A 280,446-nucleotide genomic window follows, 5' to 3' on the forward strand; every position below is an offset into this window, starting at 1 on the left:
AGCTGAAGGACGGGTGGGACAAGACCACATGTGTTGTGACACAGCAGATGGTATCTACTGTGGAGAGAGATGGTTTTTAGCTTATTTATGGTAATAAATCTGTCACACTCCCCTTTATCCTCCCTGAGCATGGCTTATGTCCCCCGGCCAAGTGCCCAGATGACTCCCAGTGCCTGAGAGATGTCAAAAGGAGACAGACTCAGGCTTAATGCTGGGTGCTGCTGCTGCAATCAAGACATTTCCAAGGGTGCTCAGAGGCTCCAGGACAAACTCACAGCCCCGCTTTGCCTTTGAGCACATGCTTGTGCCATGTGGGTTTGTCCTGCAGACAACAGCAGGGAGGCAGAGGCAGAGTACCCTGCTGCCCTCCATTCCTCTGCTACCTGAAATACTGTGAGCGGTGACATTTGGGTTTGCAGGGGGCATTTCCATGTGCAGCATCAGCTCACACCGGGTGGGCTGCAGGAAGCGCCTGGGAGCGTCAGAGGAGCTGCTCTGCTCCCATCCAGGGTTCCCCTGGTTGAGTCAGCTCGGGGTGGCTCCAGCCCCTTGGCCAGTCACTGCTGATTAACGCTGATGTAAACGAGGGCCGGGCGGGCCCTGCTGGAACCGGGGCAGAGGAGCCAAAGCCTCCGTAAGCGGGAGCTCCCGGCCAAGCAGCCACAGCCGAGCTGTGCTCTCACCTCGGCCGAGGTGCCACAACACGTTCCAGCCTCCCAGTCGGGAAGCAGCTCCCAGTTACTGCCTGGGGGAAGATGGTGAGATAATCCTGTGCTGTGGGAAAGCAAGCCAGGGCACCGGGCTGGGCCTGCTGCTACAGGACCCCAGGAAATGAGAGTGCAGGGGAAAAATCTGCTCAGGGACCTTTCCTTTTTGGAAAGCCCATGAGATGCCATGGAGGGTCAGGGAAGCAGCAGTGAGGCAATGGCTCCCTTCTGTTCAGCAGCCACGAGGATGGTGTGGATGGAAGATGGAGCCAAAGGTGAGAGTGAAGAAATCCAGCCCTTCCCTGGGGGATTGTGTTTGAGATCCTGCATGAGGCACCAGCTTGCTGTGATGTTTGCACGTGATCACTTCCGAAGTGTGTGAAGGATGGGCATGCAGCTGGTCCCAGCCACTCAGAATCCTCTGTGTGCCCATGGGGCACTGAGAAGGAGACAAGGATTTGCTGTAACTCTCATTTGTCCGGGTCAGTGATGGGGTAGAGCAAAAGAGGGCACAAACACAGGCCCTGTCCCATGGAGCAGACAAGATTCCCAAATCCCTGGCTGCTACCAGGAGAGCAGGGCTGAGCAGTGCTCTGCTGACCTGCAGGAGACCGTGGTCCCTTGTGCAGCAGGGCCCAGCTGGAGGCAGGAGGGGAGGGTGACAGAGGCATCCAGCCATGAAGCCACATCCTTCTCACCACACCTGATATCCCTGCAAGCCCCAGGCCCCAGGGCTAGCAGTGGCACCACCAAACACAGAATCCTCTCCCCTTCTTCTCCCATCTGTGGAAGGACCAGGGAATGCTGAAGCTACTGCTGCTGGTGGCACCACCTGGTGCAGGGGACAGCCTGGCCAAACTCCCAGCTTGGCTTCATCCCCACTGGAGTGAAGAGGAGCAGAGACACAGCGTGACTCAGCAACATGGAGAGGAGCTGCTGCTCCCACCTGGCTGGGACAGGGAGGGGGACAGGGGGGCTGGAGGCCCTAGGTCCCCCCACCCCATCCCTGCTCTCCTCCACGCAGCAAGGGCAGCTTGAATGGATGGCATGGGTCAGCCCTGAGCAGCTGGGGCGGTGCCACCACCCTGCCTTCAGAGCACCCACCCTCCCAGGGCCAACCACCTTGCTTTATCAGCAGCCAGGAGAGCAGGGGGAAGAAGGGCAGCACACATCCTCCCCCTGACAGGGTGACCCTGTGTGGCCATGCTACCCATGGGGCCACCTCCAGCAGAAATGGTCTCCCTGCTCTGTCTTTGGGTCCCGTGGGAGCAGCTGCTGTGTGACTGGTGGTTCTGTTCAAACGAAGGATGGCTGCTCGCTGCCTCTTGGCCAGCATGGGGCCTCTCAGCCATGGCAGAGCAGAGCTGAGTGCTCACTCTCCTCCTTGAGGCGGCCAGAGCTGCCAGGGTGGGGCAGCTGATGAGCTGGCATCAGTGCCAGCAGATCATGGGCAGAGGCTGCTGGCTCTGCATGGTTCCTGCAAATGAGACGCTGCCTTTGCTTGTGGCATCCTGGCCCTGGAGAGGATGTGACTGTCCTTGTCAGGCAGGTCTGTGCTTGCTGCCCTTGGTCCCTACAAGAGCCTGGTGCTTTCTCAGGGCAGCTCCCTCGACCCAGCTGAGGGCTGGAGCTGGAGGGCTCTGGGCTTGCCATGGCCTCGTGGAGGCTCAGCAGTGCTGACTGTGCGAATGGCTGAAGGGCCATGTGGTGTTTGGGAGCCACAGATGATGCTGCACCCTGAGCAGATGTGGCCTCATGGCCTTTAGAAGTGACTGATACCAGGCAGGATGAAGAATAAGGACCGTGGGGCTGGCGTCTTCCCCACCCTAAGTGAAGGGGCAGCATGGATGCCTGCTCAGATGTTCCTGCCAAAATGAAGACTAAACAGAGCCTTTCCCCATCAGAACCCTGCCTGTTCAGGTCCCTATGGATCCTTCCTCCATCTACTGAGGGCATTCTCCAGGCAGACAGCTCAAATGGGATTGACTGGGGGTGCCATCCATGAGGACAGTTGACTGATCTTCAGATTTTCTTCTATTTGAAATTCTTTGGCAAACACAGCCTGAGTTTGCAGGTAACACCAGAGTGACCAAACTACATATTCTCAGTCAGCCAGAGCCTGGGTCTGACTCTGCTATAAAGCCTTGTGAGAGGTCTGTGGTCACAGAAAGAGGAGGTAATAAAAGTGCCAGCTCTTGACTCTGGTTTCATGCTTTAATGACACCCTCTGATCCACAGGCTCCAACTTATCCTGGAGGAGGTCAGGCACTGCTGCTCAGCACCAAGGGCTGGTCACTCCTTGGGTGCTGTGCTGTGGGGGAGCAGGGGATCAGCAGGTTTGGCTCTGCCCAACTTCCAGCGCCAGGGGAACAGGAAGAGCTCAGGGAAGGGGATCCCAAAGAGCTCAGGGAAGGGGATCCCAAAGAGCTCAGGGAACAGGATCCCAAAGAGCACGGGATCCCAAAGAGCTCAAGGAAGGGGATCCCAAAGAGCTTGGGGAATGGGATCCTGGAGCTTTCTCTTCTCTGCAGTGCAGGTGAGGCCATAAGTACTGAAGGAGGTTTCCCCATGGGGCTTTTGGAGGTACAGGTGCTTGTAAAGCTGAATTTCCTCGGGGAACAACACCAGACTCAGATCTTTACAATATCAGATCAGCTAACCTGTGCTTTTTTCTCTGATCTGGACACAAATTTGGATGAAGTTGGAGCGCTGGCCTTAAGCTAGAGCGACCCACCCCAGGAGGCTCCGCTGGCCCCGGCTGGGAGCAGGTGGCTGCCAAACCCCTCGGGATCCCGGTGGCTGCAAACCCGGCAGGTTGGGGACACTCTGGGCCGGGGGCAGCACCTCCCTCGGCCTCGCCATGCCCCAGCTCAGCCCGCGGTGGGCTGCCCGCCTCACGGGCTGTGCCCGGCCGAGAGGAGCCCAAGGCTGCCCGGAGGCTCCCGTTCCCCCGGGGATCTCTCTCAGAGCGGGAGCGGGGCTGGGACACCCGAGCCCTCAGCGGGGCTCCCCCTCCCGCCCCGCCGCGCCGAGTGCTCAACGAGCGCTTCGCGCTTCGCCCTTCTGGTCCCCGCCGCGGCCCGTAGGCGCCGCTGCCCCGGAAGCGGACGGAGCACTGGGACATTCAAACGGAGCGGAGCGGCCTCGGCGCCGGTGAGCGGGGCGGGGGGCGGCAGCGGGGCCGGCACAGGGACCGGCACCGGGCAGGGGAGGAGGGACAGCGGGGCCCGGCCCGGGCCGGCCCTGCCCGGCGGCGCTCAGTCCCGGTCAGCCCGGTGGCAGCGCCGCCGCAGCCGGGCCCCGCGGTTCGCTGTCCCGTTCGGCCGCTCGGGGCCCGGGCCGCGCTCCCGAGGGACCGGGGACGCGTGGCAGGAGAGGCAGCGGGAGAGAGTGCCGAGGGTTCTGTGCTGCTGGAACTGGAGCGTTGGCCGGGGAGTTGGACACCCCGGGGTGGTGTAGTGGAGGCCAGCGGTGATCCCCAGAACCAGCCGGGTGACAATAACAGGGGCGGCTTTCATCCCGGGCCCGGCTCAGAGGGTGTCCTCCCTCTGCGCGTCCATCGTGGCATTTCACTCGCCCTCATCACCGTGCCCAGGCAGGGCGGATATGCCTGTACCCACCTCTGCCTTCCCTCTGTTCTATTGGGAACATTTCAATTCTTGGTTGCCCGCAGAGGACTGATAATGAAACTGTAATGTACAAGGGCTTGTATATTTCACTGCTGCAGTTGCTGACTGCTCACGTGGTTAAAACTGTAGAAAATACAGTGAAGGCAAGCTGTGAATGTTTGTTCTTTACTGGTAAATGACAAATTCCTGTCTCCTGGAACCAAATCATTGTTTGGAGAGTAGTCTCACTGGCTTTTATAAATGTTATCTGCTTCTGTTGCATTGGCAACAGGAGAAGGTGACGTCCAAAGAAAGCTGGCGTAGGCCTACCCATGTGTGTTTGGTAATAGCTCGGTAGCAGGTCAGTCTATTAGAAGAGTTCAGCAATTGGCCAGCACCAATGGAAAATCTTAGGAACCAGAATCGCAAACCACATAAAGAATTTTTCCTATTTGTTCAGGGATTTTTTAATTTTTGCTTTGCATTGTGAAGCCTGCTCACATCCGTGCCCAATTACCGAAGTAAATCCCGGTGCAATGTGCATCGTTTCTCCCAAAGGGCCAGAGCAGGCACCCCGAGGAGGAGCTGGCTCTGCTGGGCAATGCCCCATTCCCAGGCAGGGTGGGCATGGAGGAGACTGCCTGGGTGCTCATCCTCTGTGCAACAACAGCGAAAGGGAGAAGAGGGCTGAGTAAGAGCAAAGAACAATTCCAAGCATGGTAGGAGTAGAGAAATGAATATAAATTTCACTTTTGCTGATCTCTGTATTCTCTCCTGCCAAACATCCCTGTGCTTAGAGAAGGGAAGGGATAGGTATAATAGGCAGTATCCTTTATTTAGACTTAGAGTCCAGTGCCCCACAGTTCTGGGATAGCAGAGGTGACAGTGAGCCCTGAAATTCTTCATGTACCAGCTGCGGTGAAATTCAGCTGTTCAGCTTCAAACTTGTCCTGAAGTGAAAAAGAGGCAGTTTTATGAAAACTTGCCGAAGCCAGCAGTTGCACTGGTCTCCATTATCAAGAAATTCTTACATTCTTCTTTGATTTAACATACAGCAAAAATCATTGCTATGTCCTGTCTATACCTGTAATTTACCTCAAAGTAGCTGAGCATAATTTAGTAGATTGTTTTGCTCCAAAAGCTTAAAAGCTAAATCACCTGAAAAAGGATTGAAAGATGCTTGATCTGCTTAAGTTTCACACTCGTGCAGCAAAGGTGGAGATGTGACACCATCTACAGAAACTGGTGCTGGATGGAGCTGCAGGCAGTGTGTCTCAGTCAGTAAGAATTAGGAGCTCTTGCAAGATAATTATTGTTTTACTTCTGTTTTACTGGAGGGAGTTCATGGCTAAAAAGACAAGCTGAAATGGGTAGTCCTGGTGTTTGAAGGAATTGTCCTGTACAATGGAGAAGTGTCAGTCACTGTGGGAGGGAGGTGACAGGCAGTGTTTGCTTTTGACAGCAACAGTGAAGAGCTTCAGTAAGGATGCAGTTATTTTTGAGGACCCCAGGCTGGACATGACAAGATTTTGCTTCTGATAACCACTAAACTGATGCTTCTGGTCAGTCTGTCGGTGGCGGCTTTTTCAAAGCAAAAGGAACAGCAGATTAAAGGAATCCTGTGTATTTGGGGTGGGACAAAATCCCTGTTTTATGTGGTGTGTGAGCAGGTACAGCTTATGGGCTGTGGTCACTCATAGGTTATGGACAGGGATTTGATGCAGGGCAGATGTTGAGTACATTGTGAAACCCCTTTCCCACACTGAAGTGATTTACAAACCCAGAATTCCTTTTCAGCAAAAATGTTATGCTTTTGTATCATTTGGTGTAATCAATTATTCGACACTTTGTTTCAGGAAAATAAACTTCTTTTCCTCTGTATCTGTTTTTAACTCTCAGAAGTTTGGGCCTTTCACTGCACTATGGATCAGCTGGGGCATGTGAGAAGTGCAGCTCCTGCCCAGGGTGCCAAGGAGGGACTGAGCAAGGCAGCTGCCTCCCAGAAGAGCGCCTACGCCAGGCTGGTGCAAAAGCACCACAGCGGCCGCTTCCAGTCCTACCTGAACCACATTGCACAGAAGATGCAGCTGGAGGAAGGCTTCTCCAATGACCCCAGCTTGGATCTAGACCTGCCTCTGAGGAGAGGCCTGGTGAAGGATAATCCAGTCAGGAATGGGATAAACATGCACAGCTATTCACCAGTCAGAACATCTCACCTGGAACAGCCCCTGCCTGGGTTTGAGAATGATAAACCCCAAAGTGCTCTGAACAGATGTTCTCTTAAAAAAAATGCCATTGTTAGTCCAGGGGGAGACTTGGAGGTGGAGGAAGACTATTATGTGTATCAGCGTGGAGCTGCATCTGGCCTGTTAAATGTGAGTGACAGCCTTGGTGGGAGAGCATCAAACAGCCTGAGACACCGAGGGGCTCTGCAGAAATCTTCTGGTTCTGATGAGAGGGAGGAGGAGGACATGTGGAGGAAGAAACACAAGAAACGAGGCAGATATCCTGCCAACACTGATACAGCAGCTGGACACTTGTTGACTGAACAGTTTGGTGAGGATGTGCTGGCAGTGAATGCCAGAAAAAACAGTCACTTGTCTCCAGGTCGAGCCCAAGGTGAGTTCACTCTGATGAATTGTTTGGTCCATTTGCTACAATTACTGTGGAATTGAATGCAGTGTGTTAGTCATGAATGAGTTAACAGGAGCCAATCCTGCTCTGTCCAAGTTAGTCAGCCCTTGGTTACCTGTGGGTGGCTTTGTCCTGGTTTACAAGTAAGCCATGTGGCATGTGCAAATGCCTTCATGTGGAGCCAGCTCAGTGCTGGCAGGACCTAATTCCCTGGCCTAAACTCTGTGACTGTGGCTGTGCTGCTTCCAGGATCAGCTCAGGTCTAGAAGAGCCCAATTTCTGTGGTGTAGAGTCCAAATTAATAAGACCACTGGATCTGAGCTGACTCAGGGCACAGTCATGCTTTTCTTTGCATTGGTTCTTTGAATCTGGAGTGCTGGTTTGCTTTTGGTCCAGGTAAATCCAATACTCAGGGGCTAAGATGTCTGTATAATAGCCAATTCCTGATAGAAAGTGTTGACTCCAGGAAATTTTGCTGTTAGTAACAAAGAGACCACATTTTGCAGTACTGAAGTGAATGTGCCTCTTAAATGTGATGTTCAAGGCAAAAAGCCTACTTAGGGACATAAGTAAAATTTTTATTAAAAGAACCTCAGAACACAGCATGAACAAGGAACCAAAACCAGTCACTTTAAGTTTCATTTCTCAGTGTAATGGTTTAAAACTTTCTCTGAATGTTATTTATGCTGAAATACTTTGATAGCCTGATCTTATGCACTACTACTGAAGGAACTCATAAATGTCACCATGTTAAATTCTCTGTAACAAGTACAAGAGAGATGGATTTCTCAGCTGGGTAAGATCAGCCTGAGGCCTATCACAACTCTTAAATTGAAAATTAAATAACTGTTTGGCTAAATCAGTCTTAAAAACTAAGCCCTAAGACTCAAGAGGGGGAGGTAATGTGGTTTTTCTGGGTTATTTTTGAGATCGTGGCAATACATAATGTGCTAAAGTTGGTAAACTTCCATGAGTGCTTGCAAGACTGATCACAGATAGAGATTTAATGCAGATTATGGTAAAATTTGTTGATGAGCTTGATTTTTGGGAGGGATTTTTTTACATGGTTCATTGTAACACTATTTGTTGTGCTAGCCTGTCATAATAGACTTCACTTCCTTCAGCTTTTAAAGCGTAGGAAGAGCAGATGACAGATGAAGAGTCTCAAAGGCATACAGTTTATATCCAGGAAAATTACAGGTGCCTACATGGATAAAGTAAAAATAGCCTGGCTTTCAAAAGCAAACACCCCCAGTGACCTCCTGCTCTGGTTGGAAGTGGGGTTGCACAACCCCTTTAAAAACTGGTTGTTTGTTTAGTGTAAACACCTAAAGCAGAAAATGTTGACCCTTGTGTTTGACTTCCCAGGTGGAAAACTCACACTATGGGAAAGATTATTGGAAAGTTATTTGCTCAGCAGTGACACCTTTCCTCTTCTTCCCCCTACATGCCTCCCCAGCCACCCTCCTGTGTAGCTGCAGCTGCTTACGCTCCAAAAAGCTTGCAGGGATGTGAAAACAGTTTCTTGGGGAGGAAAGAAATAGGAAAAAATAAATATGTCACTTGTATCAGAGAAATGTCTTTTCTGCTGTTCAGTCTGAGTGTATTTTAGGACTCTTGTTTAAGTGAAATGAAGATTTTGCAGTAGGCAAGTGCTTAGGTATAAGAACTCACACATCACAGTATCAGATTAATATTTGCTCACTTCAAAGCTTGTATTTCTCTCTTGATGCTGATATAAGTCATATTATTTTGCATAGGCAGGTGTCTGGTTTGATCAGTTTAAATCAAGGCTTGTGAAGCTGTGATGGCAAGAATTGCTTCTGCCATGAGAGCGAGGCATCATCTTTTCAGGAGTGACATTTCCTCGCAAATTAGCTCTCTTCAGACTCTTGTAGGCTTTCCAAAAGGCTCTTTGAGCTAATCTCAAAGGCAAGCATCTTTCTTTATACCATTTCATTTCATTGTCCTCTTCTTAACAGCTCTTCAGCTCAGGCTTAGCCATGGTGGGTTTGCAATGACCCTAAAACTGACAGAGCTAATAAGTGAAGGCAGATATAGAGATCAGTGAAAACCCTTTGAGTGCCCTGGGGCAGGCTATAGGCAGCAAGGGACTGGTCCCTGTGAATGTCCTTTCACTGGCAGAGTGATTGCTGTGGCCTTAGAGGAAAGCAGAGTGGTTTATGGATCCCCAAGCAGGTATCTCTGAGCCCTGGCGCTCAGTTCTGCTGATGTGTTCCTGTCTGGAGTTCCATATAGAAACTGCTTTTCCTAACTCTTGGAGGCTTTGCAGTTGAGAGAGCTGAGTGTGAAGAGAACTTTGTTGTTTCTTGTGTGAAACATGACATAGTCAGGAGACTGCAGGTTGGATTCCCTCTGTGGCATCAGCACTCTTGGATTTGGGAAAGCAAAGCTGCAGGTAGAGGAATCCCACAGTTGCTCCCTTCTGTGCAGTTTTAACCTCTGCAAGGAGAATCACTGTAAAACCTTCTGCTCTCAGGTTTCTTCCCAAACAAAACCCAGTAAACCAGAAAATAATCCTAAAATATCACTTTAAATTGTGATGCTTAGCGTTTTTAATCTAATACAATTTTCCTCTTGGTATTTTCCCTTAAATCTCCAATGCTCTAGATTCTTTGGGTGCTAAAATTTGGTTTAAACTTTCTTAACAGAAAATGATCAAGTCCCTTGGGTTGTTTTCTGACTTTGATCAAAGGCTCTTAAGGTTTTTCCATTTCAATCCATAGTTAGTAATCAAAATCTTCTTTTAGGCTGACTGAAATTGTTGTCGTAAAAGGGCTTAAAACCTCCTTTGTCTTGAGGACAGAAGTGCTGACTCCTTCTGCAGCATCTGTCTGTCACATGCTGGGAGTTGAGATTTGCATGGCTGCTATGTGGAACTTCAATATTTGTGATGCTTTGCTTTGTCAATAAGTAGTTTAGAACAAGTGCTGTGTTTTATTTGGAACAGCAAGATTTCAGTTGCATTTTGAGGACATGCACTTGCTAGTCTGTTTTTTGAGGGAGAATTGCTGTTTGATGGCACATTCCCAGGTCTGCTGGAAATCCTAGAAATCAGACATCTTCAGGAAAGGACTGTCCTCCAAATGTGGAATACCATCTCCCAGCCATGCTAGATTTCAGAGGATCTTGGGAGCTGGAGTACCTGGGAATGAGGTGCCTTTGTTGATGTTGAAACTTGGGTGGAGCAGGATGCTGGTCAAGGCTGATTGCTCTGAAATAGGTTCAGATTTTGCTGGGCTGGATATATGGTGTCAGTCTGTATCTGCAGACATCTTCCTTGAGGAGAACACTGTCAGCTTCCCTAGGTATCCTCCTGAAGCTCCTCTGACTAAAAACTTCATAGGTTTATGATGTGATGGAGGTATCTTGCCCATCTGTTAGGGTCAACATGCCCCCTTAGCAGAAGCAGACAATTCCTGGGTAACAACATGAAACAGTGGAAGATTTCCACAGCCCTTTCTGATTTATCATCTATCTGACACTTGGCATTTATTTGCCCAGCCTGTGGTACTTAACCAACTTGGGCAGCTTCCATGGAGGAGTGGTGCTGGCAAGCAGGCTGGTGTTTAGCATCAGAGCTTTAAAAACAATTGTTGCTGTTGGATGGTGGTGTTGTGCTTGTGGCTGCAATCCTGACATTTAAAAGGTTCAGGATAGGTAAAGGAAATATCCTGGACTGGCTTTCCCGTGTGTTTGATGGGCACAGCTGCTCAAGAATATCAGCCTTAATAAGATGGCAAAATCTCAGGTATTTTGTCTTCCCATGGTATGCTGCAGTATAATTGTGTGTTTGCCTTTGTTTCTCTGGTGGAACTTTGGAGGAAGAACCACAGCTTCTGCTTTTTCCTTTCTTGTAATGCTAATTCAGGATAATGATACTTTTTAGTGGTCCAGTTCTTGTGTGGTGAATTTCAGTTCTCAAGAATGCTGTTATCTCCCTATCTGGCACCAGTAAACATGAGCCAGCAATCTACTAAAGGCCATGGAATCAGCTCAATAAATGGAGAATGTCGGTTGCTGTGGAAATCTTTAAAATGTAGCTAATCTTGCCAGGTTCAATGTAACGTTCCTTAGGTGACGTTAATCATAGTAACAAGATATGGGAGAGAAGGGAAAACTGGATTTACTGTATGGCCCCATCTGAGAAATGAAAAATATGAAAAATACATGAAAAGTAGAATGCTTCTTTCTCTAATGGTTTAGCAACGTCATCGCAAACATAAATTTCTCTTGCTTTTCATAGAAAAAAATGTTGCATTCCTGAATCTTGTGCAACTAATGTTTTTGGCAAACATCAGCTATAGTATGTGAGTTAATATCTGATGTATCCTCTCTTGGGGAGATGAGATCTTGCCCTTGCAGGGACAGTGTTTTTTATATGTGATCTAATAACTGTCTTCCATGCCCTTTACCAGAGCCCTGAGCACACCATGCTGCAGCAGGAGTCCTTGCATTTGGCAGCAAAGCTCTCACCTCTGTGAGAGCTCTCTGTGAATGAAGGAGCTTCCTTCGCCTACTAGTGCTTAGGTGAAAATGTTCCTCAGTGGAAATACTTCTTGCTGTTAACCTGCTATTTTGTTTAAATTATTTTTTCTACTCACTAACCCCCATTATGTAGTGCAGGTAACTATGCCTGTCAGTGTGGTGTTGGTCCTAGGGAAATAATAGGCTCATAGAAGAATTGAATTGATTTTTTATTAATTTTAAATCTTTTCTTTTGTGTGACTTGTCATAATTTTATTTAACAAAGGTCTTGTTGAGCTCTTCAGTGTCAGTTTCTTATGAGATTAGGGTTTCGATGCCAAAGGTGTGAATATGGATGTTAGTGTGTGAACTTAATTAAATCACCGCACATGTGCAATGGTTTAAAACCTGTTTAGTCTAACTAATTAAATGCAACAGTAAATTTAGAATTGTTACCAACAGGTGTGTCTGGTTCTTGCAGTGTCATGTCCTGACCCTGTGCTGTTTAATATGTATGTCAGTCATCAGGAAGAAAATATATAAGTAGGATTGAAAAGGGGTTTTTTCAATGACTTGCAGAGTTTTGAATAATGGGGGTAGTTACTGGCAGCCATCTGGATCACTTGGTGGACTGGGAGCAGGCAAAACAAAATCCATTTATTGGATTGCCAGCACAGAGCCATGATAGCAGTGTGAGGAACCTGGTGTGGGAAGCAACAGCTTGGAAAAAAGTTCTGAGCTCTTGATGGATTAATCAGCTGAACATCCTCCTCCTGTGAAATGTGGCCAAAAGGGTAATGTATGAGCATGGGAATTGGAAGATGGAGTATGGACTCTGCGTGACTTTGGCACGGCAGCAGCAGCTTCTGGAGTGTTGTATCCTGTGGTGATGCCCTCAGTTTGAGGCGGATGGTGATGAATTGATGAATACTCAGAGGACAGCCATAGGGAAGATGAAAACGCTGGGATCGTGAGTGAGTGATTGGAGGAGCCCTGCTTTAGTTATCACAGAGATGCTTGGGGGAGGGGAGTTTTCAGTAAATTGCCTACATGGGGAACAGATGTTCAATAATAGGCTACTCAGTTGAGCAGATTATGATATAATGCATTTGAGGCTAAACAAATCCAGGCTTGAAATATAGCACAATTTAGCAGTGAGGGTGAATGACCATTGGAACAGTTTTACCAAGGCTTGTGGTATGTGGACTGTCACCAGCATGTTTAGAAGCCCTGATAACAATTTCCACCCCTGAAAAATGCTGTCATTCAAACAGGAATTAATTTGTAAAAGCCCTCTGTCCTCTGCTATCCATGAGGTCAGTCAGGCCATGCACCCCAGTCAGGTCTGGCCTGTTATTCAGGTAATGTCCAAGTGTCTCCTTCACCCTGGATATCCAGATAGGCTGGCCAGGTTCTTTGCAGCTGAACCCAGGCTCTTGGGGTTCCGCTCTAGCCTGTGGCTGCTGTGAACTTTCTCTGCTGCCTTCCTCTCCAACTCTGCTCCTACCTCTCCTGTCCCAAATGCTGTTGCCCATCTTTTGCCCTCCCAGCCCAATCCCTTGCTCACTGGCACCATGAAATGCTGTGAGCTGCATGTCCCGAACTCCCTCTTGTGGGGAAAGCCAAGCTACAGAGAATTGAGACTTGGCTGGGGCAGGGTGGAAAACAAAATGTTTTGATCTATTGCATAAAATAATGTCTTCTGTGACAAAAAAAAAAGAATAAAAATTCCAGGGTGCTGAAGGAAAATGTCAACACTAGCAGCTGCAGCCCACAGATGTATGTATGGGGCATGTCCTGCCTTGGAGAATATTCCAGGCTCTCTGCAAATAAAAGCCAGCGGCCAAAATGTGGTTTTGTTCAGTTTGTATGTTTTTAGGCATTTTCCCCCACACTGCTAGGGACTGTGATTTATGTTCTTACTGCACTGAATGGATAGTATGGGGAATGGTTCATCAGCAGAAGAACACATTCAGCAGCACCATGGGTTACCTCAGGATATGTAGGAATCTGAAGGCAGTTCTTTGATTTCTTCAGCTGTTAATGTCTTCTAGTATGTTAGCACCTCCTGTCAGGTATTTTGCTTTTCAAAGCCTCTTAGCTGCTTCTGATCTTTGAGCAACTTGCTTCTCTCAAACTACTGAAGCCCAGAAAAATCAAAGCCAGAACTTCCACAATATTATGTTTTTAAGTGTTTTCCTTGAAGTCTTGAAGAAGCCTTTTCACAGCACAGTTGCTGGATAAAACAAAGAGCAAAAGACATTGTGGAATATGTTTAGGGAAGATGGAAGGATGAGGGGGGGGTGGAAGCAGCCCTGACCCACATCCCAAGGCAGGAGTGGAAGCCTGGAGGAGTGCAGTCATCAGGCGGAGTAGGTAGTGAGGAGGTCAGGAGCAGGGTGGAGCAGGTTCACAGAGAGTCCTGAAAACCAGAAGAGATGTACCCCCTCCCTGACAACACCACTGTGCTGCTGCACGCAGCTGGAGCACAGGAACTATTTTGATAAACTTTTAGTCTATTGCTACTAAATGGGTTTCGTCACCAGCCCTTCGTTCAGAGCCTGGAATGGTATCCTTGGCTCCTGCACTCCTGTAGTACTCCTACAACACAAACCCTGCTGAGGAATTGAATAAAACTGCAATTACTGTCAGAGTTACTGAAGTCAAAAGCCTGCAAGCATGAGGATGCTTGGAAGTGTTTTGGAAGTGGAAGCATGGTGTCGTGAGCACATGATCTTGGCCATCAGGAGCAGTTTCCACAGCATTGTTTTCAGCAGCAGAAAGAATCCATTGTGCATTTTTCTTCATTTCAGTTTTTCAAAGCCTAGGCCCTTTCTGCAAGCCAAAGTCAGCAAGAATATTTTCCCTAGTTCCATATTGAAATCTGGGGACATGCAGCACAAGAGTTTTTAATAAGTATGTGCAGCTTAAAGCAAAAGAGCAGTGGCAGCATGTGCCTTCCACCATATGTGTGTCCTTCCTACCTTCCTACTCGTTTTCATGAGTCTGGAAATGAGCATCTGTCTCTACTCCTGACTTTCCTTAATATTCATGGACGTGCCACTTTTTTGCTACCTACATTCCTAAGTCAGAGTGTTTCTTCTTCAGTATTTCATTTTAAGAATGTTGGATATCTGAATCTTTAATGATCGGCTGCAGTGGCACAGTCACTTCCAAAGGCAGCTCATGGGCCTAGGAACTCCCTGACAAACCATGACAGCCGGTGTTTCCCCACCTGAGTCACTGGCTGGGGGATAGGCTGCCTGTCTGTGGCCAACTTGTTCCCCCTGTGGTAAGAATTCCCTTTGTTCTTTTTTTTTTGTTGGACGTTCAACTCTTCTGTGCAGATTCTGGCAGGCTTTCTGCCAGAGCTGTTTGTAGAATCACCTCCTCCCAAGAGGCAGGGTGAGAGAGTTCTTTGGGTTGGCTCCTGGATGGCTGCAGCCATGGCTCACAGTGTGCTGGTGCACAAACACAACCATGCCCATAGACATCCTGCTGGCTGGCTCAGGCAGAGCTGTGTTATGTTGTGGAGAGTTGCTGGTAACCAGTTGGGCTTTTCCAGTCCTTTGAATTACTGCTGAACTCATTTTAGAACTGTGTGGACAGGCCTTCACTTAACAGGATGTCTTCTCATTTTATTTTGATTTGTCTTCATGGTGGAAAGTTACATTTAGATTTATGCCATGGCTGGACCCTGGTGGCCTATCATAATGGGTCAATTAGTGAGGCTGGGGGGCCTGGGAGCTACTTCTGACAGCTGGATTTCAAGACAGCATCCACTCAGTTCAGGACATTTGCATAGAATTTGCATTTTGGCTGAGCCTGTGCATGTAAATGTAGGTTTGCATTGTCTCTCTTCTTTGAATGACTGTTTAATTAACTTTAAACTTAATTATGCAATCTGCCATCTGCCTAAATCCCTACAGTGCTGTTATATTACCATTCTTTTCCAGTTCCACCAAGATATTTCCATTCCTGGAAGTTTTCCCTCCTTTTCAATTATTAAGATAATTTCAAATTGTTCACTTCCTTGGCTACTTTTGAGGAGGACTAAGAGCAACATTGTAGGAACTCTTAGCTTTAATCATGATCAAGCTGCAGCTGATTATGGTCTGGCTTGGACCAAGCAGAGTAATGTGCTGCAGAACCTCCAGTTTAAGATTCTTTGAATTTACATTTCATGAGAGAAGAAGGATCTTCTTTTAGTTGCTTTTGATAAGGAGAATGCACTCTCAGATTTTCTCTTGGACTCCAGATTGAGCATCTGAAATATTGCCTACCATGTTTATCTCCTGCAGGTCTCTGTTGCAATGAGACATCACTGAACTGATATCACCAACTCTTGCCTTTCCACTCCTACATCCCTAATGAATTCTTTCCCATGACATCCTCATTTGTCTTACTGCTTTGTCTTTAATCTTGAGCCATCTACTTTATTTAAGCTCTTGGCTTCAAGATACTGTAAAATACATGGAGGTGGTTCTGTTCCAAGGCTGTCTAAGAAATCTGAACTCTTTTACTTCATGTTTAGAGAAATGTGGAAGCTCGACTGTTCCTAACATAGGTTGAAGCAGAGCTGTATTTTCAGTGAGTGTGGTGGATGGGGTTTGGTCCTGTATGTGTATTATTGGGGCTCTAGCACAGAGATTGATGCCAGCAGTGTCTTTTAAATTGCTGGTACAGAACTCCTTCCCTGAGCAACTACACCAACAGCTGTCTTTGTGTTTTTCCTTTTAAAACTAAATAGAACAAAAAAGGATTTGGCTGTTACCATTTAATCTCTTAAATCCGCAAAATATTTTGCAAAACATAAATAGCTTGTTACTTCTGGCCTGCCTGTGACCAGTGTTTTTGTTGACATAACTCACATTTGAGATCACTTCAATGGTGTTTGTTGGTCTTGCCTGTTGTTTTTGCTTGTGTGTGGTAATTTGATCCCGGATATTGTAGTAGTCATTTAAGTGCTTGGAGATTTTTGACTTCATCACTTCTATAATATGGCATCTACTGGATGTCACTGGTGCATTAGAAATTCAAAACAATCTAACAAACACATTTTGGCTTTTAAATTTTGAGAGGGAATTATTCTAGAGGCTTCTTTGAGCTGCAGAAAATATCAAATAGCTTTGAAATTGCCTGCTTAAGTACATGAAAGGGGCAGACACAGGGATCCTAGCAAAACCACCCTGATGTTAATGCAGTTTGTACTGGCAAAGCACCTTCTGCTGGCAGAGTTTATTTGCCTTTGGAGAATGAAAGGGGCAGTTGCCTGGTGCAGCAGTGCCAACAGTAAGCCTGTGCCTGTCCAGAGTTCCCAGCCAGGAGCTGTGTCCCCCCAGCTCAACAAAGCTGTGCAGAGACAGATTCACAAAAGTACCTGAGATGAGTTGTTCAGAGGCCACGTAGGTTGTGGATTTTTTAATGTCCCAGATGTCTTTCCAAAACAAGGCAGAGTTTGTGTTGGCTGAACTTTGGTATTGAGACTATTAATATACCCTGTTACACATCAGCATCCATAGTGCCTCATAAAGTTGCAGATAGAACTTCCTGGCAGCTCTTGGAGAGTATTCATTTGCTAAAAGACCAAATTTGATGGTTTCTAAAATTTGCTTTGTCAGCTCTGCCAGGAGTCAAGGGCCAACTTGAATCGACAGATCTGTGAGGTGATGCCTTGGGCTGTCTTTTGGTTGGACACTTAATTCATTAATTCTCTAGTAAGGATGGGCAGGAACATGCTTTATTTAACTTTCTTGCTGTGTTTAACCTAATCTGACTTAAATGGGAGTGTGGGACTAACCACAGGCTGGTATCAGGGTAGTTCTTGTTGTCTTTGGTTGGTTAATTTCTGCTTTTGGGCTAGGGCAGTGTTGGGTAATCCTTCTTTTGGTAGCTGCCATGTCTTCAAGATCATGGGTGTGTCCTTATCAAGTCTTACTAAGTGCACAGCTGGGTTGTCTTGAAGAATTACTAGGAAGTTTTGAAGGAAATTGGTTTAAGTCATTGAAATGAGTCAGCAATGAAATGGAACATTGTAGAAATATGGACAAATATTTAGGAACTTTGTGTTAAGAGTGTCTCATTAACTGATAACAAATTGTACTATTGCACGTTACCAGTTCTGGGGGTATGCTTCTGTTTCTTCTCATGCTTATGCTAACTGGAAAACAGGGTTTTCCAAAGATTCCTTGCCATATCTAGACCATGATCTAATGCTGGGAAGCAACGGAAAATCCTTTTAGCAATAGCAGAGTTAGCGTACGTGTTGGTGTCCAGTCATGGCCTGATAAAAGTAAATAGCAGATGCAAGTATTTTGTATTGGAAAAGTTTGTAACAATATTGTTCTGTCCAATGCTTTCAACATAAATTCCTTTTTTTTTAATATAAAAGGAACCATTACATGCTGAGATAGTGTCTGGGAGGGTCAGACACTGCAGAGGTGTTACCAGCACTGCTGTGATGCTTTCACAGTCCTGCCCTCCCCAGGGAGCTACCTAACTATTGTAGGTATCTACATAAATAATATAGATGGAAAGGTGGAAGTTTGGAGGTGAAAATGTCTGGTGAAAGTGTAGATGCCCTTTGGTAGAAATGGGAGAAACTATACCAAGATCTCCTTATCTTGAAATTCACTTGGATCTCTCAAGTAAAACTGGTTTTTGCTGGGTTCTGGATGGGAGTTGTCATGGATGTGCTGATGAAGATTCAGCAATACTTTCCTGCTCTGCTAGCAGTAATCAAAGAGATTGTCAGGTGTGAGAGGGCAGTTAGAATGTTTTATTTTTGGGAAATAAAATTGAGGGTCTTGATTCTTTCTTATGTAAAGCAATATGCAAATTTTAATATGAAATTAAAGACTTTCTGGCCTTGCTTACTTCATGTTTAGTTGAGCATTTTAGTTGATTTAGTTGACCATCTAGTTGATCAACTGACTAATAGATGTAAATTTAATTAAATGCAGTACATTTCAAAAGCTAAACTCTAGAGTGATTTTGTATAAATTATGTCCAAATAAGCTGATTTAAAACATCTCGCCTCCTCTCTTACTGTAAGCCAGATCTATTATTCTGGGAAGCTGCCTGCATGCATTTTTTCACCCCAAATAAGAAAAGATTAATAGGTACTTAGGTTTAAAGACCAAAATGTGTCATTGTGTGATGTCATTGTGTGATGGAGATGAAGTGAAGGATTTCAGATGAAGCTCCAGTGCTGTCCTTCCAGCAGAGCTCAACCAGCCCCTGCATCCTTTCAGCTTCTTTTCCTGGTGTCCATGATGAGAATAAATGTGAATGACTGATTGTGAACTGTCCTGAAAGCCCGTGAATGCACTCACTGCTGTGGAGGTGGGAGTTGTGTGTTTCTGCTTCCCACAGGTGCTTCCCTTTGGCTAGTTTGAAGGGTTTCCCTGCTCCCTGGGTGGCACTGCTGGTCCTATTTAGGTGTCCCCCTGTCACCCTTGGAGGGAGCCTCCATGCCTGGTGCAGATGTTGTGATTTTTTTCAACCCAAATCTCCCTCCAGAGGACTTCAAGTCAACCACCTTTCCTCAAAGTATTAGTCCTTTGTCATACCCCATGAAAATGGCAGAATATCTCGAAATCCTAGGCAAGTGTTGGCTGCATCCACAGGGAGCATCTCTACATCATCTCTGCAGCCAGATAAACACCCAAACATGTTGCATTTGCTGCATGTTGTGAATATTTACATGTTGTGCACTAGAATTGCTCTGTGTTCAGGCCTGAGTGGTTCTGCACAGCAGATGTGTTTGGTGCTCTGTGGTTGCTTCAAGTCTCCTGTTAGGATAGATCAGCCAACCTCAGCTCTGCACTTTGGTCTTCCTTCCACTGAAATGATTTAAAATTTTTTCTTGTAGTCATTGCTTAATAATTTATTTAGTATTTGGTTATTTTAATGCCTAGAATGCATTACTACTTTGTGTGATGTCCTGCCATGAGAGATTTTGTTCTGTCGTACAAATCACTCAACTGTGACATCAAGGAAAAAGTAAGACTGACACATGTGGTACTGGAATAGGGTTTAACCATGTTTGTGAGAGATTTTTCAGAAAGAATAGTCACAATATATCCTATGCTGTAGAGTAGTCAAGTTACAGTTTGCTTTGTGGGATGATGTCTGTTTATGCATCAGAATATTGATGCTAGGCAGTGGGGGCAGTGGGAAAGCCCATCTTAAGAGGTATTTTTAACTTCCAGTTTTAGGGGACAGGTGCATGGCAGAAACAAATACTGACTCTAGTTGAAACAGATGGTGACCTGTAGTTAGGTCTTTCTTTTAAAAGAAGAAATACAAGAGATTACAGTCATGCAGAATTTTATGTGTTCCAGTTGAATGCTAATTGTGACAGTTGCCTGTGGCTTTGTAACAGGGGTGGCTTTGTTTAGCCATAAATGTCATGGCCAAGGGGGTCAAATACTATCCACAGTGGCTGTGTGTAAACTGCCATGCAGGCCAGCCATGTTCAAGCAGAGTCTGTAGTTTTGAGTGAATTTTGTGTTTGAGTTTTGTTTTTGAGTTTGAGCAAATGAAAAATCCCACCACAGAGCAAGCCCAAGGTTAAAGTGCTGAAAATGTGCAGATGCCTTTCTGCATGTCTACTTTTTATCACACAAAGATGCTTCTCCACCCTTTGCTGTTGCTGTACATTATTTTTGACTGTATGGGCCCCAAATTTTTTGAACCATTGGACCAGCCAAGTGCTGGACAACTTTTCTCTGCAGTGCCTAATTCTGGCTCTTAGCTTGCTGCCCAATTCATGAGATATTTTTTTGCTTTCCCCCTCTGCATTTCAGTTTTATGCTCTCTTATATTTTTTTCAGCTTCTTCTTAATTATATGTTAAGATTTAGCTTTAGCCTCCTTTTTATCCCGGGCTCTTTAATTCATAGTAGTATTTTCTGTGACTTGCTGTCATAGAAACGAGGGCTTTAGGGGACCTTACGAGCTGGTGTAATCCATTTCACTACCTCAAGGAAAAAACTACTCTTCTTAGACCAACTCTGGCAGACGTCTGTCTCACCTATTTTTAAGAACCTCCAACGAAGCAGATTGCATGACCTCTCTGTGAGCAGCCTAAAATCCTGCCTGTTGCAGTTTAAGTCAGATTCCTTCAAAATGTCTCTGAAAACATATCCAGGAGCAAATTGTGTTGCCAATTCTCTAGTCTGTACTTTTACTCTTGGTGTCTGTTTTTAAACTTAACTTGACCCTTAGGACATTTGTAAATCAGTTCATTAGGCAGTTGCAAATCAGTTAATTTTAGTTCCATCTCATTATGTGAGCCATACAGGTTGCGTTGCCTCAGTCACCTCATCTGAAAACTGAATTTGCTGCTGTGCTAAATTTGCCATGTTACAGCTGCAGCCTCCTCAAAGAGACTTTGCCCTGGAAGCACCCTCAGAGTGTGAAAAGCTTGATTGTGTAGAAAAAGGCCCAACTATGTTGTGTTATTGTGACTGAAAACAGAAGCCTCCCCTTTGTTTCAGCTTCCCCTTTGCAGACACTGCTGTGGTATGTAATCTCTTCCTAGACTGGTCTAAGCTGGCACCTTCAGTTGTCCCTCTGCCTGTCTTGGTGTCTTCCCTCCTGAAATAGGAGGATCCCTCCCTCCTGCTGATTTGCCTCTTGTTATATATATGAAAATTATTTTTTCTCTGTGATTGGGCAAAGTAGCAGTTTTCTCTTGTTGCACCATATTTTTTAAAGATCTCTGCTTAAGTACAGCCTTTAAAACATTTTTTTCTCGCTGCTGTGAATCAATCTGCTATTTCATTTGAGAAGGATACCATAGGTAAAAAATTTGCCTTGTAACTTGGATAGCACTGTAGCAAATAAGTTGGCGTTGCACATTTTCTGACTTGCAGGTACAAGCTTGGACCCAGGGAGCGTAGCCAGGAGGGGCTGGAAGGCAAAGCTGTGATGACATGTTCAGTATCCAGGTGGAGGGCCAAGAGGGCAGCTGCGCGGCGCTGGGTTGCATTCCAATGTGCTGATCCGTGGAACAGCGTTGGCATACGCTTTGGAAGCTGCTGCTTGCTCTCCTGGCTGTAGGGAAGGGGCTGAGGTGATGGCAGGGAAGTAAGGGGTGAGTCTCTGCAGAACATTTTCATATGATTGTGGACTATTCTGAGCAGGCTGGACATTTGGATCGTTGGCACTTCTTTCTGGTGTCCTTGTGTACCGCGCTGCCTCTGGTAGCTCCAAAGTTAATAACTCTACTGTGGGTTGTTAATTTTTTTCTGCCTCCTTGATTCCTGACCTGCTTAATTAAGTTATAGGGAGGTTGTATTTTCTCACTACTTGGGGGCTTAATGGGGTGGAGACTTTGGAAACAGTTTAACAATTTCACATTTTATATGCTCTAATGAATTTCCCAGGATTTTGGAAGGGTTGTATCCAACTTTAGCATCGTAATTTCCAGCGTTTTATTTATGCTAAAATAAGTTAGTGCTGTGTTATGAGGCCCAAAGAGCCAACAGATTACAAATGAACTAATGAAGACATTGTTTCTCTTGGATAAAGGCTGTGACTCATGGTTGTAACTTGTACTGAAGAACTAGAGACCGTGAGCTTCACCAGGACCACAAGCTGGCACTGGGGTTCCTCTTCCCTTCCTTGTTATTTCAAACCTGTATTTGATTTCAGGTGCAGAAAAAAGAGGGTTTGCAAGGACCAGAAACAACTCTGAATCTGCAAGAACTCCCCAGAACTTCAATAGGAAGAGGCAACTCTCTGAATCGCAGACAGAAACAATGAACAATTCAGACAGCAGAATAAATCCCAGACAACTGGGAACTCCCAGAGGTATTAAAGCAGTGTGTGTACACGCTTCAGGAATAAGCTGCCTTGAAGCCTGTGCTTTAAAAGATGGGCTGGGATGAATGCTATTGACTTTAAAATGAGCTGTAAAAGATTGTTGATTATTTGTAAAATATGATTATTCCAGGCTTTTCGATGTTTTGAAGTCGGGTGCCAGTATTTCTAGGCAAACTGTTCTCAGAAGTTCAACTTCGAACATAAAACTTCTATACAGATTCTGTTAAGATACACAGACATGTTTGGTGGGCAAGGTAACACTTACGAATTTTTGTTTGCAGGAGGATCCTTTGCTACTGTCCCAGCATCAGGTGACAGAAAGAATCTGAATAAACCCACTCGAGGGAGGAAGAAGAGTATATTTGAAGCCTACGCATCAAAGGAAGATGTTTCAGCAGGACTGAAAAGGGGAGAGCTAATTCAGGTGCCTGAAATGTACACTGTCCATGCTCTTGTGATAAGTGTGAAAACCACAGGCAGTTGTTGGAAATCAGCAGCAGTTGATGACAGGGAATTGATGTAGCACTTGTAGATGCCAGAGAAGATATTTTCCCTTTCTCAGGGTGTTCTACAAGTGGGATGAAATCTCCTACATTCCTCTGAAGTAGTTCTTTGTTTGATTGCATGTTCTGTAAAATTCCTGATCCACTCTAGTGATAAATTACAGATTTCTTGTTGAAGAGTCTCCTGGCCACGATGGTCATTAATGGGGAGACACTTCTTTTTACAAATGATGCTCAAAACAACAGCAGTTGCTGGCAGCAGCCTCTGTCTGTGTCAGTGTAAGCAAAAACAAATGCTCTTAGCAAGATACCTCTTGCTGAAATTTCTCACAAAAGTGTTTGTGCTTCTTTTTGGAGCAGCAAAACTGCAGCCATCAGTAGGCAGCAATTCTTTTCTAAAGAATGTGGGGGTGGACCTGCTGTCCTATCTGCTGGATAGAGAAGATTTACGTAGAGGTTGGCGGGGGCTGAGATGGAGAAGAAAACGTCCTTGCACCATGTTCATAGTAGTCCTCAACACGGTGTAATGTTCTTCAGGACACACCTGGCATCCCAGTGAGATCAGACTGGCTGGAGAAAAGAGGCAGGTGGAAGTCAATGAAGGCATGACATCCACACTGAGGCTTTGTTTACCCAAACACACACAGGTCCATTGCCATTTAAGTAGTGTTGTAGTACTGGTGAAGTTGTGATACTTAACTTTCGTCAATAGACTGGAGTCTCAAATGACATCACCTCAATTTTTGTCTGACTTTTTGTTATAATTTTATAATAATTCTCATATATCATTAACATGGCGTAATCTCTGGAGATGTGATGAGGATTTTACATAAAAGTCTGCCTGATTCCATCCTGAAGACCAATCTCATGCACTCTTAGCTTTGAGGAAATCATATCCCTGCTGATGATCAGCATGGTCCGCTGGGCTACTTGGACCTTAGGCCAGTGCATTTTTAAAGACCATCACAGATGTCTGCAATGGGAAGCAAATGGTGAGGGAGGAAGTGGGAGCCTTAGGCTGTGACTTCTCTCATGGCTGCACTAGCATATGGCATCAACTAAAGCTTCTGCCTTATCTTCAGGGGTGTTTTTGGCACCATTTTTGGTAACACAGCCTGATAGTGTTACGTGCGATGTGTGTAGACTGCCTATGAGGTCAAGTGCAGCTGCAGATGAGACACATCAGGCTGTGATTACTACCTGAGAATCCCACTGAAATGCTGAGTCCCCACGGACCTGTGATTGCATGATCCCTGGCAAAAGAATCCCTAATTCTTGTAAATGTGTGTGTCTACTCCAGGTCATGTGCTGCATAACTGGAAGAGTCATATGTGCTTTCTTAGGCTCTGTCTGTTTTCCTTTCATCCAGTTCCACATCTCAGGGAAACAATGGAGCCTGTAGAAGTGAGATTTAATAATTCAGAGCTGAGTGTTAGATCATGGGCCTTCCAGCTCAGTATTTCTCATCTTCAGTTCATTCATCCTTATGATTTCATCAAGACCATTCATCACTGCAGCCTCAACCAGGATAGGTCAGATCCTGAGAGCAACTTTAGTGAATGGATGAATATTCAGTGGTTTTTCCTACAATGGCAAGAGACAGAATGAACATGTGTCTGTTGTGTTAATCCCCAAAAGGAGGGTATTATGTTCTAGCATGGTGACCTGCAAAAAGGCTCCACAGGAGCCTGTGGAATGGGAGGACAAACCTATTGGTCTGAATCTGATGGTCCTGAGGAAACTGGAGTACTCCCAGGCAGCATGACTCTCTGAACATGGGCTGTCTCCTGGAGCATCCTGGAAATATTTGGATGAGAATTTGAGAGCTCTGTTAGGGAGAAAAGAGCCTACCATAACACTGAGATTCTTGGACCTTGGCAATGCAGCTGTGCAATGAAGTGTTCCTGAAAGTCCAACCCACAGAAACTCCTGACAGACCTGAAGATTGCTCAGATGACACAAGTGCCGTGATTAGGCAGCCCTAGATCAGGAAGAGTGAAAGGTTATCTTTATGGGTGCTGACGTCTGTCAGTAATATTGATCTTAATGGCTTCTGGTGCTGTATGTGACATAAGTCATGTTTTGATATGTAGCAGAAGTGTGACCTGCAGATTCCTGGATTCATTTTGTCATGTGACGTGTCCGGAAGTGTCCTTCTGCAAGAAAAGGGATCTGAGCTCAGGTGCTTATGAGTACACAGAATTCCCTCTTCCCTGCCCTTCAGACTGCAGGGAGCAAAGCCCAGGGGTATCGGGTTGGTTGGAATCACAGCGGATAGCCTGAAGGCAAACAAGATTGAACAACTCCTGCGTCCTCCTGTGAGCGCACGCTGATGGTTATACACAACAGATGAAATCAGGCTGTGTATGAAAGAGCATGGACCCAAAGGACTCCAATCATCCTCTGAAGCATCAGCCAGAAACTCATGTCTGCTCCACGCCTCCAGCGTCTCCCAGACCCTCCCTGCAGGGCTGCTGGGGTCAGGTGGAGCAAACTGAGATGCAGAGCCTGCTTTGCTGTTAAAAGGGTGTTTTTCCTTGGAAAGCTGTTATTTTGTGGATGTGAAAGCTGGGGTTTCTCTGGTTTTCATGGATTGTTGTTTCGAAGGAAGCCTTGGTGGCAATCAGATACTTGTGAACCCTGACCTCTTTTTGCTGTTTTGTACATACAAATGAACCCGGGCATATGTGTTACAATAATTGTTATAAACTGCTTGGTTTGGGATGTTTGAAGTTTTGTCTGAGTACTGCCTGCCCTGCATTTAGCAAAGCAGCTTGAGAAATTGTGACCCTTTTGTGTCTCACTGGGAAAGTTCAGTAAGGTTAGAAACTTTATTGGCAAGAGCTTGTGAAGCTGCCTTGAATCATCAGAAAATGTTTTAGAAACCTTCCTGCAGACCTTGTTCTTCCCTTTCATAACAAAAGCCCTAATGACAGAAAAACACTGATAAATATAGCAGCTATTATTTGCAAGCTATTGTAAAATAATACAACATTAGTGTGACATCATGAGACTCTGCAGCCAGATCCTCACCCCCTAATACACATATGAGAACAGTTGTTCATTGCAGATGGGGAGAGTGACTGGTTCCAGATATGATATCACAGCGTGAAATGTACAACATTGTAAATAGGATTTTCATGGGCACAGATAATAGGGCCCATCTGCTTTCTAAGATAAATTTGGTGAGTTTCTTGCTTAAAGGAAGAGCTCAAGTTTTTTAGTATTACTTGACGTAAGAATTCTAATGCTGATCATAATTAGGTAGTGCATATAAAATGCAGATAAACAGTCTGCACAATAAATGTGGTAACAGCAGGCTCCTCTGTGTGTTTGCTGGAGCTGGGCATCCATGGTCACATTGCTGCTCTGGTACCTTCTGGGCCATGGACACAAACCCTGATTTTTCATGTGCATGATTGGCATTTACACCCGAGTGATTGACAGCTGTCCCACACTGTTCAGGGGGACTGTGCAGAGGAAAACAGGATATCCCTTCATCTGCTTAGTGCTGGTAGGTAGAGCCACATATGGGAATTGAGTCATTGTCAAACAGAGCAGCAATCCCTTTCCACTTTTTCCTTTCTCTGTAGCAGTTTCTGATGACTGATTCTGGGAAATAAAGTGTGGGACAACCATTGAGAGTTTTCCATCAGTGGGTACCAGTGCTAATAGAAACTGATGACAGCAAGTCAGCTCTCACTTTGCTTAAGGATAAAATACCCCAGGGTTTCTCTCAGTGGGTCATCTTTGTTTCCATGCTGTTGTCCTGGGTTATGCTTGCCATGGGGACAAGCGTCCTTGTTAGTTCAGTTATGTGAGACATAAAATTAGTGCAGCAAAGGACTCAAATAGTATCTAAAGAGTATGGAATACATGCTGCTGGTAATCTGGTATTCTGTATTTGCTGGTGAACTTTAGCAAATAAGTGCAATGGAAAATCTTTGTAAATCTGTGAATTCTTCAAGGCAGCAAAACTTTCACATGTAATCAGCTCCATTTCCTTATTGTCTGAGTGTTTCCCAGAATACATAAAAAATTATTTGCTGCAGTAAAGTTTTAAAGAAGCAATTCCTGTGAGATGCTCCTATGATTGCTTAACACAGAAGTGCAAACAGATGGAATCTGTTCATATAATAAATTGGCTAACATTACTTCAAATACACAAGTGGAGAAATTTCTAAAGTTTCTTCCCAGAGCAGAAGCCTGTTGGAAGGCAGATACCTAAGTTGTATTCCCATAAGGTTCAAATGCTGTCAGTTTGAACTGGAGTCACCTGAATTCCAATTTCCAGGATACTTTTGGGATGCAAATGTGTAGCCTATAAGGCTTTGGTTGGCTCTGCCTTTCTCTTGGATGGACATGAGTGCAAGCAGCAAAACTGGTTGGTTTACTTTGGAAGGTTGATACGAATTTGTTGCAGGTGACTTGGCCTTTAAGTTGGCAGATAACAATGCAGAAATAGATAGACCATGGAATTTTCAAATGTATTTAAGATAGTTTGCCTTTAAGTATGTTTAAACAGAATTTAATCCTGTAGACTTTAAATGTTTATTTTTGGAAAATCCTTTAAATTCTTTTCTGGAAATGTACTTTATTATCACAGTTACTGCTGCTGTCTGTTTGCAGGAACAGCCTAAGCAGCCAGAGCCCCATAAGAATGATACCTGCTGCCATGCAAGCTCAGCTTTTCTTTTCCTCTTTCCTTGCATCCTCCAAAATAAGCAAACCCAACATTCTCCTTTTCCAAAACAGAGCAAGCCAAATTGTTTCTATTATCCAGTTGTTAACGAAGCTGGTGGATGCTCAGCAGAAAATGTGTGAAAGGAACAGGAGAGCTTGGATCCTCAGTTCACCCAGTAGCAGCAACAACTAATGATTCAACATCTCTTTGATGACAGACTGCAGTAGATCAGCTTAAGCCTATCATGAAACTGCCTTTTGGCTTGAAATTGCTTGGATGCTAAGTTGTCAAGACTTGAAATGTATAATGGAAATTTAGATGTATCTCTCATGTTTCACTGTAGATATATTACCCACAGCTCTCTAATTTAACTGGTGTTAAATAAAATTAATAAGATTCAGGCATAATCTTTCTCCTCCTTTCCTTTTTTTTTTAAGGGACCCTTGAGAATAAATCCTAAGAAGTACCATGAAGCCTTCATTCCATCTCCAGTAAGTGTAATTTTATAATGCTTTAAAGTTCATAAGTAAAGGTGCATTAAGATAGGAGTTATGCTGTGCACAGAAGGTCACTCAGAGGTGAATGAATTGGAATAAATGAACACAATCCGGATTTTCTCTTGTACCAAATATTCCCAACCAAATCCCACTTTCTCATACCTCAAGGAAACGCTTTGCTTGTGCTGAAGTTGGGGATACTGCAGGGTCCCACAGAGGCCAGCTGAAGTCAGGTTTGAGGACCACCAGATAGCGTAATCAGAAACCCTTGGTTTATGGCTGCAGAGGTTTTATAGATTTTCCACTGATTTAAGTTAATCTTCCCTAAACAAATATGCTCTCCATTTTCGATCTGCTGCATGAGCTAATTTGAAAAGTCATTCCAGAAATAATATGCGTGATTCCTTTTCATGTGCCCGCTTTGGCACGGGCTGGATCTTGGTTGGCTTGGGATGTGCTTCTGCCACATGGGATTGCCTTGCACCTCTTCTCTCTTCTTTCCTTATTTTGACAGAAAAGGACTCTTGCAATTTCAGGGCCTTCCAGTTGGGAAGGTGACCTCACAGCTGGCACAGCCAAAGCTTTTTATCTGGAACTGACTTGGTCAAAGTGTTGCTTTAATGAGAGAGTTTTATATTGAAATGTTTTGTTGGTGTGGGGATGAGAAGGCAGAGCCTGCCCTGAGACAGTGAAACACTGATTATGTTGTTCTCCCTGCTGCTGACCGTGCTATTGTTTTGGGGCTTGGGAAAGCCTTGAAATTCATGGTGTTGTTTATTTTATGTTGTTGATTTTGGGCAATGTTTTGGAGCTTTGTTAGAGAAGGTTGGTGTTACAGGGATGGGAAAAGGTTGGGGTTGCAGAGAATACACTAGCATTAACTAGAGGAAGAAGTACAGAGCAGCTCTCTAGTACATCAGGAAGGAAAAGTGTAAGTGAAAGGAACTTTGATCCTTCCTCTGCCAGGTGTCCTTGTAGGTGTGGTAAGTGTAAGCTTTTAAATATATTCTCTGCATTTACAAAATGCAAGGTTAAAAGAGAAGTTCAGCTACTCTCATGAGTTATTTGGATGTGAGGCTTTACCCCTAATCGCCCCTCTGGTGTCCAGCTGTTGCCTTGTGCCTGTTCTGTGTGCAGGAATGCATACATTAAGGAGGGCTAACAGAGGTGGTTATCTCAACTATCTTTCTACTTTTCTGCCCTTTGTGGAGATGAATACCAGAATCAGCAGAATCAACACCTGGATGAAGATGACTCTGGTTTATGTAGGCACAGTCCTTTAAGACAGATGCTTTGGGAAGCTTATCCTTTGTATAACATGATTTACCATAATGGAGGGGTTGCAGCCTTGCCTTGGTGTTCTGCAGCACTTCCCATCATTGCCAGATGCTGCAAGAGCTGCAGCTGTGAAAAATCACCCTTTCTTTTCTGCTGTTGATGAGGGCATTATACCCCTTTCACTTCAGCTATGGCTTGGCCATGGCTTCATGGAGTTCAATGCAACAGCTGTTCACCTTCTGACACCAGAAGTCCCTGCATGTTTCTTGCTGCACTTGTGCTCTGTCTGCTCATCTCGTTGTTGCATGGAGAGTTGAAGGGAAGGCCCAGGGCTTGTTTCCTGAAGCTACCCAGAGAACACACCCCAAGAATTGAAATCTCTGCCTTGCATCTCGTGTGTTCCCTGTGCAGGGTGGTGTGGTTTGAGGTGTCAGTGTGAATGATGGTGCTGCTGAGCATGAGTGACAGTGACTGGAGCTGTGCTGTGCTTGTGGGAGACACTTCAGAGCAGATGGAAGTACTGCAGATCTCTTGTCAGAGGAGGATAGGGAGCACTGCTGGAGATACTTGCAGAGAAAAAGCCCCGTGCTCCCTGGAGGGGGCTGGGGAAATCTTGAGGCCATTGTGGCCAGTAGAGTAGATGCACCCCAGGGACAGCTGAGACTTTGCAAGTGATTGTGTTCTGTTGTCATTCAGTGCCATTTTAATTGCATTAGTAATCTGAAGTGTCAGCTGTGCCGAGGAAAAAGTGCACAGATTTTCTTGGAAGTGCGTAAGTTCACCCAACAGTTGAGAGCCTGGAACTCAAGATATAGAGATGTTTCTTTTTAGAGGGAAAGCCAAAACTGATGGCAATTTTCTGATTACAGCTTTGTTGCAGATGTTGAAATTAACTGCTGTAAAATTGGTGTACATACACATATTTAGATTTGTATATATGTATATATACATGTATTGTTTGGAAAGAGAGTGTGTGGGTGCAGTTAAAGACAAGACTCTTGCAGAGTGTGGAGATGAAGCCTTAACCAGATGGTGTGATACATCAGGCACCTCTACAGGGAGTGGAAGAAAATGTCTTGTATTTTCATGGACATAGTAGAAGAGGAAAAAAAGTGTAGAGCAAATTATTTTGAGTGCTAGCCTGTGTCCTGCAGCACAGAGCAGCTACAGGTACAGACCAAAAAAAAACCCTAACCCAGACCAGGAATTTGCCTTAGAAAGTGACTGAACATTTCATTTTTATGTATATGATGGATTTGGGTAAAGAGTTGGAGCTGAAGGGAAAGGGTGGGGAGAAATAAGGAATAAGACCATGTGTAAAAAATCTGGCTTTTTGAAGAGAACGGTTTCCAATTTGAATTATGTTGGTCCAAGAGGCTTTGCAATTTTTCTGCATCTTGTCATGGGAGGCAGCTTTCACACAGCTGTTGAGCTGCTGCTGCTGCTTTTCTTTCTAAGAGTAATTTGGTCTCTTGGAGGGCGGCCTTAGTTTCACATCATGGCAGGGTTCTTCCTTTTATTGTTTTGGTATCTAAGCAGAGTAAGATACTTATGTGATATTTGGGCTTCATGTTTTCAGGTTATAAAAGAAGTTTTTCTTGGACACTGAGCATGCTGGTAGTTCTGATTGGATTTATTCATGCATATGAAACTCAGGAGTGTCTGAGAAACAGCTGAAGTTGCGATTAAGACTTTAAATCTTGTGAGGCTGGTTTTTTCTTTGAAAGACAATGAAGTACTAATCTGAAGAAACTCAACCTCCTTTTTTGTACCTCAAAACCATGCAAAGATAACTCTCTTCAGAAAAACTATTTAAGCTGGTCATATTGATACTGAATGCTCACTTTGTTTGACACGTTCATTGCACTGTAAACGGACACATGGAATTTTTTGTATACTGAATTATGGGAAAGCAGAAATGAGAGCAGCAAGAGCGTGGTCAATAATTATCAAAAGAAAAAAAACCCGACAAAACTGGCAATCCTTTAAAAACTAAAATCTTTGTGTTGGCATCTTCAGGAAACTTTGTTCACCCCATGAAGAAAATCTCCCAAACTAAATCTAGAGTAACCGAATGCCAAACATGTCTGGAGTGGATAATCATGGTGTGTGCAATTAGTAGAGGCTCTTGTGCAAGGATGCTAACCCAAAATATTCAGAGAAGGTGTCCTGACATGTCTGTTACAGTAAAAGATCTCCTGGTTTGCAGTTGGCATCTGTGGTTGTCATTATTTGGGATACCTTCTAACATAAATTGTGCCAAATGCAGAATATATGGTGTTAACTCATTTGAAAAAGAAGAGATTGCATCCCTAACCACAATCCAGACCACCTTCACAGAGTGCCCTGCTGATCCAGGAGCTGCATGTCCCTGCTTTCCCAGCTCACCAGGAGAGCAGCAGGAGCTCTGCATGGAGCACTTTGCAGAGACTGCCTTGTAAACAGCTCTGAACACTTGTCTGTTCTGAACACTGGCTTTGAATGTTTGAGGTGGGAAATTAACGTGTCAAGAGCTGTGACAGCATAAAACTCTCCACCTGTTCCCAAGAGTAACTGTAGAGGAACTGAGACAGCACATCTTGAAGGCTTGGCTCTGTCTTGTGTAAATAGTGTGGAACTACTGTACTGGCACATCCATACAAAGGTGCTCATTTGCTGAAAGATCCTCTATGTTAAAGGCCGTATGGTGAATCTGTTTTGTTCCTGTGCACAACTGCAGGATGTTTGCCTCACCAGGGTGTGTGTCTTTCTTGATGGCAGTGTTTTAAACCTCATAACAACCATGATTTAATATGTTTTGGTCTGGCACTTACTTTTCTTCCCCTTTGACTAGGATGGGAGCCGCGATATCTTTATTGACGGAGTGGTTGCTCGCAACAGAGCCCTGAACGGTGACATCGTGGTGGTGAAGCTGCTTCCCAGAGATCAGTGGAAGGTCAGTTCAGTATATTTTTGCAGTATATTTTTGAGAGAAAGAGTTTATTGCAATTTTCATGACTAAACTTGTAGGGCCTGAGACAGAGAACAGAGAATTTCCTACAAATCACATTAGCTAAATTGAGTTTATGCTGCTGTTGATTAAAAGAGTTTATCCATTACAATGTTTGGAAGAAGTGATACCTGAGGCGTTGACACCTCATTCTTTGCATGGAATGGCCTTCATTATCACTGTATGGGAAAGTCTGAGACTGATTCCAAGCACATTTGTCAGAGGTGACTTTTGGTATCTATTTGGCTGTCTTCATGCTGTGGTGTTTTGGATAGCACTGTGTAGGTGTTTGCAATTGCTTATGTATTTGACAAGTGTTGTTCACAAAGCTTTAGTTATAATTAATCCTCTCTAATTTTTGGGTCCTCAGTCCATGAAAAGTTTATCTTGTCACAGCTCCAGGTTTTGTGGTAATACCCTTCTTAATATGAATGAAGCATGTGTGAAATGACTGGAGCAATACAAATACAAATGTGGGACAATTGCTTTCATTTTCATGTCTGAGGATTTCAGTAAGATCACTGTCTGGAATTTTTTTTTCTCCCAATGGTAAAATTCATTCCCTAATCAAACGTTGTCCTTTCAAATATCTGGATAATTTTATCTTGTTTGCAGGTTTATCTTTAAACACTACTATGCAAGGGCAGTTTTTGTTCCTTTTCTCTAGTTGCTGGGAGATGAAGCTACAGTTAGCAATTTTAACATGGGTTTTTACATGTAAGCATGACAGAATCACCACAAATTGTTTTCCAAACATAGTTTTTGCACTCTTCTTAAGAGTTTAAAGACTGTCATAGATCTTTTGGACAAAAGTAATTGTAAGGATGTTTCCAACAGAATGGGGGGTGGTCTGAACTACTTTGGCCTGGTGCTTTTACTCAGTGTAGCTACCTTCTCTGCCTGTCTTTGTTTGAAGCTATGTGATTTTAGACTTGCAAATGCAAGATTTCTTGCCAAGTCTGGTCATTTGCTGAACCTTCTACCTGTACTGTTAAATCTAATAACAATTGAAATGACGGTTTGAGACATATTAGAATTTGTCTCTTCCTTTTAAGTATGCATAAAATGAGTGAATGACCTGAGTATTTATTGACACACATAACTACAAAACTAAACCTAATACAAAAGGCAATCATAAGTGGGTTCTAAGGTATTACAGGTATATCCATATACAAATAAAAGAAAGAGGTCTGCTGCCATCTCAGTAATCTCTGAGAACATTTTGAGGATCAAAGCAAAATTTCTTCGATAGCTATTCAAGGCCTCAGGTCAGAGTTCACTAAAACTGTGTTGATAACTATGTGTTTTAGTCACCAATTCCATATAGGCAAGTTATCTTTTTTATTAAACCATTTTATATAGATGGAAAAACAGAATAGTTTGGATGCTTGAATCCTTTGCCAGGACCTGCCAGCACAGGGCTTCTTCGTAGGCTTGATAGAGATTGCCTGAGCTGGAAGCTTTGTCTGCAGTTTTCTATTTATATCTGTTTCTAAACAAAGATAATGCCTCTCCCTCTCTCTTCTATTCTCATACCTTCATATGTTCAACAGCAATGATCTTTTATGAATATAAGAGGAAGCATTCAGAATGTTATCCCTGTTCTGGCAAAATGTATGAATAAATAGAACTGTTAGAGAAGTGGTATTTGACTGCAAGGGAGCTATTCAAGACTTGAGTGTTTTGTAATATGATTATGATTCTTCTGTGGTGAATTTACCCTTGCCAAATGAAGTAGCTGGAACATGCCAGTCATGTTTTTCAGCCACACAGGTGCTGTCCTGTGTAGTCTCATTTTTTGTTTCTTGCTATCAACAACTCAATCAGCGATGACATTCCTTTTCCCCTGCTCCCCAAATCTCTTGCTATGTACTCATGTTTGTATTAGTTCTTTGGGAAAGGTGCCACTAAATTGCACTGAAAGATACTGCCTTCTTCCAAATAATTCATACTGATTAATGATAAACTGTCACAACCTATTTTAGTTTTTTCCATTTGTTTAGTCTCATGCTGCTGCAAAGCTGCCACTTTGGTGTATTGAGGGTTTTCTCCTTCCCGTTGGGCCTTTGGAACAAGCTGAAGAGCTTCAGTTGTTTCTCTGAAAAATGTAAATCAGATATATGGTATAACTGATGGTCTCAGAGGAGGCTTTACAGGCTCTGTACATATTGGTTTGTTAGGATTGAGATGTGTGTGCTGATTATTTTTATGGTTCTCTATTCCCAACACATTACCCAGTGTTCCACTGAGAACTGAGCTGTTTTTTTTGCTGCCGTACCAGTTTCTTGCACAAGATAAGGCTGTTGTTTCAGCAGTGTGTTCAGTCTATGCCTTCTGGTTTTCCAGCACCCTGGATGTCCTCTGGATGCTCTGAGGGAAGATCTTCCCATTGCTAGTGCAGGTGGTTTCATGCACCTTCTCCTGCAGTTACAGTGTATTGCTGTGTTCCAGTAAAGGCAGGACTTAGCTGGCACCTCAGTTCAATTTTTATGTGTAAATGGGAGAAAAAGGGAAAACCTGTGACTGGTAACAAGCTCTGGATTTTGGGCAGAAAACCTGTGTGTTTGCTTGAATTGCTGAGAAAATTAGGAGCTGCCCTGTCCCTGGTGAGTTGTTCATTGCAGGTGAAATGCCTGTGAGGGAAGAGACACCAGCTGGAGAGCGTTTTCTTCAGGGACATACTGTGTCCCACTGAGCTGTAATGGTGATACCCTACACACAGGTATAAATGCCACAGTGAAATGTAAGGAGATGGTGAAATGCTCTGCATGTGTGGTTATACTTTATGTAACATCTTCTTGAGAGAGACAGCAATATTTTGCTGTCCAGCCTTCTACTTCTTGGCTCAGTGGTGGGAAATTTATCAGGCTTGAATTTCTCAACATTGTGTCCTTCCCAGCATGTGCATCAATTGCTTGGATGAGCTACTGTGGTCCTCCCTGTGCTTTTTCTGTCTGCTCTTAAAGCTCTGTTTGTTCACACATCCGCTGGGAGAGCTGCGCACTGTTCAGCAATGATCAGTTTGTCAGTTCATAATTCACTGCGTACTATTAGTTCTGATCAAGAGCCAACAATTTCAGCGTGGCACCACAGACTTGAAGGAGAGACTTTTTGTCCCTGAAACTTGTTATCTTGCTCTCCTGAAGGAGGTGGCCATCAGCTTCCTGCCAGGCTTGAGCGGTCTGCGTTGCGGTGACCGCATTTGGAGGCCGCCTTTCAGAAGTTCCTCTCCTGTCCTCTTGTGTTACGTCTTGGGAATATTGAGGTGCTATGGTAACTTTCAAATATTTAGCTTTTGCAAAGTAAGGTATTTGACTTAGGCTGTTTTTCTAGGTACTTAACCTACTCTTAGCGAATGAAGTCAGACTATCGTTGCAGTTTGCAAGACTGTCTCCTGACTTCAAGCTGTAGGGTTTCCCTGAGTCTGTGCCTTTATCTCCTGGAAGAACATCACAATAAAAGGTAGCCAGTGAGAGGATTTACCTCAATCCTTGTTAATTACTCTGATAAAGAAGAAAAATGGTGCTTTATTTCTTGACTGATTTTTACTGCTTTAACTTCCATCCCTGGGTTCTTAGTATATTTTATGGAGTTGTGCATACATCAATTTCAGAAGCTTCAATTATACAGTGTATAATTACTGAAGTCAAAGAAAATGTTGATACTATGATTACAGCAATATTTTGTAGGCTCATTAAGGAGGGAAGCAGTGTGTCAGTATAGAGGATAAACCTAACCTGTTTTTCCTTACAGCCTCTTTTTGCTCTTTTGCCGCCTGCTTAATTGCCAGACAGAATTTGTTTAATTTCAGGTATCTGTTTTGGTTTTTCTTGCAAGATGTAATTTCTTTTGTGGAAGGAAATAGCATAATAAGTCATTTGATATCACTTGGGGCTTGGATTCCTGGCCCAATCCCTGGTGCTTTTAGAGTAGTAGTTTATAACGTGGAATGTTTTTCATGACAACCGTCTCATGTATTGCACGCTACAGCTGAAATTTTAGTCTTAGTCTGAAAATAGTACCCAGACAAGGACTTGGTGATGCCCAAAACTTACAAAAAAGTATTTTGGGGTCTAACTCCCTGTTGGTTGCTACAATATGCCAGTGAGGTCTCCAGCTTTGCATAAATTTACTATATATGCAGATACAATAATTCCTGATTAACCTGCAGTTTCTCAGAAATTAGTGCAAATCAGTGCCCCTGTTGTTGTTGTTTTATGAATAATTTCCTTATCAGCTTGCAGTACTTCTTTGCACAATTTCCTATTCCTTTGATTTTGATGGAAGGTCTCTAAGGCCAAGGATATAGATCTGTTCATTATGTACAGTGTGTGTTGCTGGATAATAGGATAATGGGTCCAACATTTTAGTCACAAAGTGTCCAACAGTGATAGAAATAGTAATGCTTCATAGCTCATGAAAGCACGTGTTCTGTTCAACACTGAGCTGTCAGATGCAATGCAGTGCGGCAGGAGATCTTCAAGCTGCCTCTTCTGAGCCATACATCACAGATAAATATTTAAACACTTTCTGTACAGAAGACATAAAGTACAATTCACTTTTCCCAGCTGTGACTGCTATTGGCATAATTGCAAACAAATGTGAAGAAGGAACAATTTGATTTAAGCAGTCATCACAAATATCAACACGTATAGTTTGAACAGAGCTACGTATCCTGGCAAGTCACTGCCTCCCACTGTTGGTGAAAACCTATGAAGCATTAGTTGTCCAGAGGAGATGCTAGCTTTGGATTTGCCCTGCTGAATAATAATTCATTTCAATCAAATTCTTCTGAGACTCAGTTTCTTCTCAAAATCTTGCAGCTAATGTAAGGATAACAGTAACTCAGGAGGAGATAAGGTTCTTAGAGGGTTATCACAGCAAGGCTATTTGAGTCTAGCAATCAAGAATGTTGTTTGGAAACATTACATTCATAATAATAAAAAAAAGTTCTGGAGAAGTCATTATTGAAATAGTAAGTGTTCTGGCACACTAAAAACATTCAAGTGTAATTCATGATATTCAGGAGTAAAGTGGGAAGTCTAAGAAGCCAGCTAGGAAGATGTCCAGAAAAGCAGAGCTCTAGCAAATCTGAAAGGTTGATGGATGCTGTAAGGGAGGAAGGGCAGTTGTTTTGGTTTTTTAATTTGTTTTGCTGTAGGCTTTACAGTGAGGGCTGTAAGTTGATGGTCACACACAAGTGTGTGCATATCCTTCCTCATCTTGGCAAATCCCCAAACCACAAATTGGTGGAATCTGGAAAAGCTTCATTACATGCTAACTTTCTAATTGTGCCATTCTTTGGACGGCCACATGTTGTTCCACACTGCTGGGCCTTCTCTGTGAGCTGGCATGGCTCTTCCCAGGCTTTGCTGAGCTGCAAACTCACTGGTTTGGAGTAGCAATGCAGTAGATTGGTGGCAGAAAAGCTGAGAGAATACGAGGCACTGCTCACTGAGACATATGTGGCATTGCTTTTGCTTTCTCACAGATGTCGTTATGACATTTTGTTAATCAAATATCACTTGAAGTGAATCAACTGACATCTTAACACAGCCAGTTTTAATAGCAAGCACTGGCATGCTCTTTATGGTGCATAATGATATAATTACTGCAATGATCTGGATTCTGTGAGATTGCCATGACCCAGTGCTGCATTCAGCCCTTGTTCCCCCTGCATGTGCAAAACAAGGAGGCAGAAACACCAGCCTTTTGGATGTTGCAAGCAACCTTGCCTTCCTGAGAAGGGCCTTTCCTGCCTCTGTCTCTCTGATGATAAAGCCAAACCCAGGATTCTGAATAATAAAATCACAAGAAAGGTACAGTGCAGAGTTTTTGAAGAGTCTAATATTCTTTTTATTCTTCCTCATTCTGTTCTGAGTAAGAGTGATATTAAAAGGCAAATTGTTTGGTTAGGTAGGAAGACAAACTTATTTTTACTGACTGTCTGCATCCTGTCCTTCCAGTGCAGACAGATTCACATTGCAGCTGTGGTTTGGCTGCACAGGCACAGAATAAGATAAAACCGTTTCTCTTAGGTGAACAATTAAACATTAAATAATCATTCATGACATGTGGTCAGTTGTTACATCCCCAATGTAATAATAGCAGATGGGAGCGAGTTTAGGCTGTGTGAGATACTGCTAAATTTCAGTGTGTGTTGCTCAAAGAGCTTCATCTTGCACTGAGGGAAATGCTCTTGGAGCATCTGATCTTACTTTAGAACAGGAGTCAAGCCAGCATTTAATACCTGGTGTCTGCTCCTGCTCACTACTTTTTTCTTGGTCACATAAATATAATCTAGTACAGCAAATTGTTTCCTTTAACAACTAACTTTTCTTCAAGTGATTGTTTTAAACTTTGTTCTTCCAAGTCTTCTGTAAATATGCACACATCACAGTAGATTATTCTTAATCCAATCTCTTATATAACCACTATCATTTTGGACTTTTCTAAGTTCTTGGTTCCTGTGGAATTAGTATTTCTTAGAACTGTTTGTTTTTTGCCAGTTTGGAGACTTATTTGGTGATATCACATGAGTATTTGGAGCCTGCACCTTATAAGAGTCAGGATACCTGTTGTTGTGATGGGATTGGTTTTTAGAAAGTCATGCGCATTAAACTCACTTTTTATAAATGCTTTCTTGAGATACTATCCAGATTTTCTGTAGTCTGGGTTTCTTTCTGATCTGCATAATTAGGAATAAATTTTAATCAACTGTACTGATACTAAAAGTTTCATCTGGCCTAAACTTGGTACAGTGAATGTCATACTCTGTTTTTTTTAAGGAGACTATATTCCTAATTTAGCTTGATAGCTGGTGAAATGAAGAACTGCTGTGACACTAAAAGCCTGATGACCTTTAAGTCCTGAGGTGATGTGGTTTTGGACTGTATTCCTAACTTCTGAAGAATAGGAAAACTTCTACATATCTATTTGCATGTTTGCTCTTGTTATTGGCTGTCAGAGAAACAGCAGTTGGCTGCAGTATTTACATGTGGTCAAAACTACTGAGCTTGGCTCATTAACTCTTTTCCCTTGTTTCCTTAACTCATGTTTATTTTTCTTAAGGCCATAAATCAGAGGGACAAGGAATCTAAAATAGGGGTGATTTATGTAAATGAAGAATTGCAGCTGCTAGAGGAGTGACAGGGATTTTTCTACAACAGGTTCTTTGGGGAAGGATGTGGAACCTCATTTATAACCACGTGTTTCTCAGAGATAAGAAGGATATTTGTCATCAGGGATGGGATGCATTAGATTTGTTGTTGGTAATTTGTAACCATCTAAGATAAAGGTATCTGCAGTCAAATAGGTAGGTTTTTGAGTCAGCATGCTGCTCCTTCAGAGAGCTGGAACAGTTTTGCCTTCTCCCAGACACTGTTCCTGTGTCTTCCTCCAGATGAGGCGAAGTGCAGCCAGGTTGAGGAGATCTCCTGGCCTCCCAATTTCTCCTGGCCTGGCTTTGTGATGTTACTTGCTTTGAGGGGGATCCCTTCTCCTCAGATTTCTGAAGCTTATGTCCCAACTGCTGTGCACATCACAAGAACTGGGAATAAGTCTAGTCTTGGTACGCTATCATGCAGTGCAAGGTGGTCAGTGATTTATGTGCATTAATAGCAGTTTTCTTAACACTGCTAACACAGGAAGTCTTTCTTGCTTGCTATTTGGGATTATCCTTCAATATACAAATCAATGTCCTGGAACCAGCTGTGCCAGTCTCTGTTTCTGTAGTATATTGAAGAATTGCAACTGATACTTTGAATCAAGTTTCATATTTAAAAAGTACCACTCAGAACACTGAAAGAGAAATTAAAATTCCTCCTGATTATCTTTTCCCACAAATTCCTCACAGCTTCAGTAGCTGTGGACATGACGACATTCCCCAGCATGTGCTTGCTGGTAAGACATCTGGTGTGGGTTTTTGAAGGTCCCTGGATCTACCTGCACTTTCCAGTTTTTGCCCCAGCCTTAACTACCTGGAGGCTCTTTAAAAATGTTGGGAATGATCTAAGAAAATACTGCAAGGCAGAGCTGATCTACCAACTTTGCTGAAAAAAGCAATTTCCTTACTTTCTCACTATTTTTATTTCTTTCTCATTGTTGGTTTATTTTTCTGTGTTCTGTCATATCAGGCAATATCTGCTTCATGAAAGTGGGTCTGTCTGTGTTGCTTATGAGCCTTTTAGGTTTCCAGTATGCTATTGATTCATCCATCTTCAGCTGTGTCACCTCCTGGGGTTGAAGCGTTTCTTTGTTTTTAGCTTTGTCTAAAATTGTTTTGAAACAGAGAGCAGTGCCAAAACACATACTTTTAATTGAGCAGCTTTGGAAGTGTGAAAATGAAGTCTTGGCATGATCTAATTAGTGCTTGTGTATTTTGGTCGCAAAAAGTGACTGGTGAAGAATTCCCCAGACACGTTCTCTGTTCTGTGTGAAAATAATCCTGCATAAAGTTGTATATCCTGCTTAGTTCTTGTTGGTGCTTGGAAGTCCTGACTGTTATGCTTTCACTAATTAGCTGCCAGGACGTCCTTTTCTTCCCAGTCTCCTTGCTTTTGGCTTGTTTGTTGGAATGAACATTGGCTACTTTTGCTGGCAAGCTCTATAGAAACTGGCATCTCTCTTGTGATCTCTTTCAGTCCCTCCTGGTGTAATGTTTGCCAGGTTGGTGCTGTCTGGGGAAAGTCCAAAGGACTTGTGTAGTGGAAGGAATATTTCAGCAGTTTTTCTTTCTTCCTGACCTAATGACTGTTCAGGGCGTGGGGAGTTCTGGTAAAAGTCTCAAGGACGGTAGCTAGGTTGCTCACCTCTGTGCCCTCCTTGAATTTTTTTGCAGTAAAGTAAATTTCTGCAAGGTTTTATCACTCCTTTTGATGTCAGACAGGCTAGGTTGTTTTTTTTTCCTTCTGTGAAGATCAGGTTTGCAGCTGTAGCCTCTTGCAGTAATTACAACTGCTGTGATGGTCTGGCTTAGGTTTGGACTTGTAGCTCTTCTCCCTTTGATGAGAGCCTGAGAGCTTATCCCTTGACAAGATCCTCTCTAAAGAGTCTATGAACAACAGACCTGGGCATAGCCCAGCTGTGTCTGACAATCCTGTGGGACCCATGTCCTGCACAGCTCAACTGCCTTGGGAACAGCTCTCTGCCCATTTGAAGAGTCTCTTTCTTGCCCTGACCTTTAGGCTCGTGCTCTGGGCAGAGCAGTCTGGCAGCTGCAAAGCTTTGCAATGCCTTTCCCTTCAGCCTTTGTCTTGCAGCTGGCCCTTAAATGTACAACTGGCTTGCTGGTGTTAGACAGGCAGCTTCCTTGCACTATCTCCATATTAGAGCAGCATCCAGGGGGAATGTCCCAGCGCTCCTTTCTGGTGACTGTGCCTGGCTGTGTCACCTGGCTGGGAGCAGAGCTGCTGCCTCCTGGACTGCAGAGCTGTGCAGCATCACCACTGAAGGAGAATGAATGACTTGTCTGGCTCTAGTTTATTTATCCAGTTGAGCAGGGAGCTGGTGCCATGAGAGATTGCTGTGTTGGCAAGACATCTGGTGCCTGAGCTGCTCTTCAGGTCTGTGTTGTACCATGTAGACATACCCAAGGTTAATGGATGGCCATTAATTTAATCTGGTTTAATTTCATAGCTGTGCTTCATGCATAGTCTGAGCAGTATTTTGACAGGATGGCATTACTTTATCTACTCTTTCTTGTGTCCCCCCCTATTCCTGAAACTTTCTCTAAAAATGCTTTATTCCTTTTCTTCTCTGCACAATTGTAAAGCTGTGGATGTAATATGTTTATCAGCTGAGATTCGTGTCTTGGAAACTTAATTTACCTTTCTATCTAATGGTTTATCACTAATGCATGGTAACGTTTCCTGGCAGGATATGCATTGTTAAAATTCCTTTGTAGGAACTCAAAAAATAGCATAGGAGCGGGTGGCTCCTGTAAGGTTCAAAATTTTTGAAGCAGAAAAGGAAAATGCTCTTCATAGTACCTGACATCAGTCCCACTATCCTACTTTCCCATGGGGTGACTCCTATCAGTGCTGAGATATAACAGAGTCCAAAGACTAGGTGTGGTGGCAGCTGTGGCTGTCAAGTAAAGGAAAAGCTGGGAGGGGAAGGCTGGCCTTGTCAGGGCAGTGTCTCCAGCTACACAGGAATTTCCTATGAGCTGATTGAGACCTTGGACAAACTTTTTGCTAACAAAAAACCACTACCACATGTCAGAATTGATTTGTTTATTTTTCCCACCTTGTCTTTTTGCCACTGAAGGAGTCAGCATTATCCAGTGGTCAGTTATTCAGCTGTCTGCCCTCTGGACCTGCAAAGCCACTCAAGCACTTTAACAACACAGTGTTTTTGGGGATGAGTGGTACATCATTGCAGCAGCCAACTTCAGGGACATGGGAATGGTCCTGGGGCCCGAGGCTTGTCTTTGAGCAATTAGTTGCTATGATCACAAATAAATGATAGACTGTGCTTCACAGCTCCAGTTCCCAAGCACTGATTTCTGTTAAGTGCTTTGTGAAAGAAAGGAAAAAATAATCAAAAAATAATCTGCAGTTAAATTCATCTCCTCTAACAATGTCTAATGCTTTCTGAGGACCGGTGCTTGAGGGAAGGGTGTTGTACAAAATGACAGACAGCAAAATAGACATAACTCTTTGTGCAGGGCTTTGAGGTATTAGGAAATACAGTTCCCAACACTGGCACATCAGCCTCTGATTAAACACTGTGGTTTTACCGGCTCAGGATTGATTACTTTAGAAAGCACTAAGTATTTGTCAAATACTCTTCCTTCGGATACTTGACATCTGGATCCTTTTGTCTTCGTGACTTGCCTCAACACCTCTGCTTCTCAGCAGGCTGGGTGTGCTCCCTCCTACCCCTCCTCCTGGCCCCAGTGCCATGCCCTGCACTGTGCCTCAGTCTTAAATTTTTGCATAGAAGTAGCTGGTTGCACAGGTTGGTCCATGTTCCTTGGGTGAGGTGAGGAACCAGGATGAGAGAAAATACTTGCCTCTAATGAGCAGCTCTGTGCCCTTCAGTCTATTAAAGAAAAAACCTTTTCCCCTTTGCAAATGTGAGAAGGGTGTAACATGGTTCCTATGTCCTGGCTAGCAAGACACCCCAGGAAATGCTCTATGGTCAACTCTGTTGACCATTTCTAGTGTAAAATGTTTTTCCAGCTGGATGTACTGTACATTATAGTGTTGCATTACTAAAAAACAAATGATGAAAAATATCAACATAATATTTAAAATTTGCCATTTTCTTTATTATTTGCTGCTACCTCTTAAATTTTTTCAAGTCTTTTTTTTCAGGGTTAGTCAGAACAGCATTGGAGTAAGTATTGTCCTGCCTGTGTTGCATTCCCTGAGCTCTGAAATGAAAAGTAATGTGTTAGCAAAATCACTGCTCTTCCTTAAGATATGCCAGGGGAAGTTGCTTTATTTCTTTACCTGGAATACATAACCTTTTCTTCACAATAAAAATACACCCTCCCAAGCATTAATTGTTTTTCATCCATGGCTGTGAAAAAAGTTCTATCCCCAAATTGTCAGATTTTTCCAGCACAGTTGCTCTGATATTCTCGCTGTGCAGAAATAAATACAAAATAAATGAGTGAGCTGTTCATGTGTCATTGATAATTGAAAACAAATATAGACAGAGATTATTTTTTAAATTTTTGCTGAAGAATGTTTAAATCATGCCATACTGCATTACACATTACAGGATATTTATGCTTGTGTTAACACTATAGTTAAAGCTGAGGTTAGTCAACCTTGCTGTGTTACAAGATTAGAGAGGTGAGTGCAGGTCTACAGTAAAGCTTGTTTGGGGCAGAAAACTGAGCTCAGAGGTTTGTTTTGAAGTCAGTGTTTTATGGACAAAGTTTGGTAAGTCTACTCTGTGATTTTTCTCAAATTGAAGTAAAATGCTGTATGTTGAAATGTTTCATTTCATCATGTTGTACCTGTGGAAGGAGTTACCTGAAGAATTTTCTCTTATTTATGAGACTTCAGCTGGTGACTGCAGGGTGGAATTTTAACAGGTGCATTTGCACTTGGCTATGGGGGGAAGAAAAGAGAAGGAAATACTTGTAGTCTTTAGGAGGTATTTAAACTTTTGGGGGTTGCTTTGGAATAGTTAATGTTCATTAGAGGTGGATACCTTTAGGATGTAGTAAATCATACAAATGCACGTGACAGTGTTGATATGAGAGATGAGCGTGTTAGGCCAGTGATGGGGAAACTTCATCCCGAGCAGTTTGTTGGCATGTCAGATGGGAATGGGCCACTCCCTGTGGAGGTCAAGAGTACACTGGTGTTTGTGTGGCAATTTTTGACTGCTCCAAGAAAACAATAGTGGTTTAAATTCCTAAACAATGCATAATTACATGAACTGAAGCTTGCAAGTTTTTGAGCTCATTTGCTGTACTAACTTGCACTACTAAAAATTCAGTGTTTTCCCATTAAACAAAGACAGACTACTTTTTGTTCTGAGAGGATTGTAGCATGTTTGTTTCACAGTACCTCAGTTGCAATATCCATATATTTTATATGACTTGCTGCAAATATACAGGTGAGAAAGTTTCTATATTGAGACTGTTTTATGTAATAATTCACCTTAACCCCTAAAGCATCATAGCAGCTTTCTGTTTTTCTTTAGGTCAGGTCTCAGTGCTTCTAGGGCTCATGGATCCTGGCTCATTGTTGAATACTCTTGGTAGTTTTGAAGCTGTTAAATGTCTGAGTTGCATCTTGCAATTACAGATCTGTAGCTTTCTTCAGTGTCATTTGCAGTGTAATTTGGGGGGAGCAGCTCATGAAGCCATGATGAGAGAAGAAAACAAGAGGCACACAGTTGAATAATCTGAGAAGTGAAACTGGTTGTCAACCAGTTTCTGAAGTATTGGCTTTATTTTTAACAAGCCTAGACTGAAGGTTTGATAAATTTGGGCTGTATGGATTGTGTTAGGCAAATCAAGTAATATTCTGTTAAGAAATTATGAAACCCATTCAAACCCAGAGCTTGGGTAGAAGATTTTAATTGTACTCCAAGGACTCTGCAAGGTGCAGTGAAATAACTTGTGGGAGGTTTTAAAGGCAACTTTACAGTGTGGTCAAATTAGAAGGAAAATTATTAGTTAAGAACTGAGAACTTGCTTAGTTTTATTTTGGTGGAGTGCTGTTAACATTTTACAAGGAAGCAGGTTTGATCATGCACTTGGTGTGAAGTTTGTGTTGCCAGTAGCCTTTGTTCTGCAGAAGCCTCTCTGGGAGGGTTTGAATGTTTGAATCCTTAGGGGAAGGATGCCTTTGGTGGAGGTGCCTGGCCGTGTCTGCTGATGGCTGGCAGTACAGGTGATTGTTTTGGGGTGGGATCCTGTCCCTCCCTGGAGCTGGAAGAGTTGGTGTGAACTGGTGGGTTCTCGATAACCTTTTGTGTGTTTAACGAGACAAATCCTTCCGCTCAATTGTTTCGCTGTGACCAAACGCTTATCACCGGATGATTTTGTGTACCTTGTGTCCCTTTGAATTTGTTTTGGATCAGGGACTGTAAAAGCTGGTGTCTGGAAGGGGGTGTTGCAGGGATGGAGCAAGTATTCCCCAGCTTGTTAGAGTTGCTCAAGCACAAAAAATGCAGTTGCTACCAATGGCTTAAATGCAACTTCCTTGTGTCATTTGATTTCACCCTGTGCTGTGGAATTGCAGTAGGGGTAATGAGGTACTTTATTCCACAGTCTGTGGGTGAGGATGGGTAGACTGAGGTGGGAGTGCATGTTTCAACCTTCACATTGCCAATCTCCACCCCTCTGTGACTTCCTTCACTTACTTTGTCTCTGCACATCTCCATCCGTCAGTGCCAGGGCCCAGCATGGCCAAACTGTGGGAGGTGGAAGTGGTAACTTGGGTCCCGAATGGAGCAGTGGGATTTCAATTTGGATCTTCAGCAGCTTGAGGACAAACTGTTGCGTGTGTTTTCTTTTCCTGATGGTGTTATGGCACAGTTGTAGCAGGGTACATGGTAAACCAGCAAATTAGCTTCAAGGGTCAAGAGGTATTTCAAAACTAGGGAATTTAAGGAGGTTTTGAGCAACAAGGAAGTGGTAGACCTAATGTTTTACTTGAGAGGGCATTAACTTGCTTTTTACATGTCCTTAGCTCTTAAGACAATATGGGTGCTTTGGGTACTGATAGTCTTAGACATGGTACCTGTCATCGATGGGTGGAATGGGAGCAGGCAAGTGTGAAGTTTGCCATGTTAAAGCCAACAAATAAACTGCTTTTGCTGGTGAGAAAGCAAATGAAAGGGGTTTCCTAAAGCTATGGACTGCCTGGGTAGGCTCTGAGATTTTGGCCATCTTCCTTTCCTGTTTTATCAGCTAAGATGAATGGTGAGTCAGTGAAGCTGTATGGTGTGTTTCATTATTGGAGACCTGTCAGAAGAGTTGATTAATAATCCAAAGCATTTGTATTCAATGTGATAAAACTAATCATAATGAAGTACTTCAGTGCCTAACATGAAACTGTGAAGAAAATCCTATTATCTTAAAAGTATGTGTGTATGAAAGGGCTAAATTCTTCTTTCTTAACAAGATAAACATAAACTCATTGGTGAGTTGCAGAGCAGCAGTACTGTTTCCAGAGGCTGCTTTCCAAACTTCCCTGAGATGAAGTGAAACTGAGATTTAGTGCTGTCACTTGTGGAGTTTCAAATATACTTTTGAAGACCTTTTAAGTTACATGGGAGAAGTTGTTATGGAATCAGCTTATTTAATTTATATTTAAATAGTTGTAATGAACATAAATTTCCTTTCCTAATTTCTTGGAAGAGGCTACCTTTTTTGCTGGGTGCTTTTTTTCCTTTTGTCAAATTGCTTAAACAATTTATCATTAACACGTTTACTGTATTGCAGTTTAACTTCTAAGTATTATTCAAATAACTACTTCTAGGTAAGGAAAATTATTAAATGTTTTTCCATACTTACTTTTACCCAGAGGGAAAGACTGAAGAAGTGAAGATTGCTTTGAGTTCATTTGATCTGTATGAAGCAGCTTTAAATTTCCTGGGCTTGTTTAATGAATGTACTGAAAGCCCAGTGTAGCTGCCTGTCTCAGATCCAATAATTGTACACAATGTATTGCTGGGGAGGGATAGTCTTTTCCCTTCTGGTTAAAAGGATTAGCAATCTGTCATTGTTGGTAATGAATGTTTGCAGGTAAGCACAGTCCAGATTTAGCATTTGAGCTGGCTTCCTTGTGAAGGTTTGATTTCCTTGTTCTGTAATTTCCAGTGCTCAAGTGAGAGTTCTTCTTGGATGACTAACGCATTTCGGTGCTGGTTAAGGCACTTTTGAAAACCCAGTGTTTTTCATATATTAAATATTTTATTAATGACATAAGCAGGTGTCAAGGCTAGTTCACAGTCACATGTTTTTGAGCTGTGCTTCTGAATTTTGTGATTCTCAGATTTATTTTGTAAGAGTGTTGAATGGCCTTAACACTTGTTACTGTTCTGCTTCCCCACGTGGCCCATTAGCATCTTGGCTTTGTACCTTTTTACTGTAACCAAGTGCATAATTTTTCTTGTATTTCTGCATGTTGTGTTTCAGTCTTTGCTGCATGTTTAAGAGACTTGGAAGTGTGTTCAGAATATTGAGAGGAATGTATTGCTAAAGGTGCACTCTGATGCCTTCTGTTTGAAGTATAACTAACTCTTCTGGGCATGTAGGAAGAAGCTCATCACTGCTTTTTCATAGCCTTTGTGATGCAGTTTGGTGCAGTGCACAGCCATCCATTTCCTACTGGCACACAGAAGGTCTCCTGAGGCAGAGGGGAGAACTCAGGATAAGTTGTAGGGTAGAGTCTGTCAGTGGGAATATCTGGCTGTTGTGTGACTGAGCTGCACATGTGTAGTGGTGGGCTTCATCAGGCTAAACCAAGAGGCATAATTGACAACACTGAATATAAATCCTGTATTACTAATATCTGGGAATGGCCAAGCTGTTAGGACTTGGAAGCATGATTCAAAGATTTGCCAAGTTAGCCTTTGATGATCACTAGGAGAAGAGTTTGCCCAGGAGAAGTGAGTTATAAAGTAATTCAAAACTTTCTAAAAAAAAAAAAAAGCCTCTTGCACAATCAGAGTTTAATGACCAAGGTGATGGCTTTATGCTGCCATTGTCACTGGTTAAATTCCCAGTATTTTTTATTTGCACCTGTTTTTACTGATCTCATAATTGGCCATTGTTACAGAATGCATGTGGAATTTGATTGAGAGACCAACTTTTCCTTTTGGATGGAATGCAAACTACCTATTGCAATAAAGTTTCTGTACTTGTGATTATGGGCACTGTCAGTGTTTCCATTATAAATTTCTGGATTTTTTTTAAAAGAGCTTAAAACTAAGCTGTAAAAATTTGTTCTTGGCAGAGAACTTGTGTACAACATCTCAGCTCAAGTAAGACATTTTAATGAATTTTGAGAGAGGAAAGGAAAACCTGAACTGCTTTGTAAGTTGAGGTTACACAGGTGAAGTATACCCTGAAATCTCTTGTTAATGAAACTCAGCTTGTAAGGAAGTAGCACAACAGAAACCCCCAGTGTTAGTCCCATGTCCTGCATTACATTTTAATTTGAGTTATAACAATTGAGTGTAACTTTTGATTCATTCTGTGGAAAAGCTTTTGACAGAACAGCATTCATTGCCGGGCAGGAAAAACAGACCAGAAGGTACCTGGCATCAAGAAGCAGGGAACTCTGTAGTGGCCAGCCCTTCCCACCACTGGAAAAGGCTTTTTTATGGTGATGGCAAATCTATTTCTGAGGGAAAGCAGTAAAAATATGCCATTCCTATTGAGTCCATTTTTCAGTGCTGCAGAAGATGCTCTGAGACCATGTTCAGTCAATGTATATTTTCACTGGATTAAATAAACCTGACTATTGACGTCGTGAAAATAAGCTGAGAAGCCTGGTGGTGGATGCTGATGCATTTTACTCTTCTAATAAACACTGCTTCAAAATTTAATGAAGTGTGCCATGTTGCTAAAGGTAAATGCAAACAAACTGAGCTGTAGACTCTTTGCTTGAGGTGCTGCTGGTTAATGAGATTCGTCACCGAGTAATGTGAGCAGATCCTGGTGACGCAAATGCCAGCAGTCATTCCCTGCCCTATTTCAGGAGGACACCTGGTGATACTGATTGTTTTCACTGGAAAAAGAAGAAACACTGCAGCAAGATAGGTTCTCAGCAAAATGTTGAGCATCACTCATCTTTACTGTGCCTTGAGATCCTAGTTAGCTTTGACTTCCACTAAGATGGGCTCCCTTCAGATGCAATCTTTGTGTCACCTTGTGCTCCTCTGTTCTCCTCTGTTAATGTGCTTTGTCTTTAAGAGAAGCTTCCTAAAAGTTCTGTTGATCATCTATAATGTATTGTTTGGTTTGGTGCAGCACTCAGCATGGTGTGTGCCTGGTTCTGACTGAGGTAGCTGAGCACAACTGAAAAACAAATAACCTGGGAAGGGTGCATTTTATCAGAGGTAGGGGTGTGTGGAACCTGTGCCTTCCAGCAGGAATAGGCAGACATACCAATTCCCTGGATGGTGCTCTTGTGCCTTTCCTTCTAGAATGTCTTCTGTTGTGGCAGGTTTTGCGCTCACTTTTAAAAAGAGATGAGTTTTTTTGGTACCATTGCTATTGTGTGTTATTGATAAAGCTGCATAATAAGAAGAAATCACACAGAAAGGTTCTGGAGAACAGCTAGGTGAACGAGTTTTGCTGCTGGAGGCAAGTTCAGTGAATAAATTTTAATGAAAACTGCAAGGGATTTTGTTATTGTAACAGACAATTGTCTAAACATTTTGGAAACAGATAATTTGGTTCTAAACTAATTAAAATTTTGGTTTTAAATGTTTTGTCCAAGGTATGAACTAATTTTGGAAAGACGTCGATAACCAAACTGTCAAAAATTCTTATTAGTAAGTGCCTGAAGATTATGAAAAGATAGCTATGCTATGGTTATAAGTGTGGAGTCATTCATGATTTTGCTTCTGTTTTGCTATTCTAATGATATTTCTAGGTGTGATACAACTGAATGATGTCTCAGGTCATCTTTAAATAGGAATTCAATAATTGCTCTGTTTAGTGATGAGCCTGTTAGCTTTGTGTGTGGAAATAAGAATATTTTTTTTATTCCAACATAAAATATAATTGGTGTTTTGTTTTTAGAGTTGTGTGACATGTCTTTCTATTCTGTTTTGATTTCAAGCAGCAGCTGTAAATAAACTAATGCAGGTCTTTAATTATGTGAGTCCTGCTGTGAAATCTGGGGTTCTGAAACCCTGATCATGATGTGTGATTAAGCCTTGGTCTCTGGGTGAGAAGAAGAGGGAAAGCCTTCTTTGGTTTGTAGAAACCTCACTGATGTGCTATTGTCTCTGATAAGGCCTCATGAGTGAAGTAATGCTTTGAAGTACTTGAAAACATTAATCTTCACATGTGCATGTAAACCAAATATCATCCCCATTTTCTGAGTGGGGAAATGCACCCTCATTTTTCCTGGGACACCTGCCTCCTCCAACAGCCTAATGTGGTTTTTTTTTGGCCTGTTCTTCTTTAATACCTATGGAGCAGAGTGACCTAAAATACTTAATATATGAAAATTGTTTAGATATTTGTGTTTGTTGCCATATCACATGTGCGTGCTTTGCTATTTTTAGCTTTCTTTTCACACTTGGACTTTGCCTTGCCAGCTGTGTGAAATTCAGGTGTAACATCTTCAGGACAGAGTGTGCAGGTCTGCCTAGCACAGTGTCAAGTGCTGCAAACTGGGCAGCTTGGATTAAGTGAGTTTCCAAATTCATGGGCAACTGAGAGCAGGATTATTTTCCTTGAACAGAATTACTTTCCTTATGTGCTTTGTAAGAAACTTGTTGAAAGTCTAAGATGGATATGGAAGCCTGGGATTTCTTGCCAGTAATAGTGATTTAATATGAAATCAGTCCCACCTGCACTTTCAAACTGGCATTCAAAGACTCCTTGCCCAAATAAATGGACTTGTAGCAGTTTTAGCTCACAGGTGAACCTTCCCAGTTTGATAACCCAGCCTGTATTTCCTGTATTTGCAGGAATCTTGGAGCAAAATTGTGCTGCTGTCATCTCCCTCTTCTCTTCCACAGTCCCTTTGTGCTCTGTGTTGCAGTGAGATTCTGTCCAGGGACAGAATTTGCTGATACCAAGTCAAGTGAAACAGTACATTAGCCTCACAGCTTGTCTTCTCTTCAGAAACAACTTTAAAGGGACACAGAAAGGTCTCACCATTTGAGGAAGCTGTTCTCTTTTAATCCTCATTGAATCATCTGTTTTTCTTTTCCTCCACTTACCATGCTTGCAGGGATTATCTCCTCCAGTTCCTTTCATCTGTGGGTGGTCCTCTTCAGCCTGGCTGCCCCTGTTCTGCCACAGCTTCCCCTGAGCACAAATCTTTTCCAGCCTGTCCTGGGGTGATGGGGAAGGTGCTGGATTCATCAAGGTCTTGGCATGCATGACTGGAAGTGGCAGCAGAACAGCATGGCAGGACACAGGTAGAGTTATGGCTCAGCCCATTTCTAGAGGATGGAGCTGGTCATGGTTAGAGCCACTCTGTGAGATGGTACCTGCTGGCTCCTGCATGGAAAATACGGTGTTAAAGTGCATTTACAGTCTTCTGTTGCTAAAAGTTTCCTGGAACGTGTCTCCATCACCTGTTACCAGATCTCCTTACCTTCACACCAAACTGTGACTATTTGCAAAGGAAGCACTGGGTGGTTTTGTGTGGGTGACTTTAACAGTATCGTGCTGGCAGTGGGGAAGGCTGTTGTTCTTGGCTGGAGCCATATTGTAATGCATTTGAAATCTGATTTAGAAATTATTGTAGATGCCAGTTTCCCTGGTGTGACAAGGTAGAGACCACAGGAGTAGGAACTAATTTTGGCAAGCCCTTTTGATGAAGTTGAGATGGACATAGTGGGATGCACTCAGCCCAGAGCAGCTGCGTTTTGCCTTCCATATCTTCAGAGGAGCAGTGGAACACAAAACAAGTGCGAGAATGTTCCTGTAGAAGATGAAAAGAAATAAAGACAGGACAGTCCAGCAGTTGATGGAATGCAGCCTGAAGATGGATGACTGGAAAGGCTAAGAAATGAACTATTTGAAGCATTTCTAGAGTGGGCGTCTCAGTGACACTTCAGTGATGACGTGTTTAGGTTCCTGGTGCTCTTATCCCACTGTGTGAATAAATAAGCAGACCTGGGCTGATGGAGCACACCAGTCAAAGGAAGTTCCCATTGGGGCATACATAGTCCTAAAACTTCCATAAATTGTTCTATAATATGACAGTTTCCAATTATGGGTTTTCATAATAAGAGGCTCACTGGCAACCAGTAATGCAAGTTAACTGTGGAAATTTCTATTGCTTTTCTTGGCCCTTGTGGACTTCCTGAACAGTATGTGCTTTGTCCCAGGTGTCCCATTCTGGGCTTTGAAAGTGTGTCCCAACATGCCTGGGGCTGAGACCCCTGGGAGCTGGCACTTAAGAGCCCAATCAAAAGGAACAAAAACTGCAAGTGAGGGGCTGAAGGTGTCAGCCCCAACATGTAGATGCTTGGTTGATTTGTTTCCTGTCTTGCTGAATTAAAGTGTTGATCAGTAAGAGATTTTTTTAGGCACATGGGAAATAATTTTTGTACAGTTCTGAAGAAAACTTCAAGCCTTGGGAAGTATGGGTATGCAAATATCTTGGATAGCCCTTCCAGTACTTTTTGATTAGTTTGCATTCTCAGCCCGCTTTCTTCTTACGGGCACGTGCGGGTACAGGCTTGTTTGGTTTGTGAAATCTTGAATAAATCTTCAAAGAGTATCATTGTTTCCAGGAAATATGTTTTTCATACATGCTTGTATTGTTTTTTAAAAAAAGGCAGTAATGGATAATACTTTGGTTTGTGCAAGCCAACGGTGTGGATTTGCTTGGCATTGCAGCTTTCAAATTATACACGCTCAGCACAAGTAGATTCTTTTCTGATTACATGCAAGCTCTGTGTAATTATTGCATCTTTTAAAATATGTATTGATTCATGGTATTGTCTTGAAGCTGCAAATGATCCAAAAGCCTGTCTGCTTCTTTACATCAGATGAAAACTGGGTATCTTTTTGCAGTAATTTGCTGAAAATGCAGGGATTTCAGAGAATCATACTTTTGAAAATGTAACCTTATGTTACTCTCTTCTTCTAACTCACCCCTCTTGAGTGATTTATTCTAGGGTCTGTGCATCATAGGTTTTGTCCTGGCACCCATTCTTGTAGTGTGGCAGTGCCTGTGCACATTACCAGAAAAAAGATGGCTGGGAGACAGTTTTTGAAAAAAAAAAAAAGAAGTTAAACCAAAAAGAAAAGAACACACACACAAGAAAAGAAAAGCAGTTCCAGTTAGTAGAGAGGGTTTTGCTTGCCGGTGTGGATGGGGCATAATTTGATTTAAATGACTTTTGAAAAGCAGTTCTCAAAACTGTTCCATGCATTTTCTTCCTGGCTACTGTTGAAAATATGGAGCTGAATATTTTCTGTGATGTTTCAAACCAATATGTTCTGGCAGCCTCAGAGCTGGGCCCTGTGCATTGCACTCTTGTTTCCAGTTCGCTGTGGCCTGGAGTGCAACACTCAGCTCATGAGATGCACCAAAGTGGGAGGTCTTGTGAGGAGCAGGCAATACAAAGACCCAAGGTACAAGGAACATTTCACTGGGGTCCAGCAGGGAGGCTGCCAGTTTTAAGGGCCTCTTTTATGAAAAAAAATTGCGGGTAGGAGATGAAGAAGCTGTTTGTGCTTCTTTGAATTTTGTGAGTGTGAAGGGGGAGGTTGATTCCTGGGTGTTGTTAAAGGCTGGGTGCTGAAGTGAACCTTTTGTGCTTCTCTGGGGTCAAACTTTTCTCACTTGAGAGATGGGCTATGGCTAAGGATTTGTCAGTGAGACATCTTGCTGTACAGAATAGCATGTGGGCTGGGAAGCTGGGAGATGAGGTGTTTGCTGGATCACTTCTGCTCCAGGGACTTCTGTGCCTTGGGAAATGTGTGTAGGAAGGTCAGTGCAATATAAGGAGGTATTCTGAAAATAGAGGCTGTTTTTTTAGCATCAAATCAAATCCCGGGGGTGGCAGCAGGAGTGGAAAGTGTGGAACAAGTTAGTTGATCTCTCTATAGAAATACACAGCTCTTTGGTAGCAACTCCCAACAGGGCTGGCTTGCCTACCAAGGAGGTGGCAGAGTGTTCCCTGCAAGGGAATCAAGAACATTGTCCTTCCCCATATCTCTGACACTGCTACCCTCAGCAGTGGTTGATCCATGAAATGTGGGGTACCTGTGCTGAGCAGGGACAGCTACTTCGGACAGCTTTTTCCTGCTTCACAGCAGTTGTTAGAGTACAAAAGGCAGGAGTGTACTGATGGAGCTGTTTATCCTGTTAGGAGAACCAGATAAAATGGACCTGAGGAAATACGGTCCTGAGCCCAGGGCAAGAGACAGACTTGGGAGAAATGGGTCCAGGGAGACCACAGGGAAGTGGCAGGAAGGGGGTGAAGGCAGGAGTAGACTTGAGGAGAGACAGGAGCAGAGGCAACTGTCTCCTGGTCAGGGATAATGAGGTGTAGATAAACATGTTTGGAGGCAGAGTGTAGGTGTGGGATGAGGGCCAGGGAATGGGAATGGGGAGCTTTCAGAGGCAAATGACAGGTCAGAGACCAGATAGGGAGTGGAAATACATGGTGAGGAGACAGTTCTTGTTTTGGCTTTAGGATTCAGAAAGGTCAGTCTTGAGAATTTTCCTTGTTGATGCTTTTCCATTTGTTTTTCTGGTTATTTGTGCAAGACGGTTGGGGAAGGATTTCAGATGGACTTGGAGGGAACACGCTGTAACCTGGGTTGCTTTGGTACAGCCTGAAGCACAGAGAGATGAGTGAACAGCTCAGGAATGAGGTTTATTGGTAGAAGCAGAAAGAAGTAGTGAGTTGAGGTGGCTGTTTTGAGATATGAGTGTTTTTTCTACAGTTAATTCTCTTTCTCATGCAGTTGCCTGACAAGGCTGGATGTAGGACTGTCTGCTTAGGTTGGACTAAACATGGATGTTCAGTTTGATTATTTGAATTAACTCTGCAGAAAAAACTCACTTTGCGGGTTAGTGTGAGCAGAGGAGTTGCAGGATTCTGGGAAGTGCAGGCAGGATGTCTTTGGGGGTCTCAACAGGTTTGATGGCCATACTGAAGATCTGTCTCAATATTTTGTTTTCAAGCCTTAGATTTAATTTGTTTCCTTCCCACTTCTCATCTGCTGCAGTGGGTACAAGTCAGCAGATTCTGAAAAGTCAGTTTCCAAGAAGCCTTTGTGTACTCAGATCATTTACCCTTTGAATCCTCAAGCAGGATGGTATTGTAGTGACTGCTGTGACAAAACTGTGTGTGACATCTGGGAACAACAGAGTCCATCGGGGAGGAACAAGTAGTCTTTTCCTATTCAAGAGGAAGAGTTTTTAATATGGATGTTTGTATGATTATTGCATCTAATGTGATGTCTGAAATGTAAAATATAATGTGCTGTTAATATAAAATAGCTATCCTGGGGGCTGTTAGCAAGTGTTTCCAGTGATTTAGAATTAAATGATTGTAATGAAAGAAATCCAATCTCAAACCTCAACAAACGTCCTCAGTAAAACATTATTGTTATTTTAAAAGTAATGCCATAATTGCTCCTACTGAGAGTAGTCACTTTTACTGAGTTGTTGCCTTCCCAGTACTGTTTGGTGTATGTGGGATTATGAAAAGAAGGGTGCTTGGGACAGGTGTTTCTTTTCTTGTAAGTGCCATCCTTTCTTTGTCGAAGAAGGAGCTAGAGTGAGGCAGCCTTTGTTTGGTTACTCTTTCCAGAAAATCAAAGCTCTTCCTCACAATATTTATGGTAGCTTGGCTCTGGTATCTGTGTAGGAGCTGTGACAGCATCCTTGTGTTAGCCAGGCTCTATTCCCACTCCTTGTGAGGGAGCAATAGGGAAACAGCTTTTAAGTGGAGCCTGTTTCAAATGGCAAAAGCTGGGAGAGGAATAGATGCAGGTGTTCACAGCCCTGGTATGAAATGTGGTGTTTGTATCAGTGTTGTGGTAGCAACGGTCCTTTTAACGAGGGGATGGTAAATTGGTCCAAAGCCCCTGTTTTCAGCTGTCCTCCTTTTGAAATAACCACTTTTAACCTGGTTCTGAGACTTGTTGCTTAACTAAGGCTCAACTGCAGAGAGGACCAGCAGCTCTGAGCTAAACTTTGTCTCCCTACCCAGTACTGAGCATAATGACTTCGTTTGGCTAAAGCAGAACTTGTGTTTGATCAAAGTATTTTTCAGAAGAAAGGCATCTTACCTTGGTTTGCAAACCTCAGAAGGTAGACTTGGGCTAACACCTTATTTCCCTTCTAACTGTTCCCCTATTCAGTCCTCCTTGTTTAATGTGAGTTCTTTGTGTGCTGTGAACCTTCTTCAGCTACCACTTGCTGATGAATTGACTGCATCTTTCTGTACAAGCATGAGGAGCCTCTTTGTCTGTCTGCCCTAGTGAAGAGAGTTGCCATTAATAGCTTGTCACTTCTAAAATCTTTTGGGCAAGTTACACATTCTGGGTTTGAGTACTCATTAGAAGACACTTTACAGGGTTTTGACTGACTTATGTAGAAATACAATCTCCATTCTGCCTCAGTATCCTTCTGGAAATACTCTTTTTTAATACCAGCTTTTTGAGTGAGATGAAGAATTTGATTTTTATTGAATCTGTGTCCACACTGGCTGTAGTGAAGACAATTCTGCTTCCTTACCTGCCAGGTGCTTTCAGCGAAGGAGGTCTCTTTGCACAAGGTTCCAGTGAAAACAGTGACCCTACATGGAAAGTTTTTAGCAGTTTTTTGCCATGCAAGGTGCATTCATCCAGCTGTGTCTAGTCCAGCAGTCATGTAATTTCTTCAGATCTATGAGGATTCATGGATTGCTTGTAAGGATCAGAGGTGAATAAGAATGAAAAGCAGACTTATTAGTGTCAGGCTTAAACACTTCGGGGGCTTGGTACATTTATTGGAAGGAGCCTGGGGTTAATAGCTCAAAGATTATTGAAAATCACTGGTCATGTTCAGCTGTTTCAGTTCACAGGCACTGAGGAGGCAGCAGCAAAAACTCTGTACCTCATCTGAGAGTAACCATGCCTGGGCTTTGTGTAGAGGTTTAGGTGGGAAGTCTGTGAAAAGCTGGGATCTAACAGGACAGATATGAGATTGGTTCTGGCAGAAGAGGCCATTTCCTCTGTAGCACAGGAGGTAACTCCTATGCTTTCAGATGCACAGATTCCCAGTTCAGTTTTCTGTTGGAACAAATTCCTCCTGAGTAAGGACAATTGGTCATTCAATTGCTACTTCAAGACTGGGCTGGGTGCTCTGCTGTCCAGATTGTACAGGTCCATGCCAGGATGGTTTTGCCCACTAGCTGGTTTTTATTATACTTATGGTTGAAATGGGATTTTCATTCAAATATCTTGTGTTCTGTCAGCTACAATCTAAACCAGTCACCAGTGGGGCATCAAGTTTCTACTCAATGCTTGTTCAGTGATGTCTGTTTTAAGCTGGAAGAAAACATACTTGGACACTGTCTTCAGGATCAGGCATTCAAACAAACAATTGGCTTTCATCAAAATGTTTATTAAAACTTGTTTTAAATTATTGTTAAAGAGCATGTAAAAATAACAACTAAGGTTGACATTTTGCTTCTCAGATGAGGAAGTTAAGGTCCTTTAAGGGTCTTTAATAATGTTTGTGTGTCATACATATCATGCATATGTAACAAGAGGGAATCCCATTTTTCTAGGTCCATGCAGGGTCAGCTGCATTGCCAGGGAATGGGACTCTGTACTGCACGTATGACTACATGATAGACTGAGCCAATTGTGTATTTGCTTTACTCTGTGTCTGTGATCAGAACTGACCCGTTCTAGCTGTGTGCATTTTGCCATGGATAAGCTGCAATAATTTTAAAGGAAGCAGGAGAATGCAATATCATCAGATTCTTGAGTCTGAGATGCCACTTGTAAGAAATGCTTTATATGTCATGGTTGGATTTTCTGCTGCTCATAGACAGAAGGATCCTGCTCTTTGGAATTTGAGTGATGAGCTCATGCTGGCCAGCAGCTCTGATCATCTTAAAGGAGTAATTGTATCTACTGATATCCTGATTTTGTAGAGTCTTATGCAGCTTTCCAGTTTTCTGATGTACAGCTTCCCTAAATTTTTGGTGTGATATGAGAAATTTGGGTGAAGTTCCCTGCTCTGTTATGTATGAGGTCAGTCTTAATGATCTATCTTGGCCATAAAAAGAAAACAAATCCTATCACCCAGGCTTGCCAGCATCTGGACATTTTGCTGATCTACTGTGCATGGAGGTTATGGTTTTGTGGGCTCTGGAAAACTTTACTGAAAAATGCTTTTGAAAACCCATGAGGAAATGTGTGACTGGGGATTTAGGTAGTCACAGCTGGGGTATCATCATTACTGGTGGCAGCAGTGTGTGTCCTCTAGCTTGGGGGAAGCACAGTGATTTTAGCACAGAGCATTTAAAATGAAATCTGTATCTGCTGCCTTCTTTAATAACCACATAAACTCTTCAAGCATAACCCCTCCAGTGCACATTCTAGAGAAGTGTTTCCTTTCCTAAGATCTATTTGATGTTATTTGCTGCTTTACATATAGAAAACATACTAATTTAGGACCCAAAGCAGATCTCACACTCTCCAAAGAAAGACTGGGGAGAGAAAAAAATGCAGGCAAAACTTGAAGGGGTTGAAGGAAATGAACTCCTGCTGCAGTTGCACACTTGCACACATCTGGTGCAATTGAAATTTAAGAGCTGAAGAGATCCACATCTGACCATGGTAGGGTCCAAACATTACTGTTGACACTGGTTTTCTTTTTGGATAGGTACACTGGCAGAGTCATAGCGTGTGGAGCCTTGTCAGCTCTCTAATCTAATAGACTGTTCTTGCCCAGACCATTGTGTGTCAGTATTTTATGTACCAAATGTAGCCAGGTTTAATAATCAGCCATTTTCCCACCTTCTGCCAAACTTTTTCCCTTTTTTTGTCACAATTTAATGTTTGAGTCAAAATCTGCTATGGTAACAAATTATATACATGTTAAAAACTGAAAATAAAGATGGAAGAAGAGTCACAAAAGGTAACAAGAGTTCAAAGCAATGTCATTTGATTTTTTTATTTTTAAAGACTTGAATTCAGCCACATTATTAAATTGATTTTATTTCTGTTATGTATTGTGAAAAGCTTACAAAGAAATGGATACTGCTTGAAAGCATGACTGTAGCTCTTTGTATGTAAAGCTGTAAAAGTATTCCCTGTACAGGTCTGATTTTGATTTATTTGCTTTTTAGTTACTAAAGAATAATCTGTGGAGTTTTTTTGACTTCTGTTTTTTTACTTGGAACAGTTGCCTTCAGGTAGCACCTGTTGAGGTTATTTTTGCTTATTTCTAGCAACTATATAGATCATATAAAGTATGTTACCAAAAAGTTGTTTCTCTTGTTTTATTGCATTTAAAAGGCCCTTCACTTGCCTTGCTGGTGGCAAGAGTTGTTGCTGTCATGTACTGGGTTATGATGCTGAGGACTGGGGACCTTGGAGGGGCTCTGTGGAATTACCTGCCTGGCAAACACCAGCACCAGCTGGAGGGGAGCTCAGTCACCGGGAGGGCATTGGAATGGAGTCACCCAGTATCTTTGTGATTTTAATATTTAGTAGGTTATTTCTTATTCTGTACTGATTTTCATCTCACTCTGAAGTAACATGGCTTGAGTGAAACATAAACATTTTGGAATCTGAAACCTGAATCTAGGTTCTCCAGCTGTGTAGGTGTCTGCAGCTCACTGTTGGTTGCAGGAAGGATGCTGGTAAAGCCTTGTGTGTCCAAGGTATCAACCAGTTTGGTCATTATGTTCTGAGCTGGAACAGTTTCTGCCCCTGTCACATGCAATGAGGGATGCCATCAAGGCGTGGTGTCTGCTTCACTGATAGTTGGCTCTTCTTCAGTAATTTGATTTGGAAATTTGTATAAGTAATGGCCATAACTGAGTGCCTTTAACAATAAAAACACAGCCTAAAATAAATGTAAAGCTTGGTGCGTTACCAAGCTGCCACAGTCCAGTTCTTCCACAGGTCACAGGGCACCATGTTCTCTAATCTCTGCTTTTTCAGTCTGGTCCTAATTGTGTGGAGGAGCTTTGACATGATCCCAGCATTCACTGGAACTGCTTAAGTTTTGGGACATCCCAGGATGATTAGTGTATCTTGGTGAACAATGGTCTAAGCAACCTATTAAATTGTAGTGTATCCTCCTCCCTGCCTGTGTTTACTCCTAACTTCTGCTGAGCTGATTAGAGGCTTGGCAGGAACTGTATGGTTATGCTCTAGATACACTTTGGATACATTATTGTCACAGTTGAGGTATTGCAAAAGCTCTGCCGTTCCAGTCTTTATCCTACTGAGGTACCTCTTTTGATTGTGCAATATCTGTGGCTAATTACACCGCAATTGCAGTGCGCCACCAGCCACCCACAATTCATTGTCAGCTCCTTGGGGATGCAAATGAAAAAGGAAAGATAATGTTTTCTTTCTTCAGTCCAGTGATTTAGCTTGCCTCTGTTTTTTTAATCCCCTGTTCCTTCAGGTAATAAAGCCAGATGGTAGTGACAAAGAAACAGAAGTCACACATGAATCAGACGTCCCTGAGGACATGCTGGGGACTTGTGTTCCACAAGAGACAGCGAAAGGCGATGCTCAAAGTCCGGATGTCATTATAGAAGCTCAATTTGATGATAATGATGCAGAGCATGGACAAGACCACTTGCAGGATATGTTGACTGATGACATTAAGAAACTTTCCCTGGATAATGGTGAAAAGGGTGAGTAGATCAGGTTGCGGATTTTAGGCCTTTATTTGAGCAGACTGTTGAAGTATTACTTGGTTGCCTCGCTTTGCTGCAAGATATAAAATACAGGCATAAAAGCTTTAATGCCTTATCACTTCTATCCCTTTCTGCTATACTGTCTTCATGGTTTTGAATGGATATTAATGGCTGGGGTTTATGTAGCTTTGATTGATGCAAAGTAAATCTGCGAAACAGAAGTCACACCTTTAGATTTGCAATTCTCGGGGCTGTCTGGGGACTGCTGGTTGCTGTTCAATTCAAGATGCTGCTGTAGTGGTTTCCTTCCTTGCAGCTTGGCCAGCCAATCTCTGTGTCTCGGTTTGGGGATAAGAATATATTTCCTTGGGGGCAGTTAAGTTTGTTGCTGTTTTCAAACAGTTGAGTTATGAGCAACTTAAAGATTTGGTCTGTTTATAAAGAAAATTGCACTAAAACCTAAAGCCAATTATGCGATCTGTTTTGAAGGCAAACTTATTTTATTCTGAATCTGAATTCCATCCAAGCCATCAAGTGTTGCTTAGGGCAAAATAAAATAGGCTCCCCTGTCCCAAAACTAACGCTTATGCAGCGCTTTGCATGTCCTTTCTAGTATTAAATCCCTTCCTGAAGAGCTGTGTGTTGAAAGGATTCTGACAATTGGCACATTTAATGTGCCATGAATGGTTTGCTGGGGCAGATATTCTGGTGTGTTCCTGTTGCTTGCCCCAGTTGTCCAGAAGAGGTGGCAGTAACTTAGGACCAAGTAATTGTTGGACTCTGACAAATCTTGGTGGTGGTTATAAAGCTGTCCTATTTAATACCTTGTGTTTTCCTGAGATATTTGAAGATGCACAGACCCCTGCCTGTACTATTGGTAGACTTCCATTTTTCACACCCATCTGTTAATAAAACAGGAAATAATATTTGAAGGAGGTGTTGTAGTTTTTATGACAAAGCATTGGTTTCACCTCATGAATGGACCTGCCACCTTACCAGTTTGTGATGCTATTTCCTTCTGGGTATCTCCACTGTGGAGTTCCTGCCAAGGCACGTGAACCGACTCATATCTTATTCCATTCCTTTCCAGGATACAAGTTGATTTGGGAGTTACTCATCTTGTCTGTGGATGTTGTACACAGGTGGTTTTTAACACCAGCTGTTTTGCAGTCTATTGCAGCTGCACACCACTGGGCAGCTTTGACTCAACAATTCTCCTGAGTCACATGTTGTGTCTGTTGCATCTTTGTTGCTTCTGATAGCAGTGCCAAATTAAACATTGTAGAAGTACATTCTAGTTTGATACCAGCATCTAAAATAAATACAGGCTTGAGCCAGTATTTTACTTTAGTTGTGTGACTGTTCTTTAGTTTAAAGAGTTGATGAGAGTTATTTTTTTTTGGTGCATCATAGTTCCTCGAGATGCTCTAGAGTGACCTGTGTTGGAAGTTATCAAGTCATCTCTCAAAATCTGTGCCATCTGAGAGGGTTTTGCCATTTGATTTTCTCTTTGGAGAATATTTGTGGGACAAATGTGAGATCAGCTTAGTGTCTGCACAGTTGAAATCCAACTTTTCCACTGCAATTGCCTTAGCCAACTGTTTTCTTTTGTTTTCAAGGTCTTTCCGTGTTGATCCTTAACAAGCTTTGTGGCTGGTGTGGATGTGCCAGTTAAATTTCTGCTGAGTTTGTGTTTTGCTATCACCTCTTTTAATATTTGCCTCAGCTTCTTTGGCCATATAACCCATATGGAGTTTTCCCTACTTTCTTCTTTCTCTGCTTTTTAATACCATCCCTTTTTTATACGTATAAAGTTTATGATGCTGATTTTTCTGAAGGTGTTTTTGAGTAGTTGATGATTGCTTTGGCTTGTATCCTGTCCTTCATACAATTTCTCATATCATCACTTATCCAGATTTTCAGTCTTGCCTGGAAAACAGCTATAGTTATTCTAGCATCACTGATAACTGTTGTGAAAAAAAGAAAAAATCCTGGCAAATTCAGCCTTCACAGGTGTGGCTCAAAATGCTTTTTTAAAAGCACTAAACACACTTTTTTAAGGTAGAACTGAACCTCAGAGGGTAAAATCAGTTGGACTTCCTAAGGCCATGCACAGGAAGGTGGTGCTGGCATTGGAGGTGGAGGGCTCTGCAGGGCTGGGCTGTGGTGGGTGCAGGTGCCCTTCCCTGGGGATGTGGGCCTCTCCTGGGAGAGCTGCTTGGCTGCTGTTGCTGCTGAACTTCCTACATGTGAGACTTTTCTTTCATGTTACATCCCTTCTGCTGGAAACATCTACTGCAGTAAAGCAGGATGGAAGTTGGGATTCATGGGGGGATTTCTTCCTACCCACCAAACCCAGTGCTTTGCTTGCTTTCCCTGAGAGCATTGCTTTGCAGGGCTTATCACACAGTCCCATTGTATGGCCTTATGCACTGAAGGGAACAGGAGGAATTTTCTTTCATTTAAGACTTGTGGCCAGCACAAGTCTTAAATGAGCACTTGTGATGGGCTTTCTTCCTTTTTTGGAAGGGTTTTTTGAAGGTTTCAAACTGGCCAAAGATTCTATCGAAGATAATATATTAATGAAACAAAATCAAGAAACAGTCTATTATGTTCTCATGTGCACTTATTGTATGTATTTGCTTACATACATGTGTGTGTATGTGTATATTTATAAAAAGATCCATATATATATATATATATATATATATATATATATATATATATATATATATATATATATATATATAAATAAGACCTACCAAAATTCAAACTAAATAAAAAACCCACAAGATTTCTGGAGGTGAAAAATATCCATAACTACTGTAATGGAATCAAAAGGACATTTTACTTATTCTGGGCAAAAAACCCAGAGCCAGGTTGACACTGTGCTCAAATCTTTGTTCACGAACACAAGCCCTACAGTTCTCTGCTCTCAATTGCAAGATGCCTTTTGTCCTTCCTGATGCAGGAGTAGGATTGCACAATATCTCTACTGGCTCATCTGTTCTGATGCCCATGGTCAGAATGAACCATGAAGAATAAAAGTAGATGCGTCATTCAAATAAGAGCAGTCTGGGAGCGCAAACTGTTTTGATGTCTTTTCTTCCTTGGCCTGGGTCCCGTCCCTTCTCATGGCTCTGTTCCTCTCCAGAGCACAGTCACCCTCTCCATCTCTAGTTACACGCTGGGGCAAAGAATTTTGGGGTTGGCCCTCACTGTCAGAAGCTCTGAAGCATGAAACATTGTGTACACTGATTATGGCCTAGATTTGAGGGACTGAATTTCCCTGAAGTCATTGTACCTTGGATTTCCTGTGCCTCTGTGGGGCTTAGGGCAAACTGGTAGAAATTGTTATTATGCACAAGTCTGCAGCCTTAGACTCACGTGTTGGATCTGTTTTCTGTGCTGCTGTTATGAGAGCTGTGCTTCCTGCCTTTCTACTCCTGAGTCCCCAGAAGGGATGGGATAAGCAAGAGGGAAGTCCATGCAAGTGAAGAGACCATTGCATTCAGCCTAATTCTCAGCCCATGTACTTTCTTGTGCTCATAAAAGTGAGTCAGTCTTGCTTCGCTCAAGGATATTTAAATAGAAATTCATATTTGGTTTCACTCTGCCAAAGATGTCCTAGTCAAATGAGTTTGCTCTGCTTATCTGGACTTTTCTTGCAAAGAGTTGGGGTTAAAGATCATCTTTGAAAAGTCTTCAGTTGAGGAAGTGACAGCCATTCTCCTCTCCAGCACCTGCTTCTACACAAAGACCAATACTGTCCTGTTCCACAGTTAAATTGTTTGAATGTTAAGCTTTGGCATTTGGTCTTGCAAAGTTGAAAATATCTTTTTCTCTTAGATTTTCAGATGTATTTCCAAAGTGTAAATATCTATATGCTGAACAAACTTTCTGCTTTTTTTTCCTTTAAAAGACAGTAAGAATGAGCACCCTGAATAAAGTTTCTCAGCTTCCTTAGTAGAGTCCTTCAAACCCTCTTTGGGATTTCTGTTCCCTACTGAAATGTGGCAAGAGAACAAGGCAATAGCATCATGGCAGTAGTCTGAATCACCAGTGTGTACACAGAAAAAATTAATTCCCTGTAGTGCTTGGTACTGACATGCAAGTCCTCTGTGTTGTACCGTGAGACCTCAGCTTACCCTGTGTTACTACTGTCCACAGAACTCATTCACCAGTCAAAATGACCTTTGCCAGGTCTGTAATTCTTAATCCTCATTCACATTGACCACTGCAAAGGAGGTCATGTAACTTTTATCATTTACTGCTGGCCTAGAATACATTACTTCTGTGACTTTTCACTGCAGTAGGAGGATTTTCTTTATATTCCATTTCAATATGTAATAAAAAATGGAAACTCTGTATCTCTCAACCTGGGAAAAGTGCAAAATGTTCTGTACAGAATAGTTTATGATACTGTATCCCTACACAGACTGTGAGTCACTTGAGTTTCCTACAAATGTGAGCTGTCTCTTGTTAAATATTGGAATCAGATTTCTCTGATAAAGAAACATCAGCAATTGAACAGTAGCAGCTACTTGCACTCATGAGAATGGCAGCTGTTCTAATAAAAGTGCCTCAGCCCTTCTTTAGCAAAATGATATCAAATAAAAGTTTGTAAAGAAGTGTCTCTATGCCAGAAGCTATCCTTGTCAAACTCGTTTGCTCAGCTTTTTTCAGCTCTTCTCACGGGAGATCTTACTCCACCAGATATACAAAATATCCTGCTTCCCACGGGGGTGGAAGTCATCAAGCTGGTGGACTGGCTGCCCTGGCAGCAATCAGAGAGTTTTGTTTGTTCAGGATTTCCACTTACACCTACCCTACTGCAAATCAGAGCTTGGATATGTGAATGTCTGAAGCTTGCCCATTGCCTTGACGTAATGAAATTTGAGCAGAAATAGCTCATTTACAGGCAGAGTGGGCTCACACGAACTGAGTAACCAATGGATAATGGGTAGGGTCAACAGAATTTGGAAGCTGCTGCAGAATTTGCTCATGTGTCCCTGTCTGTTCAGCATTCACCAGGTGGAGAGGTCAATCTTTATCAAGTCAAATGTGACTGTCAGTCTCTAGTAGTCCTGATAAGATCAGAAATGATAACCTAAAATTGCTTGGTGTCCATACTGCTGCTGACTGGAGCTGTATTTTGAGTATTTCAGGATTGCTTGACTTAACTGAAATGGGGGTGTTTGGTAAGTTCACTGTAAGGTTGTGTAATAATGGCATCAAGCCTTTCTTTTCTCCAGGTGATGTTCTAGGGTCAGTGCTTAGAAGGGTTTTTGGATCTTTCTAGCAAAATAGAAAAATGTATTTATAATGCAGAGTTTAGTCTCTGTTTTGCAGTTCTGCACTTCTCATGCACTTCCATGTCCCCTCTAGTGCTTTTGTGTCCTCTCTCTCCTTTTAAGCTTTACAAGGTGCCTACTTGCCTTTTGTGCTTTCCTCTGGCACCTGGGGTCCTGCAGTTACCAATGTCTTGTATTGGCCCAGGCAGAATTCAGAGAGTTACTGCTGTTCCTCTCCTTGGCCAGGTCTGGTAGATGAAATTATGGTGACAAAAATCTGGATTACGAGCTGAAGCTCTGCTCTGCTCAGGCTCAGCCTTTCCGTTTAGCAGCCATGAAGTCTGGCATATTTGGAGTCCACCAACCTCACTGGCTGCTGGAAGGAGCAAGTGGTGTTCTCCCTCTTCTCCAGAGGCTCCTGTTCACTCTGAGTGCTTTTAAGGAGCTTCACTGTTCTTTCCTAGCCTGCAGCCTTCTGGAGATGGATCATCTCCACTGCATAGCTCTTAAAATTTCTAGGCCACAGCAGAGTGAAAGCTCACCAGGAAATCTTCTCAGTTACATGGCTTTTAATAGAAATCCTTGAGGTGGAACTGTCAAAAATCAGATCAGTTTCACTCTGCTGAAGCCTGGAAAGCCAGCAGAGAAGCTGGAGCAGTTTCAGCTGTTCGAGACAGCTCTGTATTAGCTTATCCTAAGTTCATGTTTATGGCTCTCTGGATGTAGCTCTTCTGGTTGTTGCTATAACATTTCTTAAATGACAGCATACATTTCTAGCAGAATAAACAGTATAGCAACTGAAGAGAAGTGTTCTACTGGTATTGAACAAATTGGGCTTTATGGTTGCATTGATTAAATGCTATGGGCTGAAAAAGCTCCAGTTATTTTTTTGTTGTAAAGCTGAAGCCTGCAATGGAAGTTAATGTTGGGAAAGTTCCTTACACTGTTCTTCCCTAGTAAGTTATCTTGACCCCCAAGTCACTTCTTAAGTACTGGAAAAAATAAATTACTTAGGCAATTAGGTAACAGGAATTAGATTAAGTTCAGCATATTACCATATGTTCCTGAGTTCACCTATGTTTCTCCTTTGAGTTACATGTTTAGGTCAAGTGAATGAGAGGGCATGGTACTGAGACTGAATGGTGGGTGTGGAGATAAACAGAGTATGGTCATTGTTACAGCAAGATTTCCAGGATGAAGCAGATTAGGATTCATTCAGCCAACATATTTTCCATTGAATAGTAATATTGGACACACAGACTTCGGGAACAAATGCACCTGCAGGAAGGAAGAACATTAAGTAAATAGGCAAAATACTCAATGGAATTCTTTTTGTAACATTTTAGTTTTGCTTGTTATTAATATTTCTGTAGGCTGCAGCACCACCTGATTTTTTGTAGGTTTAATTCTGTTGCAATAAGGCTTCCAACCCCTCTGCTGACTGAGTGCTTCTCAAGGACATGGGACAGCCAGGAGGTCAGTGTAGCCATGCTGTGGTTGTAGCAGTGTTTCTGTGTTCTATCTGCTGGGCTAGAAGGCAGCTTCCCAAAATTATGTTGGTCTTTGCTGTGCATCAGACTTGGAGGGTTCTAAGAAAAAGTGACACTCTTGTCTCATTTTTCTGCCATCTCCTCCATCCCTCCTTGTGGAGGTGGCTAAATATAAGTAAATAATTACATGCTTGGCTGCCTTGCATGTCTGAGGGAGCCAGCTGTACTCACATCTTCACATTGCCTTTGCTCTGCTATTGCAGATGCTTGTCTGTGCTCCACACATCTGTTATTAAGCCTTTTCTCTCCCTCTCTGAGGGTCTCTTCCTGCCTGTGCATCTCCAAAAATCTTGATGCTAATCATCTGAGTCTCCCAGTCCTCCCTTCAGTGTGCCCTTGGGCAGGCAGGTGTGCGTGCTCAGGTGTTAAGACATGAACAGCTGTGGCAGGGTGAGTTTGCTTAAATGAGTATTCAAAAATAAACATCTCTGAGGAGGTTAGTCCTGTTCATTAGACACACAGCTCTGCAGTGAGACAGCTCAGGAGTGCTGCATGGTTTGGAGCTGCTTTGCTTCTTACTGCAGAGCCTTCTTCCACTGCACATGGGAGCTGTTAGGCTGATTTTGGACAGGCAGCATGTGTTAAATTCCAAGGCTGTTGGCTTAAGTCTTGTTGCAGTGAAATATCTGTCTTTCCTCCATCACAGGTGGAAGGCTCTGGGTGGGGAGGTATAAATGCAAAGTACTGCTTTTTCTGTGACACTTTGCTAGGTGATCCTACTTATAGGGTGTTTAAAATAGATACCAGTTTTGGATAGTACCTGGTACCAAGTGAAACTGCACTTTCCTTCTTCCCTACCTTTTGGTAGCTTTGTGTTCTGAAGAAAAAAACTGTTCTGTGCCAAGAAACCATCAATTGCAGAATATGAAGAGTCCTTGTACTTTCTTCTAAGCAACAACATTTCCTTCTTGTTATCCCTAAAAATTAAGATTGTAGCAGAATAGTGTAGCCCAGACCAAATCTCTGGGTATGCATGTATCACTTTTGGATTGAAGGGAGTATCATTTCCTAGCGTCTGTTGTGTCCTAATATAGACAGAATTGCAAAAACACATCCTTTGTGCGTGTGACACACAGTGTCAGGAGATATTTACAATAAATCAGTCTGTTTTACACCACTCAGGTATTTGGTACTAAAACATAATATCCTGAAAACTGCTTCTTGAAACTGACCTCAGAGGACCTGAGTGCTGTTGCTTCATTAGTAAGTAGTTGGCTTTGCCACTGAAAGGTTTACAGCTCTGCTGGTGTCTGAGCACTGAGCTGAAGAACAGTATTTTCTGATGGGATTCTTAAATACTCCCATGTAGAGTAACCCTGCTTCTCAAGTACATTTTTTTTTCTAGCTGAAGTAGCAAACATTGAACATTGAAGTATTTTCTTAAAAAACTTGGCTTTTTCCATTCAGGGAGGGAGATTTCTTTTTCAGTAAGTTGTGTTTGAGATCTGAAACTATGATATATTTTCATTTGCAAGTGGATACTGCATCTTTAATTGTATTCTTTTTGGACAGAATTGCAAATTTCCACAGTGACCAATGCAAACCTAGTGAAAATAATTTTGGATCTGTCATAAGAAATTAGAATTCTAGTCTGATGATTTTTGGTCCACTTTGGCCACCTTATAATGTGATGGTAATTGATTTGTAAAAGGAAATTCGGGGGGCTTTAAAAAAAAGTAATGTTTGACCTAGGAATGCCTGTCAGGCAAATCTAAGTGTGTATTGAAGCTGCCTAAATGGATCTCTTACAGAGGGAGGCAAATTCCAAGTGTGCTGGATCTGTTCATTGGTAATAACATAACTAATTTGAGTTGCTTTTTGTGTCTAGTGCCTAATTTTTTTTTAAGTAAGGCTATTACAGTTTTGGTTTGTCAGATAATCGCTGAAAGGAAAACACTGAGATTATAATGCAGTTTCACTGGATCCTGGTTGCTGAAGTGTGTTTTCACTGTAAGATAAGCTTATGAAGTACTGCCCAAGCTAACATAGTAAATCTTTCTCAGAAAACATGTCTTTGCCTAGGGTGGAAATATTGAATGGTCATTGGATAACCACTGCAGTAAAGGGGTCAGAATAATTCATTTTTAGTTTGGCATAATGCAAGGAGTTTCTTCCCACCTTCCCAGCACAAAATCCTGCTCCTCTCACAAATTGTCCCTCCTTTAGGATTGCCTCCATGGCTCTGCCCTGTTGTGGGAGATGTTTGTATCTCCCAGCTGAGTTTTTCTAGACCATCAGTCTCTATTGGGGCCCTGTTACAGCCCCTCTGTGCTCAGCCCCACTGAAGGGGAGGAGGATGTGTAATGAGGGAGAGGGACTGTCAGAGATGACTTCAGGAAACTCAGGTTTCATACTCTGGTGGTAGATTATTGCTGCTGTGACTGAGATTCCTGTGCAGCACTTTGACAATTGAGCCAGGTGGACATTGGACCTGGGTAGTTGTCCCTTCTGAGCTGAAGCTTTTGTCACGGGGATTCCTCATGGCTGATGCTTTGCTGCTGTAGACCCCTGAGCAGTAGATGTAGCCCTGATATCAACAGAATTTTGACTTCAGAAGGAGCAGCTACAAGCTCTAGGGAAGTCTACATCTCTTAGCTCCAGGATTAGAGAGTTCCTCGTGTCTCTTCTTCCCCGTCCTTTGTTTCAGGAGCATTTGCCCTTAGTAAATGTGTGTGATGGTATTTAAGATCATGAAGTTGGTTAAAAAAGAGGGGTAAGAAGAAGTAGATGACTGGGATTAGCTTCCTTTTTTCTTTCTGTTGATGGAGTAGTTGTAGATCCCAGACTCTGCCTGCTGGAGTCTCTCATAATCCCAGGATTTTTTGGGAGGGATGCTGAAATTGGCGAGACCGCTGCAGAAGACGCTCTCCAGCCAGCCAGAGGGCCCTGGTTGATGCTGGCCATGAAGGAAAAGGCAAGTTCTATCATCTGCCATGGTGGGAATTTGGGTGCTTTCTGATACCTGTCCTGGGTTCTCATGGGGCTTGTCTTCAGCAGGAAGGGGGGCAGTGCCCCAGCCCAGGCCCAGGAAAGCCTGGCCACCCATTTGCTGTTTTCCTGTGACAGCTGCATCCTGGTGCTCCTGTGCTTTTGCATGTGTGTATGTGTGACTTCCCCAGGACATCCCTGCTGGCTTCTTTTCACCAGAGAAAACTGCTTCAGTGAAAATGTCTAAGTGACTTTCTAGGGAGATGGTCATTGGAAGGATAAGTGGAAAAAAGGCAGTGCTAACAAGGACATGTTCCTCACGTGACTCTGGGTGCTTTTTTCATTCTTGCCTGCTGAACCTTGAGTCACTGCTGCTGTTCTGCTACGCTGGGAGAGCAGTGAATGCAGCTCTTGCTTTTTCCAAAACACGTTTAGTTCTGGTTTCTCTTCCCACCAGTATGTGCTGTTCCTTGGAGAGGGTTCACTCCAGTTAAGCCCTGGGTTTGTGGCAGGTGTGCCTAGAGGCATGGCCTTTGGAAGGCTCCCAACTTCCCTGTGTCCTCTGCCCTGTCCAGTTTTCCTCTGTTCCAGATCATTTTGTTCTTTGCCCAGGCTGTCTTTATGATTGACACACCATAAACTGATTGCTTGAAAATTTATAAGAAAACAAAATGGCTCCTGGCTTTCATTCTTTGCTAAATGATTGCCTGGTATGACCTTTAGCTGGCAGAAACCTTAGAGGAGGCAAGCAAATCAGGTAACCTTGGTATTCCCCACTTTTTAACTGCTTACAATTTTACAAGCAATTTTTTTCCCTACCTTGTTTGTCACCATGAAACTCTGGGTGGTTTTATCCTGTAGTAATGCTGGTTTTGGCAAGTCTGAGTTCATTTTAGTAGAAGTAAATCAGAAATGGTTTTGCTGCTTCTATTATTGGGGCTCTTGTAAGAAAAGTAGATTTTTATTTAAACCCCTGAATACCTGTTCATTCTCCTCTCAGCATTGCTAGCAAGTCAATGAAGATAAAATAAAAGTAAAGACACTTAGAAAAAGATCTCTGGGGAGAGGAAGAGCATATCAGAAGGCAAAGCTGAGGATAATTAGCAGCATATGAGAACGAGAGTGTGTCATTAGAGCAAAGTGTCATTGTCAAGCGACTGCTGGGGTAGCATTGCCTGGAGGCAGTGCAGTGTCCCTGTGTGGGGACACAGCCATCTGTGAAAGTGCCCTGGTGGTGGTGGGACACAGCCAAAGCCTTGGGGAAGCTGCTGTCCCACTGCCCCCCTTCCCGAGCGCCGGTCCCGCCACCGGCACTGCTCCATCCCTCATGTCACCAGCAGCCAGCCTGGGGCTCTGTGGGACAGACAGTCCCATCTGGGACCAGGGTCTGTGTGTCACCACAGAGCTTCTGCAGCCTTTCTCACATGGGTGAGTGCTGCTGGCCTCCTGCAGCACAGGCTTCAGCAAAGCGTTGCTTTATCTCGCATCTTCTAAGGGAAGCAGTGACAGCTACGTCCCTTGGAACTTGCAGTCGGTGCCACGGTCTCTCTTTAGGAAAGCAAGATTTCTTTTGAACACCCTAGGCCTGATTTTAGCACATGTGCTCAAGATGGATGTGATTACCATACAAATGGAAAAAGTCAGCCATCTCTCTTGAGCAGACAAGAGCACATGGATGCTTCCATCCCAAAAATTCTGGCAGAGCAGTAACCAGAGGCTGTCAGCAGGGATGCAGCTCAAGGACAGCTGAGTCCCAGCCTTCTCCATGGCAAAGATCACTTTGGATGTTTGTATACATTAAATGCCAGCCATCTGTAGCAGATGCTCCCAAACTCACATACCTGAATATTTGAAAATTTCTAACTAGAAATTGACTAGAAATTGACACTTGATTTTATCAATATTATCAGCATCTGGTCCAAAGATCTCAGGGGAAGAAAGCTCTTGTTCATATGTAGTGATTACTTCTATAAGGCTTTTCATAAGCCTGGTCCACAGCTGAAGAGGGTCAGCTTAGTAGATATGATTTCAGTTTCAAAGATAACATATTTTATAACCCTGCATAATGTTTTTAAAGGAAATTAAATGAATGTATGTAGGAAAGGACTGCTTATGTAATGTTAATGACTCCAACTAAGAAATGCCACAAAATTCTTAGCCCATAGTATTTAATAAACAGAACTTGTTTCTACCACTTTGTCTGTTATGACTGATATAGTCCTCCTTACAAAGTTGAGATTTATTTTGATTTTTGTTGTTTTTCAGCACGTCTGCATGGTAAGTGAACATGTATCTGCTGTCTGTTGTAGTCCAGAGAAATAATTATTTCATGCTTGGCAATTCTAACACCTGAGAGATCTTTTTCCTTTCAAATAAGTCTACTACATGCATATTGTATTGTACTTTAGAGCAAGGCCTGAGACAAATTTGTCATGGAAATGTGCTACAGTAACTTCCTGTGTGTTTTGATGCAGGGAAGGCTGCTGGGGTCACTGGTGTGCACAGAACAAAGCAAGATGATGGACCCAAGGTCAATGATCCCAGGCTCCTCCCAGATGAGTTTCTTCAAAGGACAGCCAAGGTAAATCCATGGAGAGTGACAAGTAAGCACGTGTGTGCTCCCAAAGGCTGAAGGAGACCAGGCCTGGCCTCCCTGTAGCCTCTATCTGTTGATCTTTGAGTCTCATTCTCCATTTCAGAGAGAGTAATTGTCTGATCTGATAAAAATCAAGTGACTTGTTATTTTTACCAATTTTCCTAGGTTAAATTCCCTTTGTTTGTCATGCAAAATTATTTAGCAAGATTCAGGAAAAAGATTGGATACTAATATGAGCGTCAGGATATCCAAAGTTGTCAGAATTAATTCTTACAGACTTTGGAAAGGCTGCTAGTACTGTTGATTCGAGAGTTGAGTCAATCTCTGAATGTTAAGAGACCAGAAAAGGGCTGCTGGGTCAGACTGGGTCAGGTCTCTTCCATGTCTTGTGCTTTCCCTTGCAGCCTCTGATTCTGGTCCTGTTGTTGGCTGGGCTGCTCTGGTCTCATCCAGTGTGGCAATTCCAGCACTCAGAATTGTGCAGAGGTGCAGCTCCTGAAACCTTCTGGAAGGGCTCCTTTTTGTAAGCTTAGGAAATCGGCTATAATGTTTCTGTTATCCAGTGATTTATTATGGTCTACAAAAATATAGCCTGGATGAACACCTCTCTGGAACAATTATTTAGTGATATTGTAATTTATTATTCTTTTCAAAGCCATCTTGTATAAAGGTAAAATAACCCCTAACTTCAGAAAGCACAGAGAGAAGGAGAGAACTGCCAAATTCCCAACAGCACATCCTTTCCTGTGGTTAGCATTGGATCTGCCAGCGGCACCGTTTTTGGACTGGCCTGGTCTGTGCTGACTGTTGAAATCACAGGCCGAGAATACAAATGTAAGATTTTACAGGAGTTGCTTGTATTTTGTGGCTAATTCCCTGCATTTGGAAGCATCTGCTTCTTGTCTGGTTTTGTTCTGTAATCAAGAAAATTGCTGTAGAGAGCTAACACTTGGAAAGCACTTAGCTCTTCTATAGCCATGAGCAAGATGGCAAGGAAAATACATTGTAAAGAAGGTACTCAGTTAAAAAATGCACACACATATACACATACAGGGAAAACAAGATATAGACCTTGTGACTTTTCCAGTTACTCTGCTGAGCCTTTGGGTATTCTCATTCTGCTAAATAAAGTAAGTTTCTCTGAAGGTATTAATTGTAGAAACTTGCCTCTCCCAGGTGGTGTATATTTTGGAAAAGAAGCATTCTCGAGCAGCTACGGGTTTCATCAAACTTCTGGCTGACAGGAACAGTGAACTCTTCAAGAGGTGTGCCATGTTCTCACCTGTGGACCACAGGGTGCCCAGGGTCTATGTGCCCTTGGCTGATTGCCCTCCAGACTTTGTGAGCAAGCCTGAGGCCTATTCACAGACGCTCTTCATCTGTCGCATCGTGGACTGGAAAGAAGACAGCAACTTTGCATCAGGGTATGTGGCTGCCATCAGAACTAGAGATGACTGGCATTTCTAGTTGGAAGTTTTGTTTTCATTTAATTCGTTACAAAATGGAGAGCAGAAATCTGTTAACAAGCTGCTTGTCTTGTGTCCCTCTGGTGGATAAATTCTGTTGGGATGAGGGGCAGCTCATCATTAGTTAATCTCATAAATGTTAAGTTCTTCAAGTGCTTTCTTTAGTGCTGGTGCATCACAGCATTGATGAGTGCATGGTCCAGGGGGAGCACACATGCTCAGCCTGACCAGCACAAGCACCATGGGGTGCTGGCAGCCTTCCTGTCTTTCCTCCCTGTTTGGAAGAGTAGTACACAGTGTGCAGACATTTCCCTTCTGCCAGGGGAAGATCAGTGGCTGTGAAGCTCATCTTTAGTTTTTACACCTTTGCTGGTAAGAATTAGAAGGAAGTCACAGATTTTTGTGGTTTTAAAGTTGCACTGGTTCAAGGAGGAATAGTAGAAATCAAGAGAAGATTCATTCCCTCCTGAAGCATGTGAGAAGGGTGTTGTACTCTGTGTGTTTCATCAGGCAGTGTAAAGTCATCACTGTCCAGAGTTCAAATTGCTGGCAGTGCTGTGAAGAAGGAAATTTTAAGCCAGTGCTACACAAATGGCCTATGCTGGGCTGGATCCAGAATGCAAGTTTATTTTGCCTCTCCATGAAGAAGACTGGTTTTCAGCATTTTCACTTTTTTCTTTGGTACTGCTGTAGGGTGACAAACTCCCACCTGGAGTGGCCAGGCTGTTTCTATTGAATGGGTCTCAATAAGAAATGGAGGATCTTGGTCAATCTATTTGGTTATCTTGGGAATACTTAGTAGTCCTGGTTTAGTTGGTAATCCAGAGTGGATAACTCTGTGGCCATACTGTGGTCAGATTTTACAGGTGCATCTGGATGTAATCTGGAGCATGTGCAGTAGTGGGAGTTGTTCATAAAGTCCAGTTTTCTCTTCCCCTTGCAAAGCAGTTCTGATGGGGTAGCACAGCTGATGTACAGTATGAGCACTGCAGGTTTGGGAGTCCTCAGCTCAAATTGCTGGTAAAGCTTAATACTTAGAGAAAACCTGTTTTAAGAATAAGTGTGATGGCAGAGATCTATCAGCCCTAGAACTAAAAGTAAACTCAAGTCCTCATTTCACAGAGTTTATCAGTTGCAGCTGATTTGTGGGCCCAGTAATAGCAAGTTTCATGTGTGCTCCTTGAGAGCCACGTGAACCATGAGGTCACTCAGTGTTTCCTAGATAAACTGCAGTGCATGAACTGCAGTGGCCTCCCTTTGAGCCCCACTTAACTTGGGTCTGGCTGTGCTGTGAACTTCACTGAGAATAAGTTTCTTACTGGCAGAGATTTGCTTTGTCTTCTTTGACTCCAACTGAGAAAAGACTGGAGGGTGATTGTAGTGCTTGGCTTTTTGTCATGAACAACCCCCCTTTCAGCAGAAACAGGGGAAATTAGGAGGATGGGCTAATATATTTTTTATTGGCTAATGTGTGTGTCTTTAGTCTGTACTTCTGACAATATTGGATATTCTCATCTGTCTGGTTTGATCGTTTCCAAGATGTAAAGGGTGTTGTCAGGAAAGAAAATGTCCATGATTGTGTTCATACATAGTCGTTTCCTCTGGGAGCTGGTTGCACTTCAGTAAGTGCCTTGTGGACATGAGAGCATAAAACCTTGGTGACCCCTTTTGTTTTTAGCCATAAGTAATTCTTGTATAAACACTGAAAGACAAGGAAACCTCTTGAATGTCCCAAAGGATTCTGTTTGCTTTTGGGCTCATTTTTAAGCTCGTTTATAAGCCATGTTACCTTGTTTATAATGAGTTGTATTACTGATCGTGGCCCCCCTGAAGAGGAGAAGACCAGGTGATCTGCAGATTTGTTTTTATGAACTTTTTTGTGCACCCTTACTTCTGCCCACAAAGTTCCTGATATGCCCTTGGCACCACCACCATGGTTTTGAAGGTGTCTGGACAGAGAGAGCCTGTTGGTCATCGCCCCGCACTGTCTGCTGGAAGTGTGTCAAGGGAAACTCCCTCCAGAGCTGGCAGTCATGTCTCCTGGATGCTTTGGGTGTTTCTAGGTACTCTCCATCCTGCAGATGAACTCTCCAGACTGGTCATGCACCTTCCTCAGCTTTCCTTTTCCCTTGGGAAATTCAGTGCCAAGTTTCCAAGCACAGTTAATGACCCAGATTGGTCCTCACAGTGACCATGTGTGGGTGGAGAAATGAGATGCCTCTGCCAAGACTTTGATGGTGGCACTGGCTACCTAGAGTGTTCACCTGCACAGGGGCAACCTGAGAGTCCCTGGAGGTCCCTTGGGGAGGGGGGTGCGTTTCTGTGTCATGATTGCCACCTGGTGGTCACCAGCGTGACACTGTCCCCTCCAAAGGCCACCCTGTCACCCCGACTGTGCTGGGAGGACTGAGGAGGAACTCATGGCTCCAGGTCATGCTGGCCATGCCCTGAGTTGAGCTGCTGTGCTCCCTCCTGCATGTGAAGTGACTTTACCTTGGCAGTGAAATGCTGTATAACTGTACCTGCTTCAGGTAACAGATAAAGCAAATTAGCTCCAAGACATTCTCCTTTTCCAGAAAAATATTGCAAGTACTGCCATGTACCATTATTTTCTGGTGACTATTTTCAGTGTTGGAGTTCAGGGTTATTTGGAGTATTAGTCCAGATGTCTCTGCACTTTTGCAGATGGTTAAGGTGGAATTTTTTTGTCCCCACATGTGATGATGGATGAGACTATATTAAAAAACAACTAATAGAAAAGCATGGAATCACCAACTGCCTCTGTGTCACATTGGGCTTGTGACCATTCTAGCTTGGGATCTTAGATATTGGTCTGTCAAGGTGACATCATTTGTTCCAGCTTTTACAATAAAATGAAATGTTGCAGGGTGTTATTTCACTTGCTGCTGTTTCCAAAGCCACTTGAGTGGCTGGAATTCTTTTCATCTCTGGCATTTTATTCTGTTTTTTTTTTTTTTTTTAATACAAAAGTATATTTCGTGTGAGGGGTAATAACCAGATACCTTGGGTCGTTCAGTGTAAGGCTCAAGGGAAGGTCCAATCCTCTCAACAGAGCAGTGTAGCTCTGTTGAAAAAACACCTTCTAGCAGATGGGAGTGTCCCTCAGTAAAGCTTTGTTCCCTTGGCACAGCTAACCGCCTTGTGGGACACCCTCATCCATGTTGGGAGCACCACGCTGCTCCTGTGCTCCGATGGGACATGGCCTGGCAGCTGCAGGAAGGCAACTCCATGATGTGAAGCAGGGCTGGACTGAGCTCTTGAGCACTGGGGTTCCATGGCACAGCTCTCTGTCCCTCTGATGCTCAGCCCTGCAGCCCTCTCACCATCTCCACTGGCACCTGTGGCCTTTCTCAAGCCTGTGCAGCTCTGTCTGAGCTCTGGGCAGTGGGAGCATCCTGGTGGGCTTCTTCCTTAAGGACTGGTGGCTTATGTGGGGGGTGTTCTCCTGCTGCTGAAAGAAGCCCTCCATGTAGGATGACTGGACAATCTGTTCCAGGAGAAGCTGAGCGAGGGTGTTAAGTTCCCAATGGAAGTTATTCACTCCAATGTGGGAGCCTGCCTGGCTTTTCAAAGGAAACAAGCCTTATGTAATCCTGCTTTGTCTTTTTGGAGAGTTCTCATCGTGTAACCTTTGAATGCACAGGCCAGTTTCAACTCAGTGGAGTTGAAGTGGAAGGGAGAGAGCTCAAATGTTCCTAGAGATGGATGGGTGAATGATGAGTGTCACCATGAGAGGGAAGATGGCAGCTTGAGGGTGGCTGTGCCCCAGGTGCACATCCTGGCAGGTTAAATTCTGGTGAGTGGGCACCTTGGAGCACTTCTGCAATCTTGCAGCTATGGCTGATTTGGAGAAATAGCCTTCTGCCCCAACCATGGCATGTTCCAGTTAGTGCACGCTACACCATGTCTGACATCAATCCAAGGGTATTCAAGGAATTCAAGGTAATGCTCCCCCATCAGCGTCACAGAAAAGAAATGTTTACGTCTGTAACCGTTGTAACTCTTTTTTGCCTTTTGACATTTAAAAAAAAAAAAGAGATGCACGCAAGCCCAGGGTGTCACAGACACTGTGACTCCCTGGGAGTGAACGTCTGAGCGCTGCTGGGCCCAGTGCCCCTGGTTGTTTATAAGCCTCTTGAACTATTCTTGCTGCCCTTGGTGGCCGTGGAGCCCCAGGAATGATTTTGCAGCCTGGCTGTTACTCTGGGGCCGTCGGTGATCCTATATGCATTACCTTTGATCACATGCTGTCCTGTCAGATTTTGCTCTGATGCAAGTCATCATGCCTTCGTGACTGTAACATGGCCCCAATTAAAGTCAGTTATACACTTTTTATTTCAAGGTACTTGGGAAATGTTCCCTGGAACACTGTAAATCAAATGTTAATTACTATTAAAAAAATATTAGTCCTATATCAAACCTCTGGGTAAACCCCTTATGGTTCGTAATCTAATTTCAGTAAACGGATCAAGAGGAGCATGGGTTTGAAGAGTGAGCTGGAAAGCACTCTGGCATTCAGAGGTCCTTTCCATGGCTTGTCCTGTAGATGTCCAGCTGCCCTCCTGGTGCACTTCCCAGATCTGCCCTGCCGAAAGAAGGGACACCTAAGACTCAAGCTCTTGACATTTCTGCTGGGTAGGGCAATGTGTCCTCTCTTTTCCTGTTTTGTTTTTTCCATCCTTGGCAGCGCTGCTGGGTCTGTAGACCCACAGGCTCATCCTTGCTCAGTCCCAGCTCTGCACCAGACGTGTGAAATGAAGTGGTGATTTCTCTGTTTTATTGTTACTGCTGAGAGAGAGGGAGATAAAACTGATGCCTCATTTATTTACATTAAAATAAGGATTAGACTGGGACCCAGCTGCAGGAACCGAGAATTCAGCCACGATGCCAAATGCACACGTATTTCTGCCATACAGTTTGTACATAAAATTGAAACAATAAAGGGAAATATCTTTTATCCTTGTTTTCATTTTTATTTTAAAGCTAGACAATGTGAACTCTACAATTTACCACACCATGAAGCGAGCAATCCTTTCCAGCATATTACACAATGTGACAGGTTTATTACACAGCCCTTCCCGTTGTGAAGAAAGAGCTTTGCTCCCATAAAGAAGATGGGCTCGCTTGTGCTGAGAGTTTGGGGTTTGTTCTGTGGGTTTATGGCACATTTGAAGCCTTGAGACCAGCTTGCTTGTCCAAATAACAAGTGCACTGTTTTGGCCCTAATTTAGGAAAGTCATTAGTGTCTGTTCTCACTCATTGGAATTAAAGCAGAAGGATCAATATAATGATTGTGTATTTTATGCAGTGGAAAAACACTTATTAGAGTGGCTGTTTTTGTGCTGTGTTATTACCCCTCTCTTTTGTGTCATATTTTGATGGATTTGCCTTAATTTCAGTTGTAATCTTCTTGGGTCAGGAACATTATCTCTATTGACTGTAATGTGCATTGGCCTAATGGCAGTATATTAAAAAAATAAAAAGTAATTTAACTCTGTGTACTATAGAGCAATCTAAAGGTGAGAAAGGGGACAGGGGGAGCCACTGTGTGACATGGGTTCTCATGGGATATTTGTAATCAGCTGGAGAGGGAACAAATGTCTCGCTCCTTTGGAGTTCTGCTTTGCACAGCGTCCAGAGCTGAGCCTTGTTTGACACCAGAGCTGTTGGACAGATCCATGCTGGGGTTTGCACTGGGGCAGATGGAAACTTTCTCCAAGCACAATAGAGCAGCAATTTCATCTACGTGTGCAGAGTACTTCATCAAGCACTGTTAGCATGGGGGGGACAATTTCCCCTGTCTGGGACTTGTTTCTAGATCCTTGGCCTCTCTCCAGTTAGCTCTGGGTTCAGAGGCTTCTGCTTAGCCATAAGAGGAGGAACAAATGACTGGGAATGCTGAGGTTCTGTAAGGAGCCTGGGAGATGGTTGGAAAGATGATCTGTGGGTGTGTTGTGTGACTCCTGTCAGGGAGGCAGTGTGGGTTCTTCACACCTCTGTCTTCACAGGGCCTCGGTTTGCCCAGGCAGAGCTGTGTATCCTTTGGGATGGAGAGCAGTGTACTGAGCTCCCTGTGGAGCTCTCTGGTATCTGGTGTGAATCTATTCTTCATTTTGGTAGTAGAAATGAGTCATCTTTTTCAGTGGTGAGGAGGGAGGGTCTCAAGACAGCCATGTGTAATGCAAGAGCTGCCTGTGTGGCTGTGCTTTTCTTATCTCTGTTGGATGCATTTTTATCTAAATTGGAAACTTTTTACCTTCACAAAAACCTAATAGTTTAAAATATCTATTTCAAATGAGATACACAAAAACAGCCCAGGGTAGTGCTTGGTGAGTGTTTTGCATCTTCAGCAGACACAAGTCATGGTATGGTTTGAATTCCTGCTAAGTTCTCTGCCAAAACTCAGGGAGAAGTGAAAGAAGTGTATTAGAGAGCTCAGCAGCTTCTCTGCAGGGACAATAACAACGTGACAGTAGTAATTATACACTTTAAAAAAGCATCCCTTTCTTTCTGCAGGCAGTTGTGCAAAAGTCTTGGACAGGCCGGAGAGATCGAGCCAGAATCAGAAGGGATCCTGACAGAGTACGGTGTGGATTTCTCTGACTTTTCCCCTGAAGTCCTGGAATGTCTTCCCCAGAACCTGCCCTGGGTTATCTCACCAGGAGAGCTGGCCAAAAGAAGAGATTTAAGGTAACAGCAAAAAGCATGGTCTAACACTCCTTGGGTTGATGCAGGGTTGTGCTATTTTGTTTTGCTTTCATCACATTTTGTAAAGGCACTGACTTTATAACATGTATCATGTTATACCTTAGCTGTGCTAGAAAGCATAGAAAGAAACTACTTTTGAAAGTACTGACAAACTCAGAAGATCAGTTACTTGGAGAAGTATTCTCTGAGACAGAGAGGCTTTTTCTCAAAAGAACTATTGAAAAATTGAAAATTTGGTGTTCGGCACCTAATCTGAAAGTTTTATGATTTTGTCTGGAATGTATTATGCATTTTAGTGGTAGTTTTATAGCAGAGATTTTCTGAATGCCTGGCAGATGATTGATCTGGGATGTTGTTGCTCTGAGACTTGAGACAGATAAAGACTGTCCACCTACCTCACATCAACCATCCCTGCAATTCAGTGGTGATCCCAACCAGCTTTCAGGAACTTCACAGCCTGTTGAGTGGCAGACATTGACATTACTGGACTACCCAAAACTAGTAGATTTGCTACACTTCTAAGTGTCAGATTTTAGAGACATCCTTACCAGAAAAGATTTAAGGACCAAAGAAAAATTATTTGTTTAGAACCTCACTTTGCAATAAAGGATGATGCAGGCAAACAATAAATACATTATTAAGAAGACACCGTGTGTTCTGCTTCCAGCCTTGCTCATGCTGGAGCATCCTGACTCAGTTGGCAGATTCATTGCTGGCTTGTGTAATGCTGAGGTGAAGCAGCCCTAGGAGGCTGATGCCTCTGGTCACTGCACTGGTACAAACACCTTTATATACGCAGCAAGCTCCTCTTCCTCTTCATTTATCTGTGTTACTGGTATGGACATTAGCAATTTGAGCAGATAAACTGATAAACTGCAGCCATTTTTATTTCAAGGCTGAAAATGTATTTGTATCTGTACGTGTACTCCAGGTGTTACTTTGGACCTAATTCTGCTCTGGAGCCTACAGCCTCCTTACTGTTTCAGCTTTCTGGATTTCCACTGCCATACAGTGGAATAATTCAGCAGAGAATCACACTCCTGATTGACTAATGCTACCACTCAGACTGCAGGCTTCAGGTAGCATTAAAAAAAAAAGTAGACACTGAACGCTGGTGTTCAGATGTCACTTGAAAGTGCTTATTTTTATATTCTTGACTACAGTTCAGTAGCCTTCTCTGTTTCTTCTGACCGAGTTCTTTTAAGCAAATAAAGAGCTTGACTTGTCTCCAGTCAGACAGTCAGTTTTGGAAACAAATTCCAAGTGCATTTCTTGCTTTTATTGCTGAATTATTACACTGGGACTTATCAAGGTGATAACAGTTCTGCGGTTAAGCCATTTAAATCCCTCTCTGCCCCTTCCTGACCACAGTGCACACTACAAAGTAGATTTCCTTTTGATCCTCTCAAATATAAACATATAACAGTCAAAATTTTTAAGACAATTATTTGAGCTTAATTTGCTAATCCTTTTAATGTCAACTGCCACACTGCTGACTAACCAGTCTGTGGTCTAAACACATATGGAGATAACATGAGACTTCTAGTTATGGAAAATAAAATACAAGTGAGTCTTCCTTGTAATTTCCTCACAGAAAAGGGTTTGTCTACCCAGAAAGAAGATGAATTTTATTGGTAAATGCAGTGTGAATTGTCGGGAGGTGGTGTCAGGTAGTTGGAGACCTGGCTGGCATCTCTGATGAGTGAGACCAGGAGACCTTGAGACTGTTTTTGACAAGTCCCAAGGTAGCTTGGCCTTAACTTGTTATTAGATATCAGCTTTCATATTGTCAGCAGTAAGTGTGCTGTGGTCTGCACTGTCCTACAAAGGGCCAGCACAGCATCCAGAAGAACACACCTGAACTTGGGTGTCTGTTCTGGGTGCACATCTGAGTTATGCCTTGTTTCCCAGGGGATCTCACACACCTGCCTCTCTGAGTGCCCATCTTTTCTGTACTTTGTGCATGGTGATCTGTCAGGGTTCCCAGATTACTGTACAGTAGTCTGAGAGTATAATATAAATTAATTTCAGTGAAACTAAAACTCATCTTTTCTCCTAAAACAGCTATGTTAACACTTGTAAATACCTCATCTAATTCAGTTTACACATTGCTTGCTTGACTAGAGTAAACATGTTAGAGTTTAGCTTAAAGTACTTCCACCTCTAGTAAATCCTCTGCAGTTCTGTAATATAGGGCTGTAAATTTTCTAGTGTCATGTATAAAAGTTGCATTTGGAACTGAGACCCAAAAAATGTCTTGTGTTTTTGTGTTTCCTCTTCCTGAGATAACTTTTCCTTGTTTCCTTTTATCTTGGGAAATGACCCTTTCCTCCTCAAAAGGCAGTTTGTGTGTTCTGCTGAGCAGTGTCCGAGGTGCGGTCTGGGAGTCAGAGTTCGGAGCGTGCAGAGAGTGCCCTGCACCAGAGGTGTTTGTCAGTGTGGTTGTAGATGGAACTGAGACAATGTGTTTCACCAAGCCACTGAGGCTGGGCAAGAGGGAAAGGCATTTTAACCATGCCATCTTGTAAATATGTTCCTTGATCTTCCTGCAAGTCTTCCAGTTTTACAGGAAGCCTGTTCTTGCCATGCATATTCTATTTGGACAGCAAGTGTGATCTCACCTACACAGCCTGTGTAGAATTGCTTCCAAGAGATCTTTTTTTTCCTTCACTTCTCTAGTAATAGCTCACAAAGAAAGGTTTACATAATATTTCAATATTACTTAAGGCAGAAAATATCCAAACCTTGTGGATGGCTTTGACATGATTTAACCGGCTTAGCACTCTGCTCTGCCACTTTTACAGTTTTACCATGGACATCTGTTTCTCACCTGCATGGGTTTATTTGTAAAATTAGACAAGTATTTCACAGGCATTCCCAGCTTACTTGTTTCTAAAGAGCACCCAAAACTTGTAATGAAGAGCACTGGGCAAGTATTAGGTGTTGGCATTGCATCCTGCAGTTGAATTTTAGAGAGAGCAGGAAGGTTCATGAAGTATCAGAATGTGTGGTTGAAGAAACTTCCCTTCCAGAGACTTAAAATATGATAATACAGATAGGACTGGAGTGCTCATTTTATTATTCAGGTTGACTGGAGTTGGTATTTGTTTCATTAGAAGTTTGAGAAGTGTTTGGTTTCTGCTTTTTGGGAAACTTTGGAGGATTAATGTCATAGAGACAAATGTTGATGGGTGCAAAGTTTCAACCACTTTCCGGTCTTTTCCAGTGTTACAACATGTAATTTTCATTTCCGTGTTTGCTTTGGGACAAAAATGTAGCCCCTGAAGAAAAGAGAGGTGAGGGCAAAGAAGGAAATACAAATTTCAGAGGTGGGTGCAGGAGCTGGAGGCAGAGGGAGGAGGAGGCCATTTGAAGAGGTCCTGCCAGGAATCTAAGAAACCCAAAAGCTATTTCTAAGACTCATTCCAAATGTTTCTAATTTCATTCATATCTTTTTGTTTCCTTTACTGCTTAACTGGGACAAGAAAGTAAAGCCAGGAAAGTCCAATCATAGTGGGAAACAAAAACCTAAATATTGGAGAGAGAAAAAAGGCCTTTCTTTGCAAAGCAATTCTGCCTTTTGCTTGTCTCCCATTGTTGGTGTTACTGTGGAAAATGTATAACATCACTTTTTTGGAAAGTGTTAGAACCTGTTCAAGTAGAGATGGTTTATATAGTCTAACATGGAAGAACTAGAGGATATCTATTTCTTTACCATTTGCCTAATAATAAGTGAGCCTGTTGACCTCCGCTGGACTATTACAAATGTGAAACTTGGCACTCAAAATTGCTTGCTCTAAATTTTCCAGTTGCTTTCTCTTTTTCCATTTGATGTCATCCTGCCAACTAGTGATTTTATTATTATAAACAGGACATTGTATTCACTTTTAAGAAGAAATATGAAGCTGAAGGTAAAATTACAAACTGCAGTTTCTCAGCTGGCAAAATACAAAACAATGAGCTAAAAATACTGAGCAGAGAAAGGGTGTTGTGGCAGGGAACTCTGAAATATCTACAAGATGGATGTGTTCTGAGGAGCAGAAACTGACTTCAGCTGAGCAGGGCTAAACTCTGAAGAATCATCAGATTGTTCAGATTGGAAGGCAGATCTAGAGATCATCTACTCCAATCCCATTGTTCAAAGCTGGGTTAGCTGGAGCAGGCTGCTCAGGGCTGTGCCCATTTGGGGTTTGGATAGCTCCAAAGATGAAGATTCCATAACCCCTCTGAGGAACATGTTCTGGGGTTCAGAAAAACATGTGGTTTTGCCTTCAAGTAGATTCTCCTGTGTTTTGTGCCCATTGTCTCTTGTCCTGTTGGATACCACTGGAAATTGTCTTGCTGTTTTTACTCCCTATATCAGGTGTATTTTCACATTGAAGAGATCTCCCTGCCTGAGCCTTCTCTTCTCAAAGCTGAACAGTCCCAGCTCTCTCAGCCTCTCCTTGTAGGTTGGATGCTCTTATTCCTTAATCATCATCAAGGCACTTCAGCAAACTTGCAGCCCTTTGTTGACATCTCCCTGGTACTGGGGAGCCCAGAACTGGACACAGCACTCCAGTTGTGATCTCACCAGTGCCAGGCAGAGGGGAAGGGTTGAAGGAATGCATCCTTTGGCCTTCTGGCAACACTCCTCCTGGTGCAGCCCAGGAGGCTCTTGGCTGCCTTTGCTGCAGTGACATTTTGTTGGTTCATGTTTAACTTGTCCATCAGGACATCCTTTTCTGCCAAGCTGCTTTCCAGCTGGTTCTTCCCCAATCTGTGCTGGTGCATGGGGCTGTTCCTCCCTGTGTGCAGGACTCTGTTTTTCCCTTTGAGCTTCATGAGATTCCCATCAGACCCTTTCTCTGCCAAGGTCCCTCTGAAGGGCTGTTCTTCCCACAATGCTGAAAGGGCAGCAGAGGGGGCCAGCCAGGATGCCCTGCATTGGCAGGAGACAATTAGAGCTCACTTGCTTCCCTGGCAGGGCAGAGTTGCTGAACTTTGCTCTTGCAGGCAAATGAAGCTTTCAGTTAAAATTTGCATCTTGCTATTTCAGCACAGGACCTCAACTGCAACTGATCCAAGTTGTTGAAGGCCAAATTTGTAATTTTGGCTGCCCCTTCAGAAACGTGGCATCCTTCCTTTGGGAAGAAGAGCAGAGGTGCTCTGCTGTGTCCCTCTGCCCACTGGGGAGGGAGGCTCTGTTGGTACCTGCACTGCAGCTCTATTTTGCTTTTATTTCTTTCTCAAGGAGTGTTACAGCTGGTAACAGGGATTAGCACTGTGTATAGTAAGGGTTTGACAGCATGGTCTTTGCTGTAGATGCCCAAGGAGATTATTGGCTGATAAAATTTGAGGTGATGGTAAAAATGGCAGCCTTGAGCTGTGCAAGGGGTGTTGGAGGAAAGCAGTCAGCCTCTGAAACAGATGTCTTTCCAAGGCAGGTGGACAACTTTAGTTAGGAATGAGTGCAGGGCAGATAAAACATCGTTAAACAACTTGTTTCCTGGAGATTTTCCACTACAAAAAGCTAGTGTTAAGTAGAGCAAGTCTTACTCAGCTATAATAGGATATGTAAGTATGCTCTGGTTTCTGATGGAAACTGAGAAATGACTTGTTTAGCAAATGTATAAGCAACATTGCTTCAGAACTGACTGTTATCTTGGAGTGGAGACACAAAAAGGGCCAGATTGTGATCTCTGCTCTCACTGAGCTGTTCTGTGACTGATTAAATGTTCTCCATAGAGAGATACATTGGATTAGATACATAGGTGATTTACAAAGGATTATTCAGTGGTGTCTAAGCATATCAGATCCAGTTCCTCTGTAATAGGATTGATTCCAGAACGTGGTGATGGTGACTGTACCTGCTCTGGCTACTTCTGCTTTCCAGGCAGTCTGGGGGACTGTACCATTCTTGGATTGACGAGGAGAGCTCATGTTAGCTCATTTCTCTGCCATTAGCTGAGTAAGTAAAGCTCTGGAGTAAATATGCTCAAGGTGCTGTTGCCAGTGATGTGATTCAGCTCCTTGCTTGTGGTTGGCTTCTTTTGGTCCTCCTCTCTGTTTTCATATTTTCTACTACAGTATAGATACAGCAAATATGGTGACCCTGTTTTGAACAAAATGATGCATATTCTGTGCTCTCAGATGCTGTTACCAGTGCCTGGTGTAGAGAGACACAGGGCAACTTCACCTTTTTCTTTATAGGAAGGTGCATGTGATCACTGGAAGTGCAGCTTCAAACAGAATTGGTGGTGTGTGGTTGGATGGAATTTTTGCTTTCTGATCTTGTAGGCCATCACACCTAATCTTGCTTTGTTAGAAATCTGCTTAGCTGGGGAAAACAGTAAAAGAAAACTTTTGCACCTTGATTGTTATACAGACAGTCTTGTTCTTGCCTGGATATTTATTATATGGAGAGAAGTGGAGGGAATAACAGAAGGGGATGAGGATAAAATCTTAAATAAGTCTGACAGTGTCTCTGTTTCTTACTGGACTCCACTGGATCGCAAGGTGGGGTTTTGATGAGCAGAGGAAAGTGCCATAGCCTCTCATGTTTATATGTGTTAAGTGGGGCAGTTCAGGTGTGACAAGTACTGCCCTTTTACTTGATATCACAGTGCTTTGCTGGTGCCCTGCTCTCACTGTAGGTCAGATAGCACAGGGTGGACAAGAGATGAAGTGTCCAGGTCCTGGTGTCAGCCCAGGTTTCTGTCTCTGGTGCTGTAGCTGAAGAAACCCAGCACCACTCCATCTGGTGAGGTGGTGTATCCCTGGTGTGGTATTTCAGAGCTGATCACAAGGACAGGCTGGTCATTACAAAGAACAGTATTTTCCTTGGGTTCCATTCTGATGGTGTGATCTGAAACTTGCTTTAACCTGTCCATCTGTCTCACTTTTTGGGTGATTGGATCTTTGTTACCAGGTTATTCTCAGATCACTCCATAAAAAACCAACCAACCCATAAATCGTAACATAGATGGCCCAAATGCAAGTGTATGAGGCAGAGCTGTCCTGGAGATATCACAGCATGGATTAGAAGTGGAACAGTCTGGAAAAGACTAGCAAAAATATTCTGGGAGATAAGAGATTGATTTACAAGGAAGGATTAACTGTTCAATGTGTATCTGCCAACACTGAAACTAGAAGTTTGTGAAAGATATAGTAGTTGATAGTTAAAAATATGTGGACCAAAATGAAAATTGAGAATCATTTACGATGGTGGGAGGGTAGAAAGGGGTGTTATAAGGACAAGTAAGGTAAAACAAAGAGGAAGCCTTTCCTGTGCAACCCAAAATAGACTGTAGTGTAGATTGCTAAAGGGCTGGAAACTCCATCACTAAAGATGCTTGATACAATAGAGGAGAAAGTCCTTGCAAATGTATTGTCATGAGCAGCCTGGCTCTGACTTATGGGGGCTGGATGACCTAGTGTCTCTTGCACTGTGCATCTATGATTCAAATAGTTTATATAATGCAGTGCATTTTCAATTACACTTGGCTTTCTTGCGTGGGATAGTGGTGGTGCAGAGAACTCATTATATTTGTGGCACAATTACAGCATGACTTGTAGGAAATACTGCTGGTGCTTGGCCTCCCAGAGACTCTGATCTCCTTTATAAATATATTTTGGCTTTTCAAGCTATATAGGTATAAGATTGCAGTGCTTTTTTTTCTGTCTTCCCTCTTACTTGGAGGCCATAAATATGGAGGAAAGAATGGAAGGATAAATAGAAGGAATAATTGGTTCTGGTACAGCAATCCAGTGAGCAGTCCTGGTGAAAATGTAAAAGTTTATTGTTGTAGATGTGTAATACACCAGGAGTCATTGTCAGCTGCTCTCTTGGACCGAGGTCTGTTTTCTGAACCAGGACAGGACATTAGCTAAAACATAAACACAGAGAAATTAAAGAGAGTAGTGCTGGTTTGAAGTTGGGCTTTCAATGCATTTTGTGCTCTGCTGGACTTCTTGGGGGTTTATAATGCTCAGTGTTTGGAGAAATTAGTTTTTGCTTCCAATTATTTTATAATTATAATTCATTTTTAAATTTATGCACCATGCCAAAAGAGTTTTGCGATGTGTCAAGTATCTTTGTCAGTCTGTTACAAGGCATTCAGAGTGCCATCAGAGATTTGTCAGGGTACTTCTCTTGCAGGCATATTTTTAAAATATATTCCTTTTAAGAGGCTGTCTTGGAAGCAGCCGCTCTTGGGTTTTAACTAAAATCTGCCAGCATCAAGTGTGACAAATGTGGTAGACACTACAAGTAATAAATGCTTTTAGGAGTGAGATGTTGAAGTCTCAAATGCTCAGGCACTGATTGGTCTCTGAAATTTCTCTTGGAGAAAGGGTACTTTGTCCTAATTTGAGTGATGAATATTGGCAGATTGATCCTTTGCTTATTGGCACTTTGTAACAAACCTGCACCGACACTGTGGTCTAGTTGGGTTTACTTGTGATTGAAGAACGAGATTGATTTCTGTGGTTGCCATAACAATGGGATTGTTGTGTGAAAAAATGTTAGTAGCATTCACTGGAGTGAGTTGACAGCTCTAGGATGCCTGTTCTCAAATTAAAACAACTGTTTCCAGCTCTGAGAAATGGTGTCTGCTTAGCTTTGCAAGATGGTGCTCAGCAGGGTCTCAGAAATTACCTGAAGAGCTTTAAGATTCTAAAAGTGCCTTTGCTATGCTTAATTTTAAACTGCCAGCTTTGAGCTGGAGTCAATATGGGTAAACCAGGAGGCTGAGCTTTCACTCCCACCAGGCTATTGTATGTATTCACAAAGTGGAGAGAACAGGACAATCTAAGGAGTCCCTAGAAGAATGTAAATGCACTGCAAGTGTCTAGACATGCAGTCAGTCGTACTGTGAGTGTCTTAGCACTGACCTACTCGAGTTTAAAGAAGGCTTGCACTGCTGAAACTTTAATAAACAGTGGTCATTCCTGTCTCACCTCCAGCTGAAGCAGCCTGGACTTTGGAAATGAGCTGATACTTCTGCAAAAGATTCAGCTTGGTGCTTCAGGAGCTTTTGGATGACTGGAGGGACTGTGGGCCATGACAGCTGAGCCTGGGGTGGGGCAGGGTGTCAATGAGCTGGTTGAGTCTTGAATGCTGGAATTCACAGACAGCTGGTTTCAGCCACCTTCAGGCTTCTGGTGTGTTCTTTGTTCTCTTTTGTAGTTGTTTTCGATGTGTTGGTCTTTGTAAATGTCCAGTGAACATCACTGGAGACTGCTTTGGTGTGAAAGTTGCCCATGGGAGGGGAGTCAGAATAGTGGGGGATAAATAAGGCGTTTAAGTTCAGGTGCCTTAATTCTGTCAGCTTCCTAACACAGGCAAGTGGAGAGGGAGGTGCTGATCTCTTCGCCCTGGTGACAGGACTGTGGAAATGGTTCAAAGCTGCACCAGGGGAAGTTTAGACTGGATATTAGGAAGCCTTTCTGTACCAAGAAGGTGGTTAAACACTGTAACAGGTCTCCTAGAGAGGTGGTCAATGACCCAACCCTGTCAGTGTTTAAGAGGCACCTGGACAAAGCCCTTAACTAAAACATGCTTTAATTTGTTCAGTCCTAAATTGGTCAGGCAGTTGGATGAGATGATTGTTGTTGGTCCCTTCCAACTGAAACAGTTCTATTCTGTTGCACTTAGTTCACTTCCCTTCCATTCCCTTCTATTCCAGCGCCTGGGTTTCCTGTTGGAAGACTTCCAGTGATTCCCTGCTCAGCACCTTCCTTAGGTGCTTTGATTTTCTTGCAAAGAATCTCTCTTTTTCTCTCGTGAGATTTGGCAGTCTAAACTCTGCCCACAGCCTCATTCCTGAGCAGTCCAAGTTCAGACAAATGCCAAAGCTGGGGCTTCAGCCCGAGTGACCTGAGATGGTGGTGGCTGCTGCCAGGACCAGGAGGAGTGGTGATCTGTGTCACACCAGGAGCATGGACATGGCTTGGCTGCCAGCTGACTTGTGCTTGTGTTGCCCGGGGTGAAATTCCTCCATCCTGGTTCCTGAATAGCTGGGTCATACTTTGCTTCTTAAGGCCTCTGCCTGCTGTGAGAGGTTACACCAGCTAGTAAGGACAATGTCTTGCTTCATGAAGGGTTTTCTGATGCTCTAGTGGGTACATGCAGTTCTCTAGACTGGTATTTCATGTTGTTGGCATTTATTTGTGGTGAAAATCTGGGTTCCATGTCTCCACTGGGGAGTTGACTCATCTATGTGCTGCTGCTTGGGGAGATCATTGAGTTATACAGGAAGATCTGTAGGGTGCTGCTTTGTCTACTGTGTACAAAACTGGCACTTTCTCCAAGCAGCAAGAAAATGGCACTGTTAACACCCAAGCTTTGCCCAGCTGGGTGGTCATGCCAGAAATCGTGCCTCTAATACTGCCTGAGCCCATGGCTTACCATTGCAATGCTTCATCCTGATGCAGGTAGCCTCTGTCTTGAGCAAAGAGTGAGCCCTGACCACTGGAATTTGTAATCTCCTGATGTCGTAGGTGTTCATATTTTATGGTTAAACTAAGTGGTATGTTTAATTCTGAACAGTTTCACTGGCAAAAATGAATATATTGTACCAGTCTTTGAGGCACCAACTGTGCAGTGTTTTCTCTGCTGATTCTTGTAAATACCTTAGCATAGATGTATACATAGATGTATGTATTTGCACAAAGTAAAACAAACTGCTGTTGCAATCCTGTGATCTGTGAACATTTTAATTACCATGACGGTAATTCCAGCTCACCAACAGACTACTTATCTTACCTCTACTGCTGCACCAGCCATTTATTTTAGGTCCTGTTAAAGGTAAAAAGACTAACTGCTCTGCAGACATGCTTGTCTGCTTTAATTAGTCTTCCTGAAGCTGCGCAAAGAGCACTGCACTTAATTAGCTTTCCTCAAATTAGGATTGATATACCAGCCTGTATAGGTTGACACTGTCATTACTGTGTAATAAACTAAGTGCTCTATTCTATAATTCTTTTTCCCCAGGTGGTTGATTTGCAAGAAGCCACACAGAGCCAGCTTCAGCAGGGCCCTTGTCACTGCTGTGGGGCTGGAGGTGGCTTGGCCAGTGCTGCTGGGGGCTGGCAGGGTCTGGGCAGTCTGGGTGGCTCCTGCTTTCCTGACTCTTGCTTGCAGGTCCACCATGGTCATTTGTGAGTAGTTCCCCTGATCCTCCCAAAGTCTTGCAGGCATTGCCTTGCTCTGGTGCTTGAAACCTCTGAAACAAGGAGAAGGGAGGAAGGGTTTTGTTCTTCCATTGGCAGAAACTCCATGCCAGAGCAAGTTCACCTCTGCAAACCTGCATTAGACATCTGTTTTACTTGAACATGGTCCTGTAAAAAGTGGAAGTTTCCACACTGAAATGTTTTTGGGTTTTTGGTAGGTTTTTTTTGACCAGTGCTGAGGGGTTCTTAAAGGCACATATGTATCTCCAGTCTTTTCCAGCATGAGGACCAGAAAATCTCTTAATTCTGTGTGTCTCTATCTCTTAAACCATTTTCTTTTAACCAAATTGTGTGTTGGAACAAGTGGACTTAGATCGTCTCATCGCTTTTACAAATATGTTTTGACAATTTGAAATAAATAAACCTGATTTTTATTAGGTGTGATGACAATGAGAGATGCTTCCTTTAAGGCCCTGAAAGAAGGGAGAGAGGGGGATGACCAAACTTCTTAACCCACAAGGTCACCTTGGTGGCCCTCCAGAAGATGGAGACACTGCCAGTTTGTATATACCTGTAGTTAATCAGTGCAAATGTGTGTGCATGTAGCTGTGGATTTAAGTAACATCTTCCTCAGCAGGTGCATGAAACATTCTGTCCCTTGTGGTTTAATGAATCAACTCGCTGCAGGCTGGTCTTGTTACTGGTTACAGTCAGAAATGTGGTCTGATCTCTCTGAGATCCCTCCTGCCACAGCCTTTGGGGTATTGCACAGCCTGACAGCATGGTCAGGGCAGGAATTTGGTCAGCCCCTTCCCCTTCACAGGGCATACTTGCCACATAGCTGAGAGCAGTGTTGTTTCTTCACCCAGGTAGTTTTTTCAGCTGTGCAGGGGTGGCTGCTGCGGGTGAAGGGAGGTGACAATTTGCAGAACAGCAGGCAGGCTGTGCTGCCCACACCCAGCCTTTCCTACCCTTGCTTCCACTGCATTGCCTGATTCTCCAGGATGAGAGACAGCTCTCTGTGGCATCCTGGAGATAAAAGTGATTCTAGTGGGCCTGGAGGAAAAGCAGGAGGAGATAGCTGCGAATATGAGACCATACCCTGAAGGAACATGTGTGCAGGGTGCAACCCTCAGGCTCAGAGCTGCAGTCCCATCATTCCATGGATCCCACATGCCAGCCCTTGTTCCTATGGACATCTGAAACTTCCTCAGTAATAAAAACTGAAAACCAGAATACTTAATAATGTTGTCACACTTAATAATGTTGTTACTGGTGAGCTGAATTTACTCAGAAAATTTCATCCAGGTATAGTCCCGTGTTCCAGGATTATCTGACTGCTGTGGACTTGGAGCTCTGCTTTGAGGTTGGCTTCTCTTGTCCCATTGACTACCTGGCCATTGGCTCTGCAACATTTCTGCAATATCCTTATGCCAAGGAGTATCATGACTTGTTTTACTTGCTCAGTGACTTTCTTACCTCACCTTGCAGTCTGTGCCCAGAATAAAGGGCCTGTGACAAGCTACAAGTCCAAGTCCTTTGAATAGTTCTAAAGGAGAAACAGATCTGAGCCTGGTGGCTAAACTTATCCGAGCTGGTGAGAAATGCTAGATCAGAATTTGGACCTCACTTCAGCTTTGCATCTGTGCCTTCATGGATCTCAGACAGCTGTGAGCTGTGCCTGTGCTGGCCATGCCTGTCTCTCTGTGCTGAGAGACAGCTCAGAGCCAGCCCCATGTCCCCAAGGGCTGAGCACAGAGGGAGGCTGGGGCTGCCCCACCAGACTTACAGGTTTGGACTCTCTGAACTGGGACCACCATTGGCCTCTGCAGTGGACTTGACTGGCCAAATACATCTCAGCAAAACGGCCCATTAGTTGTTACCATTGTATAAATGTGGCAAAATATTTGGCACCCTGTTTTTCTGCTCACTTCTATTTAGGGCAGGCTGCAAATATGCACTTTGTTGAAACCAACGTGCTGATTTTTTAACTGCCTGGAGCTACAATTCACAATGGGTGGCAGATGCTTGTGGTAGCAGGCCCTGAACATCTGGGATAAGCTCTGTATTCCCCTGACACAGGAACCTACATTCTCTTTGAACCAGGTTAAACTTTTTTCTTGCTCACTTGCTAGATAAAGCAAGCCATTTGTGTCCATTCAGTTGACTCTTTTAAATAACTTAAAGATTTATTGGATGTGGCTGGGGAGGGCACTTTATACCCTGTGCATTAATGGGACCTGGTATAAATACATGCAGGCTGGCACATGTGTGTGTCCCCATTCTGTTTGTAGTATAGGAGTCTCTATCTGCATATGCACAGCTCCCTAAAGAGAGCTGCATGGTGCCTTGGAGTGGTGGTATCCTGAAATTCCATCCTTAGGTGGAATTTTAAGGAATAGATATTTATGGAATTAAGGTTGTTTGTAAACCTTTAAAAATTGGTTGATTTTTAGTGCTGGCACCAGCAGATCAGTCCTGGTGTAGTTGAAAGATTTTATATCTTTCAGTGTCACAGTCTCTTAATTTGTTTAGATGCATGCAAAGGATCAGAAACTAATGTGCATCTGGGGATTAAGGCAGCTTTGCTATCCAATCTGAAAGCCAGCATATTCCAAAAGAATTTCAAAGTCTCAGAAGGCAGTGAAGTGCTTTACTGATTTTTATGTCTTTGAATATCTCTATTTAGTGTGCCTGGTGGAATTACATAGATAGATGCTGCCAGCTGTCTGATACCAGCAAATACCACCCAGAGCATTTCAGTATGGAAGTGGTAGATCTGCAAAGTTGGGGACACTGCTCTCAGTGAGATAGCACCCATACAAAAACACTTTCTAATTTCATGTACACTTGCTCCTTTAAGAATTCACTGTAATTTTCTCCTCCTGTCTCTCCTACCCCAGGAGTAATACCAGTGGTTATGCTGTAAGAAAAATAGTGTGTGTTTACATTATACATCTCTAGAAGGGAGTTGCCATCATGATATGAGTCTTTCTGTAGCAAAGAGAAAAGAAGGAAAGCAGTGGTCTGATCTCTTCCATGGCAGCCTCAGCCTATGCCATTGTGCTTGGGGATCTTTTAACTAGGGAGGGGCTGAACTTACTCTAAAAGTTAAGATCAAAGCAAAATAAGCCAGCAAACCCATTACTGTACTGACCTCATTGCTCTTCAGCTCTGGTCTCACATTGCTCACAGTGCTTGGGAAAACTCTGTTGTAGTCCAGAGGTCTGGGAAAGAAGTTGCTGTAGGACAGCCTGGGATGAAGGGAGGCCCTGAAGGAGGAGTTCAGCAAGTTTTATTTGTTGAATGCTTCAGGTTTTGTGTCTCACTGGTGCCAGGCTCTGCTCCATTAAACATGATGGTCCCTGAATCAGATGCTTTATTTGTCCCATCTGTGTGGCCACAGACCATATCTGTGGTCCTGCTTGGTGTGTTCCCAGTGTTAGGCCACCCACTGCTACAGGACATACCTGTGAGCCTTCCAGGGCAGGGCTGCAAATTCCAGGTACCACCTGGTGCAGCACATGCAAAAGGATGTTCAGCTTTTCCTGAGCACCAAGTTGATTTGTAAGATTTAATGAGCTGATTTGGAGCTTGCCCTTCCTATAACTTTCACATTTTTTCCTACTGAACCTGCTTTTCCCTTTGGTCTGTAATTGGCAGTGAAGGTTTTATAAAGTCCTGCATTTCCTGGGTGTCTTTACTGGGACCAAAACTCTCACTCAGTTTTGTCACATGCAGCTCAGTTTGTACATGTTTCAGTGCCTGCTCTGTGCTAGCTGTGCTCATGGAGTGTCAGATGCTGTGACATCCACTCTTTGGCATGGGCATGAGGGTTATTTGTGTTCCATTTAACTTAGCAATTAGGAACAATCTATTTTTACTCTAGCTGCAAGGCATCTAGACTTTTTCTTGCTTGTTTCTTTGGAGTGAACTTGATGGGCTAAATTGTTTAGTTTTTGTGAGGGAATATCTGTAATGAAATGAAAGCTACTAAGACCAAGCAGTTACACCACAAAGAAAAATGAAAAAATACCCAAGGAGATTCACTTGTCTAAACTGTTTTTTAAAAAATAAATTAGATTTAGAATTCAGATTAGATTGGAAGATGTTTCAGCAGAGTCTTCTGAAAACATGGTTGTTGTTGTCTGGATGTCTGTGATGGGCTCTGTGTTTTGATACCTTCTTCATGACTGGGAGATAAATTTTTCTTTTATTTTTTTTCTTTGGATAGGAAAGAATGCATTTTCACCATCGACCCATCAACTGCCAGAGATCTTGATGATGCTTTGTCCTGTAAACAACTCCCTGACGGTATGAGATATAATTTACAAAATACTTCTAGTGTATGTATTCAACTGTTGACACACTTGTATCTATAATTTGTCCTGAAGTATTCTTTGCCAAATATAAGTAGAGTAATAAACTAGTTCTTCTCCTGTTGTTTTAATTGCTTGTTTTTAGAAATCTTGGAGCAGACATCTTCAAACTGCACTCAGACTTGGTGTTAGAAAATGCAGAGCCACAGTGTTTTGCATAATCAGAGCTGTAATTTGATTTGAGCAGATCTCAGCTGTCTCCTGTCATTATGGGAGTTACAAGTGAATAGCTAATACACCACTTCTGCAGGCTAAAGTCGAGTGGAACTTTGACCTTGTGTACACAGTCCGTGGGTAAAGGAATCCAGTCTTTTGAAGGTCACTGCCTGAATTGTTTTTGGTGTTTATGGGATGCTGGGAATTGTCAGATGAACACAGTGTGCCTTATAAGTTGTGTTTTTCTTCTCATTGCCTTTTGAGCTTTCTCTTCTGCCTTATTTGTACTTTTACTATGCTGTAAGCCAACAGAACAGAAAGTAAAGCTCCAGGAGCCAAATCTTGATGATTATGACCAAAGGAACTTTTCTCCTGTAAGCTTACTTTGCCATCCAAGCTCGGCTCATTTAGTTTGATAAGATCCAGTAACAGGCTTGGTTAGAAATATTGCATGATTATATTAACCTATCCCCCCCTAATAATGAAGATAAAGGTTGGTGGGGTTTTTTGGTGTGTGTTTAGTTTTTCTTGCTCTTGCTTATCATCACAATATGATGACATGCAAAACATAATTTCCATTTTTTAAAGTTGATTTCATACTGTGCAATGTGGCCAGTGAATTGTAATGTCATTTAGACCCAAATACAGAGTACTATAACAGTGCTATAAAATGGATAAAAAAAGCAAAGGTGAAAGAAAATTTGAAGCCAATAAAATCAATTGTACTCTACAACAGCAATTTTGAGGCAAGATTAAGGAAAAAATGCCATTCTGTTTCACAGAAAATTGAAAGACTTCTTGAGAGATCCTAAGCTGAGCTCTGTTCTCCCTCTTTCCACTTTGTCATCTGAATCACGGGAGGTTTATGTCAGCATTGTGATCCCACAGTTCCTCAGATCTAAGGTGTTGAAACCCCGGCTTCTGACCATTTACTGTTCACATACATGTGGGCTTTAGATGCTGCAGGAGCCACTCAGTGAGCTGCTTTGTGGTGCATACATCTGCATTGTTCTCTTACCCATAAGCCATTTGGAGAAAGTGTTCAAACAAAGTATCAGTGTGAACAAGAATTCTTCAGAATTCTTTCTGCCAGAAAGCCTGCAAAGCCATGGCAGCCCTGCCACTCGTGCTTGGGGCTTGTGGGTATAGGTAGTGATGAGGGATGTGGCCACAGTCCTTAATTTGCATCCTGATGGGGAATTTAGAAATGTTCATTCCATCAGCCTGTTCCTGGCTGGGACTGGGCTCTGTCTAGCTGGGGATGTGGCCACATGCTTCTCTTCAGTTTCTGGCACAGGGGACTTCAGCCAGAGACCTGCAGCTGGCAGAAGACACCCAGGTCTATCTCCTATCACAAGTTCCTGGGACATTTTCTTGAATGCAAATTGATTCTCTCTGGACTTGTTACTTTTTTGTCCTGGTGTGAATTTAATTTCTTGCTCAGTGATTTTCAGTCTGTGGTCCACTGGCCCCTGTGGCACTATGTAGGGTACTATTACAAGCCCATGAAATGTGGCTGGAGAAAGCAGGGGTAATAAGTCCATCAGCATAAGTGAAATTTTCTAAGGTATCTGTACTTTGACTTAAATTTTTTTCAGGAATTTTCAGACTTATACAGGTCCAAAACCAGTGCTGGGAGTCCTTTGGGGTCACTTCTTTGTGTTCACTTGCTTGCAAAACTGTGGCTGTTTGCAGCTCTTTGGTGTTTAGGAGAGCCCCTATGGGAACCTCAATCTTGTGCTTGTAGAGCCTTTTGACATGTTTTGGAGGTACCCTGTGAACTTTTGGCTCTTAAAGTTGCTATGATGGCTGCAATTATTATGACAAAAAGCTGTTTTAGAAGTTAAGAGCGTGTCCAGGTCTGGCAAGGCTGAATCTCTCATGAGGGCAAAGTTGTGTTAAGAGTTAACGCAGCTTTTATTCCAAATGTAAACGTGGTTACAAGAAATTATTATTTTTTCCATCCCTTTTGCCCATATGTAAAACACTTTAAAAAACCTCACCAAAAATCCCAACATGAGCAAACCACATATCTTGGCATCCTCATGATGTCAGGAGATCTCCAAAAAATCAACAGAGAATGCAGAACCTAATTCAGAATTCTCTATTGGTGTATAGCACACTGAATTTCTACAAAAAAACACATTAAATGCCCACACTTCCTTTATCAGACAGTTAAATCAGGGCATTTCAGAAGATTTTGGAGAATTAAATTGTCTTTGAGCATTCATTGCTAATTTATTCAAGACTGTGACAGTTTCTTTGCTTTGAAGGATCTTAGGCAACAAGCAGAGAGATAAGCTACTGTCTTTGCAACTTTGTGGAGTTTCCAGCCTCCTCCTATCAGATCTGGTCAATGGATGGAGGTTTCACCCGTGCTACATCCTCAGTAAAAGGTGGAAAGGCATTTTTTTGCTGAAGTAGTTCACAAATCTATCATGAAGCACTACCCAGTAGCAGGGTATCACTAGCAGAGGAAGCATGGGATGGCTGTGGGAAGAGCTTTATTTTTAATGGAGCTTGCAGTAGGATATTGCAGCAGTTGGAAACTTTTCCAGGGATATATGTTTTAAGTGGGCCAGTCTGGTTTTGAGAGGATTTTATATTGGAGTCTGTTTCTGATTAACAGCCGTGCTCCTCGTTATTGTTTAATGATAGCAGTAGGGAGGTGAGCTTGCTGTTCACATTTGTGAGTGTATATTTTAAAAGAGATCAGCTCCAATAAAGAAGGAAAATAGGGTTATTTATGTAACAGCTGCAGAAATATGAACAAACTGTACTCCATTTAGATGATTCAGCATAACTTTGGAGTAAAAGATGGCTCTGGCCTGCACCTAGTTTCTACAGCCTTTGTAGAGCTTTGAGGTTTTAAACAAGTTCATTTCAGTCAATGCTCTTTTGTGATCCTTTCTGCACGTCTTCTAGCAAATTGCTGCAGCCAGGAAGGCACAGCAGAACCATTCTCTGGTCATATGGATGTTGCAGAAAACAGCTGTACTATTTTCAAGCCTGAATGTTTTCACCCAGGGTGCAGAGGTTTAGATTTATTCTCATCTCAGCATGGCAGGTGACCTGTGAGTCCCAGTGATGCCAGGCATGTTTCTCACACTTTCCAAAGCTCTTCTGGGCATTCTCTGCTAGCAGTGCTTGTATTTCTGGTAATGTACACGACTGATGCAGTCATGATTGAAGGCTGCTTACTGGTAGAAGTAGAAATGGAATTTGGCACATTTCAAGGCAGATAATTCCTTCTAGTGAAAGGTCAGGCCATGATGGGAAAAGATGCAGCAGAAATTATGGGGAAGTATTTCTGGGGGGTTGTCTTTTGATGCTGATATCAAAGCAGTGCTTTGGGCTGTACTGACAGAGCTCTGTACATCTTTTATTTGTATATTAATAACTAACATGGTTCTCATTTGTGTTTTTCTTTCATTCCTGTATTCTTACAGTCTTTTACAAAGTAATTTAAGTTCAAGTAATTTACATCTTTTTTAGGAGGAACTGTTGTACTGCAGAACAGAAATACACTCTGCAGACTCTTTGCCCTGGTTTCCACGTCCTTAGTGACACTGGCTGTTTGCATTTTGGAGTGAGGCCATAAATAGATACAATCATTGACTCTTCCCAGTGTTTGCCTGATGACCTAAACAAATGAGGCTTCTGCAGTGTGCAGACCCCTGGTTTTTTCTGTTTCTCTTAAATCCATTCAATCTGTTGGCGAATTTTAATCAGATGTACCTAAGGGAAATGGGACAGCTACCACATTATGTTTCTGTAGGTGTCATAATGGGGTATAAGCAAAGAAGAGAACTTTTCTTTGTGACCCAAATCTGGGAAGAGTGCAGCATGACCTTTCTGCTTAGCACAAAGGTCCTTCTGAGCTGTAGTTTTTGGGAACAGATCTGCAGAGACTGAGACTTAGATCTCTGTTCAAGGAGCCTATTTCACATGTTTTGGTAAAGCCAACTAATGTTTTGCCAAATATTGATAAAATTCTCCCTTGTCCACTGCAGGCCTCCAGGCTCTGGGGCTGCTTTTCTTAGACCTGGACAGCTTAGTAGACATCTCCTGGTGTGTGAGCTCCAGAATCTTGCAGTTGAAAAACACCTCTAGAGCCCTGGCAGCCCCAAGATGTTCTCTACCATCTCAGAAGACCATCTGCTCTTCCTCTCCTTTGACCTTCATTCTTTCTTGGTATAGTTTGCAAACACTTAGGATTTTTTAATTTTGCAAATTTCTGTGCACTTACATTTGATTTTTAAGATGTAAATATTCCCTCTTCTATTCAGCTTTGTCTCCCTGGCCACTTAAGGACTGCAGGGTGGTATTTGCTCTAGCAAAATGTGGTACAGGACCCTTCAGCAAATCCCTTTGGTCCCTGTAGGACAGAGTTTCAGGAGAGTTTGTAAATGGAGTAAATATTTTTGTAAGTTTGTAAATCTTTGCTTAAGATAAACACCGAAGAACAAACTATTGTTGGATCAAAAATTACTTTTGAAATGAGTATGGATTTATTTACCAAAAATAATTGATGAAATTACTATGCTTCCTTCTTTGTAAGCTATTTAAGCTGAACAGACACCAGACCTGCAGAGAAAATGACAGAAACACATTGACATGTGATTCAAATGTCAAATGATCATACACTGCAATTTGCTTAAGTTTACTGCAGGAGTCAAATATGGGTAAAATAAGATCTACCAGGAGTGAGATTGTGTGTAACATTTGGTCAAATTTTACTTTAGTATCAGACATAATTAGCTCATCTCTCCTGTTACCTGCTGGTTAATCTGGGGATGTTTTGTTGTGTCACCAGGAGAGTGAAAAAGACATATTGCAGTGATTAGAAAGAGGTACATATTCCTTCTTCCTATTGAGGGCTTGTGGTTGCAGATTCATTGGAATATGCAAAATGCTCTCAGCTCTCTCTGTGCCAAATGCAGATCCCTGCTGTGCCCCACTGCAGGCTCCTGTGTAATGCTGGGAGCTGCAGTGTGTGCAGTATATTTTGTCTCCTCTTTTGAGGGAACGTGGGGTTGTGTGAGGAAATACACATCACTTCCAATTTCCAAGTGCAGAGTTGGATGGAATCAGGGCTGAATTGAGTCAGCTTTTCTCCACCAAACATCTCTCTTGAAATTGGTGGGACAACTTAATGACGTGGGGCTCCCCTCAGTTCCCCTGGGAATAGGGCAGGTTGCTCCAAACTGCTGGTGGCTGAAAGGGAAATAGAGTGAGCCAAATGCCCAGACAACTGCATTAAACTGGGTGTTAGGGTACTGGGGTGATTAAGCAAGTTTGGATTTAGTTAGAGCTTTGATTGCTAGAACATAATTTGTTAAAACTTTTTTTTTGCATATATTTGAAAGCTGCTTGTGAGAATGTTGATTAAAAGCTTGGTTAAGCAAAATTGGGGCAGTGTTTGTGATTAGTAATCCATATATAAATATTTTATAAATATTTCATCCTTATCCCAAAAGTTGTTTGTGGTTTTTGTTTTTTCTATAGTATGCAAAGAAAGCCGTGTAGCAAAGAGATACGGGATAAAAACAAAATAAGAGATATATTGTGTGAGAAGGACTAAGGTAACACGGACTGTGGCTGCAGAAATGCAAACAGATGTGCAAATACCAGTAGAATTACTCATAAAAGTGAGTTTACTTTTCTGCAGGGAGGAGAGATGCTCTGGGCAAAGTCGCCTTCCGGATCATTTCAGTTCATGAATTCAGGACCTGGGACAATTCCCCAAAGATTTAGAGGCACGGGATTTTGTGTCCTGGTGGATCTCACTGATATTTGTGGATACAAACTTAAAAAAAGAGAGTGTCTGATTGTATATTGAAGAGAAAAAAAAAAAAAAGATAATGCCTTTAAGTAGACAGATAATGGAAAGAAGATCCAGAAATTCTTGTGCAAACAGATCTAAAAGCATTTTGCCTACGATTTCCATTCATGAAAAAGAACTCCAAGGACTTGGAGAGTCTTTGGAGAAGAACCACAAATAATAGGGGATGACCAGACAGACCTTGAGAGAACAGGACTTTTCAGTGAATGTATCAAATGAAAATCAGAAGCTATGTGAGGCAGATAAACTTTAGAAGGGTACAAATAGCTGGCAGTACATTCCCACATGGTTATCTTCAGTCACATGTTCTGTTACATGTAGGCAGCAAAGGAGTTACTGCTGTATATTATCTTCATTATCAACTTACTGAAAGGGCAGAATCCCTCAGAATCACTGGCTTATTGTTTTAACTTGTTATGTATTGCAATACAGGGTTTCAGAGCCCAGAGGAACAGGAAAAACATCTTACAATGTTATTCATTGCAGTATTTCTTGATAGTCAGCTATTATGCTGCATACACAGAAAGAGTAAAACCAAGTGCAGATGGAAATGTTTTGGAAATATTTCCAAAAATAAACAAAACAATTGGATGGCTAAAATTGAAATCTCAGTGGCTTCCTTCTATTTCCAAAGAAGTTGAAGAAATGACAAGGCTGTTCTGGGGAAGTACATTGTATGTGTTTGGCCTAGCGCCGCATCCCAAGGTCTCTTTGAATGCCTGGAATGCTCACTCAGCCTTGGATTACTGAGTACAGTAGAGATATCACAAAAGGGACTGACCTAGCAGTAGAGAGAGGCTGGTCCCTCCCCACTCTAAACCTTCATTTCAGGAACAGGATGATATCCTACACCCAAAAATACATCTCAGAGCTGCTGGGTGTCACTTCCCATCTCTTTAAATTCAAAGACTGCTGATTTCCTGGTAGAGCCTCTTGAATCAGTCTTGGAATACAAACAATTGATGATGTGAATACCAGAAATTGTCGTTTTACCTTCATCATGTTGGCTGCAAACCTCACTGCTGAGAGGCTGCTGAGAGAGCTCAGGACAGTCTGCCTTGGTGACTCTTCCCCAGCAGCAGAGATTGCTTTCTGAGCCAGGAATCTGAGTCACAGCAGCACAGCCATTGCCTCTGTGTGCTGGTGTCTTGACATCTTGTCTTGATGAAGGGTGGAAGATCCATCCTCCAAGTGTTGAATTTGAGTCTGCATGACAAAGATTCATGCTGGGCCTAAGTTTTAAGTAGTCATCCAGAGGTTCTCCCAGATGTGACCATATAATTAGTGATGGCATTCAGTGGATAAATCTGATGTGTATGGGGTTTGTAGCTTCTCTTAAGTTGCTCATTCCTTGAGTCTTGCAAAGAAATCAATATAGTTTACAATAGCTCTGAGTGGAACTTTTGGCTTTGGCACCTCACAAGGTCTGTTTATCACTCATGCAGGCACAGAGGAAACCAGCTCTGCTGTGAACCTCTGCAGTGTAAGCAGGTGCCATCACAGGAATAGGGACAAAACCTGCATGGCCAGAGGGTGGGACACAGGCATTGCTGGAACCACTGTGTCTGGTCTCAGTCTTCCAGTGGACACATTTGGTATATCAAAGGAATGTCACATTCCCTTTGTTTTCCATCATTATACTGTCTGTCCCCAGTTGTTCTGTGCTCTTTCCTGATTTTTACTGTTGCAATATTTGTGCCCCACTTGTATCTGTATTTTTCTGCTTGTATCTTGCTCAGCAGTGTGAAAAAAATCCTTATTCAGTGTGCTTATTCTGTTTGGTGTCATTGCCTGTGTCCTTCAGTCTGCAATTAAATGTCTTATATTGTACATGCTGTGTGAATCCTGTCCTGAGAATTTAGTGTTTTTCCCTCAGGAGAATTCCCTCCTTGTGTAAGTATCCAACTTAATGGTGCAGTAGTAATGCTCACACAGAAGGGCTCTTTCATTCTTCTCCAGAGTTATTGCATCAGGTTTTAAGGTAGTTTTCAGGACAGGTGTAGGTAGTAGGTGCCTTCTGGGTGGCAGCATCTTCTGTCACAAGGTGAGGAAGAGCTGATGTGGGTTTGCTCATCAAGCAGCTCATTGTGTTACTCTGCCTGGTGGTGTGATATCATCTGTGAGGGCTGGAGCTGGTTGGTGCCAGCATCGTTGTCTCCAGCTCATGGGAGTTTGGAAGTTGGGGAACACCACCAGCACAAAGATCTGCCCTGTGCTCCTGTGGGAGGATTGATCTTCCTGCTCTCCTGAGAGAGCCTCATGCTGACCAAGAGCCATCTCTGAGCATCCCCTTCAGATGTGGTGGGTCACCTTCCCTGCCGGGGTTTGTGCTGGTCTGTGTGTAAAACTGAGGGATCTGTAGTGCACAGTGCATGAAGTGCCACCCTGTGAAGGTGTCCTGGCTTTGTTTTGAGGTATAAAATGTGGCTTTAAAATTATATAAAGTGGTTTTAGGACATTGCTGAATTTATTAGCTGCTGCAGACAAAAATTTTATGCAATTCACATGAAAGACCTGCTTTCAGAATTTAATTTAGTAATAGATACAGTCTCATAATTCTGAAACTATTTTAAAGATTGCTGATGGCTCATGGAGAGCTCTAGAAAATATTTCTGCTTTTCATCTTCACTTGTCCTTTGCTGCACTTAATGAACAGATGAGTTTTGTTTTGCTCACCTGGAGCCAGTCACAAATTGGTTTGTACAATTGTAGTTGTCTCTGTAATGTTCAGTTGATGCAAGGGACAAAATGGCCAAAGGTCAGAGTAAAACAGTACTTTAAGAATCATGTTATTCTGTATTTTAGACTCAGTGATGTCCAACATTGACCTTTTAACTTAAAGAAGAAAATAAGAAAGTAACAAATACCCTGTTATGGTTTATTTTTATGAAAAACTCTGAATATTTTTTGTTTCTCCTAGAACTGCTAAAAGCATCACTTCGCAATGTCACCATTCCTGTCAGTAGTTTCTCAGATGCTTGTGGGAGTTGAGGAAGTGCCAAGACTTTCAGTATGGGGGGAGTTAACATGTAAAGATGTTTTTGGGTTTTTTCCTCCCTTCTCTTGTGATGTCATGCTGTTTCTCAGTTTGGAGTAACTGGGGCCATTCTCAGTTCTGCTCATGTTGGGGATTTGGTCCATCTCCCAACTCCTGAGTTTCAGCAGTTAAATGAGAAAAGTCACAGCTTTTATCTTTACATCAGCCTGGCTCCTCAAGGAGAGGATGAAGATTGAAGGTTTTAATTGTGATTTATGGAGCAAAGCCAAAGCCCAGACCCAGCCAGCGCTCTGCAGCCTGATGCTGACACAGTGCATGTGCCCCCTCCCACAGTGTGCCATGTGAATGTCAAGGGTCTGACCTTGGCCACCTCTCCAGGTGCTACAGACCCCAGAAAAGTGACCAAGCATAGTTCAAGGAAGAGTTGAAATTTCTTGAAACCTTGGCCAGGCTGCTCCTGATGGTTTAAGTCTCTCTGCCATTGGTAGGTGAAGTTGATTGTTTCTGAGGGACATTTTTCACACAAACCAGTAGCAGAGGGGTTTGATAGCATGCAGCATGTTTTTGATTGTTACCCTTTAAAGGTGTTTGTTGTTTGTTTGGGCAGACAGTTTTCCAGTTTTGAAGTTGTTGCAACATTTACTAAGTGGATGGAAATGTTTGGATGGAAAAGTTGCTGCTCTGTGCCCTGGGGACCTGCCTGCTCTCAAGATACAGGATCTGATCCTTTTCCCAGAATCTTCTTGTGAGGTTATGTCAAGAAAGAGACCTTTAGAGAAGGAAAAAGCTATTGCTTGCCCAAAAAGAGTGCAATTAGTTGCATTTCAGTTGGCTAAAGGGCCATCATATGATAATTTAAAAAATTTGGTTTCTTGGTAAACAAGTTAATGGGTTTATGCTCAGTTGCACTGTGTCTTCAAAAAGCAAAATGGCCCTAGGGCATACAAGTAAAATTTAAGCCCTTTCCTTGTTATTTTAAAATAAGTAAAACATACTGTCTGGTTTTTGAACAACATCTGGGCTTCCTTTGGTGGAAAAGTAACCTCAGCTGAGAATTAAAGCCACCCACCTTTGTCTTCAGACTCCAGAGCAGACAAAAAACTTGCTCTTTACATGGTTCCACTTTTATGTTTTATTAAACTCTTCTCCTCCACTTCTCCATCAGCACTTTCTTTGCTTTCCCACTTGCTCTTCTCTCCTCATCAGTCATTCTTTTTTCTCTCTTTTCTTCTCTCTCTATCCCAAGATAGTCACTTCTATAACCCTTGAGCTGCATGTGTTCATACACATACCAAAGAGAAGCAGAAATATTTGGGTCATGTCATTCTTTTAAAGGCGTGTGTTAAAGGTCTGTGATGGCCTGGTTCCAGTAGCTTCCCCAAGTCTTGGTGCAAATTTCTGCTTCAGTGCAACTTACACCAGGTTTATGTCCACCCTTTTATGGTCTGCAGCCCCTCTGGCTGTCCCCTCTGTAACTGTGACCCTCTGTGGCAGACACTGTCCTTCCCCTTGATAAAGACTCCTGATCTTCTGTAGCACAGCCAATAGCACCAAAATGTGCATGTAGGTTAAAGGCCTCATTTCTCTCTCTTTATGCAAGTTTTTCATACTTTTGCAAGGTGCTAAATATTGCTTAGCAGATAATAGCAGCAGCCTGAAACCCCCAGGGCTGTGGAATGGGAAAGAGCTGTAATTATTTGTTGTTCTTCTATTATTTCTAGAGTCCCATATTGTTGTTATTAGATTTCTAAAGTCCATACCTCTTGGGTGTATTCTCATGGCTGCAGATCTTCACAGCATGGACTCCTTCTTCTGCATGCTGTTCTCTCTCAGGTCAGAGCTCCTCCAAGGCTCACCCTGACTGGCTTTCCCACCCCCTTTTATCCCGGTCATCTTCATCAGTTACAGCTGCAGCCCAATTAAGGACATCGCAGCTGCAGCCCATCGATGGCAACCAGGACCTCTGGGGCAAAGCCTCTATACAGATACTTAAATACAATACATATCCTCTACTATAATTATTTGCTGCAAGCGTTTGGTCTAACCAGGGAACAGCTTGGGACTGCCTTGAACTTCTGGCAGCAGGTGGTTAGTTGGCTGTTTTTTGGATAGAGCAAACACTTTGCAATTTGCATTGAACTCTTCTGTACCTCACTGAAGGGTGAAGACAGTGTGGGAAACAGTATGTACCAAAAACCCTGGCATTTGATTTTAAGTTGACTTAACACGTTTGCTCATGTTTGACTTCCCTTGTGAGAATGATGATGCTGGAAGGTGAAATGGAAATAAATGGGGGAGTGTCTGCATAGTAGAGAAGTACTTTCTGATGTTTTATCCTTCAAGAGCTGTGTTTTTCAGTTATATGGCCCTAAAATTCACATATGCTAGGGTTTGAAGTGAAATTGCTTCATCTCTGGATTTGTGCTATGACTGAGTAGGGTTGCTGAAGGCAGAGAAGAGGGATTTGCTTCCAGTGTGTTCCCTCACATACTGTTCAAATGCATTCAACTCAACTTTCTAATTCCAGGGGCAAGTGCTTGATGTGACCTGCTAGGTTGACAGATCTTATGAAGCCTTTACAGGCTGAAAATGCCTTTTCCTTCTCTTCCAGCTCCTTCTTACTAATCCCTTTTTGTTTATAATTTTTTCAATAAAGAAGGAAATAAGTTCTCTGAGCTGTTTTGTCATAGAGAATGAAATCATCAGCAGAAAAAAAAGAAACAGTCTGTTCTTTGTTCTCCTGCAAGGTGCCACTGCTCTCCTTTGATATTAGCATCATACTGATGCACAGGAGGTTTTGGGGTGGGTTCAAACAAGCCAGATCCTCAGCTCAGGGGGCTGAACCTTCTCTAAAACCACTGTGTGCCCATTGTGCTGGGGGAGACCTGCCTTTCATGGCTCTGTCACTTGGTGAGCTCCAAGAGAGTTGGTGAGGTCCATTCTGTTCTGCCATTCTCTCAGCCACGTGATGGTAAATGAAAGGGAAATTGTCCTCTCTGCTTGTGGCATCACAGCTGTGTTGTTTGCAGTAAGGTGACAAGTCCTGTCCTGCTGGCACAGAGCATTGGCCCAAGGGGGGTTTGGGTGGCTGAGTGCCCATCCCTTTCCCTTTCTGCTTGCAGATCTCAGGAGAGCTCCTCATTGCAAAGGGGCCTCTTCACTGGGTGTTGCAGTGCTGGGGTGTGATTCAGACAATGCTCCTGTCTCCATCTCTGTGGCTGCAGAGAGGAGCTTACAGGGCTCAGCTGGTTAATAAAACATGCCTTGCTTGATTCTAAACTGCATTCCCTGTTGCTAAACATCTCCCAAGAGCAGCTTTGCAGTGGTAGAATTTGAATGGCATGACAGTTTTGCATCCACTTTCAGATGAAATGATTTTAAATGAAAGAGTCCCAGAGATCCTGAGTTAAAGAAGCCATCCAAGTGCCTTCAGCATTTTTCATTGCAATAGATGCTCCCTGCAGCTATTGCTTTAATAGCAGCATATGAAGTGTCTGGCTTAATCTTCTGCACATTTTAATGTAAATTCCTTTTAAAAACCCCTAACCTTATACTGGTAGTGTATATCTAGCATAAGGAGTTGTTGTGCAGCTTTAAGTTCCCTGTTAGAGAATTTGGGATGAAAAAAATCTGTAGTTTGTAAAAGTACTTGTTTCTCTAAGAAATTTAAGATATAAAAAGTCTGTCACAATGGAGAACTACATGGCAAAGTTTGTAGTTTCCCTTTGCTGGAAAAGTATATTTTTTTCAACAAAATGGAGGTCAAGTAGACTGTGTGTATTGGCCTATGGTGTGTGGACCATGTGGTGTCTGCCCTCTACCCCTTTTCTCTGATCTCTTTGACAAGACTTTTTTGTTCCATGACTCCTGGTTAAATTCGCTTTCCCTTTCAGGCCACTTCTGCTCTTTCTTTTTTCCTTGGGAAATAACATGAGACTTACAGTGTGAAATGTTCCTTTTGTGACTTTGTCATAAAAATTAATGAGACTAGAAAAACAGTTTGTGGACCTGGAACAGAATTTTAGTGAATAGTGTTTCTCTATCCACAATGCTCTTTCACTTTAATTAGCAAATAAACCAGGGAGAGAGCAGCAGGCAGGTATTTCTGTGCAGGCTTAGGCTGGTATTTTGTCTAGCACATTCAAAAGCAATGATTTGAGAGAAATCAGATTGGTTGATCACTGTGCTGTATCTTCAAGTTCTCTTGGTCTGAATATTTGGGGGGTGAGGGAGATACGGTGATTCATACATGAGCAAGACAAACCCAAGAGCTGCCAGTTTGCATTATGTCAATGTATGTAAGAAAATATTTAGATAGAATTTCCATTAAAAGTTCAAAAGCAAGGGGCTCACTCTGACCCCAGCTTTTAGAAGCTCTGGTGGGAAACCTGAATGAAATTTAACTCTGCTCAGTGTGTTTTCATTGGCTGACTCCATGTTTTATTATCTCATGCAATGAGATTTTTCTTGGTTTGTCGATTTTCTGTCGAGGACAAAAAGTTCATGTATGTAACAGTGCACATATTGAATTAAAGTGTGATTAAAGGCATGATGTAATGACCCCCTCTCCTTTTCCTTTAGTCAATATTTGCCTGCAGGGTCAATACGTTACAATATTGACTTCAAAGTATTCAATATTTTTTTACCTTCTGAGTGTGTTGGCTTCGAGCGTGTGTAATATTAAACTTGTTGGTTGAACTGTTGGTCTAAGACTTACTGTCTAAGTAGTTTCAGGCTTGGATGCCTAATCCATGTAGAGCAGCTTTCAAGGCATGTGATAATATCACAACACAGCTGTAGGCAGCTTTCTGAGGTGAACCATTTAATCTGCAGTCTTTGCTCCCAGCTTCCTGACAAGTGGTGGAATTTGTCCCTTGGTGTGCAATGGGATTATTGCCCTCTCTCCCTGCTGCCATCATATTTAGTCTCTGCAGGCCCTTCCAGTGGCTGGAGGTTATGTGGGCACATCTAAACCCCATCCCTCCTGCCTTCTGTGTGTGTTTCTGCTGCCTTTACATCTGTGCTCTGTCGATGCACAAAGGCTGCTCAAAAAGCAAGGTTATGCTTTACATACTCACTGTGCTGTGCAAACAGGGCTTAATGAGGTTAAATCGTTACGAAGTCAGGCAGCTCTGCAGGGTGGGCTGTTCATTTCCCTGAGTTCCCAGCTGGGCCACAGTGGGCTGGGTGTCTCCCACTAATAGGAGGCTGAACTCTCTCGTGCTTCCTCTTCATCTGTTTCCACTCCTGCTCTGCTGAAATCCTGTTCTGGTATCCATCAGAAGGGCACACGGGCACATGTACTGCTTAATGACAACAGCTATGAACCATTTATCCTTCAAAAACGTGACACTCGAGAGAAGGCTTTGATAATGTTCTTTGCAAGGTGTATAAATAAACAGGATTGTCACCAGTGTGGGATCTTTTTACTTTGTTTCTTAAAAAAAATTAAGGAAAGAAAAAATATTTATAGATACCAAGAGGTTAGTGAATTCCTCTAAAGAACCAAGTGTTATAATTAGGAACCCGCTGCACTTAGAACTATTCTACAAATAAGCACCTCAAATCCAGCCTAGTCCTTCCAGAGAAAACAAAGGTCAATAGGCTGCTTTGAGGATTAGCAAACCCGAATTTCTTGGACCCAGGTACTAATTACTTCCAAAGCTGAGGATGATCACTACTTCCAAATCCAAATTACTGCCAAAACCTCATGATAAACCTCAGTAGTACTCCTTTCCAGCCTAACTTTGACTTAAGATGCTTTTAAACTGGACTCTAATTAAAGGATAAAAGGCCAAATCTGAAGGAAAGGCAGAGTAATGGTGGAAATATTCTTCTAGTGGAAAGCTGCACTTCTGCATAGCCTGATCCAAAGTAATTGAAGACTTCCCATGTCCCCAGCAGCAAACTGGGCTCAACCAGGTTGGTGCAGTTCTGATAACCCACAAGTGTGTGGAACTGACTGCTCCATACCAGGGAAATGGGATCCTGCACTGCCTGTGTGCTCGTGAGGTGGGGTTCCATCTTTCTTTCATGTGTTGCCTGGCAGTGAAGGGATGAGGACTGGGCTCACTATTACAAGCTCCTAACTGGAAAGATTTATCCACATGATTTTGAAGGGTTTTCACATTTCCTCTGTACTTGATGTTTCACTTCTGTGTACATTCACTTGTATGTTGTAGCCACAGTGGTGGTGACTTTGAGAGTGTCCTGAGAGACCATGGTTTTCATCCCAGGTGGAAGAAGTGGAAAGAAGTATTGGTTTTGTGAGATTTCAGTGTAAAGCAAAAATGTTGGGGGCAGGGGAGAGGAGTCAGGGTTAAATATGTCATCAGTATATTTCTGCTCACAGCCTACTGACTTCCTTGTGTAATTCCAGGGAACTTGGAAGTGGGAGTCCACATTGCAGATGTGAGCTACTTCGTACTGGAAGAGACAGCCCTGGATAAAGTAGCAAGTGAAAGGGCCACCAGTGTCTATCTGGTGCAGAAGGTAAGGACAGCTTTTCCTTTGTCTGTCTGATGACTGTGCCTTCCATTTACCATATATTCATTTTCAAGGTTTGTTTTCAGAAGCTTGCAATCAAAGTCTGGCTGTTATTGCAGGACATGGACAAAAATGAGTAAGTTGATGCAAACACAGAAGCTGGTATAACTGCTCACTACCTTGGAGCTTATGGAGAGAGGCTGGGGTGGAGCAGCAGCTTGTGACCCTCTGACTTTGGTCAGTGCTGACCTGAGCAAAGCCTGACCCACCCAAGCTGGCTCCTCTGCCTTGCTTTTGGGACCTTCAGATTGGCAGATGTGGAGGATTTTGTCTTGCCTTTGGTCCCAGAGTCCAACTAATGCCTCAGAGAAATGGAATTGTATCAGAGTAGGGTGTAAAACACTCAAACAAACAAACATCTTGAGGTAAAACAAAAGGTTCATACTCTTACTTTATCTGGATATCCCAAATAATGGAGGAATAGTGTTCCTTCATTATGCAATGAAAGGATGCTTGAAATGATACTGATTTTACCTTATCAGAATCAAATGTTAAGCTCAAGTTTGAAGTTGACTTCTAAGCTTTACAAATGAACAGGTTCAGGTTTAACATTGTTGGAAAGGAAATATGTAGGCTTTCTCTGTGGCTGTCTCATTTTCAGTCTCATCTGCCAATCTGAATGTGAAGAAACACTTTGTAGCCCATCAGATACCACTGGCACTGTGTGTGTGGGGAAGCTGGAAAACCTGGCTGTCAGTGTCCTGTGCAGGCTTGGGGCATCAGCTGCATGAAGCGCTGAAGCAGTTTCATGGAGCAGATTAATCTGCCTCTCCCCACACTCCCATTCAGTCAGGCTGAAGTCCTTGTCTCCACAGCCCCTTCTGGAATGACAGGACATCTTTTCTATAATAAATAAACATGTCCTACTTGGTACTCAGGATTAGGAGTGATTCTTCCTGTCCCTTCCCTTCCTGGATGTTTTCAGCGTTGTTATCTGGGGAGGTTTTTGTAATTATGCTTGTTTCAGTAGCTTCCTGTGTCCTCTCTTCACTTTCTGGATGATAAAATGATTTATGTTACACTAGTGGTATCAAGCTCTAATGGTTTGATATCAAGCTGTTTACCTTTAGCAGCTGTTCCATAGCTTTCTTTGGGTAGAAGCAGCAAGGCACAGCTTTGGGGGTCCCAGGGAGTCTGGTGGGACAGCAATACCAAAGTGTCCCTACCAGGTCAGTAGGGACACCAAAAGCACACAGTTGCTCTGTGCTGAGAGAGCTCAGTTCCTGTGCTTGCTCTTCTCCACAAGTGGGAAGCAATGTGTATCTCAGGGAAACAGCAGTTCTGGCACCAGTCTTCCCAATCTGCAGTCTCTCCAGTGATGAGCCCTTGGCTTCCCCCTCTGATGGATGACTCGATGATGGGAGGTGTGGACTGGCCTAGGGGGGATGTCACTGGGGGCAGCAAAGCTGTACTCCAGGAGGATCTTGTGGCAGCATTTCCAAGTCAAAATCTGGTGGTTTGCGGCCGTGTGATTCTTTTAGTCAAGGAAGAAGGAAGATTTTTATAAAGAAAGGAGACATTTTTCATGAAAATCTAGTTGGATGCAGAAGCTAATTGAATTTTCTTTCAAAGTGCCTTTTCCCTGCAGCACTGCCAGTCCTGTGCAATGCCAGCATAAGTTACCTGCTGCCCCTAATCTTCAATTCATCTTCGCCCACTGTGGCCCAGCAGTCAGGATTGGTGTTTTACCCTCACTTCTGCCCTGCCGAAAACACATTTTAAAATAACAAACTAGGTTAGATGATGAAATTTTCAAAATTTTAATTGCAAGAGATGAAAAGGAGCGAGGGGATGGGCAAAGGAACACAGCCAGGCTGTCTGAAACAAGATGGTACCATGACTCGTGTAGAAAATATGCTTTCCTTTGATGAAACTGTTTCCTAAGACAGCTGTGATTCTGCGAGAGGTTAGCACCATGCTAATCCTCCAAAAGAAGTTAAATAAAGCCACATATTTAATTTTCCTGAACCAGAAGGGGAGTTATTGTGTAATTGCTAGTGGTCTATTTAATACAAGTCAAAAGGTTTTGAAATAAGAATGTATCAGGTTTTAAGAAGCAAGAAAACCTAAACAGTTTCCTCTTTTTTGGCACATCTCACAGTGTTATTTTAGGTGTGAAGCAGCTTGACTGAGAGTTCAGCCATAAATCTCTATAATATTTTACTGGTCCTATTTTACACTGGAGATCAAAGATCAGAACTGTAAGCCTGTCTTCATGTTGAGTCCAAGGACTTTAAGACATTCACTTTTGACACCAGCAGGTTGTCAGGGTGTTGATATTTTGATAATTTCAGGCTGAGTAACAGAGTTGCTCGAACTCTGAATTCATGAAAGTGTTGATACAACTCCTGAGGAGAAATCTTGGCTCATAAATAAATTGCCTATTTCCTTTGAGTGTCTTTTCGTGTACAAGCAAGAGATTTGCTGAGTCCACTCCACTGTTGAACTTCAGCCTTCTCCTACCAGCTCTAGTGGAAACTCTTGATTGATACAATCCTTCCCCGTTGGATTGATTGTGGGAGAAGGATCACCTTGGGAGTCAGTGGTGGTCATAACCACCCAAGAATTAAGGGGCAGTCAAAGCAAGATGCCATCAGATTGAAGTTTGAAGGGAGCAAAACTGCTCATGTAACTTTGTGAAGATGGGGGATTATGCTTGACCAGGGTTTGTTCCTTTTTCCCTTTGGTTTTTCCCTTCTGTTCCTTGAAAAGCTGCTACAGTGAGTCCACTGATCAGAGCTGCTCTGGGCTAACCTGCTCTGAACCTGGCCAATGAGTTAGTCCTGGCTGCAGCAGATGTTTCTGATTTTATAGGGAACAAGAACTTTTATCATCTCAGCATGCATGTGCTCGCTCCCTCCTCTGCCCAGTTCCCTAGGAATGAGTCTGAGATTGGAAACTCACATTTGGTTTCTGGAAGCACTTTATTAGTTGAAGAGATAAAGCAAAACAAACCCCAGGGCTCTCACAAGCAGGGGTTTGGATCTTCCCCTGCAGAGGAGCCAGCTGCTAAGCAGTGTGACCAGCCATGGTCACAGGTCCATCTGTTATATAATTCCAGCATGGTGGTGTGTAGGACCTCCCCAGCCCCAGAAGTGCCCTCTCTCACTTTGGTTTCACAGTGAAGCCATTGTTTGGCTTTCTGGGATGTGGGGCTGCCTGCAGGAAGAACCAGTAGCATGGAGCAGGCTGTCAGGCAGTGCTGGACCACTGAGTCTCAAGGGTAGTGCTGAAGATTTTGCATTTAGGACTTGGAAATAGGGAGAGAAAAATCCTCTGTCTGTGGTTTGATTTGAAATGCAGATCTGCAGCTGCCAGCATTGATATCAACCTTCCACTCAAAGAAGTGCCCTTTCCAGTATCTCTTGGGCACTGCTAGGCTTGTGGGGAGAGATGATGTCTTTTATTAACTTGAATGATAGAGGGGGATTAAAACCAGACAAGCTCTCACCATCCAAGCCCTGGTTTCTATGACATATTCATTAGAAAGGATTTCCTGGGGAGTGTAGCTCCTTTTTTACATTGTGAAATTTTTTTGCCTAGCCCTGCTGGGCCTCTCCAACTGCATTTCTAGATTCAGCTACATTTATAAACCCTTTATTCCAGGTTTATGACCCCTGTATAAGCCCAGGTGACTTGATTTCCATCTGCAGTAAAATCAAGCTGAATGATGTGATCCCCAACATAGGCACATCCGTAGCAATTTGCCAAGGAAACCACTTCCCACTGGAGGTGCTATCCCTCAGCAGCATTTCACTGGCTGGATTCCTGCATGCCCTGGCACTCCACAGGACAGCTGGCAGCCACTGCTGCTCTTGGCAGACAGTCACGGGAAGGGCAGAGCATTAAAAAGGTGCCGGGCAACCTCTGGATTATTCAAGGCAATTCTACACAACTCTGGTATTTTGAAAATCTGGACATTAAAGATGTGCTTAGGGAAATCTCTCATCCCATGTCTCTATCAGAAAGAGATGGAGATAATCCTGTTGCCAGAGTTCCTCTGGGCAGCCCCTGGGATCACTCCTGGAACATCTTGCTCTCTGAGTGTGACACAATTGTGACATCTTTGTATGTTAAATGCTGGGCTTGCAATTACTGGGAATCCTTTCAGGCTGTGACTGTATCATGTTAAGGAAAAAGGAAGTGTGTATTTATAGCTTAAACTCCTGTGCCTTGTGACAGTAGGTTTATACTCCATGTAGAGGGTGAAAAGGAATCGTGATGTTAAAGCAGGAGGCAATCAGCCAAGACTGCTGTGGTGTTGGAAACAGGTTTCTTTTGATTCAGTAAGGTAGAATAAATTGAAATACCTTCAGTGCAAGGTCAGATTATGTTATGTATATGTTTGCTGAGCCCAGGAAAAGGTTGATTGCATTCTTATTCTCCCATGAGACTTCTTCCATGGCTTAGGTTAAGTTACTTCGCCTAAAGTTTCTCTCCTGTAAAACAAAGGTAACACAGGCTGATGCTTCCCTAACAGTAGATTTGTTACAGCTAATTGCTTGGTGAGTGTTTCATGCTGTAATTATGATCTGAGTTAAAGCTTTGCTTGTGTTTCACATCATTGAAAGCCCTTCCATTGAATTACAGCCTCTTGAATTGGATATTAATCCTGCTCAAGTACACTTAAAGCGAGCGTGGGCTTTCGTGTTCCATGCAGGCATTTTTCTAGCAAACTGGTATTGCTCCAGGAGATGTGAAGGGAAAGAGGATGTGCAAAGGCACACAAATATTCAGTAAGTACAGACCATTATCAGATTATCAAAGCTGGGGAGAGAGAGAAAAGCAGCTTTTAATTTGGGTGGGAAAGGACATGGGAGCTTTTATTAAATTGCCAGCACTTTGTTCACTGTGACCTGAACTTCGGGGTCTTAAGGTGGTCATGGGTGATCTTGGGCAGGCGGGGATTTCCTAGAGTCTATAAAGCTATTTTCTCTCTTTTCTGCTATGAGTTGGCATCACTTACACTGAATTTATACCCTTGTGGGTCCTTGCAGGCAGCATGGGCAAGCTCACGTACCGGGGCAGTGAGTTATGAATGTGGCAGTATTGTTAACGCTCTGCTCGCAACTGCAATAACAGAGTTGGTGGCTTTGTGTTGTGGGAAACAGCTTATCATAGGCTGTGCCCTTGTGACCTCCCAGGAGAACCAGGGCTGCTGATTCATAGTGTGACTCCCTGAGAGCCCCAGACCATACAGTTAACCTTTTGGCACTAGTGTGCACCGCAGTTAGAAGAGATTTATAGTCATTTTCTGGTGCCAAACCACAAATGTGATTAAATATTTTAAGTCTTTCCTTCAGAGCAAAAGGTAAGTGTAAAATGTGTGCACCTGAGGAGAAAATGGGCGCCTGACACTGTTTGTTCATACTGTTTTGAGGAACAGTGGTTCTCCTGCCTCCAGGTAGAAAAAGTTATCTGTGAAATCACTAAATAGGTGTCAGAGTTTGGAGGAGCTGGGATTTGTATGCCAGTCAGCTTCCTGCTGGTCCTATATTTACAGGCTGGCACACAGAGCAGTCAAAACGGAAACTAAATTAAATAGCTAAATTACTTTATGGCACACAAGTAGAGCATTTCCCTCTGTTTTTCTGAAAAGCAGCATTCCATGTTGCCACTCAAAATAAACTAGAGGAGTAATGTAGTGGTTTTTTGAGGGCAATTATTGCTTCTTCACAAAGGTAAATAACGAGAAGGGAAGTCAGAAGTGAAATTCAAATAATGAGTTTTGCTTCATTAAGCAGCTGCTAAAGATTATCTTTAATACAGACTTCACTTAGGAAATAACTCAGGTATGGTGGAAACACTTGGAGCTGCTCAGGTTTGCTCCAGCATGAATATGCTCAAAAGCTTTAGCTTTGTTGGTGTAGTCAGGTGAGCAATTTGGAATTTGGTAATTCAATGTTCAGCAGCAGAAATATTGATTAGTTGTAAGGAATTAGGACATGGGTTAAAAAATCCTGGAGAAATTTATGCTGGCTGACATTTTGTTCAAATTTTGAGTATGATAAAGTAATCATTCTCCATTTGCAAACAGCATGGTCAATAGTCATAACACAGGTACTTTTGTTTATCTCACCTGCATCTACAAGGTCCTGTCTGTGCTGTAAAGCATGATTCAATCTTGAAGCCAAGCACAGCTCCTGTGTTGCATGGGAGAAGTTTCATTTATGCTTTGCAGAGAGCAGACTTGCATTTACTTCTTGGTTATGTGGTATTCAGTGGGAAAGCAAGAAACACAGTTCCCCAGTCCAACCTCTTCAGCTCCTGACTGCCAGGACCATGTTTCTTCAACATTAAATTTCCTGATGTGCCCTTCCTCATTCTTCCCAGTGCCAAAGCGGCAGTGGCAAAGAAGTGGAAAACAGAGCAAACTTTGTGACCTTAAAAGTTGCAGTGTAAGTGTTTGCATAACCAAGGATGCAGATTACTCCAGGATGCTTACTCCATTCTTCAGAGGGGAGCACTGGGAATGATTCCTAGGTTGGAGACTTAAAACTGCCTCTGGTTTCATTGAGGGATGGGGCTGGTGAGGATATTGGTGGCCTTAGCCATGTCTGAAATCCTCTAATTTCAGAGGATTTGGTTTACTTCCTCATTCCATGCCAGCACGCTGTCTGCCATGTGATACAGCTCTGGCATGGGTGATGCATCCCAGAGCTGTGACGTGGCCACTCCTGCCACAGAGAATGTGATGCTGACAGCTTAACATATTTTCTCTTTACCAGCTGGCCAGGGAAGCTTGTCCACACTAAAAGCTTTTGTCTCACCAAGGCTCTCTTCTCTTGCAGGTGATCCCAATGCTTCCCAGGCTGCTCTGTGAGGAGCTCTGCAGTCTCAATCCCATGCAAGACAGACTGACGTTCTCTGTGATTTGGAAATTGACTCCGGAAGGCAAGGTACCTTAGGCAGCAGGCAGTCATCCTGCTAATGGTCAGTCCTCCCTCGTGGCCAGCCCCTACTTTTGTAGTGGTAAAAATGTCATCCCTCAGCACTCAGGTGGATAGGAAAGGTGAACAATACTGGAGGACGTAGGACTGTCCCTGTGTCTTGTCTTGCTAAAGACATACTGTGGAATTTCTAACTGAAATAATCTCTCAACATGGCTGGGAAAGGATGAACATTTGTATGAGTCTCAGGAATGGAGAATGTCCTGCTCCTTGCCAGGTCACCCAACCATTTAATGTCTTACCTCCAGCAGCAATTCAGAGCTAATGCTTTGGGTGGATGAGATGTGCTCCTGACTCCAGGCCTGCCTGGAGCTCGCAGGCAGTTGCACCGTGCGGCGGATGCGGCACCGCGCCTCTGTGGTCTCTCTGCTAAACAGATTGTTTAATTCCTCTTCAGAGCTGCAAATTACATCAGTCCAAATAAAGCATGATAGCCCTTCAGCAAAGGCATGGCTCCATCCTCTCTGCATGTGTTATTTCCAGGGAGCAGTTGTGGAGGCTGTCTGTTGGTGCACTGAGCTGCCTTCAGCTGCCTGCCGCCACTCCCCAGGTCTTCATTTCTCTCCCTATTCCTCTCCCACACTCTTTGTTACCCTAAAATCTCCTCTTTGGTGATCACAGGGTCCCCTTACTAATCTCTCCTTACTAATCAGGGAGGGCTAAAGACTGGCAGTACCAGAGCACTATTTAGTCTATGCAAAATACACTTTTTGTACTCAGAGGTTTTTTTAACCATTGTTGTTATATATACAAGTCTTTCTGTAGACAGTATTTCTTGTGCCGATTTGGTTATTTTCCACAAAGATTCACCTCCTTATTATTGTCCCAGCTGCTCTAAAGGATGCTGAATCTATCTTTGTGCCTTAGCAAAATACAGTTGCAGTCCTGATTCTGTATTTCTGCAGTGAATCCCTGCTCTGGCACTGAGGTGGGTTGTGTTTGTCTGCAGTGAAAAGTGTTCACCTTCCTGTAGCAACAGCATGATTGCTCATGGGACCTTCTAAGAGCAGCTACTAGGTAGACCTTTTATTGACTCTGAGTTGTCTTTGAACAGCTAAAAGTCAAGTCTTAATTAAAATAAGCCTTTAATTACATCTTGTCTCTTGTCCCATGCAATATATCCATTGTGTTTCAAGCACTGCTTAGTCCAGCCCTGTCTGACCAGTGAGAAAACAGAGGAACTGTAGCATTCAGCTCAGGAAGCAGACCTCTGGAGTGTTCTGGGCTGTGGCCATGCTGTCCCTGGGAGAGCAGACTGCCTGTGACCATCTCAGCAAACTGGTTTCTCCTACAAGGCCTTTCAGGGTTACAGTCTTACTTGAGGTCACTTGATGTGGATGTCAGGTGAAGGCTGGAGAAGAATGTATTCTTTCCAAGAGGAAAAGTGGTTTTAGGGCTTTTGCCCAGGAGGGCATTCTTCTGAAAGCTGGTATTTCTAGGTGTTAGTATACCTGTATCTCTGTGCAAGCAGGATCACATGCTCCCTGACACTGCTGGGTGAAAGGGAGGTGAGTCAAAGGCCCCAATACAGCCCTTGAACCTCAGCTGTTGGTGGAGAGCCCTGAGAGCACTGACAGTGAGGACAGGATGCTGCTCAGGACTATGGGTTTTTCTCAAAAGCAGGCAGAACTGGGGAAATCTTATCATAACTTTAGAAATCCTTTAGATGCTGGTGCTCTTTGTGAACTCTGGGTGCACCAGGTTTGCTGTGATGGGGGAAACTTTGCAGACTGATCTTGTGGCCTGATCATTGTAATCTCTAGGTCCCAGCTCACAACCCCCAAGTGTTGCTCCTCCACTGCGCCTTGCCCATCTCTCAGCCATGGTACATGGGCCAGCCCATGGGAGCTTGCCCATTCCTCTGGTGGGGTTTCCAAAGCAGCAGGGGCTGCTGACCTACTGGACATGCATCCCCCATCACCACAAGAAGCTGAACTGCATTGAACAGATGCAGCAGAACACAGAGCAGGTGCTGCCACCATCCACCACTCACCACTGTCACAACATCTCCAGCTTTGGAGCTGGACATAGAGCTTTTTTTTTTTTATTTTTGGCTTTCTCTTCCATTCTTTCTTCACAGCACAGAGGAAGAGACATGGAGAATAACCATGAGCTGATGGTCAGAGCACTTTACATTGCAAGATGCTACTTGCTGCATTTCTGCTATTAAAGCACTCTCAAAGTAGAAATAACCTTAAAAGCCCTGTGACTTTCAGAGCTCTGAGTTGCTGAGTTATACAGCACATCTGTGATGCATTAGGGAAGGAGGCAGCAAAGGTATTTTAGGAATCAGTCCCTTCCTATTAAGAGGAAGGTTTGTCTCTGAAGCAGTGTCCTTGACGAGGCTGTCATAGAGTGCTCACCCTTCTCCCTGGACTCTGTCACTTGCAGAATTTACCTTGTCCTTTGGGCTGATGAAGGGGTAAGGTGGCACTGGCAGCTAAGGCAGAATTACAATTCTTCAATCATTCTCTGGGCACTTGTGCTTTGAATGGTTTATCACAAACTGCATCTGTCTCCAGAGCCCTCATGCCAATGCTCTTTTGTGAATATCCTTCTGCCCATGTCCCTTGGCACTTTATCACTGCCTTGATGAGCTGTTGGATTGATTCTTTTATATATCTCAGCTGAAAATAGGTTTTCCTGTCTGCTTTAGGAAATGATTCTGAATTCCTACTTTTACACCAGTATTCTTCTAGGGAGTTCTAAATGAGAGTGGCTTCTGGTTTAAAATAAAATAATTTTATAAGCAGTTTATTGAATATTTTCCTCTCAATTCCAAAGTAGTTTGGAAGCCCAGAAAGGTTCCTGGCTTGAGTTTGGACCTAGAACCATGGACATGATCAGAGAAGCAAGGGGTCAGTGGCTGTCCATCTCTCCTCCAGACCCACTGAAGTCCTACTCAGGCACTTTCACAAGTGCTAGTCAGATGTTTGGGTTCTTGCAGTACTCCAGAAAACAGGATTTTAAGGCCAGCCCCTCGTGCCCTGGTGGCCAGACTTTAAGCCATTCTGCTGTGTTTTAGGCAGGAGAACCTCTCTGGCATGTGTGTATCTGCCTGTTGTCACTCCTGCACCTGGTAGCCTGTGAGTCAACAGACTGGGTTCAACTCCCAGGTGGTCTGTAGTTCCTGGAGCTCTGTGGAGGAGGGAAGTCAGGTAGAGGAGGCAGATCCAAGCAGTCTCCTATGTATGTGCACAATACACTGTTACCTGTTACTTGCATATACACCTTACTAGATGCCAGAGAATCTGCATGGGCAAAAGGCCTGAAGGTCTCAGTAGGACAAGATGTTCACTCAGAGATCACAGGTAGTGGGGAAGTCTGCTGTCATTCCTCCCAGTGTTTGTGCAACTCCCCAAGCTTTTGTGCACCAGAAAAAATGAGTCCTCAGATCAATTTCCGCTTGGCAATTTTGCAGATCCTTGACGAGTGGTTTGGGAGGACGGTCATCTGCTCCTGCGTGAAGCTCAGCTATGACCATGCCCAGAGCATGATTGACAGCCCTGGGAAGGTGTTGTCACCTGAAGAGCTCCCCCCTGTCTCACCCCAGCACTCGATAGCCGAGATCCAGGAGGCTGTGCTGAACCTGCATCGAGTGGCGCAGCACCTGCGCAAGCAGCGCTTCACCGAGGGCGCCCTGCACTTAGACCAGGTGAGTGAGTCCAGCCCCTTCAGGCTTCACCAAAGCAATTTCACCTTGTACTCTCTAAGGATTTCCCGGCCAGTCTAAAAACTTGAAGGGTAAAATCAAGGCTGGAATGGAAAGGCAGGTTTGAGTGCCAATGTTGTCTTAAGAGCGGCACCAAATTATGTACCATAAGCGGTAAGTAGGATGAAAAGAAAAAAATTCCTGGTTTTTAAGGAGTAATCCATTTTCCAACATTTTTCAAAATCCTAAAACCCTGTTGGACTGGGTAAGTAATTCATGCAGTGAAACAAATCATGACAGTGTCATTCATTATCGTGCAGTTCAGATATTAGTGCGCATTTCACTGGGAAAGGCTCATCCTCCACATTTCTTTCTGTGCTTGCAATATTCTTGTTTTCCACAGCTTTCATAGCAGTTCTCTGTGCTGGGAAAATGACTAAATGTTATCTAAGCTAATACTTGTAAGTGTTGGGTGTGTTTCACAGGAAAAAATGCTAGTGAGGAGGTTTTCTGTCTGGGGTGATTTAAATAATCTTGTATCAGTAGTGGTATGTGTCATTTCTATGTTACAAGGAGATCCAGATATTTTAGGCTATCACAGCAAAAAATACTTTTGCGTGATGTTCAGCTGCTCTGAGGTGGCTTCTGATAATTTTTTTGGATAGGAGGTTCCAGTAATTTGTAGAACCCAGTGGTCTTCCTGAGCAGGACACAAAATAATCTTTTAATATAAGGAAGCTCTATTGTTTCATTTTGCAAAATGAGTGTGAGTCAACATAAGGATATTGCTGAGAAAGAAGCTAGGAGTGGTGTAAACAGGGCTATTGTATGTAAGACATATGTTGTAACCCTTCCATTTTACTCAGCATTGTAGTGTTGTCTCCAGTTGCAGGAAAGTCTAATTTTAGAGAAATCATTGCAGAGCAACAGGAGCAAGAGGTGTCTCTAATTTGTGACCTTCCCCAACATTCTGGTGGAGCTGCTGTGAAGAAGAGGCAATGTGCTTTCCCCCATGTCTAAGACAGACAGAATGACAAATTTGTATTTTGAATTTCAGCAGAGGAGTTCTTATTTTAGGGTAAACCTTCTGCTGTAGGCAGTGAAGTGTCTGGGGCTGTCTTGCCTACATCTGTTGTAGGAGGTCTCAGAGGACTGGTTCAGCACACTTAAGTGAGCCTGGAGCAAGGACATTTGCTTAAGGTCCCCCTAAATTAATTTGAAAACTATTTTTGGAAATCAAATTCCTCTTTGAAGTTTTCTTAAACCTCTTCTGGAACAGAGACTTCCTTCTTTGAGGCTTAGTGCACAATGGTTAATAAACTGGGCCTTTGTTCCCAAGCACACCCTGAATGCTAGAGAAACATAAAAATCACAGCTTTTGCACGAGATCAGCTGCCTGGGAAGCCCTGGAGGTATCTGGCTTGGAAAAAGAGTCCATGGTGACTGGAAGCTGTGGCCCAGAAAGGTCACCAGCTGCCTTCCACGAGTCACTGTTACAGTGTAGTGCTGACTGCTAGCAGTGTGCCCCTCAGTTGAGTTACCTGTTATCAAACTAACCTCAGGGGAAATATGTTTTAAACCAGCTGTGACATTTTCAAAGGGAGGATTTGGCCAGGGAAGCATCCTGTTCCAGTGATAGCCCATAAAAGATTAGCTGTGTTTTGTTTTGCTCTGTGCTCCTACAGAAGAGCCATTAAAGAGAACATATTGGAGTATCATTTGTGAGACTGGGATTAAAAACTACAGCTAAGGGCACCAGAGGCCGTTGATTCCACTCAGCCTGGTTCCCAACCATCATGATAAACTGAGTTATGTGTCACAAATGGCACTTTATACTGTGCAGAATCTCTCTCCCCTGGCAAGAATGTCAAAGTAATGGTCTTTGAGAAGAAAGCATATTTTAGATCAAGGGACACTTTCACCACACTTAGTGGAGTCAAGTACTGCCCTGATAGCTTTATTTTGATAAACTACACCCTTCCCAGCCCATGGAGGAAGTGGTTGCTCCAAGGCCTGAGTATGAACAGTGTGTGAGGGACAGGTTTGGGGACGTGGCCAGTGGCATATGGTGGGACAAAGCAATCTGTGTCCTTTAATAGAAGGGGACAAACTCCTCTACTCCTGCTTCCCCAGTTCCCTGAGTTCCCATGGGCACAGCTGTGTGCCATGTCCCACTTCCAGCCCCAAGTGAGCAAGCGAGGGTGGGTACAAATGGGAAACACACCTTTCTAATCACTGGACCTCTCACTGATTTCCTGTTGAGTCATGTAAATCCTGAACAATGGAAGACAAACTCCAGCAGGAAGCTTGGGGCAATGAATTATCGGATTCCAAATAAATATGTGAGTGAAGGAAATGATCATCTCACAGTCGTGAGGGAGGGGGTGGCTGAGCATGGATGACTTCTGTGCTTTTTTTTCCAAGGGATGTGAGCCCTCTTCCTATACATTGTGTTATGTTTGAGAGTTCTGCCATGGGGTAACTCCTGATTGAACAGTGATAACTTTTTTGTTTACTTCTACCCTGCCATTTTTCAGTGTGAAGTGTCCCTGTGCTTCCTGTTGGTGTTAAGAAAATCCTGGGGGAAAGACTCTCCCATCCTCCTTTGCCACTGGCTGTGGTGGCTTTGGGCTGGTGCTCTCCCTGTCTGCCTCAGTTTTCTCTTTGGACTGATACTGATCTGTCCCATAGTATCCTTGTAGTTTCGGATTTATTCCCCAAAACTAAGAACATTTCTCAGATGAAGCAATTCATGAGCATATCTTTCTAACAGCTGGCCAGGTTGCTCCTTGGATGTGACACAGGCTGTCTCCAGTAGGATGCAGCAGTGTCAGGCTGGTCCTGCTGGGGTGAGAAGAATGTTTCGTCTTTGAATGTCACTGCTGAATTTTTATGACCTAATGTGAGAGCAGCATCTGCTTGCCCATAGTTTTATCTTTTAACAGCAATTTTAGAAGCAGGAATCTCCATAGCTCAACGGATGAAGAATATACAGATATATATATATATTTTAATAACTTAGGAATTACATATCTGGGTCACACAGAAGACCATGAGACATTACAGAGATAGTACACAGTCTGGAAAGCTTAGGGTTTGTGGGTTCAGTGTCAGTATGTGTGTGTCTCTTGGGGCTGTGCAATTTTGAATTCTTGCTTTAGTTTAATCCTGGCCATGACTTTAACCTACATATCTGTGACCCCTCTTTCCCCCCACTCTCCAGTTTCTTTCATGCCTCTGCAGAGGTCTGGGAATCCTGCTGGGATTGCAGGGAATCCTGCTGCATTGGACCTTGGGTCTGAGGACCACGTTTGCAAACAGAGCCACACATCTGTCATTCCGTGGGGATCCAGCTGTCCCCATAGGGGTTTTTCCCCTAGAATATGGTTTCCTGTGCTGCCTGCCAGCTTTCTAGTTCCAAAAAGCAGTTGAGCTGAGTTTTAAAGGTTTAAAGATTTTGCACCTTCAACAGCTAAGAAGCTTATGAAACTTTGTCCACACAGACAGAGATTAATGTATTTCTTTTCCTTCTCATTCGGTGCTGCAGCTTTTAGGTGCAAAGGCAAGAAGTCTTGTATGTGACTAAGAAAAAATGTTCAGGTATTTACGTTATTGTCTTCCCCCCCAGCACCTCCTTCCTGCACAGGACCATGAAATGCCACCTCTGTGCTGTCCTCTCACAGCTCCTGGTGTAGCCAGTCTATAAATTGGAGCAGAGATCTGACCTGGTTTAAAAAGCAAAGTGAGCACAACCCATAGCTTTCCTTTTTTTTTTTTTTTTCCTGGCCAGGTTACTTTGAAGCTGGATCACTTCCCCAGCCCACAGCTTTTAGAAACACTAGCCAGAGAATCAGATAGAAACTTGCTTTCAACAAAAACCATCAAGTTTGCAGAAAAGCTTCTTAGCTCCAGCCTGCCTAGAGGAGACGTGCTGATAAATGGTTCTCTTTTGGCCTCAGCAGTTTAGAAATGAATCACGAGGACAGATGCCTACGGGAAGACAGGTTAAAAAGGATTTCTGTGCCTTTTTAAAATGAGAATACCCCGGGATGCTGATCTGTCTCTATGACAACTCTCTGTGAGCTAAGCATTTCCTTTTGTTGTGCCAGTGATTCTACCTTTACCAGCACATTTACACCTGGGTGCTCAAAACATCAGCATTGACCAAAGTTCCTTGTGAGAACAACCCAAAGTGCATTTGCATTGTACTAGTTAATGGCACTGAATTGTTTGCTAGAATAGCTTCTCTCCTTGTTTTCTGCAAAACAGACATTTAGCTTTGCAGGTGTGTGGGAAAAGGGAAGGAAAAAAAGGGCAAAAATGACAAAGATAAGAGTGTTACACGAATTTAAGTGTTGATTTGGTATTGAAATCCTCTTACTTCTGCTTGCTCCCAGCTTGTGTAGGATGCCGTTGTCTTGTCATGTGAGCAAGGCTTGCTGTTCCCTGTGGGTCTGTATTGTTTCAAGTAACTTAGAGGTAGTAAAAAGTGTATTGTTGTCGCTCTGTAGAACGCTGGAGACCTATGGTCTTGTACCATGGCTGGTGAGGATAAGGAAATCAGTGATCTTTGAGAATAGCTTTGTTTATTTAAGTCTGGTGGTACTGCTAAAGTAAGAGAGCATTTAATAGAGCTTCAGGAAACATAGGGAAACAAGCACAAAGGTCCCAAACAGCAAGATGTGTGCAGAATGCCAGCTCCAAACCACCCAGGTAGGTGACATCTGGGATTTAGTAGCCAGCTCTGTATAGGTTTTGAAGCCCTCAAAACCTAGTCTGTCTACTTGGTGCAAATGGCTTTGAGAAGCTGACTCAAGCCACTCACACATGGAAAGGGAGGAGGAGGAGGGACACTGCCTGTGACACTGTATGTTGGGAAATTTTGGTTTTGGTTGTGGCTAATGGGATAGGACAGAAACATGTATTTTTAGACAGCTGTCCTTGCTAATGCTGTTTAATTGTAAATCTCAAGAACCACAAATGAATTACTCTCATTATTAACATTTTCCAATATGAGCAACTGCTGGAAATAATTATGGGAAATTGTTTTGTCATATTTCCTGCCTCATATCTGTATAGTAAGCATTCACGTCTTTTATTCTTGCTTTGTGAAAGTAATAAATATTTCTGGTAAACAGTCATTGTGTGCAAAATACAGTTAATTAGTATATGAATGGAAGACTTAGGGTTGGAAGAAGTGTTTAGATGGGACAGAAAAGGGCTATAATGTTGCACAGACTTCAATGTGATGTGTTTTCTTTAATAGCATATTCTGAATTTATGTCTTAAAATGCAGTTGGGGCAGAAAGGTTCATCCTGGCTTGACTGCTCCCTGGAGTGATCCTTAAGTTTTCTGTCCAAGGCTGCTGTATGTGCTACCCCTGCACACTGAGTGCATGGACTATTGAAGGGAGGAGTAAATGGCTTTTCTGCAGCCCCTGACTGGGCTGCATCTCTTGGTCAGTCTCAAAAAGAAAGTCATAGTGCTCATTGCATGGTATGTGACAGTAGCAAATTCATCTCGGATTTGGTTCCATCAGGGTAGGTTGAGGTGTAGGTACCTGGCTGGGCACTTGGCTTTGGTGCAAGAGAAAATCCAAAAGACCCATCTGTAAAAGCCTGAAAACTGCTATGATACCTTCCTAAAGAGGCTGTTACATCAAAAGTGCATGAACATGCCAGCAGAGGCAGGGTGGGCAGTATGTACAGGGCTGTGGGATAAATGGAAACTCAGACTGACAAGGAGCTTTCACTATTCAGTTCCTATCACAATTCCAGCATTGTCTGCTCCTTCTCTTTGATGTCTGGTTAAAGAGGCATCATCAAAACCCACAATGGGGACAGCAGGTGCTATATGATCATTATGGATAGTTGCTTATACTGTGTGATACATAAGGCAGCTGGGGGAATGTTGGATGTACTTGGAGATTAATTTCCTTTGGGGATTTTGTGTCTTTTGTGTAGCCCCAGTTAATACATCAAAACGAGCATCTGAGGCCACAGCTTCCTCGTGGGGAATGGTACTCTCCTGCAGGAGTACCCAAAATGTACAAAGCTGTACAAAGGTGTGTCAGAAAAGTAGGGAGGATTTTCAGCATCTCTTCCCTGCAATACCACAGAGGAACATGGTGCTTGGCAGAAGAATATGAGATGTCACCACTGTGGTCAGGAGCAGCTACAGCTTGGGTCGGGAAGTTTGCACACACACCGAGGATCCACATGGGATGGAAGAGTTCTGGGATCATGTTATAGAGGGGATGTGTGTTGGCTGAGCATCTCTCTGCTTACATGGAGATGTTTGCGTTGCCAGGAGGTTTTAAAATAATTTGATTAAATTAGGATTTTGAGTGGAAAGCTCTCTGAATCTAGTCTTTTGCCCTGGGATTTTAATGAAGTCTTCCCAGGGGTGTGAGTAGGATTGATGTCCTCGCGCACGTCCCGCCGTTCCCCGATGGTTCTTTCTGAGCTGAGCAGCTGCATCCCAGCAGGAGCAGGTGCGGAAATGGCCGAGCTGGCTCCGGCATGAGCGGGGAGTCGGACGCTGGAGCGCAGGGCTCGGCTGTGGAGCGTTGTGCTGGGAGCCACTGCAGCCAGATGTCTGGGCAAACACAGCCAGGAAGGAGCTCCCCACACAGTGGTGCTCTGGCATTAATTTACCATCAGTAATGCAAGAGTGGGTTGTGACTTTATTCTTCCTGGAGAAAGTATTCCAACCACTAGCTCAGATATTCAAGACCTCTGGTGATGTACAAGTGGTTTTCTTCTAACAAACACAGCTTAACCCTTGAGTCTTAATAAATCTATCACAGACGTGCAAGCTGAGAAACTTCTCTATAAAAACCAGGTCTTTTGCTTTAATTTTGAGATGCTGTGTGACACAGCACAAGTGTTAGTTATTCTTTCACCTGCTAGCCTCAGAGCAAGTATCAGAGGGGAGGCTGGCTGCATCCTTCCAGACGATGGGAATGATATGCAGAGGTGAAGCAGTTGCCCAAGTTCACGTGGTGTGTTGGTGGCAGAGCTGGCAGGACTTTATCTGATTCCCCTGCCAATCCAGTGCCTTGGGCCAATGCTGACCATTCTCTTCATCTCATGTTTATTACTGACACCTGTTTAATAAGAACTGCTGCTTCTTTGTTTCTGCTGTGTATTACTGGCCCAGTTAAGCACAGGGTTTTTTATATCTCCTGGTTCCTCAGCAGATACATCTCACAATTTAGAGCAGAGAAAAAAGGAGGGCTGAACTGTGGCCGGCACATCTCTGCAGTCCAGAGGCAATTGGTGTGGTTCACAAGTAGCCTCTCTTTCCATTCTTTTCAGTTCTTGGGCTTTGCCTATGTGTGCCAGGACCAAGCCAGTGGGCTGCTATCCCATGGAAGTCCCTCCTGCTTGCCTGGGACAGAGTTGCAGTGGGCAGTACATCATTAGACCTTCCAAATTGCTTGGCTTTTTCTGTTGATTGAATCCAGTTGGTGATTAGCCATTGTAGAAGGGGGATGAGCTGGCAGTCATTGCATGCTGACCTGCAAGCAAGGTTGAAGGTGTTTGCAAGCACTCCAAATTCACACATGAAGTACACATCTCTTGATTCTGTGGATTAACTGCTTGCAGATGGGTCTTGCCCTTGCCTTGTGATAGACAGCCTGGTGTCATCTGCTCAGACAGTGCCAAATAGCATGTCTAGGGGAAATAGAGGGCATCTGTGTTGGCTTAGTGTGGTGGAATGTATCCCAAATGTGATGCTGATAGCTCAGGTGGACAGAGGATTCAGTGCTTTATCCAGCTGAGCAAGCTGCTCTCTAGATCAAGCACTCTCTTTTGAGGTTGATAGGGAGAGTAGTGGCTTCTGATGGCTATATTGAAAAAGGTTCAGGATAGAAAAACTGGTTCTTGATGAAGCAGAAACAAACTGATTCTTCAGTGTCTCTGATAGCAAGACAAATAAAACCCAGGAAAACACATTTGTGTAGAGGTGCATGTGGGGTGAGTGCTGGGAGGAAATTCTTATTTTACATTTTCTGCTGAGGAAACAATCCTTGCTCTGAGAGTCTTGCCCTCCACTTAATGGTGTTTTTCTTCCCTGGTGATGAACAGACGTCATCAGAAAGTCTCTTGTTGTTCCAGATTCTGTTTATCACGTATTTGAACAAAGACTTGACAAGGTTTTGTTTTTTTTTTCAGGTATTAATTATAGTTGACTGCAAGGCTAATCCATCATCCTCTTTAGATGGAGTCACTGGGTGTTGACTGATATAGCTGCAAATGTGATCAATCTGCCATAGGTGAAGATGTAGCAGCTCTTTGTCAGAGCCATTTCAGTTTCACCCAACAGTATATAGAAGAAAGGCTAATTGTATAATAACAAAAGACAACGTTTGGAAGGAGATGAAAGATTCTGACATTACAGTTCTGTGATTTCTCATTTCAATTCCAAAGTGAGAAGGGAAAATATTCATGGCCACAACTCATTTTATCAGGTGTTTCTGGGCATGATCACTCCTTCTGAGTCCTGGGGTATTTTATCTTTTGTCATTCATAGCATACGGATGTTGAAGTACAAAGAAGCTCAGAAAGCACCTGTGGTTTTCATAGCCCTCTGAAATGAGACTACAGGATCCAAGCATAGCCAAGATCTTAGCCAAGATCCCAGCAGGTGAGGACAGAGCTGATCTTGCCCTATCTGAGGAAACCAGTGCCTGCTGAAGTCTACTTTTGGGTTTATCTTTAAATGTTCCAAGTCAAAGCTCACATCTTCTGAAATGATATGTCCTGTTAAAGTTTGCAGTGATTCATTTGGAGTGCATTTTGTTGAGCAACCTCTTGGGTTTGTTTTGAAAGCAAGTGGCTTTGAATCTGTCTTGGTTAGTCTGGATCATTTATCTTGCCCTTTTCTGCATCTTCATGTGGTAACAGGGAAGTTGTTTAAGCAAACAAACATAATTCAGAGTATGGATTTCCCCTGAACATGAAATTGTGTAAAATGGGAGCATGAAGCATGACATCTCAGATAAGGTTGTTGGTCCATGTTGCACTTACTTCCTTAGTTGGGATTTGAGGAAGACCTCCTCCATGAGCGTGCTCCTCCTTTGTGCAGCTCTGCCTTCACTGCTGGGAGACACATTCCCTGTCGTTTCCTGCCTCCATCTTGAGGCACAAACACCCATCTCTCCCCAAAGATGTGTATTCACAAGTTACTGCATTGTCAACACCTTAAACCTGCCAACACTACTAAACTTTGCCCTCTGAAGGAAGCATATTTCTATTTTGGATCTCATCTGGCAGCTAATATCTTGCATTTGTGCTAATTAGTTACCAACTAAGCTGGCCACAGTCCATTGCCCATCTGCGATGGGCTGCCATTAAATTGGTGGTCACTTGAAAACTAAGCAAGAGGCAGTGAGAAAGTAGCCTCAAGAGTTTGTTGGACTTGAGTGGCATGAGGGACTTGAGACATCTGGAAGAAACCAGCCATGCAAAATCACTGTGGAGGGGTTTTTGTGGGTAATTCCTTTAACTGGGCTTGAAAAAACTTGTTTCTGCCACAGAAATACAAACTAACTAAGCAGTCACTCTTGCTTGGCTTTTTTTTGTAAAAAACCAGCCTAGCCTGAATACAACAAAATTTAATTTGTGCCATCCTTGACAGCTGAAGGAAACCTGCCCTGTCATGGATTTGATCTGTGTGATCCTGCAGAACTGGGGGGCTGCAGAGCTGTTGCTTATTGGGTGTCTCATGGCAATGCTGAAAAATTCACAGTCCCATGAGTCAGCAGGAGATTTTGCATTAACTTTAGGGTTGTAGTTTCACCTCAATTTCAAGGTCTCTGTTTTAATCTCAAGACTATCTTTGCTTTTCTGAGGAACAAGCCCCTCGATCCAGCTTGCACTTTATTTCTGATTACCATGTTAGAGGTAGAACCTGACCTACAATACTGGGAAATAAAATGCTTAAATAGCTAAAATGGGATTTGAAAAAATGCAATTTATTAAATGATTTCTCAGTCATTGATGTGTTTAGCAGGTATAGAAGACAAAATGAACTAAAACAGGCTTTGGCATTTCAGAAAGTGAGTCATTTTTTCTGTTGCATCATGTATAAACTTTTCCCTACTCGTGTATGTATGGTTGAAATTACTTTGAGGTTTTGAATTCTCACTTCAGCTCTCTGTTTTTTATTCTTTTCAAGCATTACTGAAAGTGAATTCTGTGCTCACATTGCCTTGCTGTTTCGTTGTATTGTTTGAGGTTTTTTTTTTTTTAATAAAACAATGGGCAACATGTAGGTAGTTAAATGAGCTGGGGAGTTACTGGTTTGTCATATTTAGGTAGGAGTAAAAGGTAGATATATTGATGGATCCATAACATTGTTCCAGGGGAAGCTGCTGACAAATACCCTTTACCCAGGGGGCCAACCTTTGGCAGTGTGGTCATCTCTTTTCAGATTCTCAGGCATTTATAGAGGTTCCTTGAAATCAGTTTAAAGACCATGAGTATGATGCTGTTGCAACCAGCTGAGAGAGCAAAAGGCGTGTCTTTCCTTAAAAGAGTGCAAGAGTATTCTGAGGTTCTCCATGCCATAAGAATGCTATTGCTCAGAATTCCAGGAGTTCTGAGATAAAGACTAGAGCACACAGTGAGCACTGGGAGATGCCAGATGGAAATATGGTATCTGAATGGAGTTTCCACAGGCCAGGCCCAGCACAGAAGCCAGTTGGTCTCCACATGCTGGGACCAACAAGATGTTGTACATTTTTCTTGGCATGAAGAAATCCAGCAGACAGAGGTGTGTCGAACCTGTCCTTGTGCACCCACTTCATAGGGAGACATGGATACTCCTCAGGAGTGACCTGGATGACCTTCTTTCTTCGGAGTTCACAGCTGCCACCTGCAGCCAAGCTCTGCAGGGGACAGAGGACTTGCTCCAACCCCAAGCAGCTGGACAAAGTAACATCACCTGGGCATCATCCCTTCAGGAAAATTGTCTGTAACATACTTTAGACCCAACACTGAGGATCAGTGGTTTTGCCTCAAGTAACCTTTGTCATAGTGGTAGCACAGCAGTGGGTACAAAACACAGTTCAGAGGAGGAAGATTTACTGAAAAGAGCTTGAATGGCCAAGAAATGGGAGCTACCACAGGCTTTTGTCCCAACCCTCATTAATTTTCATTGTGGAAGAGGGAAGGGTTTGGAGAAGGGTTTTTTGTTTGTCTGAAATAAAAAATCCCCAAACCTTTCATGTACCTTTTGCCCCAAATGTTTTTAGAACTTGCGTGCAGCTGCATGGTCTGCCTTATCTCATTAGAAACTGGCTTGATCTTCAGTCTTGGCAGATTCCATGAGAGTCTAAGAGATCTATTAGAAGGATCAAAGGTGACTCTATGGTATGAGAGGGTAGGAATCTCCCAGCTTATTGAATGTCAGCTGTGACAGTGCAGTGCCTGGTGTGTGTTGCATCAAGGCTCTGCAGTTATGGCATGCTGGAAATGTAAAACTGGAAAGGGCTTTAGGAGATGATCCTTTTCCTGGCAGTAGCAGGAGCTCAGCTGGTAGCAGTCCTGTGCTGTGTTTGTTGCTGCTCTGTCACTGAGCCTTTGTAGCTGCTGGGACCTGTGAGCCAGAGCAAGTTGCTCCTGGGGTTGTCTCCATGACTTTCACCCTCCAGCCATGCAGATACAAAGTGTGTGACAGAAGTTGCCGTTGGACCTATCCCTCACATGTCCCCAGTTAGTCATTGCCTGGAATCTGAAATGCCAAAGGCCTGGAGAAATCTTGTGGGGAACTCAGCTGATTGTGCCAAGGTCCTCTGGGGTAGAGTTCACCAGTCTGAAGGGCTCACCTGATTACAGCAAGGTTGTCATGCAGAGTGACTCACACGAGATTATCTTTGATGTCATGGAGTGTTTCTTCCCATTACAGTTGACAGGACAGTTGGTCAGAGCATGGTAATAATGTGGGTTTGATGCCCCTATGGGCCATTCACTTAAGAGCTGGACTTGGAGATCCTTGTGGGTCCCTTCCAACTTGGAATATTCTGGGATCCTGTGACAACCTGCTGGCTGCAGCTGTGATGGGGTTTTGCTCACTGGGGCTGCAGAGTAGTGCCAGAGTGTGAGATGCCCTCTTGTGCAGTCTGGGCAGCACAGCTGGATGCTCCCATGGCTTGTGGCTTCTCCATGGGCGAGTGGCACGGCTGAGCCCACCAGTGTGGGCAAAGCCTAGCACAGTCCTTTGCTCCTCAGTTTTAAGTGAGGATTTCATCTTTAGGTTGGGTTTATTGAAGGCAGCGTGAGGTTTGGTTTACAAAAGAAAAAAATATAGTCTTTTCAAAAAGCAATTTGTTTCTGCTTTCTGTGAGCAAAGCTTCCAAACAGACTCGGTCAGTTCTGCAGTATGATCAACAGGACTGGAAAAAAATACCAAGTGAAGTAAGGCAGTGGCTGTGGTAAACATGAACTGGGACCTTGGATGTAGCTAATGGCATACCACAAAAGAGTCTCCTTTCACCCACCACGCACGGTGCCAGCAGCAAGCACTGCCAGCACTGGCGTCTAGCAGAGGAAAGCATCATTTGGCTCCCTTTTGGATTTCATTACTCTTTCTGCACTCCCTCCTGCTTACAGCAAAAGCCTTTCCAGTTGTAAAGAAGTGAATTAACTGCCTTCGTGTCAGTGATGGATGAGGCGCTTTCTCCCCCTTCAAAGAGAGGAGCGGTGCCGGTGAATGCGGGACGGCAGAGTTGAAAAGTCCAAGTGGGACAGGAGAGCCCGTGTGGTGACCCAGCTGTCAGGCAGGACAGCCTGGGGACCGCTCCCGCCGCTGCCCTGGGAGTGGGGAACAAAAAGCTCGCCCGGCCTCAAGGCTCTTTTTTTGTCTGTGTCCTGCTTTCAGTGGACTTGGGCACATCCCTGAGCACACAGCAGCCGTTTGTGTGCGTTCAGGGAGCCTCAAAGGCTTTCACAGGGAGCTCCTCCAGGCTGCACAAAGCAGGGTTACCATGCTGGTACTCGGGAGATCTCCTTTCAGGCGTCCATGGCTAATCATATTAAAGGTGACTTCGTGGGCAGCGCTCTCCATTGTTGCCATATGTTTTGTCCAGTGCTTGAGTGATGTTGTGCATTGGAATGTATTCATGCGTCGCCTAATTTAATCACCAGGCTTAATCCCCTCTCCTGTTCTACACCCTTAGAATTTACTGGCTCCTTTCTAGCCTCCCATGCATTGTTTGGGTCTCCTTCACAAGCTAATACCGATGCCTGGAGAGATTTTTATTTATTTATTTACTTTCAGAAAGTTTTTAAAAATATAATCTCAACCATAAGCCCGACAACACCTCCAAAGGGAGAACAAGCACAGTGGATGCTCTTGCAGGCTGATCCTTCTTCCCTGTGATCTTTTCCTTCCAGCTTTTCCATAGAAAAATGAGGGATTAGGCTCATGGGTTTAAAAAAAATAAAAATACTACGAATGGAAAAATGACTGAGAAAGTGATGTGTCTCCTTTTAATATTGTTGGAATAAATAGCTAATTTTAAGAACTTGAATTTGTCTGTAAAATACGGTGTTGGTTTCTGCCTTTAAAACTTACCGCTTTGGTATGGACAACTCCTATTCCAGGGCTGACTGGACAAAATTAACCCAACAAATACCCAAGTCCATCAAGCTGGGAAACTGAAAAGCCTGATTTATGCAAGACTACTGCAAAACTCAGAGAGCTCTGCAAGAGCTGCTGTACTCCACACCAGATAGGCATTTCTAGGGAGCAGCTTTTGCAGAATGTCTTTTAAGGATAATTTCTAAGGATTTTGGTGAGATTTCCCTGCTCCCGCTGATGCTGCCTTGTGGAAGAGTATGTTAAAAATGGGAATTTGAGATTCAGTTGTATTGTGACTTGCTTTAGGTGTGGATGGGAGCAGTCCTGGCAAGGGAAGGCTGTGATGAGATTTTAGGGTGATACACAATCAGGTTGCTTGTATGCTGAACTAGAGGCAGGAAACCTTACACTTGCTGAGGCAGATTGTTAAATAAACAACCTTATGCTTTGGGTCAGCTCTTAGATTCTCCTGCCTTGCATACAGCATGCTGGTGTAAATAGTGGAATACATCCTGGATAACCTTAAACATAGATTGTACCTGAATTACAGCTTTGAGTTTCTCTCTGTGTATGAGTGTGCATGGGCACACGTGAGATCCCTGCAGCCAAATTCTCACAAATGAGCTTGCTGATCTTCTCTGACTGTGCTATGTTTTAGGTTTGGTGGGAGGAAGGAGGAATGATGTAAAAGGTTGCAGATTTGTGGCTGGTTTTAAAAATAGTTTTAAAATATGATGTATCTTCATTTTAAAGAAATACAATATTGCTTGGAAACCACAGCTACTGAACATAAACCATGTTGAGCCCCTTACATATGTTTAATCACAGTGTGGAACAGAGGGTTGTAACAGCCTGCTGTGCATTAGCACTGGAAGAGGATTCCCTGATCCTACCTCCCACACTCCAACCCAGAGATCCACAGCACCATCACAGGCTCTGACATTAATTTGGCCCTACAAAAATGCTGTAGAATTTACACCTTTTCAGTGTGAACCTTGCCAGAGCCCTTTCCGAAGTGCCTGCATACAGAAATTGCTTTTCCGCTGAAGCGCAGCCGTGTTGGAGCTGGAGGACAGCTGGCTGTGAGTTGGCTGGAGGGCCGGGTACCTGTCCCACTGCCAGGGGGTCTGGGCTTGCTGGGACAAGTCTCCTGGCCACTGTCCACTCCTGCTTCCTTCTTTTCCTGTGACGGAAGAGCCTGGAGCTTCTAGGAAAATGTGGATGGGAGCAGGTTGCTGCCAGAAGAATTCAACCATGCCACAATCAGTCTCTTCCCAGGGGAGCCCAGCAGTTGTGCTCACAGCAGCAGCTCGTGCTGTCCATGGGAATGGAGAGGGATGTCTGTGGAAAGCCTTGGATCTCCTACTCATGCACTGAGCAACTGTGCTTAGACATACCACGGGATTTTGGTGAAGTCAGGGAAAGGAGGTCATGGCACACAGCTGACCTGTGCCCAGGGAGAAGGGTGCCAGCACTGCCCTGGTGGGATGTGGAGTGGTGTTCTGTGGCATGCAGCCTTAGGAGAAGATGCTCTGCAGCTCTGAGTGTGTATGGCAGGAGATGTCTTCCCATCCCCATGCTGTAAGAGTGTCGGGGGAAAAGGTTTGGCCAAGGACACGGCACAGATGTCTGCAGTCCTGGCAGGCTGTAACATACTGCAAGGAAGTCCAGGTTGTCCCCAGGGACATAGCAAAACTTGAGTCAGCAGCACTAGGTCTGGACTTCAGGACTGCCAGGTATTTCACAGCAGCACTCCAAGGGAGGGGGGAGAATGGTGTGTCTGTCAAACTGAGATCAGTCTGGTATAATCAGGGTATTCTGCTTTTCACAGTCCCAGTTAATGGGTTGCAGATATAACTAAACCTAGAAATACTGTTGAGATTGCTCTTGTTACCTGGTAGAGCTCTTACCATGTCAGCACAGGGGCTGTTCATATTTTAATGGATTTATCTCTTGTATGGAGGGTATTACAAGCTTTATCTGTCTTCCAGTGAGACTCTACAGAAATCCCTCCAGGCATGAGGCAGTACCTGGGTGCTGAATTAATCTGTGCTTCTGGATTCTCACAGCTCCATTAGTGGCTTAGCAGGGGAAGCAGTTTCCATTAACAAACTTAAGAAAATAGGATTTGCTTTGTTTGATCTGCCCTCGTTTCCTTGTATCCTCCCAGTAGCAATGACAAAGACTGGGCACATTGCAGGAAGGCACAAAATAGTCATAGGGAAGACACAAAATAGGCTGATTTGTAAAACATGTATCAGCATCCTCCAGGGCTCGTGGGGTGAGGGAAAGTTGTGCTATAGTCAGATGCAGTAAAAGACACCACACTTTTCTTCCTCCTGCCACATACCCAGACACATCTGCACCCATGGCTCTTGCCCTGCCTTCCCTGTGCCTTGAGCCATTTGAAGACAGCACAGTGTCACACCCTCCTCCAGGTAACCACTGCTCTCTGCTCTGTTCCTGGCGTGAGGCAGCTCTCAGAATAACAGAAAATGAAACAGCCAAGCAGTGAAACTTGGCATATGTCTTGTTAGTGTCACATTGTTTTAATGTGGCATTTCCTAGGGGTGTTTTGCTTCTATTTTCAAATTGGTGTATGTGTAGAAAATACTTTAAACTTCATTGACAGTTCCCTAGTGGTCTAGGGCATGCAGTGCAGTGTCACAGTTTGTTAGCTTTTGAAGAAGGTATTTTTAATCCACAAATTCAAACCCTTCACAATTGTATAATCTGTATTTTAGTTTTGTGGTTTCCTAATCGTGCATGTAGAGAATGAGCTCATCCAGTTTATAAAATGAACGGAAGTATCCAGCTCTTCTTTCTAAATAAATCTGGATCCATTTTTTGTGGATTGCATCCGAAACCTCCAATGCAGGCAAGTGTGAATGCTTAAAAATAAACTCATTTGCAGTTCATATTTTTGCCAAGTGGTGAAAGTTGTCTTGTTCCCTGTCTTTCTAGAAAGGCTCTTCAGCTGTGACATAAAAGCCAAGGGTGTGGTGCCAGTTTATCATTTTGGTGACGGCATCTTTGCAAAGGATCCAGCCACAGTTCTTCCTGGTTTTGCTGTGCTGCCCAACCACCCAGAGCAGAGGTTTTGGGGGCCACTAGCCATCAATAGGGCAGTCCTCCTATGTGCCAGGGACTATGTGCTGGTGACTTCACTTCTGTGACAGGGAGACCCCCTCACTGCATCCCAGGGCTGATGTTTGGAGAGGAAGAGCTGTTGCAGCCTGTGGGATAATTTAGTAATAGCTTATTGTGGCTTTGGGTCCCAGGCTGGGAACCTTTGGGTTTCCAGATTAATTTAAGAGGGAAGAGCTATCTTCTGTCTTCCATCTGCCATGTCAGGAATTCACTGGCTTTTCCTGTGTTTTATGCAGCTGTATAATGCAGGCAGCAGCTAAGTAAATGATAGGATTTTAAAATAAAAGTAAGCAGTGGGATTCAGAGTAATACCCCAAATATGTTTCAGCTCCTTCTCCTAGGCTGTTTTGGGATTTGATTTGACATTGTCCTTAGCCACATGCATGGACCCTGTAGCCTGTTAACAGAGGCACTTTGCTGGCTAATGTGCTGAGGAAATGGGGCAGCAGGGACAGCTTCAGGAACCTCTTAGAGAATTTAAACCTTCACCTGGAAATTGTCCTTGTGAAGATGGGGAGAAGGAGCCTCACTGAGGAGGCAGTAGGTGTGATGTGCCGCTTCAGGACCAATTCATGACTTTCAACCAGTAGCAGCAGCAGTCCCATAATCAGGTGCTGAGATTTGCTGTCTACAAAGCCAAAAGGAAAGGGCTGCTCCAACCCAGTGTGAGAGGTAACTCGCTGAGCTGGTAGCAAGTTTCCTTGTCTTTCCTCTTTTTTCCACTGTAGGACTTTTGGTTTGTCCTTTATTACCCCCATCCTGTCCTTACCACATGTTCTTCATCCACTACCCAGGGTCTTTCTCCAGCAATTTTGAGCTGCAGCACAAATAGAAAAGCTCATGGAAGAAGTGCTTTGGTCTCCAGAGCAGCTTCTTTAAGTGAAAACACAGCTGTGAGGTTTGCAGCCTGTGCTGCTGTAAGGGCTCATCCAGCCGGCACAGCCAGCACCGCTGCAGTGCTTCCAGCACGCAGGAATTGGGAAATCCATTGTGAACAAGATTGAGTTTGATGGCCTGCGTGGAGGCAGATGGATGTATTTTTAAGGGATGAGGTGCCAGAAAACTCTGTGATTACGTTACTGGAGCATAGCTCGTTTTTTGTGGTTTTAAAAGTGAGTGTCAGGACTTCAGGACTATTTCTTTTTCGGGTCAAAACCGAAGTTTGGGCGGGGCATAAAAACCTGCTTGATGACTAAGTTTATTCTTAAAAAGCTTTCTAGAGCTTGCTGGAGAGGGGAGCCTTATTCCAACCCAGAGCAGATACCAGTCTTTTTGGACTTCCATGCAAATGGGGTTAAAACTGGTTAAGTGCCCAGGGTAAAAAAGAAGCCCTGCCTTTCAGGAAACTGTTTTTAGTGTGATCTTTAGATCAGTTCCCTGTTTTTTGTCTCAGAGGCTCATATTCTGCCTCGCCTCCTTGCCCTGGGTGAACTCTTTCTGCTTGAATTCCCCCCACATCAGTGGAATTACCTTGACCAGTTCCAGCTGAGGCTGCCCTTACATCGCCCTGCAACTGGGACAGCTCGGGTCTGACCTGGTTCCCCGGCTGAACCGATAATGCCTCTCTGACACAGTGCATGTGTAGAGAAAACTTTTCATCTCATGACAAAGGTTTGGTGCTCAGAGCCAAGGCTGGGAACAGAGGATCCAAGCCAAGCCATTTACTCAAGGGGCATGCAGAATTTGCCCAGTCAGGTCAATATAGGGACTGGCAGTGTTTCAGCAGCCAGGAGTGCTCCTCATGCTCTTTTCTTCTTGAGCTACCAGGCTTTATCGCATGACCGAGCCCCCAGCTGCTGCAGGTCTAAAACATTCTTTAAAATGAGGATGGCTGCTGGCTGCACCAAAACCCAGGCAAGTCTGGAGGTCCATGACAGTGTGAAGCACTGTTCACTCTTTCTAAAAATCTCTTCTTAGCCTTGGTGGAAGAAGCCACAAGATGTGGGGAGCTTCCCTGACACTCTCACCAAGGCCTATCTGCCTGAGCAGGGCATGGGGTCCCCTCAGGGCTCAGGCAGCACAGAGTGCACTGAGGGGCAGCTGCTTCTCTGCTTCACTGATGTCTCATATCTGTGCACTGGTTGAGTGTCTGCTCACCTCTGCTGAGGGTGGGATGGGCTCTTTGGGTGCTGATGAAGCACGTCAGTGTCTGCAGATGGGGGAACAAGGAGCATCCTGCTGCTGTCAGCCAGCTGCATCCTTGGCTGGATTAAAGGATGTAGGGATAGAGAGTGGGAGTACGTTACTAATCCAAAGAGTGGAGTAATTGTACAAACAAGTGTTATGTGCACACAGCCCTCAGTACTGTGGACTCAGGAGATGCCTTTCCTTGAGGTGGCTTTCCTCAAGGAGGTGGCATTGCCTTCACCTTGAGCTTACAGTACATGCCACCAAACCACACCAAGGATCTGTGAGGGCTTCTGTGTGCTGTGAGTACATTCTCTTGCTTCATTGACCAGTCACAGGATAGTGTGCTCACACCTGCTTGGTGCCTTAAAAGAGATACTCCCATCCATGGAGTCAACAGCATCCTGCCCATCAAACAACCTGCCCCAGCCCCTTTGAATTTCAGTGCTCTGCTCCTCTTCTGTTCGGGTGTATTGCAGTTGAGCCTGTTGATGAGTGAGCCTATCCATCACTGTATCCAAAGAGACTCAAATTACTCCTTTTGACAGCTCTTATTCACACACCTCCCTGTGCCTCTGACGTCTCAATTATTGATGGGGCTCTCCTGGTAGGCAGCACTCTGTTCTCAGCATGGCTGCCTTCCAGCTCCCCTTCCCATTGAGTTCATGCACACACCATGCTGAACACTCCTTTATGTGCAGAGCCACTGGAGTGGAAAGGGATCTTTATTAGCATGTGAGCTCCAGGGCTGCGCTACCAAAGAGGGCAGTGCAAGCCAAATCACACTGCAGTTCAGCACTGGAAATTTGCTCTCCCCCTCCTCTCCCAGGGAGGCCCAGCAGAGTCTTGTAAAATGAAATTATTTCATATGTCTAATGGCGAAGATCCCTTGATCTGATGAACCTCCCTTGTGATGGGAGTCACCCTGCACTTGCATTTCTCTAAGATACTTCAGTCCCCCGTTGACCCTGCAGGTATAAAATGCAGTATTTTTGGGAGCAGTGCCTTTCCCTGTGCTGTGGTATTAGCTTGTTTGCTGGCTTTACAGCAAGCCCCTTCTGACAAGGAACAGTGACACACACAGAAAAAAGCTTCAAAGCAGTAAGGTGGTGTTGAAGCAATGTTGTCAAATTGGTTAAGAGTTAAAGCTGTGCCAGAGGGGTAATTGCAAAAGGCTGCTGGATTTGTAGGGCTTTGTGTACGCAGGAGGTTCTGGATGTCTCGTGACCTTGCTGCAGCAAAAGTCAGAAGAATGATGAAGTGGTCAATCAGCTCCTGACATTTGTCCCAGCCTTGCCCTGCAGCCTTCTGTGATTCAGAAGTAACCAGAGGTTTTGTGTATAGTGAGTGAAGGCAAAAGGAAAGGGCATCTTCTGGAGAAGATAGGACCAGAGAAAAGCAGTGCTGTAGGGATGCAGAGCTGGGAAAGGACACTTGAGTTCTGTTTTCAGAAGTCTGTGGCAGCAGGCACTTCATAGATTAGCATTAGCATGAGAGGAAAAATCTGTGCTGACCTTCCAAAGCACTGATGTGCTGGGAAGCATGAGTGCCTTTACAGTGAGCAGGGCAGTGCAGAAGTGACAGAGTCTGGCTAGTGGAGCTCTCCTGAGGCTCCAGTGGCAGAGAGGACCCAACTGCAAGATGTTGAGTGGGTGTGGACAACCTTGTTAAGCTTAGCAGGAAGCTTCTAGTTTCTGCATTCCCAGTGTGCTCCCTGCACAGCTAGTCCTTCCCTTGCTGCCTTACCTGCTGGCTTTCCACCCTGTGATGAGTTTTGCCTGAGGGCTTTGTGCTCTCTGCAGAGGCCAAATGCCACCAAAGGAGCAAAGGCAGCCGGACCATTGCTGGTGACTGCACAGTCAGAGCTTGACTGTTCATTTGAGGTCTGTAAGGACTCCTGGTGGCAAGCACAGGTCCCCTCTTCCCCCTCCTGGCTGACCATGACAGTGCATGAGCAGGGCAGATCTGCAGAAGAGCATGGGTTGTGAATCAGTGACAGCTGCCTTGAGCTTTGGTTGCTGGGACAGACCTTTAGTTACACACCTCTCTGTGTGACAGCCTGACCCTGACATTTCTCTGAGTGTGGTCCTCTTGTCACTGTGGGTGATGGCAACATCCTCTTGCCTGACAGCATTGACCCAGATGGTCAAGCCACGTATAGTCCCCGCTATCCAGGCCTTGCTGGCACTGGTAGATGATGCAGAGATGGCTGAGCCTGCCAAGCAGGGTGTGTTTTATTTGTCTGGAATACCATGAGCAAACAAAGAAGGATTAAAATAACAGAAAGTTGAAAACCCGTTATCTTCGGGAACAGTGATCTTTCCTTTTGGGGTAGGCAGGTTCCATGGGATCTCATCCCCCCCAGATAGTGGAAAGGTCACCTTCCCATACCTGATTGCTCCAAGGCTTTCCCTAGCAGCCTGTCAAAACAAGGCTGTTTTCCTTCCCAGCCTTTTTCCTTCCTTCCTTTCTTCCCTCTCCCTGGATTTGTGTCCTTGCTCAGAGGTGGTTCCACCCATGAGCTGTGCTGGGCACCCAGAGCTCAGGTGAGCTATAACCAGAGATGCTCAGTTAGTGTAACCCCAGAGCCCACTTAGCTGAGAGCTGCAAGCAAGAGGTTCAGGCACTCCTGAGTTTGTCCTGATCAAAATTATTGTTGAAAGTTGCCAAAGCCACAATTTTGCCAAATTTTGCACTCCTTTTGTGGTTCATCTCCACTGATTCTCTGGTGCAATGCCTTTTCCACAAACAAAAGGATCTGGTGGATCTGTGTCTGCAATATATGCTGTCCCTTTGGCCTCAGAGGTGCTTCCTGATATCCTAGCATGAAAGCTTTGGAAAACCTGGCCCAGAAAAAATGGCTTTAAGCAGTTCCCAGTTCCTCCTTCACTTCCCCAAACCAGGGACTCTGCTTATGGAGCACATATGGCCAGCAAGGTGATTTCTTGTCTCCCTTGGGGAGGTTCCTTTGTTTCTTGCTGACCTCCTGCTCCCATGTGGTAGCTGCCATGTGCCGTCATAGCATCTGGAGAGGCTGGATCCACAGCCAGGCTTCGTGGATCTTGGCCAGAAGAAGCATCCCCAGCCAGCCCTGCTGTCCTGCCATGATCACTGTTCTCCAAAGTGGCTCTGAGTGATCTTGCTTGGTGCAAGGTCAGGGCTTGCAAGAGGGGAGCTGTGGAGAGTGTTAAGAGGTCACTGTCTTGACGGTGCTATAAATGTGATGTGTGTACCATGGGCACTCATGTTCTGTGGTGTTGCATGAGATTGTGTTTCAGAATGCCTTACACTGGTAGGGCTGTGGATGTCAAGGCAGCTCAGCTGAATTTGGCCTCAGCCTAGTAGTTGGTTCTTAACTCAGTATTCAAGGTGGTGAATTTTTCAGTGATTTCTTGGCATACAGTTTTATTTGGGTCAGTGAGAGCACAGTGTGTGACTTTGCTACTCTTTAGGGAAGGGAAAATCAGTGCATCATCTAGTGATTCAGCACACAGGGTTTCTTTACAGCCTAGAGGAGAAAGATGTTTTAATTCTGTGTTCATTCCTGAATAAGCCATTAATTTGAGTTAGCAATTTTCTTGGAGCCCAGAGGAGAGGAGTTTGTGATCAAATGCAGTGGCTCAACACTGCTCTCCTCCTTTCTTTGCTTAAAAAGGTCAGGCTCATCATAACAAACCTCCTTTGACTTCTAGCCCTTGTGGTGATCTTCCCAGACCATTTCAGGAGTCCTGCACAATCCAGCACCGGCAACAGCCCTGCTGATAGTAATCTCTGTGACGCCAAAAACATGCATGAAGACTGGCAGCTACCTTCTCTAAAGGATGCTGCCCCTCTTACCCTCCCTGCTGGCTCCTGGTCAAGGTCTGCAGCTCTTTAGCTGAACCCAGGGGTCATGGCTGTGAGAGCTGGTGGGACATTGACCTGGGGGCCTTCCCCAGGGTAATGAGGAGCTGCTTGGATGCGCAGGGCTGTTGCAGAACTCAGTTCCGCGCTGTTTTCTAGGCAGCTCAGCGTATAAAATCACTGAAGACATTTTCAGCAAAAAAGTCTCCCCACAGAACCATTGTGTTGCTCGTTGAAAGAGGATTAATTTTTCCCCCTTAATAAAACAAGCTGTGTTTGAAATCCAAAAACCCTTGCTGAATGCCTTCTTGGAGCTGCAACCAAAGCAGCTTCCAGGTCCCATTATAGCCTGCTGCTGGAGGCGGATCCAAACTGCAAACCCTTCTAACAGCTCTTTAATAACTCTGCACAGAAGGAAAAATCTGTCACCTTTCCCTCTGTGGTTTCTCCTCTGTTCTAATGCACTGGAGGAACGAGATGGAGCCGGGAAGGTTTTCAGAGAAAGACTCGTGGGAACTGCAGCTGCCGCTGGAGAAAGTCGTTTGTGCGGTGTCTGAGGGGAACCGCAGCCGCGCTGCTGAGGGGTGCTGTGTGTGGGTGGGTTTGGAGGGCTCAGCTGTTACAACCCGTGCATTTCAGAGGAACCACGAACACTTTATAGTAACAAAGGGTGGAAAAAGCAAGAGGTTTCTGCAATGCATGTGACTTTTCCCTGAGGTTTGGAACCCCACAGTATGTTCCAGGCCACGGTGTTTGCGTGTCAGCCTTGGTGAGTTAAGCTTTCTCCCACAAGCCTTGCTTGAAGTTGCTGTAATTATCAAGAGCCTAAAATGTTGCCTTTTTTTTTTCTCTCTCTTTTCATTGTCCCACACCCCTTCTCCTCTGTGCAGATGAAGCTCTCGTTTGCCTTGGACCAGGAGAGTGGGATGCCTCAGGGCTGTTATATCTATCAGTACCGGGACAGCAACAGGTAAGTCCTGTGGAAGATTACACACAGCAAACACCAAACATGGGAAGGTGCCCTGCCCTGCCTCCTGGCAAGGGGATCACAACTGCTTGTACCACTTAAAAGTAGATTAAAGAAGACCCCAGGCTTGACCTGAAACTGGGAACACTCCTGTAAAGGCCAGATTCTTTAAAATGCATGAGGCCCTCCAGCCCCCTTTTTTTTTTTCTCTCTAGTTTTTAAAAGCTGCTTTTATTTGTCTAAAAGGCCTGCTCTTGGGTACCTCAGGCTCTGACAGAGCTCACCCAGGCTTTGCCCAGGGGTGTTTGCAATTCACACTCTACACTGTTGGGGTGGCTCTGGGAGCATGGCCTGGGGGAAAGCACCCAAAGGCTGCAGAGCACTTGAAAGCAGAGCCCTCACCTGTGCTTAGGTAGACCCACAGAGCATCCCATTCTCTCTGCTGAGGCTCATGCAGGGGTTCACTGAATGGCCTATGTGGTACCATAGCCCCAGTGCAGCCACGTGCTCTGTTTTTGTAAGATACTATATGATATTCAAGCTTTGGATGTGTTTGGAGCACAGAGTCCTCTATTTCTAGGTATTCTGCCTATTTTTACTAGCTGCTGTAGTGAATTGGCACCCAAGATGTTTTTATTTCAAATCACATTCTCATTATCAAATTGACAGCAGCAGCAGAGTTCAGGATATTTCTGTGTTCGCCCTGAATACCAGCATGTCATAAATCCATGGCCTGTTACTCCACCCATGTAGTTCTGCTTCTTGCCAGTTATTCAAGTTAACCTAAAAAACGAGAGTATATGAAATTGTCAATGAACAGAACAGCCTGTAATTAGATCTTCTCGGAAAGGCCAACAAGAGCAGTCCCAGTGAGGAAGAGGGACATCTGCAAATGCACAGAGCAGTGTCTTAGCTGAGAAATCTTAATATTTAAACAAGAAGGGAGGTCATTTGTGGCAGACTCCTTCCTGCCTGTGGATGGGTGATTAGCACATGGTACATGATTCCATCCCAAGTATCCCAGGCCCAGAGCCTTGAATGAGCAGAGTTGGTGCCTCCAGCACCACCAAGCTCACAGGGCAACGTGCAGTTCAGCGCCAAAGCATAAAATCAGCAAGGGAGGAGTATCTGTTTTTGAGGGTTTTAAAGGCAGTGGCACACAATGGACAGCAAGGAAAAGAAACCCCCCAGACCTGCTAGGCTTTGTTGAGGATGTTTATAGACCAGTGTTTCTAATTGTGTGGTGTATATCTTAAAAATCAGCAGCTGTGGTTTCTCTGCCACAGACCCTCCTCTCCCCAGGCTCCAGTGGGTGTTTTCTGCCATTGTTTGAGGAAACTCCAGGGACATGAGTAGAACTGTTTTGTTTAAGCGCTAAGGCCAGTAGCAATTCTTCTTGGAAAGCTTGCTGTTAGCTGTGAGAGGCCAGTGTGTGACAAAGTAGCTGTGTCACGTTAACAGCTGTTGATGGAGAGATGTATGGCTGTGTCCTGTGATTCTGGCAGGCGTGGGAGCTGAGCCACCCTGGGCCATGCCAGCCAGGATCATGGCTTGAAAAAATATGTTGTGGGCAGGATGAGTGCAATTGCAAGTAAATCCAGACTTTGTGTGTGCCTGACAGATCCAAACTGCAATTACACCTTCATGCAGTACTTTGTATTGCATAGTTTGCTTGACCAAGCTGGGGGGAGCAGGATCCCATTTCCCAGGGAGAGCTAGGTTTGCACACACGCTTGCCCCCCCAAACCCTGTGTGCAGCCCAGTGCTTCTGTCAGTCCTTGGCTGGGGAGCGGGAGCTGAAGCGTGAAGGTCTGTGCTACGGCTGACGCATTCTTGCAGGTAAAACGCCCTTGGGCTGAACATGTGCTTGCTTCTGGAACCAAGCACGACAACTTTAAATTTGAATAGTGTTGGGAAGCACCAGACGTGGCTTCTGCTCAGCAAAGCAGAGACTGTTTTTCTCAAGCACTGGGCCTGTCACAGGGTTAATCTGATGTCCATACAGTAACATGGCACTTGTCACAGTGGGTCTTCATTATAGTAATTTTAGTATAGCAACTTTTAGTATAGCAACAAGTTGCTATAGTATAGCAACTTGTAGGGCCTGTGTTCTCCCAAGTGCAGTCAGGCTTTAACAGTATCCATCAGGACTCACGGGGTAACAGCTCTTCTGCCTCCTGAAGATGTAGCCAGAAGCTAAAGTAACGTAACCTTGGTATCTACATTGTATTTTGGAACCATTTACAGCCCAGAGAAGAAATACTGGTGACACACTGCAAGCTCATGCATGGGAGGGACTGGGAATGTGCACCCTAGAGCCCAGTGCCCTCAGCAAGGCATCAGACCTGGGACCTGTTCCAGGGAAAAACTTAGGCAGGCATGGAGGTGTGTGAAGCTCTTGAGCAGCAGCTTTAACAGGAGGAAGCTGAGGTGATTCTGGCTGGCAGAAACCCATTCTGACCTGGGGACTGCACCCCATGCCCCAGAGATCTGCACCAGCCAGGCTGTGCGTGTCAAGGCTTGGTGTCACCCTGGTCACTGATGGAATGTCCCTTCCCCTGCAAGTGGCAAATGCTGTTCCAAGCTGCAGCCAGATGGGGCCACCGGAGAACAGCGGATATTGGTCTCCCACTTGGAGAACAAAGGACTGCAGCATTGCTGAAAGTGTAATTACCAGAGCGATTAAAATTTCTATTGATTAGGCTAGAAGTGCAAGTACCATGCAGGCTCTTACCAGGGCAATCAATTGGAATTTGTTCCCTTTAAAATGATAAAACCCTTCCAAGGATATGTTCCTCCTCCAGTCAGCTGTCTGTTGCCTGCCTGTTTGCAGGAACATTCATGGGCACAGTGCCACCCTGGGTGCCAAGCACTTTGGGTGGACTGGACTCAGTGGAACCTTGGAAGTCTTGGAAGCCTTGGATTGAGAGCAAAAGAGGTGCTGAGCACCCAGCTGCTTGCCCTGCCCTTCCAACCCCTGCAATAATAGATAGGTATCCAGTGGCACTTGATAGTCCCAGTGGCAGCTTGGAGCTGTGTGGAGGAACGAGGCTGTTAGTGCCCCTGCAGTCACAGGGGTGAGACCAGGGAACATTGCTTCTCCTCTTCCTCCTGCTCAGACCTAGGCATTTTCATCCCCTGGGCATCCAGTCCTTTCCAGCTTGTCAGTCCTTCCTGGCCCCAGAGGAAGTGGCTTGACCTGACAGAAGCAAGCAGTGTGCTTTCTCATTTTTAAGCCATGTTGCTTAAATTCTCCCTAATGGAGATCAGTCAGTGTAGTGGCCAGAGCCCCAGCTCCTGCGAGGGGAGCACTGTGCTGTGACACAGAGACAGACAGTGACGGGTGCTGGGTGACACTTGGAACAGGAGCATGCTGTCAACCCTCAGATGGCCCTAGAGCAGTGACATCAAGGAGGGGACAGCCCTGCCAGATGTCCTGTCAGGTGTTGACATGGCACATATCAGGTGTTGACAGTGGGACTGGCTTTCTTTCACTGCCACTTGACACAGGCTGGATTTCTCTGATCCTGCACAGGATCCAATTGCAAAACCCAGCCAGGCAGTAAAAGACCATCAAGTTCATTCACATCCACCATGGCTCATGAATCCTGTCTTACAACATGCACTCACCACGGCCCTGCTCCAGGAATGTGTTATGGGCTGTGCTGAGGAAACTCCAGCTGCCCACTCTGAAGCCAGCTTGCCCGGCGTGCCTGGTCTGCTCCTGTGGGCTGCAGGCACCAGGAAGGATGAGGTCCTAAAGGTTACAGCTCAGCATGAAAGACTTCTTCCAGCCTGTGTGCAGGAAGAGCCAAAGCCAATTCAAGATCCCCCTGGAAGAAATTAATTGTGAGAAGTTCAGTGTCTTTTGGCTGTATCCAAAAAATAGAAAATGCAATCTGTTCTCTGCACTCACCATCACTATCCAGATGCTTCTCTGGAGACCTTCTAGGCTCTGCCCATCTACCCACAACAAGTCTGATCCTTCAAATGCCTTTGTCTTCCCTCCCAACACTGATTATTGCCACCTTTCTCAGATGATGCAGTGCTCAGGGTCTCTGCCATCCCAGACCCACCAGGGAGGTGTAAATCCCTGTCAAGCATGACACTTTCTTGTCCCCAGCTGGTACTTCTCTAATATGATATTCCTGCTCCCTCAGTGTCCAAGCTTTGGTCTGTTTTTGAGGTCCCTTCCCCACATCCCAGATTCCACCTTTGCCAATAGACCAGCTTGCAGCTCACCAATGAATTTCATTTTCATTCTGTACAGCAGCTGCAGTTTGTGTCAGGATTATGAATTTGCAGTGGGGGTTTTCACATTCTCTTCAGAGTAATTTCAAAACCCAGAGGAGCAGCATCTTGCATGGAAGCACTTAGAGACCTCATACAAAAGCAGCATTGGAGTATTGATCACTTCTTCTCTCTGGGGACCCAGAGTGCTGCAGATTGAGCTGCTGTGCAGTGTAGCCACTTGCGGGCAGCACCACACAACTCTTCAGAATGAGAAGTAAAAAAAAGCTCCAGTTGAAAGGAAAAGTGGTGCCCCTTTTTATATAGAGATCAGTGATGTCTGGTACATTGGATTATCACTTGAAACACCAGGATGCTGTGGTGTTTACATACTTCAAATGCCAGGGTGCATGCACTCCTGATGCTGACAGACTCATGATACATAATGCTGTTTGGGTTACCAACTGAGCTGCTCTGTGCAATCTTTTCATAAGGTGAATGTAATATCTGCAGTGATGTACCCAATGTGACATCAAGAGAGCCAACCTATAATTATGCTGGAATCGTTTGAATGGGTTATTTGTCACTAACACTTTAGCTCACTCCATTTATTGCTCCTATTCAGGACTGCAACAGTTTTGGTGTAAACAGAGTTTGGGTCGAGGTTTGGGAGGGTTTGTTTTTTCTGAAAAAGCAAAGCAGAATTGTTTGGAGTTTATTCTTTTTTGCTAGAAGAGATGTTGACTGGCAGTGCTAAGAAGAAAATATGTACAGCAGCTGACAGAGCTGCTGATTTGTTTTTAGAGATACTTCCCAGGTGTACAGCTCATGTGTTGGACTTTAGCATGGACCTGGTTGTTCTGCAATGAGCTGGCAGGTTTACTGTGTTTTTGTTCCTTTTGAGAAATTGAGGCTTGCAGAGTGGGTTGTTTGCACAAGGAGCTGCTGCACAGCTCACACAGTCCCTGGGTGTCTGACCTGCCTTATTACATGGCTGTTTCATGGTACATATCCCAGTGAATCAGCACTGCTTCTGTTGGTGTAAAGAAACATCCCTGGTGGCATCTGATTTCCCAGTTAGTGATCATGCTCTGCCCCACTTCAAATTGCAAGGCTAGAGAAGTCTCTGAAAGTGGCATCTTCTCCTATGTGTCTTGTCTGGTGGACTGGAATTTCATGGGGAGATCCGTGTACATGTCCCTTGACATCACAGGCTTGGACAGATGCTTTCTTGCAGCAGTTATTCACCTAAAACTTGTGAAATGCTTTGTTTAGATTTCAGAACAAAATAAAATAATTACAATTACCAAGGAAACAAAAAAGATAGGATAGCACATTGGAATTTTTATTTTGATACCATGTGTTGCTTTTTGTTTCACTGTTGACACTGAACTTTACACAAGTACTCCCTTCACCTGCTAAAGGGTGAGCATTGGAGTTTGCCAGCAAGGCTGGTGAATTATTCTGTCACTGTACATGGAGATAAACCAGTCCTCCTGGTTTTGGCATTGGTTCAGTGAAGGGTAAATTGTCCAGGAGAATAAGTCTGGAGGTTGACCTTTAAAACTTTGAAAGATATGGAATCCTTCCTGCCTAAGACATGAGCTGGGTTTTCTGTCTTGCACCTCCACAGGCTGTCGGGACATAAGCTGCAAAACAGCCTCTGTCACTTGAGACTTTGAGGAGCAGAGAGTTGTTCTTTCCTTCCAGAGGGGCCCCTGTGGCCATTCCTAGCCTGGGGTAAATGGACTATTGCAAAAGGCTCTGCCCAGATATGAATAGCTGCTTTTCTTGACACAGACTTGTCTCCTTCTGCCACCCTGCTGCTTAATAATAATTTTCCAGTCCATCAGAGCTGTAGAAATAGTAACTGCCAAATCCTTGGAGTGTTAGTGCAATGAGGAGGATGCAAATGGAAAAGGTGATCAAGGAAACCTGCCTTCTTCTTGAGCAGGCAGATAGGGTTTGAACATAACCTTATCCCTTACAAACAAATGTTTGAAGCTTTCTTTGGGGACTTACACAGTATCCCACAGTGACCAGCAGCCCTCTTTAAATCCTCAACAGGGTTCCAGAGCAGTCAGTGTGTGCTCCCACCCACAAGAGGCAGGAAGGACTGAGGTCTTAAATCCCAGTGAGTGTGGGACCTCTCTTCTCTCCCTAGACTGAATCAAAGGAGTTTGTTGTCTTATCCTGTTTGCTTGGGAAGGAGCTGTAAAGCTTCCTTGTTGTCAGTGTTAGGTGTCTGGGTATTTGGTGGCAGTCAGGTAGGTGAGACCATCAGCTGCAGTTGTAATTGAGTCAGAGATGCTGTCTCCATGTGTCATCCCAGAGATCTGTTTACACATCCATTTGTTTAACAATATGTTTGAAAGCCCTCAGCAGCATTTCGGCACCATTTCCCTGGCCTGTATGTGTCTGACTAATGCTCAAGGCAGTGAGCTATATCTGGGCTTGAATTGCCAGCCTGTGCATATGGTTTTCTTAGCAGCCCTGAATTAGATGAGTCTGTGATTAGCCCTTACGAACATGGGAGAGGACAGATGTGACGTGAGAAAGAATGAATAATCATCCCTCCACAAGAGGCACCTCTCAATTTCATCATGAACCCAAGCTGCAGAATTGATTTTGTGTCAAGAAAGGCACTCTCCTGAGCTGGGATCTGGCTAGAAAAATCACCAGACCTCCTAGCTATCCCTCTCCCAGTAGGATTTCTAAGCATGTCCTTTTCTTAATGATTAGGGAAACGGAGTTCTTGTTTTGGCCTGGTCTCTGTGTCACTGAATGCATAGGCAGAGTGCAGAGTGAACTTCTCTGCCAGTAGCAGGTTTTGCTGGCCACCCTGGGTTGTTACAAGCAGGGAATGCTGGGACAGTGGGTGAGAGGATGTGCTGCCTTCTTTTGCTTTGTCAGGAGGTGCTTTGGTACAAAGGATGGAGAGCTGCTTGCAGGGACAGACAGTGGGGTAAGACCGAAGGTGATGAAGGGAATCCTGAGTACTTGGAGCTGGCTGTGATGAGGGATGCTCTGCCTGGGGATAAACCAGCCATTCCTGCTCAGCATCCTGCTGTTGGATTTGTGCTGTCTGCCCAGAGGAGCCAGGGTTTTGATTTGCCACAGGCAGGACCTCTGTGGTCTGTGCAGTACTGAGTGCCTCGGTTCCCCAGGGCACAGGCAGTGTGAGCTGGAGTAACCCAGTGGATTGTCAGCCAGCTGGGATTGCTCTCTCATAAAGAGCTACTGGCTGAAAGCAGAAGGGTTCAGATTAGAAATAAAGCACACATTTGAAAGGCAAGAGAGATTAACTGGGAAATTGGGCCAAGAGAGGAACAGTGAATTCTCTTTCAAGGACAAATGCTTCTGGAATGTGTTTTAGACCCTGCAAGTCTTTTTTAATGGAGTAGTAGCTACCTGAAGGCCTCCAGGCACACAGCATCAGCTGGTGAAATAATCCTCCCAGTCTCAAATCCCCGACACATTGCTCTGTGTTAATGTAAAAGACCAATTTTGCACTGACATCACTCCTCTCTCCATATACTCTGCTGAGCTGGGCTTTCCATGGACCTTATTGAAATTATGTCCTCACAAATTAGAGGGTGAGAGTGGAACTATCTCTTCTTACCCTCTCCTGAGCAGCTAAGGTCCCAGTTCTATTTTTCCAGCTACTGCTGTGCGTTGTTCTTGGTCCTGCTGCTTTTTCAATGTTTTTTTTTCCACGGTTCAGACCAGCTACATCAATCTGGCAATGGATTCCACTCTCTCCACACCTCCCTACTTCTTCTCCATTGAAAAAAGGAACTCCAAGTCACATGCATGTTTTGTGCGCTCAGCCCCTCATTCAAGGCCAGCCGGAGTGGGGTTCCTCTCACAGCTTAGCACTTTCACCTCTTTCAACTGGCCATGCATTACTCAGTCTGGAGCCTAATGGATTTGTAACCTGACTTTGCCTGTCTCAGACGTTCCCAGCAATGTAAGAGGATTTGGGCACAACTTCCTTTCAAGTTAATGGAAAGATCTTGCTTGGAAAGAACCTGCTTGAGGATCTGAGTGTACTTTGCATTAATGTTTCCATTAATTTTAATGGAAGTTGGTTTGAAATACCTCAGAACAGCTTTGAACATCTTAAATTTTGTGTCCTTCACCTGTCTCATCTGAAATGCAGCACTCTTAAATGAGCAGCCTCATTACTGGCCAAGATGTGCTGCAAGCTTTTTCTGCCTCTGGGAATGTCCTGTTCTCTGTTGATCCCACTGGACCCCTCACCAGCTCACATGGGGTGGGAGCTCCATGGTCAGCTCCCAACTCAGAGGCTGTTCCTTGCATGGTCTCTGGCAAGTCACGTTGTCTGTTTCTGCTCCACCACCCTCCATAGAGCAAAAAAGAGCAAGAATCCTGCAAGAATCCTCGGGGGCTTTTTTATTAGCATTTAGAAAGTACTTTGCCATCATCAAAAAGAAGGGAATAGAAGAAAGTGAACTTTTATCATTGCCACTCAACTCTCAGTTTCTGCAAAGCTCTGCTGCTGTGGACACGATAACCTGCACATGGTGTTTGGCTGGTACAGACAGGTGCAGAGCCCAGCCTGGCTTTTAGCCTGGCTCAGGTCTTGTCTGGCTTTCCTGCTTCTGCAGGGCCACACCAATCTGGGCACTGGCCTAGTGAGCTGAGCAATGCAGGATCCTCCACTCCCCTCCTACTTTCCTTGCTCTCTGCTCTTCAGCTCCTCCAGTAACTTTGACACTTGAGCACAGCAGTGATGAACTGTCCCTGTACATCTCTGGCTGATCAGATCACTGCTCACTCCTGCCTTGTACAGCAGAGCTCTTGCCTGCCTCTGGCTGCTTGCAGATATTTCTTTCTGTCTCCACTGAGCTGAGCAGAGACCGACATCTCGACTGCTCATCAACCATCCCCGTGGTGAAAACCAGCCCTGGCACAGCTCTTGTACTTGTTGCATCTCTGGGATAATCTCATTTTGCTGAGACAGTCCAGGTTAAGCAGTCTGATGCAGTAAAAGAGTTGATGCAAAACCTGCTCATCTCAACAATCAATTTAGTGATCAACTACACATGCAGTTGTCCTGACTTTCAAGGAAAACCACACTGGCTTAGCCCCTCTGGAAGTACTCCTGGGAAGGACTTTGTGGTAAAATAGGACCTAAAGTGAGGTGAGGATAAGTCGTCCTTAAGGAGTGGTTCATGCTTTATTTAAGCTCAGTGCTCATTTGCAGTCTTGCTGACAGACAGGCATTGCCTGGTGATGTGTGGCTGGGCACAAGGGTCCAGGTAACAGGAGTAGACAGGGTCCACCATGCACAAAGAAGTCTGGTGTGACTTGTTTGCAGCATAAAGCAGGAGAAGCTGGGAGCAGGCTGCCTGGGCTCACACACTCACAGCCAGGCCAGCCCCAAGTCAGTTCCAGCCTCCAACAATTAGTGAGACAGATTGAATCTAGATTGATCTTTCACAGAGTGAGCCTATTCAAGCAAGAAATTCTCCTTTCCCTGTGTTTCCATGTTAAAAGGAAGGAGACCTTGTCAGATTTGTGGATAAATGGGAAGAACAGGGCAAGGTAGAAATAAATGTTGTGCTACTGCCTAGGAAGAATCATTAGGACAGAAAGACATCATTGATGTGGCTGGGCTGGGGCCAATCCACATTGCTCTGTTGAAACTCTGCCTCTGGTAAGGGTACTGCAAAAGGCAGGATTCAAAAGGACTCTGCTATTTATTGCACATTTGCAGTGTTTTGCAGAGAGTCAGAATCTGGTTCAGAGCAAGAGTTTTTGGCACCAGTAACAGCCTGGACCAGAGCAGTGATGCTTGCTGCAGGTATTCAGAGGAATTGCCTCTTGGTGCTGTTCTTTGACAGATGCCCTTGGGTCACTCAGATATTTACAGTCACTGAGAGAAAACTGAGGTTGTGGGAAAGCACAGGAGAAGGGACACGGTGCTTCAGTGAATGTACAGGAGCAGGAATATGGTGCTGAGCTAAGCTGGAGTTTATGTGGGCCTCTTTGGGGCTGAAGTTTTGTGAGGGCAAATGGGAAGTGCAGAGCAGGAGATCAGTCCCTGGTCAAAGCCAGTGGAGGAAGATCAAACATCTGTTTAATGTGTGTGTCACACCAGCTATTCATCCAAACTGTGATGACACTAACAGGGACATTTAACTGAGCTGGTTCTGTTCTGCCCTCTCTCTCAGCCACATCCTCTTGCTGCACTGTGATCAACAAGGACAGCAAAGAAACTGGAAAATCGGGCAGGGCATTTTCAAGGAGCCTGGTTAACCCTGAAGGGTGCAGTGCTCTGATCACAGCTTGGCTGCACAAGCTGCTCTGCCCACGCAGCCAAGGCAGGACCTTTGCCACAAAGGGATCTCTCTGTTGCCCACAGTATGCTCAGTTTTTAAGGACACCATAAAAAGCAGTCAGAGAAGTATGACAGAGCACACCACAGCCAAACCAGTTTGGCTTTGCATCACTGCAGACAGCAGCAGGCAGGCCTGGAGAAGACAGCTTGCAAGCTGACTGACCAGAGAGCTGAGCGGGACAAAGGATGCTTGTCCTGAGATCTGTCATGATTGTAGCCATTTCCAAGCTCCCAAAAGTGCAAAGGGATGCTCTCCTAGCTGGCAGAGCAGTGAGGCTCTGTGCATGTTTATCCAGGGCTTTTGCCTGCATGGTGCCAGTGCGAGAGCCGAGAGCTGCTGCTTGTCGTTGGCAGCTCAGCTATTGTTGCAAAGTATGATTTAATAGCAAGACTTGATTACAACATGCAAATGTAGCTGCTGGGGGACTATCTCATAGGTTTGTGGAGATTAGCTGTTAAATTGGCCAATGCAAAAGCATTATTAAGCAGAGAACATAATTACTCATCTTGTGCTTCTGTAGTGTATAGAAGAGACAGATTTGTTAAAAGCCAGCAAGTCCTATATGGAAAAAAGGCTTGTGTAAATGCCATATCATGTACTGCTGTATGTTGCAGCATATTTTATTAGAGAAGCAACATTTTATAACAGCATTTGGGAACTTGTGGAAGAAATCCATTATATTATTCTGCATCATAAAAGCAAACCTAATGCCTAGTGTGTGAAGGCTGTGCAGATATTGAAACATCTCCTTTTGGTGGTAGTTGATTGCTTTGATGGAGATTGCATCATATGGATATAAACAAATCCAGCACTTGATATGAAATCTGGGAGCCAGGTTTTAGCCTCATGCATCTGTCTTCTATCTGTGCACGTTCCCTCTGAAATGCATCAAGGTTCCCATTAACACCTTAAATGTAGAAAGTAGAGTCAAAACGAGACTGTCAGCACATACAAAATGAACAATTGGGCATGTGCTTGCTCTAATGTAATTCCCTTTCAGTCCTAGAGCAGTCTGTGAGGTTTGTAGAATAAAAAGCTCATCTGTGTGTGAGGATGCAGGGAGGAGGGTTGAAGTGTGGGGAGCTCCTTGGTGCTGCAGACCTGATTTGGGAGCTGGCTGTGGTTTGGGGATTTCCTCTTGCCATGGGGCTCTCAGTAGCCCAGGCTGGGCTTGCAGGGGGTGATGCCCTGGCAGCTAGAGGGCTGAAGTCAGATGCCATTTGCTTAGTCAAAGTCCTACACAGTTTCAGGAAAATCTTTAAACAGAGGGGTCACGAGGACTGAATTAGGGGAACAGCTTGTTCCTAATGGAGCGTAGTTCCTGTAGTCCCAAGTGCTGGCATGGGAATGGGGTGATGCTGTCAGGGCTGTCATTGCTGCTGTGCTGCAGTGGCTGCTGCTCACCCCTGATTCACTTCACTGGACATTTCCTCTCCAGCATCCCAAATGCTCTGCTGAGGCTTCACTTGTCTTAGCAGAAGGAAGTATCCTCCCAAGCCTAAGTGGGCAAGATAAAGATTTCAAGGGGTTTTGATGAGAAGCTCCTTGCCATTCTTTTGTTGCAGCTCAAGAGCTTTTGTGCACCAGTAATTGCTCCCCAGCAATGGCTCCTGTGGGACTCAGAGCTGAATGTGGAGCTGCTGTGTGAACCTCAGCAGTAAGTCCCAGTCACTCTGAATTTGAATTCATAGTCAGTCCTCCTTCCTCCTTTTGGGTGTGTCCATGCAGATGTAGGCTTGCTCCTCACCTGCTCCAGACTGGTAGATTTGCCACAGCTGGAGGGATCTGCTGTTCAGGTGGTGCAGGCAGGGAAACAATGCTTGTGGCTGGGCTCGTTTTCCACTCAGAGCCATGAAGCATCTGAATCCCAAGACAGCTCACCAGCATCTGCTGGGGTGACTGTGGGATCCTTGGGAAGCAGGTCTGGCTGCATCCAGCAGCAGCAACAGCATCTCCCTACTTTCATTACTCAGTGCCAAAAATACCTGTGAGTGTCAGGGAGTGCAGTTCTGGAAAGGTCTGGTATCAGCTGGGGAAGAGAGAATGGCACATCTTGTCATCAGTGAGCATGAAGGGATGATACCTGCAGCTGGGTGCTGGGAGTGGGTAGAAGCAGGGACTGGGTCTCAGCAGGGGAGACCAGCTGAGGATGGATCAGCCCTGTTGGCAGAGGAGCAGGAAGGGACAGGGGGCAGCATGGGCTGAAATGCTGAGCTAGGGCATCTTAGTCCCTGCACAGGCACATCTCAGTTACAGCTATTTTAAAATAATGTTCATTGATAGTTTGTAATGAAGCCAAAAAGTGGGAGAAATCACATAGCAATATTTCATAAGAGTTTTGCCCCAGTTGCATGAGGGCTGTGTGTTTGAGCTGCCTGCATCTCCTTAAACACCACGTGCACTTTGAGGCTGTGTATCCAGTGATCAGTACTGATAAACGCCATAAACTTCACGTGGTGGTAGAGTTACAAAAGGAGACTCTGGTAGCCAGGGAGGAGACAGAAGTAATCTACTCCTCTGTTAATCTCCTTTTTTTCTGTGTGTACAGCTTGGGTGTGCAAGAGATCCATCTGTTAAATGGCTGTTAACCTGTTCTCAGAGTCAGGAGTGCAAGAAGTTGTTTGTGTGATCCTCTTCTCTGACAGAACTGGTACTGCCTGCAGGAGATGCCCTTAGCTGCAAACTGAGGTACTCTAGGAAGAGTTGCAGTAGCTCATGGTTCCATGAAATATAGAGTTTTAGTGCACTGAGTAGTGTAGCACACTTTGAGGCAGGACCTGCTCTTCACAGGTCCTAAGAATTTGCCACTGCTGCTCTGAAACCCTGGGCTGGAATAAGGCTGTGATAATTAATGGAAGTTAAAGTGCTCCTTCTGCCTGTGAGCTGGTTGGAAATGGAAAAGAAGAACCTGTCACAATTGTGACTGGCTCTAAACTACTGTCAGGCTTTCCTCCTTCCCTTCCCCAAGTGGAAAATTGTATTGGAAAGCAGCAGTTAGAGCACTTAAATCTTTCCACAGTTCATTTCAAGCTCCCTTTCTTCTTCCCAGCCGTACCCAGGCCAGTTTGGGGCGCGGATGGGAGTCTCTGGCTGAAACTTCCAGGATGTTAAATAACAATGGGAGAGTGAGTTTCAAAGAGGGTATAATGTGCCTGGATTGCACGTACCCTAAGCTGTATTTCCCATGCTTTGACATTCAGCCCATCCATGCTTCACTCCCGAACTGTTTCCTTTCCATATGGGATCTGTCTTGGTGTGATATGGAGCAAGCCCAGGCTGAAATGGGGTTGGTGCCTCCCTTGCTGTGGAGGAACATGCTCCCACAAGCATCCACAGACAGCAGTAAGTGAGCACATGAAGTGTGGGCAGTAACAGAAGCTGTTGTAACCCCTGTGGTGGTTACCAGATTCTTGTAATCCCTGCCCTTTTCCAGGTTCTTGGATTGTCTGTTTTAACTATTGTGTGTGCCCTTTCTTAACACCTCTTGGCACAGTCATGTTGCTGCTGCAGGCAGTGGTTCTGAGTGGTTTTGTCCCCTGCTGAAACTAGTCAGTGAAGGGCATCTGATGGAGCTTCACCATCCTTCTCAGCTGTCCAGATTCAACAGGTTGATCAGTTGGAGGACGCTTCCAAAGCTTTTACTTGGATGTTATTGAGTAACCCTTGGTAGAGAGCCAAAGGCCCAATTCATAGATCAGACCCACTCCTTAGAGAAGTCTGCTACCTCCCTGGGGCCAAGTTATAAAAGTGAAAACTTCCCACCCTGGTATGGCCCTCAGATATGAGCCATTATTGATTTTTCACGTAGGCAGCAATGATGTTGCAACAAGAAGTCCAAGGGCATTCAAGAGATACTTCAATGGTTTGGGATGACTAAGGGATCAGGAGAACAGGCGATACCATCCCTATTCTTCCAGTTACAGGAAATTATAAGGGAAGAAACAGTAAGAACCAGCAGGTCAATCCCTGGCTCCAGGCCTGGGGTCACTGAAGAATATGGGTTTTCCTGCTCAAAGGATACTTTACACAGCACCAGGCCTGCTGGTGACAGACAGGGTGCACATGTCTCAAAGGGGAAAAAGGATTTTTCCCCAAGAGTTAATAGGGCTCATTGGAAGAGAAAGGGAATAAACCAGGGCTTCTTCTAAATGTACATTTCCCCTGTTTATTCAAGGGTTAAGCAGTCTGAGAGACACAGCACTCATAGCCAGGTATCTGTCAGGCTTGGATTGGAGGCTCACCAAAGCGTAAGGATATATGGTTTTATTTCTGTTTTGTCATTTGGAGATTGCTACTCAATGTCTGTAGGACAAGAAAGCTCCAGGGCATCTTAGGATATGCCCTGTGCTCCAAGAGATGTTGTTGTTTTGGCTTTGCAACATTCAAATGCAAAGTCAAGAACTGATGCCTGAAGTGCTCCTTTTCCAAGGATTAAAAGGCACTGCCAAGGCTTTGCAAGATGACAGTGCTGCAAATCTTACCATGATCCAGTGCTGAGATCCGTCAGTTTCAGCAGCACAAATGTGCTGACGGATCTGTGTGTCTGCTTTCTTGTGATAGTAGATTTTTTTCAGGAGGTTGATCTGTTGAACTCTGGAAGAGCTGGAAGGTAACATTGCAAGAGTTCTTCATTGCACCTAGGTCTTCATTTTAACCAAGCTTCCTTTCGTCTAGTAAAACCCTGACCCAAAGGAGCAGTTCCAGGATATCATCATGGATCTAGCTTTGGTTTCTCTGTTCTTAGATGGAGCTGAGGGATCCATAAAAGTCAATGGAGGAACTAGCTGGAGTAACCAGGTTATGACTGTGACAATCAGGGATGGAGGTATTTGCTAAATTCACCCAGCAGTATCTGAGGCTTTGCAGACAGTAGAGGGACTGGGACACATTACAAAGACTGGGACTGGGACACATTACTTTCTTACAGTGCAGCTCTGGAGAGTCATCATATCCATCTCTGGACTTGAAGGATACAATTCTCCCTTGCTTACAGTGATAGGTCTCATGCCACTCATCCTCACCTGTTATGGTCTCATTGAAACTGCCTCATCTATCCTCATCTGCCATCTGGCAGCAGTAGCTCCATCTGGAGACAAAGAACTCTCTGTCACCCACAGCCACACACCCTCCAAGGTGCTGTTCAGGACCTGCTCCCATGGCTTTCTTCATGGGGTGTCCAGCTCCAGTGGGATGTTGATCCATTTTTACTCAATCCCATTGTGAAAATGAAGCTAATTTCAGCCTGCCATGATGTGTGGGCTCACTGGAACATGACTGTAAATCCAGATCTGAACATTTTCTTGTAATGGACAGGGTGGTAAAATTGCACTGCTGCCTTTAACCTCAGGCTGTCCTTAGACCAAACTAGACTCTTCACAGCCCCTGCATCAGTAAATCAAACGGCTTTTGAATCAATGCACATAAAAGTCAAGGGAGAGAAGTTACAGATGGAAAAGACCCATTGTACCTTGAGCCTGTCCTGCTGCAGAGGGGGTAAGACTCTCTGAGGAATTCAAGGCAAAGCTCCAAGCCTGCTGCCTGAGGCCAGGCAGGGTGAGAGTCCTGCCTGGGGAAATATGTGGGGTGAGGGGAGACTGCCTGAATTTCCTGCAGCTTTTCCATTCTGCTCATCTCTGCATTTTATTCCCTTGGCTTTATTTTTTGGGCAAGAAAATGGATGTTGGTTGTATATTCAACAAACCCAATATGTTCATTCTCCTGATCATTGTTTTTCACTCAGGGCTATGTTTGACTTTTCCTTAGAAGCATGTTTTTCTCACCTAATATTTAGTTTAAGATCGTAGGAGCTGGATATAAAACCTTCTGGGACATTGTAATCTGCCAAGAGGCTGCTTGAAAGCAGAAGTTATCCAGAGTATTTCAGTAGCATATTTAGAAAACATCACCCCCCAAATTCTCTGTTGCCCATTTCCCCTTCATTTCCCTGCCAATTTTTATTGGTTGTTTTAACCCCAATCTGCTGTCAGTGTCCCCCATACCTTGCTTCCCTCCCCCTCGGGTTTCCATGTCTTTGAAAGTCCTGGTAACCAGAAGGTTCATGATTGCTTTGCAATCATTTCAGACCAAGAATAATACAGCCAGAGCCAGCTGGATCCCTTGCTGTGTATTGATACAACTGTTCCCCTTAACCTGCCCACACTCAGTGCTACAGCTGCAAATCTGAGGTTGAACCAGAGCGATGCTGGGCAGTGCTGTGAGCTCTGACCCAGGGAAATGCTGTGAGCCTGGAAAGCAGCACCCCCAGCAGAGCATCCCATGGCCAGGGAGCAGCTACCTTTGGGTGTTGTCTGCTGGGGACCTTGGGAACTTGCTAAGTTACACGTGTTTTTCTGACACACATCTTCTCAGAACCAGTGGTCCCAGTGGTCGTTCTGATTGCCTTGATCTGCAGCCAATTTCTCTTGAGCAGTCCTCCTCTGGCAAGGCCCTTGCTGAAGGCTGGCCGGTCTGGGTGATTGCTTCTCCTGGAGGTCCCTTCCCAAGAGCCCAAACAATATTTATGAGCATGGTTAAGAACTGGAACAAGCACCCAGAGAGGCTGTGAGAAAGTTGAAGGTGGGGATTGCTAGAACTCAACTGTAAAAGGCCAGCCTAATCCAACTTTGAAGTTACTTTGCATTGCTTGGATCAGAAACTTGCACCAGAAGAGGGCATTACTTAGCAAGTCACTGCCTGACTTCCACTTCATGAACATCAGGGGTGTATGCTGAGTTGTTGTGCCACCACTGCCTTTGGCTGCCAGATTAAGTAGGTTACTTTCAGTGGTTTTGGTATTTTAAACTCTTTTTTTGTTATCTTTTGTTGTTAATCTCTCAATGAGTTTCTGCAGACTCCTTGTTTGTCCCTGGGTCACATCCTGGTTGGTCGATGTATGCTCTCCCAGTCATTGACTATCTCAGAGTATGCTTCTGGTCTGGAATGTTCATCCAGTATTCTTTATTTCCCCCTTGACCATCAGATTATCTCCTGCTTTGGAAGTAATCAACTCTTTAATGCCAGGTAAACTAGGAAAAAACAAGTCCAAAGGCTGAAGGGTGTAGCACACACAGGATGTGAATATCTCCTCAGCAGGAATGTCTGGGAGAACAGTAGCTGATGGGGAATGTGAAACAGGAAGGCTGGTTCTAGCAGTCTGTGACTCCCTGCGGCACTATCAGTTCTCCGGGTGATTAACTGTTTGTTCCTCCCTTAATGAAAACTTGTCTCAGATGAAACCACCATAATAGAAAGCTGATGTTCTGGAGCATTCCCAAGTGTAGGTTAATATTTACAAGCTATCAGGTTCAGGTTTTATCTCCATCCCTTGCTGGCACAGAGATAAAATCCTTTTAAAAATCCCTTCTGATCTTTCTGGTTCATGACATGGCTTTAGTAAGACACTTTCCATATGGAACGGGTAAATATCTTAATGGAAATGTAAGTTTTTCTCATCATTTCAGGCACTAGTAACAGATGAAGAGCCCCCATGTACCAGGGACCATGGCTTATAAGGCAGCATAAGTGATGGACAGTATCTCTGCAGGATACTTGTGCTAGGAAATGTCAGAATATTATTTCTGCCTCAATGGCTTAAGATCATGTTTACCTAATGGACTTACACTTGCATTTTGCAGGTGTTGTGTTAATATTAATGTGTTGTCTGAATTGTTAATATTTCTTCACTTCAACATTACATTAATGAAGGCTGCAGGGGATGGAGAAAAGACCTGGCTAATTAATTAAATCGGCAAAAAGCATCTTTAACTTTCCATCATGCTGCCCTTTGCTTCCACCTAATGGGTCTTGGCATTTCTGGTCAGCAGCCACGTAACACACGCTGCTGTAGGGAGCACTCAGCAACGCACTTGCTAATTTTTGTGACCCATAAATCACTTGCATAAACTTTTAATGGTGAGGAAAAGTGCCTTTCATTCCTATTTCCTCCTTCCAGTGGGAAAGGCAGTCTGATAACAGGCGGTGCTGTTATGTGTGGGGTTGGAGACTTTCCCGTCAGCAAGGGGCTGTCTGCATTCATTCAGGAATTCTTTCCATTCTCCTCCTAGCCAGACTCTGGATGACATTAGTATTATGTGTCTTGTCATAAGCCGTGCTTTGGGAGCCAGTGGCATATCAGACTGCATGTCTGAGGAATGTGGACTGCCCGGCTTGGACACTGGCTGTGAGGTATCTCCCCTCTTCTCTGCCCCATCCCAGCCCCAGCCTGGCTCTGAGCTCATTCACCCACCAAAAATTACCATGGGCTGGAGAAAACTCGGGTCTCAGGTCTCTGATCTGGCCCAAGGTGGCTGGGCAGCTCCCTTGCTTGGGAGCATCCTAATGCATTCCCAGATGTAAGGCTTGCCAGCCCAGGTGGTCATTGCTCTTGTGAGACCTGGTAGCTGAGGACAGCACTGTGCATTAGTGATCCATCTTTATCCCTTCCCTGTGGCTCTGCAGAGCAGGGCCCTTGGCATCATAGCTGCCTCTGAGAGCCAAGATCTTGGTGACCTGGTGGCTCCTTGGAAAGACAAACTGGATCTGACACAGATCTGTGGAAAGCAGGACTGGGACTCCCAACTGCGCAGCTTCTGGAGATGCAAGTATTGTAAACTCTTTCCCGTTGTCTTCGCCACAAAGGTGAAGGGGTTGTGCATTCAGGGAGGGTTTTTAACATTGCTGTCACTTTGAGGCTGACACTCAGGACAAGTGGGAGGTCAGTGTGGCAGTGCCAGGCAGCCCTGAGGACTGGAGACATTCCTAGAAGGGGATGCATATGAGGCTGTGTGCCCACTCTGAGTGAGAGGCGCTCCAGGGGCTTCTTTGGGGCCCATGCAAAAGGGGATGTCTTGATCTAGGAAGGCCATTCCTGGATGGAGGTCTTCCTCTGTGTGTGATGCTGAGAGTAAAGTCCTCTGCCCTGGGCTCAAAAATGTGGTAGTTGTGAGAAAATTGTGGAGAACAGTGGAGCTGAGACTGAGGGAGCCTGCTGAAATTGTGCCTCCCCATCCTGTGTGGCCCAGCATATGCATGCAGGTCTACGCTTTCTTCCCTAGCCCACAGCAGCTGAAGACTCTGTTGTGGCACAGAGGTGCACTTGAGCACCACGCCAGGAGTCTGAAGGTTGTCACCAATTAGCATGGAAAGGAGCAGACTGCAGTCATATTAACCTTTAATGAAGAGGCACAGCCCGCAGTGACTGCGTCCTCTGCAACACCAACACTTCAGTCCAAGGATGCTTCCTTTGCCATTTGAATCCTGACAGGAGGGAGGATGGTAGGACGGGCAGGTATTGACTTTAATTCCTTCCATATGAGCCACAGATGAGGGTGAGGAGCTCCAGGCTGGGCAAGGGGCCTTTTCCACCCACACAGCTGAGAGCCAAGAGGTCCCAAAGGCTCTGTGGCCACTTGTGCCGTCCAGTGCTGCGACATCTGGCCTGACGCTGTGCTGCCAGATGTACTCAGCAATTTCATTTAACAAGGCTGCAAAGTGGCGCTGATAATTTCAAAGAAATTCAGTCAAATGGCTGAGGTTTTTCTAGTGGTCTTAATCCCTCTGTGCAAACCAGTACATCAGGCTTTAAGCAATTAATTCCTAATCATGCCAAATGCCTTCAGGAGCCCAGCGTCAGCATTGAGAACTTAAAACAGTTTTCCACTGCACCACAGATAATTTGGATAAAGCAAAGAGAGCAGTCTTGTGGCATTTCCAGCCTCAAGGTGTGAGAGTGGTCCATAAGTGACATTTGTATTCAGAGAACCCTCCCATGCATTTGTGTTGTAGGCATCTATTACTGGGAAGGCACCATTGCTATTATAAAGGGCATTCTTTATACCCCGGAAAGGGTGTTCATTATAGGGAAAAGCCATTCTAGCTTAGTAAGAAATGAATCTAAAACTGCCTCAGAGCTGCTATTCTCATCAAGTTTCAATGGTAGCAGTTTTAACCAAGAGTTAATTGAGCAATCTCAGAAAGTGGAGTAATTCCATTATTCAGCTATGCTTTGTACAAGGCTACTGCTAGCTGTGAGAGGAGCACAAATGACTTTCATCAAGCCAGGAACCGCCAGCATTCTTGCCTTTTACTACTTTTTCTTTCAAAAAAAAAAAGTAGGTCTTTTGGTCTTTTGGCAACTGTCATTGGCAACGGGAGCTCCACACCAACATTGCAAGGCTCATATGTAACACTGTAATCCAATTTTTTTGGATAATAGGGGATTCGATTTTCATGGCTCTTCAGGCAGCAGTGCTGTTCCAGAGTGGATGGCTGAAGATGCTCCTGTTTGTTGGGTAGGCAGAGTGTCACCAAGAAAACAACACACTGCTCTTGCATAATTTTGCATGGAAAAGAGCCATTGCAAGTGCCGGCCCAGCTACTCACCAAAGAGCATAATTGTGTCATTGGCTGCACTCTCAGGAGATGTGGGATTAGCTAATGTTGGTTTTAGAAGAGCTTTTATAGAAACCTCTCAAGTTCCTCTGCTTCATGGAAGAGCTGTAATCAAAAATAAGCGAACACGATTTAAGGAAGAAAAAGTCATACCACATCCAGCATCTTTGGACCTAACACCTTGGGAGAGGGTTTGTTGGTTGAGCCATGGTGCTGTTTCTTTACTGTTTTCCTTCAGCTGATGCTGCTCGTGTTGGACGTGAACAGGACTATTTGCAGCCTTCTGTGGAAGGTGACTTCATGGGTGAATGCAGCAGGATTTAGAGTCCCATTCGCAGGGGGGTGGCTGTAGATCTCCCATTTGGTGTGAGATTGTGCTGTAACAATAATCCCTTCCAAGCCAGCAGAGACCAGGGGCTCCCAGCAGTGTACTGCCCTTGGCAAGGGGACACAAATCCATCAGTGTCTTTAGAGCTCTCTCAGAAACACACAGACACATCAGGGCTGCCTTTCTCAGCACCAGCTTTCCATGACACTGTTTGGTTCAAGTGTGACGCTGTCAAAGCTATACTGTCCTAACCCTGCTTGGAGCCAGCATGGAGCTGGACACACTTGAGGCAGGCACATAGATATGGGCTGAGAAACAGGATGCCTTTGGCTGCAGGTTGAAGCACTAACCCATGCTGATCTGGGATGGTAAATCTATCTGTAGATAGGAAGAAATTTGAATAGCAGAAGTCTTGTTCCTTTTGTAGGAGGGAGTGCGTGCTATGAGAGACAAGATGGAGAGGAGCACATGAGATAATTGTGGTGGATTAGGAGAAAGAAGTTTGATAACCTTTGTAGAAGAGGTTGGTCACATTTGGCTCTGGTCGGAACTGCTGGAAGAATGCTGAAGATTTGCTTGGTGGCAGCTCACCCAGCCAGAGGGATCACCATTGAAAGGGAGGCTCAGACTCCAGCTCAGAACAGTTCAGCTCTGTCCTTTTGGGAGCAGGTTTCCACAATGAGCTACACATGAAGAAAAGACCAAATTCTCCAGCCCATCAAAAGCAAAGAAGCCTGGCATGGAAGAGCTGTGTGTTGTTTTGGGTTTATCTCTCGCACCTCAGCTGTGATAACTCTTCCAACACCTGGATATACCCATCAGTTACATCTTGTAGGAGGGGATGGAGGTGTGGAAGGCATTATGGGGGAACAGCTGTGCTCATCTGTCCAGCCCCACCTGACTGCATTTTGGTCTGAAGTCCCTGGGTCTGTTATCCTACTGGAACAGCACGTGTTTTAGTGTCCTTTTGCTTTAAGGAAGCTGCCTGCCTCCTTCCTGCACTTACTGGATTGCACACAAAGTACTCCTTGTCTCTCCCTTTCAGCAAACCCTTCTTAGCTAACGTCATTTGTCAAGTTAATCAGGGAGAGTGGACACTTCCATGGCTGCTGTGCAGCCTAGCTGCATTGCCATGGAGACAAGCAGGCAAATAGGCATTTTACTTGCCCTGCCTCTCTTTGCAGATTTGCCATGAAAAAACAATATTTTATTTGCCATCAACCAAACAACTTGCTGAGGGCATCAGTAGTTTTTCAAAGTTGCTATCTGGAGATTGGGAAGGGTCTACCTAACATTTAATGGAGCAAATAGTAATGCTGAAACTAAAGCAGGTCAAGAGTCTGAATGTGTAGCTCCTCTTCCCACATCCCTTAGATGTTTGGCACTGGCAGGAGTTGTCTGAGAGGAATTACAGTCCACTAGCTTGAGTTTTGGGATGTAATCAAGATGTCATCAGTCCTCTTCAGTGGATGGTTTCATAGGTGACTGTTTCCCTACAGAAGGTATCAAAAATACTTTGAAAGCACCAAGACTCATGTTTAAGAGCATCTCAGGAGCTTGAAATCTCCCCAGAAGTTGGTGAGGTGTAGGCACTGGCATGCCTTGATCACATTTGAAACTCGGGTGAGTGTGAGCCCATACACTCCAGCTGACCTCTTGCATAAGGCAGGCTGAGGATGAGTTTCATTCACATAACTCACAAGCAAAATCTGGATATTGAAGGAGCTGACAGGAGATGTACATACTACAGAACTCAAAAGCCATCCCATCCCTCCCTCTCCTTGCCCTCACATGTTAAGTGATGCATGGAACAGGTTTAGAAATGCTCCCTCCTGCAGCGTGGTTAGCAGGACAGCTGGGATCTGCAGGCACCTATGGGAGGGACAGCCACCTGTTGTCCCCTGGCCCTGTCTGTGGGATGGCAGAGGAAGCCTCACATCAGCACAGAAAGGGCAAAAGTTCAGATCAGATTGTTTATGGGATTTTATGGAGCCAGGAGCCAAGGATAGCTCAGCTAATCCAGAGGAAACTGTAGTGATGGCGTTAGAATGCATTTCACATGGGATTCATTCAGCGCGCGTTCAGATGGACCAGTCTTTCTGTCTCTGTTTTTTTAGCCATTAAATATTTTTCTTTGTACTCCTGTCTGCCAGCTGCACTGAGCCAGACTCCAAGCTGGGCTGTTTTAAGAAAAAAACCCACAGAAACCCCAAAACCTCTTGTCGTTTGACCTGCTGACAAGTTAGCAGGGTTTCAGCACAGCTCCCAGCAGCATCAGCAGCAGCCACTGGGCTGGGTCCATGCTCTGCCAGCCAACCTCTGCTCCCACCAGCCCAGCATTGCTTTTCTCCAAGCCACAGTGTAGTGCTTGCTTAGTTGAAGCCCTGGTGAGAACATGAGCTGAAAGTGCAACTGAAAGGCCACATGGGGAGGGCAGGAAGGCAGCAGCTTTTCTGTACCCTCCAGCTCTTCAGCACCTGAAGCCTTGCTGCTTTCATGGGCAGTCCTAGCCCTGGCTCATCCTCCTGAGTCACCAACATCCCATGCAGTCTCAGTGTGAGCTCTTCTTGGGATTAAGGTTTTCCTTTCAGGTGCAGTGAGGTCACCACATTAAGTTGTTTCATGCAGATCTTGCCTCCTGTCTGTGTCCTGAGCCCCAGACTCCATTGCTCTGCTGGAGCAGGTAGCTTGGCTTAACTCCCATCACAGGTGCCAGCTCCTTCACTGTCCCCTGTTCCCTGTTCCCTCTAACCCTGGCAAGCTCTCACATGCTCTGGATTACCCCAGCTGTGACTTGTGCCTACTGGAAGCTGCTTTTCTTTCCCTGAACTCCTGATGTTTAGAACAAATCTGACTAGGAGTTAGAGAGCAACCCCATACTCTTCTTCCCTCTCAAGCTTGCAGGAATGCTGCAGCAGGGTGCATTTGGGGAGCAGCTCCATGACCCTGCAGTGATCCAGAGCTTGGAAGAACCCTCTGTCCCTGCAGGGGGCTTTGGCATCAGCCCCCAGGGCATTGCAGCCTTCCCAGGGCACTCTGGTTTGTTACTCTGAGCTGACACAAACCAACCCATCAGATCCTGGGGCTTCTTTTCCCCCCAGATACAGGAGTGTCCAACCTTATCCGTGTTACCTGATCCTTGAAAGCCTGAACTGCAGATGCATCTCCCAGAGCCTGCCTCTGCCTTTGGGTGAGAGAGCAAGAATAGCTTTTCAGTTCTGAATATCTGTGGTCACATCCTGCACTCCCCGTCATGGGTGCAAAGCTCCTGGGTGCTTCCCAGGATGGGATTTTGCAGAGCAGAGTGGGTACTATGTGCTGTAAGTTTTACTTCAAGAATAAAAGCAGGCAGGAGGGTGCTCAGGTGTGAGCTTCCATTCAGTACCTACAACATCAGAACAAGGATATCTCCTGGAAATTGTAAAAGCCCAAGCCACAGAATGATAAAACAAAATGCAGAACTTAATAATCAGGTGGAAATTACATCCAGCCAAAAGTGTCACTGTGGATGGGAGATGAAGGGTTTACACTCCAGTGCTCCTCAGGAACAGACACACCAGGGTCTGCTGCAGCATTTGCTCACAGTGTTCTTCTCTGGGACATGCAATGAGCACGTTGCCTGTGACAAGGAGGAGATTTTGTTCACAGGTGTTTTTTGCTTTGTCCTTAAAAATGGGCTTGCATCTCCTTCCGTAGAGGCCGCAGTTCAAGGGAGATGCAGGGGGACTCCATGGCCAACCTTTGCCCAAGTGTGCATCTGTGTAGCTGAGGCTGATGCTGGAAATGCCTCCCTCTTTGCTTGCACCAAAGCCCATGGGAAGGAGAGGTGCAGCCTGTTGCAGTCTGCCCCGTTTTCTGTGCCTCACTGTGACCTGGCTCGGGCAGAAAGGGCTTCCCAGGTGTGAGCATGGGCTGGCACAGCCTCACACCTGTCCTCAGGCCATGCTCCCCACGTGCTGCTCGGTGTCCCCTACTCTCAGGAGATGGGGATGGCCATGCCATGACCCACTGCCTGCCACTGGCTGTCCTGCGGCCAGGGTGCCCAGTGCCCCCGGGCCATGCTGTCCCACACTGTCCCGGACCCCCTGGAGCCGGTGGCCATAGAGGGACCGAGGTTGCCATCTGCCGGTTCTGCTGCACAGGAACAGCAACAGCCTGGCTCAGCCCCCTTGGAAGTGGCCCCTCAGGAGTTGTCCTGATCCTGCTCAGCATTGCCCACCTGCGACCCAGCCCTTGGCCTTTGGCAGCATGTCCCCATGGGCCGGTGTTCCAGGGGACAGGGCAGGCAGCCCATTCCCATTTAGACCGTCCTGCCCTGCCCTGCCCACACTGCCCCTAGGCCAGGATGTCCCTCCTGCCCTCCCTGTGGGGCCTGAAGTGTTGACCTCTGGCACAAAACCCTCTGTGAGAATCCACAGGGCTCTTAATAAGGGAGCTCCTTCCCATTAAAGACTAATATTTCTACTGCTGATGATCACTCTCAGGTGCTTATTTCTCCTCCGGGCTTGCCTTTATTTCCTTTCTCTTTCTAGTTTTTGGCAAGTACTCCCAGGCTGAGAAGGTATGACTGCTGTAGGAGTACCCCAGGAGTGCAGCACACTGTACATCTCACCTGGGCAGTCTCCCCAGCAATGGCCAGGGTTGGGAGCTGCAGGAACACCAGCTGCAGCCCTGGTCCCCCAGCCAGCCCTGCAAAATCACTGCTTTGCCTGCAGGAGCAACGAGGCTGAGCTGGCACAATCAGCAATAGCTCACTCAGGCATTGCTGGGAGGATGAGGTTACTTCTGTAAATCTATTATCTTTTTTGGCAATTAGCAGCAGTTAGGAGCCCTGGGAATACATGCAGGAAATAGCAGGAAGCCCAGTTAAGCACATCTCTGGCTTATCAAGCCCAGTTAAACAAGTCCCCCGTGGCACAGCCCTGCCGCTGGTAGCACAGCCCATACACACGCCAAAGATGATCTTTAGTGCTGGGATTGCTTTCCTGAGCACTGTGCAACCCCAGAGGTTTCCATTCAATGCATGTACCTTCAGAGATGGAAAGTGAGGGGCTCACCCCAGCCTGGAATACCCCAGCTCTCTGGAGATTGTATGGAGGAACCTGTGGAGTCCCTGGATGCCAAAGGCAGCCCTGCTGGAGCAGTGCTGGTGTCTCGTCCTGCCTGGGGACACTGCTGTGCTGTGGGTGGGAGCCTGGCGTGGGGCAGGGCTCAGTGCCTGGGCCTGGCCACACATGTCGAGCTGGGGATGGGGGAGCGAGCGAGGCGCTGTTTGCTCTGGCCCAGGAAGACAGAGATGCGTGTTTGTTTTCTGTGCTATCTCTCACACGGCGTTTGTTTTGCTTGTCAAGCGTTTCAGGAGATAAAATGACCTAAAGGGAGATTATTTTATCCTAATTTAAGCTGTCAATTTATCACTGACTTCTGCTTGTCTGCGCCAGCAGGACAGCTTACTCTGAGTCCCTGGGGAAACCTCTGCTAGAAAGTGAGAATTTGGGGGGATTTGCTGCAGTCTCACAGCTAATCTGTGCTTATGTCAGCAACTACAAGCTGCTCCCCTGTCCCCTTGTGTCATATTAGTTCCCATCACTGTGGACTGGCTTGGCTTCCCGGGGGCCTCCCCTGTCTAACCTGGGCCTGGGGTTGTTTTTCTCGTGCCGCAGGCTGGTGGAAGAGTTCATGCTGCTGGCAAACATGGCTGTGGCCCATCAGATTTACCGCTCCTTCCCCGAGCAGGCCTTCCTACGCTGCCACCCCCCGCCCCAAACCAAGCTGCTGAAAGACCTCATGGACTTTTGCAACCAAGTCGGCCTCGACATCGACTTCAGCAGTGCGGGGACCCTGCATGTGAGTGGCCTGGCAGGGCTGTGGGGACAAGGGTGGGCAGCTACGTGATGGCATGCTCATGGCAGCATGTGCTTTATTCCCTGGCCATCTCTGCCCAAGCACAGCTAACAACTATGCCATGCCAAAACAAAACACCTCCCTCACTCACTGTTGATCCCATTAGCACTGGGCAGGGGTGGCCCAGCCTGGCCGGGTCAGCCATGTTGTGCACAGAGATTAGAGCAGGGTAGGAAGGACCTTGCAAGTGACCCCTGCACTGCCCTCCCTGCAATGGATAGGATGTTTCAGTGCAGGAGCACTCACCGGGACACCCAGATTTCCTTCTCTGAGCAGGGAATTAGCTCCATAGCACAAGGAAAGTAGCTCTTCATGGGGCTGTTTCTGTCTGGGCTGGTGCAGATCTCAGGGAGAGCAGGGTGGGCAGTGGGGTGACTGGGAAGGACTAGAGAGCAGTGCTGGGAAAGGTCAGATGCAGCCAGCACAAGAAATGTCCAACCACTCCTGTGCTGAGCATGTCCTGAGGCTGAACTCCAGCTGAACAGCACCGCGCAGCTTCCAGGACTTTCTTTACTCACCGCAACTGGACTGTGGATAATCCTCCGTTAATCCCATCCCCGCTGGCTCCTGCACGCCCCTCCAGCAGCTGGGTCTGCTTTCCCTGCTTGCTGGCTGTGCCCAGCCTATATCAGCAGAGGCAAGGCTGCTCACTCAGCTCCTCTCCTGCACTTTGAACCCTCCAGCCCTTCCTCACTGCTACCCCCAGGCAGTGACCTCCCATATCCATGTCTCCCCAGAGTCCCATTAGTCCCTGTGCTGAAGTTCTCAGCAGCTGGATGGGAGCCAGGCACCAGTCAGGAGAGGGTTTGCTTCCTCTCTGTCACACTGCACAACTGGGGGCAGAGCTAGCAGTCCCCATGCCCTGCTGCTCCCTGCCACTGACCCCAGGAGGAGAACCAGTGCTCAGGACTGTGTCCTACTGGGGCTGCTGGGACCACAGCAAAGCCCAATTTCATGTGCACCTTTTGGCTTACAAGGGGATTTTCAGGAAGGGGAATTTGACTTTGACAGGCTGCTGTTAGCATCAGTAAGGTCTGCTTGGGTCCCATTATCACCATAACATGCCAACACTGAATGCTCTCTCTTTTCTCCTCCAGAAAAGCTTAAGTGAAACATTTGGTGCTGACAAATATTCCAGAGCAAGGAAAGAAGTGCTGACCTACATGTTCTCCAGGCCCATGCAGGTGAGAACAATGTTGTGCTGTTGGGCATGTCTGCTTGTAGCTTTCTGCTGTGGCTTTATCTTCAGTCCTCGTCCCTTCTGAGTTATCAGGGTGGTTGTTGCACACAGAGGGAGTGAATGAATACTGAATGTGGTGTTCCAGGGCTGCCAGCAGCTTCCTCCAGTGCCTCCAGCCCTGTGCAGCTGGCACTGGAGGCACTGGAGCAACAAAGCTTCACTGGATGACAAGGTCAGGCTGAGTCTTTCCTCACTGCCCACAGTGTTCCTGTTATTACTGGTTGGGATATTTCACCCTTGAATTTGCATGATGGCTGTTAGGAGACTCACAAGGACCCAGCCCTGTGAACAGCTGGGGTGGGCTCCATGGTTCATGTTTGTGTCATTTCTTCACATCATGGTATTCCAACTAGTCCAAAGAAGGAGTTAAGAGTAGGGGTGTGCAGCTGGCCATAGGCACAGTCTGGTACCTGCTCTTGGAAGAAGGAAAGTTCTGGAAACCCTTCAGTCTCCCTCCAGCCCAGGTGGCTTTCTTTGACAGTCTCTAAAATGGAGGCTTGTGCTGCACACACCAGTTGTCATGTTTGGTGCATCTGTAGCTCAGCACACTTAGTTGGGTGTTTATCACCATCATGAAAAGTTTTTGTGGGGCATCAGCTGCATTTGCAGCTGGGCACGGCACAACCTCTTCTGAGGAAAGTCCTACCCCATGGGGGAAGGAGCACGTTCCTGAAATGATCTCTCTGCTGTGGCCTGCTTATCACTGCAGGAATGAATCATCTTCCCAACATCACTCATTTGACTGTCACTCTTGTAATTAGCTTATTTGCTTCATTTACTCATTAGCAGTGCCTGAAGTCCTGCTGTGTTTCCGGGACTTATTGCTTGTTTGCAAATGGTGCTGGGCTATGAGGCTGTTTAATAAATCTTCCTCTCACATGTGTCCAGCTCAGGACGGCTGCTTTGTAAAGAGCAGGAAGTGTCCTCTGGAGCTGGATGTGTTGTCCCAGATCCTGTATCCTGCTTTGGGTTATCCTGGTCCCTTCTGTCACATCCTCCTTTTCTGGTGGAAGGTGCACTGGTGACATGAGTTCCTTTGATTCCCTCTCTGGTCTTGCTGACTGTGGCACAAGCCTGGGCTTTGCCAGTAGCAGCACATGGAGCAAGCCTGGCTGCTGGCCAGGATGGATGAGCAAGGAGAAAGTTCTGCAGTGGCACCAAGGAGGAGATGGGCTTTTGGGGACCCATGGACTTGCTGAGATCTTGCCATTGTGGTGTCCTGAGACTGTGGTTGGAGAAGTGGTGGGAGTACTTTCAGATACCACACAGTGGCTCTCATTAAGATTTAGCCTTGTGAATATGTTAGATTTCATTACATGAAAGAGCTATCAAGGTTTTGGGGATGAAGTCTTCTGCAGAGTAGATACCAGACAGAGAAAGAAGCACTTTTAAAGGAGATATTCCATGAGACATGATTTTGGCAGGAATTAGTCTTGTTCCATCATCAGAAGACAAAGGTGTCTGTGTGTTCAGGTGTGCTGTGCAGTCCACCCATACGTGGCAAACCTGCTGCCTGGCACACTCCCATGATAGGCAAAACACTTGGAAAGGGGCAGACAGCTTTCAGGAGGAAGGAGCTTTCCCTGAGAGGAGTGATTTTTTTGCTGTCTGCCACCAGCATGAGAGCAGATGGAAGAACCAGCCCCATCCTGCTAGATGTCATGGTCCCTCATGGGGGAGAGGACAGATTTGAGTGTTGGCAGCTGCAGAGCACAGCCACTGAGGGGCCCAGGCTGGTGGTGAGGGCTGGGTCATTGCTCTGGCAGATGGTGCAGCGAGACCGTCTGGTCGGGGCACCGAGGAGTCACCTGTGTCCCTGCACATGTCACAGCTCCCAGTGATAAAGCTGATGCTTCAGGGACAAGGCTGCAGCTAAATCAGCCTAAACAACCTGTCCACGGGTTTAACCCCTGGTTGTGCCAAGCCTGTGTCTTCCCTCTTCACTGTGTGCTGGTGGTCAAGACATCAGCCTCTGGGAGGAGGAGGGAGATGGGAAGCAACTGGTAATGTGTGTGCCTGAGGGAAGGCCTGGATTGGCATGCCAGGAGCCCTGTAACAGATGAAGGAGCAGTGACACACCATTTTTCAGGGGCTCAGTCACTCGGGGATTCAATCTGTCCGTGAAAGCAAAGCTGCCCCTGGTTGGCTGGGGCTGATTTATTTCCAGGCTCCTTGCAGTTCTCCAGAGATTGCAGCAAACTGTGGGGATTTGAGACCTCTTGTGAGTCAAATCTGTTAATGAGAAAACATCTGCTTCATGCCAGGCTGATGTCACTGGGTTGTGCTGTCGCAGTGGTGAGGATGGGTGTCAGATACACACTGGACTGGGCTCCCTGCAGGCTGCAGCCCTTCCATGGCCTAGGGCAGTATTTTTGCTGGGACACTCAAGCTGCTGCAGATGTCAGTGAGAGCCATGGGCTGCCAAAAAGGTGTCCAAAATGGTGCTGGACCCCACAGTGGCCAGTATATCAATGAAGACAAAGTGCCCCAGAAAACAGCAAGCAGCACAGGACCTTCAGCATCTTTTCTAACTTTAAACAAGATGGGGTATAACTCGAAACACTGCTGGGCATAGGGCAGGGATGGGCCCTTCCCACTGTCTTTCTCAGAGCAGGGATTTTGACTGGTGCTCTGCTTTCTGCCTGCCTGGCTTTGTAGGGACCTTCCTGCCTTCTGCCCAGAAGCCTGGCACAAGTGGCTGGAAGCTCCCTGTGATTCTGTGCTGCCTGTCAGCACAAGGGCACTCATCCCCCCCCACAGCAGCCTCTGGAGCTCGGTGTGTCTCCCTGCCCAGCTTCATTCTGTGGGAGCTGAGCTAATTGAGTGGAGACCATACTTTGTGGAGTCCATCAGAAACAATTTAATTCTGGGTTGTGGAAATTGGCAGCCACCACAGCTCCTATCCCAGCTCTTGGGTCTCATAATAAGGCTGGGACTGATGCTGCTTTTTTTAACCTGCTCTATTTACTTGCCCGGATCAGTGCGTTGCTGCTCAGCAGGAGCTGGCTGCGCCACTGGCCTGGAGAGCAGAGGATACAGCTGCCCAAACCAAGGATCCCAGGACGGCTCTGTAATCAGAGCTGGCTACTCCTGTTTTTTTTAAATCACTTGCTCTTATTTTTAAATGAGTTCATTCAATCGCCACTGTGCCGTGACCCTGCCGCCACCCCCCTGACCTGCACAGCCTCCCCTCCCTGCCTGTGCCCAGCCCCCAGTGTTTTCCCAGCCCCAAGAGCTGGTGTTTTGCAGATGTAAAAATAAAAGCTGTAACCTGTGGGATAACAGGGGTGACACAGGAGCGGTTCCTGCTGAAGAGGCTGCTGAGCAGTGGTGCTGCTGTTGCCCTGGTGTTGGTTTAGATGGGCGGTTCAGCTGCTCAGCTCCCCAGCTGCCATGGTGCGGTGGAGCAGCAGGGATAACAGCAGGGCTCTCTCTCCTCCTTGGAAGCTACTCATACCTGCCCCCAGTGCTCTCCAAGCATGCACAGTGTGTGTGTGTAAAGCCTGCAGCCAGACCCAGAACCAAAGAGCATCTGATGTGGGCACAGAACAAGCTGAGCTCTCCCCTGGAAGATGAGAGGAAGGCAAATGAGCCCCAGGGCCTGAGCAGAAGCAGGAAGCTGCTTAGACCCATGGGTGATGTGAAAATTGATGCAGTCCTTGGGGCCAGGCAGGGACAGCTGACAGCCAGCAGCTCTCAGCTTTGCCCCTTTTATTCTGTGCTCAGTTTCTGCAGTGCCTGTGCAGCCCAAGCTGAGCAGCAGGTGAAGAACCACCAGCAGACAGGATGTCTTCAGGAGGGGCACTGGCTGCTGGCACTGTGTCTCACAGAGCCAGACCCCTCCAGCCTCACGGCACCACCCTTGCTCACACCCTTGCCTGGTTTCTCCCCCTTTCAGATGGCTCTCTACTTCTGCACCGGCGTCCTGCATGATGAGAGCCTCTTTCACCACTACGCCCTGAACGTGCCGTTCTACACCCACTTCACGTCCCCCATCCGCCGCTACGCTGACATCGTCGTGCACCGCCTGCTCTCCGCCTCGCTCGGTGCGTCTGCTCCCCTGCACGGGCTGGGACAGGGGCCATGGCATGGCTCTGGAGCAGGAGGGAGCATGGGCATGGTATTGTCACTTGTCCCCTTTGCAGGTGCCAGATCCCCCATCACAATGGAGAAAGAGGCCATCCAGAAACAGGCCGATCACTGCAATGACCGGAAGATGGCTTCCAAGAGGGTGCAGGAGCTCAGCACTGACCTCTTCTTCTCTGTCTTTGTCAGGGTAAGACCCAAGGCTCTTTTCTCCCAAGGCATCTCTGGATTTCCCTGTGAAGGCCCAGCCTACATGGGCAGGGGGCTGTGTCTGCCCACTTGGCTTTAGGAAAAGCAAACAGTGAGAGGACACACTCAGCAGCCACCACTGCTGGATTCCAGGACCTTGAAACACTGTCTTGGGGATTTCTGAATGAGATCTGATGTGTAGTGACAGCCCTGTCTCTTGACAGGAATGTGGTCCTCTGGAGTCAGAAGCCATGGTAATGGGTGTCCTGAGCAAGGCCTTTGATGTCCTGGTGCTGAAGTTTGGAGTCCAGAAGCGCATCTACTGCAATGTAAGTACCTCACCAATGTGAGACAGTGCCAACACTGCCTTGCCAGAGCAGCCTGGCATCACTGCAGGCAGTGGCTGTCCTGGTGCCCTTTTGTGCCAGCCCTGCAACAGGCAGAGCTGTGCCTGAGCTGGGCCAGCCAGAGGGGAGGGAACCTTCCTGGAGTTTGCCTTCCATCCCTCAGCCCAGGCAGGCACGAGGGACTGGGGGTGTGGATCAGCCCAGTTTCTCCCTGTGACATGCTGGGTAAAAGGGAATAAAGCCAGATTCAGGGGAACAGAGATAATCATACATCTGAAGCGAGGACAAGGAGCAAGGCTGGTTTTCATTTCATTTAATCAGATCTTTTATCTGGGGCTGTGACAGCAGCGCTGTGGGCCAGCACCTGCACTTGGTGACAGCATCCTCTCTTAATAACCTGGTTATATGTCTGGCAATGACATCTTTAAACAGGACATAGAGCATGATATATGGGCTGGTGGTGTATGGCAGCAGCCCCTGATTTACGTGCTAGGCTCAGGCTCACAGGCTGCTGCATCCCAGTTGTTGAAGAGCTGCAGAGGCAGCTGGGCTGTGCTGGGCAGGAGCAGCCTCAGCCCCATCCACAGGGGAGGTGGAGGAGAGCTGGGGGAGCACATTCCCAACACCCTCCCTGCCCGCAGGCGCTGCCCTTGGTGGACTTCCACTTCCAGAAGGCAGGGAAGAAGCCAGAGCTGACACTCCTGTGGGAACCAGAGGAGCTGGAGGAGGAATCTGTGCCCCAGGTAAGACCTCCACAGCATGGGACAGGCTCACAACACCATGGAGGCTGTGGGCAACATGTGGATGCTGTGATGTCTGCAGGGACAGGTCTGGGAGGCAGGACTTGCCTTGCAGGGGGTCAGGTCCTGCTATCTGTGTCCCTTTCCCAGTGAGCTCAGCTTCAACCTCAGCCTCCTCTGCTACCCAATCCAGTCCCATCACTGCCCTCACAATCTGACCCCTCCACAGCCTTCAGTCTTTGCCCTGCCTGCTGTGTGCTCTGCCTCCCAGTTCAGGTTTTTCCAGGAATTGAATTAACATGCTGTTTACTTCCTCCTTCCAGATCATCAATTAAGATGTTAAGTAAGATCAGGCTTAAGGCAGCTCTTGTCTAGACCCTTCCCCCATCCTGGCACTCTTTGCCCCTGACATGGCTTTTTCTCGGGGTTTCCATCTCTGTGACAGGGTTGAGCCTCATTTAGGAGAAATTTTTAAAATCAGACTTCCTGAGATGCAGTCTCAAATGGCTTAACAGCATCTAGAAATCTCTCTCTTGTGTCCCTGTCATCTATTAACTTGGTAACTCAATCAAAGGGAGCAATCACATTTGTCTGGCTTGATTAAGTGGTGCTTCTTTGCCAGCTTTTGTCTGGCATGGCTGTAAAACCCCAGCTGTGACTGCTGCTATCTCTGCCTGAAGGGCTAAATCCCAGCCTCTCCCTGCACCGCTCCAGGGGCTCTGCGCTTGAGCCCCAGTTCTATCCAAGCCCAGCACATCCCATCCTTGCCCACTCAGGTTTCCTGACACAGAGTGAGCTGACTCTCCCAGCTGGGGTGATGCATGTGCTGGAGAGTCCTTCCCTTCCCAGGGTGGATGTTGTGATCAGAGCTGGATCTGGCTCTGCAAACATTTCTGCAGGCCTTCCTCCCTTTGAAGCTGAGCTTTCCTCTCTCAGCTTGGCTCAGAGAAGCCCTGTGGATGCAGCCTGGAGTGGCCTCAGTTCCCCCTTTCCTACAGGAGCAGGCATCACTTACACCCTAGCAGGGAATTGATGAAAAATGATGCCCCAGCGTGAGCAGGGCCCATTTTGGTTAAGAAAACAGTTGGTAGAGGAAACTCCTCCACAAACCTTCCACACCTCCTAAGAAAACACTGGAGCTCTCCCATGGGATCAGACTCTGAGCTATCCTCCAAGCCAGCATATCCTTGAGTTTATGGGATGAGCCCTGGGATTCCTGTGAGCCATGCTGAACTGTGGTAGATGTCACCTGGACACCCACAGCACCCCAGCTGGCCCCAGCCCTTGGTCTCTGCTTCCTGGTTTAGCTGAGCCTGGCCAGGCAATGGGAGCATCAGGGAAGGCTGTTAGTGAGGAGGTGTGCTGGGGTCTGGGCTGTTGTTTGGCCCTGCCATAGAGGGCAGATGTTGCTCCCATTTCTCTCTGATCTCCAGGAGATGACCAGGTCCTCAGTAGACATCACTCAGGGGTGGAGTAAGAAGTGGATCTAAGACTCAGAGGATTTGATGTGAAATTGTGCTGTTTCACAGCAGTTCAGCAAAGGGATAAGGCAGGATTGCAAGGGAGGATCCTGATTCTCCCCCTTTGACTCCCACATATGTGGGGGGCTTTCCCCTGAGCACCACCCCCTGCACTGCAGCTAGCTGGGGCAGGCAGGAGCTGATGCTCAGTAACTCACAGCTCTCTGGCAGCCAGTTGTGATAGGATTTTCCTGCAGGTTGCTCCTCACTGGCCACTTTGGTACATTTAACTCTCAATGAGATTTTCTTGTTCTGAATGATTAATCTGGAGCAGCTGGCGCTGGATGAGCTGGGAAGGGTTGGACAAGGTTACACCAGTAGCTCTGAGCCTGCTTCTGGTGGGGCCAGCCCTGAGCAGATGGCCCCAGTGAGCCCTGATACAGCACAGGGAACAGGCTCCAGCAAGCAAAGTCCCCAAATGCCTGTGCATGACCCCAGGACAGCCCTTCCCAATGTCCCAGCCAGCTCCTTAACGTGCGTCAAGGACAGACCAGATCAATACTTTCCACTTCTAATCCATCAATCACAGCAAGAGCTGGGGTCGGAGGAGCAGGGAGATGGCAGCAGCAGTGCAGTTCCTGAACAGGAGGGATTGATTTTCTGGGGTCTTCGTTCCCTTGCATCTCCCTTATCTATTGTGCTCCCTTCCTGGGTCTCCTCTCCCTGTGGGAGCACAGGCACATTGTTCCCTCCTTGTGGGATGCTGATGAAATGCTCAACGTCATGTGGAAACCCTTCTCACCACAGCTCAGCTTGGCTCTTGGCCAAGCTCCATTTAGGGATGATGTGATTCTGTGGCTGGAGAGGAAAGGCACGGGTGGCCTTGAGGGGAGATTGGGACCCAAAGCCAAGGGCACAAACGCCCACAATTCTTCCCAGACTGTGTGGAGAGCAAGAGTGGGGCATTATCAGGCTGGGATATGTGAGGATGTTTTGGGAGGCTCATTCAGGTTGGTTTGGATGCCCTGGTTGGTGTCAGAGTTCGTGGGTTTGCCCTTGAGGATCCTGCCTCCAGCCCTAGGAGCACCCTGGACTCCAGCAAAGCTGTCTGAATCCATCCTGCCCTATTCCTTGGTTCCTCATGGGTGCACTGCTGGAGGCAGCAAAAGCCAACGCAGCTTTAAGCAACTCTTGGTGTGTTTCCAAGCTGCCTGAAAACCCTCTTTTCTCTCTTTCTCTCCCTTGATGAAGGTGATCACCATTTTCACACTGGTGGAGGTGGTGCTGACGGCAGATGGTGGCCCCCTCAAGTACAGTGCCCTGCTCAAGAGGCCAAGCTTGGACAAGTGAGAGCCCTGGCTCTGTGTGCTCCCCACTGCTGATGCTCCCTCACGTCCCAGGCCCCGCTCCGGCACCTGCTGGAGACAGAAGGGACCCACAAAGACTTGGGGTTTTGAGTTTTAAAACCATTGTGGTTTTATTTCTGGTTTGGATTTTAACTCCGCCTGGGAGCAGGGCTCAGGGCTTGAGCCTGCCCCAGGCAGAACATTTCTACTCTTGGGTATTTTTAGCATGATGCTTTCTTAATGTTTTTTTTTAAGGCAGTGGTGTCCATCTGCAGCTTCAGTGCCCATGGTGAGGGCTGAGAGAGGGGATATGTGTACCCAGGAGCAGAGAGGGGCTGGCTCCACCATCCCAGGTGGGATGTGGACACAGTGGGATGCAGCCATGGGGCCGTGCAGGAGGGTTTCTTGCAGGGTTGTGTGTCATGTAATAAAAGCCGGGTCAGCAGCTGTGTGTGGAGCTCGTGCAGGTTTTATTTTGTGCCCTCCATCTTCCCAGCAGTAATTCACCTCTGGGCAGCCCCCTGCCTTCCCATGCCTGCCACTTCCCAGGCATTATGGAATTTGGCCTCACTGCCTGACCCAGCCTCAGATATGCTTGGCCAGAAGATGTGAGATCAGGGCAGGTGTTCCCAGCTCCTGATCCTGCAGGTATTCCCTCAGTTCCTCTGACTTCACCAGGAGTCCCTGTGTGTCTGCTCCAGTCCCTCACACCTTGGCCTCCAGCCTAACCCTGCTCAGGGACCCTGTGGCACCATGTCCTTGCATCCAGTGCCTCACTGACCAACTGACCTCTGCTATCTCCAGCCACCTCTGCCTGCTCTCTGTCCCCATGTCCCCCACCCACACTCTGAGGATGTGTTGGGGGCGTGGGCTGCTCTGGCAGCCTTCACATCATCACAAGCAGTGGCTGGTGAAGGGATTGACATCTGGCAAGAAGGAATGGATCCATTGTGCCAGGCAGGAAGGGAGCCCTGCATCCCTCTGCCCCATCAGTGATGACAGCCATGGCCAGCACCAGCACATGATCCATCTGCAGGAGCCAGGAGCTGGCCAAACCTCAACTACCTGGGTCAGGATGGGGAATCAGGGCTGGGCACAGCACACTTCCTAGGAGCTGGTGAAGCCATCAATGACACCTGTAGTCCCCAGGACTTGTGCTCATGCAGAGTCCTTCCGGATGGCCTGGTGCAATCACGGGTGGATGTCGCCTGATGCTGGTGACAGGGGCTGTTCCTGCCCACAGCAGGTACCCTGCTGTGCAGTGTGCTGGCATGGGCTGCCCCAGGGCACCCAGCATGTCAGGCACCAGCTGTCCCAAGAGCTGGTAGGCAGCGTGTGACTCTGCTGGGATCGAGGACCAGAGGACACTGACACCAAAGCCAATATGTCCACTCCCTACCCCTCAGCCCAGTGTCCCCCTCCTCGGGTTTGTCTCAGGAGAAACCAGGCAAATCCAGCCTAGCCCAGCTCAGCCTGTCTGCAAAAACAGCCCTTTGCCCTGTGCTCTCCCTCCCACTCCCCAGGAGCCCACAGGCAGTCACCCCCATTGGGAGCTGGGGCCCAGAGGTGCCTTGGTCCTCAGGCTGGAGGTCCTGCCTTGCTGGTGGGGGCAGGGATGGCCCCAGGGTGGGGCGGTGGCATTGGGAGGGCCCTGGGAGGGCTGGGAGATAGTCGGTGAATGTTATCAGCCCATCGTCTGTCTCACGGGACAGGGAAGAGCCATAAAGGGCTGTCCCTGGGCCTGGACTAAGGCAGCATTCCAGGAGGAGCCGGGGCGGGCAGCATGGCACGGCCGCTTTCCTCTGGAACCTGCCTGTTCCTCTGCCTCCTCGCCCAGCTCACCGCTGCAGCCTCTGGTGACAGGGGACGTGTGGGAGAGTGGGGTAAGACCCTCTGGTGGGGGATGCTGGGGCTGGTGTCACTTCTTTGGGGATCTCCAGGGACCATGTCACCTCCCTTTGGGATGCCAGCAAATGGGAACCCTCACAGCCACCTCAGGGTGCTCTGAGACCACAACCTTTGAATGGGTTGGTCTCAGCTTCCCCCCAGAGCAGGCCCTGTCCCCCCACCCCATCCCTGCTGCTCCCAACCCCCATTCCTGACTTTGGATAAAGTGGCCCAATAGCCACAGCCAGCCATGGTTACCCAGCCATTGCACACTCACTGTGGCTGATCCTCAGGCTCCTCATCCACTCTGCCAAGAGGTACAGGGGACTTCCCTGCCAAACTGTGCCTCAGTTTCCCTTCTACAGGTGGTTTCTGAGCAATGCTGATCTGAAAAAGACCATGCTGATCTCCTGGGGCTTCCTGGTCCTCCATGGGGGGGCTTATAGCAGCTAAATTCACCTCGGGTAGAGATGGGCATGCTGGACCCCCAGGGGTGCACCTGGAGGCTCCCAGCTCTGCTCTCACCTCCAGATGCTGAGAAGACCCCGGGCTACTGGAATAAAGGTGCCAGGAGGAGGCTGGAGTTGGCCCTGGCCTTGCAGCCTGCAGCACAGCGGGCCAAAAACATCATCCTCTTCATGGGTGACGGTGAGTGCCCCAGGTCACTGCCAGGCCCTGCAGCTCCCCAACAGCCAGGGGATGTGGCTGATGAGAAGATGGGGCTGGGGCGAGCCCTTGGGCAGTGCCTGGGGAGGGCAGGGCTGTCCCTGGTCTGGCCCCCTGCCCCCCAGTGACTCAGATATGGCCACAGGCATGGGGCTGTCCACCATGTCAGCAGCTCGGATCTACAAGGGGCAGCTGGCCGGTGGCTCGGGCGAGGAGAGCGTCTTGGCCATGGAGACCTTTCCCCACATGGCCCTGGCCAAGGTGAGTGGGGCAGGGCTGGGGGGACACTCCTGCTGCCCCTGCTTGAAACCCCACTGCACCCATCTTGCTTCCAGACCTACACCATCGACCGGCAGGTGCCCGACAGCGCTGGCACGGGCACCGCCTACCTCTGTGGGGTGAAGGCCAACGCCAAGACTCTGGGCCTGAGCGGGGCAGCCGTCTATGGAAAATGCCACACCACCTTTGGCAACGAGGTGGACTCCGTCTTGCACCGGGCCAGGCTGGCGGGTATGGGGCAGCAGGAAACCCTGTTGGAAAGCCAGGCACAGCCATCCAGTGCCATGCAGGGCTGGATGGGCTCCCTGTAAACCCTTGGCCACGCTGCAGGCAAGTCTGTGGGCATCGTGACGACCACGCGGGTGCAGCACGCGTCCCCCGGGGCAGCGTACGCGCACTCAGCCAGCCGGAGCTGGTACGCTGACGCCAACATGCCCAAGGAGGCCCTGCAGGAAGGCTGCAAGGACATCGCCTACCAGCTGGTGCACAACACTGACATCAACGTGAGCTGGGGAGCGGGAGCGGGAGGGGGGGCTGTGGAACACTGGGAGGGTCTGCTGAGCTCCCCGGCAGGTGATCCTGGGCGGCGGGAGGATGTACATGACCCCCAGGCAGACTCCGGACCCCGAGTATCCAGAGGACCCGGACCAAAATGGCACCAGGAAGGACGGCCGGGACTTGATTGCTGAGTGGCTGAGGGCCAAGCAGGTAGTGTGTGGAGGAGAGGAGAGGGAACCCGGGCACAGGGTGTGTGTCATTGGCACTGGTTCTGCTCTCGCTGGCAGGGTGCCCGCTATGTCTGGGACAAGAAGGGCCTGGATGCTGTCAAAGATGACTCTGTGAGCCACCTTATGGGTAGGAGCATCACTGGCTGCACCAGTGGCAATGCTTCCTCCTCCCCTCTCTGGACATGCCAGCAGAGGCACAAAGCAGCCCCAGCATGGACCCCGTCACCCTCCTCCCCCAGGCCTCTTTGAGCCCAAGGACATGAAGTATGAGCTGAACCGCAACACATCCACAGACCCCTCCATTGTGGAGATGATGGAGAAGGCCATCCGCATCCTGCGCAGGAACCCCAAGGGCTTCTTCCTCTTTGTGGAAGATGAGTAACTCCAGGCGGGCAATGTGGCTGGGGCTGAGGTGGGATGTAACTGGGAGTAGGTGGCCATGCAAGGGGACCAGGGAGAGGGTGACAGCCACATTCCCCGTGCAGGTGGCAGAATCGACCATGGCCACCACAGTGGCCGAGCCAAGCAGGCGCTCATGGAGGCCGTGATGCTGGACCGGGCGGTGGCACGGGCAGGAGAGCTCACTTCCCCTGCTGACACCCTGACCGTGGTGACGGCCGATCACTCCCATGTCTTCACTTTTGGGGGCAGCACACCACGGGGCAACTCCATCTTTGGTGGGTCCTGGAGAGGGGCAGTGAGCATCCCTCTTTCCACCTCACCCTGTTGCTCCCAAGGGAGGCTGAGCTTGCCCAGGCAGGGAGCTGGGGAGGGGAACCCAGCTGGGACAGGGGGTGACAATGCCTTTTCCTATGCAAGGGCTGGCCCCCAGGAAAGCCAAGGACAAGCGAGCCTACACCAGCATCCTCTATGGCAATGGTCCTGGCTACAGCATCCGTGATGGGGCCCGTCCAGCTGCCAGCCTCCCTGCTGCAGGTACCAGTCTGCTGGGGATGTGGCAGACCCATGGGGTGGCTGGGGACAGATTCTCAGTGAATCTACTGGGGATTGGGTGGAGGCACAGAGTGGCTGGGGACAGTATCCCACTGGCATGGCCATGGATGGCACACCGGGTCCTGGTACCACTGTGAGGCTCAGGAGTCACCCCCTGCAGAAATCCCAGTGATGCAGGAGTGGTGGGAGCTGTCCCCCAGCCCCGTGACATGTCAGTGAGCCAGACCCCCAGCCTCATTTCTCCTCTCTCCCCTGCAGAGGACAAGGACTACAGACAGCAGGCAGCTGTGCCCCTGGAGACAGAGACTCACAGTGGGGAAGACGTGGTGGTGCTGGCCCAGGGCCCCATGGCCCACCTGTTCCACGGGGTGCAGGAGCAGCACTACATCGCCCATGCCATGGCCTACGCTGCCTGCCTCGAGCCCTATGCCACAGAGCCCGGGTGCAGGGCAGCCCGCAGGGCCTCCCATGGCCCACGGTGCTCCCCACAGCCCCTGCTGGCCCTCCTGGCCCTCTGCATGGCTGCCCTCACAGGCAGGGGCTGAGAGGCTCTGGCTGAGTCCCACTGTGGGCAGGACCAAGGGATGCAATAAACACAGGTTGTCTCCATCCGTCCTGTGAAGGCTCACAGTGGCTGTCACCTCCTGAGGTGCTGCCCTGTGCCTGCCTCCCCAGCTGGCTGTGCCTCCTGGCTCTCCCCTGGGACCAGCACTGCAGGCACTGGGGTGCAGGAGGTGATGAAATGTGGGTGAGGAGAGACAATGTCCTGCCCAGCTTTTCCTGGTTGGAGCACTGTACACAAGGGTTGGTACATTCCTATCAAGGGCTGAGCAAGGAGCAGAGTTTTAGTCCACATCCATGGATTTATTGCCCATGAAAGCCTGGGAAGAGAGCAGGGTGCTCGGTGCACGAGTGACCCCAGGTGCTCCCCATACCCACCCTTATCCCAGCTCAGAGCTGCCCATGGCAGCCTGGGACAGGGCATTGCCCTGCCTGGCACCACAGCCAGGGTGCCCAGGGCAGGATTTAATGCTATCACTGCACTTCCTCTTGTCCCTGCATCTGTCTGTGCCCCAAGCCCATGTGTGCCCAGCAGGCACAGGGCCTTGTGCCAAGGAGGTGACACGAGCCCAGGCCGCGGCCTTTGCACTCAGCAGAGATGTGGTGACACACACCTCCACACACCCTGCTAGGGCTGATCCCTGTCCAAAGTCCCTCCCACAGCTGCTGGATTTACAGACACTGCCAGCAGCATTGGGCTGTCAGATCACAGCATGCAGCTCCTGGCATCCCTCAGCCTCTGCCTCTGCGCAGGGTTCGGCACCGCTGTCATTCCAGGTGGGGACAAGGACGGGGCAGGGTGCCCGGCTGGCTGTGGTGGGTGCCCAGGGAAGCAGGCTGTCAGCCTGGCTGGCCACAAGGAGGGCCTGGGGAGGGGAGCTGGGGCTGCCCAGCTGAACAGGAATCCATGGGGCTTAGTCACCCCTGCCCTTCTCGGGCACCACTTTTCCCCCGGATTTTCACTTGCTTCTGTGCTGGGGGCTGGTCTGGGGGAAGCGCCTGTATCCTCTATCACCGCTCCCTACCATGGATTTGGCTCTGTCCCACTCACCAGATAACTCCCCATCATGTCTGGTTTTGCTGTCCCCCCCTTGTTCCCTGCCCCAGGGCCCTGGGACCAGGCAGTCAGTGCAAGCCTGCACAGTCTCCCCCCACCCCAAACAGCCCCCAAACCACCTGGTCCATGTGAGAGGAGGCCCCAGCATGGGAGTGTGCAGGGAACAAGTATCCCTGGGCTCTGGGTACCCATCAGGGGTGCCCCAGGGGTGCAGGTCCTGTTGTGCTGGGACTGATGGGCGTTTGCACTGTCCCAGCGGAGGAGGAGAATCCATCCTTCTGGTACAAGCAGGCAGCTGAAGCCATCAAAGCCTCCTTCAATATCCAGCCCAGGATACACGAAGCTAAAAACCTCATCATTTTCCTTGGGGATGGTGAGTCCAGCTGGCACCCCAGCAAGCAGGCTGACATGGCCAGTACTCTGCTGAGTGGGATGTGTGCAGGGCACCTGGTCCAGAGGGTGACCAGGACCTTCTCTCTGCCCAGGATTCGGGGTCCCCACCATCACAGCCACCCGCATTCTTAAGGGGCAGCAGCAGGGGAAGCTCGGCCCTGAGACCCCTCTTGCTCTGGATGCTTTCCCTTACATGGCTCTTTCTAAGGTAAATTCCAGCATGCTGGAAAGGTGCCGTGGCGATCCTGGGCATGGGGCCATGGTTATCCCATATGTGCAGCCCTGGCAGCCCAGAGCTGCACGTATGTTGTGTATGGGGTCCCTCCCCATACACAACATACATGAGAGAAGGAGTGTGGCAGGGGTTGCTGCATGGAGACCCCACTGGAGACCCCTGCCCTGAGTCCCACTATCCTTGGCAGACCTACAATGTAGACAGGCATGTCCCTGACAGTGCAGGGACAGCCACAGCCTATCTCTGCGGGGTGAAGGGCAACTACAAGACCATAGGGGTGAGCGCGGCCGCCCGGTATGGGGAGTGCAGCACCACGTTTGGCAACGAGGTGATCTCAGTGATGGAGCGAGCCCGCAGAGCTGGTAACGGTGGATGCAGGGCTGAGGGGAGCGTGGGGGAACAAGGGGTGCCACACCAATGGCTTCCCCACAGTGGGGATGCCATAACTTGGTGGTGGGGACCCTGTTGGGGTCCTTGGTGGGACCTGATGAGCGGGGTTTGGCAGGGAAGGCAGTGGGCATCGTGACCACGACGCGGGTGCAGCACGCATCACCCTCGGGAACCTACGCTCACGTGGTGAACCGGGAGTGGTACGCGGATGCCAGCATGCCCCAGGAGGCGCGGCAGCAGGGCTGCAAAGACATCGCCTGGCAGCTGGTCCACAACGTCGACATCAACGTGAGCGCCACACGTGGGAGGAGAGGCTGCAGTGACAGACCCCTCTCAGGGCACCCCCACTAACACCATTTGTCCACCTCGTCCCCTGCAGGTGATCCTGGGTGGTGGTCGGAAATACATGACCCCCGTGGGGACGCCGGACCCTGAGTACCCCGCCGACAGCAACCAGAATGGGATACGCGAGGATGGCAACAACCTCATCAACATGTGGCTGGAGGCACGGCCGGTGCGTGACGCATCAGGGACGCTCCTCTGCCCACTGCCCCTGGCACAGGGACAGGAACCCACTCACCCCCCTGGGGATTTGCCCACAGGGTGCCCGCTATGTCTGGAACAAGACGGAGATGCTGGCAGCTGCTGCCAACCCCAACGTGAATTATTTGATGGGTAACAAATGACCCCTGTGCCAGGACCCAAGAGGTGCTGGGACACTCAGCCACTGATGCTGTCCCCAACACATTCCCTCACAGGTCTCTTTGAACCCGTGGACACAAAGTACAACCTGGTGCGTAACACCACCCTGGACCCCTCACTCAGCGAGATGACAGAGGCAGCCATCACCGTCCTGAGCAGGAACCCCAAAGGCTTCTACCTCTTTGTGGAAGATAAGTTGGGGCTCATGCCCCCAGGGCCAGTGAGAGGGGGCTGTAGGATGGGGGTAGGGGTCCCCAGCCCACCATGGGTGTCCATCTGCAGGTGGCAGAATCGACCGCGGCCACCATGAGGGTGCAGCCCATAAGGCACTGACGGAGGCGGTGGAGTTTGACTGCGCCATCGAGCGGGCGGGCACCATGACAGACGAGTCTGACACCCTCACCGTCATCACCGCTGACCACTCACACGTCTTCACCTTCGGGGGCTACACCCTGCGCGGCTCCTCCATCTTCGGTGGGGCTCTGCCCTGTCCTGGGTACAGCCAGCCCTGTGCCACCCTGACTGTGGCTGAGGGATGATATGGGTGTTCCTTGGCTGATCCTCCTCATCCTTCTCCTCCATTGGGCCTTCTCCAGGTCTCGCACCTACGAAAGCCAGTGACGGGAAGAACTACACATCAATCCTCTATGGGAATGGGCCGGGATACCCCGGCCCTGACCGGCCCAATGTGGACCCAGAAACAGCCAGTGAGGACACAGAGGCCATGGTTTGGGTGGTGGTGTGGGGCTGGGGGCCATCATTGCCCCACCTCACCTCCTTCTCTCCTCTCCACAGTGCACTTCGATTACCAGCCACAGGCAGCTGTGCCACTGGCTTCAGAGACCCATGGTGGTGAGGACGTGGCCATCCTGGCCAAGGGCCCCATGGCCCACCTCTTCCACGGGGTGCAGGAGCAGACCTATGTAGCCCATGCCATGGCCTACGCCGCCTGCATCGAGCCCTACACCGACTGCCGCCAGCGGAGCTCTGGCCCTGGCATCCGCGGCACCCCCCTCGCCCTGCTCCTGCCTGCCCTCCTTCTGCCCCTCTTCCACTGATCCTGTGTCCCTAGGGCACCCCACGGGACACACTCACGTTCCCCTCCCTCCCCATGGTGTGGCACCTGCAGGGAGCTTTCTGAAGCATCCCTGCTCTGGATGCAGCAGCCATGGGGACACCGAGTCCCGGGCACTGGGGGGTTAAATAAACACGCAGTGTGACACTGGTGGGACGGGCGTGTTCGTGGAGTGGGGGTGCCTGTGCCATGTGGGCAGGGCAGGGGGTGCTGCCCACTGCTCCCATCCCCTGGCCATGGCCCCTGGCAGCCACCCAGCATATCCAGTGCTTTATTGACCAGAAACAGCAGCGGAAAATACAGCAGTGTCCGTGTGCCTGCGCTCCCAAGCAGGCCGGCATTGCCCGGCCTAGCTGCACCGCTGTGCCCACCTCGGCAGGGCTGGTGCATGGACAGGGGCCTGGCATGGGGAGGGCACTGTGCAGGGGAGACTTATGGCATGGGGCATCCCCTTGGAGACAGTGAAGTCCTGCCCCTGCCTTGACTGTAAGCTGCCAGGCTGCAGTTTTTCCTAGAATTTTGGGATTGAATGTATTTGTCACTCTGATGCTCTGGAAGTCATGAGGGACACACTAATTTATTTTTGTAGGGTCCACAGGAACAATAGGACAGTGTGGGGTGCTCCTTCAGGGCTGAGCTGTGTACCCTGAGCCTAGGACCTGATGATGCAGCTGAGCCCAGCTCCTGGCCACTGGTCCTGGGTCCCACAGGGCTCTCTCCCCATCCCCTTGGGCTGCTGGCCTCATACAAGGTGACCCTCCTGCCCCAATAGCTGTTACATGTGAGGAGGACAGGGGCTCACCTGGGCAAAGGCAATGAAGAAGAGCTGGTCATGTGTGTATTTCATGTGGTGCAGGGGATGCTCAGGGCCATGCTCCCTCACCCACTTCTGGTAGGCCTGGAGAACAAGGGATGCCCTCAGCATGGCCTGGGTACTCCCCCAAACCCACCCTGGACCCACCCCCAAACCCCCAGCAAGCAGCAATCAGGATCCTGACCACTCCCTTGCTGCAGGGAGTAAGGAGGGTTTGGGCATCTCCTCCGCCTCAACAGGGATGGCATAAGCAGCTGCCCATGGCTGTGACACCCAGGGTGGGGGGACATTTACATAGTAGGTGAGTGTGAGCCCTCCCATGTCAGCAAAGAGAGCTCCCAGGGCCATTCCAAAGTGCTTGTTGGCCTGGCTCAGGCAGATCTTACCCAGCTCCAGCTGCTTCTCATTGCCCTCCATCTCCTTGGAGAGCTCGTGGATGGCATCGCGGAAGGGGGTGGAGAGGTGCTCGCTCAGCACCACCACGATGCGCCACAGCATGTAGTTGTGAAGGATCCTGGGACAGGGACAGGGGCGGCCCTCAGCATGTCCCCAGGCACAGGGAGGGTGGGAGCATGTGCCAGGATGGGGGGACTGCTGCTCAGGGACACCTCTGCTCGGAGACACAGGGGGCCATGGCTGGTGGGGCACAGGGACAGGCTGGCACCACGTCCCTCCCTGACGTGCCATGAATCTGGTGACCTCTGGCATGGGTGGCTCAGCAGGTGTCCAGGCACGGCCAGGATGCTGTGGGGCTCACAACAGCGCCTTTCCCACAAGCTTTCCCAGATTTCCTGTGCCCAGCCCGGCCTTCCCGCACCAGGAGGAGGGTGATGGTGGGAGGTTCCAGGCACAGCTGTCCTGTCTCCCCTGCCAGGCCGGGAAAGGTGCCAGGGGCACAGGAGGTGCCAGCCCCCCTCACCTGCTGGGTGTCACACGGATGAGGTTGGACACCTTGTGCATGTAGTCGGTGGCCAGCAGCACCACCTCCTCCTCCTCCGAGAAGTTGTCATGGAAGATGCGATCCAGCAAGCGCTTCCACTTGAGCTGCCAGGGCAGGCACTGTCAGGGGGGCATGGGGACCCCCACTCCATGCCACCCTGGAGGGGACCCCCTCCAGCCTTTCCAGCCTCCCACCACGCAGCAAGAAAGGGATGCTCAGGGCCACCCCCCACTATCCTGTGGCACCCCAGTCCCCAGCACTGCTGGCACTGGGTGCCCTCTGTCTGCCAGTCCTGCTGGCTGCTGCTCCCTCTCCTGCTGTCCCCAAGGACGCGTTGTGCCCCCCTCACCTTCTCACTCTCCTCATCCTGCCCCAGGTAGAGGGTCCGTTCGGGCAGGGTCAGCCCGTCCTGGTCGATCTGGGACAAGAGATGGGCACTGGGTGAGCAGAGGGAGGGCCCTGTGCTGGGCCAGGGACCCCTCACCTTCCCCATATGGCAGAGTGGCCCTGGTGTCCCTGGTGCCAAGGATGCCAGTGTGCTGGAGCAGCGCCAGGAATGGGCAGGTCACTGCCTCAGTTTCCCTCCTGCTGGAGGCTGCTGGAGCTGCAGCAGGCAGCATGCAACAGGCTGGGAGTGCTGGGCACAGAGCAGGCCCCTGCTCCATGGCCTGACTGGCACATGGGCTGCCTCCCAGCCTGCCCTATGCTGACACCACTCTCTGCCCCATCCCTGCTCCCTGGTGTCCCCCACCTGCCCCAGAGCAGCCCCACTGCTGTGCTGCAGCCTGCATGGTGAGCTGCATGGACACCCTCACTCTTCACACAGCCCTGCTGTGCTGCAACCACAGGCACAGCCTCCAACCAAACACACACCTGAGCACACTTGCACGTACCTGCACACTCACACACACACACAAGCACACAGGTAACTCAACCCTCTGGACACACACCTATGGATGCTCACATGCCTACATGGGAACATTTTTCCATTTCACCCCTGCTCGATGCACACACACACACGCGCACCCTCTCCTCTCTCTCTGGCTCAGCTCCCCACAACTCCCTGCACCAGCCCCCCTCCACTCACACAGCCGCAGTGCTGCCCGCACAGCCACGGGCACCTCCAGCCTTCCTCCCCCATCTCCCTCATCCTCTCTGCCCCCTTTGCTTTCCTGGACGGGTGCTGAAACCTGCAGCCCTCACACACACCCCAGCCCCCATACACCCTGTCCACTCACACCCATCCCACACCTACCCCCAATCACACCCCACCTACACCCCTTGCAGAAATCCCAGTGATGCAGGAGTGGTGGGAGCTGTCCCCCAGCCCCGTGACATGTCAGTGAGCCAGACCCCCAGCCTCATTTCTCCTCTCTCCCCTGCAGAGGACAAGGACTACAGACAGCAGGCAGCTGTGCCCCTGGAGACAGAGACTCACAGTGGGGAAGACGTGGTGGTGCTGGCCCAGGGCCCCATGGCCCACCTGTTCCACGGGGTGCAGGAGCAGCACTACATCGCCCATGCCATGGCCTACGCTGCCTGCCTCGAGCCCTATGCCACAGAGCCCGGGTGCAGGGCAGCCCGCAGGGCCTCCCATGGCCCACGGTGCTCCCCACAGCCCCTGCTGGCCCTCCTGGCCCTCTGCATGGCTGCCCTCACAGGCAGGGGCTGAGAGGCTCTGGCTGAGTCCCACTGTGGGCAGGACCAAGGGATGCAATAAACACAGGTTGTCTCCATCCGTCCTGTGAAGGCTCACAGTGGCTGTCACCTCCTGAGGTGCTGCCCTGTGCCTGCCTCCCCAGCTGGCTGTGCCTCCTGGCTCTCCCCTGGGACCAGCACTGCAGGCACTGGGGTGCAGGAGGTGATGAAATGTGGGTGAGGAGAGACAATGTCCTGCCCAGCTTTTCCTGGTTGGAGCACTGTACACAAGGGTTGGTACATTCCTATCAAGGGCTGAGCAAGGAGCAGAGTTTTAGTCCACATCCATGGATTTATTGCCCATGAAAGCCTGGGAAGAGAGCAGGGTGCTCGGTGCACGAGTGACCCCAGGTGCTCCCCATACCCACCCTTATCCCAGCTCAGAGCTGCCCATGGCAGCCTGGGACAGGGCATTGCCCTGCCTGGCACCACAGCCAGGGTGCCCAGGGCAGGATTTAATGCTATCACTGCACTTCCTCTTGTCCCTGCATCTGTCTGTGCCCCAAGCCCATGTGTGCCCAGCAGGCACAGGGCCTTGTGCCAAGGAGGTGACACGAGCCCAGGCCGCGGCCTTTGCACTCAGCAGAGATGTGGTGACACACACCTCCACACACCCTGCTAGGGCTGATCCCTGTCCAAAGTCCCTCCCACAGCTGCTGGATTTACAGACACTGCCAGCAGCATTGGGCTGTCAGATCACAGCATGCAGCTCCTGGCATCCCTCAGCCTCTGCCTCTGCGCAGGGTTCGGCACCGCTGTCATTCCAGGTGGGGACAAGGACGGGGCAGGGTGCCCGGCTGGCTGCGGTGGGTGCCCAGGGAAGCAGGCTGTCAGCCTGGCTGGCCACAAGGAGGGCCTGGGGAGGGGAGCTGGGGCTGCCCAGCTGAACAGGAATCCATGGGGCTTAGTCACCCCTGCCCTTCTCGGGCACCACTTTTCCCCCGGATTTTCACTTGCTTCTGTGCTGGGGGCTGGTCTGGGGGAAGCGCCTGTATCCTCTATCACCGCTCCCTACCATGGATTTGGCTCTGTCCCACTCACCAGATAACTCCCCATCATGTCTGGTTTTGCTGTCCCCCCCTTGTTCCCTGCCCCAGGGCCCTGGGACCAGGCAGTCAGTGCAAGCCTGCACAGTCTCCCCCCACCCCAAACAGCCCCCAAACCACCTGGTCCATGTGAGAGGAGGCCCCAGCATGGGAGTGTGCAGGGAACAAGTATCCCTGGGCTCTGGGTACCCATCAGGGGTGCCCCAGGGGTGCAGGTCCTGTTGTGCTGGGACTGATGGGCGTTTGCACTGTCCCAGCGGAGGAGGAGAATCCATCCTTCTGGTACAAGCAGGCAGCTGAAGCCATCGAAGCCTCCCTCAATATCCAGCCCAGGATACACGAAGCTAAAAACCTCATCATTTTCCTTGGGGATGGTGAGTCCAGCTGGCACCCCAGCAAGCAGGCTGACATGGCCAGTACTCTGCTGAGTGGGATGTGTGCAGGGCACCTGGTCCAGAGGGTGACCAGGACCTTCTCTCTGCCCAGGATTTGGGATCCCCACCATCACAGCCACCCGCATCCTTAAGGGGCAGCAGCAGGGGAAGCTCGGCCCTGAGACCCCTCTTGCTCTGGATGCTTTCCCCTACGTGGCTCTTTCTAAGGTAAATTCCGGCATGCTGGGCATAGGGCCATGGTGATCCTGGGCATGGCGCCAGGTTTTCCCAAGCATGGGGCTGCTGGCAGCCCAGAGCTGCACGTGTGTTGTGTATGGGGTCCCTCCCCATGCCACATGTGTTTATTGGGTGAGTGAATGATTGTGGCATGGGGTGCTCAGGGGACACCCCACTGGAGACACCTGCCCTGAGTCCCTCTATCCTTGGCAGACCTACAATGTGGACAGGCAGGTCCCTGACAGTGCAGGGACAGCCACAGCCTATCTCTGCGGGGTGAAGGGCAACTACCAGACCATAGGGGTGAGCGCGGCCGCCCGCCACTCACAGTGCAGCACCACGTTTGGCAACGAGGTGATCTCAGTGATGGAGCGAGCCCGCAGAGCTGGTAACGGTGGATGCAGGGCTGGGGAGACTCCAGGGGGTCAAGGGGTGCCACACTGGGGACTTCCCTTGGTGGTGGGGACCCTGTTGGGGTCCTTGGTGGGGCCTGATGAGCGGGGTTTGGCAGGGAAGGCAGTGGGCATCGTGACCACGACGCGGGTGCAGCACGCATCACCCTCGGGAACCTACGCTCACGTGGTGAACCGGGAGTGGTACGCGGATGCCAGCATGCCCCAGGAGGCGCGGCAGCAGGGCTGCAAAGACATTGCCTGGCAGCTGGTCCACAACGTCGACATCAACGTGAGTGCCACATGCGGGAGGAGAGGCTGCAGTGACAGACCCCTCTCAGGGCACCCCCACTAACACCATTTGTCCACCTCGTCCCCTGCAGGTGATCCTGGGTGGTGGTCGGAAATACATGACCCCCGTGGGGACGCCGGACCCTGAGTACCCCGCCGACAGCAACCAGAATGGGATACGCGAGGATGGCAACAACCTCATCAACATGTGGCTGGAGGCACGGCCGGTGCGTGACGCATCAGGGACGCTCCTCTGCCCACTGCCCCTGGCACAGGGACAGGAACCCACTCACCCCCCTGGGGATTTGCCCACAGGGTGCCCGCTATGTCTGGAACAAGACGGAGATGCTGGCAGCTGCTGCCAACCCCAACGTGAATTATTTGATGGGTAACAAATGACCCCTGTGCCAGGACCCAAGAGGTGCTGGGACACTCAGCCACTGATGCTGTCCCCAACACATTCCCTCACAGGTCTCTTTGAACCCGTGGACACAAAGTACAACCTGGTGCGTAACACCACCCTGGACCCCTCACTCAGCGAGATGACAGAGGCAGCCATCACCGTCCTGAGCAGGAACCCCAAAGGCTTCTACCTCTTTGTGGAAGATAAGTTGGGGCTCATGCCCCCAGGGCCAGTGAGAGGGGGCTGTAGGATGGGGGTAGGGGTCCCCAGCCCACCATGGGTGTCCATCTGCAGGTGGCAGAATCGACCACGGCCACCATGATGGCGCAGCCCATAAGGCACTGACGGAGGCGGTGGAGTTTGACTGCGCCATCGAGCGGGCGGGCACCATGACAGACGAGTCTGACACCCTCACCGTCATCACCGCTGACCACTCACACGTCTTCACCTTCGGGGGCTACACCCTGCGCGGCTCCTCCATCTTCGGTGGGGCTCTGCCCTGTCCTGGGTACAGCCAGCCCTGTGCCACCCTGACTGTGGCTGAGGGATGATATGGGTGTTCCTTGGCTGATTCTCCTCATCCTTCTCCTCCTCATCCTTCTCCTCCATTGCCCCTTCCCCAGCTCTGGGCCAAAAGAAAACTACTGATGGGAAGAACTACACATCAATCCTCTATGGGAATGGGCCAGGATACCCAGGCGGTGTACGGCCTAACGTGGACCCAGAAACAGCCAGTGAGGACACAGAGGCCATGGTTTGGGTGGTGGTGTGGGGCTGGGGGCCATCATTGCCCCACCTCACCTCCTTCTCTCCTCTCCACAGTGCACTTCGATTACCAGCCACAGGCAGCTGTGCCACTGGCTTCAGAGACCCATGGTGGTGAGGACGTGGCCATCCTGGCCAAGGGCCCCATGGCCCACCTCTTCCACGGGGTGCAGGAGCAGACCTATGTAGCCCATGCCATGGCCTACGCCGCCTGCATCGAGCCCTACACCGACTGCCGCCAGCGGAGCTCTGGCCCTGGCATCCGCGGCACCCCCCTCGCCCTGCTCCTGCCTGCCCTCCTTCTGCCCCTCTTCCACTGATCCTGTGTCCCTAGGGCACCCCACGGGACACACTCACGTTCCCCTCCCTCCCCATGGTGTGGCACCTGCAGGGAGCTTTCTGAAGCATCCCTGCTCTGGATGCAGCAGCCATGGGGACACCGAGTCCCGGGCACTGGGGGGTTAAATAAACACGCAGTGTGACACTGGTGGGACGGGCGTGTTCGTGGAGTGGGGGTGCCTGTGCCATGTGGGCAGGGCAGGGGGTGCTGCCCACTGCTCCCATCCCCTGGCCATGGCCCCTGGCAGCCACCCAGCATATCCAGTGCTTTATTGACCAGAAACAGCAGCGGAAAATACAGCAGTGTCCGTCTGCCTGCGCTCCCAAGCAGGCTGGCATTGCCCGGCCCAGCTGCGCCGCTGTGCCCACTTCGGCAGGGCTGGTGCATGGACAGGGGCCTGGCATGGGGAGGGCACCGTGCAGGGGAGACTTATGGCATGGGGCAGCCCCTTGGAGACAGTGAAGTTCTCCCCCTGCCTTGACTGATGCTGGGATGGATGTGGTAGGGCTGGGTGCAAGGTTTGGGCTGGGTGGACATAAAAGTGGGTACAGGTGTGCCTGGGTGTGCCCTTGTTCCTCCATGGGCAATGAGGCTCCCTCACGGCACAGGGCAGTGGATGGAAGGGGGATGGGCAGGAGGAAGCTGCCCAACCCAAGTGTCTCTGCTGCCTACACCCCTATGGCAGCTGCCTGCCTTTGGGGTGCCCACCTGTGACACTCGAGGGTGCCCCCTTTACCTGGAGAATCGGAAGGGAGATGGGAAGTTGGGGAGTGGGCACAAGGCGTCACTTGGGCAGGGGAGAGGATGGAGGGTCCCAGCCTGCTGAAGGGGGATCAGCCTCACCACACCGAGCACTTGTGCACTGGGTTCATGGGTGAGTTCTTGGGGCAGTGGAAGACCCGTCCAAACTCCTCGAACTGTGAGACACTGCCCAGGACCCTGCCAGGAGAGGAGAGGACCTCAGAGCTGGGCACCCCCTGCACTGCTGCCTCACACCGCACTCACAGCACATGCTCACCCCAGCAGAACCCCACCCCTGTCCAGGGATATCACCCAAGATCTGCTGGCACCAATACTCCAAAGGGTGCTCATCCCACTTTGCACAGCACTGAGATCTGTGGGAAAGGCTGGCACCCACCATGCCCCCAGCCCCCCCACTTTGGGAGCACCCAGTACCTGTAGTGCTCTGGGGCGTGCTTGTCTGTCAGCACCTGCAGGTAGATGGACTGGGATCTCCTCTTGATGCACCAGTTCTGCAGGGGACAAAGGTTCCATGGACAAACCACATGGGGCACCCTGGGTCCTGGCAACCACCAGGACACCATGGACCTTCTGGCTGCTAGAGATTGAGGGCAGTGATGCCCTGATTGAGTTTGTTATTGTAGGGTCTCCCAGGAGCCTCTGTACATGGTGGGTTGGGAGAGCGTGGAGTCATGTCTGTTATTGTAGGGTCTCTGGGGGTGCTCCTTCAGGGCTGAGCTGTGTACCCTGAGCCCAGGACCTGATGATGCAGCTGAGCCCAGCTCCTGGCCATTGGTCCTGGGTCCAGCAGGGCTCTCTCCCCATCCCCTTGGGCTGCTGGCCCCACACAAGGTGAAACTCCTGCCCCAATAGCTGTTACATGTGAGGAGGACAGGGGCTCACCTGGGCAAAGGCAATGAAGAAGAGCTGGTCATGTGTGTATTTCATGTGGTGCAGGGGATGCTCAGGGCCATGCTCCCTCACCCACTTCTGGTAGGCCTGGAGAACAAGGGATGCCCTCAGCATGGCCTGGGTACTCCCCCAAACCCACCCTGGACCCACCCCCAAACCCCCAGCAAGCAGCAATCAGGATCCTGACCACTCCCTTGCTGCAGGGAGTAAGGAGGTTTTGGGCATCTCCTCCGCCTCAACGGGACTGGCATAAGCAGCTGCCCATGGCTGTGACACCCAGGGTGGGGGGACACTCACGTAATAGGCGAGTTTGAGCCCCCCCATGTCAGCGATGTTCTCCCCCAGTGTGTGTTTGCCATTCACCTGCCAAGACAGAAGTGACAGCATGAACAGAAGTGTCCCCATCCCCATGCTGGCACCGAGGGGATGGGGACGCCCCAGTGCCCTGAGGAACTTCCAGGCTAAGGTGTGATGAATTGCTGGTCTCAGGGCTGGGCAGGGCAGAGTCAGTTCTCCTGCAGGCGCCCAGCCCTAAGTGATGGGGCAGCAGGGACCTCTCCATGGAGCAGCTGTGCCCTGCTGGGCATTGCCTGGCAGGAAAGGGGGTCTCACCCTCTGGTTGTAGACAGTGAAGTTGTCGTAGAGGTTGACGATGCACTGCGCTTTCTTCAGGAATTTGCTGTATGACCGCTCCGTCCACCAGTGCACCAGGTTCCCATGCCGGTCATACTGTCCCCCTGCCGAGGCAACCGCCACCTCCAGGAATCCCAAGGGACCCAGGCGTCCTGCCTGGCTGCCCCAGCCCATCCTCACATCCGGGCAGGATACAAGAGGGACACTCACCCCAGTCATCGTAGCCATGGGTCAGCTCGTGCCCAATGATGGTGCCAATCCCACCATAGTTCAGTGACCTGTTGGATGGGGAACAGAGGTGAGAGGGTGGAGAGCACGGTGCTGGCAGGGATGGGGGTGACCCCATGACATGGCAACCCCCAGCCATCCCCCAGCCCCACACTCACTGCGGGAACTCGGGGTCGTAGAGTGTGGGCTGCAGGATGCCAGCAGGGAACACTGGGGACACAGGAGAACATTGCAGTTGGTGTCACCCTGCCCTGTACCCACCCACAGCCATCACCCAGCACCACGGGACCCTTGGCCTTGTCCCCATCCCAGATCCTCCCTGCTCCCCCCTGGGGGCAGACAGTGCTCACCCATCTGGTTCTTGTTGGGCAGGTAGTAGGCGTTCAGTGCCTGGGGAGGCAGCAGCCACCTGCAAGGAGAGACAGCAGTGCTGGGCTGCACAACACCGAGGGACATGGAAGTGCCATCCCTCTGCACAGCTGGGGAACAGGGGGGCACTCCTGGCATCCCTGTGCCCTTCTGCCTACAGCCTGTGGGCTGCATCCGGGCATGGGGCAGGGGACACTGGTGGCACCATGCTGGGCCCCTCCATGTCCCCCCAGGACAAGGGGATACCCACGCGGACTTATCCACCTCCTGCCGGATCTTCTTCACCGAGAGCCTGATGCCAAAGGCGATGCTGTTGAGGATGTTCTTGAAGTAAGTCTTCTCATCCACCTCAAACTGGGGGGACACAGCCACATCAGGGGAGATGCCAGCCCCAAGAGTGTGGAGGGCAGACCTGTGGTGTCCTCCCACCCCTGTGAGCCTTGGTGACTGTGTGGAAGTGTCACAAGTGTGTTCTCATGTCCCATGCTGTGTGCCCATGGGGGCAGCTGCTTCTCTGCCAGCTCCGGGAGGTCCCTGGGCCACACTGGCACCCCCAGCCCTTGCCAAGGATGGGGCTGAGCTCTGGGAGCTGCGATGTGGGGAAGGAGACACCATCCCAGACCCCAGGGACTGTATGGCACTGCCAGTGTGGGGCACCCTGCCAGCAGTGAGCACCAGGAGGGGGCTTGTTTTGAGATGGCCTGATGCAGATGTGGGGACCATCTTCCCTCACCATGTGCCCATGTCCTCACATGCTCCTGGGCTATCCCTTGCCTCATATTCCTTGTCGATGGCCTCTGGCTTCAGGAGAAAATCAGGGTACCCAATCATCACCATCATATACCGGAGCTGTGGGCAAAATCAGTGGTGGGTTCAGGCCCCTATGCCATGTGCCCCAGTGCTGGTGATGGGGCCAAAGACACAAGTGCATGCTAGGGGCCACTACCTTGGCCCTGGCTGCTCTCCGTGTCTCCTCATCCATCCAATCCAGCTCATCCAGGCGCTGGTCGAGGATGTATTTGATGTCCTCCACCAGCTGCTGCACCTATGGTGGGTCACCATGGTGCTGGCACAGCATCCCCACCATCCACCACTGGCCAGACAGCCCTTGGTGGGGGCAGTAGGCACTCTGGCAAGGTGATGGGAGATCAGGGTGTCTTCCTGCCCATAGGCAGCATCACCTACCTTGGCTTTGCTGGCAGAGGAGAAGTGCTCCTCAACGAAGAGAGCTCCCAGGGCCATTCCAAAGTGCTTGTTGGCCTGGCTCAGGCAGATCTTACCCGGCTCCAGCTGCTTCTCATTGCCCTCCATCTCCTTGGAGAGCTCGTGGATGGCATCGCGGAAGGGGGTGGAGAGGTGCTCGCTCAGCACCACCACGATGCGCCACAGCATGTAGTTGTGAAGGATCCTGGGACAGGGACAGGGGCGGCCCTCAGCATGTCCCCAGGCACAGGGAGGGTGGGAGCATGTGCCAGGATGGGGACACTGCTGCTCGGGGACACCTCTGCTCGGAGACACAGGGGGCCATGGCTGGTGGGGCACAGGGACAGGCTGGCACCACGTCCCTCCCTGACGTGCCATGAATCTGGTGACCTCTGGCATGGGTGGCTCAGCAGGTGTCCAGGCACGGCCAGGATGCTGTGGGGCTCACAACAGCGCCTTTCCCACAAGCTTTCCCAGATTTCCTGTGCCCAGCCCGGCCTTCCCGCACCAGGAGGAGGGTGATGGTGGGAGGTTCCAGGCACAGCTGTCCTGTCTCCCCTGCCAGGCCGGGAAAGGTGCCAGGGGCACAGGAGGTGCCAGCCCCCCTCACCTGCTGGGTGTCACACGGATGAGGTTGGACACCTTGTGCATGTAGTCGGTGGCCAGCAGCACCACCTCCTCCTCCTCCGAGAAGTTGTCATGGAAGATGCGATCCAGCAAGCGCTTCCACTTGAGCTGCCAGGGCAGGCACTGTCAGGGGGGCATGGGGACCCCCACTCCATGCCACCCTGGAGGGGACCCCCTCCAGCCTTTCCAGCCTCCCACCAGAGGAGTTCATTATCCTCAAGTGGATTTAACTGAGACAGGTGGTGGGCATTGAGGGCATGGAGCAGGGGGACAGGGACAAGTGTGGTGCACAGGCAGGTGGGGGACAGGCTGGCACCAGGGCACTCACGGTGGGAGTGATGCGCTGCAGCTCAGCCAGGGTCACTTTGTGGTACGTGCTGCCAACATCCCTGCGCACGTCGTCATACTCGGACACCGTGATCTGCACAGGGTGGGCATGGCTGTCACCATCCCACTGCCTGCCTTGAGCGTGACACAGCAATAGTACACTGGGATGGGGCACATGACTGGGCAACTCTAGGGCATCTCTAATGTGGGTACTGACCCACATACTTCCCACTCCTTGCCCCAGGAACCCTCTGCTGCCAGTGGGACCCTGAGGGCTGGTCAGAAGGTCCCAAGGAACTGGGTTATCTGAGGAATGGGCACACACGTCCCTCCAAGGTCCAGAGTAAGGTCCCCAAGACCTGTATATAGAGTCAACAAGGGCCCAGAGTGGCCTCACAATGAGTAGATGCTGGGCTGGAGTGGTTACCCCAAGGGCTGGGAATGAGGGTTCTCAGGATGTGGGACTGGGTGCTGAAGCTCTGCCGTGAGGTCCTCAAGAGAATGAGATCCCCAAGTTCTAGGTCTGAAGGTCCCCAAGGGCTGGGAGTGCAAGTCCCCATGGAGGGATTGGAATGAGATGGCTCAGAAGCAGATATGGATGTCCCCCATAATCTATGACTGGGATGCCCAAGGGCTGGACAAGGGCACCCCGAGGTTCATGGCATGTATCCCTCTCACATTGGCGAGATGCTGCTCCAGCTGCAGGATCTCCTGGGCTTTCTGCTCCACATTCTCAGCCCCCAGGAGGGTGAGCAGTCGCTCCATGAACACTCGGTATGCAGCCAGGATCTGTTCAGAGGGAAGGGATGCTCAGGGCCACCTCCCACTATCCTGTGGCACCCCAGTCCCCAGCACTGCTGGCACTGGGTGCCCTCTGTCTGCCAGTCCTGCTGGCTGCTGCTCCTTCTCCTGCTGTCCCCAAGGATGCGTTGTGCCCCCCTCACCTTCTCACTCTCCTCATCCTGCCCCAGGTAGAGGGTCCGTTCAGGCAGGGTCAGCCCGTCCTGGTCGATCTGGGACAAGAGATGGGCACTGGGTGAGCAGAGGGAGGGCCCTGTGCTGGGCCAGGGACCCCTCACCTTCCCCATATGGTAGAGTGGCCCTGGTGTCCCTGGTGCCAAGGATGCCAGTGTGCTGGAGCAGCGCCAGGAATGGGCAGGTCACTGCCTCAGTTTCCCTCCTGCTGGAGGCTGCTGGAGCTGCAGCAGGCAGCATGCAACAGGCTGGGAGTGCTGGGCACAGAGCAGGCCCCTGCTCCATGGCCTGACTGGCACATGGGCTGCCTCCCAGCCTGCCCTATGCTGACACCACTCTCTGCCCCATCCCTGCTCCCTGGTGTCCCCCACCTGCCCCAGAGCAGCCCCACTGCTGTGCTGCAGCCTGCATGGTGAGCTGCATGGACACCCTCACTCTTCACACAGCCCTGCTGTGCTGCAACCACAGGCACAGCCTCCAACCAAACACACACCTGAGCACACTTGCACGTACCTGCACACTCACACACACACACAAGCACACAGGTAACTCAACCCTCTGGACACACACCTATGGATGCTCACATGCCTACATGGGAACATTTTTCCATTTCACCCCTGCTCGATGCACACACACACACGCGCACCCTCTCCTCTCTCTCTGGCTCAGCTCCCCACAACTCCCTGCACCAGCCCCCCTCCACTCACACAGCCGCAGTGCTGCCCGCACAGCCACGGGCACCTCCAGCCTTCCTTCCCCATCTCCCTCATCCTCTCTGCCCCCTTTGCTTTCCTGGACGGGTGCTGAAACCTGCAGCCCTCACACACACCCCAGCCCCCATACACCCTGTCCACTCACACCCACCCCAATCACACCCCCCCGACACCCCAAACCCTGACCCTTAGCCCTGGCTGTCACACCCATCTCCCCCCCTCGCCCCCGGTGTCCCACCCCGTGCACTCCCGGTCCCGCTCAGCCCGCCCATCCTTTCCCTGTGACCGACGCTCCCTCTAGTGTTACACAGGCGCGGCCCGGAGCCGGCAGCGAGCCGCTCTGCCCCGCACACCCACTCACGCTCACATCCCACAGCCTCACCATCTCACAGGGAACGGGGCGGCTCGGCTCCACCACTGTGTCCCCACAGTGCCCTCGCCATCACCACCACCTCTTCCCCCTACGCGCCCTCCGTGCCCACCCTTCCCCTGCTATGCCCGCCTCCGTGCCCATCACCGAGCCCACCACGGCATCCCTGCTGTGCCATTGCTGCGCTCCCTCCATGCCCACCACTGCAACCCCACAGCCACCAAGAGGCTCGGCCAGTCAGATAAAGCCCCCTGTACTCTGGTGGCATCTCAGGGTGAATGACATGGTCTGACAGGGGTGGGAAAGACTGGGAAAGCCATGGGAAAATGCCCTGGCACAGTGCTGGGGGGTTGGTGGACATCCCCCTGCCTCTGTCTGGGGCAGCCACAATGCCAAGGTGAGGGCTTGGCTGCCAGGACTCTGCAGACCCTGGTGCCCCCTGGGCTGTCCTCAGCACCCAGGCAGGTGGCACTGCCTCACTCAGTGCATCCTTCTGCCCGTGTCTCCAGTCCCGTCCTGGAGGTCCCACCCTCAGCCCAGGGTAGCCTGACACAGGGGTCCCATGCTGGAAAGACAGGAGGGTCCCCAGGGACAGGAGGGGTCCCCACCCCAGCCACTGCTGTAGCCAAGCCCAGACCCTGCGCAGGCACTCGGTGCCTCTGCAGCAAGGACAGTGACCCCAGGCAGGTGTCAGCGGCACTGCTGGGTGCCTGGGGCAGGGGCAGCCGCAGGGGCACGGTGCCCTCACCCGGATGACGTAGCGGGAAGTGTTCCTCTCGTCCAGGCTGACGGTGAGGGAGAAGAGCACGGCAGCGCTGTAGACGCCCTGTGTCTTGTAGAGCAGCTCGTTGATGTCCCTGCGCTCCGGAGGGGCGTCCCAGCCACCGCACTCCCCGATGACCTCCAGCATGGGCCGGGGCCCGAGCCGATCGATCTCAGCCCGGTCCAGGCACGAGCGGAAAAACTCCTTGACCTTCCTCTCTGCCGAGGCGCGGGCTCGGCGCCGCACGGGGCGGCTCAGCAGCGCCCGCAGCTTGGCCTCGTTCTGTTCGGCGATGGCCCCGATGGTGCCGTACACCAGCTTGTCCTCGGGGATGCCGTGCCGCCGGAGCCAGCCGCCACAGGCGAACGAGTAGAAGTCCTGGCAAGGGTCGATGGTAGCATCCATGTTGGCACTTAGGAAGCGGGATGCCCGCAGGAAGGCCTTCTTCTCCTGGCACCCCTCCAGGCAGTAGCTGTCCCCTTCGGTCGCCAGGTACTTGAGGACCAACATGCACGTCAAGATGACGCAGAGCCCCGCGGCAAAGACCAGCCCTGAGAGCAGGCAGACCTCCCGGCGGCTCCAGCGGGGCAGCCCCCCTCGGCGCTTCTTGGCCCCTGCGCCCAGCTGGAGGGCGAAGCCGTTGGGCAGCGTCCCGCTCTGGTACTTGCTCACGTATTTCACCTCCTGAAACTCATCGTAGTGCGCTGTCAGCGAGTAGGTCTTCTCCATGGCCGGGGATGGGGCTCCCTGCCAGCAGCACTGGTGCAGGGGGCTCAGGGCAGGCGGAGGGCAGGCTCAGGCAGCCCACAGTTCATGCCGGAGCCGTGCCTGCCACTGGGAAATGGTGATGTCCGGGTAAGTAAGGAAGCTCCTGGAAAAGGTAGAGGAGATGGATTGGGGGGGGATTGGGAGGAGCAAGGGCGGGGGGGTTACTTCTTGTCGTCATTGCTGCCTGTATATCCATCCCCATGTGTGCCCCACTGCTGGCACTGAGATTGTCCGTAGTGCCAGGAGCTTGGTAGCACTTCTACCCCATGGCTGTCCCCTCTGCCAGGTCCTTTGGTGACAGGGCAGGTCACCTGCATGCAGGACACCTGCATGATGGCACATTTCAGTCTCTGGTACAGCTAATCTCAGACCCCCACACCCACACAGTGCACCCATGCTGGGTGGATGTCTAAGGTGTTCCATGAACCCAAACTCAGCACAATGAGAACCCTTCCCAACAAGGGGGAGCAGAGGACCGCCAGTCTCTCTGGGTGGGGTATGGATGGGGTGAGCAGCCTGGGGAAGAGAGGCTTTGGGGAGGTTTGTGAGGGGAGCCGTGGGCTGGGTCAGGTTGAGTGGCCCCGCGCTGGGTTGCACGGGTGGTGCTGCGCCGTGGCGGGCGGCGTTGCATTGTGCTGTGCAGGGTGGTGCTGCGCCGTGTTGCATTGCATTGTGTCAAATTGTGGCACGGTGCGTGATGTGTGAACAAAGTTGATTCCAGTCTGGGGGGAACCCTGCACCCTGTAGACACACCACAGCATTCCCCCACAATCACCAGCACCATCCACCCAACCCCTCTTCACTGGGTGGTGCACGACAGGCAGGGGTGTCTGTCAGGGTGACACGCTGGGGAGGAGGGGGTCTGCCCATGGGGAAAGGAGGGTGGGGACACAGATGGGTGTGGGGGGGGTCTTCAAAAGGAAACCCTGCTTCTTGCTTGGTGAAGAATGGTATCCAGATTTGCAGGTGGGGGAGGACGGGTTGGGGACAAAAAGCTGCTCGAGAGGTGGCCAGCATCCCCACAGCAGGGCTCCCCCGTGCCCCGTCCTTCTGCAACTTGGGCAAAGTTGTGCCCCGGCGCAGCAGCCCAGCAGTGCCCATGCCAGGGAGCTGCTGCCGTCGGAAAGTTAGCGGGGACGGCAGCCGGCATGGCAAAGCATGGGGGGGGCAGGGGGCTGCCCAGGAAGCTCGAGGGATGCTGCTCAGTGCGCTGCCCGAGATGCTCAGGGGATGCTCGGGGGTTCCCCGGGAATGCTGCCCGCGATGCTCGGAGGATGCCGCCTGCCCAGTATGTTCGGGAAGGTGCTTGCCGGGATGGCAGGGAAATGCTCGGGAGGTGCTAGGGAGATGCCGAGCGGGATGATGCCTTTGGTGCTCGGGGCCATGCTCGAGGGTTGCTCGAGGGATGCTCGGGACGTGCTCCCCGGAATGATGCCCGGGATATTCGGGGGATTCTCTGGAAGTGCTCCCCGGGCTGCTCGCGGGGTGCTCACCGAGGTACTCGAGGGATGGTGGGGGGATGATCTTCGTTCTGCTGCCCGGGAAGTACGCGGGTGCTCGGGGGTCGCTCGTGGTTTGCTCACCGAGATACTTGGAGGATGCTCCCGGGATGCTGTGGCGACGCTGCCGGGATGCTCGGGGACGCCGTCCGGGATGCTCGGGGGGCCCTGGGGGTGCTCACCGGCTCTCTCAGGGAGTGTCAGGAGGCTGCCGGGGGCTGGCCAACCCCGCGCCACCCGTCCGGCTGCGCGCCCCGCGCTCCGCTCCGCGCCCCGCGCCGCGGCTGGCGGAGCGGCGGGGCCGGAGGGAGGCGGCGGGGCGGGGAGGGGGTGGTGTCTCCAGCCCGGCTCTCCCGCAGGCCAGGCTCCATTAACGAGATTATTATGCAAAAGAAGCAGCCCTGTGCCACCCGCCAGCCTTACCTCATCCTCGCCGGCGGGGAGGTAGGACAGGGGTGTCCCTGAGCCCCTTTACCCCGGGGCGGGGCTGGCACAGGGCTGGCAGTGCCAGTCCGCCTGGCACTCCCCGTGCGGGGACCCTGCCGCCACCCCCCGGCAGCCGGACACCCCGGAGGGGCACGGGTGGGCACAGCCGACGGCCTGTGCCAGGAGCATCCCGGCACCCCCTCCCTGCCCGGGCACCCTGGCAGACCCGGCCCTGTTCTGCCAGAGTGGGTGCAGCGGGACAGACTGAAGGGGGGCAGGAGACAGAGCCTGAAAGGCTCTGGGTGAGACACGGTGGGCACGGGGGTGGCAGGGGTGGCACGAGGAGGAAGCCATGCATTTGAACACACAGGCAAAGGTCCGGGAATATTAAACTGCATTGCAGATAAATCCCCAACATAAATATCGTGAGCTGCTCTGCCACGGGGGGGCCCAGCAAGGAGATTTATAGCCCAGCAATTCCCACAGTGGCCCCCTGCAGTGCCTGGGTACTCTGGCCCCCCCGTGGCCATCCTGTCTGTGGTGCTCAGGGGTGCCCTGCTACCCTCACCCTCCTGTGCTAGCGCATCCCTGGGTGCTCAGAGGGGGCTCTGGGTCTCCTGGGTGCTGGGGAGGAACAGCACATACTGGGTATTGTGCTGTGGCAGGGGGCCCTGCTTGTCATGGCACAGGTGGCTCAGTGATGTGGGACCTGCTCCCTTGTCCTGTGGGTACTGTGGGCTGGCCCCAGGCACAGCTCTTGGTGCCTGGGGCTGCTGAGGCTGCTCTTTCTGTGCTGGGGTGCTGGGCATGGCCTGGGCACGGTGCCTTCTGCAGCAGCCAGACCCAGCATCCCCTGCACAGGCAGTGGCACACACGTACATCGTGTACACCCACACACACTGACATGCACCAGCACAGACACACTCTGTGCCTTCACACACACTCTCAAGCACTCACTGCCATCCACGTGTACCTTGGCACACTAAACACAAGCTCAGGTGTTGCAGCTCAGCTTTCATGGGGCTCACACTAAAGCAGAGAGAATCATGAATCCCATGAGAGAGACACCTCAGGCATCCTAGGCAGCCAGGTATCACCAACCCCAGTGGGATGCACCCAGGGCACCCAGTCAGGCTGGGCACAGGGAATCCACCCTGCTGCTCATGAGGGTGCTGGCTGGAAGATAGGAGCATGGGACTCCCCATGCCTGCACTTACCCTGAGATGCACTTGGTACCTTGGTTGGAGCATGATGGATGCATGTGGGGGGTGGGGAGGGCCTGGTGTTATTAACAGCCCTGGGTATTGCTCCAACAGGGCTGTAAAAATTAAAGGCGTGTGGATATAAAATAATGGATAAATCTGAGCTGGCAGCAGAGTGCTGCGGTGTCCCGCAGGTGTTGGCATCTCAAAAAGCCACAGTACAGCAGGTGTGGGATGGGCATCTGTGGGTAAACATGGGGCATCAGGCAGTGCCTGCACCCTCTTCCAAATGCTGACTTTCCCAAAAAAGGTCCGCTGAGTGCCCTGAGAGGATGCGCAGGCAGTGCCAATCTGTGGAACTGGTACTGCGAGGCAAGCAGCTGCTGCTGGAGCTGGAATGGAAGAAAAGAGTTTACCCCTTTGCAGACTGGGCTGGGGCACAGGGCACCTGCTTCTGGATACCCAAGCTCTGCCCAGCCCATGCACACCCAACAGCAGGATCCGTGCCGTGGGGCCAACACACCCAGAGATCACCAGGTGGCTGTGAGCATCCCGTGGCCCGGCGCTCATCATCACCCAGCCCGCCAGCCCCGCTCCGCCCTGCCCATCCCGCGGGCCACCCCGCCGGCATCCTCATTTTCCCCAAGATTAGCCGCGGCGCGGGAGCCTCCGCGCATCGCCAGCAGGTGACAAATAAGATTTTTCCACTCTCCCGAGCACCCGGCATGGGTCTGTCATTGAAAATGCAAAGCAGCGCGGTGCCAACCTCCGCCATCCGCTCTCACCTCTGTCAGCCCCTCAGCGCTGAGAACCCAGCCAGATGAACCCCCCCACCATCACCTCCAGACCCCAGCTCCACCCGCTGTGCTCCCTCGGCAGTGCTGGGGTGCAGGGCATGGTGCCTTCACGCCTAATAAAACAGGGCAGGTTCCCGGGGGTTTCTTAGAGGGCTGCTAGTTTGGGAGTGTCAGCCTGGGTGGGCAACACGGCATTTTGGTGCACCCACATGCTGGCGGAGGTTTGCACCAGTGAGGGGCTGTCCCTTATAGGAAACACCTGGCCCAAGACTTGCCTGTTTGGGGTGGGCATCACCCCACAAGTCCCACCCCAAGGAGGCCCATCCCCAGCACCCAAGGCGGGAGTACGGGAGTGCTCCGCCCCACAGCTGGGTGCATTCAACCATTACCCACAACCCTCACCCGTGGACTCACCTTTCCCAAACCCCTCAGTTGTCGTCGTCGCCGCCCCTCACCCTCCCCAAAACCCTTCGGTTTCCCCCATCTCCAAACGTAGCATCCCTTTAGTGCCGTGCCCCCAGATCAGAGCACGGCACCCCCCGCAGCCCCCAGGCCCACTCCCCCCGCAGCCACCGCATCTCCCCTCCGCTATTGTCAGAGGGTTGCCTGTGCCTCTGCCTGCGAAATTAATTCGGAGGTGGAGAGGGAGAATTATGTAAAGTGTGGTTATTCTGGAGCGGCGGGGGAAGCGCGGCTGATGGCAAAGTGCCTTTTTGTGTGTTTAATATGCATTTTTTTCCAGCGGTGCATTTTCAGGCGGGTAATTTGCTGTCTTTTCAGACCCCGATCAGTATCATTTCTCTGGCAATGACAGCTTTTATTTGCACTGAAATGAATGCTGCAAAATTTCCAAGAAATAGCCGAGGCCCTGTTGGCTGCCCACCCCCACAGGGCCGGGGCATGGGCACCCACCCCCAGAGCCCTGCCCACAGCCCCATTTGGCAGCAGAGTCCTGGGGTTCTGGGCGAATGCATGGGCCAGTTTGCACACCCCGAGTGCACAAGGGTGTGTGCTCCCGTGGCTCCCCCGTCCTGGAGCCCTGTGTGCACATCAGGGTGTCACACCTAGGGGTGGGTATATACACTCACACCAACGTGTGTGCAAATACAGACAGCCCTTGTGCACGTGTACAGCCCCCAGCACAGCACCCCCTCCCATGTGCACACACACACACACTCTTTCCTTGTTAATGCATATCCCTGCCTGAACATCTACACACATACACACACATGTCCCTGCTTGTGTGTTGGTGGGTCCCCTCCCCACTTTGTATCCCCCAGACCTTGGCACTGCACCCCTGATGCAGAGCACCAGGAGGGTTTGGGGGTCCCCCATTCTCCGGGCTCTACCCCAGCACAGCCCAGCGCTCGGGGAAATCAAGGCACAGAGGGGGCAGGCACAGAAGGGTCCTCTCTGCACAGTCCATCCCCTCTGGGCACAGACAGCAATGAGTGGGAGTCTGGAGGAGATGCAGGAGTGTGAGTGTGGCTGTTTGTCTGCACCTCTGGCTGTTGGGAAAGAGGAAAACTGCTGTTTGTGTAGGTGTGTGCCGCGTGGGCGGTGTGTGCCGGAGCTGGTTTGCCGGAGCCGCGGCGCGGGCGCGCGGTGCTGCCTCTGCAGCGGCCGTGATGCTGCACGGACACACCTGGCTGTGCCTGTGCGTGCCCGTGTCAGCCCCTGCCGGTGCCACGGGGTGTGTGACAGTGTGTCTGCAGCGGTGCCATGGGCACACATGTCCATGCCCCTGCGTGGGCATCTCTGACTGGGACAGCAGCCCTGGATGTGCCCAGGCACATGTGGCCCAGATGTGACACGAATGGTGTTGCAGAGCGCTCATGCATGGGCAATGCTGTACCCCCTGCAATGCTGTGGGGGCTGCATGGTCCTGTGCCTGGGTTCCCATGCACCCCAAGCCCTGGGACACTGCCTGCAGAGGTGCTGGTGCCTGGCATGGCCAAGGTTAACTCTGCTGGAGCCCATGGGCACAGTGAGGGGAAGCTTTAATTTAATGAAGTGTGAGGCTTTTTATGGGCTTTTAATTACGTGGTGATAATTAACATTATAGGCCTCCGGGTCCCGCTGGTGCCAGGCTGCCCTGTGCCAGCTTCCGACTGTTTGTAAATAAATCCCGTGGGATGCGTGGTGGTCACCCCAGGGCACCCAGCTCCTGCAGCAGGGAGCAAAGCCAGCCCCAGCCCCCTCCTCCCCAGCCAGGGCACAATCCACTGCAAAATGTGGGTCTCCACCATTTTTCCTCCCAGCTGCACCCAACCACCTGGGTTTTGCCAGCCCTCTGCCTGACCAGAGCTGCCAGACAGCAGTGCCAAGTTTGGTGAGAGCAGGCACAGGCAGCAGTGCCACACTTGTCACCCCTGCTGGAGCCCAGCCTGGCTGGGAGCAGCCCCCCGTGCTGGGGCTAATAGGAAGCAATTCATCAGACAGCACTGGGCACACTGCCCACCCACCAGGCACCCGATGGATTTATGGTCCAGCACCCAGGCAATTTCCTGCCCTCCTCTAATCAATAAGGGAGGGCAGGGGGCAAGACCAGCTTCCCCCTGCAGGTCATGATGCGTGTGGGGAAATAAAAATGCCCCAAAAAACAGGTCAGGAGACCCAGGTGTATGGGTAAGGACCCCACCACAAATAATTTCCCCATTTTCTGCCAGCACCAGGGGATCAGCAGCCATAGGGGTGGGGGGACTACAGATTAAAGCATCTGGATATCCCCCATCTAACAGCACTGGGTGTACAGAGCAAGATCCAGGATGCCATACACTGCAGCCATTAGGGCCAGCACCCGATTGCTTCCCCCACCCATCCAGTCACACACAGGGAGCCCAGGCCTCCAGGCTCCCCTCCCCCACCCTTTCCCATTTAATTTTTCCTAATGAAAGGCAGGAGGATGGCGGGGAGCTGGGGCACCAAGGTCGAGGCTGCCTTTAATCAATCCCCGCTGCTGGCTGGGTGCCCGGAGGAGCTGGTGGAGGAGAGGATGGGGGCTGCGGCAGGGGAGGAACTACAGAGGGGGTTGCAGGGTGCAGCTAAGGGGCTCCCAGCAGACAACTGGGGCACCCAGTGCTTGCCCCCCCCCCACCCCAGGACCCTGCCATGCCCTACTCTAAAGAAAAGGCACCGTGAATGCACCGTGCTGCCCATCCAGCCCCAGAGCTGTTCTGGGATCCTGCCAGGGCAGCTTTAATCCTCTGCAGGAGACATCCCCGAAAATTAAACCCCCTCCCTCCACCCACCTCTCACTGTGGGGTACCCTCTTTGCCCTCCAGGATGAAGACACTGAGGCCATCCTCAGGCTCAGGCTGCTAAAGGCACTGGGCAAAGGAGTGTGCAGGGAGCGAGGGGGACCTGGGGGTCACCTAGAGCTGGGTGCTGGTGACGGCACTCACCCCGTGCACCAGCACGGTGGGGCCCAGCCCGCGGGTGAGCAGCTCCAGCTGGTGCAGGTAGAGTGGATAGAGGCTGGTGTCGGCTGGCGGCCGCGGCAAGTACAGGAAGCGCACGGCCGGCGCGGGGCTCTGCTCCAGGACCAGTTTGTTGGCAGCACGCACGTACTCATCTGACACTTGGGTGGTGTTGCTCGGGAAGTTCACAACCCCTTCCTCCTCTTCCTCCTCCTCCGCTGGCCCTCCTGAGGGTCCCTGGCAGGTTTGCCAGTGCAGGTGGGTGATGGCATCCCAGGGCACCAGCTGGATCTGGGCCTGGATGCGCAGGTCCTTGAGGAGCTGGCGCAGCTTCTCCTCCTGGGCATGGGGCATGGTGCCCGCCTCCACGCAGAGGAAGAGGCGCAGGCGGGCCCGGCGCCAGGCCCGCGCCATGTTGAGGACGCAGGCCATCTGCAGCAGGAACAGGCTGCAGGTGTCGGCGTAGCGGGCGCTGTCGGGCCGCAGCAGGTTGACGGGCCAGACGTGGATGGTGGGCGGGGGGCTGGCGGCCCGCCGCAGCTCCCAGGCCTTGTCCAGGCTCTCCAGCTGCCGGGCCAGCAGGACATTGCGAAGCATCTTCAGGGCATCAGCCACAATGCCCACGTACTCCCGGGCTGACAGCAGTTTGGGAGTGGCGGCTGCCCGCAGCGGGGGGAAGCCCAGGGGAACCTCCTCACGGGCGCTGGTGAAGGCAGGGTGCCGGGCCAGACCGTCCTGTGGTGCCTCGTCGTCGTAGAAACCCAGCACCAGGGTGTTGGGGCGCATCCCGCCTGCCAGAGAGACCGTGCCAGCCCAGCTGAGCAGAGGCAGAGGGCTCCACCAGCCCTCCTGGCACTGCAGGTGTCAACAAGCCACAGCTTGACTTTGGCATTGCTCACCCTGCCAATTTCACACCCCTCAGGATCAAACCTAGATAGCTCCAAGACCTGACTCCATTTTTGCACTGCCCACTCAATAAGTCTTCCACTTGGCTTTGGGACTGCCCATACTAGGTGCTTGCAAACACTGTGGCATATCTCATCCAGGTATCTTCAAGCCCCTCAACACTGCCAACAGCGATGCTTCCAAACCCCAAACTGCCAACAGCTCATCCCAGATGCTTCCAAGAGCAAATTTGACTTGGCATCGACCATTCAGGTGCCTCCAAACCCCTTGGCACTTCTCAGCCCACAGGGACAGCAGGATGGACCCTCACCCATGTCCAGACCAGGCACCACTTACCAAGGCCAGAAGTGAAGAGGAGCTGCCGGACACCGTGCCGTACTGAGGGTGCAAGGGTGAGGCTGACAAAGGCCTTCACATTCAGTTTGTCCACCAAGCTGAGCCATGAGTCCTGCTGGGGCTGCAGTGGGTCCGAGGGCAGCATGTCTGGGTGGGGAACAAAACCAGCATCAGTGGGACAGATATCCCATACTGGGGCTAACCCTGGTGTCCACCCCTGCTGCAAAACCCTGTGCCCACCCCAGCACCTGTGAGATGGAGAGGTGCTTACAGAGAGAGATATAAAATTGTACATAAATGTATAAGAAACCCCAGGCAGCCCCATCCCCACTCCCCAATTTCAGGCCATTAGTCACCACAGCAACAGCAGGGAAGGGGGAACAGAGCCTGTGCATCAGCCATGTCATGTGCTAGGGAGAGCACACGTGTGCACATCAACACACATGAGAGTGCAAACACACCCCAGACACCTGGACACACAGCAGCAGGCATGAGGTGAGGGTGGACACAGGGACACACGTGTGCCAGGCTGTGCAAGTGTGTGCCCACGTGTGTGCTGGGCGTGTACAGGTGCTAACCTGGCTGGCACATGCCTCATGTGCACGCCAACACTGACACACGCAGGAGCCCCACATGCACGTACAGGGATGGACACTCGTGCACACGCATATATAAGTGTGTGTGCACAGGAGGCATGGGACAGACACAACTCACTGATGTCCCCATAGCAGCCAAGCACAACGTGCCACACATGTGCCTAAGATGCTGACATTCCCCAGCCATCAACTGGTCAGCAGGGTCAACCCAAGAAACCCAGGAGTCCTCTGGCACCACAGCATAGTGCAGAGGCCATTAGCACGGGAGACAGTGCAGATCCTCACCCAAGTCCTGCAGCTCCACATGGCCCAGGACGTAGAGGCCGCTCTTCTTGAGGTCATTGACAAAGTCAATGAGGCGGGCGCTGCTTCGCGGGTTCTGCACCATCAGCAGCATCTGTGGGCGCCAGAACTTGACATGGTCCTTCCGCACATCCAGCATCAGCAGGTACTTCCGCACCTGCAGGACGGAGGGAGGGAAACAGATGAGGAACCCTTTTTGTTTCACCAATCCACTCCCTGGGGATGCCAGTCCTGAGGACATGCTTCCCAGGACATAGCTGAGCTGCCACAGGGACACCAGCTTTCCACCCCATAAGGGGACAACAGGAGGACAGCACTTACCTGATGAAAGATGAGGGCCTGGCTGATGTAGCCCCAGGTGCTGCTGGGTGAGAGGTAGTGAAGGGCAAGGAGGAGGAGGAGGAGGAAGCCCAGGCTTGCTGAGGCCGACACAGGGCTGATGAGGAACATCATGACACAGCAGCCTGCGATGCCCAGCAGGCACGTGTGCCAGGTGAAGTACCGGAAAGTGGGCCTGCAGCAGGGAGGAGGGGACACCTGCTATCATGTGGTGCCCATGCTGCCTGTGGGGAGAGCACAGCAAGGGCAGCTGTGCCAAATGGCCACGCCACCCACCCCCAGTGATTCTGCTGTGCCAGCCCAGGGCATGTCAGGCACCCCATGTGCCTGGAGGAGAAGTTATGGAGGGGAGATGGTATCTCCCGGGGCAGTGGGCAGCCTGTTAGTGCCAGCCCTGGGCAGACAGGGCAATGATGGCCATGGGGCTGGCACTGTTCTGGAACACCCAGGTAGTAATGGGCAGTGCATGGCAGCGCTGCCAGCCATGGTGCCCGCTCATTCTGGTGCAGGGAGGCAGAGGCGGGGAGGCGAGAAGCTGTTATTTTCTCTAATTGCTGTTTTTCCTGAAAGGTAATTAAAATCCTTTTCCGCTGTGCTTGATGCAGACCTCAGTGAGGGGAGGGGGGAGGAACCAGATGTGGGGTGGGTGAGGAGCCTGTTGCTACCCATCCCAGCAAGCTCCCCCCAGGCACTGATCCTGCCCCATTCCGTGCCAAGTCAAGGAAGCAGCTGGGCAGGGCAGATGGGGGCCAAGCCACAGCCTGGCACAGGCATCAGCTCTCCTTTGGGAATGGGGCCTCTGGGGGACTCCCAGGCAGTGCCCCCCAGCCCTACTTGTGCAACACCTCTGCCCACCTGGGGGACTCTCCGTGCTGTGGAGTCAGCAGCCTGCACTGAGGGCAGTGGGCATCACCCAGGAGGGAGATCAGGCTCCCCCAGCCATTCCCTGCACCCCAGATTTGGGCAGCCCTACGATTGCTCAGCCTCACACCAGAGTACCCCACACCTTGTACCACAGGCTGGGCCTGCCTGGTACACATACTCCTTCTTCCTGGAAGATATTTTCTCCTCCTCCCACCCAGAATCCTCCTTCCTCCCTCCCCCTTCTCCATTAGTTTAATTAGCGCTAATGGAAAGTGGGCTCCATCACTGTTTGGCAAACAGCCCGGGGGATGCCGGCCGGGCCCAGGCTATAAATTACCTCTGGAAGCCTGAGGGGAGGGGGCGGGTGGTACCCATGGTGCTGGATTTATCCATACCCACTCAGCAAAGCAGTGCCAGTGCACGAGAACGGTGCCAAGCCAGTGCCATTCTACGACCTGTCCCCTTCTCTCTCCCCAGGGATAGGGGTGTCTTGGTCCCTCTAATGCCCAGGAGAGGAGCTTTCAGCATCTCTGCCCACCATCTCATCATAAATCTCAGGCACAGGAGTGGCAGGGAATCACAGATAGAAGAATGGAGGGATGGGTGCCTGCCAAGCATCTCAGCACAGCCCCTCTCCCCTGTGGCAGTGGGTACCTGAAGTTGGGGGCCGAGGCCCATTCCAGTGCCAGGCAGGCCAGGTTGACAGTGGCATAAACCAGGAGGAAGAAGATTGTCACGACACTTGCGATGGTGTTGAGCTTCCCAGAAAAGAGCACAACCTGAAGAGAGCACAGGGTGAATGCATGCCCTGGGATGGCACGTCAGACATGTGCCCAAGCCACCCCTGTCCACCTGGGGTGTATACCAGGGGTATGATGGGTAAGGGTACAGACAGGAATCCCTTTCCCTTTTTGTGATTTATCCTTAATTTATGGGATACCTCCCACCTCAGGGAAGGAAGGGCACAACTTCAGTAGGACACCCAGGGCAGGGGGGGGCTGGGAGAGGAATTCCACTGGGCAGAGGGACATGCCAGGCTCCACAACACCCAGCCCAGGTGACAACCAACCTTCACCCAGCGAGGCCAGGAAAGAAGCATGGCTGACAAACTCACCTGCACCACCAGCCAGGAGAGGATCACTGCCATCACTGGGTTCCCACTGGCAGATGTCTTCTTGGCCAGCGCCAGTGCCTGGCCTGCAAGGCAGAGCAGGGAGGCTGGGCTGGGATGCTCCAGTAGGCAGCCACAGGTTCAACCACCTGCCAGGAGCCCCATCCCCACCCTGAGTGCCGGGGCGGGGGCAAATTCCAGGACATGCAGGTGACCCAAATGGGCACGCAACAACCCACAAACCATCACCTCCACACCAAGAAGGGAGTTCCCTGGTGTCAGGGCTGGTCCCTAGCAGGGACAACCTGCTGAGGGGGCTCCAACGAGTGCCAGGGCATTCTGGGCACTCACCAAAGAGATCATCCCGAGCCAGAGCGTACAGGATGCGGGATGCCCCAATGAGGTTGCTCATGGCTGCAGAGAGAGTAGCAGCATAGATGCCCACAGTGACCAGTGGTGGGAAGATACTGATGTCACGCAAGAAGCCATAGTCTTTCTGCAGGAGGGTCCTGGAGAGGGACACAGACACACTGGCATCTGCTTCAGCCCAGGCCAGCATGCCCTGACACCAGGCACACCCTGGCATGCAGAGAGGTGGCCATACCTGTTGCAGGTGGCACACATGAGAAAAGCCAGCAGATTGTAGACGAGGTAGGTGAAGAGCACAGCAGAGATGGTGCCCCGTGGGATGGAATAGCTCGGGCGCTTCAGGTCCCCTGTGGGCAGGAGCAGGCAGCATTAGTGCCCACAGGCACAGCACACCCCTGATCTCTCCCAGTTCCTGTTCCTGGTGACACCCTGCCAGGCACCTCCTGTCCATACCTGACATGTTGGAGCCTGCCATGATGCCAGTGCAGCCATTGAACATCACTGCAAAAACGGAGCTGAAGCTCATCATCTGCCCGGTGGTGTAGTCCACATCATACTTACCTGCAGGACACGCAGACAGGGGCTGTAACAGGCTGTCCAGGGTGGCACAGCCCCACCACAGGCCCTCTCCTCCATGTCCCCACACACAACCTACAGGAGAAACCATCCCACAGCACCTGCTTTGTGCCCACCAGCTGCCCCCACCCTCGAGCAAGCCCCATGTGATGTGGCAGTGCCAGTGGGCACGGCGGGCAGGCGGGAGAAGCCTCTCCTCACCGCCCAGGTTGTCTCGCAGGGTGTTGAGGGAGAAGCCGGTGAAGGAGCCGTTATCAGTCTCAGTGCCATTGCCATTGGGCAGGCGGATGGGCACCTTCAGGGGCCGTGTGGCGAAGAAGCTGACAAGGATGGTGCCCAAGACAGCTGCAACGATGAGGAAGATGAGGAAGGTGGCCTTGGCGTAGATGGAGGCACCTACAAGGCACACGAGGAGGCAGAGCGCCAGCAGCACAGTGCCATAGAGCAGCTCGTACCAGTAGCTCTGGGGCAGGACGTGGACGCCTGTGCCCGCTTCTTGACCTGGGCAGAGACAAGTCAGGATCAGCCAAGCTCAAAGGGGGCATCACAGGGGAGCTGAGAGCTACTAGCATTGTGTCAGGCGTGATGGGCATCAACTTACTGGCCAGAGGGCTGGGTGAGCCATGCTGGCTCTGCTGGGCATGGTGCTTTGCATGCCTGGCACAGTGCTAGGGCTGCTCAGGTAAGGGACACCTGCTGTCCCCTGCCACCACGCAGGGCAATACTCACCAGGCGGGATCCCAAAGCTGTCCACCACTGCCTCCACCAGCCCCAGCACATAGAGGGCACTGCCACACACATTGGCCAGAAAAAACATGATCCCGATGCTGCCCCCAAACTCCGGGCCCAACGCACGGCTGATCATATCTTGCTCGAGTCAAGGGAAGATGTCAGCAGCACAAACCACCGTCATTTGCTCGCATCCCTCTCTCCCAGGCCAACAGGGTCCCAGCCTCAGCATGGCACCCCAAAGCCACTGGGTAGTCACTCAGCTTTATCCCACATGCCCTGTCCCAGCAGCACCCATAGCAAAGGATACAGTAGGCTCCTCCAGCGTCCAGTGCCCCGTTGGTGGCAATGGCACACACAGATAGCACTGTCATGCCAATGATGAAATATGCCACTGCAAACATGGCCAGGGCCTGGTACAACCCAGCATGACCCACCACGAACCCTGCCAAGGATGAGAGAGGCCAGTGTGCCCATTAGCTGAGCATGGACAGAGTCCCTAGGTACTGCCACCACACAGACCCCACCCCACTGAGGCACGTGGCCACTCCCATCCCTGTGCCCACACCTTCCCCTAGGACCTGCCAGACCACTCCCTTCCAGGATGAGGATGCTTCTACCTCCCACCCCCAGCAGCACACACCAGTGTCTCCCTCTCTCAGGGTATCTCCATTTTCCACCCGTGTCTGGCCCAGGTGTGCCTGAAAACCAAACAAACAGGGAAGGGGCTCTGCTGCTGGGACCCCCGTGCCCTGCTGCTACCCTTGTTCCCCAGAGTGGGGAGTCAGGAGCTCCCCACAGGGATCCCCTTGCTGCCCCACTTGCCTACAGCACAGCAGGAAGTAGAAGCAGTCCGGGTGTCCCTGCCAGCCCTGGCACCGCTCCCGGGGCAGGTGGGTGTTCCTGCAGAGAGGGGCCCAGAGCCCCCCCGGCCCTGCCTGGGGTGACGGCAGCGATCCCGGCTGGAGTGATCCCGCCTGGCGACACTGCGGGCAGGAAGGGGCTGCCCACGGCTGTGGGCGCTGCCCTATCTCAGCCACAGGCCAGGCCGCGGATGTGCCCGCGGGAGAGGCAAGGGGGGGTGACCGGGGCACAGGCACCGCAAGGAGCCCTCGGGCGACAGGCTGGGTTTGAGGGCACCCGCTGCGGTCCCAGAGAGCCGGAGGGCATCCGAGTCCCAGATGTAAGGGGGTGTGGTGGAAATAAAGGGATGCCCCAAAAGCACTGTGGGCCTAAGAAGGAAGGGCTGCTAACCCAGGAGATCGGGGGAGCATGTGAGGTGTGGGGGAAGCGGGGAGCTGACAGGGAGAGCCTTGGCCCCCCCAGAGTGGGAAAGTTCCTCTTCCTGGCAGCTTTCCTTCCCCTCCACCCGACACCTCCCCTACAGCCCCGCGGTGCCCGGGGTAACACAGCCCCGGGCGGGGGGCCAGGTCAGGCAGGGAAAGGCCGGTGCCCGCTGTGGGGCTGGGGGAGTCAGAGCCTCTACGAAGTCCCCAGGCAGGGGAGTGAGAAAGGGGTGAATGATGACAGGGGAGCGCCGTGCCCCCATCTCGGGGGTCTCCCAGACAGGGGAATGGTCTCAAAGCCCCCATGGCCCGGCGGGGCCTCCCGGGCATGCAGCCAACTCCCGCTCTGGGTTTTCCGTGGGCGGAAAGCGAAAGAGGAAAAGCTTTTCCCGTTCCCGGACCAGAGCAAACACTGCCCGCCCCGCCTGCCCCGGGCCATGCTGGGGCACCTACCCCTTCAGGCCCCGCAAAGGGCTGCCAGCTGCCCCAGCCCATGCCCATCCTGCCCCTTTCGTCTCCCAGGGGTCACAGTAACAGACTCATAATCAAACTGGCAGCAGACTGGGAAACAATGCGTGCCCTTTGCACACACACAGAGGGGAAGTTGAGTATCTGCTCGGGGACACCAGGGTTGTGCCCTTGGGACACTGGATGGGATGCGGGAGAGAACTGGGGTGTTTGAGCCTGCTACTGCAGGATGCCTGGGAAGCAGCGGGATCCCAGCACTAGAGGACAGGTGGACATGAAGGCACTGGAATCCCGTTTAGGGGAAGACACAGGATTCTACTCCCGGAACATCAGAGTTTTGAACTAGGGTCCCTTACGCAGGTCCCTAAGGTCCTAATTGGGTTCCTGTACTGCAGGTTCCTGTCCCTGGGTCCTGAGACCCGAGCCCCCAGCCTAGTGGGATCAGGTCCCCACCTGACACACAGCACCGGGACCCCAGCCCGGTCCGGAACTGAGCAGGCAGGGGAAAGGCACGGGGACCCCAAACTGTGGGCACTGGGGTACGCACTGGAGCGGAGCACTGGGACTGCAGCAGAGACGGAGGCCCAGGAGAGGGCACTGGGAGGGCACTGGCGACCCGGACTGGGTGGCTCGGGGCTCCAGAGACGGGGGCCACGGGATTAGACGGGGGCCGGGCTGGGGGTACCAGGCAGAGCTGGTGACTCTCGAGGGGCCCCGGGCCGTGGCCGAGAGCGGGGGCTGCCCCGGGGGAGGCGGCACTCACCGAGGCGCAGGAAGAGGACGACGCTGAACATGGAGAGCAGCGTGGGCACCACAACGCCCAGGAATGTGGGCAGCTTGCGGGGGGCGGCGGCGGCCCGGCCGCGCTCCCGGCCCCGCTCCTCCTCGGCCGAGCCGCCGCACAGGCGGTACGTGAGCAGCGCGCTCCGCTCCGAGCTCGCCATGGCCCGGCCCAGCCCGGCCTGGGCCCCGCCGATCCCGAAAAGCGTCCGGTCCCGGCCCCGGCCCCCGCCCCGGCAGCCCCGCCCGGCGACCCGGTCCCGACCCGCCGGGCCCCGCCCCACACACGGCCCCGCCCACGACCCGCCGCTCAGGCCCCGCCCCCGACCGCGCCCCTCGATAGGCCCCGCCCCGTGCTAGCCCACCATCGAGGCCCGCCCCACCGTGCACTCTGCCCCGCCCCTTTAGTGGCCCCGCCCACAGCCCCCCGCTCTTTCCCCTGTCCCAAAATGCTCTCCCATAATGGTCCCCTCCATCGCCCCCCCAAGCCCCACCCCAACACCCCCACAGTGACTTCCTCCCCAGCCCAAGTCACTCTACACCCCCAACCCTCATCCTCGGCCCTTCCGGGGTCTTCTCACTCTGGTACCCGGCACTGTCCCCCCCACTCGCGTCCTCCGAACTCGCCCCACTCCTCTCGCACCCCAAAACCCGCCCCTGCGTCCCCACGCGCCCCCTGTCCCCGACCCCCCAGTGGCCAACACCTGATACCGGCTCATGTAGCCCCGGGCACCCCCGGGAGCTCCGGTACAGCCCCCGCCCATGTCCGCTCCCCCGCCCCGCGGCGCTGCCGGCCGGGCTCGGCTGCCCGCGCCAATTACCGGACAATTGGGGCCCCGGGGGCACCGTCCCCCCTCGTCCGCTGCCAGGGCTGGGATCTGCCCGGGCCCCGGGGTCCCACTGCCGCCGCCGCCCGGGGCGGCCGAGCGCCTCGCCAATTAGGTTAATGGGGTTGGCACCGGCACCGGGAGCAGGGGGCACGGTGCGGCCGGGGGCGAGCACCACTCCGGCCTCAAGTTCCCGCGTGGGTGCCGACGGCGGTCAGCAGAGCGATTGGACCCCCGCGTGTCGCTGGTGGGGGGGATCCGTGCGGGGACACCGGGACGGGGCGGGAGAGCTCTCCCCTGTGTGCTGCGGTGCTGTGTCCCCCCACTCGGCCCCGCCGTCCCCCGTGGGGCGGAGGCACAGCGTGCCCCCGCGGTCGAGGTGGGAGCCCGCGCGGCCGGGGCTTTCATCTGCGGCGGGCCTGTCGCCGTGCCAGCCGCGGGCAGCCCGTGCCTTTGATGTGCCTCTGAAGCGGCATTGTCCGCGCCCCGCTGGCACCATCGCGGCCGGGGGGACCAGGAGGAGCGCGGGCACGGAGCCGCTCCTGCCCCTAATGGGGACGAGCATCCCCCGGACTCGAAATGGGTATGGGGACACGGGCACCCGCTGCACTTACTGGGGGCAGAGAGCGGGGCGTGGGTACCCCCTATGGAGTACAGAGATTTGAGCACGGGCACGCCCTGCTCCCCAGAGGACATGAGGACACGGACAGCCCCTACCCCTAGCAAAGACAGAGCTCTGGACACGGGCACCCATCTCTTCCCCCTGGCAAAGATGGGCATCCCACAAATGGACATGGGACCCAGAAACCCCAGTTCCTTTTACAGGGACAGAGGAGGGGGCATGGGCATCTTCTGCACCCCGAAGAAGTGATGGAGATGCAGCTGCACTTTCACCAAAGGAGCTGAGGCTGGGCTCCTGGGCACACGAGGGTGGCAACTGGGGCAAGGCAGTGGCATCCCAAAATGTGGACCAGCCGACCGGCAGGCACATAGCATACTGTCCAGTTGGGCTGGTGAGTGTAGCCCCCCAATCCCTGGGGCCAAAGCTGCCCCCAACCCGGGTCCTCTGCTAGAGAAGAGAACAAGCAAGAGGGACAGCCGGTGACACGGTCCCACCGGCCCCGGCCGGGGCACGTCTTCCTGCCTGCACAGGACAGGGCATACTGCGGCGAGGGGCATCGGAGGGGTATCCCCGGGGGCAGTCGCTGCTCAGCACGGGGGTGCAGTGCCCTTACGCGGGGCGATCCGTTCAGCCAGGCTTGGGCTGGCACAGAGAGCAGGGACCCCGGCCCGGACACCCCCGCCTTCCCTTCCCCCGCCTGGTGCGCTCGGCCGCTCCCGGCCCGCTGCCCGCCTTTGAAACCGCCGGCGGGGCTCCCACGCCCAGCCCGGGCCCCCCGCGCCCGCAGCCGCCGGTGCGTTCCCACCCGCCCGGGGCCCGCAGGAGGGAGGGTGGCGCGGCCAGGGCTTGGCGTGAAAATGATCAAGGGCCGCGGGCAGCGCTGGAGCGCAGCACCCGTCTGATGCTGCCCGCCCGGAGGCCTCGTCGAACAAAGGCGGCATTGAGGCCCCGGCTGCGCCCCCCCCCGCGCCCCCCGCCCCGAGCTGGCATCTTGGCGCGACATTAATGAACTCGCCTGTTTGTGCTCCCCGGCCCCTCTCTCCTCCCACCGCCCGGGGGGCACCGTATATATCCATCCCTCCTTGCCTGCCTCGGGCATTTCGGGGGTTCCCCCCGCCTGCCCCCCTTTGCCCGCCCGGGGATGGAGCAAAGAGGGAAGAGGACACGGGATGGTCTTCTCGGGGTCCGGCTGGTCCCCCCCGTGCTTTTGCTGCCGCTGCTGCAGCTGGTGGGGGGGGCTCCCCTGGGCCAGAGGCTGTACCCCATGCCAGCCAGCATCCTGCAAGGTCAGTGGGGCACAGGGACGGGGGTGTCTTTGCGGGAGAGTCTGGCTGCAGATGAGGTGGCTGTAGGAGACAGGACCCTTGGGTTCACTCTCAGGTAGGGTGGCAGCACAAGCAGGATGGCCAGGTCCTTATCAAAACTCTCTAAAATCCAGGGCATGTCTGTGCTGCCTGGACTGAGTGTCAAGTGCTGCCAGTGGCACTAGGGGACACAGGGGGTGCAGGGAGTGCTGTGGTTTATGCCCTGCAGCACCAGCACTGTGCCACTTCCAGGGGACAATCTGCCAGGGCATGGAAGGTGGCTCTGCATGGGTACAGGTGGTCACAGATAGAGGCACAAGGGGGCATGCACACAAAGGGCAGGCACAGGGCTGCACACACATGGGCACATGCAGGAACATGCAGACACGGGCACACGGACCCTGGTACAACCAGTGTGCACTCAAGAGTGTGCACAGAGGTACACGTGGGCACACCTGACTGAGCTCACACCCTGTCTCCATGTAAAACAGGAACACAGAGTCCTGGGCAAACACCCAGGTGTGCGTGTGCCAGCTGCAGCAGGGAGGTGACACTGGTGGCTGTCACTGTAGGCAATGTCAAAGTTCACAGGCCATGCCCAGCCTGACACCTGCTGTGGCAATACCAGGGTGTGGGCACCAGGCGGGCTGGGGACACCCCGTGGCTGTGGTGGGGGGCAGCAGTGGGGGCTCTGGGGGTCTGAGCCCCCTGTGTGCACCCACCAGCGCTGTCAAGCCGGGGGACGCTGGTGCTGGAGGCGGCCCTGAGGAGCGCCCTGCTGGCACTGGAGCGGGCGCTGTCTGAGCAGCAGCGGCAGCGCGGCGCCTGCGGGCTCTGTGCCCCCTGCCTCTTCCCACCCTGCGCCAACATCACCGGCCGCTGCCCACGTGAGTCATGACCCCATTGCCCCCACTGCCCTGCCCTGTCCCCAGGAGACCCTACCCAAATAGAACCCAGGATCCCCAGCCAAACGCAGCCCAGAACCAAACACCATCCCATGCCCAGAAGATCCTACCAAAACCTGCGCCCGTGCCTGGAGACTCTACCCAAATATTTGGATGCCTACATCATCCACTAGAAATCCTATCAAAATGATACCCCAAGATCTTAACCCAAACCATACTCATCCCCTACAGGCTTAACCTACAGGCTTTTACCAAAACAGCACCCTGACTCCTGAAATATATCCTAACTGCTAATGACCTTGCCCAAGCAGTTCCTATTGTATCTAGATCTTACCCAATCACCTGGAGCCCTATCCAAATCATTACCTAAACCCTTGTGAATTTTTCAGATATTCACCCCAAAAACATACCCCAGTACCCAGAAGACCCTACCAAAACATGCTTACTCCACAGCCTATCATACTCCCTTCCCACCCATCCCAAAGCAGAGACTGGGTTGGCCTGGGCAGTGGAGCACAGGGAGGACACGGCGATGCCCACAGCCCTGCTCTCATTGCAGCGCCAGCTGTGCCCCCTGCCATGCCCCCCAGCTGCCAGGCCCTGCTGGATGCCCAGGCACTGCCCGAGCTGCCCCAGCGGAACCGGGCGCTGAGCCAGGCCTGTGCCCCCTACCAGCGCCTGTGCCCCCCCGAGGGGGCCCTGCACACCTGCGCCCCGCTCAGCGCCCAGCTCTGCCACCGCCGCCTCCAGGAGTGCCGTGAGTGGGCACCTGCACCCCCTGCACCCTCCCAAAGATGGGAGACCCTACAATAATAAATGGGATATCCCCAGGGGATGCTTGGAAGGGATATGTGGTGCTGGGGTGATAGAGAGTGTTGGGATGGAGTGGGGAGATGGTGGAGGTGAGGGTATGGGAGAGTGATAAGGGATCTCTGGTGGGATGGAAGGCTGGGAGATGGATCTGGGAAGGGAATTGGAGATTTGGGGGATGGAGGTATTTGGAGTGATGAGCAAATTGGGCTGGGCTGGGACACTGAGGGGCAATGAACAATTTGCAGTGGGAGAAGTGAGCAAGGGGAGATGGGGATACTCGTCACTGGGGGTGATGAGCACTCCCTGAGGTGGTACAGGGATGTTTGTTCGGGCTGATGTGGGTCTGGGGAACTGAAAGGAACTTGAGCGACTTGAGGACAGCAGGGCTGTGGTGGTGACATCGGGGGGGAGTGTCCCCCACATGCCATGACAGCCTGTCCCTGCAGAGACGGTGGCCGCAGCCCCGAGTCCTGACGCAGCAGTGGAGGCGACAATGCCAGGTGAGCCGGGGCGGCCCCGCCGTGCCCACACCACCCCCCCACCACGCCGGCGGGCGCCCCCGGCCCCCGGCTGCCTGCTGGGCCGGGGGGCAGAGGTTAGCGTCGGCAGCTGCCGGGCTGCGGGGTGCCCCCGGCCCTCCGCCCGCTCGCCTCCGTGAGCACGATGAGGCTTGACAGCGCGCCCGACGCGCCTCATGTCCCGCCACCCCCTCCACCTGCCACGGCCATCGCCGGCCACCCGAGCCCACCTGGGAGACGGGGTGTCCAGCAGCCGGCCAGCAGGACGCCCCCCTCATCCCGACTTTGTCCCCAGGGAGCTGCGGGCGCCGCGGGGTCCCACACGCCAACGGCACAGCCCCCCGCGGCCGGATCATGGGCGGCAGCGTGGCCCCGCGGGGCGCCTGGCCCTGGCTGGTGTCGGTGCGGCTGCACGGGGAGCTGATGTGCGGAGGGGTGCTGGTGGGGCGCTCCTGGGTCCTCACGGCGGCACACTGCTTTGGCGGGTACGGTGCGGGCACGGCAGTGCGGGAACGATGCTCTGCAGAGGCGGGCACGGGGAAGCACCATCACCCCTGTAACCGGCTGCCCCTCACCCCGCCAGGAACCGGAACGAGCTGGCCTGGACAGTGGTGGTGGGCGACCACGAGCTGGGCAAGCCGGGAGCGGGCAAGCGGGCAGTGCCCGTCCGGCGCATCCTGCCTCACCCTAAGGTCGGTGGAGGTGGGCACCACCCCCACCTCCCTGTGCATGCCCCGGAGGCCCACACCGACATCCCCACATCTTCCAGTTTAACCCCAAGACGTTCCACGGGGACCTGGCGCTGCTGGAGCTGGCAGTGCCGCTGGCCCCATCACCCACCGTCAGCCCCGTGTGCCTTCCCGGAGGCTCCGCGGAGCCCAGCCCCGGCACCCCCTGCTACATCGCGGGCTGGGGCTCCCTCTATGAAGGTAAGAGACTCCGTGGGATGTTCCCCTCTGTGCCTTCTCTGGTGCCCAGCCAGCGCCCCGAGGCAGGGCAGGGGGATGTGAAAGAGAGATGTATGAGCACAGGGGACCCCATAACGGGTGCCTTGCCTGGCAGAGGGACCAGCAGCTGACGTGGTGATGGAGGCACAGGTGCCCCTGCTCAGCCAGGAGACGTGCCGGGGTGCCCTGGGCAAGGACCTTCTCACCAGTGCCATGTTCTGTGCTGGGTATTTGTCTGGAGGCATTGACTCCTGCCAGGTAACACCGTGCCTGAGGGACTGTCAGCACCCCACTTCAAAAATCCCTCACACAGTGCTGGGCACTTACACAGCCCATCAGTATGGCTGGGGTCCCAGCCCAGCCCAGTGCACTGGCATTTCCCCTGCAGGGCGACTCAGGGGGGCCGCTGGCATGTGAGGACCCCACTTCGCACCATTTTGTCCTCTATGGCATCACCTCGTGGGGTGATGGCTGCGGCGAGCGGGGCAAACCAGGAGTCTACACGCGTGTCACTGCCTTCACGGACTGGCTGAGTCTCCAGATGGACTGTGAGTGCTCCTGGCCGCACCGCAGGGGGCACGGAGATGCCCAGGGGGTTTTCAGCACTCATGGCAGCGCCGGTTCTCTCACAGCTGCCCCTGGCAGCCGAGAGCCGAGCTGCTTCGACTTGCTGGCCGTGGCACAGCTGCCCCCCGAGCAGCAGTCCCCGGAGCGTGCCCGTCTCTGCGCCTTCTACGCCGGCTCCTGTCGAGCTCCTCAGGGCCGGGCCACCTGTGCCCGTCTGGCTGAGGACACCTGCCACGCCAGGACGAGGCGATGTGGTGAGCTGGGGGTCGTGCCAGGGCTAGGGTGTAGGGAGGGACCCCATTTCTGGCGTGGGACCAGGGTCAGGTCTCTCCCTCTATGCCCACAGAGCTGCACTCCTATGCCCAGACCTTGGTGGATCTCTTGCACCAGGCTGGGGACTTCATCCGAAACCAGTTTGATTTCTCCTTCCTCACCCGCACTCTGCCCCAGCTCCTGGGCAAGATCTACGGGCACTTCTTCCCTCCCCGTGTCCGCAGGGATGCCCCAGGTACTCTCCCAGGCTGGACCACCCCATGCCCACTTGGGGTCCCCTCAGTCTCTCCTGTTCTGGTGGTTGGAGCACCAGCAGCCTGCCCTGGCTTCCCAACAGGGCTCCTCTATCCTTTGTCCTGTCCTTTTCTTGTCCCCACAGGCCTGGCTGTGGCAGGGGGCCAATCTAGCCCCACAGCAGTGGGACCCCAGAGACCCCTCAGCAGGTGAGGCATGGTGGGCCACGGGATGAGGGGCTAAAGAGGCTGGGGAGGTGGCTGAGATACTGGTGGGCACTGACATGGCATTTTGAGGACATCCTGAAGCATTGGGATCCTGTTCCTGCTGCTACCAGGGCACTCCCCCAGAGTGACCAGGTGGGGTGCAGAGGGTGGCACTGCCCACCCAGTCTGAGCTCACCCCATTGTGCTTCCAGGTGGGGGGGCAGGCGGCTGCCCCCCTTTGCAGAGCTTTTTGGGGTAGTGGGACCCCAGCTGCAGGACTGGGTGGAGGCTCTGAGGACTGTGGCAGGGGGCAGCCACCTGGTGACAGCACGGGACAGGGAGCAGCTCTCCGGGGAGATGCAGCTCTTCCTGCAGGTATGTGGGGAGGGACAGGCTGGGGGACCCCTGTCCTCTTGTGACTGGGCCACCACGGACCAAACCCCTTCAGTTCCCCTGTATCCCCTCCTGACATCCCTTGGGTCCATTGTCCTCTGTGCAGTTGCAGAAGTGGCATCTCTCACTTTGCCACCACAGAAGGGGCATCTCACCCTCCCCAAATAAACCAGTTCTCTGAGTCCAGCCAGTGCAGAGCCAGCCATGGGTCTGACCCTGCAGCTTAGGATCTGACCCAACACAGCCACAAAGCACTTGCATGTCACCAGTGCCCTGTCTGACACCAGCACACCCATGCCCTGCACTCTGCCCCCGTGCATGTGGCTGTGCCCACGGGTGCCCTGTGGGTGCCCTATCATCTATCCTGTCCCACTCTTCCCTTCATCAGGGTGACGATGTGGTGGAGGAGATGGTGGCACAGGGACAAGCCTTCCTCTCCCAGCTGCGGGCAGAGCTGGACCTTGGCACCACCCTGGAAGCCACGGAGCCACAATGGGCATCTGGAGAGCTGGCAGGGACCCCCATGCCAAGCCACGAACCCCGTGAGCCTGGAGGGACTGGGGCCAATGGGGCAGCAGGGTGTCCATCCACTGGCCAGCTCTGTGCCCAGCCAGTGCCCGCTGGCGTTTTACACCTCTCTCGGTGGCAGGGAGGGAGAAACGAGAACTGGTGCCCACGGAGCTGCCCAGGGTGGAGGAGGAAGAGGAGGAGGAGGCAGGTGTGGGCAGAGGTAAGCTCCCACAGATGCTACAGAGTGCAAGGTATCACCATGGGAACGGTGAAAGCCCAGCCTTGCACCCCTGTCTTTTGCTATACTCCCCCCCTCTGCCCGCGCTCCCCTGGTGTCCCCAGAGCAAGGGTGCTCCTCCCTGTGGTGGGCAGCAGCACAGTGCCCCCACGATTGATCCCTGATGTCCCCTCCATGTCTCCGCTGCCTGTCCCGGGGGGTGCAGCCTGCCCTGGCCTCAACGCGTCGGCAGCGCGGGTGGGCGCAGTGCGGGACCTGTACGCCTGGGTGCTGCGCGTGCCCGAGGCACAGCTGGCCATGACCTTCCAAGAGGTGAGTGCCACACACCCTGGCAGCCAGCCAGTGCCACCCCCCCCGCCTGCCACTGTCCCACTCTGCCCGTGGCTCCCCTGGGCCTCATGGTGCTGTTGTCTCCCCACAGATCCTGGTGGACTTGGGCTCCAAAAACACCAAGGGACTGTACCGGGCGCAGGTTCGGGCCACTGTGGGGGGCCGCCCCACAGTCTTCACTGGCCTTGTGGGGCTGGACAGTGACACACTGGCCCGTAGCATGCCTGGCCTGGTCGCTCTGGCGCTTGAAGCGCTGAAAACCTAAAGGGGCAGTGTGCTGGCATGGGGAGAAGGCACTGGGGCAGGTGTCCCTTATGTCCTTCAAACACACTCCACTCCCAGTTTTAGGCTCTTCCACCCCTTTCTCCCCAGTTGTACCTCAGTCTCTCCTCCCATCAGCACTTCCTTACTTCCCCAGGGCAATGGGGCCCTGGCAGGTACCTGAAGCATCTCAGCCAGGAATCACAGTCCTCCTCTCCCCTGGAACCCCCACCTTGGCAAGCCCACCCTCACCCCATCTTCCCTAGAGCACCTGAGCTGTTATTTATTTGTACAGAGAAGTTTTATTTTTCAATAAAGAAGGGCTCTATTTTCCAGTAGCTGGTGAATGTGAAGCAAATGCTGTGCCACACAGTGCTGGTGAAGTGGGTGACAGTGGAGGGACTTTCCAGGGCAGCTATGATATCCCATTGCATCCTCCTTCCTATCCCCCTTGTACTTTGAAGTGATGCCTCCAGCCTTGGTTCCTGCTGTGCCCACCCTGGCAGACTCCCCAGCCCCTTCCCCAGGGGCCAGACACCCTCCTGTCCCCGCAGCACCCACAGCACAGCACTGGTGCTCACCCTGGTGACACCCTCCAGGACCCACATGAAACCTCCCGACGCAGGGGCCGAGTGTGCCCGGGGTCAGTGGTCAGAGGTGGGTGCCAGCCCTGTGCTTGGGCATCAGTGGGTACCCTGGGGACCCTGCTGTGGGGACCCTGCCACTCCGAGCAGCATCACTGGGACTGCTGAGCAGCAGGGCAGGGACGGCTGCCCCTGTGCCCAGCAGTGCCTGTGCTGCAGTGCCCAGGCTCAGGCTGACACCCGTGGGGCCAGCAAGGCCAGCTGTGCCTGCCCATCTCCCCTTCCCTGCACGTGGGGTGCCGGAAGAGAGGGGCTGGAGCAGCTCCCTGGTGCCGGCACCCTTCCCCCTCAGCACCTGGCACCATCCATCTCCCGCTCCCTCCGGCAGCCGGACATCCGCTCAGGCAGGCCAGGCAGGGAAGCAGCCAGGGCCTGGCACGGCGTGAGGGCACCGCGGGCACAGCATGGGGAGCCTGCTGGAGCAGCTGGCCCTGCTCGGGGCACTGATGCTGTCGGGTGAGCAGGGGCTGGGTCATGGGGTGCCCTGCTGCTCTGCTGCATGGGGTGCCCAGGGGGTTATGGGCCCCCTCAATGGGGTTGGTGGGGGATGATGGTGGCAGGGTCCAAACTGGGCACCAGGGTCCCCAGGGCTGCCTTTTGGGTATTACCTGGCAGAGTCTGCTCACGGCGTGTCCTTTGCGCTTCTTTCCTGGCTGTGCCTCCCAGAGCCATGTCCCTACCCAGGCTATGTGCCGTCAGTGCACAATGTCATTGTGTCCATGTGTCCTTGTGTCTGTCTGTGCCGAATCTATCACCACGTGTCCCTGCACACTCTGGGTCTGTGTCCATGAGTCCATGTGTGTTCTGTGTGTACAGCCTCTATGGACACAGTTCCACCATGTCTGTATCCAAATGTCTCCTGTCTGTGTCCTTCTCTGTGCTGGGTTTGTGTCTGTGTGTCCCTCTGTATCTGTGCCCACGTCCTTGTCCTGTGTGACCATGTGTGACCGTATGCTCCCACGTATCTGTCATTCCTGCACGTCCATGTCTGTTCTCCTGTGCAGCACAGGCATGCAGTGTCCTGGCCTGTTCCTCTCCCCTCTATTCTTACACCACCCTGTCCTTGCTGAGCATCCCTAGGGGCCCAGTAACCCCTGAGCCCCCTGGTTTGCCTGACCCCACACCCCCAGGTGGGCTCTGCGTGAACCACGAGGAGCGGCTCATCCACCACCTGTTTGAGGAGAAGGGCTATGACAAAGAGCTGCGCCCTGTGGTCTCCACTGACGAGGTTGTGGATGTCTACCTGGCCCTCACCCTCTCCAACCTAATCTCACTGGTGAGCCCTGGTGGGCAGGGCCCACTCTGGGGTGTCCCCCAGCCATGCCTCGCCCCTAGGGCTGGTTGCATGGGGGGGAACCCTGAGGCTGCTGTCCCAGCCCTGGCTGGTGAGGGTTGGGGGTCCTGGGCTGGGGGGACACCCTGGCATCTCACTGCCCCATGTTGCTGTTTGCAGAAAGAGGTGGACGAGACGCTCACCACCAATGTATGGCTTGAGCACGTGAGTAGGGACAGGTGCCACAGCATCAGTTGTGCCACCATGGGATGGCCCAGCATGGTGAGGGGGTGACCTGAGGATCCTCCCCTCCAGGGCTGGACCGATTACCGCCTGCAGTGGAACAAGTCTGAGTTTGGGGGCGTTGAGGTGCTCCGCCTGCCGCCAGACATGCTGTGGCTGCCAGAGATAGTCCTGGAGAACAAGTGAGCTGTGCCTTAATTTCCTCTCCCAACCCTTCTGAACCATTCCCAGTGTGTGTCCAGGACTCCCCTGGCCCCTTCCCAGCTGTGCCATAACCTTGTGTCCCTGCTGGCACAGCAATGATGGGCTCTTCGAGGTCGCCTACTACTGCAACGTCCTCATCTACGACACGGGCTACGTCTACTGGCTGCCCCCCGCCATCTTCCGCAGCACCTGCCTCATCAACGTGGACTTCTTCCCCTTCGACTGGCAGAACTGCTCCCTCAGATTCAGGTGCTGCTGGCTGGGTCAGGGCAGCAGTGTGGCTGTGTCATGCCTGAGTGTTTGCTGCTGCCAGCACCTCCCTGTGCTGTCAAGGTGCAAGGGGCGTAGGTGACTTGGTGGCTTAAGTCCATTATGCTGGAGGTCAGGGTGGGTTGGGTGGTGGGTACCCAGCAGCCCCTCACTGTCTGACCCCCTGGCTGTGGTCCAGGTCGCTGGCATACAGTGCCCTGGAGATCAACATACACTTGAAGACAGACAGTGACCCAGACACAGGGAGGTCTTACCCAGTGGAGTGGATCATCATCGACCCCGAAGGCTTCACAGGTAATGCTGGTGCTCTCTGTCATGTCCTGTGGCAGTGGGACACCTGTAAAGGTGAGAGGCAGGGGGGGCATTCTGAAGTGGGGGCACATTGCCATGGAGAAACTTCACTACCTGGGGCTTTGGCACCCTGGCACTCATTCCACCTTGGAATGCTATCCACACCCTGAGGGGGGAGATGGTGCTAGGCGACCTGGTAAGGACGGCCATGGCAGGTGTCCCCCATGCTGTGTGCTGTCCCCTGTGCCCTGGCAGAGAATGGGGAATGGGAAATCATCCACCGCCCAGCCCGCAAGAACGTCTACCCTGACATTCCCCCGGACACCAGTGAGCACCAGGACATCACTTTCTACCTCATCATCAAGCGCAAGCCGCTCTTCTATGTCATCAACATCGTCATACCCTGCATCCTCATCGCCTTCATGGTCATCCTGGTCTTCTACCTGCCCGCTGACAGTGAGTGAGCCCTGTGGCACATGTGCCAGTAATGGGAGTCACGTCCATGGGGCACCTCTGTGTCCCACACCTGCACCAGGCAACACCCCAATGTCCAACATGAGGACATCCTAGAACTGGAATATCCCCAGTAGAACACCACCACCCCAGCCAGGCATCCTGGCAGAGATGCACTTGGGCACAGGATATCCCATGTGGGACCCATGGGTACTCCCATAACAGAAAACCCCTTATGGGGCACTGTGTCATGGGACACTGGAAGGGCAATCCTGGCACTGGGGACTCTGCTAGAGGTACCTGGGGCAAGGTTTGCCCTGAGCTTACCTGTTCTCCAGGTGGTGAGAAGATGACCCTGGTAATCTCAGTGCTCCTGGCCCAGTCTGTCTTCCTCCTGCTGATCTCCCAGCGCCTGCCTGCCACTTCCCACGCCATCCCCCTCATTGGCAAGTGAGTCCTGGGCACCACTGAGTGCAGCGGGGTGTTGTGGAGTCCCTTGGTGCCAGAGGGCAGCTCTGCCTGTGCCCAGTCCCTGTGGTAATGCCAGCTCCAAGGCCATGCTCCTTCCCAGGTACCTGCTTTTTATCATGCTTCTGGTGACAGCCGTGGTGATCATCTCTGTCGTGGTCCTCAACTTCCACTTCCGCACCCCCAGCACCCACATCATGTCTGACTGGGTCAGAGAGGTGAGCGGGGTGTGGGCTGGGGTGGGTGCACTGCTGGGTACAAGGGTCACACTGTACCCCACAGAGGTCATGGGACAGCAGAGCCCTGGCATTGCATCTGTGCCAGATGGAGTTTGTGGGCAGAAAGTGGGGACAAGGCAGCAACACACTGGGGAGGTGGCCAAGGGACATGACACTCCTTCTGGTGTCCCAGGTCTTCCTGGAGAGCCTGCCCCGGCTGCTGGGCATGACACAGCCGAGCGAGAGCCCGGCGGGCGCCCCCTGCATCCGGCGCTGCAGCTCGGCCGGCTACATCGCCAAGGCAGAGGAATACTTCAGCGTCAAGTCCCGCAGCGAGCTCATGTTCGAGAAGCAGTCGGAGCGGCACGGGCTCACCAGCCGCATCACCCCGGCCCGTGAGCCACGGCCCCACCGCGGGGACAGGGGAAGGGTGGCGGGGCCGGGTCTCCAGGGCTGGCAGCCCTTTGGGGCCCATCTCACCGCCCCTTCTCTCATCCCCAGGCTTGGTGCCACTGGGCGTGGACTCAGGTGAGGAGCAGCCCTACGAGCACCTCAAACCCGTCATCGACAATGCCAACTACATTGTCAAGCACATGAGGGATGAAAACAGCTACAATGAGGTGGGGACATGGGCACTGGGAGGGCAGGGGGAGCTCTCTGTGCCCCCTGTGCCCCCGCACTGCCTGGCTCCTGGCTCTCTCCACAGGAGATTGACAACTGGAATCGCGTGGCCCGGACCCTGGACAGCCTGTGCTTCTTCCTCATCACCCCCACGCTGGTGGTGGGCACCCTCTGGATCTTCCTCATGGGCATCTACAACCACCCACCACCACTGCCCTTTGCTGGAGACCCCTACGACTACCGGGAGGAGAACAAGCGCTTCATCTAAGGGGCTGTGGGGATCCCATGTGCCAGCCTCGCCCCCACCTGTCTTGGTTTGGGAAAATAAAGCTTCTTGCCATGGGGCACTGAACAGGTGGCTGCCCTCAGTGTGTCCCAATGGGCATGATGCCCAACCTGAACACTGTGTGTGTCCTGGGGAGGGTGATGCCCACCCAGGGAATGGTTGTTGTTGGATGTCCTGAGTGTGGTGGACCCTAGCTGTGGCCAGAAGGGGTGTGGTGGCACCGGCCCTGCTACCCCTGTGGGCTGGGCACTTGGGGCAGGATGGGCTGGGGAAGGAGTTGTTCCCCCCAGCATGGCACCATCCCCTGCAGACCCACTGCAGTTCGCAGAGATGCCATCAGTGCCCACATTTCTCCCCTGCCCCCATTATCCCCCATTCGGCCCCACAGTGTCCCCCCAGCACTCCCCATCCCGCAGTGCAAGGCAGGGGGCCCAGAGAGGTGTCTCCTTCCCCAGCTCAGCAGTGGCATGCCAGGGCTCTGGTTTCAGGGGACACCTCTGACGTCCCCCCACCGGCAGTGGCCCAGGACAGCTGTCACATCCTCTCCACTGAGCCAGGAATCTCACCACACCCCCACGCCCCCATCCCCCCCTCCCCGTGACCGTCCTACACAGGGGCTGGAAGGATTTGAACCCCCGGGGGGGCATCACTCCCCAGGCTGATGTGATGGGACTTGCCTGCCCCTTCCCCACCCTGTGTTCTGGGGGCAGCCTCTGCCATGGCAGGGACAGGATGTGCTGGCAGGGGGGCACCCCTTTCCCATAACCTGCAAGGAGATGCACCCCTTTATGGGAGACATGGGGAACCCACGGCACAGAGCTCATTTTACCCCTTGCTCCAGTCCCAACCTCTCCGGCACAAAATTCCAGAGGAGCTTCCCAGCTTCTGGCATGGCCCCACCAGCGGGGGCAGTGGGTGCTCACCCGTCCCTCCCGGGCCCCCGTGGCTGTTGGGAACAGCTGACGGTGGCAGGGGACAGCTGTCCTGTCCCAGCGGGCGCCAGGACAGCGGGGCCAGAGCGCGTCGGCGCAGGCGGCCGAGCGGAGCCGCAGCCCCTGCGCCCACGGCACCGCCATGCGTGGCCACGGCCTCCTGCTCGTCCTCTGCACCCTGGCAGGTAAGAGCTGCCCGGCCAGGGAGAGGCCTGGAGGGCACCTGACCACCCCCCACCTTTGCACTTGGGGTTTGTCACCCCTGGGAGTCCAGCGCCAGGCTGGCACCGGGCTGTCCCTGTGCTGGCAGCCCTCTGCCCCCGTGTCCTGCCCTGGAGAGGTGCCCAGGTGAGCCGGGTCAGGGCGGGCCGGGCACGCAGCCCCTGCCGGGACTGTCGGGATCGCGGAGCAGAGCGCACGCAGCCGCAGCAGCGCACGGCTGGGCATCCCTTTCCCATGCACCCACCCACCCCTGTGCCTCCCCCTCAACACATCAGGTCTAGGGGCCATCAGTGACCCCACTGCCTTCCCCCGGGGTGTTACATGGCGTGTGCCCTCCCAGGTGTGAGCTGCAGGAACCAGGAGGAAAAGCTGTTCCAGGACCTCATGTCCAACTACAATCCACAACTGCGCCCGGCCCGGGGGGATGAGATCATCGATGTCTCCCTCAAGCTCACCCTCACCAACCTCATCTCCCTGGTGAGAGACCCCCCCGGGGGTGGGGAGGGGGGAATTTGCCCCCACTTGTGGGGCAGAAGGCAGGGCACTAAAGCCATCTCCCTCATTCCTTCCCTACCAGAATGAACGGGAGGAGACCCTCACCACCAATGTCTGGATCGAGATGGTGAGACCCCTCCCCTCTAGGCAGGATCATGCCCAGTTATGTTTGCATGTCAGGGTGGCACCCCATGAGGGGCTGGCACTGTAACCTGCACCCTCTTTTGTGGGCACCCCCAAATGAGCCCATTTTGTGGGCAGCATAGCACAGGCAGCTCACAATCCCTTTCATCTTGGGGGGCTGCATGACCCCTCCTCCTCATCTCTCCTCCTCCCAGCAATGGTCTGATTATCGCCTGAGCTGGGACCCTGAGAAATACGACAACATCCAGCTGCTGCGGGTGCCCTCCACCATGGTCTGGCTGCCAGACATTGTCCTGGAGAACAAGTAGGTGACAGGGCAATGGGGACATGTCCGCACATAGGGCTGGCAGCTGCCCCCCAGGCATAGTTTGGGGCTGAGCCCATTTTTTTCCCCCCAGCATCGATGGGACATTTGAAATCACCCTCTACACCAACGTGTTGGTGTCCCCTGATGGCAGCATCTACTGGCTGCCCCCGGCCATCTACCGCAGCGTCTGCGTCATCCACGTCACCTACTTCCCCTTCGACTGGCAGAACTGCACCATGGTCTTCCAGTGAGCATGGGCACCATGACAGCTCCTCCTGGGACACAGGGATTAACATGGGATGCACTTTGCTCCTGGGGAGATAAATGCCACCTGCCTATCCCCTGCCACTTAGCAGGAGGCACCACGGACAAGCCAAGCACCCCAAGGAAGAGCTGGAGGTGCCACACTGGCACCCCTTGCCCATCCAGCTTGCTACATGCCAGCCTGTGCGCCCACCTTGTCTCTCCCCAGGTCTCAGACGTACAGTGCCAATGAAATCAACCTGCTGCTGACAGTGGAGGATGGCCAGACTGTGGAGTGGATCATTATCGACCCCGAGGCTTTCACAGGTAACACTGCAGGCACAGCCATGGCACAAGAGTGTCCCACCACAGGGGATATCCAGCAGGTCTGCTGCTACATTGCTGGCTGCCAAAAGCAGGGCTTCAGGGACTATTAGCAGCTCCCACCATTACATGGGCACTTAAGTTATTAGTGGAAGCGGGAGTGTGGGAGAGATTTGTTTTTCTAACCCCCCCAGCTCGGGGCTCTTGCAGCCTGGCAGCTGCTGCCGGAGAGCACCGCTCCTGCAAGCTTGATTGATGCTGGGGACGTAGCTGTCATGGCCAAACAATGACGTTTTCCATCACATTTTAATTGCATATTGAAGGAACAAAATGCTTTTCGGGCAGCGAGATTTATTTTTTCATTACCGGCCTGAGTTGCGATCCTGACTGGGAAAAAATCTATCGCTCCTGCGGAGAGCGTGAGCAAGCAGTGCGCTGTCACCCATGTCATGCTTGGCTTCCCTCTGTGGCACTGTGGGAGATGGAGGCACCCCAGCCCTACAGCTGTAGCCTGGGAGCCCCCAAGGGGTTAAAGATGCCCCATATCTGCCCATGTGCCCCATCCAACTGCATTTTCGGGTATTTTGCCCAGGCACCCTGGCACATTCCACAGTGCTCATCTCCCTCACAAGCGGCTCTAGCACTGTGTACAGCCTGGGTGCCCTGTGGGGTCCATGCCAATCACCAGTCCCCCCCTTCCTCCCTGGACTGGGGGGCTGGAGGCCCAGCACTCTGTGGGGACAGTGGGATTCACCTGGCACCATCACGATGCAGAGAACGGCGAATGGGCCATCAAGCACCGCCCCGCTCGGAAGATCATCAACTCGGAGCACTTCACCCCAGATGACATCCAGTACCAGCAGGTCATCTTCTACCTCATCATCCAGCGCAAGCCACTCTTCTACGTCATCAACATCATTGTGCCCTGTGTCCTCATCTCTGCCATGGGTGTGCTCGTCTACTTCCTGCCCGCCAAAGGTACAGTGGGACTGTGCCCACTGCGGGCATGGGGATGTGCAAGGGGACAGCAACACTCCAGGAAGGGCTCCTCATCCCCTCTGTGCTTGGGGACCATCAGGATCATCTCTCACCCACTCCTGTAGTATTTGGACTGGGAGGAGTGTGTAAATTTCTAGGTATCCCATAGTTAATGCCTCAAGGCAGGGCTTGTCTAATTCAGCTTTTGGGTGGGGGTTTTTTGCCTTAGGAGGGCAATGTCCACAGCACTACCTTCTGCCAAACTCTGCCTTTCCCCCTCCTTGGCAGCGGGTGGGCAGAAATGCACCGTCTCCATCAATGTTCTCCTGGCCCAGACTGTCTTCCTCTTCCTCATTGCCCAGAAGGTGCCTGAGACCTCCCAGGCCGTGCCTCTCATCGGGAAGTAAGTGACACATTGGGATAGGGGTGCCAGCCCTCTTGTCACACTGTGCCAGCAGGATCTCAGGTGCTGTGGAGCAGACAGTGCCCAGGGTACAGAAATAACCCTCAGCCCAGATGGGGCTGACACAGGGCTACCACTTGCCCATGTTTCACTGCCTGTCACCAGCTTCCACCAGCAGGAGGGCACAGAGAAGGACCTTGCACGACCATGGCTTGTGACCCAGCAGCCCTACTGAGGCTCTGTGCCCCCTCCCCAGATACCTGACCTTCCTCATGGTGGTGACAGTGGTGATTGTGGTGAATGCTGTCATTGTCCTCAACGTCTCCCTGAGAACGCCCAACACTCACTCCATGTCCCAGAGAGTGCGCCAGGTACCTGCCACCATCCCCCTACCCTTTAAACAGGGGGAATGAGATGGGTATTTGGGGATCAAGGCCATGTCCCTTGCAGAGTAAGGTGGAAGGCATGCCTTCCTCTGAGTGCAAGTCCTGGCACAAAGAGAAGGCCCCAGATGTCCCCAGTGGACCAGACTGTACCACCAAGCCACTCCCAACACTGGGGAGCAGTGCCAACAGCCCAACAGCACCATGCCCCAAACAATGCCAGGGAAACCAGTCACACCCATTGGGTGCTCTGGCCGGTGTGAGGGGGACAGATCCCCACAGGTGACACTGTGCCCAGGTGTTCCTGCACCTCCTGCCCCGCTACCTGGGCATGGCCGTGCCAGAGGAGACCCCGGGGCCTCCACGAGCCATCCGCAGACGCAGCTCCCTGGGGCTCATGGTGAAAGCTGATGAGTACATGCTCTGGAAAGCCAGGACCGAGCTGCTCTTTGAGAAGCAGAAGGAAAGAGATGGGCTGATGAAAACCGTGCTGGAGAAGATTGGTGAGTGACCCCGGGGGGTTGGCACCTCCCTGTGAAGTTGGGCTTTGTGCCAGGTGGCTGAGCGCTTGCTGGTGCCCGCTGTGCTGGCTCTGCTACTCACAGGACGTGGTCTGGAGAGTGGCAGCACCCAGGACTTCTGCCAGAGCCTGGAGGAGGCAGGTCCTGAGATCCGCGCCTGCGTGGATGCCTGCAACTACATCGCCAACGCCACACGGGAGCAGAACGACTTCAGCAGCGTGAGTCAGGGCTGGGGGTAGAGGGATTTGCATGGGGGGACAGTGGGCACAGCCCTCACCCTTCTTGTGCCTGGCAGGAGAGCGAAGAGTGGATGATGGTGGGACAGGTGATCGACCGTGTCTGCTTCTTCATCATGGCCTCTCTCTTTGTGTGTGGCACTGTTGGAATCTTCCTCGTGGCTCACTTCAACCAGGCACCTGCCCTGCCCTTCCCTGGGGACCCCAAGCAGTACCTGCCCCAGTGATGCTCACAGGTGCCCACCAGCCAAGTGGTGGAGATGGGGGAAGGAGGAACATGGCGTGCTCATGCTGTGCTGAATGTGGAAATAAAGCCCCCAAGTCTTGCAAGTCTCCATGGCATCTCTGCTCCATGCCCACCCACCTCAGAGGCTGGATGTGCACCCTGTGCAGGCTGGCCACACACCTCTAAGCCTGCACAGTCCTGTGGGATGAGCATGGGGAAACTGGAGTAGAGTCAGACATCTAACAGGCCATGCAGCAGTGCTGGCAGCAACGTCACATCACCCCACCGCAAATTTACAAATTCCAGCCCAGGACAAATGGGAATACTGTCATCCCTCTCATGGCAGTGGGGCAGGAATCACAGCTACAGCTGCCCATTCTAGGGCAACAATGGAGCTATGGATGGGATTGGTGGCAGCTAATTCTTCCCTCAATTTATGCCCTGACTGTGGGTCTTGGGGACAGCTGAGGTGCTGTCCCTTGATCCCTAGCAAGCAGCTTGAGGTGGAAAGACTGGGCCACCAGGCCCCCAAACACCCTCAGGGATGTGTGCCCTGTGGCATCCATCCTGCTGGGAGCATCAGCACAACTCCCTCCCCCACCAGCCTTCCTTGCCCTATAGGATCATCTCTGTCAAGCACAGCCCCTTCCCCCATCCTAGCAGTGCTGCATCCCCCTGTGCCCCTCAGTGACCTCTGGGGCCCCCTGGCTTTGTCCCTGCTGGCAGGGGAGATGAGAGGGGTCAGCTTGGGAATGGTGGCAAGCAGCATCTGCTCCTCTGTGATCCAGCTCATGTCACCTGCGCCTGGCTCCAGGACATGCATCAGCCTCACAGTCCCAGCACCGGCTGCCTCTGCTGCTGCTGGGAGAAAACCAGTTGGTGACTGCCCACAACTGCCCCTGGCACTGCCTGACAGGGGTGAGGGCACTGTGGGCATCGATGGGGGAGGGAGGAAAACACACAGCAGCTGAGACATCCCTTCTTGGGCCTTTGCAGCCTGGTCACAGCCCGAAACCACTCGGGGCTGTGCCAGCCAGCCGCTGCTTTCTACAAGGTGACTTTTCCTTCTCCAGGGCCAGGTACTGTCACCTACTTCTTACCACTCCAGGGATGCTGCTTCTTCCAGTGAGCTCAGGCTCAGCATGTCCATAAAGTACAAGTGGGAATGGATGAGCTCTTCCAGCCTGCTAGGAGCACGTACCTGAGATCACACTCTCCACCCTCTCCAAGCAATGGTTTTATGAGCTCTCAGGAGAGCTCTGTGGTATATCATTCCAGAGACAAGAACAAAAGCAAGAGCTGTATGTCACAGATCTTGGGCAGCAGATGTGCCTTGCAGGATCTGGTGGGGGAACACCTGTAGGTCCCTCTGAGGTTATGGGGGGAGTGCAGTGAGAGGAAAACTTCCTCAGCCCAGTATCAGCCTCCTGTGTCCACACCCCATCAAGAAGCACTAAGACAAAGCAATATCTCCCCTCCACAGAGAGAATTCCTTTCTCTCTGTTGGCTGGGAAGAGCCATCAGCCCCCATCAGACCAACTGTAGCCAAAGTCACCCAGGGCCCATGAGCCCACCACAGTTCAGCATCCCCTTAGGAAAGAAGAACTCAAGGGAATGCTCTCTTTTGAGCTCCAGGGTTCAAAGATCTTCCAGTTTCCCCAAAGGCTACTTTGCAGGGATTTAAAGATGAAGGGTGTTCAAAGCCTTTGGGATAACGAAAACAGGAAAGGTCTTGACTCACTGCAGATTTGGTGCTCCCATGGCTAGAGGCTTCCTTCCTGAATGAAGAGGATCTGAAACCTTTATCTAGAGCTCAACAGAAGCTCTTTCCCTTCCCAAACAACCTCATACCGGTGTTTTCACCATTCTCATTAGCAGGATGCAGAGGACCACAAACCAAAAGTCCAGCTCAAAAACCAGTCTAGCTCCATCCCCCTCCAGGCTATAGAAGGCCCCTGGCTTGGCACTGATCAACCACTGCTTTTTTCCTGACCTCAGGAAAAGTAGCCTTAAAGAGGACAAACTCCACAACTGGCCAGCGCACTCTCTTCAAGGCTGAGCAAGAGGAACCTCTGCTGAGTTCCTCTAAATCTCAACCACGGGGGCAGTGGGAGGAGAGGAACAGCCTCCCTGGGAAGGGCTCTTCCACAGCTCACTCACAAAGCGCATTTGAGGGCGAGCACAGCAGGACCACAGCATTTTCAGATTTAATAGCAAGCCTGCACTCATCAGCACCAGCTTGGACAAGGGGCATCAGAGGCAAGAAGTGGGCGAGAACATGAAATAACAGAGGTGGACGTGACGCACAGCTGGGCACAACAACAGGATAAAGCCCTAAGTGATGTCATCTGCAAAAAGCTAAATGTGCTGAGAATAAAAGGAACCTGCAGCTAATGTTTCAGCCCTGCCTTGTAAGGCTATTTTTGCTTAGATTGCCAAAATGCAATTACAACTAAATCCCGCCTAACAAATACTGGAGAGCAGCAGGGGAGAGTTGTATTTAAAAGGAATCTTAAGTAGCAGCCATAGTAGTACCTGCCCGCAGCAGGGAAAACAAATTGTGTCTGGAAAAGAGCATTTGGTTGAGAGCTGGTGACAAGCGCCAAAAGCAGGAACAGGACCATGGGTCTCAAGAAACACAGAGAGGGATGCCACTACAGCTTGGGGACCAGCCCTGCTCCCTGCCCAGCCAGGTGCTAACTGCCTGACCATGGGGAGCACTTAGTCATTGCTGTCAGTGCAAGGAATGTCCCTAGAGACAGCCTAGAACTGACACTCTCAACGAAGAAAACAAACCCTTCAGAAGACTGAATATTTTAAACTCTCTTCTCTGCCAGTCTTGGCTGCTTTCAATCTAGACTTCAATAGTAAGACAAGGAATTTGCAATTGGAGTCATGAGGCTGAATGTCTCCCAGGCTCCAAGGCTGGTAATTGTCCCAGACACGGGCTGCTGGTTCTGCAGTCACAAGCAGATTGGCCCAAGCAGCCCCTTCTCCTGGGGGACTGCACAGAGCACATGGGGCAGGAGATGTGCCCCATCACTGGCCACAGCCTCCCCTCCTGGGCCCAAGGCAAAGGCTCCATTAAAAATGAAAGGCAATTGTGAGATTCCCCAAGGAAAGAAAAAAAAGCTGGAGCTGTTAATGAGTACAATTAGTGTTGTAGTCAAGCAGAATCAGAAGAAATAATTAGCTCCTATTGTTTCCGTGGCATCCAAATTGCAGCCATGCTGGCTTTCCAGGCAGCAGCCCATCATTTGAGGCTCACCCCAGAGGACAGGGGGTCATTCCCAGCCCCTCTTCTGGTCACAGCTGTCACGCAGCTCTGAGCAGCAGGCTGGGCCATCGCCCTCTTCTGCTAAACCCACTGGGGGCCCAGTTTCCCAGGTGGCCAGAGACTTACAAACCCCAGTGTACAACAGAAGCAGGCTTGGCCCTGAATTCAGCCAGTGCTGCTGGCTCTCCATCGAGACAGACAGAATGAAGGCAACTAATACCAAACAACTCTTTGTCTTGGTTTAAGGGAAGCTCAAATCCCTCTCCACAACAAATAGGGGTGGGTACAAGCCACTGCTAACCTGGGAGTATAAAGAAGAGGCAAAGATAAAGCAAGCAGCCTAGAGAAATACCACCACACTGAATTTCACACAGCAAAAAATGAAAGACTGAAAGAAACAAAGAGACCCAATAATTTATTGGCAGAACTGAAAAGGGGCATTTGAAAACCACAGGGCTGACTCTCAACTGGGATGCTCCTCCCAGCTGCAGAGAGATTTATAATACTGGTATCCCTCAGCAAAAGGCTCTGATGTTGGGGCAGAATCCCAGAGATCCTGCGTGCCATGTAGAGAAAGACAGGAAAGTGCTGCAAGATGCGGCCCCGAGGGCCCGCTGCTAATTGAAAGGCTGCCTCCCGCCCCGCTGCTAAAAAAAAGTTTGTGTAAGACAAAACCGGCCTCTATTGTCACCGCTGCTGGAGGGCTTCAGGTGGATCCTTCCCCCAGGGAGGAGTTCGAGAGTGGCCCATGAGTCCCTTCAGAGGTCGGAGGCCACTCTCAGTGCTTTCAACACGGAGAGAGGAGCTTAGTGCCAACTCTTGTTCTCACAATGTGATTTTTGTGTTTCGAAAGCTTGAATTATCCCTGGAAAACAGAGGGAAGAAAAAACGTGGTTAAAGATGTGCATTCCTTCAGATCACAGCACCTCCCCATTCTCCTCACTACAGCCACCAGTGCTGCCATCCCAGTACATCACTCAAAATCAACACTTGCTAAATCTCCCATGCAGATCTTCCTAACTACTTCTACAGCTGACTTCTCACACAAGTCAGCTGTCACTCCAGAACCCTTGGAACAGAGGGAGATCCTGGTTCATCCCCTTCAATGAGAAGAAAAAATTGTCATCTCCTGTGAGCAAAGCACATGATAGAACGTGGAAACCTCCCTGATGGATTCTGCTGTTTAAACAACTTGCAAGGTCTCTTCCTTAGCAAACATTTATCTCAGGGATTCTGATTGGAACACAAATATACTATCAGACCAACCTCCCCCTGCCTCTGTCCCTCCTGTTTAGTCATACTGTCAACAAGTTTAGCTCTCTGATCTCTCCTACCTTAAATGTATCTAATCTGAAAAGGGTGTTTTCCTCAAGTTTAAATAGACAAGTTGCTTCAGCAGCTTCTACACACTCAGAGTACAGCCACAGGGGCTATTGACCAAGGAAGGAGTGCTGGTCTACAAGCTCCCTCAGTACAGTCTCATGGCACTGCAGCAATTGAAGATGGGGCAGGTTACAGAAATCTGTTATTGCTTACTGCCAGCCTGTGAGCAGCAGCAACAGGTAAACCATACTCCCACATTAATGGGTACTGTGTTGAAAAAAAGGAGATTACAATTACTTTGAGAGGATAGGTTTGGCAGCTCTTCCCATAAACAAGGACAGGGCTGTAAGGTGCCCAAGCCAAAACATTTAGGGATGCCCCAGGACATATCAAATAGCTGAAGAGCAAAGGCAGCAACTTCAGCAGCAAGGTGCTGTGCAGGACTGTGAAATTCCACTCAAATCTGTGAGCTATCATGGTGTGCTGCCAGCAGCTACATGGCAGCAGTACCAGCACAGGCTGGAATACCTCCAGGAGGTGAGCTGGAGAACTGGAAGAACAGAAGGAAATAAAAACCACTTTTCAGAGTTTAAAAAGTTACTCTGCTATGACCCGACAGCAAAAACCATGCTGCAGAAGACTGGGGTTCACCTTTGCACTTGCTAGAAGAGCAGGCTAGGCTGCTATTTGGAAATGTGATTCAGGATTCATTAACTGGATTCTGGTTAATTTGCAACAATGGTTTGGCTTTCTATCCCATACTAGACTTTCACCTGTGCCATCTACCTCATGAGGACAGCATACTTTAGGTAGCTCTTTAGTGGACAGGTTTTTCCCTATTTTTTCCCTCCTTCTGCCTTTATTGGGGTGCCCCAGGCCCTCTGCTCATCCGTGCTCAGCACAGACCACCCAATACAGATGAGAGCTAAATGAACACTGCCACTGTTTTCCTGTACCCTTCAGAGCCTGGTATATCATTAAGTGAGCTGGTTTCCTCTTCCAGAAGGACACGTGAATGTCATCTAACAATAACAACATTACCAAGTGCCTGCGTAGTATTTTGTAAACACTGATCCTCACAAAAAAACAAACCTGTGAGGAGAGAGAGGTTATTGTTTTCACCCATGACTTCAGAGCAAGGTATGATAACACTGCTCGCCCAATGCTTTTGAGGGAGGTTTTGGGATCCCCAGCAGCTCCTCAGAGCTCAGCTGTGCTGGAGCAGCTACATTCCACTGCCCAGTTATGGGAACTGAGCAATGTAAATGCTTCCTTCCAGCAGATTCCTCTGCTCTGGCACTCAGCAATCCAGTGATCCCACTTGGCTACAATCAACCCAGCTCTCATGGCCAGGCCTCTTGCTGGCCTTTCTTAAGGGCCTGCTGTCAGGGAATTGGGCACTGCAGGGAAAAACAATCTGAGCTGTGAGGCTCCCAGCAGCCCTGGGCTCACCTTGGCTATCTTCTCTGCACATCTTGGCTGACTACCAGCAGGAGAGAGTGGTTGTCTCATTAGTCACAACATTATTATTTCTACCTACAGTAGCTACTGGGTGTCCTTCCTGAACAAGCTTTTATTGACCAATTAATTTATTCTGTTCCAGCCCACTCTTAAAGAGCTGTGTGTCAGGCCCCAGGTGCCTCTCTCAGTGTCCACCCTCTGGATGTGCTTAGGATTCATTTACCACTCCATACCTGCTTACAGTCAACCCTAGGCAACACACCCAAGCTGAAGACATACCTCTCAGCCTCCTGGGACCAGGTCTGGGATACAAGTGCCTCATACACACGAAGGACACATTAGCATAATAGCACACAGCACTTCAACAGAAAATGCTGGTGTCTGGTCAAAAAAAAAATTTAAAAGTAATTTTGACGTTTGGAAAAGAACAAATAGCAGAATGGGCCCACCATCAGGCCCATAAGACAAGAGAACATGCCAGCCCACGGGAAGAAGGTTGGAAGCTGAGAGGTATGCCATGGAGTCACATAGGAAGAAAGATGAGGCCCTACCCTGGGTGTGACAGAGGGAGGGGGAGCGTTCGATCAGCGGCCACTGCTGTTCACCAGGCCATGAAACTCCTCCCAGGCCCTGGCAAGCCAGAGGGAAAAAAAAAAATGAAATAAAACCAAAAAATAGCACTTCAGATCAAAGGCTTCTTAACTTTTAACGAGAGCAGAAACATTCAATAACGTTTAAAAGGCACTTGTCTTCAGAGAGCAAGGCAATATTCTCTGATAGTCCTAGTGGATAGAAGCATCCTTAAAATCCAGCCAAACATCTGACAGCACAAGGCAGCTAAAGCATTCTGCACAGACATGAAGCGTTCCCACTGGCTGCTGGTGATAAAGCCACATTAATACCCAGAGACAGGTATGACCTTCCTAGGCACAAATGGAATATCCATTTCCTATTGCTCATAAAATAGCCCATGTTACGTCTTTCTGGAGGATTATCACATTCCTTGGCTGGTTAAACTCAGCCAGTTACTGGCCTCATGCTTTGCCACATACTGCATACGCAGGTAATCCCCCCAAAAGGGGCTTCTTTCAATGCCACACAGCTTAGTTCTTACAAAATTCTTTAATAAGGCAGCAGAATCCAATTGCTATTAGGAAGTCTCATTACGCATTGTAATCCTGCGTTGTTAATGGCGACCCAGTAAAAACATCACAACTATTTGAAATGAAAATGTTTTAGATAAGTTAGAGGGACAGGTCCAACACTGCATTCCCTGGTGGAGAACGTTCCTGATGGATGAAGGCAGCAGACTGAAAAATTGCTGTCGGTTTTATGAAGGCAGCATACTGAAAACCCTCTCAGGGAAAACATGCTGAGGTTAATGTGAGCATGGTTATTATCTTCTAGGATCAGAGACATCAAAGAACCTCATAGTTCTCCATGCCCAGCAAAACAGTACTGGTGCCTATAGCACATGCCAAGCCATTTTCTGAAGCCACAGAGTCCCATGGAGCTGGAGGGACCTTAAAGAGAACCCAGGTCAATCATAAACGCAGACGACCCTCTAGATTTTTTTGCTGGTACTTCTCAGCTACTTCACATTTTGTTTTGTGCGTTGCCTCATCAGGCCACTGCAACACAATAGGAGAGTCCAGAAATGGAAACCCTGTATTAGTCAGCACCTGTGCCACAACTGGACCACCAATGTGGCTCTTATCTGAGCCTCAGAGTCAAGCTCCCAAATGGAATTTGCAAAAGCAGCCCAGGTGTCACATGCTCTTTCCCAGCCAGTCATAACCCAAATAAACACAAAGACCTTGGAGTTCAACAGCCTCACTTCAGAAGAAAGTTAGGGAAATGAGAAACTCTGAATCTGAAGCCCTCTTAGTTGCTGGTAATCTTTGCACATTTCCAGACTTGTCAAAGAGTCTCCACCTTCATGTCTTCCCTCCAACCTCCCTTGTATCTCTACCACATTCCCATCACCCACAATCACTCTTTCCTCTCCCATAGTTCTCCCAAACTTGTAACTTCTCAGCAGAAGAAACACAAGGACAGATTACTTGTCATCATGATCGATAATTTATTACCCCTTTCACACTAAGGAGTTCCTTGTTCCAACATCCCAATAACATCATGCACAGTCCTTCATCTCTGTCCTCAACAGACATAGAGAGAAAGCTCTTCCAGCCAAGAATTTTTAATTCAAGACCCTCATATGTATTATAGTACTAATGACTCCAACTATCTGCTGACTTGACTGAAAAAATCCACTAGGATGTGTCTGCCCTAATGTACCTAAACTACACTAGGAGAGCAAACTGCTTTCATTCCATACTGAACAAGGCTGCCAGTTAATTTCATCTGGCAGAATCTTTATGACCTGTGACATGCCAAAGGCACAGTGCCAGAGAGTCTAAGAGGTTATTTTTATGTATAGACATTTTTAGTACCTTATTGCCATACTGTCTGCACAGCAATCAGATACTCAGTGAATTGATCCCCAACACTTAGATTATTCCCATTGAACAGATGGGAAATGGAAACGTTGGCAGGCTAAACAAAGCCAGCCAGAGCTGTTCTTCCACACTCCTTCCTGACCCACAACTGTTGAAATTTCCCACCTTCTTCCCCACTGCCCAGGGTCAGGACCCAGACAGAGCTCCCTTTAGCCCCAGCAAGTAAGTTGGAAGAAAAAAAAAAGAGAAAAGAAGCCACTATCTCCCCAAAAAGAATAAAAAAGAAAAAAAAGAGGAAGACTCCATTAAAAAGAGGAAGGGCAGTCTTAGTTGCTTCAAGGGGCTTTCCAAATCACTATTGTGCAAGCAGCACTAGCTGTTTTCTGCAAACATCCTTAGTTAAGTCCCAGTAATTTGCCTCCAGTATTTCTCTGTGCAACCCTGCTCCTTACCTTCTCCTTCCTCAGCTAAAAAGGATCCAGAGAGCTGAGTGCACTTAGGGTACCTTACAAAGGGCACCAAGGTCTGTCTCTTTTGCCAGCCCAGTGGAACCTCCCAGCACACTGACCACTCACTACACTCTGTGGGTGTCCAGAGCAGCTCAAACTCTTCCTGGGTGATAACCCTGGGATTTGTTCCCAGCCAGACAAGAACTTGGTGACTAACAGCTTGAAAAAGACATCTAGAGTAGTCTTCTAGCCTGAAATAATTCTGTCACCTGTCTGGCAGTACCTGGAGCAAAGGCAATATAACACAATTAAATAAACACAACCAAACTGACCTCCTTGAAAAAAAAAAATTAACCATGAAATAAATAGGTTATAGGCACTTTTTTCGTAAGAGACAGGCCACCAAGATAAGGAAGCCTTTCACAAAGTCATGGACACTTCTGAGTAAAGCATATTATGTTGATGGAGAATGAATCACTGAATCCACCAATTCAAAGACCAGGTCTATGCAAGTGCTCTTAGACTTTCAGCACCTGGAAACATTACTGGAACTGCAGAATGGAGTGCTAAATGAATGAAGCCAGTATTGCAGAGACTCAGGAGAAGAGGACAGCTATCAGATCTGGAACCTCACTGCTCTCCTCTAGATTTTATTCCTGCTCTCAGACCTGAATGGATGAGGGTGAAACAATGCAGCTCTAGAGCTGGCAAGACCCAAGGCACCCTGCCTTCCCCTCACAGGCATCAGACAATGTGTGAGGGTCCCCTTTGCACACCTTTTCTCTTCAGGCAAGGTTAACCCTGCCCACTCCATTTAGGGCACAGTCAAAGACACAGGTGACACAAATAGAACAGCAGCACTGAGAGGTTCTCCTAAGGTTTTGGAAATTAGCAAGCAAAGGGAAACCAGTGTTTTAAAACCACAACAGTTACAGGATTAGCTGAACTCTGCTGTGACAAGGGAGACCTCACAAGCACCCTACCAGCAGCTGACTTGTCTCGTAAACACTGATCTTCTTGTGCAACACCTGTCACTTCCACAGTGATTTCTCATCTTAATTCCTCACTTTTTTACCATTCCTCTCTTTTTGTCCTGAGAACCTCACCCCTGCAGTCTTCTTACAGTGCATTATTCCCTCCATAGGATATCCTCTTGTTTCCTACCTACAATATAGTCTGAGGCCATTTCCTCCAGCTGCCTGCAGTGAAATGAACCCAGTGCCAGCTCTATTAAGATCAACTATTCTTCTCATTTACTCAAGCCATCCCATTAGTTATCACTGGTGACTTTAAAAGGAAAGGATAGTTTTATACCCTGCTCAGCTCTCACTGCAGCAGGCACTTAGGAATAAGCAAAGCTTTGTTTCCAGAAAAAGCAGCCTTGCTTTAGAGCTGACAGGACAATCTGTAATGTCACACAGCAACCAAAACATTTCCACACCAGCCTGCTCAGTGGTAACCTGCTGATGCTCACTGCTCTGGCCTCTCCTGGCACTGGAAGCAGTGTTGCTGAATTTGCCTGGGATTCCTGGACAGTGTTGTGGGTGAGAGCTCTCATGAAAGGAGATAGTCACTGACCACACAGTTATCAGTGCAGAAAAGAAAGGCTGATAAGCCCACACAGGGCAAGGCAGCCACGAACTTCATGCTGCAATGCTCAAAGTCACATGTGAAAAGTCACACATGCAGGTACCTGAATATTTTCAGTGGTTTCACTGAGACATAGCCAGGCTGTGGTTGGCAATCACATTCTGCTTTCAAAAAAAGTGCAGCTGCTACAGCAGCAAAAGAGGTTGGGTATTTTGCCTTTAATTCCACAGGAAGTACCACTGTCCATAAGTCACTGTCACTTCTGGACCTTGTCACCTCCAAGGTTAACAACATAGATGAACTGAACCTATTAAGTGGTTCACTGCATCTGAGTGCTCCTCTCTCAGTGCACCTCTGAGGGAACAAAGAGAAGCAATTTCTCTCCAGCTACTGAAACAAGGTAGCCCACAAAATGTCACATATGTTCTCTTCAGGTGCTCAGCACTGTAAGGCCTAAGGTACTATAAATCTCCTGGAATTTAGCAGAGTCTAAGAGATTGTTCTAGCTTTCCTAGCAAGATTGGAAATTCATACAGACTAGGCTGACCCTTCTACTTGCTGGGATTTAGGCAGCTCGTCAATATCACGAGCAAGAGAAAGGACAAACACAGGAAAATTGCAATGAAAGATCTGCTTATCTAGCTAAATGCACAAGCCCCACCACTGAGAGCAGGAAGGACAGAATGCAGAACAGCTCCTTGGAATGGCTGTGACGCAACAGGTACTTTTCAGATGCAGCTTGACAGCACCACCACTTTCTGAAACAAAGGGGGCTGCAGCCTCACTGACAACTCATGAAAAATGGTGTCTAGAAATGATTTAATATGAAATACTTCATCACAAAAGGAATATACAAAACCTGAAACACAGGGCTCAGGTTCCACAGTGAGAGGCATGCTAGCAATTTCTACAGAAGCATTCATTTACAGTGTGTCAAAAGCTAATCCAGGTCAATTCACTACCTAAAAGTCAAGGTTTTGAGAAATACCTGTTCTTTTCTTGCTAAGCAAGCTCCCTTCCCTGAAGCACAATCAATGCCAATCAAACCCTGCACATGAGCAGAGCTCTAGTGGAGAGATGCAGCCCATACAAATGAAAAATGCCACGAGCCCCCCTCAAAAGGCAGCCCTGACAAAGCCTAGAGCACAGCTCTTCCATTAGAGCTTTTCATGAAACACAGCCAGAGTGTGAATATAGAGTGCTGGCTAGAAAGCCCTCCCCAGTCATAAATCACATGGTACATGTGCAGCATAAGTGGAGTTTATTCATGACGGACAGTATTTCAACAGGACTTGATAGATGGGTGAGGAAAAGGAGCCAGACTTCATGGAGGATAGAACTAGTTACACTAGAGATTCTTTATTAGTGAGAGAACCTTAATGATATGAAGCTTATCCAAGCAGAGTCAGACTGAAAGCTGGGGCTGTTCTGCTCTTCTCTGTCACAAAGCAGTCACCATCACCTCTCTGCAGCTGCTGCCCCTTGCTGCCTGCTGGTACCAGGCAAGAGAGGCACAAGTTGGTCTGTGCATCACTACACAGAAACTCCACTGACAGCACTTCTGCTCTGAATTTACACCAGTGCCTTTGGAAGGAGATGCTGGAGAGCATTGCAATCAGACTGCTGCAGCTTAAGCTAGGCAATGGGAAAAAAGGGGCTTTCATGATGCCCTACATGGCAGAAGGTTAATTGCTTAGACCTACCTGACTGGGACATCATCAAAGCAATTCCTACTAACACTCCTACCCACAGAAGAATGAGTGGGAGACAAGCCAGTTGGCCTCTACTTAAGAATTGCTCCCAGCTGTAATCTGAGCTACTAAACTTGATACCTCCAACACCTGTTATTCTCAGACAAGCTCATTTTGCACCACACGTCAGCAGCACAAAATGAAACACGGATGCTATGCAGGAAGAGAGGGCAGGAAGCACAGCATGTTCACTGGTGTAGGGAAATGAGGCCACACTGCTGGCTGCACCATCACTCAAGGCCTTACACCTGCCAGAGCAAAAACAAACACTGCTATAGAGGCATTCTCTGTGCTAGGAAGTGCTGGTCATGATAGCTCACAAGGGAAAGGCCACATCACTCCCATTCTACACTTGCTACATGAACCACCACCACAGCTTAGGACTGCTGGCTCCACACACAGCTTTTACTACAGAGACTGAGAAAAGTCAAACGCCTCCCTGCTCTCACCACAAAGCCGCATCACCGCAGCCTGCAGTCTGCTGTTGCTGCTGAACAGGAGTAAAATACCCTGCTGCGTGTCCACATGAGCACAGTGCTATTTCCCTGCATGGACAGAGAGTCCATAGTGCCCTCTCCTGGCAAAAAGTGCACGAGAAACGTTAGTGGCAAAATCGCAGAAAAAATCTCTTTCTCTTCTCTTTTCCAAGCACACAGGAGGGAGGGCCACATGGAACACTAAATGCTTATAGGCAGTTTCAACGAGATTTCTGTATAATTACTAGTGACCCACACTCAAAATTGGAAGCCAGCTGTGTGCTAGAACCAGGATGGATCCCATCAAACTGTCTGACAGCAGACTGATGACAGCATGATTATGTGGAACAAGCCAGCATGATGAAAGAAAGTCATGAAAGATACTCGCACCTTCATTACAAGCAAGATTAGAAAGCTCTCTGCCCCATCAGTGTCTTACTCATTTCACTTATTTTTCTGTGTGCACCTTTTCAAGTATTAATTTAACCAATATGACCTAATCAGTTTATAGTTTAATCAGTTATGACCTATTAGTTTACAATACACTTAAGAAAAAAAGAAAAACAACATATTACTCACTTCTAACTAATACCTATATATGCAATTTTTCATCACTTTGTGGGAAATAAAAGTCACCCTGAATGGCCTGATATGGTAAGCTATAATACATTTATTTAAAAATACAGCTGTGCTCTCTGTGTACCATGATCTTCTAGTCTTGTTAAAGAGCCTCTGTCACCAGGGCCTGGAAGACTTAATATATGACGTTTATTATGATTAGAAATCATTTGTACAGCACTGTAAATTCACACAGCACTTTCCCAAGACCATTTATAAGTCTAATGGCACTATAAATCCCTGTTAGCTTCCGCACTTTATTCCCTAGAATCTCTATTTATTCAAATTATTCTACTGCCCCCACTGCAATCTTGTCTTTGAATACATCGAGCCACAGTCCCACTTTGGGCTGCCCATCACCCAAGTGACAGGCTGGGTGGATTGTTAAAACAACCCTGGATCATACATTTAAAAAAGAAAAAGGTTTTGCTCATAGAACCAAACACCCACGACAACCACACAGGAATTTGGCTTTCAAAGCACGCTGGCAACAAACGCTGCTGTTTGCACTTCAGTGTGCAGGAGCAGCCCTAACGCACACAAGCACTTCTGCCAAGGCCCGCGCCGTGCTCCGAGCTGCTCGAGCACACATGCACCCTGCAGCACCCCCCTGGCCAGCACACATACTTGATGCTGTCGGTGTGGGTTTTGTATTCCATGATGGTGTTGGGAGGTAGGTTGAGCACTCTTCGTAACGTGTCGCGTATCCGGGCTGTCGTGGCCTGGTCGCTGGCTGTCTTGTTCCATATGGAGATGATGTCCTCCTGTGGAACGGCATGGGAGGGAGGGAGGGAGGGAGGGAGGGAGAGGTGAGCACAGGACACTTTTTGCAGCCCTGCCACATGGAAGCACAGTTCTCAAAAGCACTCACCTGGAATCGGACAGAGACGACGGCCCCACAGATTTCTTCCCCCACCATGAACTGCTCTCCCAACATGGCCAGAATAAGATTCTCCCAGCACCGCGATGCTAAGCCCTTCCGCAGACGGATAATCCATTTACCACCATTTTTGTTGGCATCATCCTAGGAAGAGGGGAAATAAATTGATTTGTTTTCTCCTAGCTATTTTTCTGCTACCCAAAAGACAGCAGAGCCACAAACAGGAGCAGATATTGATTAGGTGGGGCAAGGAAGGTGTTTTCAAGCAAAAGCATTTTATTTCACTTCTCCCCCATATAAGCAGAGACAGAGGAAAACCACTTACTTTGAATACTAAGTACTTGAAACAATGGCCCTCAGCCTTCCAGACCAAGTTCTATGCCCTGATGACTTGAGTTCTAGCATTTTGATCCCACTAGCAAAGACTAACACCAGACTACCAATTTGCACAAACAGATCCAGACGCAAGGACTTTAAAACTACTCCTAAACTTGAGACAGAGTCACCATTTGTCTAATCCCCTGTCCATGCAGTTCTGCTGTAAAACAAGATCCCTGTAAAACAGGAGAACCCCCTCATCATAGGGCACGGAAGGCCAGTAAAGGGTTTGCAAAATGGTACTTTAAAAGCAAGCAAAAAATTGATAAACATTTTCATTCCACATTTCCAGGAATGGGCTCACAAGTTGTGCTAACACAGAAAGGACCACCCTATTCTCTGACATTATCACACACCATACAGCTGAATGTTTGTCCCAGCCTGTGGTGACCCAGGGAAATAACCAAAAAGAGGGGAGAAAGTAAAAGAAAAAATTAATGCTAAGCACCCAGTCTGTCACCTCAATATTGTGATTCTGTATCTTGAAGCTGACAAAGAGCTGGAAACTGCTACAGCCTCCCCTGCTCCCCAGAACGCACAGCTATGTCAAAGAGCAGCTCCTCCTCTGTGCAGAACACTGTGGCATTCTCTGGTACAACACTGTAGCTGGGAAATCTTACAAGGTGAGAGGGGAACAAATTCCGTCCAAAGCTGAAGACAGAGAGGTAGGAACAAGTCAAAGAGGTGGCAGTTAGGAAGGGTAAGGGAAGACAGGTCTAGGACAGAAACAGAGAACAAAGAATGACTCAGAGGGGACTGCACAAAACAGGACATCCCTCTCCAAATCCCCAGCAATCCCCTTTGCCAAGCTGGGACACACCTTGAAGATGCCAGGCAAGGCAGCCCAACCCTTCTTAATGAAATAAAGTTAATTTCATTTTCGCCTTAAAGCTTCTCTAGGGCTCAGATAAAACTAAACATTTGTCTGCTCTCTCAGACACAGCAAGTGCTAACAAAGCAATCCTGAGGAAACATGGAAGTGTCAGCATAACAGCAGCATTCACCTGACTCTTACTTTTCAGGTATGTACTGGACTGAAAGGGGAAGGTGTCAGCTCCAGACAAACCTCAAAGCATGACAGGAGCCACCCAAATCAACATAAGTTCTAAGAAAGTGGCAGAATCCTGTGAGAAGCAAACTGCTTTCTCTTAAGTATCCTTGTTTTCCAAGTTGTGAACATCACAGCCTGGGAGCTGGGTTTAACTCTTCAAAGTTTCCACAGTGACTAATGGGCATCAGAAGAGAGTGCTATTGCTAAAAATATCTCAAAGGTGGCTTAAGCAGGTTCAAAGCTAGAGAGAGAGCAGTGATTGGGAGGCAGATGCTGTATCATGTGCTTTATGATTGTTGTTAGTTTTCTTTCAGGTTAAACAAGCTTCGGTTCAGTCAAGCATTTGATTTTCCTTCACCAGAATAATAATGATCTGCAGCCCAGTAAATCACCAGGGATTATTATGCTTAGTGCTTCTGACTTTACCAGAAAAGGCACAGATGGATGCAGAAAAAGATCAGAGCTACACACAGGCACATATGTACCTATAAGAATGACAGTAACGAAGGACTGGTTTGGAAGAGAAAGAAGCATAAAAAAAGCCCTACAAAGCATGCAGCAATGGAAGGCCAGAAGTGAGATCTCAGGTCCTCTTCTAGAAATATAAGAAGGAAGTAGGGCCAGAAGTAAAAATACTAAAGAATCTCTCCACCTCCATCTTAAAATGTCTACTGGGAAATGCTTTATAGAAATTCTGGTATCATTAACTTGGGGACTCTGGTCGACACATTGTCTGAGGAATTTGCTCACCAGGAGTGCAAAGAGGGTTAAACATTTTATATAAATAGTGTTTGCAGTAACTGGCTATAAAATACCTTGCTTAAAATAATTGCTAATGAGGGTCACATATAAATTTCTCAAGACCAAGCAGTATAATTAGGTACTTCAGAGAAACACATAAAATACCCATATTGTGAATGCTATTGGTCATTGCTGGAAGCAGGCCAGGAACTGGGAGAATTATTTGCTGGGCAAAGATTCTTTTAAAATTTCTTTTAACAGATTTGGATGGAAATAGAAGCAAACTAAAGTGCCCTGGAACAAAACCAAACCAAAACAACAGAACCAAACCAAAACAAACGAAAAAAGCTAATAGTAAATAAAAGGCAAAGTTGTTTCTCCAGCTCTGTGTGCAGGCTTTTAACCATATGCACCTCCTTGACTGAAAAAGGAGGGTTGGTTTTTATAAGCTTTGTTGAAGAGGTCCAGTCCTTCCAGAGGAAAGCCCTGCACTGCTGTCACTGGAGGCAGCTATGGGGTCCCCCCTCCATTGGCAATGGCAGTTCAGCAACCTCTGCTGGGGTGCAGCCAGCAACTTCCCCATCTTCCCTCTCTGGCAGCAGGACTGCCAGGTTACATGGACAGAGTTCTGAGGACAAGCTTACAGGAAACCCAGACAAGAGGATTCCACCCAAGAAAATCTAATGGAGTGCCACTTAATGACAAGAGTTCCTCTACTATAGAAGGTTCCTTCCAAAATATTGCGGGAAAATATCAAGGCAGAAATGAGAGCTCCAACTCACCTCCCACATGGGTTTGATGCCCTCTTTGAAAAGATGGAAGTCACTGTGGCCTGTCAGGTCCCCAGGACGTACCATGTGACTGTAAAACCGCCAGAACTGTTCCACCTGCAACAACACCAACCACACAGTGAGGCTGCTCAAACTGGTCACAGTCGGGATTTCTATAGGAACAGGCTGCCATTTTTGCACCAGCTCTCCAGAGCCACCTTCCCCTCTTCTGCTCTACTCTCTGTCACCAGGGTGTTGATTAGGCAACACAAAAGGCAACAGTAGTGTCAGAGCCTGGGTGCCTGTTTCTGACTGCCTCCATTACCAGGTGACCGCCTGAAACATTCAACGGGTGCCTCTAAAGTCACTCAGTGCTTGTCTGAAGAAATCTGTACTAAGGTAACAGCTGCTCTGGACAACAGTTCCAAACATATCTTTTAACTCCTACTGCCCAAACTTTCAATCACTGGGTACGTGTCAAAGGCATCAGCTACAGCGAAGCCTCTTTACCCTGCATAACCACTGCTCTCTGTGACCATGGAAACTGCGGAAGCCTTCAAATAAGACCGTTTTTTTAAATTTAGTTTTATTGTATGCAGATTTTAAGAAAAAATATACATTCTGGTGCTAATTTAAGATCAGAAGGCACTATTCAGAGTTTTTATTTAAATACCTCTTACTTCCTTTTACAGTCTGCCATGGTACACTTGGACCACTTCACTTCAACCAGTTCCATTCTGGCACCCTGTGTCTGCTTGAGACAATCTGACTGTAAGGCAAGGGATTTATTTTTTATAGTTCTTAAAAGTAGCATATTTATCTTTTGAGAATCTCTGGGTAAGAAAGGATTTGAGAGAGGATGGATCTTTAAAGTGAAACAAGGCAGTGGAAGTGGAATTTCCATATTTTAAGAAGACTCTACTCAGTAAGACAATAGCTATTAAGCAGACCAGCAGTGCAGCTGGAGGGGGCAGACATCACTCCAAGCACTTTATCAGAGACCTTAATGACTTGGTCAGCACTTGGAATTCCACTCCAATCTGTGACCTTTGCCATCCAAGCTGGAATTTGCTTTTATAGCCAATAAAATTATGAACCAAGACTGAGGAGGGGTCAGAAGCAATCTATTTTTGTCAGGCACGTCCAAACATCCGTGGGGAAATCACACTCCCACAGTGAAGGAATGTGCCCTCTAGTGGTTCACATTTCACAGCTTTTAGAGCTTTCCACTGAAAAGCCAGGAATAAATCTGACCACAGACTCAGCTAGACAATTCTTTCTGAAGTTTGCTCTTCCATCTCCTTAAACAAAATTTGATCCCAAACACATTATCAAATATGCTGGCCAGTCTCTCTCCATCCTAACAGAACTGTAGCCAACCATGGCAACAAATTCTCCGTAGCAAAGAGCAGAATACTCAACAGAATACAACAGAATACTCAACAAGATGTTCTCCTCTAAAGAGGTAAAAATCAATGTTAAGTCTACACTGATTTATCAGACTGAAAAGTTATTGCCAGAACATCAAGTGGCAGCCACATTTTTCACCCCCTGACCTGACAGTACTTGTTCACAGAGGCTAATAGGAGCAGTAACTACCCACAACAACAGGCTCTTCTTCCCACCCTTATCCTGTGTGGATACAGTCACACAACCCAGCTCTCAGACAGGCATATTTTTAGGCAGCCTCCAGAAGGAATAAAGGGCTGTTTTTATAAATCATCATATTACAGATATACATACTGGTGGGCATGTATATGCCCACTTAACATTTATAAGAGACCCTGAAAAAACTGGGCAAACACCAGACTTAGAAGAAAAAGGAAGAAAAACGCCAACAGACTTCCTGATCTCTAGAACAAGTAATGGGGACTTACTTTGCTTACAGATCTTGAGCTCTTGAGGGCAGGCTTACTCTGCCAGCATCATGCAAAACCCAACACAGCCTGTCCAGGACATGCTCAAGCTTATTCCAGGAACAAGCAACCACAGAGTGGAAGGAGAAAGGAAGAGCAATTTGCCTTCCAATGAACTTGACTGCAAAATCAAACTGCACCTTGTCCATCACTTAGAGACAGACAACAGGCCACCAGCTGTTGGCAAATACAGCATACCAGATTCCAAACACAGTCTTTGTGCTGGGAATATGGGTGGAGGGAAGTGTGTGAGGGACAGCACAGAAATGGAACAGAAAAGCTGTTCCTTCTTCTCTTGCTCCAGCCATAAATTAACTGCATGGCTGCGCTTTTTTTTTTTTCTATTATTATTCCAACTAGTACCATGCACAGAGGTCTAGCACAGGGCAAAGGAAAAGTGCTAAAGACACATTTCCTGCTGAAATTCAAGAGCTCATTTGCCTTGGCAAATCACTCATTGCCACCAGGAGCAGCAGCACACAGGGAGCAGGCCAGGAGGAGCAGGCTGTGTGAGTGACAGTGTTAGTGTTCAGGAACACATCATCACGAAATTATTATATGCAGGTGCTTTTATTGACGAGCTCTGGGTGTCAGGGGTACACAGACCCAAATCTGACCCCAACATGGTTTCGAGCTGAACATGTTTTATATTCTATCATTATATAACTTACATATTAATTATTAAACCTACATTGTTCTATTGTACACATTGATTTCATCCAAGCACGGATTTCTCGTGATCCCCCTCAAACCCCTAACATAGTTTCTCATGACTCTTTAAACAATAATTATATCTAATCACATCTAACAATCATATAATTTATCATATACTGACTACACAGGTGCACTTTCACACGATCTAGCAAACACAAGGCCTAACATTTCCCAGGGCCTACCTTTAACATTTTTCCCAGGCCCTACTAAGCCTAACTTTCTTTCTAGCCCCCCGAATTTTCCCTGATTTTGGACTGTTTTCCTAGCGCAGGGGACAGCAGGGTACTCACGGAGGCGAAGGTGCCGATCTGTTTGATGTTCTGCTCGTAGCTCTGGGAGCTGGTGGGCCGCCCGGGCGTGCGCCGCGAGTACCAGAAGGTGTAATTGTACTGCAAGGGGTGCTCGGCTGGCCCCGGCACCACAGCCTGCAAACACAAAGCCTTGGTTACCCCAGCATGCTCCTCTAAAAAGGGGCAATGGGGAAAATTGCATTTACAGCATAGAAAAGCAACCATTCAAGCCATCGTGACGGAATTATTTTAGTCCTGTGCCTGTCTCAAAGGAAAAAAAAAAGACAAACTAAAAAGGGAAATGTGAGACCTTTAACTTTTTCAAATTAAGGAAAAAAATAAAAAGACACTTTCCTCCTCTGGGAAGGATAAACCCCACTTATAATGAATCATGATTCAATTGCAATTAAAACTCTTTGGTGACACCAACTGCCTTAAGCAACCAACACCCCAGTGCTCTGGGAAGATTAATCTAAGAACTTGTTATGTCAGCTTTGGCAGAACCCATCACCAGCAGTGGGCAGTGATCACTTTGCAATTTCCAAAACACTGATTTCTCATTAAAAATACTCCTAATGAGCACAAAAGAGGCTAATGAGAGCTCATTAACCAGCAGTCAAAACTTACAGAGAAAACCCCAATCAAAGCTCTTGTACTATTTGATATTGTTACAGGAGTTACCAGGGTTTAAATCTCTACTTTCCTCTTGACTATGGCAAGTTTACAAGGGTTACATTGCTTCAGACAGAGCACGGGGGGCATCCTAAACAAGGACTGTTTCCTAAACAAGATGAAAAAAAAAAAAACAAACCAGGGGAGATATATGCCTTATGCCTTCTTCACCAGGCTGCACTACACACATGGACATGTCTTAAAAGTAATTTCAACAGTGCCACAAACACTGCCTGCCAAACCACCTTCAAGCCACTACTGTCCTGTCAGACAGGAGTCCTTTCCCCATGTACTCTTCCAAATTTGTTTTTGGATGAAAATAAAGCCTTATTTCTCATTTCCATTCCAAAGCCTGGCAGGGCACCAGCTATGTTAGTGAAGGAAGCATTCACCCCTCAGATGAGAGACCTCCAAAAGTGCCATCAAATTACTGAAATCAAACATAGTCCCTCAGTCTTCACTGCAGCAGTAACAATGCACTGAGACCACAGCCCTCCAAGACATATTTTCCTCATCCCTGAACTGGGGATTGACTCCCCAGCAGTGCCACACCATGCCCTAGCAGAGGAGTGAGATTCCAGCACCATACCTTCCTCTTGGTAGTACTCTGTGGTTTCTCACGATCATTCTTTTCCTTCTCACTGTCTTTCTGTGTGTTATTTTCCTCATTCTGGTCATGGTCTCCACTATCATCATCTTTCAATCTGGTAAAGAAAAATAACAAAGAGAGCCATCACACAGCTGAGAAGGTTCATACCAAGCCCAGGCAGTTCTCTGCTCCAAAGCTCCTCCATGGTACAAGGACCACCACAGTTTGGACATCTACATTTGACAACCCACACAGTAAAAACCACTTCTGCTTTCATGCCCATCACAGGCATCTTGGGTAAGCACTTTTAAGCCGAAGTGAACAACGAAACAGCTTTTTGGAATAAACTCAAGCAGTTTGTGCTGGATAATGATAGGCCACAGGAAACCCCAGTTACTTGTTAGGGTTCCCTGCTATTCAGGGGGCCCACACGAAAACCTGTCACCGCACCTCTGCTGACTCTTGCCCGCCCCGCTCCCCACGCCCCCCAGCCTTGCAGAGGCAGCGCCTGGGGCGAGCAGACACCGCGCCAGCAGCCAGCACCCCACAGGTCTCTCCGCCCGCCCCATTCCCTGCCAAGGGCCGGAAAAGGCGAGAGACAAGGGTGGCTACGAGGCGACCCGCGACTCCCCGGTGCGGGCCTGCCACCGGCCCACCGCCCACACCTCTCGGTGCCGCGTCCCCTCGGGGCCGGGCCGGGCCCCGGCTGCAGGGACGGGGCTGTGCGTAGCCCGTGACTCATCGCGTCTGGCCCGCCCGGCGCCGGAGCAGCGGCGGGAGGCGCCAGCAGGACTCGGGGCCGTGCAGGCCCCGCAGCGGGGGCCGGCCGGGGGGGCTCGGGGGTGACACTCACGCGTCGAATTTGTTGTTCATCGTCGCTCGCTGCCGCCGCCACCCCCGTTCGCCTCAGCGACTTCCGCCCTGCTGAGTCCGCTCGCGAAACTCTTCCGCCGCTTCCGGCGGCTCCGCCATACCCTCCCGCGTTTCCCCCCGGAGCCGTAACAGCGCGCACGGCGGGCGGGAAAGGGAACGCGCTGCCGGGAGAGCCCTCAGGGCAGCGCCGCCATCTTGGGCGTGGCGTGGCTGGCGCCGGGGAGCGAGCCCGAGAGTTACAAATTATTAACGTAATTAATTTTGCTCTCGTAAATACAGTTTGAGAACTCAGTTACTCTTCAAAGGGTTTTCCCACCTTGCCTCCTGCGGCGACAGGGAACCCCAGCTCGACGCCCTCCCCATCGGTCTTCATGTACAGAAAATGGGAAAAATGTCCCAGTAAAGAGCCTGCAAGCTCCTGAAGTGATAATGGACACTTCGGAAAGAATAAGGGCATAGTCCCTCCTTCAGCATCTCCTTGCACTTCATGAATCTGTTCCCACATTACTCCATGAGCACAGAGTCTTTTCACAGTGCTTTGCAAATCGATGACCAGTAATTTCTGCTATCTGGCAGAGTTAGTAAATAGAGTTCTGAGTGCCATAGTTTCTGTTTCTCTATCAATTTGTGATGTGGAAAGAGTAAAAAAAATCGTTGCCTATGTAATCCATGCATGAATTTTGCATGCTAAGCAAGCAAAGCAAAAACCCGATATTAAATCACACAATATTATAACTTGGTGCAACTCGGTCTACTTAAAACTTATTTATGCTAAACAACTAATATCTCTGATCACTCTGTCAATCAGGAACATGAAAAAATGGTATTCGGCATATATAAGGCACTACATATCCCCTGTCCTACAGTGTGTGAGTGTATGCATCCTTGTAAAGCACAGTAATGTAATGCTGGCATTCCTACCTTACTACTTGAAAGCAAAGGCAATGAGTGTCTCAGCAATATCCCTGAAATCCCAATAGTATGGCAGAACAGGGAAAAGGGCCTGCCCTCCAAGTCCTAGGCTAAATGTCCTTACCACTGGCCCTCCCATCCTGTTGCCTTACAGGCTCAAACCTGTGTTCATAATCTTAGAAGACATGGAAAATTATTTAGAAATAAATAGTAGCAGAAATAGTTCAAAAACTCATAAAGAATTTCCTGGTTGGTAACAAACGGGATCCCTAAATGGGATCTGTGTGCTCTGAAGACCAGCAGTTTACCAAAATATTTCAGAAAGAATGTGTTACACAAATCACTATGGAGACCTACTCATACAAAGATCTTTTACATAGAGTCAAAAACTGATGGCTTAAATTGCCAAGATATCAATCACTGTCTTGAAATTGCCTAATGTAAGTGCCAAGTAATTATTATGAGGTAAGAAACAGGGTCACACTCTGTTATCTCCTACTTAATAGCTTATTTAGAAATTATTAGGCACTCCTAAAGATTGATTTTAGAGCACCAGAGGATGCAGTAATTATAGTTATCAAACTTATAAAAGAACACCACTAAAGCCCACTGAAGTGAAGGCCTCACACTGATCAAAACCCCTGAACTTGGACCTTAATTTTCTCAAAGACATCTTCCCCCAAAGCCACATAGGTCTTATCTATTGGGAAGACCACTTACATCCGGTTGGATACAGATTTAAAGTATTCTGCTAATACAATAAATTGCATATACAGGCAGTGTCTTTCTGAAAATTCTGTGGGTTTTATATTTAGCTTGTACCAGTTAAAAGACAAAGGTTGTTATACTGTTATACCTTTATACACTGACCTAAATCTTGAAATCCTGTATGGAAAAATGGTACATCTCTGCAATAAGACAGGGAAACTGAGAACAGATTTGTTCATATTATAGCATGTAGATAACATCCACCATCCTATTCCCAGTGAAGAGTTCCTCATGAGCTGTTCAAACTCACCTTTGGGTAATTTTGCAGCCTGGGACAAAATGTAAACACAAGATGTCATGCCTGACTTTGCTTTTCTAAGGGTTGTACCCAAAGCTTAGTGGCATTAAGTGATGCCACTAAGTGACAGGGAAGCCTTGCAGTGTGGTGTCCTGGGTCCCTACAAACCCTGGGCTCACTTGTGCTGCTGTTACACACCATCTCTTGTAAAACTGCTTTTGCATATGGCAGGGTTGTTCAGTCCTTGTATTCAGTTCCACAGGATGGACAAATGACAGCGTGTGACACCTCTTGGAGTCATTCTGGATTAAAAAAAAAGGATAATAATGAGCATTCAAGAATTGTTCATGTGCAGACTATGCAGAAACTTGAAATTCCCAAGCCACCTTACAGTGGAGGATCAGGGCAGCTGAATCAACAAGAGCCATGAGTGAGGACACAACATATCTAAGTGCAGCTACACACATTTCCCACCTTGCACCTCCAGATATTCCATCATGGAGTGCTCAGCATAAAGTGAAGGTGGTGTGTGAGCCTGCTCTGAAGAGATCTGTGATCACTGCACTCGAAATGTAGAGAGCGTGCCATCCTCTGCCTGCAGGTAGGAGACAGGCAGTGAGATTTAAGACTGCCTGTCTTAAATGGGAATAATGGTATAGCAAATTCCCAGCAACAGATCTGTTTTTCATCACAGGCTGCATACTGAGTTGGTGGAGCTGGTAAGACAGCAGCCTTGTTGTTCTGTTAAAAAATATGATCTTGCAGAACAGGAGGACAGCATATAGTAAGTTTTCTTTCAGTCTGGAGTGGAACAACATCACTCTATGTTTTAGGTTGAATTCAAAGAAAGAAATAGCTCAGCAGTCTCTCAGGAAGAAAAGGAGGAGAGGAAGGAGGAGTGCTGCTGGAAATACTTTAACTAGAAGCATTTGAAATATGTAGCAGCTGCCTTAGAGACAATTACTAGTTACCTTTAACATCTCATTCAGGCATGCAGCAATGAACTCCTGTGGCTGTGCAGGCACCCAGCTCTTCTGGTGGTGCCTGATCTCAGCCTCAGTAAGAGTTCATAGATCCTGCAGGTGTATCTCTGCCAGCAGTCTTCTCATCAACAAAGGGCCCGAGGGTCTCAGCAATGATGGGAAAGTGTCCTGGAGCTGCACCTGGAAATACAAGCAGAGGAATGCCATGAACATCTTGGCTTCACAGAGCACTTACAGGCTGAATGTTCACAGCTGAACTGTGCCTAACCATTGCAATGATCCACAACTGTTACTTGTCTGACTATAGGAAATGCATGACCACTTAATTATTTAAAAAATTATCTTGTAGGGAACTGTGTTAAGGATGACCATTACCATATATTTTCTGATTGCCTGCTTTCCACTGGTAGCTTTCAGATCTATCAGATTTAAATTCCCATAAATACAATTCTTCTTAAGTTTCTAAGTGAAGTCTTTCCCAAATGACCTGTTCCTTTCTAAATTTTAAGTCAACACTTGTCTGTAGTTCTCAAAGCCGCATTCATGTCAGCTTGTCCTGTTTATTCTGGATGGTTCTTGCAGCCCATTCTAACACAGGAAATCAGGGTTATTACGAAACCCTCCAAGGCACAAGCTAAGAGGAAAAACCTGATTCTGGCCCCATGGCAAATTTGATGCTGCATATTATATATGTAAAGTCAGGCTAAGTCTCTCTGAAGAGAGCTGTTACTGGAGATTCAAGGGTCTGTGGGCATAGTAAGCCAGGAATGGTTGCAGAGGGATCATTATTGAGAAAGAAGGGTACAGCAGTGAGTGCTGGCTGCAGCAGAGCTCAGTGTTCACTTTAGAGCTCTTCTTCCTCTCTGTGCCTTGCCAAAGAACAATCACTCTGTGCCACAGCTCACTGAGGAATGCTGTCAGGTGTTGATACAATCACAGGGAAGCCCTTGCTCACCTGAGGCCAGGAGATGCCATGGAATTCTGCCATGGCCTGGGATCCTCTGAGCAGCCTCTGGCATACGACAGCCTCTGTAGTGAAGCAATATCCAAAAAGCACATCCATTTGATGGCAGAAGGGAGGGGAACAGAGAGATCCATGCCTACAAACAAAGCAAGCTGCATAATTAACTTCTTTCGTAGGCTCTTACCCTTTGTTACACTGAGCTCTTGATTTGCATGGGATTACACAAATAGCTGAGACTGCAGGAATCAAGAAACAAACTGGGGGGTTGTTCTTCCAGCACCTTTAGAATGAGTGGGGGCAAGACTTCATCCTACAGGAAAGTGCAGAATCAGCACAATTTGGGAACCTCTCATCTGTCACTTTCTCCCATAAAGGGTTAGCAGGAGAGCAATGAGTCAGGTGTGATGTTTTAGGCTCCAGTGTGAGAGTATCAGCTGTGTGAACCTGTCATCAAACCTACTGAGGAAATTTCAACTTCCAGCAGAAAAAGCAGGGCTGGAAATGATAAGAATGAGTCTATGTCATGAGCTCATACAGATCTGTCTTTCCCCTCTTCCTCTGACAAAGAGCTCAGTGAAGCAGCAAGCTTCATCCTGGACCCAGGCTTCCAGGATTTTCGTCCCTAGTCCTAACTTTCTCAATCCTCAGCCTGAATCATCTCTGCTGCTTCTAGATGTGCCCACTGGCACAGATGACACCTGCAACAAAATGGAGAAGAACTGGGGAGAAGCCTGGGACTGGTGCAACCCTTGGCATTGGCCAGGGAAGGGTGGGAGAAATTTCATCCTGCTGTCAGGGAAAAAAAGAGGCCGGAATAATGTTTCACTATTAGAATCTTAAAAGGCTTTCACAGTTACTAATGCATTGGATTATTATTTATGGGGGTCATTTTTCATGTGGCTGCAGCACATGTAGCCATCAGTGCAGCAACTGTGACACGTTAGCCAGAAGCAGGATTCCTCCATTCAGCTTGCCCACCGGAGGTGATTGATAGACACTGCAAAATCATAAATTCTGCTTTTATTATCTTTCTGTGTTTATTTGTTTTCCAATCCTACAGCCTTATCAGTGCATCAGTACTTACACAAGGACCAGCCTCCACCATTAAAGTAGGAATTATAGCTGTAATTAGCAAGCGCAGCCATTAGATGGTAATGTTCCCTCACTGCTGTGCTGGAGGATCTGCTGAAGCCGATGGGGTAAACTTTTCAATCAGTCATTGATCTGGAGTTTCTCTTTGGAGATGTGTTGAGTACCCTGAACAGCCTGGGAAGTATTTAACTCTTACAGATCCTTCTGATTGTCACTTGGTTTTCAGTAGTTCTGCAAATCAAATCTCTGGCAACTATAAATTAGAGACCAATTTTAAACTGTTTGACCTGGGTGGTTGAGAAAGACTTAATAGCACAGAGGGAGGGAAGATGAGATAGTGTTACCTTGCACAAAGATTTATGATTTCAGATAGGAATAACATCTGCTAGCCTGTGACTGTATGGGATAGGAGGTAAGGATTTCTGAACATATGTTTTAGGAATTTTAAAGTATAAAACAGAGGAATGAAAAAAGATTGTCCCTGCACCATATGTGACTATATACATATTTATGTCACTATATATATAAAACATGACCTTTTTCTGAGCAGTTGCAGCACTTGGATATTATATGCTGGACACTTCAAAGATGAAAAGGCCCCTCTTTTCTCCAGGGATATTCTGGGAGCTGGTGAAAACATGACATTGGCTAAGGTGTTAAGAGTTTGAGCACAGTTTTGACACATGTTGAGTTCTCCAGCTTGCTCTTAAGAATCCACTGGTAATATGTTGCTCAACTCAGAACATCTAAAAACAGGACTGCACCTCTCTAGATGCATATGCAGGCCTCCTCCTTTGCAATTTTTGGAAACAAAGATATAGCCAGGGATTCTGGAATATGCTGACAGTACTGAAAATGCATGCAAATATGAATGGGCATCTGGTTGATGTCACTTGCTAGGAGCAATGGCTATTTTCCATAAGGGACAGTAATTTGAATGATGGTTTTCACAGCAGTTGGAGTCCAGTCTTTTACCTCAATAGCCCAAACAGGGTGGAAAGGGAAAAAGAAACAAGTGCATGAATCCCTGAACTGGATTCCAGTTCGTACCCAAAGAAACAGCAGAGCCTGGTTTTTTGGTTTTTTTTTTGCACACACAGAAAACCAGGCAGCCTTAATAATGCATTTTGTTTCATACATGTCCTAGGCTTAGGCTTCTTTATCAATATAGGTATATTTCCCAGGACAGACAGAGATGAGAGCATAGCCTGAATCCTGAGCAGGAATCCTTCCTGGCTCATATTGTAAGATGCAGTGTGTATACCATACTAAGGATTGTCAGTAATAATATTAATGTACCACTACACTGTAAACCAAAAACAAAAACAAAAAAAAGCCAAAAAAGCAATGTGTTGATACCCCACCCTACCAAAGAGTACAGACAATGTCACCTGGCTGCAGGTCTGTGCAGCTGCTCATTTATGCAGTTAAATGGATTAAGACTTTAATCCATCCACTTGGTTGTTTTGCAGTGCACGGTGGCTCTGGGGATTACTGACACTTGCAACACACTCCCAAAACCAGGAGAACTCTGGGGAAGAGGAAATTTTGTCTCAACACGACCTTCAATATGGTAACACCACAGGTAACATCACTTTCCTTCATCCTTTTCCCTTCATTTCTCTTCTCAACAGCAAAGACTGGTCTGGGGCAGTAACACCTCTGTGAGCTGCAGTCTCACCTGCTCAACTGGTTCTGCACTGGCCAGGTCAGGCCACTGCCAAGGGGCATCCCATGGCCTTGTTGTGCCAAGATACAACCAGCAGTATTGCCAAAATAAGGGCCACAGAATTAACTCCTTAAGCAAATAAACTTTGCTTTCTGCTTCTCATTGTGGAGTTTTGCTGATTCTTCCTGTTTCCTTTCCTTCCTCTTTGTAACTTGTGCCATAATAACAGGATTCCTCAGGGATTATTTTTGGCCAGGTGACTGTTCAGTACTTTACACCTCTTCCAACTCTTGCTATAGGCCTGTTCCACTCAATACTAGTCCTCTCTAAAGACCATCAAGGACTCACAGGGCTTGAGTTCTGCCTGGAAAGCTCATAGTTCAGACTGAAGCCAGCAAAGAGCAAAAATTACTTTTACATTCTAGCCAAGAATACATTAGGAGTCTACAGCTGAAATATTACTGAAACTGTACAAAGCACCAATACCTTCAAGAGTGTTTCATGGTGTGTTTGGAACTCCAGTGTCCACAGCTGGTTAAGGAGATAGGTGTCAGTCTTGGAGGCAGTTTCCTTTAGGCCCTCTGGATGTTCAGGAGTATCAAAGAAATCCAGATACAGAGAAAAACAAAAACAGACACAAAAACATTGAAAACATTGCTGTTCCCTTGTCCCTCCTCACTCAGTTGTGACCTGCTAGTCCCAGAGTCTGCAGCCCCCAGATCCCCACTCCCACAGGTATTAGCCACGTTGGAGCACTTGGACAGCCCAGGAAATGAACCACACCTAGTCCCAGGCAAAGGCATCTGGGCAGCAATGGAGTGTGTCCCTTCCATTGTGCTCAGAGTGAGCAGGAGTTGGATCAAGAGACCTGAGGTGGGTCCCTTTTCAGCTCTCACAGTGAGAACAAGGCTGGTTCCTTGCTCTGGACATTGGCTCAGGCTTTAAAGACCTGATTCAGTTCCCTGCTGTGCTGCAGATCTCCTCTGGGATCCTGGACAAGGTGTTTCTTGTAGTTTCAAGTAATAGTCAGCCTGTAATCTACCTGTAAGCAAGATGCCATGAAAACAAGGAGTCCCATCCCCTCATTTTCCCTTTCACCAGGGTTGGATCCAGCAACACAGAGCTATAAAGTGCCTGGATTTATTTGGCTGGTCTGGGGGAAAGCCTTTCAGTTCTAGTTCCAGTAATATTCTTTGCTGGCTCAGCAGTCTGAAGGCACTCACCTGCTGGCTGCTGCCTCACTGAGCAGTGAGAACATGGCCAAGGACAAAAGTGGGCAGGACCACCCCTTTTGGCAGACTCACTGATCATCTTAGCTGCAGCACAGAGCCCTGGGCTGCTGCTGTCACAAATATATTCCCAGTTAACCACTCCAGTGACAGTAAACAGAGAACTACCCTGCACAGAAATTATATTACATTCTCTGGTGATTGTTTCCTTCTAATGCACTAAAACATCCTCAGCTAATGCCCTAATGAGATTTTGCAGGTATAAAGTGTATGGATGGCTCAGGACTGCAGAGACATAATAATAGGAGAACATTATGGAAGACTGAAAACAAATCTATTCAATTTGTTATTCCTTGGAAACATTAGGAAAGACAATGAAGCATTGCAAAATACTTCTCAAAAGCTCAGGAGTTGCCAGTACTGTTTTCTCCCCCAGATAAAACCTTTCTCTGAGAATCTTCAGCATCAGGACTGGGAAGGACATTCAGGGGGTCTGCCACTGCTTGGAACAGGCTGTACTGGAGAAGGACAGTGGTGGCCTGGAAGGAAGGCACTCCTTTGATCCCCAGCTGTATGTTAAGGATGGGAGTTTCCCCTCTCTCAGTGAATGTGCATTTGTCAGTGCTGTTGTCTCATCAGGACCACCCTGGGAGAGGCCTGGGGAACTGGTTGTGCCACAGCACAGCTGCAGAGACATTGTACTCTCCAGTTATCTTACACAGGCTTGCTGCATGCCCGACTCCCTCTGCATTCATCCTGCCTCTCATGGAAAGGAAGAAAGAGTGGGTACTTCCCACCAAGGTGCAAACCAGCAAGATGAAGCTCAGGGGCTTGGGTGAGCCCATGATGCTCAAAAAGTCAGGTGTGTTTGTCAGCTCACAGAGAGTATGAATTTCCAACTGGATGCAGTTTTACAAGTGTTTACCTTTGTGCTGACCTTGGTGTGTTCTCTGAGAAAGCACAATCCAAGCAGTTTTCCATGTGACCTCATTATTTTCCCATCTTTTCTGGAATAAGTCAAAATATGGAGCAGTGCCCAGTGCAAAGTGGTTGCTGTGGTTTCTATTCCTGCCAAAAAGAGGACGTGGAGGACCCAGACCAGGTTGTCTTTGTCATATTGCAGAGCTGGTGTTGCCTTTAATCTTCTGGCAAGAGATGGGTGAGTTTAGAGTACAGCCAACATTACAACATACACAGTCATCAACTCCAGATGACTTCAGCAAAGAATAGTTTGCAGAATCTCTGATTTTCCAAACCAAGTAAATGTGAAGAGCAGTAGAAAATAGTAGTGTCTTATAAGTTTCTGTCTCCTCATGTCTGAAAAAGCACCCTGTCTCATAGGCAGCATTAAAAAGATTTGAATGATAGCAAAAGATCAAGCTGGAAGTTTTTCAATGGCAGATGTTTCTTTTACAGATATGCTGATCTGCTGAATTCAGAACACTTCATGGGGTTTTCTTATATCAGTGAAAGCTTTAGGACAAGTTCATAGAATCCCATTCCCTTACCACTGTCCTCCTGTGCCATCCTGCAGGACAGAGCTCTTGCTGACACCAGAAAAAGCAATTGTGTGTTCCTGCTTTACCAAAGAATATGCAAACCATACAAGTTCCTGACAACTGAAAACTTTCCTGTGAAGATCTCAATATATTGAAGTATCCAAGGTATATTTTGGCTGTAAGATCTACTGCTTAACTTTTCCAAGAGATTATGTTTCGACACGATGATGATGGTTCCCTTTCAGGACAGTAATTAGCAGCATTTAGAAATACATGGCTAAAGCACCATTCCCTTTGAGACTTAGAAGTCTCTCCTAAATTACTCCACATATAATGCCCCTTATTTACATGGCATCTTTAGATTATTTTATAATTTATCTGCTAGCTACTTTAAATACCCAAGCTGTATAACTTCCTGCAGATGTCATGTTGGCTGTCGTGCTATCTGAAGCCAGCACAGCCTCCTTCCAGTGGTGGGGAGAGGAGCTGGCTTGGGGGGTCTGGTCTCCTTTTCTCAGCACAGCTGTGACACTGCTGCTGAGGAAATTAAAATGGGAGCTGCTGAATGCTCCCCTGATTACTTGCTGCTCCCTGTCTATCCTCTGTGCTTATCAGGACAAAAGCTGAACTCTTTTTACTCCAGCAGTAGGAAAGAGGTTTTTCTCCTTCCTACCATTTCGCTGCACTCCTTGTAATTTTTCTTTTCTGGAACCTTCAGCAGGGCAGGGGCTGCTGAGATGAAATTTGTTTAATATATGACACTTTCCCACCAGCTATTTCTCACCTAGCACACTGTAGTCTCTCAGCTCCTACTGAGATTTCCCTCTTTCCCTGAGGGGGGAAATTGTAAAAGCTATTTTGAATGGAAATTTCATCTAAATTATTCCCCTCAGTACATGGAGGAAGAGGAAGAAGAAATTTTAAAACCTTTTGATTTAATCTGAAAGATAAGGTTCATAGCTGCAGTTTTTTTTTAAATCTGATTGCTTTATTTCCTGTGGATGTCTCTGAAGCAAGGAGAAATCCATAGTGAAACCTACAATTTTTATTCATTTCTGTAAGATATGTTTCCACGTGCATATAAAGCCATTGATTTTCTCCAGCTAATATGAGCTCTGTGAAATCACCTTAACATATCATTCATACAGATTTATAGTGGCTCCTCAGAGCATCCTGGAGAATGACCCAGATAATTTAGGACTATTTTTCCTGTGTTTTATTGTGACCACGTTTGTCTATGCTATATTCTATGAATTATTTTCTACATTGTGCCTTCATTTTTATGTTCAGTCAGACCCATAAACCCATTTTTTTCTCTAAGAGTTCTGCAAGGAGTTTAGAATAATTTAAAAATGTCACATTCGAAAGCATGTTCTACTCTTCAACTCTTCTTAATCAGCAGTGAGGATGGTAAATCAAGTCAAGCCTAATGCTAGATCCCTTTGTACCACCCCTGCAAATATACCTTACCTCATTCAGCGAGTTTCCAGACGTGGCTGTGAGTTTTACTGAGACTAACTGAAATTAATTTTCCACACATGTACAGAATGTTACAAAATAGCCAACACAAAGCTGGCCTTGGCACTGAACACAGTAAAGGAGGAGGATCTAGATGCCAGGAGGTGCTCTGAAAGTAGAGTTCCCTCTCAGGCTGGTACAACACCTTTTTAAGACCCAGCTATCCCATCTCCCTTCTCCTGCCAAATGTGCATGTAAACACTTAAACCTGAGCTCTCTGAGACTCCTGCTGGGTGTGAAAGATGAATGAGATGAAAAAGGCTGCCCTATCAGAAGGATAAATGAAGATATAAAAATTGGCAGTTTGTTCATGGTTACACTGATAAGTGAGTTACATCGACCTCATCTCTTACGATGTTCAGTGGTGGGACACCCAAATCCTGCAAGCTGTCTTGTAATTAGTCTGCAGTCAGCCAGGAACTTTGTGTACCATGCAGCCAATAAGGTGAGTGATGTTTTGGGGTACTTGGACTCCTAAATAATGCTGCATTGCATCTTTTGACTGGTTTTTCTTGTCCTGAACAAGCTTCCTGCCACTGGCTAGCTGCCTGTGCATTGGGTCTTTGCTATACTCTCTTAACACCCACAGAATCATAAACTCACCCCTTACTGTTCTTCCATAAATCATGACTGTGAACTGGTTTGGACTCAACGAAAAAACTCACAACAACAAACAAGCAAAAACCCCCCAAAAACCTCAAACCAACAAGCAAAAACTCTTGGCTTTGTAAGATTTGCCTTCTGGCTATGAGTTACTGTTAAAAGTAAGGTGTAGTTGACCTCAACAAAGGAGAACCATTTCTAACAGTGTGATTTGAGTCTGGAGAGACATCTCAAAGAACTGAGGGACAAGGGTGAAATGAAACTTGCCCATGCATATTGGAAAAAGGTTAAAGAGCTGACCTTTTCCTAGGTACAAGTTTTATTTACAACTCATGTTTTTAGTGAAATGGCAAAGCTGTTCTTCACATCCCTTGTTTGACATCTCTTGTGCTCCAATCTCTGTGTGATGAGGCTTATCTCATCTGCCTGGCTTATATCATTGACTGTAACAAACACCCAAAGTAAACACAGTATTCCTTATACTATTCTACTTTCAAAAGGTTGGCCCTTGTTTTATTCTGCAGGGCATATGCAGCCCTACACCTCTCTTTGTCTCTCCCTTCCACTGACTATTTGAGTTCACAGTGATTTTTGCAGGTACATCAACTGTATTTTATACATGTTGAAACTCAACTGTCTACAAATATCCATAAATCTGTTCTTATGTGACCCTCGAGTTTGTTGTTACTTTCAATTTAATTCAGCTGCAAATGTTATTAATGTAACATTTCACAGTTATGAATATAATGGAGACAGTAATATAAATATAATGAAGACAAAAAAGAAGTGAGAAGATAACAACATTTCAGCACAAGGATTTTATGGGGAGGGATTTCCTTGTCTTGGGTTACCCACTGTTCTCAGTTCAAGGCTGCCCTTACAGCACGGACTTAAACGCAGATGTCACACATGATGACAAATGGTAAAGGAAGTGTGTGTAACACCAATTCAACTAGCATATTATTTGTCTTTTTTAAACATGAAATTTCATTTTAGTACTGAAGAAAATCAGATTTCTTGTTCACAGTGTATTTTTCTCACCTGAAGGCATTGGGCAAATCAATGAATTAAGCTTTGAAATGTGCCAGAGGCAAAATTTTTAATCAAAAAGAGAAGTGAATAGCATTTAGTGCATTTGGGCTCATACTTCAGGATTACAACTGCTTGGATGAGCATCTTTTTCTAGTTTCCCAAGTAATGTCTCAGCAGGCACTTGGTCAGGGCACTGTCTGAAAGTAAGATGAAGTTATTAAAATGGAAAATATGAGAGTGTGACATAATAATGACAATAAATGTTCAAGATGAAGATTAATATGAAGCTATTTTAATTCTGTTACAGAACTCAAACACAGCCATGGTGTGTCAGGTGAACGTTCAGCCAGTCTCATGTTCTGACAGCACATGATTGCAGGTGCCTTAGAAAAGTTTGTAAGAACAGTACAAACGCCAAACACTGTATTGTTATTAAACAACCCTAAAGTAATTTTCCTGCTAAAGATATATCCAAGTGCTTCTTGAACAGAAAGAGATGTTAATACAAATCCTGTGATGAGGCTCAGACTACCAACACAGCATGTTCAGTGCAACCCCCTCTGGCTCTTTTGACCCATCTCCCTTTTTGTTGCATTTGTCACCTGCCAGAGAGACAGCAAAAATTACCTGTTCTTTCACCTCCTGTTTGTTCATGAGTTTCTAAACTTCCTCAAATACAGAAATAGTTTCCTCAAATGCAGAGGCTGGTGCAACAGATAATTTCTTTTTTTTCAAAATGTAATCCTATAGATGTCAGGTTCCCCCACTACACACCAATGATTCACTGGGTCATTCCATGAAGCCTCCACAGGGACAGTTTTGCCTTGGCCTTTGAAACAAAACAATTCCCCAAACAACTTATTTGAACAGAAGTGAAAAAAAAAAAAAAAATCAACCCTTGCTTTTAATTTCTGGATGGATGCAGAATCTACCAACTTGTACACAAGGCTGTCTTTGTCTCCAGGGTCTGCTTTTTCCTTTTGCCAGGGTAAATAGCTTCCCTGGAGTCTGGCATTTGTCCTGCTTATGGCTGTGGCACTAATATTGCTACCCAGGAGAGGCCCAACATGAAAGAGAAAGAAAAGCACAAGAATGACATCAGCAGAGGATATGGGTGACAACGGGACAGTGCTTTCCTGTACCACAACTTAGCAGAGCTGAGCACCATATAATGCTAGGTAGCTCTTTCATATCTATCAAAATTAAATATTTTAGGCTTTCTGGATTCACACACTCCTGCTATCCTGCAAATATAAAATAATGCAGTCCTTGTGCAGTTCTGGGACACGAACTCACTTTTAGGTGAAGCAATCACAGTGGTTTAAAAAGGAACACACCCAGTTGCACATATTTCCCTGGAACAGATACCTGCAACCTGATTTCACAACCTAAACCGTATTATTACGGATGACAGAGGTAAAGGTGGGAGTCTCCTGCCGGCCTGTGGCTGCCGCAGCCTAGCGTGGGATGGCACAGAGCCTGTAGGGGTGGGGCTGCAGAGTGCCCCCCATGACGGGCTCCGTGCTGACCCGGGTCACTCCCTCGGGGAGGCGGAAGGTGAACGCCCGCAGCAGGCTGGCAAAGAAAATGAACAGCTCGGTCCTGGCCAAGTGCTCCCCCAAACACACCCGGTGCCCTGCAGAGGGAACAGGAAAGGACAGTGAGTGTCTAGGAATTTT

The 280,446-nt window shown here is 48.5% G+C and overlaps 12 protein-coding genes across 16 annotated transcripts in view; 7 read left to right on the top strand and 5 right to left on the bottom strand.

The window, feature by feature from the left end:
- Positions 1–3,818: 3,818 nt before the first annotated feature.
- DIS3L2 (DIS3 like 3'-5' exoribonuclease 2) lies at positions 3,819–184,232 on the top strand. Of its 2 annotated transcripts, XM_066556844.1 has the most exons (22): positions 3,819–3,860; positions 6,215–6,934; positions 22,099–22,257; positions 22,551–22,693; positions 27,894–27,947; positions 32,065–32,166; positions 61,002–61,236; positions 73,486–73,592; positions 74,784–75,031; positions 81,611–81,784; positions 97,191–97,270; positions 112,714–112,826; positions 119,672–119,779; positions 123,252–123,485; positions 147,084–147,163; positions 174,139–174,322; positions 175,477–175,563; positions 179,518–179,665; positions 179,765–179,895; positions 180,119–180,223; positions 180,883–180,984; positions 183,693–184,232. In XM_066556844.1, exons 2-22 carry the CDS (start codon positions 6,238–6,240, stop codon positions 183,789–183,791), a joined length of 3,390 nt encoding a protein of 1,129 aa, XP_066412941.1. In that variant the 5' UTR covers positions 3,819–3,860; positions 6,215–6,237; the 3' UTR covers positions 183,792–184,232. The 2 variants fall into 2 exon arrangements, with proteins under 2 accessions (XP_066412941.1, XP_066412942.1); XM_066556845.1 differs by lacking the exons at positions 3,819–3,860; positions 6,215–6,934 and adding an exon at positions 21,445–21,538.
- A 1,912-nt stretch (positions 184,233–186,144) lies between these two features.
- Positions 186,145–188,846, top strand: LOC136560855 (intestinal-type alkaline phosphatase-like). Its single transcript, XM_066556934.1, has 10 exons — positions 186,145–186,322; positions 186,486–186,601; positions 186,676–186,850; positions 186,950–187,122; positions 187,193–187,327; positions 187,405–187,474; positions 187,587–187,725; positions 187,816–188,024; positions 188,167–188,283; positions 188,560–188,846. Exons 1-10 carry the CDS (start codon positions 186,145–186,147, stop codon positions 188,844–188,846), a joined length of 1,599 nt encoding a protein of 532 aa, XP_066413031.1.
- Positions 188,847–188,862: 16 nt separating this feature from the next.
- On the top strand, positions 188,863–192,866 carry LOC136560893 (intestinal-type alkaline phosphatase-like). Of its 2 annotated transcripts, XM_066556997.1 has the most exons (11): positions 188,863–189,639; positions 190,176–190,292; positions 190,405–190,520; positions 190,735–190,909; positions 191,053–191,225; positions 191,317–191,451; positions 191,540–191,612; positions 191,696–191,828; positions 191,920–192,113; positions 192,236–192,346; positions 192,435–192,866. In XM_066556997.1, exons 1-11 carry the CDS (start codon positions 189,576–189,578, stop codon positions 192,695–192,697), a joined length of 1,554 nt encoding a protein of 517 aa, XP_066413094.1. In that variant the 5' UTR covers positions 188,863–189,575; the 3' UTR covers positions 192,698–192,866. The 2 variants fall into 2 exon arrangements, with proteins under 2 accessions (XP_066413094.1, XP_066413093.1); XM_066556996.1 differs by lacking the exon at positions 188,863–189,639 and having other exon boundaries at positions 190,133–190,292.
- A 623-nt stretch (positions 192,867–193,489) lies between these two features.
- Positions 193,490–195,609, bottom strand: LOC136560856 (endothelin-converting enzyme-like 1). The gene is made up of 5 exons (XM_066556936.1): positions 195,556–195,609; positions 194,818–194,886; positions 194,448–194,572; positions 193,823–194,042; positions 193,490–193,612 (listed from the first exon to the last, which is right to left on the bottom strand). Exons 1-5 carry the CDS (start codon positions 195,607–195,609, stop codon positions 193,490–193,492), a joined length of 591 nt encoding a protein of 196 aa, XP_066413033.1.
- Positions 195,610–196,156: 547 nt separating this feature from the next.
- Positions 196,157–200,163, top strand: LOC136560894 (intestinal-type alkaline phosphatase-like). The gene is made up of 11 exons (XM_066556999.1): positions 196,157–196,933; positions 197,470–197,586; positions 197,699–197,814; positions 198,037–198,211; positions 198,335–198,507; positions 198,599–198,733; positions 198,822–198,894; positions 198,978–199,110; positions 199,202–199,395; positions 199,533–199,643; positions 199,732–200,163. The coding sequence occupies exons 1-11, from the start codon at positions 196,870–196,872 to the stop codon at positions 199,992–199,994; spliced, it is 1,554 nt and encodes a 517-aa protein (XP_066413096.1). The 5' UTR covers positions 196,157–196,869; the 3' UTR covers positions 199,995–200,163.
- Position 200,164: 1 nt separating this feature from the next.
- Positions 200,165–210,425, bottom strand: LOC136560892 (endothelin-converting enzyme-like 1). Of its 2 annotated transcripts, none has more exons than XM_066556995.1 (18): positions 210,227–210,425; positions 207,861–208,746; positions 205,999–206,067; positions 205,733–205,843; positions 205,056–205,148; positions 204,711–204,835; positions 204,083–204,305; positions 203,844–203,942; positions 203,672–203,746; positions 203,148–203,251; positions 202,879–202,937; positions 202,687–202,738; positions 202,511–202,578; positions 202,280–202,404; positions 201,965–202,030; positions 201,659–201,754; positions 201,191–201,267; positions 200,165–200,953 (listed from the first exon to the last, which is right to left on the bottom strand). In XM_066556995.1, the coding sequence occupies exons 2-18, from the start codon at positions 208,602–208,604 to the stop codon at positions 200,854–200,856; spliced, it is 2,286 nt and encodes a 761-aa protein (XP_066413092.1). In that variant the 5' UTR covers positions 208,605–208,746; positions 210,227–210,425; the 3' UTR covers positions 200,165–200,853. The 2 variants fall into 2 exon arrangements, with proteins under 2 accessions (XP_066413092.1, XP_066413091.1); XM_066556994.1 differs by having other exon boundaries at positions 210,137–210,425.
- A 2,938-nt stretch (positions 210,426–213,363) lies between these two features.
- On the bottom strand, positions 213,364–224,813 carry SLC12A9 (solute carrier family 12 member 9). Its single transcript, XM_066556862.1, has 13 exons — positions 224,633–224,813; positions 222,426–222,560; positions 222,116–222,253; positions 221,588–221,887; positions 221,264–221,371; positions 221,046–221,157; positions 220,793–220,950; positions 220,445–220,527; positions 219,985–220,109; positions 218,449–218,641; positions 218,110–218,284; positions 217,229–217,375; positions 213,364–216,777 (listed from the first exon to the last, which is right to left on the bottom strand). The coding sequence occupies exons 1-13, from the start codon at positions 224,811–224,813 to the stop codon at positions 215,942–215,944; spliced, it is 2,691 nt and encodes an 896-aa protein (XP_066412959.1). The 3' UTR covers positions 213,364–215,941.
- Positions 224,814–227,239: 2,426 nt separating this feature from the next.
- Positions 227,240–233,601, top strand: PRSS56 (serine protease 56). The gene is made up of 17 exons (XM_066556921.1): positions 227,240–227,384; positions 228,128–228,289; positions 228,867–229,064; positions 229,567–229,620; positions 229,934–230,123; positions 230,222–230,330; positions 230,408–230,567; positions 230,701–230,843; positions 230,974–231,133; positions 231,218–231,406; positions 231,499–231,660; positions 231,805–231,868; positions 232,078–232,240; positions 232,647–232,800; positions 232,908–232,988; positions 233,212–233,318; positions 233,428–233,601. Exons 1-17 carry the CDS (start codon positions 227,240–227,242, stop codon positions 233,599–233,601), a joined length of 2,415 nt encoding a protein of 804 aa, XP_066413018.1.
- A 1,044-nt stretch (positions 233,602–234,645) lies between these two features.
- Positions 234,646–238,550, top strand: CHRND (cholinergic receptor nicotinic delta subunit). The gene is made up of 12 exons (XM_066556725.1): positions 234,646–234,697; positions 235,372–235,517; positions 235,695–235,739; positions 235,830–235,939; positions 236,055–236,210; positions 236,410–236,525; positions 236,778–236,978; positions 237,314–237,425; positions 237,547–237,661; positions 237,855–238,056; positions 238,163–238,281; positions 238,368–238,550. The coding sequence occupies exons 1-12, from the start codon at positions 234,646–234,648 to the stop codon at positions 238,548–238,550; spliced, it is 1,557 nt and encodes a 518-aa protein (XP_066412822.1).
- Positions 238,551–239,627: 1,077 nt separating this feature from the next.
- CHRNG (cholinergic receptor nicotinic gamma subunit) lies at positions 239,628–243,983 on the top strand. The gene is made up of 12 exons (XM_066556723.1): positions 239,628–239,685; positions 240,063–240,199; positions 240,300–240,344; positions 240,556–240,665; positions 240,760–240,915; positions 241,141–241,238; positions 242,010–242,213; positions 242,502–242,616; positions 242,873–242,987; positions 243,298–243,502; positions 243,605–243,738; positions 243,816–243,983. The coding sequence occupies exons 1-12, from the start codon at positions 239,643–239,645 to the stop codon at positions 243,981–243,983; spliced, it is 1,530 nt and encodes a 509-aa protein (XP_066412820.1). The 5' UTR covers positions 239,628–239,642.
- Positions 243,984–247,653: 3,670 nt separating this feature from the next.
- Positions 247,654–266,321, bottom strand: EIF4E2 (eukaryotic translation initiation factor 4E family member 2). 2 transcript variants are annotated; one of them, XM_066556488.1, is made up of 8 exons: positions 266,241–266,321; positions 265,388–265,502; positions 264,127–264,261; positions 261,219–261,323; positions 258,258–258,410; positions 258,014–258,150; positions 250,595–250,673; positions 247,654–248,124 (listed from the first exon to the last, which is right to left on the bottom strand). In XM_066556488.1, the coding sequence occupies exons 1-7, from the start codon at positions 266,258–266,260 to the stop codon at positions 250,628–250,630; spliced, it is 711 nt and encodes a 236-aa protein (XP_066412585.1). In that variant the 5' UTR covers positions 266,261–266,321; the 3' UTR covers positions 247,654–248,124; positions 250,595–250,627. The 2 variants fall into 2 exon arrangements, with proteins under 2 accessions (XP_066412585.1, XP_066412586.1); XM_066556489.1 differs by lacking the exon at positions 250,595–250,673.
- A 13,903-nt stretch (positions 266,322–280,224) lies between these two features.
- The window catches only part of LOC136560705 (cytochrome P450 2J6-like), a 9,151-nt gene continuing 8,929 nt past the window's right edge, over positions 280,225–280,446 (bottom strand). Inside the window, exon 9 of the mRNA XM_066556702.1 lies at positions 280,225–280,403. Within this exon, the coding sequence (XP_066412799.1) occupies positions 280,225–280,403 (179 nt within the window). The remainder of the gene's footprint in view (positions 280,404–280,446) is intronic.

Source organism: Molothrus aeneus, chromosome 10 (assembly GCF_037042795.1).
Source record: "Molothrus aeneus isolate 106 chromosome 10, BPBGC_Maene_1.0, whole genome shotgun sequence".
Taxonomy (NCBI): domain Eukaryota; kingdom Metazoa; phylum Chordata; class Aves; order Passeriformes; family Icteridae; genus Molothrus; species Molothrus aeneus.

Bases quoted from the DNA above. Each gene is read 5' to 3' on its own strand.
- LOC136560855 (XM_066556934.1), top strand. From the start codon at position 186,145: ATGGGCATGCTGGACCCCCAGGGGTGCACCTGGAGGCTCCCAGCTCTG. The intron at 187,328-187,404 runs GTAGTGTGTGGA...TCTCGCTGGCAG, and splicing joins AGTGGCTGAGGGCCAAGCAG to GGTGCCCGCTATGTCTGGGA. The intron at 188,284-188,559 runs GTACCAGTCTGC...TCTCCCCTGCAG, and splicing joins TGCCAGCCTCCCTGCTGCAG to AGGACAAGGACTACAGACAG.
- SLC12A9 (XM_066556862.1), bottom strand. From the start codon at position 224,813: ATGGCGAGCTCGGAGCGGAGCGCGCTGCTCACGTACCGCCTGTGCGGC. The intron at 218,642-219,984 runs GTACCCACTGCC...TCCCTGCTGCAG, and splicing joins GCCTCGGCCCCCAACTTCAG to GCCCACTTTCCGGTACTTCA. The intron at 217,376-218,109 runs GTGAGGATCTGC...TTCCCCACCCAG, and splicing joins TGTGGAGCTGCAGGACTTGG to ACATGCTGCCCTCGGACCCA.
- DIS3L2 (XM_066556844.1), top strand. From the start codon at position 6,238: ATGGATCAGCTGGGGCATGTGAGAAGTGCAGCTCCTGCCCAGGGTGCC. The intron at 112,827-119,671 runs GTAAGGACAGCT...CTTCTCTTGCAG, and splicing joins GTGTCTATCTGGTGCAGAAG to GTGATCCCAATGCTTCCCAG. The intron at 180,985-183,692 runs GTAAGACCTCCA...CCCTTGATGAAG, and splicing joins AGGAGGAATCTGTGCCCCAG to GTGATCACCATTTTCACACT.
- CHRNG (XM_066556723.1), top strand. From the start codon at position 239,643: ATGCGTGGCCACGGCCTCCTGCTCGTCCTCTGCACCCTGGCAG. The intron at 240,200-240,299 runs GTGAGAGACCCC...CTTCCCTACCAG, and splicing joins TCACCAACCTCATCTCCCTG to AATGAACGGGAGGAGACCCT. The intron at 243,739-243,815 runs GTGAGTCAGGGC...TGTGCCTGGCAG, and splicing joins AGCAGAACGACTTCAGCAGC to GAGAGCGAAGAGTGGATGAT.
- LOC136560892 (XM_066556995.1), bottom strand. From the start codon at position 208,604: ATGGAGAAGACCTACTCGCTGACAGCGCACTACGATGAGTTTCAGGAG. The intron at 205,844-205,998 runs GTGAGGGGGGCA...CCCTCTGAACAG, and splicing joins AGGATGAGGAGAGTGAGAAG to ATCCTGGCTGCATACCGAGT. The intron at 202,031-202,279 runs GTGAGACCCCCT...CTGTCTTGGCAG, and splicing joins TCACTGTCTACAACCAGAGG to GTGAATGGCAAACACACACT.
- LOC136560893 (XM_066556997.1), top strand. From the start codon at position 189,576: ATGCAGCTCCTGGCATCCCTCAGCCTCTGCCTCTGCGCAGGGTTCGGC. The intron at 189,640-190,175 runs GTGGGGACAAGG...GCACTGTCCCAG, and splicing joins CGGCACCGCTGTCATTCCAG to CGGAGGAGGAGAATCCATCC. The intron at 192,114-192,235 runs GTGGGGCTCTGC...GGCCTTCTCCAG, and splicing joins GCGCGGCTCCTCCATCTTCG to GTCTCGCACCTACGAAAGCC.
- LOC136560894 (XM_066556999.1), top strand. From the start codon at position 196,870: ATGCAGCTCCTGGCATCCCTCAGCCTCTGCCTCTGCGCAGGGTTCGGC. The intron at 199,396-199,532 runs GTGGGGCTCTGC...CCCCTTCCCCAG, and splicing joins GCGCGGCTCCTCCATCTTCG to CTCTGGGCCAAAAGAAAACT. The intron at 199,644-199,731 runs GTGAGGACACAG...TCCTCTCCACAG, and splicing joins CGTGGACCCAGAAACAGCCA to TGCACTTCGATTACCAGCCA.
- PRSS56 (XM_066556921.1), top strand. From the start codon at position 227,240: ATGGAGCAAAGAGGGAAGAGGACACGGGATGGTCTTCTCGGGGTCCGG. The intron at 227,385-228,127 runs GTCAGTGGGGCA...TGCACCCACCAG, and splicing joins GCCAGCCAGCATCCTGCAAG to CGCTGTCAAGCCGGGGGACG. The intron at 230,331-230,407 runs GTCGGTGGAGGT...CACATCTTCCAG, and splicing joins GCATCCTGCCTCACCCTAAG to TTTAACCCCAAGACGTTCCA.
- LOC136560856 (XM_066556936.1), bottom strand. From the start codon at position 195,609: ATGGGGGAGGAAGGCTGGAGGTGCCCGTGGCTGTGCGGGCAGCACTGC. The intron at 194,043-194,447 runs GTGAGGGGGGCT...TCCCTGTCCCAG, and splicing joins ATCCGTGTGACACCCAGCAG to GATCCTTCACAACTACATGC. The intron at 193,613-193,822 runs GTAAATGTCCCC...CTTGTTCTCCAG, and splicing joins GGCTCACACTCACCTACTAT to GCCTACCAGAAGTGGGTGAG.
- EIF4E2 (XM_066556488.1), bottom strand. From the start codon at position 266,260: ATGAACAACAAATTCGACGC. The intron at 264,262-265,387 runs GTATGGTGCTGG...TTGTGTTTGCAG, and splicing joins AGAGTACTACCAAGAGGAAG to GCTGTGGTGCCGGGGCCAGC. The intron at 250,674-258,013 runs GTATGTGTGCTG...CTGGCTTGCCAG, and splicing joins ACCCACACCGACAGCATCAA to GGCCTGGGAGGAGTTTCATG.
- CHRND (XM_066556725.1), top strand. From the start codon at position 234,646: ATGGGGAGCCTGCTGGAGCAGCTGGCCCTGCTCGGGGCACTGATGCTG. The intron at 234,698-235,371 runs GTGAGCAGGGGC...CCACACCCCCAG, and splicing joins CGGGGCACTGATGCTGTCGG to GTGGGCTCTGCGTGAACCAC. The intron at 236,211-236,409 runs GTGCTGCTGGCT...GCTGTGGTCCAG, and splicing joins AACTGCTCCCTCAGATTCAG to GTCGCTGGCATACAGTGCCC.